This window comes from Narcine bancroftii, chromosome 2, assembly GCF_036971445.1.
Source record: "Narcine bancroftii isolate sNarBan1 chromosome 2, sNarBan1.hap1, whole genome shotgun sequence".
NCBI lineage: Eukaryota > Metazoa > Chordata > Chondrichthyes > Torpediniformes > Narcinidae > Narcine > Narcine bancroftii.
Genome location: NC_091470.1, coordinates 275247250 through 275497256, shown reverse-complemented (window position 1 = coordinate 275497256; position 250007 = coordinate 275247250). Strand labels below are relative to the sequence as shown.

At 45.3% G+C, this 250007-nt stretch overlaps 1 protein-coding gene and 1 long non-coding RNA gene across 5 annotated transcripts; one reads left to right on the top strand and one right to left on the bottom strand.

The window, feature by feature from the left end:
• The first annotated feature begins 65550 nt into the window (after nucleotides 1–65550).
• LOC138752686 (uncharacterized) lies at nucleotides 65551–70650 on the top strand. Of its 4 annotated transcripts, none has more exons than XR_011350839.1 (4): nucleotides 65551–65642; nucleotides 66841–67057; nucleotides 69931–70055; nucleotides 70486–70650. It is a non-coding gene; the product is annotated as an uncharacterized lncRNA (long non-coding RNA). The 4 variants fall into 4 exon arrangements; XR_011350838.1 differs by lacking the exon at nucleotides 65551–65642 and adding an exon at nucleotides 65653–65874; XR_011350836.1 differs by lacking the exon at nucleotides 66841–67057.
• A 9917-nt stretch (nucleotides 70651–80567) lies between these two features.
• On the bottom strand, nucleotides 80568–249725 carry LOC138752685 (angiopoietin-1-like). Its single transcript, XM_069915406.1, has 9 exons — nucleotides 249426–249725; nucleotides 141999–142154; nucleotides 140293–140414; nucleotides 132763–132995; nucleotides 122942–123057; nucleotides 118721–118822; nucleotides 110636–110802; nucleotides 82082–82212; nucleotides 80568–80985 (listed from the first exon to the last, which is right to left on the bottom strand). Exons 1-9 carry the CDS (start codon nucleotides 249723–249725, stop codon nucleotides 80825–80827), a joined length of 1488 nt encoding a protein of 495 aa, XP_069771507.1. The 3' UTR covers nucleotides 80568–80824.
• Nucleotides 249726–250007: the final 282 nt, after the last annotated feature.

Genomic DNA, 250007 nt, shown 5'->3' with positions numbered 1-250007 from the left:
TAGCTTGTGCTTTTCGGATAAATTGCTTTGTTTTATCACAAACTTTTTATAATGGCTCTCTTTACTTTGAGACCTGCCGTGAAGGTAGGTTTGACCATTAGCCATAACAGCTTTATAATGAAGTTCCTTGCAGCTTTTATGTGATAGGATTGTGTTTAAATTGAAATGCATATTCGTCATGAACAAGGTTGTCAGTGCATGATGCAGTTCATGAGAATCAGGACATGCACTTCTGGAATTTTAGTCTTGGATTTTGCAGAGGTTTAACCTCCAACTGCAATCTGATTTGCTCATGATCTTTCACAGCCCATCTTGTGTATTCATTCAGCATTTTGCATGCTTCCTAAAGCTTTGAAATAAGTGAAACAATGTGGGAAGAAATTGCCGGGTCAGGTTCCTGCTTTTTGGCACAAACTTAGTTGTAATAACATTAAAGAAAATAATACTAAAAAAAGAGGTGAAACAGCCTGTTTGCATTTAACTGAGTTTCAGTGTGGGTTTGAAGAGCATTAGCGTTCCATGCTCTTATACCTGGGGTGAAGTGACAAGAGTGTTAAAACAGAACTAAATGGAGTTGAAAGCTGCCACACATTAACTCATACTGTAACTATTGTAACAGCACCATCTGGTGCTCAAAGAACTGTCTGCCTTTCCATTCCCTGTTACAGGTTTACCACTTACATTGCAAAATAAAAAGCCATAGCCTCATGCTCCAGAAAAAAAAAACAGTTGTCAATGTTGTCTTCTGGTGAATTGTTTTGAACTCTGGTATTGTGTGTTGTGTTAACACTAAAGGAAGACTGGCATATCTTAACTTTTCACTCTCTGCAGATCACAAAGCTTCTCAGCCAATCAAATACAGGTTTACCCTGTTTTACGAATACTTGCTGTTCGAAAAATCTGCTTTTACGAAGAAACCTGGGTTTTCACTTTTACGAAAATAGTCTTCAATAGTAGTTAATGGGTCTTCACATTATGCCATTTCAGCTTACGAAAGGTTTCACAGGAACGCTCTAGTTTCATAAAGTAGGGTATACCTGTACTTTTGAAATGCAGTTGCAATTGTATTGTGGGAACAGAACACTTGTGTGAACAACTAGATCCCGCCATCAGCCATGTGAAGCTTACCATGTTTATTCAGGAGAACAACCCCATCAGTCCCTTTCTCTGCTTCCTCTCTCCCAATTTCCTGTAACATTCTTTCTCACATACACATCATCCTACACTTAATCTTCTACCTGCCCCTTACATTAAGGGATAATTCACAGAGGTTAATTGACCTACTAACTTATCTTCAGAATGTTGAAGGAAACTGGGAAAACGCAGAGGGAAACCCCTACAGGCAAGAAAGAATCCAGGCACCAGCCCCAGCAAATCCCACACAAACACCAATTGAGGATTGGGCCAGACAACTGGAGCTGTGAACCACAACAATTCCCTGTGGCACCAGGAATTTGTAAACCACCAAGAATATATTCACTCAGTATGTTGTGCAAGGTCCATGGATGTTTTTACCCAAGTCTTTGGCATGGGGGCTGAAGTCACATACCGGAGAAGGGTTTTCCACAGAGCTGTCTACTTTCAATGTGCAACTGCACCTGCTTACAGTCCGGATAAACCCTCTCAAATTCCATAAATCCCAAGTGATTGCAATAGCTTAATAAGAATTGGTTTGTAGTGTTTAACCGTCCACTCTAAATTGACTGTTTTATCTCTCCCTCCCCCATCTCTCTCTCTTTCTCTCATCTCTTCTTTCCCCCTCTCACAGTTACATTGCTACCAAGAGTTGCATCGTTTGTGCTGGGCCTTCCAGGAAGGTAGGTGAGTGTTTGTTCCCATCATCTCTTGGGACAGCTTGTGAAACTTGTCAAGTGCTGTACGTGAGTGCTGCCTCCAAATAGTTGCCATATCTTCCATAGAACCACAGAACTTCACAGCATAGAAAACAGGCCCTTATAGTCAGTACTGAATAGTAATAGTCAGGCTATTACTCCCTAAAAAAAACCTAGTGCCGCTGACTGCACCCAGTCCATATCTCTCCATACCTGTGGCTCAGGACATTTTAAATTCATCTGCCAGGGCCCTTGCAATTTCTGCTCAAGCCTTCCTCAAGGTCTGAGGGAATTCCTTGTCAGGCCCTTGGGATTTATCCACTTTTATTTGCTTTAAGACAGCAACCCCTCCTCGTCTTTAATCTCTAGGATCTATGAACTTACTGCTTATTTGCCTCACTTCCCTAGACTCTGCCAGTTTCCTGAGTAAATATAAATGCAAAAAAAAATCATTTAAGATCTCTCCCATCTCTTCTGACTCCATGCACTTTGATCTTCAAGGGGACCAATTTTATCCCTTCCTATCCTTTTGCTCTTAATATACCTGTAGAAACCCTTAGGATTTTCCTTCATATTGTCTGCCAAAGCAACCTCATATCTTCTTTTAGCCTTCCTGATTTATTTTTTGGGGTTTTTCTTGCATTTTGTTATACTCCTCAAGAACCTCATTTGCTCCATGTTGCCTATACCTGTTATACACCTTGTTCTTCTTCCAAACCAGATCTCCAATATCCCTCAAAAACCACAGTTCTTTATGCCTGTTAACTTTGCCTTTAATCCTGACAGAAACATACAAACTCAGTTCTCTCAAAATTTCACCCTTGAAGGCCTTTCACTTACCAAGCCTATCCTTGTCAGAAAACAACCTAGCACTGTCTACCTTCCTCATTTCTCAAAACAGGCCTTTCTCCAGTTTATAATCTCAACCCAAGGACCAGAACTATCCTTATCGATAATTATCTTGAAATTAAGGTCAACATCTCTGAGGATCTGTCTTGGAACCTCCATTTTGATGCAATCACAAAGAAGGTTTGCCAGCGGCTATACTTTGTGAGGTGTCTGAGGAGATTCAATATGTCACCGAAAACTCTCGAAAGATTCTACAGGAGTACCTGAATGCATTCTGGCTGGTTGCTTCACTGCCTGGTATGGAGGCACCAACTCTCAGAACAAGAATAAACTCCAGAGGATTGTTAGCTCAGCCTGCAACATCATAGGCACCAGACTTCACTCCATTGAGGACATCTACAAGAGGTGGTGCCTCAATAAAGCAGCCTCTATCCTCATAGACCCCAACCACCCAGATCACGCCCTCCTCACTACCATCGAGGGATAGGATACCATAGGTGCTCTGTGGTTAGTAAAGGATTACTTAGGGTGCATGTAAGTGGGAAAAAAAAGTTGAGAACCACTGGTCAAGTTGATAACTCAATGCATTGATTTATAAATTTTTCCCAGACTCATAAACTCAAAGCCATCCAGCCCTTTTAAAGTATGAAAGTTTAAGCCAATATGTGGAAAGTTAAAATCATGTATTACCAAAACTTTGTTTGCTACAACTATCTGCTATCTCTCTACAGATTTGCTCCTCCATTTCTAGTTGATTATTGGGTGGTCCATAATGCAACCCCATAATTATAGTCATGCCTTTCCCATTCCTCAGCTCCGCCCATACAGCCTCAGTAAAAGAGCCCTCTGATCTGTCTGCCTGAGCACAGATGTGATATTTTCCTTGATGAGCAATGCCACTCCTCTTCCTTTCATTCCTCCCACTCTATTCTGTCTAAAACGATTGAAGTCCAAAACATTGAGCTGCCATTTCTGCCCTTTCTGTAACCAAGTTTCATTAATGGCCACGTTGTCATACTTCCATGTGCTCTAAGTTCATCTGCCTTTCCTACAATACTCTTTTCATTGAAATAGATGGACCTGAGAACATTATTTCCACCATGCACAATCCTTTGATTTCTGCCACTTTTATGATCCTGTGGATTGACCAATGCTCTACCGCAACCTTGCCACACCAGTCAGGATGCTCTTGATGGAGCTCCTGTAGAACATTGACAGTATGGTGGCTGGTAATCTTGCCCCCCTCAGTCTTCTCAGGAAGTCCAGTCACTGTTGTGCCTTCCCACTCCATTAGCTCAGGCACTCTGTTTCCTATTTCCCTGCAAATCTAGTTCATAGCCCCCAGAGAAGCACTAGAAAACCTTCCTGCAAGGATATTAGTCCCCATCCAGTTCAGATGCAATCTGTCCCTCCAGTACAAGCCCTCCTTTCCTGGAAGAGAGCCCAATGATCCAGAAACGTGAAGCCCTCCCTCCTGCATCCTGTCCTTAGCCGCATGTTAAGCTGTATTATCCTATTTCTAACTTCACTAGTACTTGCAACCGCTGCAACCGTGTCTGCCTGTCCCGCGTCGGACTTGCCAGCCACAAACGAGCCTGCAGCTGACGTGGACATTACCCCTCCATAAATCTTCGTCCGCGAAGCCAAGCCAAAGAAGTACGTGGCACAGGTAGCAATCCTGAGATCACAACCCTGGATGTCCTATCCTTCAACTTCACACCTAGATATCAGATTATTCAGATTCATTGTCAGAGGGCATACATCACATCACATACAACCTGAGATTCCCTTTTCCTGTGGGCGTGGCATAATTACCCCTAATAGGTAGTGCAAAAATAATCTGTACAGCGTAAACATGTAAACAAATAAAAGAACTGTAAACAAACTGACTGCAATTCAGAGAGAACAAGTTAGTGTCCTTAAATGAGCCCCTGATTGAGTTTGTCAATGAGGAGTCTGATGGTGAAGGGGTAGCAGCTGTTCCTGAACCTGGTGGTGCAAGTCTTATAGCACCTATACCTCTTTCCTGATGGTAGCAGCAAGAACAGAGCGTGTGCTAGGTGGTGAGGGTCTTTGATGATTGCTGCTGCCCTCCAATGACAGTGTTTCCTGTAGATATACTCTATAGAGGGGAGGGTTTGCCTGTGATGTCCTGGGCTGTGTCCATTACCTTTTACGCTAAGGGGTAATGGTGTTCCCATACCAGACCGTGATGCAGCTGGTCAGCACAGTTTCCACCACACCTCTGTAGAAATTTGCCAGGGTTTCTGGTGTCATACCAAACCTGCAAACTTCTGAGGAAGTAGAGGTGCTGACGTGCTTTCTTCACGATGCCATTCGTGTGTTAGTTCCAGGAAAGACCCTCCAAGATAGTGACTCCCAAGAACTTAAATTTGCTCACCTTCTCCACCTCTGATCTCCCAATGATCACTGGATTGTATATCTCTGCCTTTCCTGAAGTCAACTATCAGCTCCTTAGTTTTGGTGTCATTGAGTGCGAGGTTGTTGTTGGTGCACCATTCAGCCAAATTTTCAATCTCCATCCTGTAGGCTGACTCATCCCCTTCCTTTATACCTAACTCCCTGAACTCTTTTGGCAGGACCTCGTCACCCTTCCTACCCTAGTCATTGGGCCTTACATGAATCATGAAATCTGGCTGCTCACCCTCCTTGAGAATGCTGTGAACTTGCTCTAAGATATCCCAGAATCTGATACCTGGGAGGCAACATACTATCTGATATTCTCCATCTCTTCGACAAAACCTCATATATTCCCAACCTACTCATTCCCAACACAATCAACTATCACTACAGCTTGCTTATTCTCCTAGGTTTAATATCTATTATTTACAAGAAATTGGTATGTTTAAATTAGATTTTGTTAGTTAAAATCAAAGTGCATGGGAACAAGATTTAAATTTGACTATATCGGATGTGGATTGGGACACAATTCTTAAGTTGATTAATAGCTCTTCATTATGTTCTCATCATTGACCTGAGACATTTGTCTCAGGCTAAATTGTCTCATTTTTAATTCTGATATGACTCCCTGGTGTAACAGGTGTAAGAGCAGAGAAGGTCATTAATTCATATGTTCTGGACTTGATCTAGACTAGAAAAACTGTAGAGAGGTTTTCCATATTTTATCAAAAAATTTCAATATAGATTTAGCACCGAATCCTTTGGTGGCCTCTTCAGTACATTGGGAGGGAATGATTCTTCTTTATCTTTGGTTCAGAGTCACGCTATTTCTTTTGCCTCTCTTTTGGCGGGGTGAGCGATCTTACTTAAATGGAGGGATGCTGCCCCGCCTACTCATGATCAGTAGTTGCGTGACATCATGTCCTGTTTGAACATGGAAAAGATTCGTTATTCAATTAATAATTCAGATATAAGATTCCAGAAGCTATGCGGGTCATTTTTGACTCACTATCTTATTTTATAATTTACTCCTTTTGTTGAGAGGTTCAGTGAAGACGTTTTCAAGTGTATGAGGGTTCTGGAGAAATAAGAAGCAGCTATTGGCATGACCATTGATAGGCAGTGCTGATCCAACTCTATCTGCCACAGCCTCCAAGTTGGAGTGTCCGGCAGCCAGAAAATGAGGATGAGGTTGCTGGGGGTGTAATGCCACCCAGAGAAGGCTACAATTACATGCACCTAGCCACTTCCATCTGGTGCCTGTATCTGAAAGTTAATAAAGCAAAAGAGATGGTTGGCAACTTCAGGAGGGCCTGGGAGGGCATGCTCCACTGACCTTTGACGGCTCGACCATTGAAGTAATCAAGAATATCAAGTTCCTTGGAGTGCACTTGGCAGAGAATCTCACCTGGTCCCTTAACACCAGTTCCATAGCCAAGAAAGCCCAGCAGCATCTCTTCTTCCTGCGAAGGCTAAGGAAAGTTCATTTCCCACCCCCCATATTCACTACATTCTACAGAGGATGTATCAAGAGCATCCTATGCAACTGCATCACCATCGGGTTTGGAAGCTGTACCACCCCAGACCACAAGACCCTGCAGAGGATAGTGAAGTCAGTGGAAAAGATCATTGGGGGGACTCTCCCTACCATGAAGGATATCTTCAACACTCGATGCAAGGCAGTAAACATTGTGATGGGCTCCACATACCCTTCAAGTAAACTGTTGTCCCTTCTGCCATTTGGTAGGAAGTACTGCAGCACTCGGGCCCTTCCAGATTGGGCAACAGTCTTTTCCCCCAAGCCATTAGACTCCTGAATTCCCAAAACATATGTGAACAATGTACCGTGGACTTTTACTGTATACATCTTAATATTTTAATGTGTTTAACTTCTATTCTAACTTATATTCATATATTTATGCAAGTATGCTCTGTGATCCTGGATAAATACTATCTCGTCTTTATCGTGCGAGCATGGTATGAACAATAAATAAAGGCGACGACTTGATTTGACACTAGCCAACGGACGAGGCAATCATCCTGCAGAGCATGTAGAGATAGCACAACGCTCAGGAAACTACATTTACTGATTGGTTATTTATATTTGTGTACCCTGCACCCTGACACAGAACACTCATATTCAGTTTGGCTCATCTGAGGAATCTGTTATGCTGATGTGCATGTGTGTATAGACCTTATGAGGTAACATCTTTGCAAGGGAGATTATTGGACCACAGGTGGGCTTTAGCTGCCACCTCCAAGCCATCCGTGCCTCCTGTGGCACTTCCCCACTGCTGTGACTCTGAACTTTAAAAAAATCATGGCCTCCAGAATTTCAATACACCTGCACAATGCCTTTCCATTGTCTAGATCGTAGACAAGGATGTCCTTTGTCTGTATATGACTGTAATGACTATGAGTTTATGCCCATTCCAGAATTGAATACTAAACATGAAATATGACCAATCACGTGCACTGCTGCAGAGAGAGTTGGAGGTAGGATTGAGCTAGAGATAGCTTAATTTTTCTTAATGACAAGAAAATTGGACAGGTTCACATGGATGGAAGGGGTATTGTTAGGTAAAAACATCATGAGCTGGGAATGTAGAAGGAGTCACCCAGTGCTGGGCCGTAACAAGATGCAGTTGTGACCTTGTACTCTCAAGATAAGAGTGGGGATGACAAATTGATGTGCAGGAAACTAGCAGAGAAGGATAGCAACAGTTTATTCATTGGACAATGTCATGGTATGATAATTTACTAAGTACGTATCCTAAGGTATATAAAAAACACCACTTGCTGATAACAGCAGAATGCGCCTTCTCCAACTAACACTGTTAGTTGCAAGTGTTACAATCCGGCAATAAAGAACAAAGAACCTTGATTTCGACTCAGTCTGGTGTTTGACTCACTCATTCATGAACAAAGCAGACCTAACAGTATGGAGGGCTATGGTCTGGATGCAGGTCATTGGGACAAGGCAGAATGATAGTTTGCCACAGGACCTGTTTCAGTGCTGCAGTGTTTTATGGTTCTGATGGCTTGAACTGGATGTCATGAGCATACCTGTGCATTCTGTGATCCACTATCAATTACTTGAAAGACTGTTGTTGAGAAACTAATAGGCTTTTGTTCACTTAAGAACAACGGCACCTCCATATTATTCGACTGTCCTGTACACAGGAGGGGGATGTGGAACAGCCACCTTTATACAGGAGCCTGTAGGGAGGACCCACAGGTATTATCAGCCAATAGGTGTGCCTGACCAGACAATTATGCATAACAGTGGTTTACCACACTCTACTCTGTCAGAAGAACTAAGAGCATGACTGGCCTTGTATATTATCCATCTTTCCAGGATGTCCTGTGGAATCACACCCGCTATTTTGTTCAACTCGTGGATTGCTGTAAAGCCTCTGATATCCAGAATTCAAGCAACCAGCAGCCTCAAGAACCAACCAGCAAAAAAAAATTGTGGAAAATACATTTGAAAAATTAAAATAAATAAGAATAAAATAACATAAAACATGCATTGTTTAAAATTGTAAAAGTCAGGGCGACACAGTTAACGTAGGGGTTAGCGCAATGCTGTTGCAGCGGCAGCGATCGGGACTGGAGTTCGAATCCCACTGCGTCCATAACGAGCTTCTACGTTCATCCCATGTCTGCGTAGGTTTCCTCTGGGTGCTTGTATTTCTTCCCACCATTCGAAACTTACCAGGGTTGTGGGTGTAATTGGGCCAAAATGGCCTATTACCGCCTGTATGTCTAAATGTCTACATTTAAATTGAAATGTTCTCTGAAGTAACAAATAAACCTTTGGTGAAGTGGAAGCAAATATTCAGCCAGCAGAAAGCCTTGGTTGTGCTTTGCTCATAACAGCTGTTTGAATAAAGTTGTGTTGGAATAAAATGTCATCACCCAGAATGAAGAGTTAATTGATGCCGCTCATTAAAGACTCTCTTAAAGTGTCTACATCTCCCTGCTTAGTAATAGTTACCCTGGTTCGAGGCTTTATCTGTAATTTTGGGGGTAGAGGATGGGTTAATTATCTACAATGCTATTGTTCGTCTTTCAGGCAGCTCTGTGGAGGGGGAGGAATCTACAGATGCAGTGATGGTTAAATGTTTTCAAGAATGTGACTGAAACTAAAGTAAAATACTTTAAGGTTTATATATTCTTGCAAGTGAAGTTTGTTCAGAGTGTATACAGTATAGCATTTTTGTCTTAATGCTTAATGCAGGTGAATTAGTTTGGTATTGTCAGAGTAAGTCTCAAGCAACCGTAAAATACATTTACCCATGATCTACCAATTCCCATAGGTGCCCGATACCAGGGGATTTACTGTATTTTTAAAAAATTCATAGACACAGCACTGATTCAGGTCCTTCTAGCTCAGCAGCTCACATCGCCGAAATATGTCCACATCGCCAAAATGCCTCCACATTGCCAAAATATGCCCACGTGACCAATTAACCTACTAATCCTGTGCGCTTTTGGAACAAAAGAAGAAACCTGAGCACCTGGAAGAAACTCACTCGCGCACAGAGAATCTACAAACTCCTTACAGACAGAGGCGGATTCAAACCTAGGTCACTGCTCCTGTCATAGCATTGTGCTAACCACTACACCCTTTATAACAAGCGCCTTTTATAAATGAGTGGTCAAAAGTCAGTGGCGAACTTCGCTGAGTCCCCCAATCTCTGCAACCTACTCCTGACCTACAATCCTCTGAGATATCTGCTGCTCTCGCGCTGCCATCTTGTTTCCATGTTCAATAGAAGCAACTTATGGTATCTTCTGATAATTGCATTTACCTATGATGTAGATGGAGGTCATTAAGCCCATCAAGTGCATGAACCCTGGGTTCAGCTGCTGAGATTGTACACTGTAATTCCTGACCTCACTCCCCTACCTCTGAATCCTCCTTTCTGACACACCTTGCAGCTCACTAACCATGTGGTCACCTCTGGGGTAATTTAGGCTGCTTTCACTCCTGTGAAGCACCAAGGCTTACTTACTTGAAGTAACTAGAAATATTAGATGCAGAATCACAACTTTTCTTCTAAACGTTCCTCACGTAGATCCGTGTTTTAAAGAAAACAAGGCAGAAAAGCAAGATAGAGACAGGTTAGCTCTTGCATTCACCAGAGACATTGATATGTTTGTCTTCTGCAGCACAGCGATTGATGCTGAAATCATTTCCATATTTAAAATTGATTGTGTTTGAAGAGCCTAGTAATTCAATGATTCCAAACTTGTAAAGGCTTATTATAAGGTAATAGTCCCGACCATTATATCATGGAGAGCAGAGCTTGATCAAGGAGTTAATATTGAATCAGTTAAAACAAAATAAGAAGCTGCATCCTACTCCTGTTGTGTTAATTGATGGTCTGCCTTCTATATTCTGTGGTGTATTCCTTTCATTTTGTTTTAATAAGTTTCAGACATTTTAAACTCCAACTAGAAAGGATTTTTTTTCCTGAAATTGTAGATGTTCCATTCAGCAATCGTAATTAGAGGGCTTGTTTGCATCAACTCTCTTGAACATTATGAGCCCTAGTCATTGCTCTTATATTTCAAAAAGATCTCTACTGACAACCTCATATCAAAGCAGGAATTACAGGTGGTGCTTCAGATGTGATCTTTATGGTAGAGAAGGAACTCTTGGAGATGTCTTCCAGTGATCCCACATTGGGACTGGTTTGCTGGACAAGTCCTGGCTAAAGAGAATGTGGTTAACTAAAACACTGATGGTGGGGGGGGGGGGGGGGGTCTCAACACAAAGCCTCCACCATCCCTTTGCCCCACAACCTGATCTGCTGAGTTCCTCCAGTTGGCTTTTGGAAACACCATTAAGTCCCAAGCATTTATTTTCTGACATCCTTCAACTGGACATCTGACTCATAAACCTGAGAGGATTTTGTTTAAAAGCAAGTACTTTGCTCAAACTTCAATGCATTCTCCATATTACCAAATATTACTGGAGATTTATAAAATGATTGACAAGGGTAGCATAGAGCTGAAACAGGGGCATGGACTTTACATTTAGCTGCTCTATAGAAGCAATTTAGAGTTTCTTCTCATATTTGCATTTACTTATGATGTAGATGGAAGTCTCCATTTCATCGGATGCAAGGATCGACAACGAGATAGACAACCGACTTGCCAAGGCAAATAGCACCTTTGGAAGACTACACAAAAGAGTCTGGAAAAACAACCAACTGAAAAAACCTCACAAAGATGAGCGTATACAGAGCTGTTGTCATACCCACACTCCTGTTCAGCTCCGAATCATGGGTCCTCTACCGGCATCACCTACGGCTCCTAGAACGCTTCCACCAGCGTTATCTCCGCTCCATCCTCAACATTCATTGGAGCGACTTCATCACCAACATCGAAGTACTCGAGATGGCAGAGGCCGACAGCATCGAATCCACGCTGCTGAAGATCCAACTGCACTGGGTAGGTCACGTCTCCAGAATGGAGGACCATCGCCTTCCCAAGATCGTGTTCTATGGCGAGCTCTCCACTGACCACCGAGACAGAGGTGCACCAAAGAAGAGGTACAAGGACTGCCTAAAGAAATCTCTTGGTGCCTGCCACATTGACCACTGCCAGTGGGCTGATATCGCCTCAAACCGTGCATCTTGGTGCCTCACAGTTCGGCGGGCAGCAACCTCCTTTGAAGAAGACCGCAGAGCCCACCTCACTGACAAAAGACAAAGGAGGAAAAACCCAACACCCAACTCAAACCAACTAATTTTGCAGCAACCGCTGCAACCGTGTCTGCCTGTCCGCATTGGACTTGTCAGCCACAAACGAGCCTGCAGCTGACGTGGACATTACCCCTCCATAAATCTTCGTCCACGAAGCCAAGTCAAAGGAAGAAAAAGATGGAAGTCATAAACCCATCAAGTGCATGCTAACTCTAACTTTCAGAGCAAGCCTCATTTATTTGCCTGAAATCTATATCCTTACACTGACCATGCCTCCACACAAAGGGGTAATTTATAGTGGCCAATCAGCCCACCAATCCTCAAAACCTTGGGATGTGGTGGGGCTGGAGCACCCGGAGAAATGCCTGCAGTTATAGGTAGAGCATGCAAACTCTACACAGATGATGACTGAGGTCAGGGTTGAACCTGGGCCACTGGAGCTGTGAGGCAGCAACGTTATCTGCCACACAACAGCCTTTAAATGCCACCTTGCTTATTAGAACATGGAACGGCAGAGCACAGGAACAAGCCCTTTGGTCCATGTGTTTGTGCTGAACATGATGTCCAAATCAAACTAAAGCTCTGCCGCTTGCACCTGATGGATATCCCTCCATCACCTTCGTATTCATGGTCTGTCTAGAAACCTCTTAAATGCTACTGTTAAATCTGCTTCCACCTCTACACCTGGCAGCCCATTTCAGGCACCTGCCACTCTATATGTTCTGTGTAAAAATATTTCCCCTGCACATCTCCTTCAAACTCCCCGGTCCCCACCCCCCGACAACCACCACCACCTTAACCACACGCCCTCTCATGTGTCCAATTTTTAGCCTGGGGAAAATATTCTGATTGGCAACCATATCAATGCCTGTCATAATTTTATAAATTTCCATCAGGTCTCTCCTCAGCCTCCTGCACTCCAAAGAAAACAGCCCAAGTATGTCCAATCACATCCCATAAGTCATACCTTCTAATCCAGGCAACACCATGGTAAACCTTCTCTGCATCCTTTTCCAAAGCCTTCACATCCTTCCTGTAATTCCTGAATTGCACACAATAATCCAAGTGCGGCCCACACTGTTTTATTCATTTATACACCATGCCACACCCAATGAAGTCAAACATACCCTATAAACATACCATATGCCATCTTTATTACCCTATCTACTTGGCTACATTCAATGACCTATGGACCTGGACCCACAGATCCTTCTGCACACCAATACCTTTAGGAGTCCTGCATTAATTAATTATATATATATATATATATATATATATATATATATATATATATTCCCCTTACATTGGACCTGTCAAAGTACAACACTTCACACTTGCCTGGGTTACACATGAACTATATCCTGTTGTACTCTTTGATAACCAACTAATTTCGCCAAGCTCCACCAATCATTGTATCATCTGCAAACTTATTAAACCCACCCACCTACTTTTTCATCCAAGTCAACAGGGATCCCAACACTGATCCCTGCAGATCACCACTGGTCACAGGCCTCCAGCCTGAATAACACCTTCCATCATTACCCTCTTTCTTCTATAGGCCAACCAATTTAATATTCAAATTCAACTCACCATGGATCCCATGAATCTGGACCTTCGGGACCAGTCTACCATGAGGATCCTTATCAAACTATAAAATCCATCCATTGACCTACCCTTATCATCCACCTTTGTTATCTCCACAAAAACTACATCAAATTGGTAAGACATGACCTGCGCCTCACAAAGCCATGTTGATTAACCCTAATGTGACCACGAGCTTCCTAATGTGCATAAATCCTATCTCTGAGTATCCTCTCCAATATTTTCCTAACCAGTAATTTGAGGTTTACTGGCTGATAAGTTCCTAGATTCTCTTATTTTGCTCTTCTTCTACTGCATTAGCCATTGTCTGGCCCTCAAGGACCTCTGTACCTAGTGAGGATGTAGGGTGAGGTAAGAATGGGATGGTGATGTCTAGAAGAAACCCCAAGGTACAGATACTGTAAAAAACAGCTCTGCAGCTTAGCTGGTTGTCGAAACTATGTTGTGTCACAAGCACTCCTGAGCTATAAAAATATTCAAATCACTAAAAAGATAACCATAAATAATAAATATTAAATAATCAGGACACAAATTAATTCACAGGATTTAAATACACTAAAGCAATTTATGTAATTGAATAAAACTTACCCATTTCCCTGTAGTTGTTCTTCTCTGTGGGTCAAAGTTGTCGTGGGAAATTTCACCAGTAACTGTGGTTTACGTCTATGACTGTGTAGCTCCGTACGACAATAACGCCATCTAAGAAGATTGAAAACTTGGCTGAATGGTGAACCAACAACAACCTGGCACTCAATGTCACCAAAACTAAGGAGCTGATTGTTGACTTCAGGAGTGGAAACCCAGAGGTCATTGGGGGATCAGAGATGGGGAGGGTCTGCATTTTTAAGTTCTTGGGAATCACTATCTCGGAAGATCTTTCCTGGACCAAACACACCAATGGCATCGTGAATAAAGCACATCAGCACCTCTATTTCCTCAGGAGTTTGTGGAAGTTTGGTATGACTCCAGAAACAGAGATGTGGTGGAATTTCTACAGAGATGTGGTGGAAACTGCTAACCAGCTGCATCATGATCTGGTATGGGAACACCAATAGCCCTGCAAAAGCTAGTGGACACAACACAAGGCATCACAGGCAAAACCCTCCCCACTATTGAGTACATCTACAGGGAACGCTGTCATTGGAGGGCAGCAACAATCATCAAAGACCCTCACCACCTAGCACACGCTCTGTTCTTGCTGCTACCATCAGGAAAGGGATATAGGTGCTACAAGACTTGCACCACCAGGTTTAGGAACAGCTGCTCCCCCTCCACCATCAGACTCCTCAACAACAAATTCAATCAGGGACTCATTTAAGGGCTCTTATTTGTGCCATTTATTGATTTTCTTTTGTTCTCTCTGTATTGCACAGTTAATTTGTTTACAATTGTTAAGTTTACAGTCCTTTTATTTGTTTACATGTTTACGCTGTGTACAGTTTATTTTTGCACTACCAATTTGTGATAATTCTGCTGCACCCACAGGAAAAAGGAATCTCTGGGTTGGATGTGATGTCATATATGTACTTTGACAATAAATCTGAAGTCTGACTGCAGGAGTCTCTGCTGGACCCAATGACTAGGCCAATGTCAGGACACACTCTCCCTACTCCTGGACCCAGTGGCAAGGCCAGTGTCAGGACACACTTGCTTTGTTCCTGGACCCAATGACAAAGCCAGTGTCAGGACACATTCTCCCTGCTCCTGGACCCAGTGATAAGGCCAGTGTGTGTGTACGATTGTGGACTATGCTGTACATTGTGTGTGGACAGTTGTGGGTTGTGCAGTACTTTATGGGTGGACCATTGTGAATGATGCTGAACATTGTTAGCCACATGGTTAGTGAAGCATTTTGCCCACTGCTATTACAGCACCAATGACCCTAGTTTGAATTCACAACTGTCTGTTAAGAGTTTGTACGTTCTTCCCTGTTGTTTTCCCCAGGTGCTCTGCTTTCCTCCCATCCTACAAAATGTACGGGGTTGGTGAGTTAATTGGACAGCACAGGTCTTAGTGATCAGAATTGGCTTCCACCATGATAAAAATAAAATTTAAAATTTAATTAAATTAATTGTGTGTACGATTGTGCATTGTGCTATACATCGTATGTACGATTCCATTGATGAGCAGCCATTAATTGGGATATGTGCCCACATGACCTGTCCTGAGGCACTCATCTAGCCTCTTGAACCATGCCCTGAATCTCACCAGTCATCAACATTAACAGGTTGCTTTAAACCATAGTGCAAATCTACCTTGTAGATTCATTTCATTGTCAAATGTCCAAATAGCAGGATCACAGTGAAATTCTTGGTCATCACCTCTGGCTGTGTATTGAATTGAAAGCCACTAAAGCCACTAATTTGGATGATCTCTTGCTGTTCCAATGTACTTAGATTGTCCAAGTGTTTGCCTGCAAGTCATAACCAGTCTAACTACTGGTGCAGTCCAGAGAGAGTGGGGAGCGGAGGTACTGTGCTGCTCCACAGGGTCCTACTGCCTAGTCCTAATGCCTACAGCTCTGTACAGGCTTTAATCGACCCGTTCAAGGAGTCAATGGTGTTTTTTTTAAAATCCTGCAACCACTGGGTTGTACCCAAGATGGTGGATCCTGTGTGCAGTGTACCACGAGGGTTTGCAGCTTCCAGGGGTACAGGGGACTGGTACAGGGCACCAAAAATAGAGAGAACACAACCCATTGAGAAGGAAGAGCAGAGAGACAACCCTACAGGATGATGGCCATGGCTGCAGACCAGTGAAGGGCACAGAGGCTGAAGGACCCACACATGCTACAGGCCGTTGACGACTTCCAGCAATGGATTCCCACAGCCTGTGGGCTGCTGGTGGATTTATGGTCCAAGGACCCACACATGTGGGCTTCTGGAGATTGACTCATGGGAACCAGGTATCGGAACTGGGATTTGAGAGGGTATGAAGGGCGAGGAAGGCGCTCAAAAGGTCTCTGATGCTGATCGTATCAGAGATTCAGATCTAGAGCTTGGGTTGCCAGATTGAACTGGAGTCTGTGCGGCTGCAGAGGCTGCAGGAGCACTGGACACAAATCATGGACACTCAGTGGCTCTGAAGAGACTCCCTTTTGCTTCTCTTTCTCAAATTGTTAAGGGCAATGCTCATGCCAACTCTTTGTTTGCCTTCTTTCTTTGGCTTGGCTTCGCGGACGAAGATTTATGGAGGGGGTAAAAAGTCCACGTCAGCTGCAGGCTCGTTTGTGGCTGACCAGTCCGATGCGGGACAGGCAGACACGATTGCAGCGGTTGCAAGGGAAAATTGGTTGGTTGGGGTTGGGTGTTGGGTTTTTCCTCCTTTGCCTTTTGTCAGTGAGGTGGGCTCTGCGGTCTTCTTCAAAGGAGGCTGCTGCCCGCCAAACTGTGAGGCGCCAAGATGCACGGTTTGAGGCGTTATCAGCCCACTGGCGGTGGTCAATGTGGCAGGCACCAAGAGATTTCTTTAGGCAGTCTTACACCAGACAAAAACTACATTTTTAATGCATTATTACATGACAATAAAAGGAACCTTTGGAACGTTTGCTTTTTTTAGATTGTTGTCTGTCTTTCCTTAAAAAAAATCGATCCTTTTATTTGCTGCTCATCTCTATAAATCTCAAGCCAAAGTCGTGAAGGTATCCTGGGATCAGGAAGGGCATGTGTCTGGAGCCAGGACCAGGTGCACTGGTTGTTGCCTGTCAGCCTGTCCATCTCATGGTATAGGCAGTGGGTGATAAACTCGTAATGAACTCCTTCAGTTGATCATTCTCGATGAAGAACAGGGTTTATAACCTTACCTTTAGCTGGCCCCATTGAGTGCACGGCTGGGAGAACTACTTCATATTCCTGAATCAAGGTCTGAGTTTTTACAATTGTTGATCTGTGACCACAATCACACACTAGACAGTTTCTCATTTTCTCTTTCTTTCTTCTTTGGCTTGGCTTCGCGGATGAAGATTTATGGAGGGGTAAATGTCCACATCAGCTGCAGGCTCGTTTGTGGCTGACAAGTCCGATGCGGGACAGGCAGACACGGTTGCAGCGGTTGCAGGGGAAAATTGGTTGGTTGGGGTTGGGTGTTGGGTTTTTCCTCCTTTGTCTTTTGTCAGTGAGGTGGGCTCTGCGGTCTTCTTCAAAGGAGGTTGCTGCCCGCCGAACTGTGAGGCACCAAGATGCATGGTTTGAGGCGATATCAGCCCACTGCGGTGGTCAATATGGCAGGCACCAAGAGATTTCTTTAGGCAGTCCTTGTACCTCTTTTTGGTGCACCTCTGACACGATGGCCAGTGGAGAGCTCGCCATATAACATGATCTTGGGAAGGCGATGGTCCTCCATTCTGGAGACGTGACCTACCCAGCGCAGTTGGATCTTCAATAGCGTGGATTCGATGCTGTCGGCCTCTGCCATCTCGAGTACTTCGATGTTAGGGATGAAGTCGCTCCAATGAATGTTGAGGATGGAGTGGAGACAACGCTGGTGGAAGCGTTCTAGGAGCCGTAGGTGATGCCGGTAGAGGACCCATGATTCGGAGCCGAACAGGAGTGTGGGTATGACCACGTCTCTGTATACGTTTATCTTTGTGCGGTTTTTCAGTTGGTTGTTTTTCCAGACTCTTTTGTGTAGTCTTCCAAAGGCGCTATTTGCCTTGGCGAGTCTGTTGTCTATCTCGTTGTCGATCCTTGCATCCGATGAAATGGTGCAGCTGAGATAGGTAAACTGGTTGACCGTTTTGAGTTTTGTGTGCCCGATGGAGATGTGGGGGGGCTGGTAGTCATGGTGGGGAGCTGGCTGATGGAGGACCTCAGTTTTCTTCAGGCTGACTTCCAGGCCAAACATTTTGGCAGTTTCCGCAAAACAGGACGTCAAGCGCTGAAGAGCTGGCTCTGAATGGGCAACTAAAGCGGCATCGTCTCTAAGCTTCAGCTATCTGCGTTGCAGAAAAATGTTTTGTGTCATACGTGACCTTCCTTAAATTTGAATTCGGAACACAGGACGGTCACAGGCCTCTCCGGTCCACGAGTACGCCCCACCCAATTACACCCATGTGACCAATTATCCTACCAATCCCATACATCTTTGGAACACGGGAGGGAGCCGGAGCCGGAAAAACCCATGCGGTCATGGGGAGAAAGTACAAGCTCCTTACTCCAGCGGGGGATTCAAACCCGGATCCGTGACATTGTAATAATTTTTGTGGCGATAAAACCAGGTAGGGGCCTCTGCATTTGCTCGGGAATTGTGGACTCCTTTTGATTGTCCAATAGGCAGTCTTTGTGGGTTCAGAGAGGATTGTGACCCAGGGGACATTGTTCTGATCGCAAGCTGTGGACAGTCCACGGGTGTGGCAAGAAGCAGCAGAATGAAGAGCTGGTGTTGGCCAAAAGAAAACACAGTGTAATCACGTCTTTGGAACCTCAGGGATTTGAATTCATTCCAGGGTCTCAGAAAGCCCAATGTTTATTGACTGTCCCTAATCACTCCTGAAATCTTGGTGCTTTCTTTCCCCACTTTAATTCCTGAGGTGAAGGTGTTCCTAGAGAGCTGCTAAGGAAGGGAAGGGGTTCCAGAAGAAGCACTGTGACGCAACCACTAGATACCTCTTCACATCAATACTTTTAAGAGCCTAACCTCATACCTATCTAGATTAAAGTGGATCTGCCATGTATCTGCTCATATCTGTTACTGATCCATATCCTGTTGTATTTTGTCCTTTACACTGTCCACCACCAATCCTCGTGCCATCTACAAACTCACTAACCCACTCACTTTTTATCCATCATTTATATAAATAACAAACACGGGTCCCAACACCAGTCCCTGCGAAGTGCCACTGAACAGAGGCCTCCAGATGTGTATCTAAGGTGCAGGTTTGGCACGCGCCCTGGGTGTCACTTGAAGGGAGCATCATTGAGCAGTTTTTATTAAACTTAGACAAGCCATCCTCGGATAGTGAAAAAATAACTTTCTTCAGTGGTCTCCTTCACTGCCCTGGGCCCCCAGTGGTCCTCCCCCGATGACTAGAAGTGGGAGGTATGATTAGCGTAGATGGAGGCCCTATTCGCCCAGATGGAGTCAGATTTACACACCCCCCCATGCGCTAAGCGCCACCCCCCTGACATACAAAGAACACACACCTCTTTATTTACCATTCCATTTACCCTTCCTTGTCATCCCAATAGCTTTCAACTTATTAAAAGGCTAAAGCCAAATACAACATAGTAGCCACCAAGGCCAGCTCTCATGAGACCTCCTTGTCACTTTATTTTGATGGACAGAATGTAAAAGCTTGGCCATCCTTGCCATAGGCACTTTTTTTCTGTAGGTATGACCCTGATAACACCCGCCCAGTCAATTTCGTATCAAACTATTAACTTATCATGGATTCCATGTATATGTACCTCCTGATCAGCCTACCATGATGGACCCTGTTAAATGCCTTACTAAAGTCCCTGTAATTAACAACCTCTGCTTTACCCTCATCAACCACACCTTCTCAAAAACTCAATGACATAGGTAAAACATGACCTGCCCCTCATAAAGCTATGGTGTCTGTCCATAATCTGATAATCGTTTTCCAAATATGTATCAATCTAATCCCCAACAATGTTTTCCAATCGTTCCCCTACCACTGATATCAGCAGTTTATTCTTTCTTGGATTATCCAATTTCCATTCTTGAGGACTAGCTACTTCAAGGACCTCTCCTGTTGTTAATGAGCATGTAATCATCTCATCAAGGCCCCAGAAATCTCTAGATTTGCCCTTTTCAATCACCTGGAACATGTCCCATCAGCCCCCCAGGGGACTTGTCCACCTTAATGTTCTTCAGAACATTTAGCCCCACTTCTTCCTTGATCTCAAAATGCCCTGCTACACACACATTCTCCACATTATGCTCCCTATCACTGTCCATCTCTTTCTCCTTGGTAAACACCAAAGCAAAATATTACTTTGTAACTCACCCACTTCTACTGACTCCAACCATAAATTCCCTCCTTTGACTTTGAATGGCCTGATCCTCTCCCAAGACATCCTCTTGTTTTTCAGCTCTATATAAAATGCATTGGGATTCCTCTTTGCTAAAGAGATTTCATGGCCCCTTTTGGCTTTCTATATTTGAATTCTTTCCTGCAATCTTTATATTCCTCCAGGGCCCTGTCTGATTTTAGCTTCCTGAACCTTACACACGCCAACTTCTCTCGTCATCCAAGGTTCCCTTCCCTCCCTCCTCACTGGAACATGTATTTTTCCCTCGAGACTGGTCCTTAAATGTCTCCCACTTGTCATCTGTAGATTTGCTGCTGCCAAATAATTCCCCGAACTGCTGTCCAATCAGGTCATAATTCATCCTCTGCCATTGTAATATTTTCCCACAAGGGCAAAGCTTATTCTTGCCCATAACCATCTTGATGCATCTTAGCCACCATTTTTTGGAAACACAGTCCACAATCAGCTGTGAGCTACCCTGTGTAATGCAGGAGTGCCAACCGTTGAGTTCAACCATTCTCAATGAGGGGCATATGTCCCCGCCAAGGGGCCACAGCACATTTAAAGGGGCTGTGGACTGAAATCCTGAAATCTTTAATAAGGGGAGCCCAAGGTCCATAGTGGGCATGGAAATTGAACAGATTAAAGATTCTTTTGTGGGAAGGAAAGGGCTTTGCTGTATAATTTCCAAGCAATGCAAGATTTTTCAAAGTTAGAGGCATTTGGAGTGAGCCTAGAATGACCTAGATAAATGTGGAAGATTAACAATGTTTTCAGAGCATTCCTTGCTTCAACATAATGGTGTTTGACATAGAACCAGTTTTGGCTATCAATTTCCTCCCACGTAGTTTTCCTCTTTTGTTCCATCACTTTCAATTCCAAGAAATAAGCATGCAGGCCAAAAAGTTTTGCTGCATAATTCCACAAGTGCCCTCAATTTGCTTTGAGTTTTCGTGACAGGTAGTGAAAATGACTGTCTCCTCCTGCTAGCTTTTTATTGAAGAAGTTATGTATTGTTCACTATTTTCCATAAAATTTATGACGACTTTTGAGCTAACCCTTGAAAGAAGTGCTTTTGTTTTGAAATAGTTAATTTTTGTTACTTTCTGCAATAATTTTACGCATGAGTTCCTTGGCAAAAAAGAAGTGTCAGTAGTATTCGGTGGAATCTTTATCGTATGGCTTCATTACATCATTACATTTTCAATTGAAAGCACGAGGCCAAGCAAGCTGAAACAACATTTACAGACTGTGCATAAAGAGAAGATAAACTGTTGGATTACTTTAAAACCCTTCGAGATAATTCCAAGAGAAAGTCAACACTTAATAGATGATTATCGAAACATCATAGCAATTAGAAAAGTCTTGTTGCATCACACAAGATATATTAATAGATTACTAAGAGTGATTGCTCATAACATTGCTGAATCATTATTTTTACCTTCAGTGTCCATAATTAAATCTGATATTATGAATTTAAATCCCAAAGAAACTATTCAGGCAATTCCTTTGAGTAATTCCACTGTTTCTAGAAGAATTGATGACATGATAAGGGACATGGAAACACAATTAGTCATTTCACTACAATCCAAGAAATTCTCTTTACAATCAGACGAATCCACTCTGCAGGAGAATGATGCTTCTCTCATGCTTTATGCCAGATTCTGGAATGGAAACGAGCTGATGGAAGAGATGTTGCATGTCAGAAGGATTAAAACAGATGCTAAGGGATTGACTATTTTTGAAGAAGTTAAGAATTTCATAAGCGAGAACAGTATTCTATTCGAGAGCAGCATTGCCTGTGCAACTGATGGTGCCACTTTGATGGTTGGACGATACAGAGGGTTCATTACACACCTGAAAAATGTTATACCTTCAGTCTTTACTGTTCATTGCATCATTCATAGAGACCATTTAGTGGTTGAAAACAGGAGGACATTTAAATGCTTAATTTTCAATTGTCATACAGACTGTAAACTTTATAAAATCATATGTACATGAAGACCGTCCATTCCGGCAGCAGTGTGAAGAAAATGACAAATGTTCCAGATCCTGCTGATGCATATTTTAGGTGAGGCAGATGTCCAAAGGAAATTCTCTTCGTCATTTTGTTGCACTTTGGGACACAATTTTTTCCTTTCTTTCTCAAAGTGATGACGGAGAAAAACCCATTGATACAGAAACGGTCATATTTTATCTGGCAGATATTTTATTTTAAATTTGGACCCACAGCAGAGTACAGGCCCTTCCGGCCCACGAGGCTGTACTGCCCAAATACCCAAATTATCCGACAACTCCCGTACATTTTGGAGGGTGAGACAAAAATGGAGCACCTGGAGGAAACCCATGCAGAAGTTTCTCCTAGTACTCCAGTTTTCTCCTACCTGAGTTGCTTGCGCTGTAACAGCATCACACTAACTGATAAACTAACTGTGCTAGTAAACTCAACTTATTGAACAAGAACTTACAGGGTAAACAAAATAACCTCATTGATAGTAAGAAAGCCATTGATTCTTTCCTTAAAAAGCTTGGTCCATTGGAGCAATGTCAGATGGTGTGAATTTTTACAATTTCCAAATCTGAACACAAATGCAGAAGCTCTGAAGGACAATGACATTACTGTTTTTGTGAAGCACCTAAAGCAAATACACACAGATCTGCAGGGAAGATTTAATGACTGGTTAAACCTCAATATCCCGTAATTGGATATTAGATCCATTTGAGGAACAATCCACTGATATTGTTGCAGAAATTCAAGAGAGTTTGGTTGATTTTCAAGGTGATATAATTGCATGCTGTAAATTCAATAAATTTTTTAAAGATTTTTGAGTTTAGAGTGATCTGCCAAATAGATTTCCAAAACTATGGGAAAAGGCCAAAATACTTCTCATTGTCTTTCTCTCAACATACTTGGTTGAACGTGGATCCAGCAATGTAGTTCCCTTGACAAAATCCAGGTACAGACTTGATATCACAACAGGTGGTGACCTTCGACTATTTGGAGCCTGACATCAAGAAAAACTTGCACAGAAACATCAAGCTCAAAGATCTCACTAAAATTTGCATTTTATCAGAATTATTTTTGAAAGCTCTTTTTGTTAAGTTTACACATCCTCAAATTTATACTTAAGTTTCCCTAATGACTCATTATGTACAAACCATTGCACTCTAAGAAACTTTTTAAATTCTTTTGTAATAATTACAGTATTTTTTTTCCTTCTTTCCTACATGTTTAATAATAATGATTTCCTATTTGCCTGTTGTTTTAGAATTACAAGCTCCAGGTATAATGCTCAGAGGAAAAGCCTTGTTTTCTTTTCACCTCTTAACAGAAATATTTTAAATATTTTTTAATGTAGTCGATGGGAGAGAAGTACCAAAGAAACATTAAGTTTCACAGGGAAAGGGACCCATAAACTTTGAGCAGAGTCCTAAGAGGGTCATAGACAAAAAAAGAGGTTGAGAATGGCTGGTCTAGTTTATTCCAAACAATTATTTGCATTGTATAGTTGAGAAATAGTGATAATTTACATTTGCATTGTGCTTTATAGTTGGCTTGAAGCCACACCTCTCTGGGAGGTTTATTTAAAGAGATGTTTTAAGCAGTTTCTGCATAAAGGGAATAGGTGGAGAGATTTTGGGAGAAGATTCCTCAACCTTGGCAGCTGGAGGCAGTGGCCATCACAGAGACAGAACTCTGAAGCTGCAGCAGGAGCACAACCTTCAGGAGAGCGTTCTAGTGCTGGGGACCAGAAGAGAGAGGACGAGGACAGAGGATCAGACAGGAGAATGAGGAGTCAAACCTTTGAGCTGGGAGGTGCTGTCAGTCACCGATGGCAAAATGGAACCCAGTGATTGAGACACTGCGTTTTATCCCATTAATCTGCTTCTCCTCGTGGCTTATGGTGACTCTCCCTTTCCCCATACCCCTCCTACAGAAAAGATGATCACGGAGTTGAGCTGCTGCCAACATTCTATGGAGGTGTGTGTGCTACAAGTGATTGGTGAATGGGGAAGCTTCCATAAGGATGTAACCTGAATCTGAGTGTGGGTCAGGTTGTCAGCTGCCTGTTCTGAGAAATGCAGTGCTGTGCCCGATTAATTGGGCCATGTATTGTGGGTAGTTGGGAGGCAAGTGAGCCACAGGGCACACGTGTGGTGTTTGGACAATGACACACAGCAGTGTGATTTGTGGCTGATCATTCTCAGTAATAACTACTTTGGACCCCACACAGAAACCTGGGACAGACATAATTGGTTCCCTTGAACTAGTCTGTCAGAGGTCTGGCTTTCCCAAGCAATGCCATCTATTGTGTCACATCCTGCTGTCATTGAGTATCGCCTGTGCTGTTCGAACCAGCTGCCCTTGCCCCTGGGCACTGTGCTTCTAGTGAACAGTTCACTGCCCTCAGAGCCCCTGTCTGGATCACACAGAGTGTGAAGTCCAGGCGGCTTACAATGAGAACTGAAAGGGGAGACTGTATTTAGCCCAAAACACAAATGTGTTGGAGAAACTCAGCAGGTCACACAGCATCCATGTAAAATAAAGGCAGTCGCTGTTTGGGGCATTGCCCCTTCGTATACCTGACAAAGGGCTCAGGCCCAATATGTTGGTTACCCTTAACTTCCTATGGTTGCTACGTGACCTGCTGAGTTTCTCCAGCACATTTATGTCGTGCGTTAGACCCCAACATCTGCAGACTTTGTTACTTAACTGTATCTAGCCCTGAAGTTTATGGCCCATTACCACTGTCAATGTGGTACTTGGACCTATTCCTCTTATACCTTCATTAATCATTTATTCCTTTCTCTTGCAGCCGTTTTGTCTCTTCACTTGAGAAAGGATATATATATTGGCTTTGTTGCAGTCCCATCTACCCTGGTAACCTGTTACACACTTTTCAAGTGCCTCCCACTCTGCTTTTAGATTTATAATCAAGCGCTCTGTTTCCAGTCTTTTAAGGTAGAGAGTTCCAAAGCTCTGTTGACAGGAGATGTTTTGCCCAATTTCTGTTGTAAATGGAGAACCCCTGATTTTTAAACAGTGATCCCTGTTCTAGCTGCTCCCACAGGAAGAATCATTCTCACTGCATTCACCCTGTTAGGACCCATCTGGTATCTTTCTGTTGTTGCCTCTCATTTTACAAACCTCAGCTGACACAAAGCCAGCATGTCTGACCTTCCCCCATTAAACTGCCCACCCAGTTGTGGTATTGGTCAGTAAACCCTTACTGGAACTTCTTCCAAAGCACTCCCTTACTTGAAAGAGCAAGCCAATACTCTGCATTGTGCTCCAGATGTGGTCTCTCCATAGCCCTCTGTTATTGAAATTTAGAGATACAGTGTGACGAGGTACATATTTGCAATGGTGAACAAGGCCTGCTTGGCACATGCGGTCAGCGGGACAGCTATGGCAAGGATCGCTTTGCGGGACTATCTCTTCCAGTCCAGACTGGAAGGTCATGTACGGTCTTGCATCATCAGGACGCAAGTGCAGGGACGTTAGGGGTGGGACGGAGGACAGGCTTAAAGGCTGCAGCATAGAATTCAAAACAAAACAGTTGTGATAGTCGAGCTCACAGCCTGTTGTCTCAGTCTCTTCACTGCGCTCGCTCACAACTCGCTACATGGGTGACCCTGATGAGTCTCCACGTCCTGAAGACTCAACGCAATGGAACCAGCAGCTGTAGGTGCCACTGCGTTGGAGCTGGACAAACACACCCTGTACTTGGTTTGGCCAAGCAGAGGCCCAGTTCCAGATCAAACAGATAACCTCCAATTAGACGAGATACTTCTACGTCACCAGCTCACTAGACCAGGAAGCCGCCTCGTGAGTCGATGACCTCATTCAGGCACTGGCAGAGGAAGGTAAATGCGTGGCTTTGAAAAACCTTCTCATTAGCACGTACAGCCTCTCACAACACGAGAGGACAGCCAGGCTCCTGCACTTGGACGGCCTAGGCGATAGGACCCCCTCTGCCCTCATGGACGAGATGCTCACACTGGCAGAAGGGCACATGCCCTGCCTCATGTTTGAGCAGATGTTTCTGGAGCCGATGCCCAAAGACATCTGACTCCTGTTGGCTGACGTGGATTTCAACGAGCTATGCAAGGTTGCGGCATGAGCAGATGTTCTCTACCATTCCAAGCATGGTCAGACTCGGTCAACCATGTTACCTGGCCATCACCAAGGACAATGCCCAAATCCAGTCCACCACATGAGCAGGCCTCACCCTGACAGAAAGCAGAGAGGCCCAGATAGAGCTCCTACCACCAACATTGGGGCAAGTTTACACACAGGTGCCGCCAGCCATGTTCATTCCCGGAAAATGACGGGGCCAGCCACCATCAGTGGCTGCGGCAGCTGGCTGACTGAATAGCCTTCTCCACGTCTGGGACAGCATCTCAGGCCACAGGTTCCTCATGGATACGGGAGCAAAGACTACAGCCCTTAAGACGCACATGAGGCCCCACAGCTCTTCCCTGAGTGCTGCCAATAATACCGCCATCAGAACCTTGGGAAAAAGGCGAACTCCTATATGTTTCGGCAACATCACATTCCAATGGTCCTTCATGCTCACTTCAGTGGACAAACCTCTGCTAGGGGTGGATTTTCTCTGGGCACACTCCCTACTCGTCGACCTCCAGGGCAGACAGCTAGTTCATGCTGAGACTTTCCACATGGTGCCCCTCGCCAAGTCCACACAGCTGATTCTGGGGGGTGGGGTGGTGGGGGGTTGTGTGGTGATGCACATGTTTGCAACAGTGAACAGGCTCCACTTGTCACGCATGGTCAATGGGCAAGGATGGCATTGTGGGACCGGAAGGTCACATACGTGCTTGCATCATCGGGATGCAAGTGCTAGGATGTTAGGGGTGGAACCAAGGACGGGTTTAAAGGCTGCAGCATGGAATTCAAAATAAAGCAGTTGTGATACCGGAGCTCACAGCCTGTTATCTCAGACTCTTTGCTGAGCTCGCTCACGACACACTACAACAGCACAGTCACAGACACTTCTGGCCCATGAGCACATGCTCCCCAAATACACCCATGTGACCAATTAACCTACTCACCCCAAACATCTATGGAATGTGGGATGACACCAGAGCACCTGAAGGAAACAGGTAACAGGGAGAATATGCTTTTACAAGCCCAAAGGACCCCAAAACCCAGCACCAATAGACATTCACCAAGACAAGTAGCCACCCAAACAAAAGTTGCCCTTAACTATCCTTAAACATGAAAGCAGAATTAAACCTTAACCTATTTCAATGCCCAACCAACCCAAATTAATCCCCCTCCAATTCCAAGTGCACGTGTATGCAATTTGTGTGTAAATTTAAGAAAAGTTCTTTGGTTAACAGTTCAATCTCACTTCTCCTTCTTCCAAATTCTCTAGTTTCAGGCAATTCTTGTACAGTGCACAGAATTTAACATGGTATAAAGTTCTCCAGGCTTTGGTGCTCAAAAGGTAAATGTTTCCCGCTCAGGAAGGTTCTCGTAGGGTTTGCAGAGAGAGATTTGTTGTTCCAAGATTTCCACAACTGAGGTACCACCATTAGTCACCTCAATGTCTCACTGATGAAACTTGCCTCATTAGGGTTTTTCAGATCGTAACCTCTTTCTTCAGGTAATCACAGAGTTCCTTTCTGTTTCCCCTTATTCCAAGAGAAACATCAGGCAGATAGCACTTCTAGCCATCCACTGCTCTGGAACTTTCTGTTTCCAACCAACTCTTCCTGGCTTGTTTCAGCTGTGACTCTTCTGTCTCTTTCAGTGTCACACACACTAGCTGAGAGGGCTTGTCTTCTCTCCCTCTCTCTATCTCCCTTCTGCCAACTGCCAGAAAGCCCATGTGACTCTCTCACTTGCGAAAACCCCCACCTTCTTCAGCAAACAACAGGAGTTCTCCTCTCTTGGTCAAGCTGTTGTCTTAGATAAACAAAACCCAGGGGTGACCTTTCTGTGAACACACTGTAGGTACTTGCAAAACAGCCAGTTTGTCTCCTTCAAAACAATGGCTATTCATTTCATGATGTCATTTCAATTAGCACCTACCTGTGAAATGTACATAACATTCTCCAAAGATCCTGCGATGTTACTGAATATGAATTCTTCAGTCTTTCAAATAAGATCTATTTTAAAATGTAACCTACTCTAAATCTTACCAAATTCTCCCAATATTTATCCATTACAATACAAACTCTTTACAGACAGTACGGAGTTCAAATTCTGGTGCTGTAATAGCATTGCACTAACTACTAGACCAACCGCACCGTATCTTGTCGTAATCTACTGTAGGTGCTGTTTAAAACACAGTAAAATTCATCTGGTTGAGTGATTTAAGCACATGCTCACAAAGTTCCCTACGATCTGAAGTTAAACACACTTCTTCTGGAGGAATTCAGCAGGGCCAAGCAGCATCAGTGAGGGTAAAAGAAAAGTAGGCATTTCAAGCCAAAACTCTCTGTCAAGACTAAGGAAATGTAGTGAAGACACCAGTGAAAAGAGGACAGGGTGGGATAGGGGCCCCGTATGGTATTGGTGAACCAGATGGAGGTGAAATATGACCGACAGAGGCAGTTGATTGACAGATACCAGAAACGAGGAGAGAGGGGCAAGAAAAGCCAAGGGGTCAGGTGGGGGAAGATGTCACACTGAGTAGAGAGGGGGAATAGAGGCAAAGGCTACCAGTGCTGAGAATGGTAGTATAAAGGAAGACCAGATGGAAGTGGTGGAGGGTTGGGTAAGAAGAGAAAGCAGAACAACTAAGTGGAGAGATGGGGATGCCACCAAAATGGGAGAGGGGATGAGAATGGGTTGGATGCAGAGCATGAAGGAAACTTTCAATAATCTCCCAACTGTTTTGTTGGTCTTTTTCTGTCCTTTCATAAATCAAGTTCATTCTCAATGATCACACACAAGGTGTGTCCGGAGTTAAAACAGAGGTTTCTGCTCTACATTCAGACAATGACAATCAGATATTAAACATAAGGTGTCAAACATGGATTACAGCAAAGAATTTAAATGTAATAATGTTTATCTGCTTGCATGGAATCTGTAACATCTGTGTTAGCGTGGAAAATATAAGTGTGAAGCTCTGTGTGAATTAAGGCAGCTTATTTTAACTGAAGGGACAACATAGCTTCAGCACCAAGGTCACAGGTGTCAGGAGAACATGGGCAGGAGTGAGGTGGGTGAACCTCTCCCACAGCAAGGGAAGAGTTGAGAGGACCCGTGGAGTGACGGTGGAGAGTGGGGGTCATCGCCTCATGGAGTGACGTCCACTGCACATCCAACTGTGAACCCCATGGGAGAGAAAGATAAATTGCTGTCAATATTAAAGCTTGAGGTGTCAGCAAGCAAATACTTTTGATTGTATACTCCAAGCAGCGTGGCTCCCTCAACAATGTCCTTCCCACAGTGGGAAACTCCAGTACTACCCCATTTATTTGCCTTTTTGGTGGTAAATCAATACGGCCCCTTTATTATTTTTAATTCAAAAGTTACAGGTAGTCAACAACTAAGGCTATTCACACAAAGCACAAGTTACTAAATGAAACATGATCATCTCCATTGATCCTGTCAACCCTTGTGGGCCGACCATTCCCGGAGACCCTCCAAACTTCCCATGAGAACTGAGTGCTCCTTCTCCAGGGATACATGGTGTCCTCAGAAGAGTGGCAGTATTGAGCCCGAGCTGAACCCTCGAATGCCTGCTGCCTGGACCCATGGATCCCCATCTTGGCCATGTGAAGACCATCTAGACCATCAAGGACAACCCTTGACCATCTCTCCCTCCTCCATACCAGGTGTCCAAAGATCAAGAGCTTAGGGCTGAAATGCAGCCAGAACTTGAGGAGCACCCCCTTGAAGCACGCGAGCAGGGTCTGCACTCTTGAACACTCAATATCTCCATGAAACATGGTGTCAACCAAGCCCTGAAGTGACAGACAGTTGGTGAGTCCGTAAATCAACTCAAGCCCAGACTATGCCTACCACCGTTGCATTTCAAAGGGAAATCATGGATTACCCCTCTATTTTCACACTCACTATAATGGCCAAAGTGTCATCCCTCCCCACCATTGCCTTTGTGCATTTTCCAACTGTGATAGTTGGGGATAAGTATCATGACCGCATTTTTGTCTTCTAAGTAATGCAAAAGAATTTATTAATAAAAATTAATCATCTGGTCTTTAGCAACAAAGAGAAAAGAAATAAATTAAATATAGTCCAGAAGGGAAAATAATTATATTAACTAAGTCATCTGGAAATAATTTATAAAAGGTCAGTAAGTCTCTTCAAATTTAACAGAAGTATCAAATGTACGACTCCTAACTTTCTCTAAACTTAAACATGACATCATTTGAGAGAACCATTGCAGGTGGATTAGAAACTTTCCATTTAAATAAAGTAGCTCTTCTAGCCAACAATGTAGAAAAGGCTACAACCCGATATGTAGAAGTGGAAACTCGTCCCACTTCTGGGAGTATAATTCCAAAAAGAGCAGTCAGTTTTGCAATCTAATACCCAGTATAGCTGACAAAGTCTTAAAAGTATCTATCTAATACCTCTCCAACATAGGGCATGGCCAAAACATACGAGTTAGAGAAGCCACTTCTGATTTACATCTATCACAAATAGGACTAATGTTAGAAAAAAATGGAGGCCAATTTGTCTTTCAACATATGAGCCCACTGTACCATTTTTAAAATCTACAGGATCCAGTGAATGGTTTCAGGGTACAGATGATTCCATCAGGTCTTTACACCACTGTTTTCACCTTCTGATCAGTTTCCAGTGGTGGCTTTTCTGAGCTCTTCCAGCAGATTGTGTTTTGCTTCGGATTCCAGTGCCTGCAGTCTCCTGGGAATCTCCCATTTCTTTCCAACACCTGCCCCAACTGTTGTGTCTAGTCTCGGGACCAGAGATCCCTGCTGGGCTGAGGTCAATGTAGATGGGGACTGATTCCTCATCTCACTGGCCCCATTACATCCACCAATCACTCGCCATTGGAGCACAGACCACAAGGAGAGGCTGGGAACCATGTTCCAAAACAATACACAAAACAAAGTGCTGAAAAAAAAACTCACCAGATCACGCAGCATTCACAGGAAATAAAAGGCAGTTGACACTTTGGGTCTGAGCCTTTAGTCAGAAATGTGGAAAACCAGATACATGTCTGAATAAAACAGTGGGAATAGGAGGAGGAAGGAAGGAAAGAGGATGCAGAATATGCTAACAGGTAAGAGGTGGATATAGGTGGAAGGGTAGGAGAAAGAAGCTGAAAAGTAATATGGGGAGAGGGTAGATGTGTGCCTGCAACATATTCACCAGAGGTTCCTGAATGCGAATCAGATAAAGAGAAAATATTGCAAAGGATCTGGGGAAGGGTGGGTTTGCTGAATGGCCATTTGTGAACCAAGGGAAAATTGTCATCATTGCTCCTCCCTGCCAGAAGTGGTGCTGTCCTGGTTTGCTGCCCCATAGTTCTGCTGAACCATTTTCCACATCTGCCAGCTGCATCCGCCGCTGTTGGAAGAAGGTTGGGACCTCCAAACCTTCCCATAGTGTCCCTTCTTCCCTCAGGTGGAACATGTCACATTTCGGGCCGGCCAGCTCCTACAAGCATGTTTAGTGTGGCTGCTGAAGTAGCACTTTGGGTGTTCAATGGCGGCTGTGGCAACTTGGGACCCCGTGGTGGCCTCGTTTCCAGAAGAGAAGACCTCCACAGTAGCTGTGCTGTCTTGTGATTTGGCCAGGACTATGACTTCCTGCAGGCTTCAGTCGCCATTTTCCAGGAGTCTCTGTCAGATGTGATCAGAATTGAATCCAGCCACACATGCGTCTCATATCAGTTTCTCTAAGTGGACAACAGCAGACGCACCTCTACAGTCAGAGGCTCACCCCAGCTCCTACAGAACCCGCATGTACTCATCTACCAGTTCATCAGGCACTTGTCTACAACTGCCTAGAAGATACCTGGCATAGATGACATTCATTGGGGTTCTATACTATCTCTACAGGAGCTACATAGTGGCTGTGTAAGTGGTGCAGTCTCTGGTCATTTGAAAAATGCGGTGGCCGACCTGAGCAAAGAGTAGATCTCGTTTGTTTTCCTCACTCTGCAAGTCATTGCATCTCATGAAAACGTTGAGGCAGTGCAATCATCGATCAAATTTGACTGAGGCCTCCGGATCTTTAGGGTCAGTGTCCAGTTTATCCGCCCATATTGCCTTGTCCGTGGCCCAAAATAAGGTGATTAAATTGTAGCACTATCGATCAACCACATTAGACTGAGAGTTGTGATTAATAGGAAGGTACTGAAGGAGGGGTTTGGGTATAACAGCCTTATGGTGATTCTGAGGAGAGGAGTCACAGGTACAGGGGCAGGCCAGCCCTTACAGTATGTTCATACAGACAGTGTTAACAGCTATACGGTGGTTCCACCACCGTAGGTAAAAAGGGGGCAGGCTTGAGAAGGTGAAAGAGGGCAGATGAGATAAGTAGATGAGAGAAGGAGCAGTGAAGGTTAGTGAAAGGTAGATGAATGAGCTGGTGTGATGGGGATAGATGGCAGGGGGTGGATAAACGGGGGCAGATGAGAGATGAGTAGGTAGAAGGGTCGAGGGAAGCAATTACAGGGCTTGGGGCCCAGGCTGATGCTCCTGGTGGGACAATGGGCTGTGATGGAGACTTGGGAGGGGAGAGTCAGGAAAAGTGAATGGGCAAGTGACCGGATATTTTGTCAGTGGGTGATGTCATCCTCTCTAAGAAGGAGCAGCATAGTAGTGTCGTGTTGAATGTTGTGGGTATGGAGAGGGAATAATATGGGTCAAAAGCAGACAAGTAGGATTAGCTCAGGGTGGGTACTTTGGTCAGTATAGACACATTAGGCCCAAGGCCTGTTTCCATTACAAATACAGTAAGTCTGTGGTCACACCTGCGCCACTGGTCTTCCAGAATTGTCGTTGATCCATGATTCCACTTTCCCATTTTTCAAAAGCCCTCTACATGTGGAGAAATTTAATAAAACTTTCCCTTCTCTTTCTTGGCCTCCCCAGGTTGGTCACAGGGCTCAAACCCCATTAACTCTGCTCTTTTATCTGGAATGATTTAACTTCCCCAGAAAGAACCGAAGTCTTGTTGTGTTGGGAAGAGTATCAGGTTTGATGGGTTCACAGAGAGATGAGTCTGGACACAAGTGTTACAAACACATGCAACTTTAATTAACACATGGGAGACAAACAGAGGAGAACATTAAATGGTACTCGATCACTATTTCACTTAAGCAATGATAGAGACATTCATCTCAGACCTAAGTTGGACTCCAATAATAGTGAACCTATACTTGACATGCTCACACACTTGAGTACACACTCTACAAATAGGGATTCTTCACACACCCGGTTCCCTATACCAATGGGGGAGTGTCTCTTTGCAAGTATCGATCTATCACAATACTACGGCTCAGCTTCAGTGTAGTACATACCTTACCCACAGCACTTCCAGAAATGTCCACAGTATCAGACTGTCATGGAGCGATGCCCAAGACTTGGACGATGAGGTGAAGAGAAAGAATGAGCTAGCTAATAATAACCCTAGGTGATTTAAATTAGCCACCGGCAAGTTGTGCATAATGGTGGCCGGAGTCCAACCTTGATTAACAGGTGATAAGCTTCTGAATAAGTTTCATACGGGGAGGACACACATTCCAGAGAGGCAAGGGAGACCATGTTTCCTCCACACACGTCTTTTCTCTGAATTACCATTGCGGTGAGTTAGTCATCCCTTAGGTGAGTAAACTGTGGTGTACTAGTTGACCCCGACTCTAATAAACCCTTCATGATGAAAGGATAGCTCCTGCTGTGTGCACCCCACTATTACATGGAAACAGGCCCATTGTTGGGCATCTGGCCTTTCAAGCCTGCTCCTCCATTCAACAAGATTGTGGTTAATCTGGGCTTAGTCTCAGCTTCACTTACCCTATAATTCCCTTATTCTTCAAAAAAACTATCTCTGTCTTAAATACCCTCAATGAGGCAGCCTCTACAGCTGGGCAGAGAGTTGCACAGATTCACAACTCCCTGGGAGAAGCAGTTTCTCATTTTACATCAAGCACTTGAAGCTCAGGGGCTGAGTGTTTACTGGGAGCTGAGGGGTCATCATGGAAATGATGAGCTGAAGGACCCCTGCCTGCTCTGATTCCACCCTTCCTTGGGCAAGGAGACCAGACCTGTTCAAAACATCCCAGGTCCAGCATTCCCACATGACCACGTAACCTTCACGAAATATTTCCATTCTTTCATTTGAATCCTTTTGGCCCAGAGGCCAACATGTTCCTTTGTTTTCTCGTCCTGCAGCAACATCCACTGATCTAGATCCCTCTGCATACACACATCCTTCGCCCTCTCACCACTCAACACTCCATGCTGTGCTGTTCACTCTCAGAGTGGATGACATTATCCTCCCACTTCACTTATCCTGGCTCTCCCCTCCAAAGTCATACAGTTGTCATTTAATGTCTTCCATCGTTCCACCCGAAGCATCAGCCTGGGCCACCCTTCCCCATCATCAGCCGCAATTTGAGTTATGGAGATCTATCTGATTATCTCCTCCTTCAGTCCACTATTTAGTTTATTTCTCACAAATACCAGTGAGAAGGGTTCTTCTGCGAGCAGACTGACAGGCTATCTCTTAACATTCACACAGTCATGTGTATACACTGGGTATAGAGAGTTACAACTTAAAGGAAGATCGATTAACGCAAAGCAAGGGCAGCACGAGAGCGGTGTTGTGGGATTCATTCAGGAGCCTGATGGCTGGTGGGAAGAAACTGTCTTTAAGCCTGTTGGTGTGCGGTTTCAGACTCCAGAGCCTTCTCCCCGACGGGAGAGAACGTGTCGGGGTGGGGGGGTGACGGGTTCTTCAGTGTGTCGCCGCCTTTCCTAGGAGGAGGGAGCTGTTGATGGAGGGGAGGGAAGTTTGTGTAATGTTCTAAGCTTCATTCACCACCTCCGGTCGCTTTTCCCGATCTGGAGCAGAGCCGCTAGTCCCACTCTGGGATTGCGGCCAGCAAGTCTGCTTTCCATGGGTAGAAGTTGTTGAGGGACAGGGCTGGGGACGGGACATGGCGTTGAGGCTTGACCATCCCCTCCACGCGTTTATACCCAGGTCAGATCAGCAGGGATGTTTGTTCTTGTTGGTGTTGTCCGGGATTCGCCCTGTGTCCCCCTCCCCTTCTCCTCCGCTAGTTATGTTCAAGGGTCGATGTCAACGCAGTTGTTGCCACTATTGAGAACAAAAGTGAAACAATTTTCCAAGCAGCCATTAAATTCAGTGTTTTTGATACAAGTTTTGAAGAATAATGTATCCAGTTAAATGTCAGACAGAGAGAGATTATGGTGTCTTTAGCTGCTCTTGTTGAAACCTCCGGATTTAACATCTCTTTCAACGTCAGTAAATGCCTGTGAGGAATTCGTGCTGAAACATTATTGCTTTCCAGGAGACCGAATATTAGCCCCAAGTTCAGATGAATGAAGTTGATTAAGAGTCTGTCGTTAACGCACGGCGCTGGGAAGGGGCGGGCCGTGTGGCGAGGACATGGAGATCCAGTGATTGCAAAAATATTTCCCCAAATTGTGTCTGGATTGCAGAACCGAGCGGCAGACTGGCAACTTAATGAGACGTGTCGTAAATTGGATGAAATGAACCCACTTGTGATGCTGAACGGGGCTGAGGCTGGGGCTCGAATACACGATAACCTCGGCAGAAACAGCAGGCCATTGTTGACACAGGGGCACTTGCCAACAAGATTCCCGAACCAGGAAAACCAGAGCAATTTCGTTACTTCTAATTATTGATACACGTGAACTAAAGTAAACTTGGTAAAATGTGTGCTCTGGCAAACCATTAAAGGACAGACGGCAAAACCTCGCATTTTTAAGGAATAATCTTTGACAGATTGGACAGATTAGTAAAAGAAACTTCCAAAATACTGCATGCGCTGGAAGGTCTGAAAATACAAACAGATTGATTGGTGAAACACTCCCCAGGCCACACGGCATCCTAATGATATCAGTGAGTTTATTGTCGTACACACAGGCACATGCACCGAATTTCTTCACCTGCTGCAGCCAAACAGGTCTTTTGTACCAAAAAAACCCCAACTCCAATGGTATACATTAAATTACTTCACTATGGAAAGAGATCATAAATATAAAACGTGGGTAGTCACAGCTGCAGCAGTGCAAGTGAAACCGAGGGGTTATATCATGCAAACGGGTCGTTATTGTGGGACCTCCTCAGCGTTTTCTATTTTAATTTTGGCCGCTAAAAATCCTGTCCAGTGTGGTGGGAAAAGGGATGCACAGCAAGATCACACGAATGCTCTGGTTCAGGGATTGGCCGAGAAACCGGGGGGGGGGGGGGGGGCGTTCCAAAACAGTGAGGAGGGCAGGGGTGCATCTACACCCCCACTCGGGAGGGCGGATGGAATCACCCTCCCATCCAAACCGGGGCATCTCCAACAGGGCAGCGATCTTTCGGTGACAGCCTGTGCTTGAGGGTCTGACTTGGGCTGGCCCGGACACAAGGGTCTGCAATGCTAGTAAATGGGATATGCCAGGACGGAGACAGCAGGATTGTCTTCCGTAGTGCGAGCACTTGCCCTGATTTGGGACTGGCAGTGGTCCCAGACTAGCGCTTGGAGAATGCCTCGGGAGCAAAGCAGTGCAGGGGCGCCCTCTCCTGGCGCGTTGCGAACCTGCAGCAAAGGGTGACGAGTGGTGAAGCGAACGCCAGCAGAGGGAACTGGTCACACAACAGCCTGACTGTCGGGAGCCGCAGAGCCTGTGGGCCACCCCTCCCCAGATTCCCTGGTCAAGGCAAGATGGGAATACAGTAAGTTGCAGCACCTGATGTACAGAGCCATTTTTAGGATGCAAACCCACATCACCCTGAAAGAAAGCAAGAAGGAGTCTTGCAGGAAAGCAATAGGCAGGCGATGTTTCGGATCTGTACCCTTCTTACCTCTTACCTGAAGACTGCCGACTGATTTCCATGGACAACGTGTGACCTGTTGAGTTCCTCCACCACCATAAAGGAGGTGTATTAGAATCAGGATTTATTGTCATGAACAAGTCATGAAATTCGGTGTTTTGTGGCAGCCACATACCATAACTATCTTATGACATTGCTATGAAAAAATTAAAATAATAATGCACAAAAAGTAAGGCAGTGTCTTTGGTTCATTGATTATTCAGGAATCTGATGGCAGCAGGGAAGAAGCTGTCTTTGCTCCAATGAGTGTTCGCCTTTAGGCTCCTGTACCTTTTCCCCCATGGTAGCAGAGTGAAGAGGCCATGGTCTGGGTGGTAGAGGTGTTTGAGGATAGTGGCTGCTTTTTTAAGACACCGTCTCATGTTGATGTCCTCGATGGAGTGAAATCTGGTGCTTGTGATGTCACAGGCCGAGTTGTCAACCCTCTAGAGTTTATTCTTGTCCTGAGGCATGGCACCTCCATTCCAGACAATGATATAACAAGCCAGAATGCTCACAAAGCAGGGCTGATGCCAGACTATTTTGTGCTCTAGGCAAGGCCAACACCTTAAAAAATAATTGCCAACTTTGATTTTCAAAAACATATGCTTTATAGAAAAGATGAAAAGCACAAAAATTGAAACTGTTAAATTTATTTAAAATTGCAAGAAAAAGTAATACATTAATCTTTGATTATCTCTCTCAAATACAAAAGAAAATATTTTGGCACACATATCACTCAGTCGAATGTATACCTCCGCCAAGGGCAAATCAACATTAAAACCCTGCACCTTTCCAGTGATGAAAATGGAGAACTTGCTCCCAGATGGGTTAGTTGAATCAATTAGCAAAACGTAAATGGGAAGAGAAATGAACAAGGAAGGTGATGGCATTAAAATGAAATGAAGAGAGCAGAAGGATCTTGATTTGAGCAGACACTTTGCTGCCAAGCATTTGGGCTGATACACCCTTTCTTTGCTATAACTTCAAAGTAACTCAATAAAGCTAGAAGAGATGTACGACAGTCGAGATCCAGAACCCTGGCTTATCCTTTACACTGATAACAGATACCATGTTAGGAGTTAGAGAGTAGTTGAGACAGTTCTTAGAATAATACCTCATGGAACCATCCACCCTTGGCTGTGTTGAACAGGAGCTGTGGGGGGAAGCAGGGAGGGGGGGTAGCATGGGTAGAGGGAGCAGGAATCTGGGGGGGGTGGCAACGGGGAAGCAGGGATAGGGGAGGGGGGACCAGAAAACGTGAGATGGAGCGGGACCGGGAGAGGAAGGGGGGAACGGGGACCGAGGAGCGAGAATGGATCCCAGGAGTGGGGGAGGATGGGGGAGTGGAGACTGGGGAGGAGGGGGAAACTGGGACCATGGAGGGAGGGAGAGAGAAAATAGGGACAGGGGAGAGGGAGTGAGGACCGGGAAGCAAGGGGGAAAACAGACACCAAAGAGGGAGGGGGGAATGGGGACCAGAGAGGGAGAGCAAGGATGGGGATGGAGGGGGGGAATCAGGGACCGGGGAGGGAGAATGAGGGCTGGGAAGGGGGGGGAAATGTGGACCAAGGAGAGAGGGGGAATGGGGATGGATACACTGGGCTCCAATGTGGCCAGGAGCAGGTGAAAGCACTTACACCCTCTCGCCCCCCTCTCTTGGGGAGTCGCTATCCCAGTGTCCTCCTTGGTCGCACCAGAATTACAAGTCTGCGCATAGCTGCACTAAACATTCCCCTGTCTGCGGGCCCACCGCACACACGCCAACCAGCCCCAGTTCTAACCACCACGCATGCACCAGCTGGCCCCAGTACCTAAATCCATCATGCATGTGCCAGCTGGCACTTGTGCATGCGCACAAGAATAAAGATGCCCACTCTCAGCTGACAGACCCTGGGTTGCTGATCAATAGCCTTTTGCATATTTGGCCCCTATACTCAGGACGTCTGGCCATCCTGACTGCGCCCTCTGAGGTCTGTGCCCTAGACAGCTTCCTAGTTCTCCTTGTGGTAGCACCAGGCCTGCCTCCACAGTACACCTGTAGAAGTTCACGAGAGTCATTGGTGACATCATGCTTGCCTTCATTGGTTGGAGCAGTGAATATAAAAGTCAGGAATCATGTTGCAGTGATATGAAACTTTGTTTCAGCCGCATTTAGAGTTGTGTGGAGTTCTGGTCACTGCATCATAGAAAGGATGTTCAGCGTGTGTGGAAGAGGTTCAGCAGAATGAGCTATCAGGAGAGAGTGGATGACATAATTAGCATGACGTGATAACAGCGTCAGTGACCAGGGTTTGAATCCGCCGTTGTCTGTAAGGAATTTGTACCTTCTCCCTGTGACCTGAATGGGCTTCCTCTGGGTGCTCTGGTTTCCTCCCACCCTCCAAAACGTATGGGCTGGTATGGGATGCGGACAACAAATTACAACAGCAAATAGAAAATGCATGTTAGAAGGGCAATGCTATAGTAGCCATGGGGATTTTAACATGGAAGTAGATTTGGAAAACCATGTTAGGACTGGATCTCAAGAGAGAGAATTTGTAGAATGCCTATGATGTGGCTTTTTAGAGCAGTTGGAGTCCACAAGGAGATCGGCTGCACTGGAATGAGTGTTGTGTAATGCACCAGAGATGATCAGAGAGCTTAGGGTAAAGGAACCAGTAGGGGGCAGTGATCACAATAGGATGGAGTTCAATTGGAGATTTAACAGGGAGAAGTGAGATATGTTGGTATTTCAGTGGAGTCAAGTGAATTACACTGGCATGAGAAAAAAAAAACTGGCCAAAGTAGATGAGGATGGCAGAGCAGCAGTGGATGAAGTTTCTGTGAGAAATGAGGAAGGTGCAGGATAGATACATAGCAAAAATTAATTCTAATGGAAAAATCTCACACCTGTAGCTGATAAAGGGAAGTCAAAGCCAATGCAAATGTAAAAGAGGGGGCATATAGGAAGCAATCATTAGTGGGAAGATAGAGGAGTGGGAAGATTTTAAAAACTTGCATAAAGCAACTGAAAAACTTACAAGGAGGGAAAAGATGAGGTATGAAGGTAGGATAGCAAATAATATCAAGAAGGAAGCATAAAGCTTCAAGTATATAGAGAGTAAATAAGAGGTGAGAGTAGATATAGGAACAATAGAAAATAACGCTGGAGAAATAATAATGGGAGACAAGGAGGTGGCAGAGAACTAAATGAGTATTTTGCATCAGTCATCACTGTGGAAGACATTAGCAGTGTGCCAGATGTCCAAGGGTATCAGGGAGGGGAATTGAGTGCAGTTACTATTTCAGGGGAGAAGGTGCTCAGAAAGCTGAATGGTCTAAAGGTAGATGAATCTCCCAGAACAGATGGATTTCACCCTCGGGTTCAGAAAGAAATAGTGCTGGAGATTTTGGAGGCATTGATAATGACCTTTCAGAAATCAATAGACCCGAGTCTGAAAAATCACAAATATCACCCCAGTATTCAAGAAGGGAAGGATGCAGCAGAAAGGAAATTATAGACCTGTTAGCCTGACATCAGTGGTTGGGAAGATGTTGGAGTCGATTGTCAAGGATGAGATTTAGTTTGGTTTGCACATCATGTTCAGCACAAACACAAGGGCTGAAGGGCCTCTCCTGAGTGGTACTGTTCTAAATGACATAACCATAGAGCGACCAGACTGGTCTGGGCTGGGATGTAATTCAAGACTGTGTCTGACTCAGGGCTCAAATGCCACATGGTAACAATGAAGCCCCGATATTCAGGAATTCTCAGCGAAGGGAGAGCAGGGGTTCAAAAGGGACAGATTACCCTCAACACTTGCAGAGAGATAAATGCATAAATATGTGAGGAGAATTCACAAAATTCAAATCCCAAAGACTTAACAGATCATTGTTAACTCAAACAAGTTCAAAATATGAAGTCAGTGAATGTTTTACATGAGCTAAATGACTGGGGATGTGGGCTGAGTGTGTGTCTGGGTGAGTGTGTATCTGTGTAAATGTGTGTCCATGTGAGTGTGTATCCGTGTGAGTGTGTTTACATGTGAGTGTGTCCGTGTGAGTGTATCCATGTGAGGGTATATCTGTGTGAATGTGTGTCCAAGTGAGGGTGTATCCGTGTGAGGGTGTGTCCTTGTGAGAGTGTGTCCATGTGAGTGTATGTCCATGTGAGTGTGTGTCCGTGTGAGGGTGTATCTGTGTGAGTGTGTATCCTTGTGAGCATGTGTCCATGTGAGGGTGTGTCTGTGTGAGTGCATATCCATGTGAAGGTGTGTCTGTGTAAGGGTGTATCCGTGTGAGTGTATAACCAGTGAGGGTGTATCCATGTAAGGGTGTGTCTGTGTGAGGGTGTGTCAATGTGAGGGTGTGTCCGTGTGAGTGTGTACCCCTGTGAGGGTGTATTCGTGTGAGTGTGTATTTGTGTGATGGTGTTTCCATGTGAGGGTGTGTCCCTGTGAGGGTGTATCTTTATAAGGGTGTGCCCTTGTGGGATGTGTCCATGTGAGGGTGTATCCGTATGAGTGTCCGTGTGAGGGAGTGTCCATGTGAGTGTGTATCCATGTGAGCGTGTGTCCGTGTGAGGGTGGTCCCTGTGGGTGTGGGTCCATGTGAGTCAGTAAGTGTGTGACCTTGTGTGTATCCATGTGACTGTGTGTCCATGTGAGAGTGTGTCCGGTGAGTGTGTCCTGTGAGTCTATGTCCATGTGAGTGAGTGTCCGTGTGAGTGTCCCTGTAAGGGAATGTCCGTGTGAGTGTGAGTCCATGTATCTGTTTCCATGTGAGTGAGTGTGAATGTGCGTCCCTGTAAGTGTGTTTCCTTGTGAGTATATGTCCATGTGACTGAGTGCTATGTGAATATGTTAATGCATGTTTGAGTGTATGTCAGTGCATATGTTTGTGAGTTGATGTGTGTAAGTGAGTGTATATGTGTCTGTGTGTGTGTATCTGAGTGTGTGTGAGTAAGCGTTCTGCCTCTCCATTCTGCTCACCGTTGGCATCCTGTTGCGCCTTGTGGCGAGATGCACCACCGGAAGTGAAGCATTGTGGGAAGCCATGGTGGCCATCTTGCTGCACCTTGTGGACAACACCACCTAGTCCTCTCATGGATCAAGATGGAGGGCAGTCATCTTGCTATGCCTCATGGTTGACGCCATCTTGTCTGCCCACAGGCGAAGAGGAGAGAGTCAACATTTACATGGGGAGCAACGGGCTTTCCGGAGCACTGGTATCAGTCATCCTGGATCAGGCAATACCTCACCAACTGAATAACTTGACAATGGAGGTGAGGGTAAACGCACATTTGACTGATTGCTTAGTAGACCCTAGCTCCACTGAGAGCTTTATTATCTTTGCGATGTGTCTATGGGTCAACTTAAAAGTGCATTCACACTCTCCGATGATCCGGGGGTTCTGTGTCACCTTAAAAGCGTGACCATGGAGTACTCTGGCCCACTCCTCCCAATCATGGTGCGGAATGGAAGGTCCCTAAAGCCGGACGCCACATGCAGTCTCTCCACCCTAAATACTGATGCACCCCCTGCCCACTGTTTCCGAACCTGACTCCTGATTGCAAACCAATAGAGCAGGCGATACAGTGTGGGGGATCGGGAATTTATCAGAGACGAGATGCAGTGGCTGCTCATTGAGCCTAGCAACAGCCCAAGGAGAGCCCAGGTGGTAGTTGTGAAAGGGGAAGAAAAGTCTAGGCTTGTGATTGATTATATCCAAACAATTAATCATTTCACACTCCAAGACTGATACCCCATCCCTCAAATTTCAGATATGGTATATGAATTGTGCAGTCTCAGGTCTATTCGACCATCGACCTGAAAGCTATATACCATCAGTTACCAATCCATTCCGAGGACCGCCCCTACACAGCATTCGAGCCAGACAGACGGCCTTATCAGTTCTGGAGGGTCCCTTTTGCCATCACTAATGGGGGTCTCAGTCTTCCAGAGGCAGATGGACATAATGGTCGATGATTACAGGTTGAAGGCCACCTTCCCTTATCTCAACAATGACACCATTTGGTTTCTCCATATGACCAAAGCCCTGAACCTCACGTACAACTCCAGTAAGTGAATGTTCCGGATTAAAGTCTGGCGATCCTGGGTTATGTGGTGGAGAATGCCGTCATTGGCCCTGACCCCAATCGAATGCGTCCCCTGTTAGACCTCCCTCCCAAGGAGGTGCCTGGGCTTCTTTTCTTACTACGCCCAGTGGGTCCCTCACTATGTGGGTAAAGTCCGCTCCCTCTTAAAATCTACCTCCTTTCCATTATCGACTGAGGCTCAGGCGGGTTTCGACTACGTTCGGAGATACATTGCAAAGGCCACCATACATGCGGGGGACTAGAACGCACCCTTCCAGGTGGAAAGCGATGCCTCTGATGTAGCTCTGGCTGCTACCCTTAACCATGTGGGTAGGACGGTTGCCTTTTTCTTCCACACCCTGCAAGGCCATGAGCTTCGGAACCCATCAGTGGAGAAAGAGACTCAAGTCAGTGTAGAGACCATCAGGCACTGGAGGCATTACCTGGCCAGCAGAAAATTTATACTGTTCATTGATCAGCGATCAGTAGCATTTATGTTTAATAATGCAAAAAGGGACAAAATAAAGATCACTAGGTGGAGGATCAAACTTGCCACCTATAATTACAATATAGCCATGTATACTCAATGAACTTCCAGATGCTCTGTCACAAGGAAGCTGTGTCTCTGCACACACCAGCCAGTTGCGGTCACTGCACGATGAGCTTTGCCACCCAGGCATCATTCACATAGCTCATTCCGTCAAGGCAAGCAACCTGCCCTACACCGTTGAGGATATCAGGGAAATGACCAGGTCCTGCCAGGTCTGCACTGAGTGCAAACCGCACTTCTACCACCCCGACAAATCATACCTGATAAAGGCATCCTGCCCCTTCAAATGACTCTGTCGATTTCAAGGGTCCCCCCCCTTTCACCAATAGAAACGTGTACTTTCTCAAAGTCATCTATGAGTATTCACATTTTTCGTTCACCATCCCCTGCCCAGACATGACCACCACCATGGTCATCAGAGCCTTGCACTCTATTTTTGCCCTGTTCTGGTATCCCAGCTATATCCATAGCAACCGGGGCTCATCATTTATGATCAAAGAGCTACGCCAGTACCTGCTCATAAGGGGCATTGCCTCAAGCAGGACGACTAGCTACAATCCCTAGGGGAACGGACAAGTTGAAAAAGAGAACACGACTGTATGGAAGGCCATGAAATTGGCTCTCCAGACTCACGCTGGCAAGAAGTCCCACCCACGGCACTCCACTCCTTAAGGTCGCTCCTCAGCACAGTGACCAGCGCAACTCCTCACAAGCTTACAGTCACTTTCCAGAGGAAATCCTCCCAGCTTAGTTAATGACACCGGGGCCGGTGCTGCTGAGAAAGCACGTGATGAGGAGCAAGACAGACCCCTCTGATCGAGAAGGTGCACCTGCTGCACACCAACCCAATGTAAGCCTACGTGGCATACCCTGATGGCAGAGAGGACACTCTCTCGATCAGAGTCCAGGCACCTTCTGGAACTGAGGATCCAATGCCAGGATCAAATGAGCCAGGAACTACCGAATGCCCCACTCAGGCACCCAGAGGATACAGCTTGGGAAGTAGGTTAATCCAGAGCTGGAGCCCTCGAGACCCATGGGAACCACATGGGATCCAGGAAGTTTAGAAAGCCCAAAGTCCTCCAGTACTGAGGCGCTCGACCAGAATAACTAGACCCCCTGGCAGACTTAACTTGTAAATAATTGTAAACTATGTTTTTTTTGAAAGTATGGTCTCTGTTTTTCACCCACAGTTTATCTTCTGAAGGTCGGGGTGAATGCAGTGAACTGGAATTCACTTTCTGTGTATTGTTCAGATGGCCGGCTCCTCCCCTGGATCCATCCTCACCTACCCCAATATAAACCCCGGTTTTCCCACCTTACCTCAGATTCACCTAAGGACTATTGTGTCTACTGGCCATTGATTGTAAGCTGTTAAAAGTGTGTTTGTACTCCTCTCAGGTCTCTTGTGTATAATCAGTCACATTACAAGCATATGTGTGTATGTTTCTCTGTAAGTATGTGTGTGCGTGCTTCTCTGTGAGTGATGTGTATGTGTGTGTGTGTTTCTCTGTGAGTGAGCAAGTGTGTGTGTGTCTGTGTGTTTGTGTGTGTGTCTGTGTATATATATATGTGTGTGTGTGTGTGTGTGTGTGTGTGTGTGTGTGTGTGTGTGTGTGTGTGTGCGTGTGTGTGTAAATGTTCTTGTGTGAGTGTTTTTCTTTGTGGGTGAGCGCGCGGGTGTATGTGTGCGTGCACCAGGAGTTGAAAAGTGCGTTCACCATGGGGACTGTTTCCCACAGGGTTTGGACTTGTTGGGGTGTGGACTGAGAGAGCTCGCAGAGTGAACGTCCTGACTACGAAGCTCGAGGAGATTCTGTGCCTATGGGAAGAAGCTGAACTTTTTGCCAATGGACGTCAGCTGCTCCTCAACCAGTTGCTCAGCGCTCAGTGTTCTCCCACTGCAAACCTTGCCCAGCAGCTGTACACTCCAACACTGGGAGGTTGGTGGGTTCCTTCCCTCTCCCCATCCTCCACTCCCCCCACTCCAAACTCTCCCATTTCCTATTCCCACATTCCCTTCTCTCCTCTCCTCTCTCCCCACACCCTACACCCCTCTCCATTTCCCCTCCCCACTCACTACACCCCACTCTCCCTACTCCCATTCTCACCACTCCACCATTCCTTCCTCTCCCTGCCCTCCCCTTTCTGCACTCCTTCCCTCCCGCTCCCCTTCTCACGCACTACATCCCATGCCCCCTCCCCAAGCTCACCCTCTCCCCACTCCCCCTGCCCACTCACTACATCTCACTCTCCTCACTCACCCTCCCCAACTCCAACTCTCCCCTTGCCCACACCTTTCTCCTCCCTCTTCCAATTCTCCCCTTGCCCACACCTTCCTCCTCCCTCTTCCAACTCTCCCCTCATGCATACCTTCCTCGTCCCTCTTACAACTCTCCCCTTATGCCACACCATCCTCCTCCCTCTTCCAACGCTCCCCTTACCCCACACATTATTCCTCCCTCTTCCAATTTTCCCCTTGCCCACACCTTTCTCCTCCCTCTTACAACTCTCCCCTTGCCCACACCTTCCTCCTCCCTCTTCCAACTCTCCCCTTATGCCACACCTTCCTCCTCCCTCTTCCAACTCTCCCCTTATGCCACACCTTCCTCCTCCCTCTTCCAACTCTCCCCTTATGCCACACCTTCCTCCTCCCTCTTCCAACTCTCCCCTTACCCCACACCTTTCTCCTCCCTCTTCCAACTCTCCCCTTGCCCACACCTTCCTCCTCCCTCTTCCAACTCTCCCCTTATGCCACACCTTCCTCCTTCCTCTTCCAACTCTCCCCTTACCCCACACCTTACTCCTCCCTCTTCCAATTCTCCCCTTGCCCACACCTTACTCCTCCCTCTTCCAATTCTCCCTTTGCCCACACCTTCCAACTCTCCCCTTACGCCACACCTTTCTCCTCCCTCTTCCAACTCTCCGCTTACTCCACACCTTACCTCCCAATTCTCCCCTTGCTCACACCTTCCACCTCCCTCTTCCAAATCTCCCCTTACCCCACATCTTACTCCTCCCTCTTCCAACTCTCCCCTTACCCCACACCTTACTCCTCCCTCTTCCAGCTCTCCCCTTACCCCACACCGTACTCCTCCCTCTTCCAATTCTCCCCTTGCCCACACCTTCCTCCTCCCTCTTCCAACTCTCCCCTTACCCCACACCTTCCTCCTCCCTCTTCCAACTCTCCCCTTGCCCCGTATCCTGCTCTCTCTTCCCTCCATTCTTTACTCCTCTTTCTCCCCATCCTTCCGTACTCTCTCCACTCTCCCCACCCTATGCCACACTCTTTCCACCCCTCCCCTCTCCTCATCTCACTTTTAGTAAGATATTTGACCATGTTTTTCACGGAAGGTTAATCTAGAAGGTATAGATGTATAGGAATACTAGTGAATTGATAGTTTACATTCGGAATTAGCTGGCCCATGGAAGACAGAGGGTCATGGTGGATAGGTATTATTCTGTCTGGTCAGTGGGTTTCGACAGAGAATTTTCTTTGTTCCATGCACCTATCTAATAGTTTCTTAAAAGATCTGTTGTACCTGCCTCCACCACTGTTGCCAACAACACATTCCATGCACCCTCCACTCTCTGCATGAAAAACATACCTCTTAAATTACCCCCCTGCCTCACTTACTCCCAAGCACCTTAAAATTGTGCCTGCTCATGTTAACCATCTCAGCCTTGGAAAAAAAAGCCTTTTGGCCATCCACATGATCAATGCCTCTCATCATCTTGTACACCTCCATCGGTTCATCCCTCATCCTCCATCACTCCAAGGAGAAAGACCAAGTTCACTCCACCTATCCTCAGAAGGCATGTTCTCCAATCCAGGCAACATACTTGTAAATCTCCCTGAACCCTCTACATAGCACCCACATCCTTCCTGTAGTAAAGTGACCAGAAATGAACACAATATTCCAAGTGGGGTTTCAACTATGGTTTTGCATAGCTGCAAGATTACCGCTCGGCTCTTGAACTCGATCCCATGGTTAATGAAGACCAAAACACCATATGTCTTCTTAACAACACAATCAACCTGCATGCAGATTTGCGTATCCTGTGGATTCAGACTCCAAGATCTCTCAGTTTGTCCACACTGGTAGGAGTCCTCCCATTAACATTATAATCTGCCTTCATATTTCACCAACTGAAAACCACATCTTACTTTTCTGGGTTAAACTTAATCTGCCACTTCTCATAGCCCAGCTCTGCAATGTCTCTTTCTATCCTTTGGCAACCTTCCTGACTATCCACACCATCAAGTTCTGTGTCATCCACAAATTTTCTCATCCACTCTTTCACTTCCTCATCCAGGTCATTTGTAAAAATCACAAAGAGAAAGGGTCCTAGCACAGATCCCTGCAGAATATCACTGGTCACTGATCTTCACGCAGAATTTGCAACCACCCTGATCCACAAAGTAAGGCTTCCTTGTATTCCATGCCTCCTTACTTTCTGTACTCTGTACTCTGTACTCCCCAACCCTCCACCCAACGATTACATCTGCTCCCCATTTATGTTCCCAAGCTCCTGCCTAATAGCATCATATTTCCCCTCCCCCATCAAATTGTCTTTTCTTGTCCTTCTCCAGCGTTATGGTAAAGGAGAGAGAGTTGTGATCACTTTCTCTTATATGTTCGCCCACTGAAATATCTGGAACCTGTCCTGGTTCATTTCCAAATACAAGGTCAAGCATAGCCTTTACTCTGGTTGAGCTATCTACATATTGTGCCAGGAAAACTCCTGAACACGCCTAACATACTCCATTCCATTCAAACTCTCCTCTCTAAGATGGTACCCATCAATATTAGGAAAGTTAAAATCATCCATTGCTGCAACCTTGTTATTTTTGAACCTTTCTGGAATCTGCTTCCCTATCTGCTCCTTGATGTCTCTGTTACTATTGGGGGTCCATAATCTACAACCAGTAGGGTTACTTCCTCCCCCTTCCTGTTCCTGAATTAAACCACACTGACTCAGTAGACAATCCCTCCTCTACTTCCCCATTTTCTACAGCTGTGATAGTATCCCTGATCAGCAATGCAGCTTCCCCACCTCTTTTACCTCACTCCATCCTTTTTGAAACATCTGAAGCCTATTACATTCTGCACCTATTCCTCCCCACAAGACAGTCATGTCTCTGAAATGTCCACCACATCATATTAACCCATGCTCTGAGCTCATTTGCTCTATTCCTAATATTCTTTGCATTAAAGTACACACATCTGTCTTCCCTCACAGTCTCACTGCATATGCAACATCTACCCTTTCACCAATTGGTCCATCATCTGACCTTACACTCTGGTTCCCATCACCCTGCCTAGTTGGATTATACCTTCCCCAACAACTCTAGCCAACATGTTGTAGAGCTCGTCAAAAGAACCAAAGACTTGTTGATCCAAACCAAGGCTTTTATTAGCAAAAGACAGGAGCTCTTCACAGGTGGCTGACCAGTCCGGAATGATCCGACCTGGCTAGGGACACAACCCTTTAAGGCCCAGACAGTAGGCATGGCTAAGCTCTCAGCCAATCGCTTGTAAGCACAGTCATTACACTCTAGATACTGTAACTATATACATTGGTGATAGGTCTGTACTATCACACATGTGCAGAAGAATATTGGTCCCTTTCTAGTTCAGGTGCAACCCCGTCCTTTTTATACAGGTCATACCTTCCCCAGAAGAGATCTCAATGATGCACAAACCTGAACCCCTGCCCCCTGCACCAATTCCTCAGCCATCTGACACAGCTTCATATTTTTGCCCTCACTAGCATGTGGAACAAGTAGTAATCCAGAGATTACCACTCTTAAGGTCCTGCTCCTTAGCTTCCTTCCTAACTCCCTGCAATCACCCTTCAGGACATCATCGCAACATCTGTACCATGATATCTGGCTGCTCTTAAGAATTAAATTAAACACGTCAAAGTCATATCTGACCCTGGCACCTTGGAATCAACATATTATCTGAGATTCTCAACCCCTTCCACAGAATCTTCTGTCTATTCTCACCAATGAAATCCCTTTTCTAATCTTTCCTTCCCTTCTGAGCTATAGACTCTGTGCTAGAGATTGGGCTGCTGCATCATTCCCTTGGTCTGCCTTTCTCCCCTCAACGGTGTCCAAAATAGTATACTTGTTATTGAAGAGAATGGCCACAAGGGTGCCCTGCAATGACTGCCTATTCCCTTTCCCTCTCCTGACTGTCACCCAGCTACCTGCTTCCTGCCTCCAAGGTGACGACCTCCCTGTAACTCTTGTCTATCGCTCCCTCCAATAGTGAGTGATCCAGAGTTCATCCAACTCCTGTTCCCTAACTCGGTCTCTGTGGAGCTGCAGATAGATGCACCTCTTGCAGGTGAACAGTCATCAGGGACACTTGTGCTGTCCCAGATTTCCCACATTCTGCAAGAGCAAATAGGAAGTTTACAGATGACATTAGCATTGGTGGAGTTGTGGACAATGTAGAGGGTTATCAAAGATAGGTGTCTTGCATGGTCAATCATGTCTCTCCATCTGTCATGATCTCTGACCCTCCGAATTGTAATTGTTGCCTCCCCTGTTCTCCTTCGGTGAAGGCTCATCTTTGAGCTGAGACTGTAGTTGATGTTCAGTTCATGATTATACAAGGGAAAAATACTGAAGTGGTTTCCCATCGCCTTTTTCAGTTGCAGTGTCCATACTAGACAGGTAACCCTGGCCATTGATCAGCAGATTCATCTGCCCAATGTTTTTAGCTTTACGATCATAAATTCCAATTTGTAGAATCTTCTTGTAAAAACCATCCACCATCTGCAATCCATGGCTTCACATGTCCCTGATTAGGAGTCTAACCAGGCACTACTCCTTGCCCAAGGGTGACCTGTAGGCTATCGGATGGAAGAAGCGCCTTACAGCTTTTGCTGAGCAATTGCGCAGCACTGACACCTAAATTAAAGATACAACAGATCAGAGATCAGTTACAGGTTTGAGCAGAAATGGGAGATGGTTTGATCTGGATAAATGAGGTGTTGCATTTTGGGAAGTCAAATGTATATACAATTAATGTGCATTACAACAGCCAACTAACTCAACCTGCAGATCCTTGGAATCTGAGAGGGGACAGGAAGAATGTGTAAACTCCACACAGTTAGCTCCCAGTGAGGAATGAACCTACCTCTCCGGGGCTGTGAGGTAATAGGACTCAGAAGGCAAGCCTCCTTCTCGGAGTGGCTTCCTCTACGTCAGAGACTGAACCCAGCCTCGGAGATCAATTCGTTGAGCACCTTCACTCTTGCAACAAATAAAATAAAAGTCCATTCACATTCTCCACTTTGCCCACCCCTCTCAGTTAGTAATTATAGATGAATATATATATGTGTGTGTGTTTGTGTGTGTGTGTATGTGTGTGTGTGTGTGTGTGTGTGTGTGTGTGTGTGTGTGTGTATGTGGTGTGTGTGTGTGTGTGTGTGTGTGTGTGTGTGTGTGGTGTGTGTGTGTGTGTGTGTGTGTGTTAATGAATATGTATATGTTTAATGAACATTATATATGGTAATAATATTATATATGTAGAAGTAGATGTTCTTTCCTTTTTTCTTCCTCTTTTTTTTCTTTCTTTTGGGGGCGGAAGTTGGGGAGAAAATTAATAATTTATGGTTTATCAAGTTACTATATTATTGAATTTATACTTTGTATTGATACAAATGATAAATAAAATTTTCCAAAAAACCCTCTTGCAACAGTAAGGATCCCCCAGTGACCAGCCACTTTAATTCCATACAACGTTGCCACACTGACATGTCTGTCCATGGCCTCATCTACTGCCAGGTCGAGACCACCTACAGATAGGAAGAACAACACCATATATTCAGTCTGGGCCCTCTCCAACCAGATGGCATTAATATTGACCTTCATATTCTGCTAATGCCTCACCCGTGTCTTTCTCTTTCCCTACCCCTCTGAATTCCTCCCTCCCCCTTCCCATTCGTAGAGTGACCTTTCTCAGCCCTCTCTCCCCCCTCCCACTATCATTTCTCAGCCCCCTTTCTTTTCTTTCCCCTCCCACCTTAATCCTCCTATCAACTGTTATGCTGTGCTCCTCTCCCTTCCTCTCTCGCTCCCACCCACCTTCTTCGGGCATCTACCTGCTTTTCCTCACACCTGAAGAAGGGGCTCAGGCCTGATTGCCTTTCGCTTCCTGTAAACGTGCGTGACCTGTTGAGTTTCTCCCTCTCTTTTGGGTACTGCACTCGACCTCAGTGTCTGCAGACCACCTTGTTTCACTCAGAAGACAAGCATTCAAATTGTATTGCTGTGAGAGATCAGTGGCCAAAGTTATGTTTGCATGCAAGGAGAGTTACTGATTCAGACAGCAGAGTTTAAACCCCACATGGTCAGGCCATATCCGAGGGTTTGAACAAGCTCTGCACAGGAAGAGGGTGCTTTGAGAACAATCTGGCAGACACTGTCGTTTAGCTGGAGAGTTTTAATTTTAATTTAGACCATAGAGCATGGGAACAAGCCCTTCCAACCCATGAATCCACGCCACCCAAATACACCAATTAATCTACCACCCTGTACATTTCAAAAGGTGGGAGGAAACCGGAGCACCCAAATGAAAGCTATGCAGACATGGGGAAAACATACAAACTCCTTACAGACAGCATCTGATTAAAGCCCAGATCGCTGGCACTGTAATAGCATTGTGCTAACCGCTGCGCTAACTGACCCACCCAGAGTGGCAATAGGATATCTGAGCATTGGGCGGCAGAAACTGATTTCCACAGCAGAAACCCTCCTGAGTTCATGCTGTAGCCTCTGTGAACCTCGGTGCCATGAGCTTTGAATTCACTGTGGACATTAGATCTCATCCGAAAAAGGTTGTTCCCAGGGGTTGGGATGGCCCAGGAAACAGGGCTCCAAGCCTCGGGCCGGTGAGTCTGCAGCAGGATGGAATGCTGAGCTTAGTTCCTTGCAAAAGCCAAATCAATTCTTCGGGCAACCGGCAGCTCAGCCATGAGGCTGGCAGTCTAAGGGTTTGGGTTCAGCTTGTTACTGGAACAGAGTCCATTTACTCCACCCTGTGCTGTGGGTGATAGACCTTCAGCTGCAGTCGGTGAGTAGGGCTCAGGGACAGACTCCATTTCAGCTGTGGGGAAGGAGAATCACAGCATACTGGTTGTGGCTCAGTTATCAGAAAGAGAGAGAGAGTGTCTGTGTGTGTGTGCGCACACACACACTCACGAGTGTGGTGTGTATAGCATGTGTGCATGTGTGTGTGGTGTGTATAGTGTGTTTGTTTCTGTTTGTGTGCATGTTTCTGTGTATGTCTGCGCATGTGTAGTGTGTGAGTATAGGTGGGTGTGTGTACAAATGTGTTTGTTTGTATGCTAGTGCATGTGTGTTTGTGTGCATGTGTTAGTGTGTATGTGTGTGTGTGTGTGTGTGTGTGTGTGTGTGTTAGTGTGTGTGGTGTGTTTTATGTGTGTGTTAGTGTGTACCACACGGATGGCAGTCTCTTCAATCTGAGGCGCCTGCAAGCTCACACCAAGACACAAGAGCAACTTGTCTGTGAACTACTCTGCAGACGATGCCGTTTTAGTTGCCCATTCAGAGCCAGCTCTCCAGCGCATGATGTCCTGTTTTGCGGAAACTACCAAAATGTTTGGCCTGGAAGTCAGCCTGAAGAAAACTGAGGTCCTCCATCAGCCAGCTCCCCACCATGACCACCAGCCCACCCACATCTCCATCAGGCACACTGAACTCAAAACGGTCAACCAGTTTACCTACCTCGGCTGCACCATTTCATCGGATGCAAGGATCGACAAAGAGATAGACAACAGACTCGCCAAGGCAAATAGCACCTTTGGAAGACTACACAAAAGAGTCTGGAAAAACAACCACCTGAAGAAACACATAAAGATCAGCGTGTACAGAGCCATTGTCATACTCACGCTCCTGTTCGGCTCCGAATCATGGGTCCTCTACCGGCATCACCTACGGCTCCTAGAACGCTTCCATCAGCGCTGTCTCCGCTCCATCCTCAACATTCGTTGGAATGACTTCATCACCAACATCGAAATACTCGAGCTGGCAGAGTCCACAAGCATCGAATCCATGCTGCTGAAGTCCTAACTGCGCTGGGTGGGTCACGTCTCCAGAATGGAGGACCATCGCCTTCCCAAGATCGTGTTCTATGGCAAGCTCTCCACTGGCCACCGAGACAGAGGTGCACCAAAGAAGAGGTACAAGGACTGCTTAAAGAAATCTCTTGGTGCCTGCCACATTGACCACCGCCAGTGGGCTAATATCGCCTCCAACCGTGCATCTTGGCGCCTCACAGTTCGGCGGGCAGCAACCTCCTTTGAAGAAGACCGCAGAGCCCACCTCACTGACAAAAGACAAAGGAGGAAAAACCCAACACCCAACCCCAACGAACCAATTTTCCCCTGCAGCCGCTGCAACCGTGTCTGCCTGTCCCGCATCGGACTTGTCAGTCACTAACGAGCCTGCAACAGATGTGGACATTTACCCCCTCCATAAATCTTTGTCCGCGAAGCCAAGCCAAAGAAAGAAAAGAAGTGTGTGTGTGGTGTGTTTGTATGTGTGTGTGTGTGTGTTAGTGTGTGTGTTAGTGTGTGTGTGGTGCATATAGTGTGTGTTTGTAAGTGTGCGTTTGTATGTGTGTGTGTGTGTGGTGCATATAGTGTGTGTTTGCATGTGTAAGTGTGTTTGTGTGTGTGTGTTAGTGTGTGTTTGTATGTATAAGTGTGTTTGTATGTGTGTGTGTTTGCATGTGTGTGTGTGTTAGTGTGTGTGTATGTGTTTGTATGTGTGTGTGTGTTAGTGTGTGTGGTGTGTATTGTGTGTGTGTGGGGCATATAGTGTGTGTTTGCATGTGTAAGTGTTAGTGTGTGTGGTGTGTATAGTGTGTGTATGTGTGTGTGTAAGTGTGTGCTTGTATGTGTAAGTGTGTTTGTATGTGTGTGTGTTTGTATGAGTGGTGTGTATAGTGTGTGTTTGTATGTGTGTGTGTGTTAGTGTGTGTGGTGTGTATAGTGTGTGTATGTGTGAGTGTAAGTGTGTGCTTGTATGTGTAAGTGTGTGCTTGTATGTGTGTGTTTGTATGAGTGGTGTGTATAGTGTGTGTTTGTATGTGTGTGTGTTAGTGTGTGTGGTGCGTATAGTGTGTCTTTGTCTGTGTGTGTGGTGCATATAGTGTGTGTTTAAGTGTGTGTGTATGTGTGTGCACGCGTACGCGTACACATGTGTAAATGTTTGGAGTGCAGAACTTCCTATCTTCACGGACTGTATGGAATTGTTCACCAAATCCGGAGTTCCTCTACTTGAATCCTCAGTAACAATTGGGTTCAGCTGGGATCCTAGGCCAGAGGGGGGTCTTGTGTGTCTGTGAGGGCGCAGCCTCACACCAGATGCTGGATCACCACAGAACATTAGATAAAAGCACCTGCACTTCAGACTGAGCAGTCACAACAGGGACAGAGGAACTGACTTGGCAACAAAAAACACTGGACAGCCAGCGTCCCTGGAGAGACTTGTCCTCCCATATCTGGAAGGAACACTACTGATATCCAGAGAGATCCATTGATATACCAGAGAGAGTCACTCTACCAATATCTGGAGAGAGTCGCCCCGCTGATATCCCAGGAAAGACTGCCTGCAATATCTGAGAGAGTCCTTGCACCGACATCCAGGAGAGACCACCACACCAATAACTCGGGAGAGACCAGCCTGGGAACAGGAGCCATCCTTTCGCCTCAGACCTGGTCTGAGAAGTTCCATGCTTACACATCACACCCACGTGTAAAAAATCCACTGCACTAACTCACACATTCTCACACCCACTATTTACTCATCAACATATTTCAAGGATCCTTTTATTGACACACAATCAGGCAAACAAAGGGTTGCCATGCACAATGCCTACACCCCTAACAATAGGAGAAAGAATCAAAAGAAAGTTACTGAGTGCCCGTGGATTCTCCTCCACTGCTCCTTCAGCCTCCGCAGCTACATAGACTCCAGTTCAAACCACCGGCAACTCAAACCTCTGATACAATCAGAAATCTTTTAGTGCCCAAGGCCCTCAGGAGCCCTTCTTGCCCTCAGCACTCTCTGAAATCCTGCTTCCAATACCTGGTTCCAATGAATCAGTCACCCACAGCCTACATGGGACCTTCAGCTGCTGAGACACTTGCTGGTCCGCTGCCATGGTCACCTTCCCTGTAGGGTCATCTCCTACACTTCTCAACGGAGGTAGGGGGGAGGGAATGTTCTCCCCCGCTTCTGGTGCTGTTATGTGACCAATTGGATAATTGCAAATATGATGATACTTTCCAAATATAGGGCCAAGGAGAGATGGGATAATTGTCCAGTTGAGGTGCAAAGCATAGCCAGGTCCATCACAAGCTCCAACCTCCCATCCACTGCAGATATCTATGTGAGGTGGTGCCTCAATAAGGCAGCAACATCATGAAGGACCCCCATCACCCTGGTCACAACATCTTCTCACTGCTACCCTTGGGCAGAAGCCTGAAGACCAGCATCTCTAGGTTCAAGAACAGTTTCTTTCCCACAGCTATCAGGCTCTTGAATATCCCCTTGTAACACTAATCAGGGACCGCTCCGACATCACAAAATGACTGTTTGCCCTATTGCAAAGTTCCTTTTGTTTGGACCAGGATAACTGTGAATATTATCCTTAATATTTATTATCTATCTATATTTGTAGCTCTTTTATCTCTTTTACTAATTTAGTTGCTTTTTGCGGTGTTTATTTTACAAATTGCCCATTCAGCTGCAGTCAGTCAGAATTTTGGTGCATCATTTTGTATAATGTGTATGACAATAAACAATGTTATCATCGTTATGGGACAAGAGGGAAATAATGAAAAATCTTAAATTCTACAGCCTAAAAAGCCCCAACTATCCACTAATCCTGCAGAAGAGGTTGTACTCTGGGGCCCACAGAGTTCAGGCCCCATAATGTGAAGAGAAGAGAGGTAAAGATGCTCAAGGTGTCTGAATGCAACCATCCACCATCCACTCTCAAACAGTCTCCACCATTTTATAGCTTTCCTCACAGCTGACTGATGAGATAGATGTAGAGAAGTTGCCTTCAGATTACTGAGTGGTCAGGCTTCTGGCTGATTGTGTAACTGGGTATTTAGGTATGTGAGTCTCTGGGGCCTAAGTGATGTTTCTGAGTTGGTAGTGACTGGGTCTTTATATGATTGGGCACGTGGGCAGTTGGTGCCTGGGCAGAAGGGTGCCAAGTGGAAGGGATGCCTGGAGTTAGGGTAACTGGCTGTGACTCAGGGGCACGTGCTGCTCTTAAATGTTTTCAGTCGACATTCTGTCACTGCTTGCTTCGCTGAACAGGAAGGGAAGTATTTTATCTGGTCTGTCGAGGTGTCCTCTCAACTCAAGGTCAGTATGTTTTGGTTTACTACCAGTGTGGACGTGTGAATGAGCATTCCAGGGAAACAAGTAAGTGATGACTGACATTTGCACAGGGTCTGTGGTATTGGTTGGTGTTTGCATGTCCCCATCATTCATGAATGGATGAATGTCATACTGCAGGGCCAATGGAAGTTTTTCCAATTCAAAGAAACCTTTATTAGAATGCCTTTCAGAATACTGTGTCAGCTTTATAAATTTGATTTTGTTTAACGATACAACACAGTCGAAGGCCCTTCTGGCCATGAAACCTGTGCCACCCAATTTACACCCCCAGTACGTTTCGATTGGTGGGTGGAAACCAGGGAAAACCTTTGCATGTCGTGGGGAGAATGTACAAACTCCTTACAGACAGTGCTGGATTCTACTGTAGAGGTATTATGCCATCCCAATGAGGTATCATTACTACTCACTGTTGTAATTATGGCAATTGGAGTTTACTCAGCAAAGCTCCCACAAATAATGTAATAATGGAGAGAGTTTCTGCTTTGATGATGTGGGTAGAGAGATGTCTCCAAGATACCTGGGAGAACTCGCTGAGTGTAGGACTTTGAGGGGAGATGGATGGCTTAAACATCTCATTCAAAATATCAAAGGGAGATTGTAAGGATATTTTTAAAACACCTGCATTTGGAAGAAAAGGTTGGTTTTCAAGAAGGCAAGTTTACCTTTTAGAGTTGCATTGTTTTGCAAATCATACTTTGGAAAAAGGCAACTATATGTAAGGGTCAGTTAGTTCCCAACAATCAAGTTAAGTGCCCTGTGTGGGTTCCTTGTTTTGGTCACCGTGCTGCAGGAAAGGTATTGTCAAGCTGGAGAGGGGGCAGAGATGATTTATGAGGATGTTGCCAGGATTCGGGAACCTGAGCAACAAGGAGAGGTTGAGCAGGCTGGAGCTTTATTCCTTGGAGAACAGGAGGATGAGGGTTGATCACATGGAGGTGAACACAATCATGAGAGGAATAAATCAGGTGAACACAGAGAATTTTTTGTCCAGAGCAGGGGAATCAGTAACCAGAGGTCATAGGTTTAAGGTGAGTGGGGAAAGATTTAACAGGAACCTGAGGGGAAACTTTTTGTTTACACAGAGGGTGGTGGGTGTATGGAACGAGTTGCTGGAGGAGGTTGTTGAGGCAGGTACTATCGCAATGTTCAAGAACAAATTGGACATATACTTGGACAGGATGGGCTTAGAGCAGTGGTTTTCAAACTGCCCCCCTAAACTCACATTCCACCTTAAGCAATCCCTATACCATAAGTGCTCTATAAGGGATTGTTTAAAGTAGTATGTGAATGGAAAAAAAAGTTTGAAAACCACTATTTTAATCGTACCTCATTGACTCGTTATGTGCATGGTTTCATAACTCCAAAGGAAATGGACCAATGACAATTTTTCTCAAGCAAAATATTTCAGGAACAATTGAGTCTAGAGCAATGGTTCTCTGCCTTCCCTTCCCACTTACTTGGGGAAAATGCAGGCAGTGTCTACAAACACAGACTTGTGTGGGTGGGACATTTTGGTTGACTTGGGCAGTTTGATCGAAGGTCCTGTTTCCATGCTGTATGGCGCTGTGACTAACATTGCTCTGGGAACTTTCCCTAGTTCTTCTAAGATGCTTTTTGTCAAAATTATCGTACATTTCTGCAGTCCAAGGAATAGTGTCTATTTCTGGATGTGAGCTGTGGCATTTCCTTAAATTTATTAACCAATATATTGATCAAGTATGGCACTGTGGTTAACACTCTCTAATCATCAATTCAAACCTCCTCTACTGACTGGAGTCCACCTTCTCATCTCAGGTTTCTGGAGTAGTACTGGGATCACAGTTCACTGTTGGAAATGGTAACTGACCCCTCTGTCATTTTGCTCTGTTAACCATATAACCATATAACAGTTTACAGCACGGAAACAGGCTATATCGCCCCTTCGAGTCCACGCTGGTTCACTTGAACAACTCCACTAGTTCCCTCCTCCCACTCTCCGCCCATAACCCTCCAACCCCCTCATATCCACGTACACATCCAACCTTCTCTTAAATGACAGAAAGGTCCCTGCCGCAACTATCGCCTCTGGAAGATCATTCCATTCTGCCACATCCTCTAACATTTCTTCTAAAGTTTTGCCCCCTTACCCTTAACTTATGCCCTCTTGTTCCAATCTCCCCTGCCCTCAGGGAAAAGAATGTACTCACATCTAGTCTATCTATTCCCTTCATAATTTTAAATACCTCTATCAAATCCCCTCTCAACTGCCTACATTCCAATGAATAAAGTCCCAGTCTCCTTAATCTTTCTCTGTACTCTAGATCTTGTAAGCCAGGCAACATCTTTGTAAATCTTCTCTGCACCTTTTCCACCTTATCTATATCCTTCCTATAATTTGGAGACCAGAACTGAGCACAGTACTCCAAATCTGGCCTCACCAATGCCTTAAACAGCCGCAGCATCACTTCCCAGTTCCTATACTCTATACTATGATTTATGAAGGCCAGCATACCATATGCCTTCTTAACCACCCTGTCTACATGGGAATCCACCTTCAAGGAACTCTGTACCATAACTCCAAGATCCTTCTGTTCCTCTGCATACTTAAATGCTCTCCCCTTAACTCCATATGTCTTATTTTGGTTATTTTTTCTGAAATGCACCACCTCGCACTTGTCTACATTAAATTCCATCTGCTATCTTTCAGCCCACTTTTCCCAAACAAACCAAATCCTTCTGTAATCCAAGAAAACCTTTCTCACTATCCACTACTACCCCTATTTTCGTATCGTTTGCATATTTGCTTACCCAGTGAACCACCCCCTCCTCCAGATTATTAATATAAATGATAAACAACAGGGGACCTAGCACTGACCCCTGAGGCACCCCACTTGTCACAGGCTTCCAACCTGACAGACAGTTGTCTCTCTGCTGTCTATCTTCCAGCCACCTCTGAACCCATCTCACTATCTCCCTATTAATCCCTAGTGACTGAACCTTCCTTACTAACCTTACATGAGAATAAAAGGGGAGTTCTGTCCAGTATCCCGTGGAATGACAGCACTCTTGATCAACTTACTCGAATCAGATTGTTTGTTGTTGATGAGGCTGCTGTTTGTGGGATCTTGCTGAATTGGCTGTGGCATTGCTTGTGTTAGAATAAGGGGAAAAACCACGAGGGATTTTTTTAAAATTAATTGTTTGCATCATTACATGAAAAAAAATGAATAAAACATTAATCAAATATCCATTACAAATGATACAAAAAATATTTTTATACTTTTCTCCCCATCCCCCCTCTCACCCAAAGGAAGAAACACCTACCATTTAATATATAATAATATTAGCATAGACAATCATTAATTGTTATTAAAAATTACTAATTAAGAGGAGTGGATAAGATAGATAGGTGGATGGAAAATTATCCATAAAATCCATCTATTGTTTCCAAATATTATAAAAAATTTCAACTTGATTCCTTAAACTATACGTAATTTTTTCCAAAGGTATACAATTTTGCATCTCATTATACCATCTATTTAATAACACTTCTCTATCATCTTTCCATGACATCACTTATACATTTCTTTGCAGTTGTTATTGCAGTAATTATATTCTTGGATCCTTTGGTATCTTTATTTTCATAATTTGCCCTAATAATCAACTCAGTTCATTCTAAAACCTTTCCACTTTTTCACAAGACCACACTGAATGTAAAAAAAAGTCCTTATTTCTTTTGCACATTGAAAACACTTATTTGAATAATTAGGATTAATTAGGATTAAGTCCATTTAACTTATTGAACCATTTGATATCTAAAACTTACTGTATTCGCAACCTTTTCATAACATAATTTTGACCATATCTCCTCCTGAATTTGTATATTTAAATCTTTCTCCCATTGGATTTTTGATTTATATAAATCTTTTTTCTTTACAGTCTCTTGTAATTTTATATTAGTAATAAATTTCTTAACAACAAATGTATCTGTTATTATATCTACAAATTGACTTTGTTTAGGGAGCCTCAAACCTGCTCCCAGTCTCTTTTTCAAATACATTTTTAATTGATAATATGCAAAACATATATATTATATTTATCTTTTAATTGATCAAAAGTTAAGAAAAAAGATCCTAAGAAACAATCTTTTATTCTCTGTATATCAATGACCAAATAAAGAATTGTTCAAAGTTAAAGGAAGAAGTTGATTTTGTTTTAACAACATTTTTGGACATTGATAATTTTTAATTCCTCTCTCTGTATGAATTCTATTCCATATGTTTAAAATATGTTTCAATACAGAAAAATCTTTAGTTCCTTTAAAAAACTCCCTATTTCATTTATACAAAATTAACTCCAGATTAGTTTCACCAATTTTATTCATTTCTATTTGAATCCAAGCTGGTTTTTCATCCCATTCATAACAGGAGGACAAAAACCTCAATTGAGCTGCTTTAAAATAATTCTTAAAATTTGGTCGTCTTAGTCCACCCTGATCAGATTTCCACATTAATTTTTCTAAACCAATTCTTGACATCTTACCTTTCCAAACAAATTCACGCATTATTTTATTCAAGTTTTGAAAGAAACATTCTGGTACTTGAATGGGCAATGATTGAAACAAATATTGTATTCTTGGAAAAATATTCCTTTTAATACAATTCACTCATCCTATTAATGTTATTGGTAAATCTGTCCATCTTTTCAAATCCTCTTCCAATTTTTTTAACAATGGGAAATAATTTAGTTTAAACAAATTATGTATATTTCTATTAATTTTAATTCCTAAATATTTGATTGCTTCATTTTGCCATTTAAATTTTGTCAATCTTTCACATTGAGAGTAATTCATATCCACCATGGGCGTTACTTCACTTTTATCAACATTCACTTTATAACCCGATACTAACCCATAACCATGAGAGATGTTGATGGCTGAACTGAGTTGGTATGGCCACTCCTTGTGCTGTGACCTCTGTACAACTCTCTCCCATTTATATTGCTTCAAACCCACCAATCTGCCTCATCAATCAGCTGGACCACAGCAGTCCTGCCTGGTCTCCAACTACTCACCCTTGTTTCCTCTTCCTCAACTCTCCAGTCCAACACAAACCTATTCCAGTCTCAAAAGGCCAACAGCTCCCCGCAAAATTCCTTGCCTTCTGGGAAAAGGGAGCCACATCTCCATTCTCTGCAGGATGGGGAATTAGTTCCTGACATTATCCCAAAATGGACTAGCTTTCAGTTCCACTCGCCACCACCCAACCCTTGGGAACCACCTACTAAGGAGACGGGAGATCCTGATTGTAACTCAGGCAAGGCGAAATTTCATTCGAGAATGAGGAGCTGGTGGGGTGTGGGTAACTCAGACTCTGGAGTTGGGATGCTGTTGCTCCAATTTGTGCTAGGACAGATGGTTGAAAATGTTAAGAGTCTGATCCTGTGGCTGCTGAGGCTCTGTACCTCTGACTTCCAGCCAGGAAACACTCTGGTTAGACTGTGACCAACAAGACCTTACGTACTTTCTACATGGTGGGGGGGCACTAACTGACCTCCAGAACTCAGAATGACCCCCTGTAATCCATAGGGAATGTCTTGCAGTAATCCACTAGGAATGTCTTCCTGTCACGCTCTGGGAATGTCCTTCTGAAACCACTGGGAATGGCCCTCCTGTCATCTCCTGGGAATTACTTTCTGAAACCACTGGGAATGGCCCTCCTGTCATCTCCTGGGAATGTCCTTCCCAAACCACTGGGAATATCCTCCTACATTCCCTGGAACGCCCTTCCGAAATGACTGGGAATGCTGGAAGGGTGTCCTAACTTTAGTGCTTAATTTAGGCCTAATTTACTCCTGAGAGGCATCTGACATTTCCCATTGAAGTCGCGTAAACTGCTGTTAATTTTAAACACATTATGGAACATTAAATTCAGCAGTTAGGGGATCTGTTGAGAGTTTGTGCCTTGAAATAATTTGGTGTACGTAGGATCAGCTATCTAAGCATACACTAAAATGAAAATGTGTTTTCTTTTAACTGAAATATTTACAAAGGTTTCACCATCAAAGCAGGATTTTTCCAGCACTTTGCCTGGCCGCTAAGGTCTTTTGATCGTTAAGCATTGGTTCTCGGCAAGGTGTCAAAGATCCAAAGACAGTGTGAGAGAGGGTAGGGAGGGTCATTCCTCATCCTGACCTGAGGGTATCTGATCCTTACCATGCTGCTGAGGTCGGAGCTCACTGTGCCTTTTGACTGCAGAATTTCCTTATGCTATTCTTCAGAATACACAGTGGTAGTGGCTTAGTGAGTGGACATGTTATTGCCTTTGAAGGAGAAGACTTACTTTTCCCAAAACTGCAGTGTACAGTTCTGGTCTCCTTACTTGAGAAAGGATAGACTGGCTTTGGAAGTGGTGTATAAGAAGTTCACCAGGTTGATTCTGGCGATAAGGGATTTAGCCTGGGATTATACTCATGGGAATTCAGATGAAGGAGGATGAATCTTATAGAAAACAATAAAATTATGAAAGGGGTGGATAAGATAGAGGCAGGAAAGTTATTTTCATTCATTGGTGAGACTGAAACTAGGGTACAGAGCCTCAAGAGTTGGGGAGAAAAGATTTAGGATGGAGATGAGGAGGAGCTGGTTTTCCCAGAGAGTACTGAATTTGTGGAATTATCTGCCCAAGGAAGCAATGGAGGCTGCCTCATTAAATCTATTTATAGCACAGTTAGATCGATTTTTTCATAGTTGGAGAACTAAGGGTTATGGGGAAAAGGCAGGTAGGTGGAGCTGAATCCACAGCCAGATCAGCCATGATCAACTTGAATGGTGGAGCAGGGTTGATGGCTGGAAGGCCGATTCCTGCTCCTATTTCTTATGTTCTTATACATTCTCTTCATATTTTTTCCACTGGTGATTCTCCCAGATTTATTGCCTTGTTGGGTGTTATTTTTTAACAATGCTTGTTCCATGAAATGCGACTCACTGTGACTGAGCTTCCAACGTGGAAATAAAGAAAAACACAGGGCTCCTATGCAAACATCCAGTGAGCTGTAGAAATGTGACTCTGAGACATACCACACATTAGAATCAACCCCAAATGATTTGTTTTCTGCAAATCAGCAATGATGTCATTTTTCTGATGGCTATTCTAACCATCTTTCCCAACACAGAAAGGGCAACTGGCATGGGAACAGGTGACCTCGACTTGGAAAGTCCGTGATGACTCAAGCAATTGTGGCCAAAACTTGATCTGGCATCCCACTGTAAACACCTTGCCCAGTTTCTCACGCTGCAATCTCCCATAGGCCGAAAAACCCCACACCTCTCCAACTTTCTGTGGATCATTCACACTTCCAATTCCCCTCAGCTAACACCAAGTCTTCAACTGCCTGGGTGAGCTCTGAAATCTCCTCCCTAACCTCTCCAGCTGTTGCCCTGAGCATTCCTTGCAACCTATCTTCTCAATCAAACATTTAGTCTCCTTGAACAGTAATATTTGTTCTGCAAGTGTCAGGCAGCAAGAGGAGGAAAATCTTAGAGCATCACACTAACCATAATGTGCTAAATGTTCTGAGTTTGTTGTGATAGCTCAGTTTAAGGAAGATAGTTAATCTGTGGGACTATATCAAGTGGGTGGCACAGTTAGTGTAGCAGTTAGTGCACCTCTGTAACAGCGCCAGCAACCCAAGTTCAAAATTTGTACTGCCTGTAAGGCATTTGTCTGTTCCTCTCATGAACTGGGTGAAATTTTTCTGGGCACTCCACATTCCTCCCATTTTCCAAAAACGTACATGGTTGTAGTTGGTGTACTTGGGCAGTGTGGGCATATGGGATGGAGGACCTGTTACTGTGCTGGATCTCTAAATTAAAGGATTGATGCTGATTTTAGTAACATATAATGCACAAGGAAGCAAAGGATCATGCTCCACGATTTCAACCACTGCCATCTAAATTGCACCTTAAATAGCGAATCACAGAATGCACAACTGAGTGACATCACAAGAGATTTAACAACCAAAGAATGTTTCAGCGGAGAACTTAAAGTATATTCATTGGGCTACCGAATGAGTGTTGCACGGTCAATTCAATTCTCCTCCCCTGACCTCCCAGGTAAAAGTGAATAGTCAGGGAAGAACTGGGGAGTCTATCTACGTCAATGAGCAGACCCTAACCATCCTTGCTGTGTGCGCATGGGCTACGGTGTTTCTCCTCCCCTGACCTCCCAGGTAAAAGTGAATGGTCAGGGAAGAACTGGGGAGTCTATCTATGTCATTGAGCAGACCCTAACCATCCTTGCTGTGTGCGCATGGGCTACGGTGTTTCTCCTCCCCTGACCTCCCAGGTAAAAGTGAATGGTCAGGAAAGAACTGGGGAATCTATCTACGTCAATGAGCAGACCCAAACCATCCTTGCTGTGTGCACATGGGCTACAGTGTTTCCTATGTCACAGCAATAGGATATGACCTTTGGAATGCTCTAAAAGGAATGTGAAAGGAAGATGAAGTGTCAGTGGTTGTGAGTTCGTAAAAGAGAGGATTGTTGGAATTAAAGCTGAAGCCCAGTGCCTGCATTGAAGAAGGTATGAAATAGGAGTAGGATTCGGCCATCTGGCCTATCGACCCTGCCCCGCCATTCAGTAATATCATGGCTGATCTGGCCCTAGGCCAAACTCCACTGACCCACCTGTTCCCCATAACTCTTAAATCCCCTGCTATGCAAAATTCTACCGATGTCTTAAATATATTTACTGAGGCAGATTCTATTGCTGCCTTGGGTAGAGAATTCCATGGATGAAGTGTAACAGAGTAACGATTGTAGTCTGGACCAGCACAAAGTCAAGTGTCAAAAGGCTCCTGAACTAGGGTTGATTCTGCAGTGAAAGTGAACAGGGTACATAACAGTCCTGTTGATCCGACTTACATTATGCAGACACCTGGCAAAAATAAATCCTGGCACAAGACATGAAACTTTGCCGACTTCCTGGCAAATGATTTGTCCTACTGCTTTGTATCAATCCGTGACACCAGGACCTTGCAGCCAGGTCTGGTCTTGCTCTGCACAGGGCCAGAGAAGGGCATCGGAAATACAGAGAGACCATGAGGCTACAAACCTCTGATCTTCAAAGGATCTGCTGTGTAGTCGTCACATAATGACTGTACTGAACACGATTTATTCCCCAATCAACCGAGAAATGTATTATTTTCAACAGACGCTGACCCTTCATTTCCCCTGGAGCTAAAATATTCAGTTTAGTTTGATTCGCATGCACATTCTATTTTATTCTGCTTTTGCAAATTTTCTTGGTTAGAAGGTGGTCATCCTAAGCCAGTGGAGTAAACAAGAGAAAATACAGATGCTGGAGTCTAGTGCAGTACCCAAAAGTGCAAGAGAAACTCAGCAGGTCATACAGCATCCATGGCTAGCCTGACAAAGGGCTCAGGCCTGAAATGTTGGTCACCCTTTACTTCCTGTGGATGCTGCGCTAAGTTTCTTCAGAACTTCTATGTATTCCCCTCAAGCAGAAGGCAAGTCACATTAGCAGCAATTGTGCTCTAAGATACAATAACAGAATATACAATCAAACATGACACAACAATTGTGAAAAGCCCTTGCACTGTATATTTTTTTTATTGTCAATGAAGTCTATTTGATATTTAAGCAAAAGGACACTGAGTGCCACATCACGACTACAGTTGGCATTCCTTCAGACTATGCAGGAGAGTCAGCCGAGCAGTTGGCGCTAGGCATCCTGGAGCCAATCCACACCCACTGTCTTGTGGATGGCAGTGTCTGTCTTCACAGGGACAGGGACGGTGGGTGGGCAGTGGTCATTGTGTTGAGCATGAGTAGGCCCAGAGCTGCCAGGGAGGGAGCACATCTCAGTAACACTTTCGGGATGTTGGAGCAGCTGGCCAAACCTAAAGTCCTTCAGATCAACCACATCTGGAATCCAGACCCGACTCAGGTCTGATCAGTCGCCACTCTGATACTAGGCTTCCCAATCACAATCTCCCTTGGTTTGGTCTTCTGTGGGCTTATGGGAAATATCTCTCTGCCTTGAAATCCAAGTGAAAAGTTGACTATGTGGCCCACCCCAAAGTGTTGGGCCTGTCAGCCTCCTATGGGCTCGGAATTATCCGTATCAGCTTTCACCTCTTTCTCCTCTTAAGGTCATTGCTGCACCTCCTTGAATATCAGAATCCTACTCTACCGCACAGTGCATGCTGTCTGCAAACTGCTCCGCAGTCCACGCTACTCTTGAACCCACCACCTATGCCACCCAGAAGGATGAGGGCAGCAGGCACAGGGGAGCACCACCACCTGCAGGTTCCACTCCATGTCAGGCACCATCCTGACTTGGAAATACATCGCTGTTCCTTCATCCTCACTGGGTCTAAACCCAGCAAGCAATCGGTCCTGTTCTGTCTTAGAATAAACTGGAGTCTTCTCACCACTCTCTCATCTGATGTGCCCAGTACATTTGTTATTGCAGTCCCTCATCTGGTGCCATGTTTTCACTTGCCAGGTCACTGGTGGTAAACTCTGTGTGTGCGGGGAAGGTCTTTCTGAAGGACTAACTGTGGTATTTTTACAGCAGTTCACAAAATTCACTGGCTGTTGAAGGAAATGCCATCTCTCAAAGGAGTTTAGTGTTGTCAGTTCAGCACTCACGAGGCCCCAGGATCTGATAACGTGACCTTCCTAAATGCTTTCATTGACCCACAAGCAGCTTGAGTTGTTACAGAGTCCAAGCTAGACAATAAATACCCGAAGTGGCTGCAACCTTGGTTTGCCTTGACCGGCGCTTTTATTGGGCTCTTTGTGGCTGGGACTTTCTGGGTGGACTTCCCCTCTCCTACCCTCCTCCTGCCCTAGTTCCACTCCCTATATTCATTTCCCACCTTCACTCTCTCCTGACCCTCTCCCTCCCTCCCCATTCCATGCCCTATCTATCCATCGTCATTCTTTCCATTCCCCATCTACTCACTCCCAACCCTCACATTCACCCCTGCCTCACAGCCTCATACTCTCCCACTCTCCACACTCCCCATCCACTCACCATCCCAATCCCCTCAACCACCATGATGGCCTGCTCTCCTCTATCCCACCTCCATCTCTTCCACCTCCCTCTCTACACCTCCCCTCATCTCTCCCTCTCCATCTCCCCACCTCCCCCTCTCCACCCTCCCTCTCTCTCCTCTCCACCTCCCTCTCTCTCTACACCTCCAACCTTCTCTCTCTCTCACCTCTCCACCTCCCTCTTTCTCTCTCTACACCTCCCACCTCCCTCTCTACACCCCCATGTCACTCTCTCCACTTTCCCACCTACCTCTCTCACCTTCCCACCTCCCTCTCTCTACACCTCCCCACCTCCCTGTCTCCCTCTCTACACCTCCTTGTCTCAACCTCCTCACCTCCCTCTCTCTGCATCTCCCCACCTCCCTCTTTCTACCTACCCACCTTTCTCTCTACACCTCCCCAACCTCCCTCTCCAACTCATTCCCTCTTCTTTAGCAACCTGTGCTTCAATGATATAATGTCAGATCTTGGCCTATCCCACACACCTGTGATATTATTTCAGTACAAATTTTTGTTGATGGATATTTCCCCAAGACCACGGGAAAGCAAAGGGCAGTGTGGCATCGCTCTTGGAAGCCCACTCTCTCTGGGCAGTTTGCTTTAGCAGAGTCTAATTCATGGTGCTGCTCAGAATGCAAGGTTCCAGTATGAGGCGATGTTAATCAATCCAGAGGCAACTTCCCTTGGGAACCTACTTCAGATCAGTGGTGTATGGCTGACTTGAATCGGCACCCACACTGAGTAACACCTCTTCTTGTGAGAGCTGCTGACTGATATGCCCGTCTTTCTGTCGCTGTTGTAAACGTCCACTATTTTCTTTTTGAATTGCAACAGCTCAAGCTAGCCTCCAGCAGCTTCCTGGAATTGGAAGAATGGAGAGGTCATAACCTCCACACTGGGCTTTCCACACCTTTGCCTGTTGTTGACGATAAGCTCCCTGTCCGGCTGTTTATGTATGAATGTACTGCCTCGTTGCTGGGTTCACTTCACCAGCCTGTCTCCTGTGGATGAGCTTCCTCCAACCCCACACCTCCTCCTCTTTCTCCTCAAGCCCGGAATCCAGCTGAGAGGGACACAGACCAAACACAGGCAAACCAGGGCTGCGTGGTTGGCATGGAGGAGATGGGCAAAGAGCCTGCTTCTAACTCCCTGATCAAGGCAATGGGTGTGGGGGTGGGGGGGAGGGGAAAGGTGGAGGACAAAAGAGGGAGGAGAGGGAAGAAGGAGGGGAGGGGAGAAGGAAAAGAGATGAGGGAGGAGGTGGAAGAAGGATAAGGGAAGGGATCAGGTCAACTTTGTAATATTTTTGTCCCTGCAGCAGCAGACATGCCAGTAACAAGCCCAGCCTGGCTCAGAGAAGGCCCACCTCTGCCTCACCTTCCACTCCAGTGACGCAAGTTATGAGAAGATTGTATTGGCTGCAGTCCTGTTGTCAGCGCTGAGGTAATGAAGCACATTAAGGAGGAGAGGTCACAAGGTAAAGTAGGGGATTGGAGCAGTGGTGGTGATTGAGTGTAGGGGGAGCGCATGCTGGCAATAAATAGATAATGACCAATAGATATAGAATACAAGGACATGTAGTTCATAGCATTCAAACCAGCAGAACATCAGCTCAAACTGGTGGGGTTTGATTCTGTCAGAGTGAAGCGTTGTGGGTTCATGACCCCTGTGGATACCTGCTGCTCCAGTGCTGAACTGTGGGATCGTGGTTCTGCCTGAGGTAATATGTCACAAGCAATACCAGACCAAAGCCAAGCCTACCCAGGGCACAAGATCAAAGAAGAGCAAGGGGCTACTCCCTATGTCTCGGCCATGAACCTTCCTCATATGTGTGAAACACCCAGGGACACTTAGACTGCTTCTCTTGTTTCAGAGCTGTCACGTCCCCAGAACCGGACCCGGTGTGGTAACAGAACATGCTGCTTTACCCTGTCCGGGTGAGAGCACAGCTTCATCAGCACCTTGTTAATTGAAGAAAGCATCTCACGCTAAAAGCTAAGCCTGCCTTGAACTCAGGGATACTGACTTGCAAAAATAAAAGGCCACCTTTGGTTTAAAATTTGCTGGAACTTCGTAAAATTTATTTTCCCTTTGAGGAAGCTGACAAAATTATTAATGTTGGAAATTTGAGAATAAAATCCAGAAGTGCACAAAATGCACTGAGGTTTGAAGGAACCCTGACAAGATGTGGTCCTTGCAAAAACACTCTACATTATGCCTATGATTCTTGTAACCAGTCAGAAAATGAAACTGTTTTCCACAGTGGAAAGTTGCTCATTGACTTGAATCAGGTCAACTAAAACAGAACTGTGCCAACATTGAGTGTAATTTCACTGTCCCACTAGTATTTTGTTACATCTACAAGAAGATAATATATTAAGTGTTTTCAGAATTATGCTTGTTCAAAAACTTTGCAATCCCAGAACTGTTAACTCTGTCACTAGACAGACTTTTCCTTTCATTTAATTAACGGAGTGTTTCTTGGCAAACCCCTGGAGGAGGTCCCAATGAGAACATTGTTCCCTCATACTGGTCTTTTTGTACCGAGCAGTCAAAATGTTGACATTGCAAGATACATGAGACAGACAGGGTCAAATGTAGAAGTGACATCTTCCAATTACTTTGCAGATTTATAATGAAGCAGAATTGGCCAAGGCATTTAGAAAGCAAAAGAAAAATCACAACTCGACAGCGTGGATAACAAATAAAAATCTCCTTTTCCCTCAAACAGTCAACCTTTTGAGCCTGACCTAATGTTCTGGGAGATCTTGCCTAATCTTTCACTCAACTCCAATTTCCTACTTTTTCCCTGCATTCCTTTTGGTGTTGTGGGTAATAGAAATCACGGAATCTGAGGAGATTTGCAGAATGTGGACATGACTAGAAGTTTGCAGCCATGGTGAAAGCTAGGATAGGGTAGGAGGAGAGAAGGCTAAGGGGATATTTAAATGAGGGGTACAAAAATTGAGAGGCACAGATATCATAAATATTTTTATTTCCCTGAGCAAAACTGTTAATAACTGATGGGAAGTCCATCAGTCCCTCTGCAACTGGATCCTTGACTTCCTTATCGGCCAATCAGTACAGATCGGCAACATGGTCTCCTCATTGACCATCAACATAGGGACACCCCAAGATTGCGTTCTTAGTCTCTGCTCTCTTCCCCATACTCCCATGACTGTGCAGTCAAATTTGGCTCCAACTCAATCTAAATTCCCTGATGACACCACTGTTGTTGACTGAAAACAGGAAATGGTATCAGGATACAAGATGGAAATAGAGAACCTGATTGGGTGGTGCCTGAAAAACAATCTTGCTCTCGACCTCACAAAGACCAAGGAACTTATTGTGAACCTTAGAAGAAGAGGACAAGGGGCTATGGACCTTGATGGCACAGCATGGGAGAATGTCAGAACTTACAAGTTCCTGGAGCCAGCGCAGCGCACTGAGGCAACTATGAAGAAGGCACATCATCACCTTTATTTTTTTAAGGTCTTGAGGAGATTTGGCATGTTGTTGAATATTCTATCGAACTTCTGCAGGCACACTGTGGAAAATATGCTGACTGGTTGCATCACAGCCTGGTTTGGAAACTCAATGCTCAGGAACGCAGCAAGCGGCGGAATGTGGCAAACCTAGCTAAGTCCACCATGAGCATCAACCTCCTGTCCATTGAAGACAACTATGTGAGGAGTTTCCTGAAGAAAGCAGCCATCATCATAAAGGACCCCCCAGCACTCTGGTCACAACCTCTTCTCACTGCTACGTTTGGGCAGAAGGTACAGAAATCTGAAGAGCAGGTTGAAGGACAGCTTTTTTCCCAACAGCTATTAGGACCTTGAACCTCCCCATACTCCCCTAATCCTGACCATAAACTACCCAAAAACACCAAAAGATCAGTCTGTATTAATAACATTTTTTGCACTATTGGCCAAAGGTGAATTACTATTATTTTCTTTCTTATTTCTTTTTTTATTAAGCATCTTTATTTTTATTTGTGCATTTTGATTATTCTTAATACATGTCAGTGCTTTACATAACTGGGAAGCTGGAATAAGTGATACTTTGATTGCATCTGTATGTTGTATGACTGAACATGACAATTCACTCTCATATGTTCAAAGGAGACAAAAGTCAGAGGTCAGGGAAATAATTTGTTGAAGAATTAGTGTGATGAGAATGTGGAACTCATTTCCTACAAAATTGTGATTGAGACAAAAACCTCACCATATAATCAGTACTTAGAACCATCCTTAAATAGCAGAGTTACAGGACAGTGGAATCACATTGGGTTGGGTTTGTTTTAACAAAGACAGCAGTGTTAGCATAGCAGTCACATAACATAATTACAGCGTCCCACGTTCAAATGCGCCACCTTCTGTAATGAGTTTGCATGTTCTCCCTGTGTCTGCGTGGGTTTTCCCCGGGCGCTCCAGTTTCCTTCCACACTCCAAAGGCATTCGGAGTTTGTAGGTTATTTGGTCACATCGATTTATTTGGGAACCATGGTCTCGTTGGCTGGAAGAACTGTGATCATGCTGTATCACTAAATTAAAAACTAAAAATTAAAATTAAAAGTATTGACGCAAGTGTCTGAATGGGCCTCTTTCTGGGTCATAAATATTTGATGATTCTCAGAGCCTGCAATTGGCCCGGTGTCAATGGCTATTTGCAGAAATAACACATGGCACTCTACTTGGGTGGAAGTACTCCCTAACATGGGTGATGAAATCTTTGGATCTAATCACTAGTTTTTGTTCTCCCCACACACACCAACTCCCATCCTCACCTCCAAAGGTTCAACGGCAGCATGACCAGACAGTCTTTGGCAACTTGAGGGTGTCAGATAATGCTTTAGGTGTCGTGGCTGTATAATTAGTCCAAAGGGGAAGGGTTTGCACAGTATTGACCCACCTTCAAGTGGCCATTGTCCTGCCTCACAGAAAGGTCCCTGACTGGCCCAGTTGGTCACTAATATGGCAAAGCAGCGGATCCCAATCATCTGGACCATGTGCCATGGCTACATGAGGGAATTCCCATGGCAGCAGCAGCTTCTGGGAAATTACTTGGGGGTGCTGGCTGTTCGAAGCCCCGACAGGTGGCATCAAACAACACTTCCTGAAGTTTTGATGAGAATACCTGAGCTGCTTCCTGGCTGAGATCATTCCTCTCAGTAAATAGGTCAATGCTCACTCGCAAAACAGAGCTCCAGTCAGTCTTTGAAAACTATATCATGTAAATTTACCTCATCAACATGCGTCACACGATCCCAGGAACAACACACCACACAGTTGCCAGAGGTTTTCAGAAATCCTCTTTATAATATACACGTGCAGAGAATACAGTTAATTTTACAAAGCTGCCTACAAACAACACAACAAATGCAAACCTCCTTCAGTGTTTTATCAACAACCTTGGTTGCCAGTGGAGAGCAGTGTAGGAGCTGATCAATGAATGACCCAAGGTCAGAGGAGTTCCTCAGGGCAATCCTAACATTGTGTTGAGAGAGTAGTTGGCCAATGCCAGCAACCTCCCTTGCCTCAACTTACCCACCTGCCATGGCTGGCACCCTAATTGGGCGGCATAGTAGTTACCACAATGGTATTAAAGCGCCAGTACCTGGGTTCAAATCCTGTACTGTCTGAAAGGAGCTTGTATGTTCTCCCCGTGTCTGCATGGGTTTCCTCAAGGTGTTCCAGTTTCCTCCCATGTTCCAAAAGTAAGTACAGGGTTTGTAGGTTAATTGGTGCATTTGGGTAGAATGAGCTTGTGGGCTGGAAGGGCCTGTTACCATGCTGAATGACTAAATTTTAAAAATTAAATCCCCCAACTCTTTTGTTCCAAAACATACAGATTCTGTTCTTCTTGTGGAGCAGTTTATCATGAGGCAAAAAGACAAAGTTCTGGAAATACCCATGAGGCCAGGAAGCATCATCGGAAAGGACTCTCCTATCATGGATGCTGCCTACCCTGTTTCCAGCATGCTCTGTTTTTATTTTGGTTGACTAGTGATACCCTATCAATAATGCTAAAAGACTGCTTGGTTAAGGGTGGCGGCGAGTGCAAAGCCGGAGGCATCACTCTCCACCTGGAATGGGGTGGATTCGTCCACGGCATGCATCGTGGCCTTGGTGATGTCTCCTTTGATGCGGGTGAAGGCCACCTGAGCTTCCACCGACAGGGGGAAACAGGTGGCTTTTACCAGGGTCCAGGCCTTGCCCTGTTCAAAGAGGGGAACGTGGCCTTGAGCCCGTGCTGGTCCACCATCCGGTCCATTTCTCTCTGAAAGTCAGAGACACCATTGGTGACTCAGAAGGGGACCTGTAGGAAGTGGTAGAGGTGGCCAACCTCCTTGAATGCAGTGTACTGGTGGTCCTCTGGCCAGATGGGAAGCTGGTGGTATGCTGGAGAAAACCCAGTACTGAGCAATATGGTTCACCATATTGGCAATGCGGGGGAGGGGTATGCATCCACCCTTGTGAAACGGTTGATGGTTTGACTGTAATCGAACACCATGGGGAGTTTTTCTCCGATTTTGAACACCATGACCTGGGCCCTCCAGGGGCTAGTGCTCAGTTCAATGACCCCCTGTGGCCAGAAGCCAGAATGTCCTGTCCCCAGTGCTGTATTGCCTGCTCTTGGTAGCAACGGACTTACACTCAGGGGTGAGATTGGCGAACGGGGTGGGGGGAGAGGTACCTGGAGGGTGGACAGCCTGGAGATGGGACGTGGTGGATGGGTTGTGGTATCCCGCTTGGTCATATGCAGCAGGGAAGGTGGGTGGTTTAAAAATTGATGTTTGTGGACTGTGAAGGAGGAATGGGACCTGTCGAATTCCATAGTGATGCTCTTGAGGTGGCACTGGAAGTCCAACCCCAGTATTACAGGTGAGCAGAGCTGTGGTATTACTACCAGTTTAAAGTTTTCATAGGTTGTGCCGTGTACAGTCAGTGTCACCATACAGTAGCTACAAATCTCTGCCGACTCGGACCTGGAGGCCATGGAGATTTTGCAATTCACTGGACTCACTGCGAGAGAGTAGTCCTGCGTATGTCGGGAATCACAAAACTATCGAATAGACAGTTAATCAATGAGATGACCATTTACCTCGACCTCCATCATCGATGGATTGGTGGGGGCTGTCCTGGTCGAGTACAATCGATGTCAGTACCCAGTCATTGTTGAAGTCGCTGTCCAATTCAAACTGGTAAGATAGTGCCTGTGACCCAGGCTGGTGAAATGTTGGCCTCCATGATGCACACGCGGTGTTGTTGTTCGGGGTCAGAAGTGGCACTGGCCAAGATGGCAGCCCCCTTTGTCCGCATGCAGTGCTGTCGTTCAGGAGGGGAAGTGATGCTAGAGTGACGATGGCCAAGATGGTGCCAGCCCCCACAGTTAGGGAGAGGGGAAGGCCTGAACTGACAGACTGGTATAGTGTTGCTTCTTCCCACATCCTGAGCACACCGCTTTCTTGGGGATTGCTTCTGGGGATGTTTCTGTTGGCCGCAGAAGTAGAACTTTGGGTACTCAATGGCCGTGGCAGCAGAGGTGAAGTTGGGGCATCCCTGCATGGAGGTGGCCTGGGACCCCATGTCCCAAGATGGCAGTGCCTGCATTCTCCACAAGGTGGCCGTTTTGTCGGAAGAGAATGAGTCCGTATTCTGGAGGGCTTCATCTAACATTTTGGGCACTTCAAAGGCCCTCTGCAAGGTCAGTTTGTCCAGTTCCAGCAGCCACTGGTGGATATATTCTGATTGGATATCTGCTACACTGGTGTCCTGATGAGTTCATCTACGTAGACTTCAGCAGTAATGTCCCTGCAGCCGCAGGCTTGCCTGAGTTCGCGCAGGACCCAAAAGTATTTCTCGCGAGGCTCACTGGGTTGTTGTTTGCAGATGGCCAGGAGATGTTTGGCGTATATCTCATTCGTCCTGGGCCTATACTGGCTTTGGAGCTAGTTCATGGCCTCCTCTTATGTCGTGCAGCCCCTGATGATCGCCTAGGGGCGGTGGCCAACCCATGATCGAAGCAGTTGTACTTGTTGTCGTCGGAACCCACGATTGGAGCGGAAGCATGTAGAAAGTCGTTAAAGCAGAATAGCCAGAGTTCGAATCAGTCAGGGGCTTCGGGCAATTGTGGATCAAAGACTAGCTTATCTGGCTTCAGTAACTTGTCCATTGCAGTAAAAATGTTATGGTAATAAAATTGATACACTATCAATAATGTCAAAGACGTTACTTCATGACAGGCTTTTATTACCATAAGACTGATACATGCTACTATTGCTGGCTCAATTCCAGGATTTGTACTGAGGGAGGGACTCGAGCGAAATGGCCTTTATTGTGGAATTTCAGGGGAGGAGTTACAGGGAGGAGGCAGGCCAGCCTTACACAGGGAAACAGTACTAATGACATAACAGCATCACTGTGGTATCACCACAACTAACATCTGTGTTTTTTGGTTATTTATCATATGTCGCCAGGCCACTGGTCTGAGTGCTACTGGTACCATGTAATCCAGAACTATGGTCGGCAACTAAACTGGCTTCCCCACCAGGCTTGCCTGGTGCAAAGGGTGGCTAGACACCCTGCAGGATGGAAAACAAGACCTGTCAAAGGGCAGACGAATCCTCTCATAGGGTCAATGGCCATCTAGCAAACACGTGCCCTGAAGCGTGGAAAGGGCATCCCCTGTATTGAAGCTTGATCTAACTGTATTCACAGCAGCAGAGCTTCCCCCAGCTGTCTTGGACCTCACCGTGCCATTGGATCTGGGAGGGGATGTCAAGAGAGAGGGTCTGGATCTGTGCAACTCCCTACTTACCTAAAATCCATTCACACACATGCTGTTCCTTTCTGAGGAGTGGGGTATTCTCATATCAAATCCCACAAACTGACTGAAAGGAACCATCATCATCCTATGGGATGGGCAGCCAGAACCATGTGCCTGTCTTTGGGTGAGACAAGGAGGTGGAAAAGCAAGCAATTGGAGTGATTTGGAGAAGTCTCATTTTAGAAACAACTGCAGTTATTTAAAAACTGCTCATTAACACTCCACAAAAACTGCAAGAAGCTCAAATCTCTCCAGGATATGGAAGCTTGCTCACTCAGTATCACCACCACCTGAATCTTTACCCTTCTCTCCACCATGAGTTCCAATGTGTATCGTCAGCAATAGGTCCCCAGATCATTTGGGGTCCTCTTTAACACAGGATGGTTCCATTCTTTGATAGAGCACCTCCTTTCAGATGAGTGAGGAGGTACATCAATTTTCACTCCACATTCTACATTCTGCAAGCTTTATCCCACAGACTATAACCATATTGTTATACCCAAGTCTGCCACTTTGCTGAGAATCAAACCAATGACCCCAAGCTATAGTTAGTAATATCACTGAACAATTAAAACAGAATGAAGCTCACATTAAAAATGGACACAGAATAAAATTTAGACTTCACTTTGATTGGCTGCATTTACCCCCACAGATTTCTTTAAAAATAGAAAGCTGGACAAAAGCATCCTCTGGAATTTTGCCAGCTGAATGATGTTGAATGAAAGCTGCGTACGGAGCCTGCAGTGCAATGACTGCCATGTGCAGTGCTAGGAGGTGAACCAGACCTCGAGGAACCACTGAAATAAACTCAACGCTTGGCAGCTACAGATGAAGAAAACACAGGAAGAACTCAGTGGGTCAGGTAGCATCTGTGTAAAGCAAAGGTCAGCGCCATTTTCATGATTCCAATGAAGGGTGTTCAGCCCAAAGTGTCGACTTAACCTTTACTTTACATGGATGCTGCCTGACTTGACATGGATAGAGCATAGAACACTACAGCACAGTACAGGCCCTTCTGCCCTCAATGTTGTGCTGATCCATATATTCCTTTTTTTAAAAAAATTCTTCCCACGCTATAACCCTCTATTTTTCTTCCCATCTCTTAAATACCCCTAATGATTCAGTCCCACCACTATCCCTGGCAATGCATTTCAGGCACACACAACTCTGTGTAAAAAAACTTACCCCTGATGTCTCCCCTAGACTTTCCTCACTTCAAGAGAGAATGTAAGGAAACATAAAGGGTTGTGGGTTTGAGGGAGGGAAGGATTAGATTGTTGTGGAGAAGGATTACATAGGCCAGCACAACATTGTGCGCTGAAGGGTCTAAACTGTGCTGTAATGTTCTATGTTCCATAAAAGGATGGACAAGGCATCTTGTTCCCAATCCCTGAACCTGGCTTTTCCAATCGAAGATTTAGGCATTTGCTCCCAGAAGCTCCAATTTCTCCTGGCAGTGGACCTGTGATGTCATCAAGCGATGGTGTCAGTTTTGGAGCTGAGACCGCAGCAGTTCACAACATAACAATGATTTGAATGAGGGGACCGAATGTAATATATCCTTGTTGTTGATAATGCTAAACTGGACGATGGTGTGGGTTGTAAAGGATATGGAAAGATTCAAGCTTCTTGTTTTGACATGTAATAAACAGAAAATGTAATATTGAACAACATGAAATTTCCTTCAGTCGGCCTAAGGCAGACAAAGAGTCACCATTAGTATTGCCCAGAGGGGAACAGGCAAAGATATAAAATATAAAATGCATAAAGCTGTGGGTACCCAGTTTGGCAGGAAAAAAATTGATGAAAAAAAAAGAAGCAATACACAAGTATGCCAGAGAAACTCAGAAGGTCACACTGCATCCATTGGAAGTAAAGGGTAACAACGTTTCGGACCTGAGCCCTTGCAGACTGGGGGGTCATTTCGTTGAGCACCTTCACTCTGTCTGCTGTAACAGCAACGGCCTCCCAGTGGCCAACCATTTTAATTCCACACATTATTGCCCCACGAACATGTCTGTCCACAGCCTCTTGTGCTAACAAACTGAGGCCACCTGCAAAATGGAGAAATAATGCATAATATACTGTTTCGGCAGTCTCCAACCAGTCAGCATTAACATCAACTTCTCCAATTTCTATTATGCCCCACCCCTGGACTCTCTCTTTCGCTACTCCTCCGTCTACTTTCCTCCGACTCTCCACTCCTTCCCTTCCTTCTATCAGAGCTACCCCTGTTTAGTCCTCTGCCCTCTCCCCATCACAGCAGTTTATTCTACCCTCCTACCTGTATTCAGCAATTGCCTCTGACCTGTCATCCTGCGCTCCTCCTCCTGCCCCATCTTTTTATCCAGGCGCCCACCTGCTTTATCCGTATTCCTGACAAAGGGCTCAGACCTGAAACTTCAGAGACCTTTCACCTCCGCTGGATGCTGTATAACCTGTGGAGTTTCTCCAGTATGTTTGTGTATTGCACGACCCCAGAATCTGCAGATTTTCTTGTTTAACTGAAAACAAAGTAGAGCATTTTTTTAAGCGTGCAAGATTGAAAGATGATGGTTTTCAGAGGGTCCTGGGATAGCATTGGCAAGTCGTGGGAGCAAGCAGCTAAAAACGCAGGTGACAGGCTAGCCTTCTAAGAAGGTCCATGTGCACCTTGCTCCAGTTCTGAAAAACCCTGGTGAAACCATGGCAGATTTGGTCTCCCTAAATGAGGAAGGATGATTGGTGAGAGAGGGAGTGTAGCAAAGATTCACTGGGTTGATTCCTGCTGCCAGGTGTTTGTCTTTTGACAAGAGATGAAGCAGGCTGAGCCAATCTTCTTGAGTTGGGAAGAATGAGAGGTAATCTCATGCAAAATTCTTACAATTCTCTTTCTTTACAGATGTGGCTCTATCTTTCCCTTTCATTTTGCTTCTTCTTTTATTCCAACTGTTAGTTCTTTAAAGTCATTGTTACCTTGACAGCTCTGGTTACCATCCCACACCCTCCTCCTCCCACTGGACTCAGATCTGCCTAGTCTAACCCTGCCTTTCCCTTGCCAAGTCCCTTGTAGTCTCCTTGCACCAACCCTCTCCCCCCACACCCTGACACCCTCTCCTCCCAACATCCACCAAGGGGACCTGTCTGCCTGTTCCGTGAGGGGCAGTAAGAAGGTCATAGCCCCAAATGTTTGGCACCTGTGCATTAGTCCATCTGTGAAGGGGTCCACTGTTGTTGGAGACAAGGTGAGGATGGGTCCAGAGAAGGGCTCATACACTGAGGCCAGAATCGTCCACCGTTTCAGGTCCTTGGAAAGGGAGAGAGAGGAATGTATGTGGGAAGCCGGGATTGACCTGATCCATCTCTGGGCTGGTGATGGCCTTCAGATTCTGCAGAGCTCTTCAAAAGCCCGAAGGGCGTATCATCATGGTCACACTGCGGAGAGAGTAACTCGGACCCTTGAAGTAATGCCACTTAATTCCATTCAGCTTGCCCAGCTTCTGTCCCGCCGAGTAATAGATTCCGTTCAGATTGGACGGTCCACAGGCGTCAAACCACCAGCCTAGATGAGCAGAGAGGGGGAAAGTGAGTACAGCCAGAGGGAACACTGCCCCTCTTCCCTCTTCTAGTCGGTCCTGGCCTTGGGTACAACTCTCCAATTACCATACTCCCCTCAACTTGTCCTGGCACTTAGTTCCCCAGTTCCAATTTAACCTGCTCCAATCACTTTTCCCATCATTGTGTCCAAGACCACAGTTTGACTGCCTGTGCTCTCCAAGTGGACCATCACCCCATAGAACATAGAATGTTACAGCATAGTACAGGCCCACCCTATCCACAGCAATCCTATATCACTCCCATAACCCTCTATTTTTCTTACATCCATGTGGCTATCTAGGAGTCTTTTGAATGTCCCTGCTGCACCAGTCTCCACCACTACCCTCAGCAATGCATTCCAGGCACACACTGTGTAAAAAACCTACCTCCAATGTCTCCCTTAAAATTTCCTCCACTCACCTTAAACAGATGTCCTCTGGTATTTGCTATTCTTGCCCTGGTCAAAGGGTGCTGGCTGTCCACTCTGTCTAAGCCCCTCATAATCTTGGGAGTAGAGTCATAGAATCTCAGAGCATGAAAAAAAACCCTTTGCCCAACTTTCCAACATTGACGAAAATGTTGCATCCATACCAGTCCCTCCTGCCTGCGTTTGGGTGATATCCCTCAAAACCCATCATATCCGTGTATCCATCTTAATGTTTCTTAGATGTTGCAATAGTATCTTCCTCAGCAGCCTCTTCTGGCAGGCAGTTCCATACATCCACCACCTTCTGTGTAAAAACATTACTCCTTATGTTCCTGTCTGTCCTCACTTTCTGATGTTCTGGTTACTGATTCCCCCACTCTAGGCAAAAGACTCTCTGCGTTCATCTTATCTATTCTTCTCATGTCTATCTCTATGAGATCACCCCTCATCCATCCATGCAATAAAGCCCTTCAACCTCTCCCTGTAACTCAGGTCCCGAGTCCTTCGCTGCACCCCTTCCAGTTTGATTACATTTTGCCTATTGCACAGAGGCCCAACACAGCACCTTTAGAACCTCTGAGATAAGCCTGAGGATTAACGCACCCCTCCCCAAAAACAGCAGCCATTCACTTACCCCCCGTCAACATCTGGGCACACTTGCAGATGCAGTTATCATGATCCAGGTCCTTGGTGCTGAAGCTGGCTCCATGTAACACCAAGCTGCTCTGCCTCCCTGCAGTGCCACTGAACCCCTTCAGGAAAAGCCTGGAGTGGGGGGGGGGGGGTAGAAGGGGAACAGGGGCAGATTGGAAGGAGTCAGAATTATTGTCAGTGACCCACTTAAAGTACAGAATGCAATGTATCACTAGCAGACTGAGAAATCAAACTGCAGTTTATGCTAGTAAAAACACAAAGGTGGTGAAACTCAGCAGGTCAAACAGGGTACTTTATATACCAAAGATAAAGATACATAACCAACGTTTCAGGCTTGAGCCCGCCATCAAAAGGTATGAGCAAAATATAGGGAGCCTGTCTACATTTTGCTCACACAGGTTAACAGAGCTAGGACTTTTCTCTTTAGAGTGAAGGATGTGAGGTAACTTAATAGAGGTCTACAAGGTCATGAGAGACATCGATTGGGTAGACATCCAGAACCTTTTTCCTTGGTCGGCAATAACAAATACGAGAAGACATCGGGACATACCATATACACATAATAAAAATGCTTTTAAAGCTTTATACTTTCTGGTATGTGGTGGATCCCATAGGAAGTCACCGATCTTCTTACCGACAGACTGGTCCAGGGCACTGACAAGATGGTAATAACGAGTGGCAGGTGTCCAATTCGATTTTGCGAAGGTGAAATTGTGCTTCAGCCTGTGGGAACCACAGTTCAGGCTCAGCTGTCCAGAAAGGTGGTAACTTCACAGCAATGGCTGCAGAGTCCATGTTTGTCCAAACTACTACATTTTGATGGGTTGGGAGACCGCCCCTTCAGAACTAATGGAAGAAATGCTGTTCCTGGCAGCTGGCAAAAGGCCCAGTATGTTATTCGAGCAGCTCTTTTTAGAGCGAATGCCAGATGATATTAGGCTAGACAAGTCTGCACAACCAACACCTCTGATATTGACCCCGCGTCACACTCTAGTGCTCTTAGTACATCACTCCTTACAAGCAGGCAACGTCCCAAGGCAAGCAAGCAGCCTGTGGACACTTCATCTTGGTGTTATTACCACAGGTGCAGGGGAGTAAATGCCCATGTGCCTTCCACTGTGCCCATTTGCGGGAAATGCCCAGGCCAACTGCCAGTAAGGGCTGCGGCAGTTGGCAAGGAACCTGCAAGCCTACTGTATGTATAGGACCAGCTGTCCCAATGAAAATTTCTGGTGGACATGGGTTCAGAAGTTGGTGTATTTTCACCCACCGGTTTTGACACATGCCATCCTACCCTGGACCTGCAACTATGAGCAGTTAACAGTTCCAACATTCCGACCTTTGTCTCCAGGAAGATGAATGTCAAGTTTGAGAATCATCTCTACTCTTGGCCATTTATTATAGCAGCAGTATCCTGACCTTTGCTCAGTGTAGATTTTCTTCAGGCTCATTCATTCCTCGTCGACTTAAAAGGGCATCGACTAAAATAACTATTTTTGGACTATTCTTCTGGCAGATGCCTCTACCCCTGCTCTGCACTTCCAAACATTAAGTAAACCAGTAGATGAATTCTCCAAGCTGTTGGAAGATTTCCCTGAGATCACTATTCTACAACTTTCTGCCTTCACTATGGTGTCACTCATTGTATTTGCACTAAGGGCCCTCCTATCCATGCTAAAATGGAGGTTGGTGACCTTGTGGAGATGCCACCATTCCGGATCGTTATCCGATATCTCATATTCAAGATTTCTCAGCTCATTTGCATGGAATGAAGATCTTCTCCAATATAGACTTGATGTGTGGCTATCACCAAATACCAGCAGAGCCAGAAGACATTCCAAAACAGCAATAATTACCCTGCTTGGGTTATTTGAATTTTTACAAATGCCATTCAGATTAAAGAATGCTGCTCAATCATTTCAACGGGTAATGAATGCTTCAGGATGTGGTATGACCAATATCTTTGACGACATTTTAGTGGCCATTGGGACTAAGTAAGAACATTTGGAATATCTTTTTACACTTTTTATTCGTCTTCAAAAGTTTGGACTGACCATCAATCCAGACAAATGCATTTTTGGACAAGAAATTATTGATTTATTTGGGCATAGGATTACTCAGGAAGGCGTGACTTCACTGCCATCCACAGTTGAGGCCATTATCAAGTACTCAAGATCTGCTATGGTTAAAAGCCTGTAGGAATTCTTAGGAATGGTAAATTTTTACTGTCAGTTTCTTCCGGGAGCAGCTCATTTCATGAAGCCTCTTTTTGATTTGCTGTCTGGAAATGCTAGAATGATCCATTGGATAGAAGAAGGAAACAATGCCTTCTTGAAAATGAAAGATGTCCCAGGTGCTTGGCAGTGAAGCTCCTGTTGAGTGTACTCACCTCAGGAACAACGGAGTGTTTCTGCATAACAAGGTGAAATGGAGAGCAGGGTGAGACTAAGCTGGTGTACTATGAACAGTAGAGACCAGCACTGACAAGCTGGAGGGAATCCAATCGATGGGCACGTGTTGTCCCAACCAGTTGCAAGAGTAGGGGCCTCTGTCCTGTGTGCAGTGATCTGTCCCATGTGTAGGGAACTCCTTCCCTTGTGTAGAGACCTCCGTCCCATGTGTAGGGACCTCCCTCCTTGGTGTGGAGACTTACATTCCGCGTACAGTGACCTTCGTCCTGTGCGTAGGGATCTCTGTCCCGTGTGTAATGACCTTCGTTCTGAATGTAGGGTCCTCTGTCCCATGTTTAGGGTCCTAATTCCCGTGTGAAGGGACCTCTATGTGTGGGGTCCTCTGACCTGTTTGTAGGGTCCTCCATCCCGCATGTAGGGTCCTCCATCCTGTGTATCGGGACCTCCATGTGTAGGGTCCTCCGTCCTGTTTGTCGGGACCTCTGCCCTGTGTGTCGTGATTTCTGCCCCGTGTGTAGGAATCTTTGTCCTATGTGATCCAAGCATCACCACTCAGTTAAAAAACTTCACACACATCTCCCTTAAATCCCTCCACCCTATTTAAAGACATGTCCTCTAATGTTTAGTATTTATTCTTGGGAAAATATTCTGACTTTCAATCTATCAAAGTATTTCATAATTTTATAAACTGCCCTCAGCTTCCAATGTTACAGAGAAAACTACCCAAGTTTGTTCAACCTTTCCTTAAAACACATGCTCTCTTATCCAGATAAACCTCTTCTGTACCCTTTCCAAAGCCTGTACTTCCTTCCTTCCTTCAATGGGTGACCAGAATGGCACACAATACCCCAAGTGTGGCTGAACCAAAGTTGTATATCAGTGCTCTATGACTTTCTTACTCTTACACACAGTGCCCTGCCCATTGAAAGCAAGCATACCCTAAGCTCACAAGCCACATATGGCTCTTTGACGTACGAGAATAATATGCAGCTCCAGGAAATATGTTGTCTGAGACAGGAATCTTATGAGCCACACATTATATGTCAAAGAGACCCAGGCAGCCCACCCACCAGGCCTCCTGACCTTCCCACCGTTGACTCTCACCTAGGCCCTTGCCATCCTCCCTTCTGAGCTCCTGATGCCCCGACTACAGATTATTGCCTAGGCCCCAGATGTCCACCATTGGAGCTCCTGATGCCCTGAATGTGGACTTACCACCCAATCCCAGCCACCTGCCCACCCACCCAAGCTCCCAACACCTCGGATAAAGCAGGTGCTTACCGCTGTCAAAAGTGGTATGCATGTAATAGTTGACCCCTTGAATTTTACCCTAAAGTTTGGTCCACAAAATTTGACTATTAGACAAATATATATGGTATATGTACTTTTTGATTATTGAAACTAATACGTTAGCAGTCTAAAACCTTCATACATGAATAAATATTATTGCATACACTTATTTCTTAATATTTATTTTATATTTTTGTAACAAAATGTAATATGTAATATTTTTTTCCAGACTTGTGGCTCTCAAACATCTGAAATTTATTGTATGTGGCTCTTACATTAAGCAGGTTTGGCTACCCTGCCCTAAGCCTTCTTTACCACCCTGTTGTCTGTCTACTAACAACTTTCAGGGATCTATAGCCCACAAGATCCCTCTGAACATCAATGCTGATAGGTTTCCTACCATGAACAGTATCCTTTCCTCTGACATTTGATGAGCCAAAAAATGCCACATCACACTTGCTTGGACTAAACTCCATCTGCCATTTCTATTTCAACATCTGTAATTGACCTATATCCTGTTGTATCCTGTGATAGCCTTCTATACAACCACAACTCCTGCAGGTACAACAACTCCAGCAGTGGACCCACAAGCCAGGTAAAGAAGATCTGACCACATGGTGGGGGGGGGGGGGGGCTACAGGTCATGCTGAGACCTGAGGCTTTTGCTTCCTACCATCCTCCTGGAGAACAAACTTGATGAACTCCAAGCCAGACTTCAACATCAGAGAGACATCAGGGAGTGCTGCCTGATGTGTTTTATGGAAACATGGCTAAGCGCGGACATTCCTGACTTGGCACTGCAGCCCAAGGACTACACCGTCCATCCTGCTAATTGAACACCAGCATCTGGAAAAACCAGGGGAGGTGGTATTTGTTTCATCATCAATTCATCGTGGTGCACAGACATGACGGTCATGCCTCAGTCCTGCTCCCCGACCTGGCGATCAAGTGTCATTCATTCTAACTGCCGAGGGAGTTCACAACCATCATCCTAAATGCAATGTACATTCTGCTCCAGGCTAACGTCAGGCTGGCATTGGAGGGACCAAGCACTGTGGTAAACGGCCATGAGACAGCACATCCTGATGCCTTCCCTCCCGATCATTGTGGGAGACTTCAATCAGGCCAACCTGAAGAAGTCTCTGCTAAACTATTACCAACATGTCACATGTGAGATCAGGGGAATCAACCCGCTCATCACTGCTACACTACCTTAAAAAACACATACCGAGCCATACCATGATCGCACTTTGGCAAGTATGATCACCTGGCAGTATTTCTACTCCCGGCATACAAGCAGAGACCAAAGACCACAGCACCCATGATGAAGACGGCGAAGGTATGGTCAAGGGAGGCAGAGGAGCGTCTACAGGACTGCTTTGAATCGGTGGACTGGAACATATTCAAGAACTCATTCATAGACTTGAATTAATATACAACAGGTGTCACTGACTTCATCAAGACCTATGTGGATGAGGGTGTGGGCACATGCAAATACCAGGTGCTCCCCAACCAGAAGCCCTGGATGAATCAGAGAATCCACAATCTGCTGAGGGCAAAAACAAGGGCATTTAAAGCTGGGGATCAAGATCTTTTCAAGGTCCAGATACAACCTGGAAGGCCATCTCCAAAGCAATTCCAGAGGAAACTAGAGACAGAGATAGATACATACCAGGAGCCACCACATTGATGCAATCACAAAGAAAGCTCACCAGCGATCATACTTTGTGAGGTGTCTGAGGAGGTTCAGTATGTCACTGAAGATGCTTGTAAACTTTTACAGGTGTACTGGCATTCTGGCTGGTTGCATCACTGCCTGGTGTGGAGGAGCCAACTCTCAGGACAAGAATAAACTCGAGAGGGTTGTTAACATGGCCTGCGACATCACAGGCACCAGACTTCACTCCATCGAGGACATCTACATGAGGTGGTGTCTTAAAAAAGCATCCTCTATCCTCAAAGACCACCACCACCCAGGCCATGCCCTCTTCACTTTGCAACCATCAAAGAAAAGATACAGGAGTCTAAAGACGAGCACTCAACGGCATAAGGACAGCTTCTTCCCTGCTGCCATCAGATTCCTGAATAATCAATGAACCAAAGACACTGCCTTACACTATTATTGATATTTTATTTTATATTTTATAGTAATGTCATAAGATGGTTATAATATGTAGGTTTGCACTATGTTGCTGCCATAGAACACTGAATTTCATGACTTGTTTTTGTCAATAGATCTTGATTCTGATTCTGACCCTGACCACACCACCAATTTTTGTGTCATCTGCAAACTAACCCACCCATCTATATTCCCATCAAAACATGTTCTCTGTATCACTAACAACAGGGACAAATGCGAGAACTGCTGAATTTCTCCAAAACTGCTGTGTTTATACGACAATCCCAGCATCTGCAGACTTTCGTGGTTCACTCATCCCAAACCTGAACACTCTGACACTCCTCTGGCCATAGATCCACCCAGCCAGAATGACACCCTTCCACCACTACTCCATCGTCTATGGGCCGGCCAATTCTGAATCCAAGCTATATATTCACCATGAACCTATTCTGGATCAGTTCTGGTCACTGCTTTGCAGCAAGGATATGGGGGCTTTGGAAAGGTTGCAGAAGAGATACACCAGGATGTTGGCTGGATTAGAGTGCATCAGCTAGTAAAAACAGAAATGCTGGAGAAACTCTGCAGGTCTTGCTCCACCCTTTTACCTCCTGTAGATACTGTGAGACCTGCTGAGTTCCTCCAGCATTTCTGTCTTTTTACTACAATTACAGCATCTACAGACCTTTGTGTTTCACTCCAGAGAGTATTAGCTGTCAGGAGACGCTGGAGAAACAGACTGTTTTCTCTGGAGTGTCAGTGGCTGAGCGGATGATGTGATGGGGTCGAAAGTCAAAGTATTTTTCCCAAGGGTGGAAATGTCAAACACTAGAGGGCTTGGTGGTGGGGTTGGGGGTGGGGGATTGGTGGTATCTTAAAGGGTATGTGTGGGGCAAGTTTTTTTTTACTCAGAAATGGTAGGTGCCTGGAACATGCTGGCAGGAGGGCAGGGTTGGGGAGGGTGGAAACAGATATCATGGTGACTTTTAATAGGCAGGGAGACACATAAATATTCAGAGATGGGATTGGTTTAATTTGGCTTTGTGTGTTGGCCCAAGAGCTTGCTCCTGTACTGTTCTTTGTTCCACAATTCCACTGCCTCAGTGACGAGATCCTTTACTCTCAATGGAGTCATGGGTTGGATGCCGAGGTCTGGGCCCTTCTCAGATATTGTGATGCTGCCTTCAGGACAGGGGATAGGATGGCACTAAGATCAGCCAGGGCTGAACTCTCCCATGAAATCCGGAAGGCAAAGCAGGGTTACATATGAAGATCCACAGACAGCTGTGCACCACTGACGACATGAGGCACAAGTGGCAAGGGATCAAGATGGTAACGGAACCCGTCAACTTTGTGAGTTAAGGGCAATGACACCTCCTTCCATCATCTCCTCTGCACGGTTTGATGAGAAGAGACAGGATGATGCCAAAGAAAGCTCCATGTCCCCCTGAGAGCGGCCCCCCTGCATAGTCATGGCCAAGGTAAGGAGAACCTATGCAAGGTGAACCAAGGTGAACAAGGTGGCGAGATTTAGTTGGGTATTAAAGGACTGCACAGACCAATTGATGGATGACTTCACGGACATTTTGAACACCTCACTGCAGCAGTCCATCATTCCTGCAGGGTTCAAGACAGCCACCATCATCCCCGGTACCCAAGAGTACAACAATAACAATCTTCAATGACTACTGCCCTGTGGCATTGACTTCCATTATGAATACTTCGAGTGCCTGGTGATGGAATGCATCAAAGCACACCTCCCAGAGATGCTGGATCCATTTCAATTCGCCTATAGAAGAAACTATTCCACAGATGATACTATAGCCTTGCCGCTTCACTCCATCCTGGCCCACCTAGTGAATGACACCTCAATCGCCAGGCTGCTATACATTGACTTCAGCTCGGTGTTTAATACAATCATTCCTCAGGGGCTGGTGGAGATGCTTTTCTCACTGGGACTTAACAACCATCTCTGTACTTGGATCCTGGACTTCCTAATGGAAAGACCACAGACTGTCTGGGTTGGTAGCAGAAAATTGAGCATGATCACACTGAGAACTGGAGCACCTCAGGACTGTGTGGTCAGCCCACTCCTGTTCATGCTACTGACCCAAGATTGCATTGCCAGATCCATCTCCAAGAACATCATCAAATTTGCAGATGACACTAACAACAATGATGAGTTCCACTACAGAGAAGAGATGGAAAGATCTCGTGAAACGGTGCAAGAGAAACAGCCTGAGTCTCAATGTGGACAAGCTGAAGGAGATGATCGTGGACTTCAGGAAGACCAGGAACGACCACCCTCCACTAAACTCCGTAGTTGAGAGAGTAGAGAACACCAAGTTCCTTGGAATTCATTTAACTAGCAACCTATCATGGACATTCAACATCCCCTCACTTGTCAGGAAGGTGTAACACTGACTGCACTTCCTAAGAAGACTGAAGCAGGAAAGGTTACCAGCTACCATTATGTCAACTTTCTACAGGAGCTCTATCGAGAATGTCCTGACCAGTTTGCATCACAGTGTGGCACGATTGTGGCAGAGAAATAGACTGGAGGTCAATCCACAGGACCATAAGACTGGCAGAGAGGATCATGGGATTTCCCCTCTCCTCATCTATGTGATCTACCATGATCGTTGTCAGAAGAGGGGATGCAAAATCATTGAGGATCCCTTTCACCCTGCACACAGCATCTTTCAGTTGGGGAAGAGATACAGGAGTATCAGGGCAAGCACCACCAGGCTGAGGAATAGCTACTTCCCAGGGGCAATGAGAATGCGGAATGACCAAAGGATCTGCTCACACTGACCATCCGAGATTTTCATCTGTACAAAACAATATTTATTTATTTGTCCGTCTATTCATTTATCTATTTATTTATTTGTATTGATGAAATACTGGTCCTGCATATGTATTATTTGACTGTATATGTGTGATGTTTGGTTGTGTGTCTGCATGTTTTGTACCAAGGACCAGAGAAAAGCTTCATCAGGTTGTACTTATATAATCAGATGACTATAAACTTGATTTGATTTAAATATATATTAGTTGGACACTGACTGTTAGTCTATGGTGGGGGTTGAGATTAGTGCGGACAGACACACAGTGAAGCTGAGGACCAAGAACAGATCAGCTGGAATTTTAATGAACAGTGGAGTAGTCTCGAGAGTCTGAACAACTGCTTCTTGTTGCCCTTATGTTCTTTTTCATTTAACCTAAGGTATCCCAATTGTCAAACATCAGCATTTGTGGTGGTGGAGGCTGGGGCATAATGGGGACATTCAAAAGATTCTTAGATATGCACATGGATGTAAGAAAAATAGAGGGATCTGGCTGTGAGGCAGGGAAGGGTTTGAGTGTTGTGGAGTAGGTTTACATCGGTCGGTGCAACATCAGTGCACTGTGTTGTAATGTTCTTCATTCTAACCCAAATTTGTTCACACGTTTTTTGGAGAGGGTGCAGAGGAGATTTCTCAGATTGTTGCCTAGATTGGAGAATATCAGATAAAGCAAGATTGGCAGAATGAGGATTTTTCTCTTTGGAGTGACGGAGAACGAGAGGTGACTTAATGGAGGTATATAAGGTATGAGGAGCACAGATATGGTGGACAGCCAACACCTTTTTCTTGGGACAACAACAGCAAATACTAGAGAACATCTGTTTGAGGTGAATGGAGGAAAGTCTAGGGGAGACATCAGAAGTATTTTTTTTACACAGAGAGTGATAGGTGCCTGAAATGCATCGTCAAGGGTGGTGGTAGAGGCTCTTATAAGAGGGGGATTTAAAAGACCCTTGAATGGGCACGTGGAAGAAAAATAGAAGGTTATGTGTGCGAGGTAGGGAAGGGTTAGATTGTGGTGGACTAACCTTACAGAGGTCGGCAAAACATTGTGGCCTGTACCGTTACTGTGCTGTAATGTTCTATCAATGCGGTGGCCAGGATCTTAACCCAATGGAAATTTTGTTGCAGCAATGGAATGAAATCTATAAGAATAAGTCAAGCCTTTTACAAGTGATTGAGGCTTTTTAAACAGCAAGAGCCGCATGATGGAAAGTGTGAAGTTACGTTGTGCAAAGAAATAATGTACTGCAAGGGTCAAGGTTCATGGAGAGAACTACCAGATGGCTTGCTTCTAATCCTTGTCTGCCACATGTCTGCCCTCAAGTTGGATGGCTGGAACATGACTCCATCGAGAGCCAAATCCAATTACTTTCTGCAACTGAAGCTAATAACACTCATCAGCTTTCCCAGTACCTGGAATCACGTCTTCCCCCAGCTCCATGACTCCCATTGCTGAGTTGGCCCAAAAAGAAAGCAATCAGTCTTTTATCTTTCTTTGTTAACTTGGAATGGAGGATTTGGGGGATGAGGATGGATTTATTAATGGAGCACTTGATCCTCTCTGACCTGTTCATCAGCTGGAAACTTCTCAGTGAAATGCCCAAGGAGTGTCCTGGGACCTCACGCAGTTACATTTCATTGTACATGTCACTCTATTGCTTTTGGCAAAGCCTCCTAGGCTCATTAGTACATACTTGCATCAGACCTCATGGCAACAATAAGTTACAGCTGCCATTGCAGTGGATGTTACTGCAAACCTTGGTTCCATCTGTGCATGGCAAGACTAAAACAATGAGCAAGCTTTTGCCTGCTGCTTTACAAAGCTCATGGACAATCCAGCTCTATGATGGAAGAGACAAGAGGGCAGTGTGCAGCTACACTTTTCCAGATTATTAAGCATTCGAACTATTACCAAGTCTTGTGTTGTATCACATGCTCACAAAGCAATTACACCTAATTAACCTACAAACCCCATATGTTTTGAAGGGTGAGAGGAAACCGGGGCACCAGGATGAAATCAGCGCAGACACTGGGGGAATGTACAAATTCCCCACAGACAGTGTCTGATTCAAATCTAGGCCAGTGGCGCTGTAACAGCGTTGCGCTAACCACCACGCAAACCGTGCTGCCCTAACTGAACAAATTTTGATTGGATCACAGTTGACCAAGAAGAGGACCAGAGAGTTAAGAGCTTCAAAGGAAATGATGGGGAGATTTATGAAAGATGCCCAAAAACAGAGCAAAATAAACAAACTGCATCAGAGGTCAGAAATGGAAGACAAGAGATCCTGCAAAGTTAAGGGCAGCAGGAAGTTATAGAGATGGGGATGTGCAGCTACAAGATCAGAAATAAAGCACGCTAATTTAAAGGGATATGAAATGAATATTGTCCTTCGAGTGCCAGGAGGGAAGGGTGAGAAGTCACCCTCCTGTCTGAAAGCAGACCTGCCATTTCTTGTTCCTTACATCAACAAGATCTGAGATTTAAAATCTGTGAGATTGCTGCTGCTTCCTGCCGTAGAGTTAGCAAGCAAGGAGAAAAGCCCTTCAGCCCAAGTTGCTCACCTCTAAGGTTCCAGAGGGATCTCTGGATCTGATCCACATTCTAGACACCGTTCCCAACTCCAGCCCCTGATTCCTGACCATTAGGGTGCCGTGGTTCCTCTGAACTGAACTCAGCTTGAGCACAAAGAGGAGCAAAGTATAAAAAGCTGAATTTAACATCACCTTCCTTGCCTGGGTAATGGACCACAATAACTGGATTGGAAGATTGATGATGGGGGTAAAATTCTCTCAATGAGAAACCTTTGTTCTTATCGTTGCAAACAAATCACAAGGTTACAGATCTCAGATAAAATGAGATAAAACCAGACTGCAGAGCCAAGCAGGAAAGAAGAGGAAGAATATCAAGGTTTAGCTGTGAGCTCTGAGCGGCAAAAGTGTAAGTAAATACATCATGCGGACAGAGGTGAAAAGGGCAGTGATGGGGTGAGACCTGTGGAGACTCTGGACTGAAAAGAGGATTGTCATCGAAGATACCTTTAAGACAAAATGAACTTATACCCATGACTTTAAACAATAACATTTTGGAAGCCTGGTATCATCGGTCTGGTGATACACTGGCCACACTCTTACCAGCCTACTGCAGGGTCCAACCACTGTACCTGAATGTAGGTAACCTGGGAGGCTGGCCCCACCTGCCAGCTATCAATCACTGGCGCGTATAAAGACTTGAACCAGTCAAGATACTGAGACTGGTGTATACAAGTTTAAGCTAATTAAAGCCTGTGATACAGTCTGTGGACTTTGCGTCAGAATCATTCACACAGCAGCGCTCACAATTTAATTAGCTTAAAATTAAAAGGATCATGGAGAAGTTCCTCACCATCGAGAGGTTGGATATCGACCCTCAACACCCAGATGCTCCAGCACACTTCGAGATCTGGAAGCATGCGATTGTGGCGATCATCTACATCTGAAGAGGCTCATGGTACTTTGCACCAAGCTGGGCCCATGTGCTTTTCGGGCTATTCGAAACTGCACAGATTTCGAACCAGCAATGGTTGTCCTGGAAGGCATGTACCGGCCCCTGATGAACATACTCTACGCCTGGTACCTGCTCAGCATCAGGGTATAGCAGCCAGGTGAAACAGCAGACGCTTACCTGGGGACATTGCAAGAACTAGTACACCCATGCACGATTGAAGCTGAGGTGACTGCTGGGGAGGTGGAGCAACTCATCCAAGATGCCTGCATGTGAGGGTTGCAGTCGAGGGCAACCTGACAGACAGTTGGAGGAGAATAATGCCTCCCTTACCAGGATCATGGAGGTGGTCCGCTCCCTAGAAGCTGCAGTTCACCATGTAGAGGCCCTTGATCCCTGCCTCCCCCATCCTCCAGCCTGGCTGACGCCGACGACAGCAGACGCTGATGACAGCAGATGCTGAGCGGCCCCATGTGGAACAGATGATTGCTGGCACCGGCGCAGTCCGCTGCTGTTAGTACTGCGGGTCCCAGTGACAGCAGTAGTACTGAGAGCTTTGTGTACCCAAAATTGGTCCATATGCTGAAACTCAAAGTATACCCAGCGAACTTCGCTATTGCCTTCGCAGCCCAGGACCACTCCATCATGGCACTAGGATTCTGCTTGGTGAATTTGACAGCTGGGGGGGGGGATTATATCAAGGGTTCATGCCCAAGCTCTGGGCCCCAGTTATCCTGGGACTAGACTTCCAGTGTCACCTCCACAGCCTCACCCTTGCCTTTGGTGGCCCACTTCCCTCACTCACCATCCACAGCACAAAGTCCAGCAACCGCCCCCAGTCCAGCTGCGGGCTCTCCACCCTATGAGTTCCCCCTCCATCCCTCTTTAACTACCTAACACCAGACTGTAAGCCCACAGCTGCCAAGAGCAGGCACTACTATGCGGCCAACAGGACCTTTATCAAGGCTGAGGTGAAACAGCTTCTGTCGGAAGGAGTTATAAAGCGCAGCACCAGCCCCTGGAGAGCCCAGGTCCTTGGCATAAAAGTGGGCAGCAAACTGAGGATGGTCATCGATTACAGCTAGACCATCAAACAGTACACCCAGCTGGACACCTACCCACTGCCCCGCATCGCCAACATGATCAACGAGATAGCCCAGTACAAGATTTTCTCCACGATTGACCTGAAGTTGGCCTACCAACAGCTCCTCATACCCAGGATAAACCTTAATCCCCCTTTGAGGCAGACAGACGCCTCTACCAGTTCTGCCAGGTCCCATTTGGGATCACAAATGGACTCTCCTTGTTTCAGCGGGAAATGGAAGACTGGCACCATCTAAGATTGACTTTCTTGTACCTGGATAATGTCACTATCTGCGGCCTGGACCAGCAGGACCACGATGCCAACCTGGAGAAATTTCTCCAGACGGCTGAGGCACTGAACCTCACTAACAACAGGAAGAAGCGTGTGTTCAGCACCACCCGCCTCACCATCCTGGGGTGCATTGTGGAACATGGTGTCATCAATCCCGACCCTGAACGCATGCACCCCCTAAAGGAAATGCCCCTCCCCCACATGCTCAAGGCCCTCCACAGGTGCCTAGGGCTCTTCCCTGTGGGTCCCCTGCTTCTCGGACAAGGTCCGCCCACTGGCCCAAGCCACCACTTTTCCCCTCGATGCCAAGGCGCAAACAAATTTTGCCTGCATCTAACAGGACATCGCCAATGCCACGATGCATGCTGTGGACGAGACCACCCTATTCCAGGTGGAGTGCGATGCCTCTGATGTTACCCTCGCTGCAACCCTCAATCAAGGGGGCAGACCCGTGGCCTTTTTCTCCAGGACCCTCCACGGTTCAGAGCTCAGACACTCGCCATCGAAAAGGAGGCCCAGGTGATCGTGGAAGCAGTCCGCCACTGGCATCACTACCTGGCAGACAGAAGGTTCACCCTTCTCACAGACCAGTGCACAGTGGCATTAAGGTTCAGCACCACCCACAGAGGCAAGATCAAAAACAACAGATCTTGCGCTGGAGAGTCGAACTGACCACTTTCAGCTACGACATCCAGTATAGGCCAAGGAAGCTCAATGACTCCCCTATGCCCTGCCCCGGACATGCGCCAGTGCACACTCCGAACAGCTTCAGGCACTGCATGGCACCCTTTGCCACCTGGGCATCATGTGCCTGTTACCACTTCATTAAGTCCCAGAACATCTCCTTCACCGTTCAAGAAGTCCAGACCATGACTGAGTTCTGCAGGCCTGTTTGGAGTGTAAACTGTGCTTCATTCACCCACCACAGGCACATGTAGTGAAGGCCACTCAGCCTTTCAAGCAACTCAGCATCAACTTCAAAAGATCACTGCCTTCTATTTCCTCTCAGTCATAGATGAATACTCCTGTTTTCCCTTGCCCTGACACCTCCAGTACCTCTGTTATCAAGGCACTGGTGCAGATCCTCACCGTGTTCAGATACCCGGCTTTGATCCACAGCGACTGGGGGTCCAATTTCATGAGTGAGGAGCTGCACCAGTACCTGATGGTGCGAGGAATTGCGGCTAGTCGCAATGGGCGATGGCCAGGTAAAACTTGAAAATGGGGTAATCTGGAAGGTGATCCTCCTGGCTCTGAGGTCAAAAGGCTAGTCCATCAACTACTGGAAAGAGGCCCTCCCCAAAGCACTCCACGCCATACGGTCGCTCCTGTGCATGGCTACCAATCAGACCCCTCACGAACACCTTTCCTAGGAAATCAGCGACTGATGTCTCTCTGCCAGCGTGGACCAGTCTTCAGGACCAGAACTCCTCTGTAAACATGAGAGGACCCACAAATCCGACCCCCTGGTCGAGCAGATGCACTTTCTCCATTCAAATCTAAATTATGCCTACTTCAGGTACCCCAATGGACATGCAGACAGTGTCTCGACCAGGGACCTGGCACTAGCAGGGGCCCAGCCCTCTCACCATGGGTACCCTTGGCCCATCCAGGATCCCCCGGGAGCCAACTCCACCTCTCCAGAGGGCCCCACTACCCGCAGACCCAACCCACACTTACACCCCCTCCCTGCCAGACACCATCCTGCCCACACCACTGGCCTCCCCAGCCAGCCTGGACCCAGCTGACCCTCAGGCAGCCCTTCCCCTACCGACCATTGACCAGGAGCCTGTCCTGCAACGGTCCCAGAGGCACAGATGACTGCTGGACCACCTGAACTTGTAATTACTACCCGGTATCAAGGACACCACCTCCCCACCTCAAGGACTCATTTTAAGAAGGGGGTGAATGTGGTGATACAACCACTACACTGACCTCACTCCTACCAGCCTATTGCAGGGGGAAACCACTGTGCCCACAGGTAGGCAACCTGGGAGGGTGGCTCCACCTGCCGGCTGTCAATCACCAACCCTCATAAAGATTTGAGCCGGCTGCTTCGGAGATAGTCAGATACATGAAACCAGAAAAGATACTGAGACTGGTATACAAGTTTAAGCTAATTAAAGCCTGTTATACAGTCTGTGGACTTTGCTTCAGAATCACAGCAGCGCTCACAATAAAGGAATGTAACATCTGGAAGATTGTTATGAAAAAGGACTTTTCATGTTATTTGAACAGCTGAAGAAGGATAGGACTTGTCCAATAAGACTTTTTTTGTTACCTTCAGTATGGTACTTCCTTGGGGCCAATTTGGTCCCTGAAATGACTCTACTGGGACTCACTGAAAAGGAGAAACTACTCCATGAAGGAAATGTATGTAAATTTATTTCTGGAATGTACTTTTTATTGATGAATGAGAGCCCAAAGCCAGGTTTGCATAAGTCTAAGGTGAGATAGGAGTCAGACCTAGACACAACAATTGACGAACAACTCTGGTCAGATCTGTGTCAGGGGTGTTTTATGTCTACTCTCAATGCCAGGTGTAGAATGGCCCATTATAATTTTCTCCATCAACTGAATCTCACCCCACAGAAATTACACTAATATAAACCTAAGTTATCAGAGATGTGTTTTAGGTGTGGTATAGAGGTTGGTTCCTTCTTACATTCTACCTGGCTTTGCATGAAGGTGAGGCCCTTCTGGTATGACCTCTGTGACACCCTAACTAAAATCACGGGAGTAAACCTTCCCAGCAGACCCAGAGTTTTGTCTTCAGGGGAACTTTACCACGGTTGGTAGATCGCTAATTAATACACAAAAATTGCTTTGTGTGTGGCCAGGAAATGCATAGCAGTAACATGAAAGTCTGACTCCCACCTCCTCATGGATGGGTGATCTTCAGAGATGAATAGCTTCATCCCATTTGAAAAGGTCACTACTATCTCAGGAAGGGATATAACACCTTCCTAAAAATCTGGCAGCCTTATTTAGAACATATAGGTTCCTCACTGGCACCAATATAGGGTTACAATCGCTGTCTTCATATGTTTTACTGTACGCACTGACAATGGGATGATCTTCTTCCTTTTTCTTCATTCTTTCTCTGTTTAATAGGACATATATAAAAGGAAGGGTTTTCTTGATGTTTTAGATTTGGTATGATTGTTGATTATTAAATATATTAAAATGATAAATAAAATATTACAAAAAGAAAAGAAAAAGGAAAGAGCAGTCAACAGCAACCTGTAGCAAACACTGCTGATGTTAGCAGTACTAGTCACAATGCCAGGGCCACACTGCCAGACACATCAACACACAGACACACCCCACACCACCACACCACACACTGTCACACCACACACTGACACACCACTCACTGACACACCACCACATCACTCACTGTCACACCACCACACCACACACTGACACACCACTCACTGACACACCACCACATCACTCACTGTCACACCACCACACCACACACTGACACACCACACACTGACACACCACCACACCACTCACTGTCACACCACCACACCACACACTGACACACCACCACACCACTCACTGTCACACCACCACACCACTCACTGTCACACCACCACACCACACACTGTCACACCACACACTGACACACCACACACTGTCACACAACCACACCACACACTGACACACCACCACACCACACACTGACACACCACTCACTGACACACCACCACATCACTCACTGTCACACCACCACACCACACACAGTCACACCACACACTGACACACCACACACTGTCACACCACCACACCACACACTGACACACCACCACACCACACACTGTCACACCACCACACCACACACTGACACACCACCACACCACACACTGACACACCACACACTGACACACCACCACACCACTCACTGTCACACCACCACACCACACACTGACACACCACCACACCACTCACTGTCACACCACCACACCACACACTGACACACCACCACATCACTCACTGTCACACCACCACACCACACACAGTCACACCACACACTGACACACCACACACTGTCACACCACCACACCACACACTGACACACCACCACACCACACACTGTCACACCACCACACCACACACTGACACACCACCACACCACACACTGACACACCACACACTGACACACCACCACACCACTCACTGTCACACCACCACACCACACACTGACACACCACCACACCACTCACTGTCACACCACCACACCACACACTGACACACCACCACACCACTCACTGTCACACCACCACACCACACACTGACACACCACACACTGACACACCACCACACCACTCACTGTCACACCACCACACCACACACTGACACACCACCACACCACTCACTGACACACCACCACACCACTCACTGACACACCAACACACCACTCACTGTCACACCACACACTGACACACCACACACTGACACACCACCACACCACACACTGACACACCACTCACTGACACACCACTCACTGACACACCACACACTGACACACCACCACACCACACACTGACACACCACACACTGACGCACCACCACACCACACACTGACACACCACACACTGACATACCACTCACTGACACACCACCACACCACACACAGACACACCACTCACTGACACACCACTCACTGACACACCACCACACCACACACTGACACACCACTCACTGACACACCACTCACTGACACACCACACACTGACACACCACCACACCACACACTGACACACCACACACTGACACACCACTCACTGACACACCACACACTGACACACCACCACACCACACACTGACACACCACACACTGACACACCACTCACTGACACACCACTCACTGACACACCACCACACCACACACTGACACACCACTCACTGACACACCACTCACTGACACACCACCACACCACACACTGACACACCACACACTGACACACCACTCACTGACACACCACACACTGACACACCACTCACTGACACACCACACACTGACACACCACCACACCACACACTGACACACCACACATTGACACACCACTCACTGACACACCACCACACCACACACTGACACACCACTCACTGACACACCACTCACTGACACACCACCACACCACACACTGACACACCATACACTGACACACCACTCACTGACACACCACCACACCACACACTGACACACCACTCACTGACACACCACCACACCACACACTGTCACACCACACACTGACACACCACACACTGTCACACCACCACACCACACACTGACACTCCACCACACACTGACACACCACTCACTGACACACCATCACACCACACACTGACACACCACTCACTGACACACCACCACACCACACACTGACACACCACCACACCACACACTGTCACACCATACACTGACACACCACTCACTGACACACCACACACTGACACACCACCACAACACACACTGACACACCACTCACTGACACACCACCACACCACACACTGACACACCACTCACTGACACACCACCACACCACACACTGACACACCACCACACCACACACTGACACACCACTCCATGACACACCACCACACCACACACTGACACACCACCACACCACACACTAAAAAACACCACACACTGTCACACCACCACACCACACACTGACACACCACCACACCACACACTGACACACCACCACATCACTCACTGTCACACCACCACACCACACACTGAAACACAACACACTGACACACCACCACACCACACACTGACACACCACCACACCACTCACTGACACACCACCACACCACACACTGACACACCACACACTGACACACCACTCACTGACACACCACACACTGACACACCACCACACCACACATTGACACACCACTCACTGACACACCACCACACCACACACTGACACACCACTCACTGACACACCACACACTGACACACCACTCACTGACACACCACCACATCACACACTGACACACCACTCACTGACACACCACCACATCACTCACTGTCACACCACCACACCACACACTGTCACACCACACACTGACACACCACACACTGTCACACCACCACACCACACACTGACACACCACCACACCACACACTGACACACCACTCACTGACACACCACCACACCACACACTGACACACCACCACACCACTCACTGTCACACCACCACACCACACACTGTCACACCACACACTGACACACCACACACTGTCACACCACCACACCACACACTGACACACCGCTCACTGTCACACCACACACTGACACACCACCACACCACTCAATGACACACCACCACACCACTCACTGTCACACCACACACTGACACACCACACACTGACACACCACCACACCACTCACTGTCACACCACCACATCACTCACTGTCACACCACACACTGACACACCACACACTGTCACACCACCACACCACACACTGACACACCACACACTGACACACCACAAACTGACAAACCACACACTGTCACTACACCACACCACACACTGTCACACCACACACTGACACACCACACACTGTCACACCACCACATCACTCACTGTCACACCACACACCACCACACCACTCACTGTCACACCACACACTGACACACCACACACTGTCACACAACCACACCACACACTGACACACCACTCACTGTCACACCACCACACCACACACTGACACACCACACACTGACACACCACCACACCACTCACTGTCACACCACCACACCACACACAAACACACCACCACACCACTCACTGACACACCACCACACCACACACTGACATACCACTCACTGACACACCACCACACCACACACAGACACACCACTCACTGACACACCACCACACCACACACTGACAAACCACTCACTGACACACCACTCACTGACACACCACACACTGACACACCACCACACCACACACTGACACACCACACACTGACACACCACTCACTGACACACCACACACTGACACACCACCACACCACACACTGACACACCACACACTGACACACCACTCACTGACACACCACTCACTGACTCACCACCACACCACACACTGACACACCACTCACTGACACACCACTCACTGACACACCACCGCACCACTCACTGACACACCACCACACCACACACTGACACACCACTCACTGACACACCACACACTGACACACCACTCACTGACACACCACACACTGACACACCAGCACACCACACACTGACACACCACACACTGACACACCACTCACTGACACACCACCACACCACACACTGACACACCACACACTGACACACCACTCACTGACACACCACTCACTGACACACCACCACACCACACACTGACACACCACACACTGACAAACCACTCACTGACACACCACTCACTACCACACCACTCACTGACACACCACCACACCACACACTGACTCACCACACACTGACACACCACTCACTGACACACCACACACTGACACACCACCACATCATACATTGACACACAACTCACTGACACACCACCACACCACACACTGACACACCACTCACTGACACACCACACACTGACACACCACTCACTGACACACCACCACATCACACACTGACACACCACTCACTGACACACCACCACATCACTCACTGTCACACCACCACACCACACACTGTCACACCACACACTGACACACCACACACTGTCACACCACCACACCACACACTGACACACCACCACACTACACACTGACACACCACTCACTGACACACCACACACTGTCACACCACCACAGCACACACTGACACACCACCACACCACACACTGACACACCACCGCACCACTCACTGTCACACCACCACACCACACACTGTCACACCACACACTGACACACCACACACTGTCACACCACCACACCACACACTGACACACCACTCACTGTCACACCACACACTGACACACCACCACACCACTCAATGACACACCACCACACCACTCACTGTCACACCACACACTGACACACCACACACTGACACACCACCACACCACTCACTGTCACACCACCACATCACTCACTGTCACACCACACACTGACACACCACACACTGTCACACCACCACACCACACACTGACACACCACACACTGACACACCACAAACTGACAAACCACACACTGTCACTACACCACACCACACACTGTCACACCACACACTGACACACCACACACTGTCACACCACCACATCACTCACTGTCACACCACACACCACCACACCACTCACTGTCACACCACACACTGACACACCACACACTGTCACACCACCACACCACACACTGACACACCACTCACTGTCACACCACCACACCACACACTGACACACCACACACTGACACACCACCACACCACTCACTGTCACACCACCACACCACACACTGACACACCACACACTGACACACCACCACACCACACACTGACACACCACTCACTGACACACCACTCACTGACACACCACACACTGACACACCACCACACCACACACTGACACACCACTCACTGACACACCACAAACTGACAAACCACCACACCACACACTGACACACCACACACTGACACACCACTCACTGACACACCACACACTGACACACCACCACACCACACACTGACAAACCACACACTGACACACCACCACAACACACACTGACACACCACTCACTGACACACCACCACACCACACACTGACACACCACTGACTGACACACCACCACACCACACACTGACACACCACTCACTGACACACCACCACACCAAACACTGACACACCACTCACTGACACACCACCACACCACACACTGACACACCACACACTGACATACCACTCACTGACACACCACCACACCACACCACTCACTGACACACTACACACTGACACACCACCACACCACACACTGACACACCACACACTGACACACCACTCACTGACACACACACACTGACACACCACCACACCACACACTGACACACCACACACTGACACACCACTCACTGACACACCACTCACTGACACACCACCACACCACACACTGACACACCACTCACTGACACACCACTCACTGACACACCACCACACCACACACTGACACACCACACACTGACACACCACTCACTGACACACCACACACTGACACACCACTCACTGACACACCACACACTGACACACCACCACACCACACACTGACACACCACACATTGACACACCACTCACTGACACACCACCACACCACACACTGACACACCACTCACTGACACATCACTCACTGACACACCACCACACCACACACTGACACACCACACACTGACACACCACTCACTGACACACCACCACACCACACACTGACACACCACTCACTGACACACCACCACACCACACACTGTCACACCACACACTGACACACCACACACTGTCACACCACCACACCACACACTGACACACCACCACACACTGATACACCACTCACTGACACACCATCACACCACACACTGACACACCACTCACTGACACACCACCACACCACACACTGACACACCACCACACCACACACTGTCACACCATACACTGACACACCACTCACTGACACACCACACACTGACACACCACCACAACACACACTGACACACCACTCACTGGCACACCACCACACCACACACTGACACACCACTCACTGACACACCACCACACCACACACTGACACACCACTCCATGACACACCACCACACCACACACTGACACACCACCACACCACACACTGACACACCACACACTGTCACACCACCACACCACACACTGACACACCACACACTGACACACCACCACACCACACACTGACACACCACCACACCACACACTGACACACCACTCCATGACACACCACCACACCACACACTGACACACCACCACACCACACACTGACACACCACCACATCACTCACTGTCACACCACCACACCACACACTGAAACACAACACACTGACACACCACCACACCACACACTGACACACCAGCACACCACTCACTGACACACCACCACACCACACACTGACACACAACTCACACTGACACACCACTCACTGACACACCACTCACTGACACACCACCACACCACACACTGACACACCACTCACTGACACACCACCACACCACACACTGACACACCACTCACTGACACACCACCACACCACACACTGTCACACCACACACTGACACACCACACACTGTCACACCACCACACCACACACTGAAACACAACACACTGACACACCACCACACCACACACTGACACACCAGCACACCACTCACTGACACACCACCACACCACACACTGACACACAACTCACACTGACACACCACTCACTGACACACCACTCACTGACACACCACCACACCACACACTGACACACCACTCACTGACACACCACCACACCACACACTGACACACCACTCACTGACACACCACCACACCACACACTGACACACCACCACACCAGACACAGTCACACCACACACTGACACACCACTCACTGACACACCACACACGGACACACCACCACACCACACACTGACACATCACACACTGACACACCACTCACTGACACACCACACACTGACACACCACCACACCACACACTGACACACCACTCACTGACACACCACCACACCACACACTGACACACCACTCACTGACACACCACTCACTGACACACCACCACACCACACACTGACACACCACTCACTGACACACCACCACACCACACACTGACACACCACTCACTGACACACCACCACACCACACACTGACACACCACTAACTGACACACCACCACACCACTCACTGTTACACCACCACATCACACACTGACACACCACACACTGACACACCACTCACTGACACACCACTCACTGACACACCACCACACCACACACTGACACACCACTCACTGACACACCACCACACCACACACTGACACACCACTCACTGACACACCACCACACCACACACTGACACACCACCACACCAGACACAGTCACACCACACACTGACACACCACTCACTGACACACCACACACGGACACACCACCACACCACACACTGACACACCACACACTGACACACCACTCACTGACACACCACACACTGACACACCACCACACCACACACTGACACACCACTCACTGACACACCACCACACCACACACTGACACACCACTCACTGACACACCACTCACTGACACACCACCACACCACACACTGACACACCACTTACTGACACACCACCACACCACACACTGACACACCACTCACTGACACACCACCACACCACACACTGACACACCACTCACTGACACACCACACACTGGCACACCACCACACCACACACTGACACACCACTAACTGACACACCACCACACCACTCACTGTTACACCACCACATCACACACTGTCACACCACACACTGACACACCATTCACTGACACACCACACACTGGCACACCACCACACCACACACTGACACACCACACACTGACACACCACTCACTGACACACCACACACTGACACACCACCACACCACACACTGACACACCACACACTGACACACCACTCACTGACACACCACCACACCACACACTGACACACCACTCACTGACACACCACCACACCACACACTGACACACCACCACACCACACACTGACACACCACTCACTGACACACCACACACAGACACACCACCACACCACACACTGACACACCACACACTGACACACCACTCACTGACACACCACCACACCACACACCGACACACCACTCACTGACACACCACTCACTGACACACCACCACACCACACACTGACACACCACTCACTGACACACCACCACACTACACACTGACACACCACTCACTGACACACCACCACACCACACACTGACACACCACTCACTGACACACCACACACTGACACACCACCACACCACACACTGACACACCACTCACTGACACACCACCACACCACACACTGACACACCACTCACTGACACACCACTCACTGACACACCACACACTGACACACCACTCACTGACGCACCACACACTGACACACCACTCACTGACACACCACACACTGACACACCACCACACCACACACTGACACACCACTCACTGACACACCACCACACCACACACTGACACACCACTCACTGACACACCACTCACTGACACACCACCACACCACACACTGACACACCACTCACTGACACACCACCACACCACACACTGACACACCACTCACTGACACACCACCACACCACACACTGACACACCACTCACTGACACACCACCACACCACACACTGACACACCACTAACTGACACACCACCACACCACTCACTGTTACACCACCACATCACACACTGTCACACCACACACTGACACACCATTCACTGACACACCACACACTGGCACACCACCACACCACACACTGACACACCACACACTGACACACCACTCACTGACACACCACACACTGACACACCACCACACCACACACTGACACACCACACACTGACACACCACTCACTGACACACCACCACACCACACACTGACACACCACTCACTGACACACCACCACACCACACACTGACACACCACCACACCACACACTGACACACCACTCACTGACACACCACACACAGACACACCACCACACCACACACTGACACACCACACACTGACACACCACTCACTGACACACCACCACACCACACACCGACACACCACTCACTGACACACCACTCACTGACACACCACCACACCACACACTGACACACCACTCACTGACACACCACCACACTACACACTGACACACCACTCACTGACACACCACCACACCACACACTGACACACCACTCACTGACACACCACCACACCACACACTGACACACCACTCACTGACACACCACCACACCACACACTGACACACCACTCACTGACACACCACTCACTGACACACCACACACTGACACACCACTCACTGACACACCACCACACCACACACTGACACACCACACACTGACACACCACTCACTGACACACCACACACTGACACACCACCACACCACACACTGACACACCACACACTGACACACCATTCACTGACACACCACACACTGACACACCACCACACCACACACTGACACACCACACACTGTCATTCCACTCACTGACACACCACCACACCACACACTGTCACACCACACACTGTCACTCCACTCACTGACACACCACTCCACCACACAATGACACACCACCACACCACACACTGTCACACCACACACTGACACACCACCACACCAACACACCACGCTCTGACACACCACACTCTGACACACCATACACTGATTGACACATCACCAATCAAACAGATAGATAGATACAATAACAATCATCTTAACATAATTTATCCAAATATGCGGTGAATTTCTGTACATTTTGTTGTTTTTTAGATGTACACCAAGTTCTGTTCAAATCTAAGTATCAAGGCCCGTGTGTAATTCTGCAAGTCACACATGTTTCCTTTCACCATCTGACTGGGATTTAACTTTTGGCCCATTGATTCCATCACTTACAGAAAACAATGCTAAGACCTGTTCAATATTAGGCCCTGTATATTACCTCTTATCATTTACTTTTCGCAAATAACATTTTGGGATATAAGAAAGGAATCACTTGAGGACTGTGGAGGCCTGTGTGTATCGAGATGCTCCCCCTTACCAGGGATCTCCTCATCCTGTGCCTGGGTCAACTGGAGAATGATGAGGTTCTCACTGCTGGGATTGGTCAAGTGCACAGCTGCTATTGGATTGTTACAGGAACATAAGAGGCAAATGCAGGAGGCCATTCAGCCTATTGAAGCTACTCCCTGAGAAAGGGCTCATGTCTGAAAAGTGGACTGCCTATTGCTGTCCCTGAACTGTGCCTGACCTACCGAGTCCGTGTACCACTTCTGTTCCAGCTCACCAGTGCCTGCAGGCTCTTTGTTTAATGCCCCATCAGGCCTCCTCCACCCCTTAATAAGATCATGGCTGGTCTGGCCATGGACTGAGCTCCCCATTCCTGCCTCTTCCCCATATCCCTTAAATCTCCTACTTTGCAAAATCTTTTTTAAATTTTATTTTAATGATACAACATGGTAAAAGGCCGTTCTGACCCATTAAATCCTTGTCACCCAATTAACCTTTCCCTTGTCTTTGGAATGTGGGAGAAAACTGGAGCATCTAGAGGAAACTTATACAGGTCACGGGGAGAACGTACAAACTACTTACAGAGAGTGGGGAATTGGAACCTGGGTCAATGGTGCTGTAATAGTAATATGCACTATTTTCTTTTTTAAATAAATTCAATGAAGCAGCCTCCACTGCTTTCCAAGGGAGGGAATTACACAAATTCACTACTCTCTGGGAAAAGAAGTTTCTTTTTATCTCTGTCCTAAATCTACGCTTCGAATCTTGAGGCGATGCCCCTTAGTTATAGTCTCACCTACCATAGAACCATAGGACACTATAGCACAGAAGCAGGCCCTTTGGCCCATCTAGTCTGTGCTGAACAATTATTCTGCCTAGTCCCACTGACCTGCACCCAATCCATGGCCCTCAATACCCCTCCCATCCATGTACCGATCAAATCCTCTCTTAAATGTTGAAATCGAATCCACCTTCACCCCTTCAGCTGACAGCTCGTTCCATATTCTCACAACTCTCTACATGAAGTTCCCCTTTCTGTTGCCCCTGTTTACCTTTCCTGCCTCTTTTCTTATCTACCCCTTTTCATAATTTTATACATTTGTATTTGATTCTTGAGTTCCAAAAAGTGCCAAGAGGAGCAAATTTGAGCAAGACCTTGGAAATACTCTACCTGTAGTTTTGCTTTTCACTTGCTACTTGGATTTTCTCATAAAGGGAGTAAGCATGGTTTCCCTCCCAATCCCGCATGTCAATCCTCAGGGAGTATTGCCGTTGGTTTGTCTGAAGGAACAGCATTTCATTTCCAAGCCAATGTTCACTGGATGGATTCCCAAAACCCTAGGCATAAGGGATAACGAGAAGTTAGTGCATACCAGCTGGGACATTAATATAACATGCACAAGTGTGTGTGCACCTTGCCAGTGATAGCATCAAGTGATGAGAGATCCTCTCTTCTAGTTTAATTAGAAACATGGATGTGCACTTGGCATCTCCAGCCTGGTGTCCCAGTGACAATTCATCTCCACACACGATTTCCTTGTCTCCAAGGTTGACCACGTGAAATCTGAGCAACGCATGCTAGAACTGCCATTTTGGGTTCTTGGAATCAGAACTAAAGTAGTGTGAGATAATTGTCTCCACCTCCATCTTGTGCCAGGTAGTTTCCAGCTCTGATTCCACCTGCGACCTCTTACCTGTTAGCTTGTGCTCCTCCCCGTTCCTCTGTCCCCCACCTTCTGATTTCCACCTTCCAGGTGAAGGTCTCAGGCCAGAAATGTCAATTGCCATTTACTTCCTGTGGAATGCTCATGACCTGCTGTGTTTCTGCAGCACTCTTGAATCCTGCACCCGTGAGAAAGTGCAGCCTTTCATGTACATTTACTTGCTTATTAACCATTGTTCACCACTTAAAACATGGAATGATGACACAGTTTGGCACTGGAGGAGGCCTTTCAGCCCATTGTAGTCATGTCAGTTCTTTGGAAGAGTCTTTCAATTTGTCCCACTCACTCTCTCTGCTCTCTCTCCATGTGGATCTCCAACAGTTTTGCCTTCCAGCATTGCCCCTCGAAGTCCACGTGGGTCTTTTCACCCATCACCTCCCACAGCAGCTCTCAGACCTCAGCCACACACTGAATAAAAACATTCTCCCTCTCTGATCCTTTGCCAACCTCTTTCAGGAGACATTGTGTCCCCCTCTGGTTAGTCAGATCTCCAAATAACTTTCAATCCCTCTGTCAAACCTGCTCTGAAACCCCAGCACCTTCTAAAGTAACTTCCTGCTCTCCTGGTGCAATTCTCAGGTGCTACAACATGCATCTGGCACTTCAGAGGGACTCAGCATCCCTAAGACCAGCTGTGTCTGTAGACTGGTTGTAGGCACTGGGTCAGAGAGGGATGCTGATCAGGAAGCTGGGGGAAACCTCAGATTACCACACACCCAATACAAACCATCCTCTCCCCAGTACACCTCACAGTTTGCCACATCGTGGAGTCTCTACTGCAACCTAGGTAACACAGCAGCTATCTTGTGTTAGAAATACCCATTTGTCTACTTGGAGAACAGCGATTGGCCAAAATTGCCGGGAGATACCCTCCCCAAGACCCTTCTTTGAAGGCACATCACAAGACTGAAGGGGCTCAGTTAGCACACCCCTTATCTCCTAATAATAGTAGAGATGCTTGATCTGACAATGTTTTGGCTCAGAGATGAGGGTACGAAGAACTGGGACAAAGGGAGGGCAGGAAGTAAAGGGAATGTCACAAGAGCCCACAGAAAGTGAGGAGCTGAGGATAAAGTGAACAATAAGGAGAGTCCAACTCGATGAAACTCGATTGATGAAGGTGAATTGCAAGAGAGAATTATAGGGAAGCGTACAACAGCCAATTGGAAGAACCTGCTCAGAACAAGGACATTGTTGTCTGGAAACCAGGCAAACCATTAAAATAGACCTCTGATTAATTATATCTCTGAGTATTTATTTCTGTTTTCCTTGCAGAGTTGAACCAGACCAGAGTGAGTTTACAGTTAATTATAACTGGTTACAGTGTTCACAAGGAAGGTGGCTCACAATATGAAAAGGAACAGCTAGTCTAGGTACTGGGCTGAGGGGTGAGGTGGCAAAATCTAACCCTTCCCCCTTCCCCCACCTAAACCATAGCTCAGGAGCAACGGGACTGCAGCCAAAGCGCTTTGTGTCACATGTTGTTGAAGGAGGTCATGCTGCTGCCTCAGAGCTCTGGTGATCCAGGTTCAGCCCTGACTGTGGTGATACGACCACCAGCCTACTGCAGGGGGCGATCTCTGTACCTGCAGGAAGACCACCTAAGGGGTTGTCTCCACCTGGCTGGCTGTCAATCAACCAACCTGAATATAAACCTGAGCCAGCCTCTCCTGGGCCAGTCATTCGTGGAGCCATCAGGACGGAAACTGGTGTACAGACTTCTAATGGATTAAAGCCTATTGTACAGTCTTTACTGAGTTTTGTGTTTGCTTGTTGCACCACAACACACCACATTGACCCCTGGGGCTATCTATGTGGAGTTTGCACGTGGGCTTCCCTGGCTGTCCAGTCATATCCCACAGATTGAGATGATGGAGGGGAAGATGTGGGGGTCCGTATGTAATCCCGTGATTTAGGTCAGTTGCCACTTGAGGGACATGTGGGAGAAATGAATTGCAGGACTGCAGGTGGGTCAGAAGATGGAGCACATGCTCTGCTGACAGCTGGCATGGGTCCAAAGGACAGAATGGTCTCCTTCTGTGCTGTCTTTTAAATAAAAAAAAATAGACATATAGCCTATTTCAGCCCATGAGTCCGTGCCACCCAATTTATACCCCATGAACCTACACTCAAGGTACATTTTGAACAGTGGGAGGAAAACACAGACACAGGGAGAACATATAAACTCCTTGCAGGCAGCGCAGGATTCGAACCCCGGTCAAGTCCCAATCAACGGCACTGTGAAGGCATTAAGTTAACCACTATGCTAACCGTGCCGACTCCTTAACAGTTATACAGTGTGGAAACATAGTCTTCAGCCCAACTTGCCTGCATTGACCAAAGTGTTCCATCCACACTTGCTTGTGTTTGGCCCATATCCCTCTCAACCCAGGTATCTGTCCAATTCTTTTCATACAGGTGGCAATAGTACCTGCCTCAACTATGTCCAGCAGCCCGTTCCATACACCCATTATCCTCCATGTTAAAATAAAAAGCTACCCCTCAGGTTCCAGTTAAATCTCTTTCCCCCACCCCTGCCCCGCCCCCTTAACCTCTGTCCTCTGGGCAAAAGACTCTCTATGTTCACCCAATCTATTCTACTCATGATTTTGTACACCTCTATGTACAATGACTCTGTGACTTTCTCTTCCTCCTCATTTCAATAGCATTTTGTTCCAAAAGCCATCCTCAGGACAATTTGTGAGCACAGGAGGTATGAGATAAATTCACTCGGTTATGAAGAAAACTAGAAGAATCCTAAGATACTGCAGGGCATGAAAATGCCATTTAACCTCCAGTTCCAGTTCTAACCTCTCCAAAAATATCCATTGAATATCCTTCTTGCCTTTTGATGAAATAGTGATGGCCCAGAGATCCATTCTTAATATCTAAAATTACAGAGAGGTAATAAGATGCTGAAATTCTGTACAAAGAGAGCATACTCCTTGAGCTCAAGGTCAAGTCCCCAACCATAAAAATGAAGAATCAGTTGAACTAAAGCAACCAATATATTATTTTGCAAAGTAACATATCAATTCCCATCCTTATGAAAAAGCCTGTAATGTTTTGACATGGCTAACACACACCTAAAGGGTACAACCAATTTAAAGGCATGTTAAGGCAAGTCTCCATGGTATGGCCATTAATCGAACCAGGATATCATGACAGAGACTCCCACTTTGTTACTCATCTTGGGGGCTGATCTTGTACCCAGTCTCATTTAATCTACTCTGTCCCTCCCTATTCCAGTCAGCCAGTGGCCTGAGATACTTCCACTCAGGGGACAATCCATGCAGCAAATATCTGCTGCTCAGAGGACTAGTGCATTGAATAAGGGTTGGTGGTTATCTTCCCTAAGAGACAGGAGCAGGAGCAGGCTATTCAACCCTCAAACCTACTCCAGCAATGGTGGCTGTCCATCTTCCACCTGATCCCTGGATATGCTGAGTACACCCTTGGATAAAAAAACAATGCCTGTGATCCAGCATCTTGTGGGTCAGGGGTTTCCAATGATTCCCAACGTTCCCAAAGGAAATTTTGATGTCAGCACTGATCAGGAGGCCCCTTGCCCTCAAACTAGACTCTCCAGCATGTGGTGCAGAGGGACCATCTTTGTCTGAATTCTGTGCATCTCAAGGGGATGAATCTACTGATTTTAGACCAGGTTGGAGGATGTTAGTCTGACCCAGTGGTGATGAAGAGGAAGGCCTTGTGATACCACGTGGTGGGTTGCAGGGATAAAAGGAGGGTTTGGAATAACTCATTCCCACATCAAGCCTGAATCCCCAGCTGTTGCTGCATCCCCTGGTCTTAGGAATCTGGTCCAGCCCAGTGGGTATACAATGCCTTAGTTTGGAGTCAAAGGTTTGCTTCTAGGCTTGGTCACAGAATCCTGACACCATCTGCTTGTCAACACAAGAAGAGATTGGGTGAAAACTCACTCTTTTGCCCAGAATAGGGGAAACGGTAACCAGAGGACAAAAGTTTAAGGTGAGGTGGGGTGGGGGGGGGGGGGGGGGGGTGGGGCGGGGGGAGGGAAGAGATTTAACAAGAACCTGAGGGGTAACATTTTTACACAGATGGTGGTGGGTGTATGCAACAGGCTACTGGAGGAGATGGTTGAGGCAAGTCCTATTGCAATGTTTAAGGAACATTTGAATTGATCTATTGATAGAATGGATTTAGAAGGATATAGGCCAAATGCAGGCAAGTTGGACAAGGTTGGGTGGGACATTTTGGCTAGTGTGGGCTGGTTGGGCCAAAGGGGCTGCTTCCAAGCTGTGTCACTCTGTGACTTTAATAGCAAAAGAGCACAAGGTATAATTGTGTCCTCTGTTTATCATCTAAGAGAAAATACTTGTTTTGAGTTTGGGGTTAAATATTCCAAATACTTCATAGGATTACAACAAAGCTTAAGATTCTGGTGTAGCATTCTGTAATATAATTAAATCACATTTCCCCAGCCAGAGTGCAGAAAAGTGCAACTGGATATTAAGAAGTGTCTGGACATTTGGAAGGCATCTGATTGGACTGGGATCCTGCCTGATCCTGTTGAAATACTCCACATGCAAAGTTATGAATACACTTCATTGCAATCAAAGTTTTACTGAACATTTAACCCATTCTTCCCTGGGCTGAGGTGCTGCCTCTTGCTAACTCCAGCCTCTGGCCCAGGAGCACTCAAGCCCAAATTTCCCACCTCCTCATCCACATTGGTGGAGAGTGGGATAGCTTTGCATGTGGGGTTGCTTTGAGGGCTTGTGGGAAAGGTTTACACAGCTGGGGCAGAGCCTTAACACCAGAGCTGGACCTCTTCACCAGAGGGCAGAGGAAATCCAGAAGCCCCACACCTACAATTCCACTGCTATCACCCGCAGCTTTAGTGCAGTGAAACATTCCAGGTTCCCAGGGCACCATCAAACACGGTCCAATTCTGAGGAAAAAATGGCCAACCAAAAGCTTAGAGATGAGCTGGACTTTAAGGACCACCAAGGAGAGGTTGAGAGGTTCAGTGGGAGGGAGAGGGGACTTGAACTGGAACTTGAACTTAATTATGACATTGTGGCCTTAGTGAAACTTGGTTGCAGGAGGGGCAGGCTTGGTTATGCAGGAGTCCTCCCCCTTTAGATCAGGGACCTGGGGTGGAAAGTGCTGCACTGAGCAGAGCTGTTTAATTGCTTCCTGAATCAGTTCACTGACACCATGGCTTCCAGTCACTTCTGCGACCGGGATGAGACGGCGTACGACATTTTTGTGGAATATGTGATGTTTCAGCCCCTCTTCGCCTTCCTAAAGGGGCTGCTTCTCAAATTTTAGTTGCACTTCAGCCCCGCGCTCCTGATCTACGGCCACCCAGTGCAGAAGGGGGCCGGATGTTTGGTGGATTTCCTTGTGGGGTTGCTGTCGGGGTTGGCGAAATTGGCCATTCACAGGTCGAGGTGGCGGGTGCTCAAGGGAGGTGGGGAGAGCTGACTGCCTGTCCGTCTTTTGGGGTTACACCTGGGCTCATGTGGTGTTGGAGCAGGAACATGTGGTGTCCGAGGGGACGATGGCCAAGCTCCGGGAACGGTGGGCCCCCCAGGGGATCGCGTACTTGGTTGATGATGCAAATTGTGTTTTAATTTGATGTGTATACTGTGTAATAGAGAGGTGGTTGTAATTACTGCCTATCATGGTTTTGTTGCCACACGTTATGGCGGTTTTTGGTTTTAGTTGTTGCTCTATGTGAGTGTTTTGTGTTTGTAATGTTGTAGTTTGAATAAAGTTTGTATGTTTAATTTTAAAAAAAGGGGCAGGCTTGGCAGCTCAATGTTCGGGGCTTTTGTGGCTTTAGCCATAATAGAACGTGATGAAAGGGGGAGGAGTGCCATTGCTTGTCAGGAAAAATATCACAACTGGGCTGAGGCAGGACAGACCAGAGGGCTCATCTACTGAGGCAAAATGGGTGGAGCTGAGGAACAGGAAAGGTACGACCACACTCATGGGGTTGTATTATAGACCGCCCAATAGTCAACGAAAATTGGAGGAGCAAATCTATGGAGTGTTAGCAGACAGCTTCAGGAAACATAAGGTTGTGATAGGAGGAGATTTTTAACATTCCACATTTTGACTGGGGCTTCCGTACTGTAAAAGGGCTGGATGGCTTGGAGATTGTTAAATGTATTTTGGAAAGTTTTGTAAATCTCACAGGTCCCGCAGCATCCATAGGAGGCAAATATATATAAAACCAACATTTTGTGCCTGAGCCCTTCAACATGGTATGAGCAAAAAGCAGGCAGGCACCTGAATAAGAATGTGGACGAGGAGGGAAGAAAGGGCAGGGCAGGAGCATAGGCCAACAGTCAAGAGGCCATAGATGGACATAGATGAGAGGACAGGAGAGAAGAGCTGAGAATTGATTGGGGGAGGGAGTAGCTCTGTCAATGCAGAGCTAGAGGAAAAGAGACAGAGGGATGGGGAAAGAGAGAGAAGGAGGGGTGGGGGGAGGGTGCCTATCGGAAACCAGAGAAGTTAATGTTAAAACCATCTAGTTGGAGGATGTCCAGATGGAATATGAGGTGCTGTTTCTCTAATTTGCGGGTGGTATCAGTTTGGCAGTGCATAAGACCATGGACAGACATGACAGCATGGGATTGGGGCACAGAATTGAAAATGGTTGCCACTGGGAGATCTCTGCTATTTCAGTGGACAGAGTGAAGATGCTCAACAAAGCAATTTCCCAGTCTGTATCCAGTCTCTCTGGTGTAGAGAAGGCCACAATAGGAGCACCAGATGCAGTAAGTGTCCCCTACCCATTCATAGATGTTGCTTCATTTGGAAGGACTGCTTGGATCTCCAAATGGCAGACAAGGTGGAGGTGTGGATGCAAGTGGCATTTCCTGCAGTCATAGCTCACAAGGATAAGTACCAAGGGGGCTGATTGGTAGAAAGGGATGAGTGGACGAGAGAGTCACGAAAGGAGCGGTCCTTGCAGAAGGAGGAGAGGGGAAAAGAAGGGAAGATGTGTTTGATAGTGTAATGCTGAGGGTCACGTGATCTCTTTAACAGAAGCCTAATCAGAAGTCACCTGCCAATCAAGGTCAGGTATGTGGTGCATACCTGTGAAGGACTGTTGGCCTTACACGATATTATAATTCTGTAGTTAATCAGGAGGTTGTGCCTGGTAATGAGCAAGAGGTGGTAGGTACTGCTTATTCCGTTCTCATGTTTATCTGTGAGAACTGCAATTCTAGTGATCCACTGAGAGTTGTTTAGCTGGGTCTAATGCGCATGAATTGTGTGTTGTTCTTTTCTTTTCTCTGTGTGTGTGAGTGTGATCCCTGTTGCGGATTCCCACGCATGTAAATAAAGACCATTGTTTGTGATTAAATTTGTGTCCAGACTTGTCACTTCTTGGACCCTCCGAACTTGTTCTCCACATCACGGGTGGTGGTGATGGAAATTGTGGAGGAATTGCAGATATAGTGTTCGCTTCAATCTCACACTTCTTCCCTGAGCCACACCAAGTATCTCAGCTGCAACTTCCCACTCACCATTTTATATTCTTTCCAGTTCCTGTGAAAGTCTACGCTGCCATCCCCTCTGTGTTGGACGACTGTCCAGCCACCTCCTGCAGTCTCCATGTTACAGTAGACCTGCAGAGAGACCAATGATTTGGGTTAGACTGGACAGCTGGCAAACGGCTCACCTAACTACAGGAAAGGTAGCAATGAGATTGAAAGAGTGCAGAAAAGATTTACAAGGATGTTGCAGGGACTTAATGAGCTGAGTTACAAGGAAAGGATGAACAGGTGAGGACTTTATTTCCTGGAGCATCAGAGAATGATAGAGGTATACAAAATTATGATAGTTATAGATAGAGTAAATGCAAGTAGACTTTTTCCACTGAGGTTAAGAGAGATACAAACCAGAGGACATGGGTTAAGGTGAGAGGTGACATGTTTAAAGCGAACACTAGGGGGATCTTCTTTACCAGAAAGTGTGGAACGAGCTGCCAGCTGAAGTGATAGAAGCAAGCTTGATTTCAACATTGAAGAAAAATATGGATAGGTACATGGATTAGAGGGGTATGGAAGGCTATGGTCCGGGTGCAAGTCAATGCAACTAGGCAGAAGAATAGTTCAGCACACACTAGATGGGCTGAAAGCCTTGCTTCTGTGCTGCAGTTTTCCATGATTCACCCAGTGTGCAGCAATGGCCACCAGGAAATCACAGTAATCTCCGGTGACAACGCAAGACCCTGATGAAGGCAGGGTAGTGCATCTTGTCTCTTTGGACATTGGCAGAGCATTTGACAAGTGGGGTGATCCAGAACGTTGAGGCATATGGGATCCAAGGTGAGGTGGTTAATTGCATCTACAGTCATTTTGGTGAGTAGAGGTAGAGGGGGTGGTGGTGGAAGGACAGTTAGCAATCTGAGACTAGTGTCCAGTTGAAACCTTTGCTGTTAGTAATCTATGTTAATGACTTGATGTGAATGCACAATGTGTGATCAGTAAGGCTGCAGATGACACGAATGTTGGTGGTGTTGTGGATGCCCAGGAAGGTTGTCTGAGGATATCGATTGATGGAAAGCTGGGCAGAGCTATGTCTGTTGAAATTTAATCCCAAGGGCAAGGTGATACATTTTGAGGTAGGAAATGTACAGTGAATGATAAAGCTCCATGTAATGTTGGGGAACAAACTTTGGAAAATCGGCAGATGCTAGGGTCTAGTCCAGTGCACAAACATATTGGAGAAAACTCAGCAGGACCCACACCATCCATAGGAAGTGAAGGGGACCAATATTCCTTCTCTAGGAATGTCAAACTTCAGGCAAATGCCTGAATGAGAAGGTGGGTGGAGTGGGAAGGGGGAGGATCATAGGCGAACAGGTCAGAGATAATATTGAGAACAGTGAGGACAACAGAGGGAAAGCATGCCTCTTACCTGGAAGCCTGTGCTCCTATCCCATCCACCCCCCCCCACCCCACCCCCCACATTTTCATTCAGATGTCTGCCCGATTTTTGACATTCCTGATGAAGGGGCCAGGCCCAAAATGACAACTACCTTTTGCTTTCTATGGATGCTGTCTAGCCTGCTGAGTTACTCCAGCAACCTTGGAGTTCAGGACCCTAGTTCTCTGATGGTGGCAACACAAGTCAATAGACTACACTTTGTTCCTGGGGTGACAATAGCAAATACCCCAGGACATTTGTTCAAGGTGAGCCGAAGAAAGTTTAGGGGCATGTCGGAGGGAAGTTTTTTTTACTCAGAGAGTGGTGGGTGCCTGGAATGTATTGCTGGGTGTGGTGGTGAAGGAGGTTGGTACAAAAAGAACATTCAAAAGACACTTATGGATGTAAGAAAAATAGAGGGTTATGGGTGTAAAGTGGGGAAGGATTGGATTATTGTGAAGTGGGTCAGCACAAAATTGTGGGCCAGAGCGCCTGCACTGTGCTGTAATGTTCTATGTTCTAAAACAGCCAAAATGTCTGAGCTTTTTGTCTGACTGAACACACACCATGGTGAACAAGCAGAAACACCGCAGAGTCCCTGTAATGTCAGTTGGGGGTGGGGAATCATCATGGGTAGATATACAGCTGTCCTGGGTTGGTAGATGGTTTACAGAATAACCGTTGATAAATTTCCTGCACTTGATAGCAGGCCTGTTGGTAGCCAAAACTGGCTGGGTTTGAAACTCTGTTCCAGAGAGTCGAATTACCTCATACAGCACCAGTGTGAAAATTGGCATGGTTCATGAAGTCAATTAAAGCTTCATAACTCTCACCCAAAACACCCATTACTTTCACATTTGTTTCTTATGATCAGAGTGTAAATAGTACAGTGCTAAATGACAGCAAAATGTGCTGTTGAAATAGTGATTTGAGGCAGGGAGTTAATGCAGGGAGTATTGTGTTGGCCTTCTAGAAAATAGGGAGAAGGAAATTGTCTCTCTTTAAAAATTCACACAATTTCTTGCCTTTCCCCTTGAGGTGTGGTGGATGGAGGCTGGGATTTCAGTTTCAGTTCCAGGGGGCTGAGTTTATTTTCCCATGGTGCTGACGGGTGTACAAAGGTATGAGGATGATGGTGTTTGCATTGGGTCTGTGCTGGGGTGGTACCAGGGCAATGAGGCTCCCAATTCCAAGGGAAGCCATTGTCCAAACCGAACCACCCCACCCCCACTTTATGCCCCATGTGTTGGATCTCTGAAGGATCCCTTCAGTATCGGCATCTCACCATCAGCAGGTGTAGTCATGAGCTCAGAGTCCATGCAGATGAATCCATAGTGATGTTGGGAATGGGGTTAGAGTGCAATGAGCGCCGAAAGAAAAAAAATGCAATGTTTTTATTGCCCTCTAGGGTGACAAACATGGTGAATTGACAGGTAAGAGTTAACTGGAGCCCACTGTTGGCCAGGATCACCATTGTTTTATCAATTCATCATGTGAGAACTCACAGTATGTTTAAAAGGATTTTTTTTACAAGTTTACAAAATGAGTTGATGACTTTATTTTTCACATTCAAAAATTAACTGTACCTTTTGTCCTGGCCCACAATCTCAAGAATTTATTCTATGTGCAGGTATTGACAAATATCTGGTATAATTGGTTCATAAATGAAGAAGGAGAAATAACAAATCATTGCAGACAAACCAACCTATAAATAGCCATTGTCTTGTCATTAGAAAACTTCATTCCTTGATTTGGCCACCAAACCTGCCAGAGGTCCCAGATTATGAAGGCTAGCAATCAGCTGTGGAGCCACCAGATTACCCTGCCCTCACCCTGTCTTGGGATTTAACAGTAGGCTGAAGACTCCACTATGGGGTCCCCTTCCAGAGGTGGCATCACGATAACAAGACCACACTTTTACCCCTCCATTCCTGTGCCAAATGTGCCCTGAACCTTCAGAGGATTGAGAGCAGAGTGGCATAACTGAGGGAGGAAGCAAGGGTAGCAGGACAGAAGGTCTGAGATGTGGATAGACAGGTAGAAGGAGAGACCATTAGGAAGGGAGGGAGGTTGGAGAGAGAAAATATTTGAGTACAGAAGAGATGGAAACTGTGGAATCAGATGGGTATGGGGTGACCTAAAATTAGAGAAATTGATGTTCATGCTGTTTGGGTGAAGGCTGTCCAGGAGGAATGAGTTGTTCCTCAAATTTACATGACAATGGATGAAGTCAAAGACAGACATGTTGCTGTGGGAATGGATTGAAATGGTTTTCAAGATCCTCAGTGCTGAGAGGATAGACTCAATGGGACTATGTGGACAGTCAGCTTCAGAGATGAGAGAATCTCTGGGGAGGGGTTCCCTGGATGAGTGAGGCTGGGATGGAGCCAGGTGATGACACCAAGGGGGAAGGGTAGTTTCATCGATGGCATGGTGTGTGAGGCTCACCTTGGGGCCAAATCTCAGATACCGAGGATAACCACCTGGCCCAGCATGAATATGGAACTATGGCGGAGGGAGTGGGGGAGTGGTGGACAGAACCAGCACGGTTTGAGCCAACCTTTCCCAGTGTAATCTTCAGGATAGTTGGACCCCTATGATGGGGTCCATATATCACCGAAAGTCAAGCCCCAACCCGTGGAGAGACACGATGTACTCCCTCTGCCCCCTAGCCTACACCCATTAGGTGACTCAGAGGTACCCCAGTCTGCAATGCTGACTGCTGGGGTCAGGGAGAGTTGTATGTCTGCCCCCACTGCCCTTCCTCATGTGGAGCATGGGTCAGTCCCAGAGCGAATTAAACGTGAGCGCCTTGCCTTCCTGGGGTCCGACATCTCGCCCAGATGGATGGTGTAGACACCACTCGTGTTGTGACCAGCATGATAGGCCTCTGCACAATCCCGGAATGGCCTCGCTTCCATCACTGATCTCCCTGTGGTCGGAGAGAGCAAAGGTCGAGGAGGTCAGGGGTAGTTTTGGTCTGTACACTGCCCTAGCCTGCCATTTCTCTTCATCAACATCGTCTAGTCTAGATCGGGAGGGGTAGAGGGATACAAATTGTTCCCTTAGAGCAGATCTGTGGGGTTCCCACACTATGCCAAGTGCCATACTGGGGAAGTGTCACACTGTGGGAGGGACAGTACTGAGTGGGTTAACACTGTGGGAGTGGTGGTGCAGAGATCACAATCTGCTCTGCTGGAAATACGGAGGACGATAAGTGATTTAAATGATGGAAACGGGATTTGAATCGAAAGGAGGTACCCTGGTGTGGTGTAGAAGGTACCCTGGCGGACCTCTTGTTCAGAAGAAGTCTGCTGCTTGTGAGTAAAACTCTGCTATCTCCAACAACACAATTCAAACAATTAGCTGGGAGTTTGCCAGGGTGGATTTACTCCACTGTGGAACTACTATCTTTCATCTAATTTACTCGTTAAAAGCTTAACATCAGTCACTCCAGCATCAGTTCATCACTGATTAACTTGGTAGTTGGTTATTGATGACTTTTTGATGCTGTTTCAAAGGCCTGGAAGCCTTGATCTCACCTTTGAGGTGTTCAGGAGGCTTTGGTGGATTACCAGTGAGCCGGTTTGTGAAGTATCAGGGGATTTCTGTTCATTGCTCTGCTATCTCATCATTCATGTAAAGGACTCATATTTCAAACTCTCATTTTGACGTGGGGAATATGGGATGGTGTACTCTGAAGAGGACTGAGTTAGCATGACTTTAATCGACATGCAGCTTGACCTCTCCTGTTGACGACTATTGTTTTATACAATGATCCAATTTGTTTGCTCTTTGTGAATATGTCAGGCCTATCTACCAAAAGACCCTGGACCCTACAAATCACGCTGGGTCAGCGATGTCAATGACCCTTGAGGTCAGGAATTCTTTAACATCACTGGAAGATGAGAATGTGGTAATGCTACTATGGCCAACTATCACATATGGAAAATACCCAAAGGCAATGGTGGGGAGTGATTGCACCCTGGCCATTACAACGAAAGTGAAAATCAAAAGGAAATCCACAATTTACCCATGAAATGCAATGGCAGTGTGTCTAGTTGTGAGTTGTGTTGATTATACACTCACCAGCTGAATGTCCCTTCAGCAACTTGGTTGAGACCTTGTTTCATGGAGCTATGGGGTGTATGAGAGTGTGCTTGAAGGGGTTGCTCCTCAAGTTCTGGCTGCTTTGCAGCCACACACTCCTGAACTTTGGGCACTCGGTACGTAGGGGGAGGGTTGGTCGAGAGTTGTCCTCGTCAGTCTTATATTGGGCCTGGCCAAGATGGTCATGTAAAGATCCAGGCAGCGGGCAGTGGAGGGTTCATCTCAGACTGACTGCCTGCCCCTCTTCTGAAGACACCTGTGTGTCTGTCTATCCCTGGAGAAGGAGCACTCAGAGCTCAGAGCAGTTTGGAGGGACTCGGGAATGGTTGGCTCCCCAAGGGATTGAAAGAATTGACGGAGATATTTATATTTCAATTTGTAACTTGTTTTGTGTGACAAGCCTGAGTTGTTGTCTAATGCAGTACCTGTAATTTTTGGATTAAGAATAATGAAAGGACGGAATTGATTTACCACCAAAAAGGCAAAAAAAAATGGGGTAGTACTCAGGGAAGGTCAATGTAGGAAGGGCATTACTGAGGGAGCAACACACTCTGGGAGCTGCTGTCTCAGTCAGTACCGACAGCCCTTTGGCACTGTTTTGAAATAAAGGAATGCAAGAATTCTGATCACCATTGATTTTACAACCAATGACTGAAAAAGCTATCGTGATCGTTTGTGGCATCACTATGTTTCCTATATTGAAACAGGCACCACATTTTTTCCAGATACAGCCAGGGAAACAGGTCCTTCAGCCACCTCCTCTGTGCCAGCCACCAACCATCCAGATAATTGGCAGAAGCCAGCCTTTAACATTACAATTCCAAACACAGTTATTAGAACACTGACATATCAAGGCTAGGCTTATTGTGCAACATGAATCGGGATTTCCTCCCCTGTGCTCTGACTCAGTCACTATCCCCCTGCTTATTCACAGATTTCTGCCGGCTGCCTACTCTATCTAAGGCCCTCATAATCTTACGGTATATTGCCTCTATTAAGTCATCTCTCATCCTTCATCGTTCCAAGGAGAAAAACATAAGCTCCGTAAACTTTGCTCCATCTATGTTCTCCAATCCAGGTAAACATCCTCGTAAGTATCTTCTGCACCCTCTCCAAAACATTTACATCCTGTAATGAGGAGACCACAACAGAACACAACATTCCATGTGTGATTTCCTCTAAGCTTGCTTCTGTTTCTTGGTTATCTATCTGGCTCTGGTTCAGCTTCCACAACCTGTGATCCTTTCTTTCCTCCCTCCCTTACCTCTCACAATCTGTGCAGATCCTACTATGGGACTTCACTGAACTGAAGATGTACTAAATTATGAGAAGAATAAATCAGGTCTCTTATCCAGAGTAGAGGAATCAGTGGCCAGGAATCAGGGGGAGAGATTTGACAGGAACCTGAGGGTTTGTATAATGGGCTGCCGGAGGAGGTGGTTTAGCCAGGTATTTTTGCAATATTTAAGAAAGTATTGGACCATTACATGGATAGGATGGGTTTGGCGGGATATGGGCCAAATGCAGGCAGGAAAGGACGAGTATGGGTGGGACATTTTGGCCAGCATGGACAAGTTGGGCCGATGGATCTGTTTCCATGCTGTGCGACTCAACGATTGCATTAATTCCCCTGGCACTTGACCAGCATGGATACAATGTCATGTTTTATATTATTATTTTAAAACAACACAAAAGTTTAAACATACACGAGAACAGTGGGGTTGACTTTCCAGCATTTTAGCCGAGAGTGTTGGAATGTCAAGTGGTGAAGGAATGCAGCCTTTTCTCATAACACTTCATCAGACCTGAAACTCTTCCATGTTTTAGTCATCTGTATGCACTGAACATCCTACTGTTGTTACAGTGCTGGCAACTCACCGCTGATGTTGAGTGATGTTATTTAATGTGAATTTATTTTTATTTAAATAATGGCTCCTCTGACTTCAACTGCTCCACAGGGTATAATTCTCAATGACCAGCCGGTCAATCAAACTACACACGGTGCTCAGAAGGCGAAGGGCTGGTTTTGGCTGCTGCTCTCAAAGCAAATACATTTTGTGTATTGCTCTCGCCTTGTTTTTTTAAAATTTTCTCCCCCCACCCCTTGCATTCCCCGATCCTTTCTCTTTCCCTCACCCACCTTCTCAACCTCCCCATCACCCACACCTTCCTTCCTCTCACTCCCCACCTCCTTCCTGTCATTCCATCATCTGCTGTATTCTCCTATTAGGGTGCATATTCCCATTTGATTCCCTTCCCCTCCCCACCCACCTTCTTCCCTCTCCTACCTGTATCCATCAATTACATGCCAGCTGGTGTTCCATCCTCTCCCCTGCCCTTTTTTTCTGGCTTCTGCTCTCATACCTAACTGAGAATTTTACCCCAAAATGCCAACTATCTATTGCCTTCCATGCATGCTAACTGGCTCGCTCAGTCTTTTAGACTGGATTTTTAGGCAACAGGATCAGAATTTGTGATGCAATGGCTCTTTGTAGGTGGGACAAGCGCGCATTTCTATCATGTGACAGAATATTTAGGAATATTTTTGGGAGATAAATTGGAAAAGATAGAGCAGGTTACATACACACACTTTAAAATATCTTATTTGAAAATATTGGAGAATTTATATTATGAGTGACTTTACAGAAATGATAGAAATAAATGGACTATTGTCTTTAAAGCAACATGCATGAGACATGATGTCTATTGATAGCTCTTTGCAGAGTTTTGGAGTGATCACAGAAAGGTCACTAATAGGTTCTTGTTTACCTAAAAACAACAGATGAACCAGAAGATTGACTTCTATTGTTTGCTGGAGAAGGTCAGGTGTTTTTTGCAAGAGAGAGAGAGAGAGTCACACGGGCTTTCTGGAGTTTGAGAGTCTCAGTGCCTCAGAGAGAGAGGGAGACTGAACAGTGTCAGCCAGGAGAAGCCTGTTGAAACTGAAACAGAAGCTCCAGAGTGGAGGTCGGCCTACTCTTGTGTGTCATGCAAGAGGAGAAAATGAGCTGTCTAATGTTTCTCTTGGAATAAGTGGAACACAATGGAACTCTGTGATAACCTGAAAGAAAGAGGTTATTATCTGGAGAACCCTGATGGGGCAAGTTTCATCAGCAAGACATTGAGGTGACTAATGGTGGTGCTTCAGTTGTGGAAATCCTGGAACCACACATCTCTCTCTACAAAACCTACAAGAACCTTCCTAAGCGGTAACCATTTACCTTTTGAGCATCAAAGCCTGGTGAACTTTATACATGTTAAATTCTGTGCACAGTATAAGCATTGCCCACAACCAGAGAACTTGGAAGAATGAGGTGAAATTGGACTGTGAACCAAAGAACTTTCTTAAACTTACACACGCATTACATGCATGTGTGTTTAGAATTAGAAGGGGGTTAAGTTGGGTTAAATTAAGTAAGTTAAAAATAAAGAAAAGTTAAAGTTTGATTCTGTTTCATGTTTAAAGATAATTAAAAACAACTTTTGTTTAAGCAACCATTTGTCATGGTGAATATCTATTCCTGCTGGATTTTGGGGTCCTTTGGGCTTGTAACAATCGCAACTCAGGATGTCCCAGAACAATGGACTCATTTTTCAAATGGAGTCACTACCTTTGGGTAAGAAGCAGGACAGTTAATTTGAGCACAGTGAGATCCAATTTTCAAATCAATGACAAAGATCCATCCTAGAACAAAGGCCACAACAATTCCCTTCACTTCGTGGGGAATGATGGATTAAGGAGGAGCCGAATGATTATGAGCAGCCTTCTTTAATCCCTGCTGTCCTTCAAGTGAAGGTGCTCCAACCACGAGTTTGAAAGAGAGCTGTAGGATTTACACCCACTGATGATGACAAACCAGTGATGGAAATCCAAATAAGTATGTGTGTGGCTTCCAGGATCTTTGGAGAATGTAGAGTTGACAGCAGTAAACCATTTGATGTGTGTATTTAGACTGTCAAAAAGCTTTTGATAAGGTCCTGCACAGGAATTGATGTGAAAGTAAAAGAATGTGGTGTAGAAGGAAATGTACTGAGATGGAGAGAAAACTAGTTGGCAGGCAGGAAGCAGAGAGTGGGAATAAATGGGTTATTTTCAGATTGACAGGCATCAGCCACAAGGTTCAGTGTTAGGACACCAGCTATTCACAATAAATGTTGATAATCTAGATGAGATATCTCTAAATATATGTCTAAATGTTCAGATGACACTAAACCATGTGGCAGTGTGAGCTGTGAGGAAGATTCCAAAAGCCTGTGTGGTGGAAAATGGCATTGCATGCATGATATTACTATACTGTATAGGCTGGCCCACCTCTGACCCTGTAACTCCTCCCTGTAAAATTCCCCAATAAAGACAGAGTCGCCTTAGTCCCTCCCTCATACCTGCCATGGAACCAGGCCAGCAGCATGTGAAGATGTGCCTGTTGTTTTGGGTTATTAAAGACTTTAATCACTTGCTTCAAGTCTGCTTGCGGTTATTGATTGCCCGTCAGACTGTCGGGCAACTTGGACAGATTAGGAGAGTGGACAGTTGTATGGCAGATGTAGTAGAATGTAGATAAATGTGAGCTTCTCAACTGGTGGCAATATCAGGAAGTCATTATTCGGAAAAGAGGGTGTGCAAAATGACACCTAGGTGCCACGGTTCATTAGTCATTTAACGTTAGAATGCAGGAACAGTAGGCAGTGAAAAAACAAACAGCCTTTATAGAATATAAAAGCAGGATATAGAAGCAGGAAGGTCTTACTGCAATTGTATAGGGCTTTGGTGAGGCCACACCTTCAGTATTGTGTACATTTTTGGTCTCCCAATCTGAGAAAGGACGATCTTGCTATTGACGGCGTGCAGTGAAGGTTCGTCAGACTGGTTGCTGTGATAGCAGGACTGACGTATGAAGAAAGACTGGAACAAATAGGGCTATACTCATTGGAATTTGGAAGAATGAGAGAGGATCTCATTGAGACATATAAAATTCTGACAGGACGATACAGGATAGAAGCAAGAAGAATGTTCCTGATGTCAGGGAAGTCCAGAGCACGGGGTCATGGCTTTTGGATAAGGGGAAGCCATTTAGGACAGAGATGAGGAGAAAGCTCTTCACTCAGAGAGTTGTGAACATTTGGAACTCCAGGCCACAGAAAGTCCGGTTCATTAGATTCAAAAGGGAGTTGGGTGTGATCTTATGGCGAAAGGGATCAAGGTGTATGGAGAGAAAGCAGTCATAGAGGACTGAGTCATATTCTAAGCCATGATCCTATTGAATGGTGGAGCAGCTTGAAGAGCTTAAGGGCCCACTCCTGCTCTATTTTCCATGAACCTATGGGGAGAACCTGCAGGAAATGGTGTGCTAGTATGCCTGCTGCCTTTGATGGGAGAGGTCACAGACTTGCCAGATGCTGTTAGAGTAGCCTAGGGGAGTAACGACAGGGCACTTTGTAGACATACATACTGCAGCCACTATGCACTGGAGGTGGAGGAAGGGAGCGGACGGGGAGCCAATTGAGTGGGATGCATCATCCTGGAGGGGGAGTGAGCTTTTCAAGATGGAGATGCATGTGGATTATGTTCCTTCACACTTCTGATTTGATAAAAGGGCCATGGGTTGTCTGGAGCCCACACTCAGTACAGGCTTCCTTGCCTCATAGCCACAGTTAATACATCGGTCATCACAACATAGTATGTAGTACTGTCAGTACTGTACCGCACTGTCCTTTGGCACATTGGCCTTCATAAAGTACAGGGAGTTGTTTCAGACATTGGTGAGACCAAATTTGGAATATTGTGTAAAAACGCAAAAGATGATGGAGGAACTCAGCAGGTCTCACGGAGTCCATTGGAGGTAAAGATATCTATCCAATGTTTTGGGCCTAAGCCTTTCATTAAGGTGTAGTAAAAAGCAGGGAAGTGCCTAAATAAAAGTGCAGGGAAGAGGGGGCAGGAGGGGAGAGCACAGGGCCAACAGGCCAAACGACATGGATAGGTGGACAGGGGAGGAAAGGCAAGAATTGATGGGAAGTGGGGGGGGTCGCTCTATGAATGCAGAGCTGGAGGAAAGGAGACAGAGAGAAAGGGAAAGATAGAGAGACGGACAGACAGAGTGTGATGCGCTGTGATGCAGCAAGCAAACACAAAACACGAAAAAAGACTGTATTACAGGTTTTAATCGACTTAAACTGTACACACCAGTTGTCATATCTTGCCACCTCCACCTGTGCCCGATTGTCCTCTGCTGGCTCCGCGTCCAACTGACCCGGGAGGGGCTGGCTCAAGTCTATATACAGGTCGGTGATGACAGCCTCCCAGCTAGCCTACCTGCAGGTACAGTGGTTGCCCCCTGCAGTAGGCTGGTGGGAGCGTGGCCGGTGTTGTGGTTGTATCACTACAGACTAAGGAGAAATGAGACATAGGGATAGGAAAAGAGATAGACAAGAGAAGGAGGGATGTGGCTAACAGAAACCAGAGAAGTGAATGTTAATGCCATCTGGTTGGAGGTGCCCAGGCAGAATATGAGGTGCTGTTCCTCCAATTTGAGGATGGTCTCAGTCTGGCAATTCATGAGACCATGGACAGACATGCTGGCATGAGAATGGGATGGGGAACTGCTGTCAAGAGTAGCCTGGGGGAGTGATGACAGGGCACTTGGTGACATACACACTGCAGCCACTGTGTGCCAGAGGTGGGGGGAGGGTGGAGGAGGAGAGCATTTTTGTGTTTTTACTACAATCACAGCATCTGCAGCCTTTCTTGGAGTATTGTATTCAGTGTTGGTCACCTACCTACAGGAAAGATATCAATAAGATTGAAAAAATACAGGGAAGATCTACAAGGATTTTTGCTGGGATGTGAGGAACTGAGTTACAGGGAAAGGTTAAGCAGGTTAGGTCTTTATACCTTGGGATGTCAGAGAATAAGGGAGATGTCCCAAAGCATTTCAAGGCCAGTGAAGTATGTTCCAAGTGAAGCAACACAAACCCTGCTGGAGGAACTCAGAGGGCCCTCACCTTAGCAAGATGGAATAGTCTCGATTAAGGGATCTGGCATTTCATTTCTCCCACTGACGCTGCTCGATCCATTGAGTTGCTCCAGCAGAATGTGTTTACCTTCAGATTCCAATGTCTGCCTTTCAAGCATAATCACTTTTCTAATGGACAGAGCACAGTCTATGCACAGAAAGATCCCACAAACGAAAAAACCAACCAATGCCAACTCTGAGTGAGGGAGTGTTAAATACTGAAGAGAACATTCCTGATCCTTCAATAGTCCCGGCTCACTTGAGAGACAGCCATGGTTCAGACTTGGACTAGTTCAATAATGGCCGTCACCCTTCTTCATTAACTCTCACTGCCTCTGATTCGTCAAGGCCAGAGTATTAAATGCCATGTACTTGTTTCTGAATTACTCCCTCCTCTCCCTCTCCCTGCCATCTTCCCCCACCCCACAACCTCTTCGACCTCTTGTTACAATCTTGAGCTCTTCAACTTCAACTTCAATCGCTCCAGCTCCAAACTCTGCAATTCTCTCCTCAAAGAAGATTTATGAGGATGTTGCCAAGACTTTGGGACTTGAGGTACAGGGAGAGGTTAAGCAGGTTAGGGCTTTACTCCATGGAGCACAGGAGGATGAAGGGTGATCACATAGACATGTACAAAATCATGGGAGGAATAGATCTGGTGAATGCAGAGATTCTTTTGCCCAGAGTAGGGTTTAACGTGGAGGTGGGGGGGTGGGGGGGAAAGATTTAGCAGGAAACTGAAGGGTGACCTTTTTTCACACGGAGAGTGGTGGGTGGATGGAATGGGCTACCAGAAAATATTGAACCAGTATATGGATACAATATTTTGGAGGGATATGGCCCAAAATCAGGCAGGTGGCACTAATGGCCAGAGTGGGAAACTTGGGCCAAAGGGCCTGTTTCCATGCAGTTTGACTAATTCCCCTCCCTGTACCTTCCTTTAAAAAAATCTTATCTCCCGCTATGGCTCCATGTTGAACATTGCTGCTGGGAACTTTGGTGCATTAAAGACACTACATATAGTAAATGCAAAGGGCTGTTGATGGTATTTACCAATGACTTGCCCCCACCTGACCAGATGAGAGACTCCACCTCAACAGATCGACAGCTCCTCTGGAAATGTACCTACTCTGTTGATAACTCATAGATGCATTGAAAGGTAGGTGGTGGTCTGAGACACAATAATGTAAAGAAAGACATGGACTGATGATATTGTAGATAAATAGACATCTGTAGATGCTGGGAACAAGACATAGATGTACTGGAGGAAACCAGTACATCAGGCAGTATCCATTGAAAGCAATGGACAGTTCAGGAATCACATTAGGTATTCTTCAACTGAGGAGAGATTCAGGCCCAAATCATTGATTGCCCATTGCTGTTCGTGGATGCTGCCTGACCTGCGGAGTTGCTCCAGCCATGTCTGTGTGTTGTACCAGTTGCACTGTAAGGTCTGGAAACATTTCTCATGAGGAAACCATGTTGATTCTAGTGTAAAGGGCAAGTCCGCTCACCTGCCTCTGGTGAGACCAGCTGCAAGAGCTTGTGCAGGGTCTCGTCGAGCTGCCTCTGCTGCTTCTGCAGGCTGGTGTTGTTGGTGGTGGCCCAACCCAGCTGCGTCTCCAGCGCATTGATCAGGTGACTCTGCCGCAGCACCAGCTCCCGGAGGTTGCCTCTCTCCTGCTTCAGGCTTTCCATTGCATCTCTGTGCTCACCTTCCATTGCCAGGAGCTTCTGCTCCAGGAAGCTGACAGTGGATGAGGACAGGAGGGTGGGGAGGGAGGGGGAGGAAGGAAGCACATCAAACCCCAGTCACCCGATGGATAAGATAGGCATGCACTTGGATGGACAAGGGCTAGTTAGGGATAGTGTCCACAGTTTTGTAACTGGGAGGTTGTGTATCACAAATCTGAGTCTGTTTTTTTTTTAAGATGTGACCAAGAAGGTTGAGGAGAGCAGAGTTGTATATATTGTATGCATGGATTTCAGCAAGGCGTTCGATAAGGTTCTCCACAGTAGGCTGCTCTGGAAGGTTAGATCACATGGGATTCAAGGTGAGAAAGCAGAATGGATAGAACATTAGCTTCATGGTAGAAAGAAGAGGGTGATGGTGGAAGGCTGTTTTTCAGATTGGAGTCCCGTGACCAGTGATGTGCCACAGGATTCGGTGCTGGGCCCATTGCTGTTTGTCATCTATATCAATGATTTAGATGAAAATGTACATGACATGTTTGCAAATGGCAATGAAGTGTCTGATATTATAGAGAGTGAAGATTGCCAAAGATTGTAGCAGGATCTTGAATGGGTGGGCAGAGGAATGGTTGATGGGATTTAATGCAGAGAAATCTGAGATGTTGCATTTTACAAGATGTAACATGGGTCGACCTACATGGTGAATGGTAGAGATTTGGGAAGTGTCGAGCAGAGGGGTCAAGGAGTACAGGTACATACATGTTGGGGGAGGGGGGGGAAGGTTAGTCAAGTTGTAGTTGTATAAGATTTGGTGAGCCCCTGTTTGGAGTATTGTGTACAGTTCTGGTCACCATGCTGCATGAAAGATGTTGTCAAGCTGGAGGGGGTGCAGTGGAGAATGACATGGATGTTGCTAGGACTCAAGGACCTGAGCTAGAGGGAGAGGTTGGGCAGGCTGGGGTTTTATTCTTTGGAGTGTAGGAGTGATCCCACAGAGATGTACAAAATCATGGAGGAATAGGCCGGGTGAACGCAGAGTCTTTTGCCCAGAGTAGGGGAATCGGTAACCAGAGGACAGAGGTTTAAGGTGAGGGGGGAGAGATTTTACAGGAACTGGGGGACAACTCTTTTACACGGAGTGTGGTGGGTGTATGGAATTGGCTGATGGAGAAGGTGGCTGAGCCAGGTATGATTACCACATTTAAGGAGAAATACTGAATAGAATCATGGATAGGATGGTTTCGGATATGGATCAAATGCTGGCAGGTGGGACTAGTGTGGGTGGGATAGTTTTGTTGGAATGGGCAGGTTGGGCTGGAAGGCCTGTTTCCATGTTATATGACTATGACATGAAGGCCAGGTCCTCATAAGGAGAAGTAAGAGCAAAGACACAGGCCATCACACTTACAGGGAACCACCCCTCCTTCAACGCCCTTTTAGGATATCCCACACCCTCCTAACACACCCATGGGTCATCCCACACCCTCCTCACACACCCTCAGATATCCCACACCCTCCTCACACACCCTCAGATATCCCACACCCTCAGGATATCCTACCCCTCCTCACACACCCTCAGATATCTCATCTCCTCACACACCCTCAGATATCCTACACCCACCTCACACAGCCTCAGGTATCCCACATCCTCCTCACACACCCTCAGGATATCCCACACGCACCTCACACACCTTCAGGTATCCCACACCCACTCACACATCTTCCTCACACACCCTCAGATATCCCATCCTCTCTTCACACACCCTCAGATATCTCACCCTCTCCTCACATACCCTCAGATATCCCACCTCTCCTCACACACCCTCAGGATATCATATACCCTCAGATATCCCACACCCTCAGATATCCCACCCATTCCTCACACACCCTCAGATATCCCACCTCTCCTCCCACACCCTCAGATATCCCACACCCTCAGGATATCCTACCCCTCCTCACACACCCTCAGATATCTCATCTCCTCACACACCCTCAGATATCCTACACCCACCTCACACAGCCTCAGGTATCCCACATCCTCCTCACACACCCTCAGGATATCCCACACGCACCTCACACACCTTCAGGTATCCCACACCCACTCACACATCTTCCTCACACACCCTCAGATATCCCATCCTCTCTTCACACACCCTCAGATATCTCACCCTCTCCTCACATACCCTCAGATATCCCACCTCTCCTCACACACCCTCAGGATATCATATACCCTCAGATATCCCACACCCTCAGATATCCCACCCATTCCTCACACACCCTCAGATATCCCACCTCTCCTCCCACACCCTCCTCACACACCCTCAGATATCCCACCTTCTCCTCACAAAAACCTGTACACCCTCAACCAATGAACGCCCATTTGTAAACATAAGTGAGAATGGTCTGATAACATGTTGGGGGAATTGATTGTGAAGATTTGGCCTAATTGAGCCTGTGGAAGTTTGGCATGTCACCTTCCCCCCTTAACAACATCTACAGATGCACCATTCAAAGCATCCTGTCAGGCGGCCGCTCTGCGTGGGACAGGAACTGCTCCGCCCAAGACCATGAGAAACCACAGATGGTTGTGAGTGTGGCTCAGTAGATCACACACCTCCAACGATTCCGTCTGTAACTCCCACTGTCTTGGAAAAGCAGCCAACATATAAAATGATTCATCCCACCCAACCACTCTCTCTTCATCCCCTCCCATCAGGAGTGTGAGATCACTCACTCCCAGATTCAAGGACAGTTTCTTTCTTGCTATTGTCACTCAGACTTCTGAGTGAACTCCAGAATAGCAAACTTATGTAGCCTTTGCTCCATACTAATCAATCTTTCCCTGTAATTCTGTCCGACTTGTACTATACACAAGATGTCCACTGGTCAGCTCACAAAACATCCTCTATCACTGTCTCTTGGTAGATGTGACAATGAACTTGAACGTGTGTGAACGTTATCCAACAATGAGGGACTGTGACATCTTGTCACGAATAGCAGGAATGATTAAAGTAAGCTCACAAACAAAGCAAGGAAGGAGGAGAGATAACTTGAGATATTGGGGGAGCTTAGATAGAGTGGACAGACAGCACCTTTTTCCTGGCGTGACAATGGCAAGTCCCTGAGGACATTGGTTTAAGATGAATGGAGGAAACTTGAGGTAAGTCAGAGGTAAGTTGTTTTACACAGAGAGTGGTGGATACCTGGAATGCATTGTTGGGGATGGTGGTGGAGTCTGGTACAATAGGGACATCCAAAAGACTCGTATATAGCCACATGGATATAAGAAAAATACAACGTTATTGGCAGGAGGGAGAGAAGGATTAAATTGTTATGGACTAGGTTAATATAGGTCAGCTCCACATCGTGGTCCGAAGGACCTGTACGGTGCTGGAATGTTCTAAGTTTTCTGTTCGAAAACTATTTTGCACTGTATTTACAGGTAATATGGATGTCAATTTTATTTTAACCTGTCTGAGCCAACATGGCCAAATAAAGTTCAATGGGAGTACCACCACCTGCAGCTTCCCTGGCAGTCACACTCCACCTTAAGCAGAGAATATTTGTGTGTTTCATCAACACTAGGTCTAAATCCTAGAAATCCCTCCCCATTGGCACTGTGGGAACTCCTTCACCAGAAGGACGACAGCAGTTCAAGGTAGCAGCTCACGTCACCCCATCATCTCCTGGGCATGTAGGGGATTGATAATAAATGCCGCCCTTGCATATAATGCCCAGAATCAAAAAAAAATGAATATCAGAAATGTTTTTTAGCTTATAAAAATATTCTTTTAGTTAGGGCTATTTACTTACATAAGTAAACACTCTTAAAAGAATTGAAACACACAACCTTCTGGAGGTACTCAGTGGGCCAAGCACTATCGTAGGTAGAAAAAGAATGGTGGACATTTTAGGCCACAGCCCTTCTTCAAGACTTGTATCAAGGGGTTTTGGCTTGAAACATAGAGCCCTCTTCTCCCGTTAATGCTGCTCGACCTGCTGATTTCCTCAAGCAGAGAGTGTGTTTGGCTTCAGATTCCAACATCTGCAGTCTCCTGTGCGTCTCCACATGATTGGATCATGTTTACTTTCCCTGCAAACAGAGAAGAGCACTGCACCCTTGCAAACATTCCACTGTGGTGTTTGGTACCAATATCAACACAAAATATTGGCAAACCCCTCCCTGCTCGTCTCCCTTGCAAAAGAACAACATTTTCTCCAATGCCCGTCTGACAGACATCACCAAATCTGACCATTACCACTTGCTGTTTATCAGATCCTGTTGAGAACATAATTGGCCATTTCATTTTCTATGTTACAGCAGCAGGGATGCTTTAGAAAATGTCTTATTGGATGGAATATGACTTTGATGTCCCAAGATATGATGGAATTTGAAGTCAGGACACAGATCATTCCAGCAGCATGCGGGCAGGACTTTCACAACAATTTAATCCTTCCCTCCCTCTCATCCATAACCTTCTATTTCCTTGTATCTGTGTGCCTATCTAAGAATTTTTTCAATGTCCCTATTTTGCCAGCCTCCACCTTCAAGGCATCTCTGAGTAAAAAACATACCTTTGACATCACCCCTGAACTTTCATCCACTCGGCTTGAATGGATGTCATCTGGTGTTTGCTATCATTGCCCCAGTATAAAGGAGCTGGCTGCCCACCTGATCTAAGCCCCTCATTATATACCTATATTGTCACCTCTCATCCTTTGTCCCTACAAAGAGAAAAGCTCCAGCTCTGTCAACCTTACTCCATAAGACACATTCTCCAATCTAGGCAACACCCTAGTAAATTTATTCACCCTCCCCAAAGCATCCACCTCCTTGCTTTAATGAAGCAACCAGAATTAAAAGCAATACTCTTGAGTATTCAGTTCTCAGTGTCCTTTTATTCCAGGTGAATCAAAGCTTGAAAGTTAAATAAAGTTTCAAAGCTTCAGTGAACGTCAAAGCAGCCAAGGTCCCAAGAGTTGGTTTAAATCTAATGTTTACAAAATGACTTTCATGTGCAAAGGTCTCAACTGACAAAATAATGTGCTAACTTGCTCAAGAAAGCTTGGACAGCAATCAACTATTCTTGGGAAATATTGTGTTTCTCACTTTGAGGGGACCAGTAGTAAATGGAGAAAATGGGAAACTTTTATCAGAACGATTCTTGTCCACTGAAGTCCAGCAAGATACTCCCGAGCAGGTTTAGGAGCTGCAGACCTGGTAAGAAGTGGCCAGATCTCCCGTGGCCAGAGTTCCCATGACATTGGAGCAGATTAGAGGAAATGTTCTGGGCAAAACAGACTTAAAGCAAGGCCCGCCTGTGCTGTGCTGTAATGTTCAATGTTCTATGTATGTTTCCAGTGCCTAAGGCCCATTTGGCTCAGATAACGGACTGTTTTAATGATGATGAATTTATTGTCATACATATCATACAATGTACATATGAAATTCTTGCTGGCTGCAGCCGAGCTGGTACTTTTAGAACAATAATTAGTAAACTAGTTGAATTAAATTAAAAGAGACAATAAATTCACAAGCTAGATAATAAATATACACAGTAATTTTTGTGCAAAAAGTGACTTGCAATGGTGTAGAGTAGACAACCCCTGATTAATGTACCAAGGGGAGGTTCAAGTGTCTGATAGCTATTGGAATCGTTCATGGACCTCAAGGTTTGATGTCAGCCAGTGTGAGGGCTATCAAACTATAAAGTACCAGCCAAAGTTCGCCCCTAAAACCCATCCATCCTGATTTAAATTCAAGATGAACGTGATGCAGTGGAAGGACATTCACAGGGCCATGTCTTTCAGTTCAAAAGCACTGGGCTGAGAGGTATCGTCTCTGCCAATTGATACTGCCATTCCTTCCTGCCTTTTGTGGTTATCCAGCTTCAGTCAAAATATGCTAATGGATACTCAACTGCCCAGGACAGGCCATAGACCTGTGTACTTTACATGGAATAAAATCACCCTAATGTACTGGCCAGGTTTAGACAGTGTGTTGGCACATCCTTTCCTTCAGCAAGCCATCAAGGAGCAAGGGAAATCGAGGACAAAAGAGTCACGGTGGATGTGAGAGAAACCTTTGTTTAGAGAGTGATGATGATAGCTGTTCAGAAAGATGCTGCCTTTGGAGTGTGTGGGAACAGTGTCTCTCAGGACCTTAGACTGGGACCCATATAGGTACCTAGGAGAGGATTGTTTGCAGGGCAGTGGCCAATGAATGGGACTGATGTGATTGGCAAGGTCCAATGTAGCAGAAATGCAGGAGACTGCAGATGCTGGATTCTGAAGCCTGCAGGAGGAACTCAGCAGGCCGGGCAGCAGAAATGGGAGAAAAGGAATGGTTGGTGTTTCGAACTAAAACTCTTCATCAGGACTTGTGTCTGGTGGATTCATCCATGGGATGCAGGGTGAGCTGGCAATTGGATACAGAATTGGTTTGGTTGTAGGAGACAGAGAATGGTAATGAGGGGTATGTTACTCAGATTGTGGGCTTGTGACCATTGGTGTACTGTAGGAATTGGTGCTGGGTTCACTTTGTTTGTCATTTATATTAACGACTTGGATGACAATGTAAGTTAGGAAGTTTGTGGATGGCACCAAACTTGGTACGGTGGACAGTGAGGGCGGTTATCTATCATAACACCAGGATCTGGATGAACTGCAAAAGTGAGCCAAGGAAAGGCAGAGAACCAACTACAAGGTGTGGCACTTGTCTCCCTGTTTTGCAAGGGCACTGAATGAAAAGAGTCTGAGGAATGTTGCGGAACAGAGATTTGGGGGGGTGCAGGTTGTTCAAAGTGGTAATACAAGCAGACAGTGTGGTGAAGAAGGGGTTTGGCACACTAGTCTTCATTGGTTAGGGCACCGAGTATAGGAGCAGGAGCGGTGTGTTACAACTGTACAAGGTGTTGCAGAGACCGCACCAAGGATTTTCTACACTGGACCTGAAACATTACTGTTGTTTCTGACTCCCTAAATGTAGGAATTTTATCCCTTATTTTCAGGAGTCTGGCCCTTTTAAAGGGCCTCCTGGTTTAAAGTTGAGTGTTGGTGGGGGGAAATCAGTAATAAGTTTGTGTGGAGGAATTTCTTCTGCCAGAGGGTGATGAATCTGTGGATTTTGTTGCTACAGGCAGTTGTGGAAGCCAGGACATTGGGAGTATTCAAGACAGAGATTAACAGGTTCTTGATTACCCAGGGCATCAAAGGTTATGGGTAGAAGGATAGGCAGTGGGGCTAAGTGGGAAAATGGATCAGCTCATGACTGAATGGTGGAGCAGACTCGATTACTTCCTTTTGTCTTATGGTCTTATGGTTCAGGGTGGGAGGGGGATCAGTGAGTTTACCTGCTCTTATCACGAAGCTGGTGGAGGGTGTTCGTCTGCAGAAGCATCTCCTTCTCCAGCTTGTTCGTGAATAAGGAATTCTCCAACAGTTGGATTTCCAGTCGTGAGGTTTGATTCAAAACCTAAACATTGTAAATCATTGTTCTCTCAAAACAAATCATTAATCTTCAGTAAACTTTACATACTGGGATATTAATTAATAGAAACACATTAAAGTAACTATTAAACAAATCCAAACATAGATTACATAACACAGTCCAAAGCACTGACCCAGAACACCATGTCGATTCAACCCAGCAAAACAGCAACCTTGGACACTGCCCTACAAAGACCTTCTTCCCCTTCTTCATTCTACTTTCTCTCTCTTACCTATCATAGAACTTTCCTTCACTGAAACCCACCTTCTTCATTGTGCAACTTAAAACTTTTCTGTTTCTATAGACCCTCAACCTGTCTTTCTCCATCCACAGATGCTGCCTGACCTACTGAGTATTTTCAGCATTTTCCATTTCATTTCAGGGTTATGGCATCTGCAATATTTTTACTTCAGGTTCAGTGACCAGTCTGGTTTGTGGAATCTGGGAACAAAGGGAATGGAGGCTATTCAGTCCCTTGAGCCTTTCCCACCACTGAATGTTTCACAACTCCAGAGAACCAGGTTCAATCCCAGCCTTGAGTATGGCCTGGAGTTTGCACCTTCTCCCTGCAGAGAGAGATAGAGAAAGAGAAAGAAAGAGGGAGAGAGAGAGAGAGAGAGAGAGAGAGAGTGAGTGTGTGTGTGTTTGTGTGTGTGTTTGTGTGTGTGTGTGTGTGTGTGTGTGTGTGTGTGTGTGTGTGTGTGTGTGTGTGTGTGTGTGTGTGTGTGTGTGCGTGTGTGTGTGTGTGTGTGTGTATGCCTATCTGTATTAGTGGATGTGTGTGTGTGTTCGTCTGCATGTGTGTTTGGTGTGTGTGTGTGTATGTCTGTCTGTATTAGTGGATGTGTGGGTGTGTGTGGTTGTGGGTTTATGTATATGTGAGTATATTTGTCTGTGTGTCCATGTGTGGGACTCTATGTGTGTGCGCATCTGTGCGTGCACACACGTGTGCATATGCATGTGCATGCATTCTCAGTGTGTTCAGTCTCAATATGTGTGCCGGTTTACTTGCCCCCTCACATCACAGCCCTCTCTGACCCATTTGACACATCATTGGGACAAAGCTGAAAGGCATCTTCAGGCCATAGGGGAGATCGTTAATGCAGATCTCACGCCTGAGGTACTGGGCTCATGGGACAACCACAACTCTACATCTTAAACAATCCCTCCTACCCCATCAAACCCAGACCTGCCCTCAGCCATTCTAAGTGAAGGGTGTCTGGCACAAACTCAAGAGACAGAAAATCGCTCCTCTCTTCAGAAAATGATCTAATTATTTATTGACATTTCCTGCAGTTTTGTTTGAGTGCCAAGGAATGATTCCCTCTTTCAAACTTAATTAAACAAAATTCTTACAACATGCCGTAACCTGATAAAGATACCAGCAAGTGAATACTGCCATAACTTTTTTTCTTAAAAGTTTTTATTTAACTTGGAATGAAGTGCATAAGCCTGTGTGTTATTCTGGCCCAGTTTAATTGCAAAATAGTCCCATGTGCCACTTGAAAGAAGACAGACTCCAGCTCTCTCTCACTGTGTGATATGGCCTGCCCACTCCCCCCATCTCACCTGTGTCTCGACGTGTGTCAGTCTGCGCGTCTGCTCAGCTGTCTGGCTCAACAGACTGGTGCCGATCTCCAGCATGGTTGATGTGTGGTTTTGCACAGCGTTCTGCTGCAATTGAGCTAGCTCACTCTTCATGCTGTCCTGGATGTAGGTCTCCAGCTGTTGAGAGTCATGTTGACACTATTAGAGAGCAGGACACTTGGCCTAGACCGGGGGAAGTATCCCATCATTGGTCCTGCTTTAAAGTCCAGGGCCATCACGGGCACCAAACAGCAACCTCCTGCCTTCTACACTGACCCGTCACAACAGCACACAGTGCTCACAGCCAGTTCATTCCCATTATAGTCCCTGCTAAACTGTGGCCAATATGTGCACAGTAAGCTCCTGTGAGCAGCAGTGTAATCGCCTGGTCTAATGCCACTGACTAAAAATTAAATTTGATGCCAAGGGGATCTCCACAGCTCTCTCTGCAAACAACCGCAAGTGATTCATTTTTTTACACCCACTTGACTGGACTTCACTTCAGTATCTGAGAAAGACCACCTAGAACCACAGAACACTACAGCATGGAAACAGGCTCATCAACCCATCTAGTCTGTGCCATACTGTTAGTTTGCCTGGACCCATTGACCTGCACCCAACCATCACCCTCCATATCCCTTCCATCCATGTACCCGTTCAAATTTTTCATAGAAGTCAAAATTGAGCCTGCATTCACCACTTCAGCTGGCTACCCCATGTAAAGGTTTCCTTTCCTCTAATGTTCTCTTTACACATATCACCTTTCATCCTTAAGCCATGTTCTCTGATTCTTGTCTCACTCAACCTCATTGGAAAAGCCTGCTTGCACTTTCTCAGATAGACTGCCAGTGTGGCACTCCCTCTGTACAGCACTAGGTCATCAGCTCAGGTTTATAGCTCAGCTCTGCAGAGCAGGACTTGAAGCCACAACCTCTGAGCCAGATTGTGAGCCACCAATGGGGCAGCTATCGATGAGACAAAAGTAATCGCCACTTAGTACTAAATGGGAAAACTCATAGATTTATAAATGATGCTTTGCTCTGGCAAGATTTAGATTAAAAAATAATAAATAGGGGTAGAAGTGTTTAAAGTGCAACCAGAAAGTCTGCAGACACTGTATTTGCAGTAAATATACAATAAAGAAGTATTTAAGGTCATCCAAAGTTTCAAAGCACACTATGCAAATACAACTTCTATGCACAGATGTGGGCAAAAAGTTGTTACACAAGAACGGAGGCAAATCACAGGAGGATATCACAGCCCCTGAAGCCTTCGCTGATCTATCCCAGGTCTCCACTCCACTGTGCCAGTACCTGAGAAGAACATCAGAAAATAAAATGAGTTGAATTCCACAGAATTAATTAACCACTGTATAAATGAGGAATAGGTTGAGAAAATCGAAGGATGCTATTTGTTGGGTGAATTTGGGCACTAGATTCCAATTAAGACTGAGTTTTACTGCCATCTTCAGTAGTCATTACACTGAACCCATATTGAACATCAACAGTGAATCTGCTGGTGTGTCACTGTATCATTGAGAAGAAAATAGGCAATCAGAAACAACTACTTCATACAAGGACTGATTACTTGCTATCAGTCACAGCTGTCGATCAGGAACCACAATAACTGTGCAAACAGGAGTCACCACTCTGATTTATTACAACAACCTTGATAATATTGTTTTGTTATCTGGTCCTCAACCTTCAAAAGGTCGGAGATCCCTGGTCTGAAATATAGTTATAAAATAATTGAATTGTTGATGGGCAGATACCGAAATACAATGGAAAACTTTGTTTTGGTCACTCTTCAGGCAAGTTAACCTGCCCACGAATACAACAGGTAGTGGACCATAAAAAACCCAAAAAGAGCAACGATCATTTTGCAGAGAAATCATTTGGTTAAATGTTGGGAGAATCTGTCACATTTCACTGAGTGTCCAGAGGTTACAATCAAGCAAGATAAAGTTCCTGTTATTTCTGCTTGAAAAGTCAACTGTGCATCTGTGGATTGCATCCCTCCTTCCTGTGGCAGAGGCAACAGCCTCAGATCTCTGGAGAAACAGGAGCAGTGTGATTCAGGATGATGCTCCAGCCCAGGACTGAGGGAACAGCTAAGACAACAGCTTTAAAAAAAAGATGTTTTGATAATGAAGTAAGCCCACGCTGCTGAAGATCCAACTGCGCTGGGTAGGTCACGTCTCCAGAATGGAGGACCATCGCCTTCCCAAGATCGTGTTATATGGCGAGCTCTCCACTGGCCACCGTGACAGAGGTGCACCAAAGAAGAGGTACAAGGACTGCTTAAAGAAATCTCTTGGTGCCTGCCACTTTGACCACCGCCAGTGGGCTGATATCGCCTCAAACCGTGCATCTTGGCGCCTCACAGTTCGGCGGGCAGCAACCTCCTTTGAAGAAGACCGCAGAGCCCACCTCACTGACAAAAGACAAAGGAGGAAAAACCCAACACCCAACCCCAACCAACCAATTTTCCCTTGCAACCGCTGCAACCGTGTCTGCCTGTCCCGCATCGGACTTGTCAGCCACAAACGAGCCTGCAGCTGACGTGGACATTACCCCTCCATAAATCTTCGTCCGCGAAGCCAAGCCAAAGAAGAAAGAATGGCTCCAAAATTCAAGAAATAGAAACAAAGAGAAGAGAAAGCTGGAACTTCAACATGATTCACTACAATATGACAGACAGTTATAATTATAATCGCAACAGTCATTTTCCCTCATTCTGCAGCTCTAGAGATATCACAACAAATAGGAGGTTGGTAATTAAATAATAAAACCAAACCAAATTGTAAAGTATACTTCTTTCAACGAGCTCTATAAATCTCTGGTTAGACCACACTAAGAATATTGTGTGCAATTCTGATCACCTCATCATTGGAAAAATGTGGAAGCTTTAAGGAGGGTGCAGAGGAGATTTACCAAGAGGCTGCCTGGAATAGAAGGATGTGTCTTCTGAAGAAATGCTGAGCAAGCTAGGGCTTTTCTCTGAGGAGCACTGGAGGATGAGAGGTGACAGTAAAGGTGCATATGATTATGAGATGCATTGATAGGGTGGGCTGTCAGCACCTCTTTCCCTGGATAGCAGTAGCCAATACCAAAGGACAACTATTTAAGGTGAGTGGAGTAAGGTTTAGGGGAAACATTAAAGTAAAGATTTTTTACACAGAATGTGGCAGGTGCATGGAATGCATTGCCGGGGTGGTGGTGGAGGCTGGTACAATATGGACCTTAAATTGGCATATGGAGTAAGAAAATTGGGGGATTATGGACTACAAGATTGATGGTGGAGTAGGTTTTTAGAGGTCAGCACAACATTGTGGGCTGAAGGGCCTGTACTGTGCAGCAGTGTTCTATGTTCTATTTCAAGAATGCATCTAACTCTAAAGCATGGCATCTACAAACAAGAGGAATCCATTAAATAAATTTGTTCCCAATAAAATCAAGTTAGTCTCTAAATCACTATGAATTAAATTCTTTTGAAGGGTAGATTTTCTCCATTATTTGCTCTCAAAGTTGACTAACAGGAAGAAAGTTTAAAGTTTAAAATGTTTAGGAACTCCTAAATTTCCCCCTTCCACCCAGTGCCAAGGAATGCACCCCTTCCACTTGGCATGCGAGCCAATGAATCTGGTCACTACTGGTCATGCAATGGGGCTGGCATTGCCTGGTTTTGTGGTGTCGCCACAGAGCCCATCAGACATTTCCACCAAGGCCCAACTCTTGGAGAGATTTCCAATCAGTCCCTTTCTGCCTGTTCTCTCCACACAGCCCCACATGTTTGCCTGGTCTCAACCTTCTTTGCTTCTGTTTGGAAGCACTAGATGAATGTGCTCCGTCTAGCCCAAATTACAGCTGGCCAGTGCCTATAAATCCCTGTGCTAAGGTCACTGCCCTTGAACTAATTGTCCTTATTTCCCCTTCCCAAACTATTTAGTATTTTGTGCAACTTCTTAAACCTTCCATCATTCCTTCAAGGGGAACTACCCTAGCTTCTCCCACCTACAGTCACTGAGCTGGCAGGGGTAAATCCAGTTCTCAAGGTTCTAGAATCTGCATGGGTGTCAGACCAAAGGGCTGATAAATTGGCTGCCTCTCATGCTCCTGACTCGATGTGGCCCTTCACTAAGCAGCAGTACAATTCTGCAGAGTTTGACTATCCCCACAGAGACACTGGTTGGCCTTTGAGCTCCAGAAAGGGCCATGTGTTGTACATACACTCAGAGGCTTGGCCTTAATAAGCTAAAGAAATCTTACAATCAGTACAACACCTTACACGATCTCAGCATTTCCCTGAAGTGCTTTACCAACATTGTGCTCCCAGTGAGTGGCCATTTCTATTATGTAGGGAACATGTGAGAGAGTGTGCACAGCAAGATCCCACATGGCTGCTTGATCATTTATCAGTGATGTTGATTGAGGGGTAAATATTGACCAGAACACCAGGGGAAGGGAAGAGTTCTTCTTCAAAATAGTGAAGGGGGAATTATTTTCATTTACTGAGAAAGTAGACAGTTGAACATCTCAATGACCAATAGAGCTGCCCTCCCTCAGCATTAGCCTAGGACTTCAATCAATATTTATCCATGATTCAAAGGCAAAGCCTCAGAGCCAGAGAGAGAATCCTTTGACGTTCTCAAGAGCAATCCCTGGGATTTGCAATCTTAACCCAAGTTAGCATGACAAACGGATTTAAACCTAAAACCTTATTGGCCCCCTTAAAGAATAGTTGACAAGGGTCATGTGATCCCATTTTTCAGGAGTGGACATTCATTCCAAATGCAAGAGAATGCGTATAATTGAGGGAGAAACTGTTCACCATTCTCCATTACACATCAATGGTACCATCATGGAGAGAGTGGAGAGCACAATGTTCCTTAGTGTGCATATAAATGACCATGTATCCTGGATCCACAACAACACCTCATTAGTCAGGAAGGCACATCAGCGACTGCACTTCAGGAGAAGGTTGAGGAGGGCGAAGCTACCAGCTCCCATCTTGACAACCTTTTACAGGAACACAATTGAGAACGTCCTGTCTGGCTACATCATTGTGTGGTCTGGTAGTTGCGAAGCAATGGAGGAGAAGTCAATACAGAGGATCATTTAAACAGCCGAAAAGATCACTGGAGTCCTCCTTTCCTCTATTGAGGACATCTACCAGGAGCATTGCTTAAATAGGGCTCAAAGAATTATTGAACACCCTTTCCATCCAGCACACGGTATCTTTAACCCATTACTATTAAGAAGATGGTACAGGATCATCTAAATCAGGACAACCAGGCTGGGAAATAATTTCTTCCCAGGCTGTAAGATGGTATCCCATCACCTAGTAAAGCATCCTATGTGTGTGTGTGTGTGTGTGTGTGTGTGTGTGTGTGTGTGTGTGTGTGTGTGTGTGTGTGTGTGTGTGTGTGTGTGTGTGTGTGTGTGTGTGTGTGTGTGTGTGTGTGCGTGCGTGTGTTTATTTATTTATTTTAAATGATCTATTCACATACATATGTGATGATATGTACAGTATATTGTGTGTGTATGTGTGTTCACTGTGGTCTGGAGAAACATTGTTTTGTCTGGTTGTATATATATATACAGATAATAAACTTGAACTTGAGATCCAACACAGTAAGTCGAGACTTCTTCAAGGAGAAACTACACTCAAGATTATTGAATGGCCTTATTCTGTTCCTCCAAATTATAGAATTACAAATGCAGGAAATTCACTCAAAGAAGGGGAGAAGAAGTATCTTGCCAGAGCTCAGAACATCATCCTTTTGATAAACAGTGCAGCACACAAAACTGCTAGAGAAGCTCAACAGGTCACACAGCATCCATTGGAAGTAAACGGCAATGTCTCAGGCCTGAGCCCTTTGTGAGATGTACCAAAAATAGGCTGGTGTCTGAGTAAGAAGGTGTGGGTGGGGGGGGGGGGAAGAGAGGAAGGAGGAAGAGCATAGGCAAGCAGATGATGGGACGATACAGGGGGGTGGGGAGAAGAAGATAAAGGAGGTGATTTGATGGGGGAAGAAAGCAAAATAAACCTTTTGACAAAGCAATGGAGATTTTATTAGTATTTAGAGGTCGTGGGTCTAAATCTTGGAACTCCCTATTCAACAGCACTGTGGGAGGACCTTAGCCTTACAACCTGTGGCAATACAAAAGCTAGCCACACCTCGAGGACCGGTAGGTATGGGCAAAATATTCCAGCCTAACTAGCAGTTTACTTTTTTTTTTAATTTTATTTTTCACACTATGAACCAAATCAATCAAAATACATACAAACATTTCCCTCTTAAATATACGCAGTGTCATTTTCTCCCCTCCTTCCCCCCTCCCTTCCCTCCCTCCTTCCCACCCCCCTCCAAACCCATAAAACATTCAACATATACAACACAATAAAACCATTAAACAATGTCATCACACAATGAAAATAAACAAGAAAATTGTGTCATCTACTTTTACACACTGGATCAGGTCATTTTGTCTTCTTCTCATTTTATCATTTTAGGGGGTGGAGGTCCGCGGTAAGTCCTCTCTGTTGTGTTCAATGTACGGTTCCCAAATTTGTTCAAATAATGTGACTTTATTTTTTAAATTATATGTTATTTTTTTCAATGGAATACATTTATTCATTTCCATGTACCATTGCTGTACTCTCAGGCTCTCTTCTGATTTCCAAGTTGATATTATACATTTTTTTTGCTACAGCTAAGGCTATCATAATAAATCTTTTTTGTGCTTTATCCAATTTGAGGCCTAATTCTTTACTTCTTATATTACTTAGAAGAAAAATATCTGGATTTTTTGGTATGTTGCTTTTTGTGATTTATTTAATACCTGATTTAGATCTTCCCAAAACTTTTTCACTTTCTCACATGCCCAAATTGCATGTACTGTTGTTCCCGTTTCCTTCTTACAGCGAAAACATCTATCTGATAATGTTGGATCCCATTTATTTAACTTTTGGGGCGTGATATATAGCCTGTGTAACCAATTATATTGTATCATGCGTAACCTCATGTTTATTATATTTTTCATAGTTCCAGAGCATAACTTTTCCCATATTTCATTTTTTATCTTTATGTTTAAATCTTTGACCCACTTTTGTTTGGGTTTACAGCTTATTTCATCATTTTCTTTCTCTTGCAGCTTGATGTACATGTTTGTTATAAATCTTTTAATTATCATTGTGTCTGTAATCACATATTCAAAGCTGCTTCCTTCTGGTAACCTCAATCTGCTTCCCAATTTGTCCTTTAAGTAGGTTTTCAATTGGTGGTATGCAAACATTGTACCATGAGTTATTCCATATTTGTACCTCATTTGTTCAAAAGTTAATAAATTATTTCCCAAAAAAAGTTTTCTCTTCTTTTAATTCCTTTTCTCTCCCATTCTATAAAGGAAAAGATTAGTTGTGAAAGGGATTAGTTGATTTTGCGTCAATAATAATTTTGGTAGTTGGAAATTTGTTTTTTTTCCTTTCTACGAGAATCTTCTTCCATATGTTGAGTAAATGATGCAGTACTGGTGAACTTCTATATTGCACCAGTTTTTCATCCCACTTATAAAGTATATGTTCTGGTAACTAGCAGTCTACTTGAGGTAAGATTTCACACCTGAGGATTATCCCAGAACCAAGGGAAGTAGAGTTGCCTACAGCACTCCCGGAGTTCCCCCTTCAAAATGGTTTGGACTCAACAAGTTTCTCCCTGAAGCCTCCTAGATTCCTCTACAGAGAATATCAGAATCTTCATTCCATGATGCATTGTCCAGAATAAATAAAACATGGGATTTTTTTTTTTTTGCAAATCAAGTTGTATTGACAATAACCACACCAGCAATGCAAGTATAAGACAGCTTTAATAAACTAAAATGTACACTAAGAGATCTTGTCTCTGCAAGACGAACCTGGAAGGCTAGACTGTAGCTCTGGACTACTTTATATACAAGGTCACCGTGATAACCCCTGGTGAACTTGTGGTGTAATTACATATCTTCTTTTTTTCCACAGAAACAAAACCAGAGTCACAGTAGGAGGTTGGATTGGAAAACATGTTAATTGTTTCAATAAGTTTGCAAGTATTTGAAAATGTAGGATTAGGTGTGAATTTTACAGGGGTTCTACACATCCAAACCTTAAATACAAGGCACAAGTTGGAGGCCAATGAAACATTCTGTAAGTCTGGACTGCATTAATCCAAACATCTGGACACTGGAGAGCTTGCAGAGACACATATTGTCAATCGATTAAGAGAGTGACTGATGGAATACAATGTTGGTAAATGTAACGTCATCCATTTTAGAAGGAAGGATGTACGATCAGATAAGTATTTAAATACTGAAAGATGGCAGCATGCTGTTGACCAGAGGGATTTGGCAGTGCTTGAGCATGAATCACAAAAGGCTGGTTTGCAGTTGTCACAGGTTATCAAGAAGGTAAATGGAACATTAGCCTTCATTGCGAGAGGGATCACATTTAAAAGCAAGAAGGTTCTGCTGCAACTGTAGAGGGTACTGGTGAGGCCACATCTGGAGTACTGGGTGCAGTTCTGGTCTCTTGAAAAAAAATACACTGGAGGTTGGGCAGAGAAAATTCACCAGGTTGATTCTTAAAACTGTAGGGATTATCTTATGAGGAGAGATTGAGTCAGCTGGGATTATACTTGCTGAATTTCAGAATAATGAGAGAGGAATCTTCAAGATTTCTTTATTGTTATGTAATAATACAGAAAATGTAATATTACACAAAATTTCCTTCTGCAAAAAAAGAATCGTCATTAGTATTGTCCGGCGCCCCTTACAGTAAGAGAGAAAGAGAAGAAAAAAAGTGAATCGCTTCAGAGACACTGAGTGTCTGTGAATTCGCCTCCAATTCTCCGAGACACATCCCTATTCTATCCATTGGCAACCTGAGCTCCAGATCCAAAACTCCAACATGATCAAGAAGCCTTCAGCACCCGAGGTCTTTGGGGAGCCCTTTTCTCCCTCAGTACCCTCATTAATTCTGGTTCCGAGAGTCCCTCAACTGCATCACAGACTGCCTGCAGCCTGTGTGGACCCTTCAGCCACTGTGCTCCTCACTGGTCAGCTACCGTGGTCATCGTCCTGTGAGATCCTTCAGCTGCTGAGCCGCTCTCTGGTCCAATAGTGTGGTCATCTCCTCTGTTTCTCATTCTCAGCGGTGGGTACTCTCCCTGTTTCTGGTGCTCTGCACCAGTCCACCGCTCTCCTAGAGTCTGCAACTCCTCATAGCTGTTGTTTAGCACAAACACCAGCATATTGGGTACAGGTTCCACGGTTGCAGAATTTTAATTGAAAACCTCATTGACTCTTTTAACAGGCTGTTTGAAGCCTGTATAGAGCAGCCGACATGAGGACCAGGCAGTTGGACCAGGGGAGTCTCTGATCCCCACTCTCTTAGGACCACACCAGCGGAAGTGCTGCCTCATAGAAACATATAAAATTATGAAAGTGATAGACAAGATAGAGGCAGGAACATTGTTTCCACTGGTAGGTGAGACAAGAACAAGGAGACATAGCTTCAAGATTTGGGACAAAGATGAGGAGGAACTTTTTCATAGAGAGTAGTGAATCTGTGGAATTCTCTGCCCAAGGAGGGAGTAGAGGCTGTCCCACTAAATGTATTTAAGACACTGTTGGGAAGATTCTTTGCATAGTGGGTAATTAAGGGTTATGGAGAAAAGTTCAATCCGCGGGCAGACCAGCCGTGATATAGAATGACGGAACAGGCTCAATGGGCTAGAAGGCCAACTTCTGCTCCTATTTCTTATATTCCCTTAACAAAATCAACACCATCTAGGACAAAGAAACCCATTGTCTGGCTTCCATCACTGGTACACTGTGGCTACAACAAAACTTCAGATATCTGCCCTGGCTACTTCAACATCATCTCCCATGCCTGTGACTATCAATAGCAAACACAGAAGTCTCCAGACACCATGACTGAAGTAAAAACACAAAGCTGGAGAAACTCAGCAGGTCAAACAGCAAAGATAAAGATACATAACCAATTTTTTGGGCTAGAGCTCTTCATCAAGGAGTGAGCGAAATGTAGACAGGCGCCCAAACAAAATGGTGGGGGGAGGGATGTTTCTGCTAGCTTATTTCCCATTCTTCCCTATCCCCTTCTTTCCTCCAGCTCTCCATCCCTTTCCCTCTCCTTTAACAGAGCCATTCTCCTTCCAGCTGTTTGCTGATATGCCCTTCCTCCTTTATCACATTATGGCCTTCTCCACATCGGAGAAACCGAAAGCAGACTAAGAGATCACCACACTAAGCACCTTCACTCTGTCTGCATCAATGATAGGAATCTCCCAATGGCTAACCATTTCAATACTGCGCCCCACTTCCGTGTTGACATGTTTGTCTGTGGCCTCATGTAATGCAAACCAGGCCAACAGTAAATTGGAAAAGCAACATCTAATTTTCCAACTAGGCCCTCTCCAACTGGATGGCATTAATATCGATTTCTCCATTTTCTGCTTCCCTACTCTTCACTGTACCTCTCTTTCCCATTCCTCATTTTCTTTCCTCCAGCTCTCCGCCCCCTTCCCTCTCCATTCACAGAGCCATCCTTCCGCTTCTTGTTTGCTGGTGTGCCCTCCCTCTCTTTTCCACCTGTTATCTCCTGCCTGTGGGACAGTGCTCCTCTCTCTGCTCCTCCCACCCAACCATTTTGTTTGGGTGCCTGCCTACATTTTGTTAAACCTTGATGAAGCCTGAAACATTGGTTATGTATCTTTATCTTTGCTAGATAAAGTACACTGTTCGACTTGCTGAGTTTCTCCAGCATTGTGTTTTTATCTGTGACTATGAAGGTCAGCAGGAACATGGGAATGCCATCACCTTTCAGGTTCCTCCCCATCCAAGACTGGATTTAGATTCTGGAAATCCCTCCTCAACACCACCCACCTTCACCAGCAGAACTGATGGACTCACCCCTGCCTTTTTTTTTGGAATATTTTATTTTCAAGGACTCATTCAAATGCAAACAAACAATACAAAACATTTTTTGTCACGCAATATAATTTAGAGTCCAGCATTTTTCCCACCCCCTCCCTCCAACTTCCCTCAACTTATACAAACACACAATGACATAAAAAAAAGTCTAGCACCGACGGGATCCACAATCTTCCTCAAAGATCAAGAACCCTGGGTGTTAAATATACCATAAAGGGTAAAGGATAAATAATAAAAATTAAAATTAAAACACGCTGCCTGTGCCACAACTTCAATTCACTCTCTCCTTTATTTAGCTAGCAGGATGGCCTATTTCTTATCTCATTAATCGGGGGCGCGGGGGGCGGGGTGTGATATAGATCATATCTATGTACCTATGTGCCTCAGATACAGCTGCCAAACTTCAATGAATGTATCATTCTTCTTTCTCAAGTTATAAATAATCTTCTCCAGGGGAACGCAACTCTGCCATCATGTAATACTAAGTTGAGAATCGGACTTCCACGCAACCACTATACACTTCCGGCTACCAACAAATCAACCTTCACCAACTGAATTTAGTGCTTGGATAGCATAAACTGCACTTCACCAATGTCTCCCAGAAGAAATTGTTCCAGATCCTGTGGAAAGTCCACTTTTGTAATTTTTTTCAGGATGTCCCCTCAGTCTACCCAGAAGAACAAAGGTTCCTACCTCTACACCACATCTAAAGCACATTTCCAAAATTTCTGACTTTGATTTATGTAATTTTTGCAGTATGAGTTATAATTGATGCAGGAAATTGTACTGCACCAGCATGTATCTGGCATTGACAATCCTTGACATGTAGTTTAGACACAAGTCTTCCCACCAATGTTCATTAATTGTTGTACCCAAATCCAACTCCATTCTTTCCCTCAACTGGTGTAATCCCGGCTTCAAGCCCTCACTTTAGAATAGGAAATGCATCCTTGAAATAAATTAAACACATTTCCCTGTCAAATTTGAATTCCCATGGCACTACACTCTGGTAGAGTCATTGTTGGTCCTAATTTGTCTCTTAAAATAGATCTTAATTGCAGGAAGCAGAAGAATGTACTTTTGGAAAGTCCAAATTTGATCTTCAACTGTTCTAATGACACTAACTGCCCAGATCATAACAATCATCGATACACCTGATCTCTTTCTGCCACCACGCATACAGGATCTTGTTGCCTAATGTCATGGGTATTAAATTGTTCTGGGTCAAGGACGTATTGGGAGACAACCCCACATTCAATGCAATACAATGATGTATTTTTTGCCATGTCTGGCATACATGTTTTAATATGGGGTTATCCGTCTTTATGGATATTAATTTGGTGTTCCATTTGTATATAAACTCTCCTGCTATCCTTTTCCCTATTGAATATAGTCCAATTTGTGCCCAGAAAGAGGAGATAAACCTTGTTTGAGATGCTCAATAAAATTTCTTGAAATTAGACCCCCTAATTTATATTCCTATGTCAACTTTTTCATGGAGACTCCAGCCATCTTCCCACTCCACAAAAATTTTCTGACAGGTCTATTGAGCATTTTGTCGAACCACCAGGGCAACGGAATGGGCAGCGTTTGAAAAATATATTGGCATCACCTTCATTGTTATACAATTTACCCACTAATGTTATGGGCAGAGCTCTCCATCTAACTCAAGTCCTCCTCAATCTTCCGGAGCAAAGGGAGAACATTTAACGTATACATTGCATAAGTCATTGTCCACTCTTATCTCTAGTTAATTAATGATTTCCTGTGGCCACTGAAATTGGCTTCCCTGTTGGTAGGGTTTATAATTCCCTTTTCTTCTTTCTTTGGCTTGGCTTCGCGGACGAAGATTTATGGAGGGGGTAAAAAGTCCACGTCAGCTGCAGGCTCGTTTGTGGCTGACAAGTCCGATGCGGGACAGGCAGACACGATTGCAGCGGTTGCAGGGGAAAATTGGTTGGTTGGGGTTGGGTGTTGGGTTTTTCCTCCTTTGCCTTTTGTCAGTGAGGTGGGCTCTGCGGTCTTCTTCAAAGGAGGTTGCTGCCCGCCAAACTGTGAGGCGCCAAGATGCACGGTTTGAGGCGTTATCAGCCCACTGGCGGTGGTCAATGTGGCAGGCACCAAGAGATTTCTTTAGGCAGTCCTTGTACCTTTTCTTTGGTGCACCTCTGTCACGGTGGCCAGTGGAGAGCTCGCCATATAACACGATCTTGGGAAGGCGATGGTCCTCCATTCTGGAGACGTGACCCATCCAGCGCAGCTGGATCTTCAGCAGCGTGGACTCGATGCTGTCGACCTCTGCCATCTCAAGTACTTCGACGTTAGGGATGTAAGCGCTCCAATGGATGTTGAGGATGGAGCGGAGACAACGCTGGTGGAAGCGTTCTAGGAGCCGTAGGTGGTGCCAGTAGAGGACCCATGATTCGGAGCCGAACAGGAGTGTATCTCCATCGGGCACACAAAACTCAAAACGGTCAACCAGTTTACCTATCTCGGCTGCACCATTTCATCAGATGCAAGGATCGACAATGAGATAGACAACAGACTCGCCAAGGCAAATAGCGCCTTTGGAAGACTACACAAAAGAGTCTGGAAAAACAAACAACTGAAAAACCTCACAAAGATAAGTGTAATTCCCTTTAGTCAAAAGCATAATCTCACTTTTGTCCAAATTTACTTTATATCCTGAGATCTTCCAATCATCCTTCAGTGAGGTCCTCAGTTTGGCCAATGACTCCCCAGGGTCTATCAAATATACAAACATATCATCAGCAAATAGATTGATTTTGTGTTCCACTGGGCCCACCTTGAACCCTTTTATGTCTGGATCCCACCGAATGGATTCTGCCAATGACTTAATGTACAATATAAACAGAGCTGGCAACAAAGGGCAGTCCTGTCCACTAGATCTACTTAATGGGAACATCTGCCCGCATGTGATAATTTTGGCCTGGGGTTTGTGATACAATGTCCTCACCCAATTTATAAATATTTGTCCCAGTGCAAATTTCTCCAGTACCTTAAACAGAAGTCCCACTCCAATCTGTTGAAGGCCTTCTCGCCATCTAGAGATGCAGCCATTCCCTAGTCCACCCCCAACTGTGCCAGACATATTATATTAAGCAATCTAGCTAAGTTATCTGCAGTTTATCTTTTTTTAATGAATCCAGCCTGATCTAGATTTGACAATTTCAGTGAATGTTTCACCAACCTATTGGCCTTTATATCTGCATTCTATAGTGATGTAGGCCTGTAGGAGGTGGGCTTTGATGGATCCCTAACGTTTTTCAGGATCACTGTGATATTTGCTGTCAAAAAAGATTCCAGGAGGGTATGCATTTCCACTGCCTGATCCACCACCTTCATAAGAAGGGGCATTAAAAGGTCCTTAAAATCTCTATAAAATTTAATGGGGAACCCACCCTTTTTGTAATGATGCATTATCAACTATATTTAGAGTTCTGGATGCTCATGAATATTTATGCCCTGAATTTTGTTGATGAAACCTATATATATGAGATATTTTTGAAAGAAGCCGAAGGGAGTGAGAATATCTTGATTAGAGGGGATTTCAACTTTTGTCTGTATCCCATCATGATGAGAGCCAAGGTGGCTAGCTCCACACTGGTCTTCATGAAAGGCCTAATAGATACTTGGAGAAGGCTGAATCCAAAGGAAAGGGATTATTCCTTCTACTCGAGACAACACAATTCATACACTAACATTTTTTTTTTCTTGGCATCAGCCCTGTTGCAAGGTAGAATAGTGGAGTCTGAGCACAAGGCATCACTGCTGTCAGATCATTTGCCACTGACTTTTTCTATTATAATGCCAGATAAGTAAGCTACAGTGAATAGATGGCACCTAAATTCATTGCTGTTGGGAAAGCCGGAATTTTTAGCTTTGTTAGAACTCAGATAGAACTATTCTGTGAGATGAACTGCCCCTCTACTGACAATCACTTTTTAATTTGGGACACGCTGAAGGCTTATTCAAGGGGCCAGATAATTGGATATACTACAGGGATAGAAAAAAAAGAGGTATTTGAAGGAAATTAATAAGTTGGAACAGGACATAGTTCAAATGGAAAAAGAATATCAAAGATCGGGATCTGAAGACAAGTTCAGGGATTCAGTGAATAAAAAGCTCAAATACAATATGTTACAAACATACAAAATGGAAAGGTCGATTCTAAGATCAAGGCAATAGTATTATGAGTTGGGGGGAAAGGCCTATAAAGTCTTGTCCTGGCAGGTGAGGGCAGAAGAGGTCTCAAGGTCAATTAATGCGATTCAAATGCAAGATTTTGTATAAACCAAAAGAAATAAATGATACATTTAGTAAATTCTATAAAGAACTGTATAAATCAGAATCGGGGTGGGGGTCCCTGCTAAAATAGACAATTTCTTGCTTGCATTGGAATTGTCAAATTTGGATCAGGAAGAAGAAATTGAACACACTCTGAATGTTCTACAGGTGGATAAATTCCCAGACTCATCCCAACTTCTAAAGGGCAACTGGGCATGGGAAATGAATGCTGGCTTGGCCCATATCCCAAGCATAGGGTGTAGAGCTCATTGAAAGAATCAAAGACTTGTTGATCCAAACCAAGGCTTTTATTAGCAAAAGACAGGAGCTCTTCACAGGTGGCTGACCAGTCCGGAATGATCCGACCTGGCTAGGGACACAACCCTTTAAGGCCCAGACAGTAGGCGTAGCTAAGCTCTCACCCAATCGCTGTAAGCACAGTCTAGATACTGTAACTATATACACTATATACATTGGTGATAGATCTGTACAATAGGGTTACATCAAGAAGGCAATGTACATATATAAAAGACTCATTTCATGTCCATTGGGTTTCTAGCTAGTATTTCATGGTTTGTTATTCTAGACAAAGGACCTTCCTTTAATTTTCTTTCACAGCATGGTAGAAGGCCCTTCCAGCCTATGAAACCCATGCCACCTAATTACACCAAATTAACCCACCAACCCCATGTGTTTTGGAGGGTGGGAGGAAACTGGAACATCCAGAGGAAACCCACACAGGTCATTGGGAGAAAGTACAAACTCCTTATAGACAGTGCTGGATTTTAACCCACATCACTGGCGTTGTAATTGCATCACACTAACTGCTACACTAACTGTGCTGCCCCTATATCAGTATAATCCCATATTATGAGAGTGAAATAGCACTTTCTGTAGACCAGGGCATCTGTGAAAATATTGCATGGTTATTACTCCTGCAGTAACTTATCACAAGACAGGAATTCTTATTGGAAACATGACTATGATAAAACCGTTATGTAACTATGGCCTCAGTTCCGCAAATCCGAAGCTTGGGTCCTGTTTATCCCAGGGGCTTTGAACTCTAAAACTCATTCGAGATCATCACATACCTGTATCTGAGGCAGCTTAAAATCAGCATCAAGATTTGCCTCAGTGTACCAACATTCCCAGGAAGGGGAAGGCATGATTGTTCAAATGAGGGGTCAGATAACTGGCTCATAAACTATTGTAGAACCATGACCCATTAAATCTAGTTCAGATTCAAATTTTTATCATCTGATTGTACAGACAGTATAAAACCAGCATTTCTCCAGACTATGGTGCACTCACATACACAAACAATACACAGCATATAGTAGTCTCATTCCAAAGATGCCATGATTGTTGTTAATGACTTCAATCACACCATGCTGAAAATGATCTTATCGCAGTTTCAACAACATGTAAACTTCGCCACCAGAGGAGAGGTCACTCTGGGTTGGGTATACACCAACATCCCTGGGGCATACCAAGTTGCACCTCGCCTCCACCTTGGTTACTCAGATCATATATCTGTTCTGCTAACTCCAACATACAAAACAAACTAGGTCAGTTTGCAGGGAGATCAGGATGTGGCTGGAAGTGGGGGTTGGGGGGGGGGTGGGTGGTGGTGAGCATACATCAGTGCTGCAAGATTGCTTTGATAACACGGAATGGAGCTATTTCAGGGAGGTGGCCACCTACAATGGTCATGTAAATATACTCATGTAGAGTACATGAGCTCAGTAACTGGCAACATCAGCAAGTGAGGATGTCACTGAGATCAAATGCTTCATAACCAGGGCTAACCAGAAACCATGGTCGGATGAAGAAGTCTGAGTTCTTCTCAGTGCTTGTGATGCTACCTCCAGGACAGGGTGTAGGATGGACTAAGATCAACCAGGGCTGAACTGTCCCATGCAATCTGGAAGGAAAAGCAGGGGTATGCACAGAAGATCCACAGACAGCTGTGCAACACCTAACACAAGGCACAAGTGGCAAGGGATCAAGATTATTACGGATCACAGGTCAGCCTTGTGAGTTAATGGCAATTGACACTGCTCTTCCAGACAAATTGAACATCTTCTATGCCTGATATGATGAGAAGGATGACTGTTCATCAAGCCATAAGCATTGGCATACCTCTTTCCTTCTCCCACTGGTCTGTCTTTGTGTTCAACTGGTTCCTCTATGATAAGGCACTTGTTTCCCATATGACTATTTATGACTGAGACAACCCTAGCCTCAGGACCAGGACAGGACTCAATGTCTGAAGCCTCCTCAGCTGCATTTCCAGTTTCATGATCAGTCGAGTGGGAGCTTGGGTAAGGATGCAGCAAATGAATATTGCAGTGGACAAATGTGAGGACACTGGGAGAGAGGAGTGAGAGGAGGCGTCTCATGTCCTGGGTCTGCTCCATCATCCAGTCTGCTCTCAAATAACAGTGCCTCAGGACCCTCCAATTCCCATACTTTATATTCTGTCTGGGCTTTCTCCAAGCAAACAGCATTAACATTGACCTCCAATTTCCATTAACCCTTTGTTTCTTTCTTTCCCTGTCCCTCTGTCTCCTTTCCTCCAGCTCCCCATCCCCTTCCCTTCCTTCTCCTATCAGAGAGCTCCCCTCTCCCATCACCTCTCAGTTTCTTTCTCTTCTACCCTCCCTCCTGTTATCTACCGATGACCTCTGACCTGTTAGCCTGGGCTCTCCCTGCCTCTTCTTCCCACCTCTCCTCCACCCCCATCTTTTTAATCAGGTGCCTGTGTTTGTTTATACCTAATGAAGGGTCCAAGCCTGAAATGTCAGTTACCCTTTACTCCTTCTGGATGCTGTGTGACCTGCTGAGTTTCTCCACCATGTTTGTGCATTGCAATTCCCATATCATCCCCTCTCTGACCCTGATCTTGAACACATCTATGACAGAACAGTGGACAATCTCGAGGACTTCCAACCCCTTGAATAAGGTCCCCACATCTCACCCTTCACCTGAACTTTGTCTCCTCACAACACTTTCTCAGCCAGGAGGACTACCCTCGAGACTGAGATCCCCGGACCAGACATGCAGATTTGGTGGGAACCTTATCAGCTTGTGGTCTTCCTCCACAGCAGCCTCTGACATGAGTCCCTCAAAAAGAAGCAAACACAAACCTATAAAATATCAGTGATTACCTGACTTTTTGGCATTTAATAGGAATTAATAAAGAATGGCTGAGCACAGTCCATTCACTACCCAGTCACATATCTCATTGGGTCCTGTCACTCTTTCAGAGGGAGTGGGCATCAGCATCTTTGAGAGCCTGCAGGGAGAGACAAAGGTCATGGGGGTTCGCATTCCACTCCAGCGACTGGACCTACACTGGCCCACCATTGCCGATCAGAGACGCTGCAGTACTAAAGAGGATTGACACATCAGGGACATGGACAGCAGATATGCAGTTGGCACTGTCCCCCTGCAAGTTCACCTGCAAGTCCAGTACACAAATGAGCTGGAGAAACTCAGCAAGTCCTGCAGCATCCACAGGAAGCAAAAGGCAGCCGAAGTTTCAGGCCCAGGCCCTTCACTTGGAGTGCTTAAAATCAGGCAGATGTCTGAATATAAAGGTGAGGGGAGGGGAACATAGGCTGACAGGTAAGAAGGTGATAGGTAAATACAGGTGTGAGAGAAAGAAGCTGAAAAGTAATGCCATCTGTTTGAGGAAGAGCAGGAATATTTATCTCCCAATCTCCATGACAACCACAATCATCTCATTTCTGGGACCTTGCTGTGCTACCTGAACAACATCACTCACATGTGGGAGAACATTTTGTCCGTGGCTATAGCTCACTGCAAACTGGCCAGAATAGTGGGAGAGTGTCGGACAGGAGAACACACATTTCAGATTAAAAGGCGTTCACTTATAACAGAGATGCAAAGGAATCTCCAGCTAGTGGGTACTGGAAGCCGGGCCATTGGTGTATTTAAGGCAGAAATTGATAGGTTCTTGATTAGCCATGGTATCAAAGGTTATGGGGAGAAAGCTGGGCAGTGGGGCTGAGTGAGAAAATGGATCAGCTTATGACTGAATGGAGAGGATGATGCGATGGGCTCCTATGTCTTATGGCCTTATGACTAGTGAGGTTATATACAAATAAAGGACAGGTCAACAAGTGGAAGGAAATTGTCCTGGCTGTTTAACCGACAGGATCCATGGGGTATGTGACTGGGGTGGATGGATTGTGCTTGCCCGTTATTTATGAAATAGTAAATGCTGAGAAGTAATTTCATCATTGCCACTTATGGGTGTTTTTGCTCAGTTCTTTTCGTGGGAACTGCATCTGGGCTTGGAGTTGTGTCCAAAACAAATGACCTGTTCCACCACTGCATTTGAAGGGCACATATAATGCTCTGATAGGTTTTTTAATTCATTCAGGTGGTTGGGGCTTCGCAGGCTGAGCCACCATTAAATTGTACACCCCTTATAAAGATGGTGGGAAGTGGCTGCCTTCTTGAATCACTGCTGTGTCAACAGCAGTGTACGCAGAGTCCTAGCCTCTGAGTTGACGCCCCTCAGCCAACCACCAAGACACAAGCATCCTTCCACCAGGAGGGGGAGTGGAGTTTAGTACCTCTGTGCATTCCCCAGGAGCTCAGGGTTCTACCCACTCAAATAATTGCTCTTTGAAATGTGGTCAGGGCGTTGTGGCCTCAATTGAGTAATATGGTACAGAAGGCAGTTCTGCCCTTCACTCATGTGTTGCCTTCCAAAGTGTGGCTCTGCTTGTATGCAAATGCCCAAAATCCAGTGTCTGTTCAAACCTTTTCTTCCGATTCGTGATGAGATCTATTTCCACCACGTATTGGAGAGCATTCGTAGAAACTTCGGGCAGAAAAATAGGAGCAGGAGTAGGTTACCCTGCTGCTCAGTACAATTCTCTAACACAACATCATATTCCCAGCCCCCTTGATCCCTTTACAAATCTATCTACCTCCTTCTGAAGTTAAACAAGAAACTTTGCAGATACTGGTGTTGACCCAGGAAGAAGGTGCTGGCTGTCCACCCTATCTAAGCCCCTCATAACCTTATAACCCCCATTAAGCCACCTCTCATTCTTTATCACTCCAAAGAGAAAAGCCTTACCTCTGTGACCTGCTGATCTTCTCCTGTACATTCATGCATTGCATGGCATCTCCTTCTGGAATAGGTTCAACAATTTGGCCTCCATGTCCGCAGTGAGCCCCACATATTCACCTGTGTCTAAGGGAGGAAATCTCTCCCCAGCTCATTCCTAAATGTTTGACCTGCATCCTGAGGCTGGTTTTAGACACCTGGTTCTGGACCTCCTGTCTGGGAGACATCCTCCCCACACCCAGCCCTGTCAAACCCCATGTGTTCGAATCTGATCTCCTGTCATTCTCAGAGTTAACCCGATTATTCCTCAGACAAGAATCCTGCCATCCCAGGAACCAGTCCAGTGAATGTCCGCTGTGCTCCCTCTGTGGCAAAGGATATCATTCCATGGGCAAGGACCATGCACAATTCCAGATTCAGGAACACTAACTGGAAAAGAAATCTCATTGCTCTTGGATATTGTCAGTGATCTTAAACCTCTCATTTCCTGCAGCTAACTCACTCACCAATGAGGCATTGTCAAAACCTTCAAAACTGTGAAAGCTCAACTCTCTTCCAAACATCTTTAGTTCACTGGTTAAGCTTTCAAATGTTTGGAGCTGTTGGCGAACAGCATTCAGTGAGGTCACAAACCCAAGACTTATAATCTCATGTATGAAGAGAGATGACAGATATGAAGGATGTAAGGTTGAAAGGAGTTCTGATGGAGGAGTTCAAAGTCAGTCAGAATGATTCAGGCCATTGCTGATGAAGGGTATCAGCCCAAAATGTTGACTGTCTATTGCCTTCCACAGATGTTGTCCAGTCCACTGAGTTCCTCCAGCCCTCTGTGTGCTTCTGCCAATTTACATACAGGATATTCACCAGTTCCCACAGCACAGGTTACCTCTTCACACACACTAGTCAAACATGAATTCCCTTTCATAAAACAATACTAACTTTGCCAATGGCATTTTTCTATGCTCTGTTATAACATCATTAAAAAGAGTATCCTCCATTAACCTTAAGACAGAGAAAAGAAAGAAATAAAAGACAAGGTGCTCACACGGCCACTGCAGACATTTCCTGGCCAGCGATGGTGCTGGCTGTAAGTGCAGGGGCATGTGTTGACAGGCACACCTTCACCATTCTATAACTGGTGCTTGCCAAGGACTACCATTGGTCAGGCCTGGAGTTTCTGGGACATACCCTCCTGATCCTTGGCTCAGTTCTCAGCCTTCAACATCTGTGGCACAGTTGAGAAAGTGAAGGGGAATGTAAACATGAGCTCACTAAGGAGAAAAGCTGACTCGTGGTCAGACATCAAACACATTGAGTGTGGCAGAATTCCATCACCGGCTCTGGGATGGGCTTTATGGATAATTGCTGCATTAGTAACATGAAGATTATTCAGTTCATGTAAAGCCAACAATAATGACATTCCCTTTGATTGGTTCAGCAGGGGTTATTGTCTGTGGAGGAAAAAGATCCCTGGACTAGAGGCACAGCAGGAGTTGGCAGGAGGCTGGTCTGACAGTGGCCTCACACATGAGCAAAATCAGAAGCAAATGGCTGAATCCAGGGAGCACCAATAAATGACTGAGGTTTTCCAAATCAACTCTGCAACCAGTGACATGGTGGATACAGGGTATCAGTCAGCTACAGATGCTGGAATTAGGGGAAAAGGAACGTACAGAGCATTGGATGTGGTGCACTGAGGTCGCACAGGAAGGACATTCCAGCCTGCTCCCCACCCTGTCCTCCCTATTGTATGTTCAGGGAGGGGTGTCCTGTTCACCCACTGCTGCCACTTCTGTTCATCTCACACTTGTTCCTCTCTTGTCACTGACTTCACTTCTCAGCTTAACCCTTCACACATGACCTCACTCTGCACCTCCCACTATCTAATTTACTCCTTCTCCATCTGTTTCTTTCTGTCTCTCCTAGTCTCCAATCTCTCTCTCTCCTTTTTAGTGTTGCCAACTTCCTCTCTGAACCTGTGTTTGTCTCTCTTCCTACTTCTCTATTTCCAAACTTTCTCCTTCTCTCTTTCTCTTTGACTTTTCCATCCAACAGTTCATGGCCTTAATCGCCAGTTCTTCCCATCCTCTATTTCTTTTTCTCTCTGTCTTTTCTCTCTTTCCATTTCTCTCCATCTCTTTTGGTCACTCTCACTTTCTTCCTGTCTCTCATTCTCCGTTTTTTTCTTTATCTCCCACTGCCTCACTCTTCCCCCTTGGATACAAGAAGGAAAATCTCAGGCTTATTCAGTTAGGAAGAGCTAGGAGCCAACACAGAATACCAAAATGACCTTCTATGCTTCAAGGAATGATAATATAAAATGCTCTATACTTCTTGTGGAAGGTAATGTTATCTCCATTGAACATTTGCACTCAATAGGCTGTAAAATCAGGAATTTGTCATAAAAAATGAAGGACTCTTTTCGGGTATTGGGAATGTAAAGAAAATATATTGCAGCAGAATTGAAACCAAGAGCTGGTGGAAGTGAGACGAGGTTCTCCAACATCTGGCGACACACAGAAGACAGGAGGTGCTGGGATTTGAAGCTAAACCCAGTCTGCTGGAGGAATTCTGCAGGTCGACCAGCATCCGTGGGAGAAGTAAGCTCATCCTTTCGAGGCAGAACCCTTCATCAAGGGTTATCAGTTTTGAGAAAGGGTTTTGGCTGGAAGTGTTGACCATTGTTTTACTCCCACTGATGTTATTCAACCAGATTGGTTCCTCCAGTTCTCCCCAACATCTGGCTGCCTAATAACCGTTATTGATGATTCCTTTCAACCAAATTCATGCTATTCGGGAAGCACAAAAAACTGTAACGAACAACAGATGCCAGCCCATGTTCCTAAAGTCCATAGAAGAGTGAAACCCAATGCTCATGAACAGAGGTTACAAGCTTCTCTATCATTCACCCTTCCCCTGAAGTTGGACACCTCTTGTCCAGCAACCCAATGTCAGCTTCCTCCAGCTCTGGCCACTCATCCTGCACCAGATTAGACTGGGGTAGCTCGAACAACTCATTCAGAGAGACTGAATTAAGGGAAATAAAGTGGGTGAGTCGAATGTATTTTTGTTGCATCTATACAGTTTCCCCATATTCACATGATGTCTTGAAGTACTTACCAACCAATCAAATGGTGGCACAGTTAACATACCAGTTAGCGCAACTCTATTACAGCACCAGCGATTGGGACTGAGGTTCAAATCCTGTGCTGTCTAGAAAGAGTTTGTTGTAGTAGTAGGATTTACTTGTCACTTTAAGAAAAATCGAGACAACGTTTTCCCGACCTGCGGTGCTACATAAAAACAACATAACAACTACACACAGCGTAGGAACAGAAGCACCAGGTCCCGAAGAGGCCGCTGTGACCAACTGCCGTGCCGCTATCTTGAGCCCTTAGCTGCCGCTACATTCCCACAGGACAGAGAAATATCACAAAATTAAACTCTCTCTCTTACACACACATCTCCAATTCCACGCAACTAAAAATGTAGATAAAAAAACAGTGCCATCCACAATACATAGATTTTTCAGAGGCTGGGTCCATGGTTATAGAAGAGGCCATTGGAATATGTCTTTAGGTGTTAAAATATCCACTAGAGACCATTCACCTGATCCAAAGAGGCCACTGCAGGCTACTACCGTGCGCCAGGTTTACCAGCATCTGCTGGACTCTGGATGTTAAAATGTCTTTTTTAAAGGGAAAACCACTCTCGCAGTTTGCCGTTTCTCGAGGTTGAAGCCACGGCATCTCACTCACGAGGCCCCAGCAAACCTGGACATGCATCTTCAGGACCTCCGAACCAGGCCCACGACTCAGTCACTCCTCCAGTTCCGCCGCTTTGAACATCTCAGAACTCCTCTGACTGCGCCATGTCATCTCCACAACTCCTGGCAACAGGCAGCGTCAACTCCAGTGCCAAAGACTGAAGGCCACATTGCCCTAGCAGAGGCTTCGATCCCCTCAGCCTTTCGAGACAACAATGTGAGCTCCATCCCCTGGTAGTCGAGTCTGTATACTTCTCAGCCTCTTTCGGAGGACAGCTCTTGCTTGGTCTTCCCCAAATTTCAACATCCAAACTCCCTGTGTTCTAGTCTCCATCCTCATCCACTCAAAGAGTGAGCACAGCACCTACATGGGAGAGTTCCTGTAACACCCGGTCTGGAGAGGCCACTGCAGGGCACAGCTGTGTCATTCTGCAGCACGATTATTGCAGCAGTTAGCGGAACACCATTACGACGCCAGCAACCCGGGTTCTGCAAGGAGTTTGTACATTCTCCCCATGTCTGCAAGGGTTTCCTCCAGGTGCTCTGGTTTCCTCCCACCATTCAAAATATACCAGGGGTTGTAGGTTAATTGGGTGTAATTGGGCGGCACAGGCTCATGGGGTGAAAGGGCCTGTTACTGTGCAGTATATTTAAATGATTTTTAAAAATCATTTAAATTTAATTTAGAAATATAGCACAGTAACAGCTCCTTCAAGCCCACGGCCCAAATGCACCCATTTGACCAGTTAACCCACCCGGAGGAAACCCAGGCAGGTCATGGGGAGAATGTATATACTCCTTACAGGAAGAGATGGATTTGAACCTGGGTGTTGCGCTAACTGCTGCGGTAACAATGCCAACCCACCTCATCTCTGTCTTATCTTAATGTGTCTAGAAATTTTGAAGAACATTTGAACACTTTAAAAGGGTGTAATGTTGAAATATTTTGGAGCCTTGCTGATTGTTGGAGGCAGCACTGATGTTCACTATCTGGTCATTAATCATGAGCGATTCCACGCCTAAGCACCTTCCACTGCTTGTGCCTTTCTGCAGGAGGCTCATCTGAAGTAGAGAGGTACCCTTCCTCCTTTACTGGTCACTACCCTTCCCCCCTACACCGGTCACTACTCTTCCCACTCCACTATCACTGCCCTTCCCATCGCCCCTCGCAATCAACCATCACTGCCCCTGCACCTTCACATTGCCTCTCCTCCCAACATTGAGGAGAGTCATGTGGCCTCTGTATGGAATCTTGTTGGAATGTGGATTGCAGCGGGTCACGTGACCTCTGTGACTGGAACCTAGTCGAAAGTCACCTCACCTGCCAATCAAGGGTTAGATCTGCCCGTAGCTGAGGCTGACATGCTATTGGTCTTTGCAGGTCACATGGACGGGCCCTGCATTGAAAAAGCAGCATGTGGACTTTCTCTGGTCTCTCTCTGTTTTTGCTGCTGCACGGAGACCATCACTGAACTCCAGGTTTGCAGGCCACGGGCAGCTCTAGAGGACCGATTGCAATGGGTCTGTCCCGGATCCCGAGCTATGGATAATGCTGGAGACCAGGTTCATTTGATATACTTGATAGTTGTAATTAATTTACTGTTCATTAGTCTACTGTGATTGCTAAGAGTTAGAGAGGGGGAATGGGTATTGTGTATTTAATCCTTACGTTCCCAATTGATAGCTGAAAATATTTAGCAGCGATTTATTTGCACCCGATGTGTAGTTATTTGTGTATTATTCCAGGTTAATCTTTGAGTGTGTGCTCTTTTGTGAGTTCCCCTGTGTATAAATAAAGAAATATATGTCGAGCCTTGATTCTCTCTGAACCCACCGAACCTATTCTGAACACAACAACCTGTCACCACTCCTCCCACTGCACTGTCACCACCCCTCCCACTGCCCTTGACACCACCCCTACCACTGACCCTCCCACTGAACCTCCCACTCCACTGGATACTGCCACAGGAACCAGCTCAGGGCCCATGTTGCTGTTGCAGGTCCAACAGGGACAAGATGGACGCTGGGAATACTAAATCAAGCCGAATTGGAGCAGCCTATGGGACATAAGGAACTGATCTGCGAGTGGGATCATGTGCACTGAGGCACTGGAAATCACAAAACAATTCAATGAAACTCTCCATTATGAAGAGCTTTGAGACTGCCATTGCAGGGTCGACAGCAGTGTCACCACTCCATCCTCATCCCTGATTGTCTGCCCTCTGTTCTTAGTTGTGTCTTGATTGGCTACACTCTTTCCTCTGAGACCACTACTGGTTCACACTGGACCTTTCTATGGACATCATACCAATACCCTATCTGATGATAGAAACAAACCCCCACCAAGACATGCCTGCCCCTTTACCCACAATACATTCAGTCCCAGGAATGTCTGCAGGTCTTCCAGAACTCATGAATGGCTGCAAGGGCAGGAGTCTGTCCTTCACAAGGATGGTCAAGATTTTACTTCAACTTTGTAAATATTCTGATGGAAATTATGTCCACAATGTAAATAAAACTCTCTCCTTTAGTAAAAAGGAGTGGCACGGTTGGTGTAGCAGTCAGTGCAATGTCTTTACAGCACCAGTGATTGGGACCTGACCAGGGTTCAAATCCCACGCTATCTGTAAGGACATTCTCCCCATGTCTGTATTGGTTTTCTCTGGGGGCTCCGGTTTCCTCCCACTGTTCAAAATGTATCGGGGTCTGTAAATTGGCCGGCATGGACTCATGGGCCGAAGTGGGCTGTCACCGTCCAGTATGTCTAAATTTTTAGATGAAATTTAAAAAGGAACACTCATTTTCATTGCAACATTGAGATAACATTGATTTGCCCCAACAATAAGAGTGGCAAGACATAGTCTAACTTGTTTACCTAAAACGTTGGTTGCCTTTTACTTTCTACAGATGCTCAGTTGACCTACTGTCATTCTCCAGCACTTTGGTGTATGGCACCACAGTCTAACCCCATGGCGGTTTGACATGATAGAATGGGAAAGAAAGCACAGCTCAGAAAGAGATTGCAGTGTAGTCTTTGCACCGATGCATTCGAAGGGCAGGTTAGTCAGTCCTTTCCCTCTCTTCCACCACATATCCTCTGGAGATCTGTTTTCTCCACTTATTTATCTAAACCTATTTGAGTCTGATGTACCATCAATAATCCAAAAGGCTGATATTGTGAAACTATCAGGCTTTTATTAACTAAAGACAGGAACTACCTATAACTTCATCAACTGATCGAAGCAAAGAGAAAGGGGAACATGCAAGGGGCTGGGGGCAGGAACAATCTCGGAAGGCATGTCCAGCTGACAGCAGCCAATCATGGCACAACAGTGGTTTACCATAGAGTCTACCATTGAACCTGCCTATGAATAAACTGGCTCAAAGTAAATTGAAGCAGTAAGGTAGTGATTGCTTCATTTGTGGACTTTGACAGAAAACCACTAGGATCCAAACATTAATTTCAGGAAATCATTCCAGCTTCTGGAGAAACATTGGCAACAAAAGAAAACTTCAACCAACCTTTCATTTTATTTCATGTAAACTGACTTCAAATAAGACACACCATGCACTTGCCCAACAGCTGTACAAACCTGAGCTTTCAGAATAATAATTATTTCTGTCTTGCCATATGATTTTGGTCAGTCAGTCAGCAAGAAGATTATTTTCACATGCTGTGGGCTAATCATAACCTTCCCTTCCCTTGCTGATTTTAACTGGACCTGATCAGGTCAGGAAGACCAAGTGATTGAAGTTGGAAATTGCAAACATGCCCAGCACAGAACAATTAGGGCCCTGAAATTGAGAGAAACTCCTGTTGTCTGAATTGTGTTGTCTAGTCTCACCTGGGTTTGACATCCATTAGTCAACCTTCCATTTAGGTCATCCTGGATCCTGCCTTGGACGTTTGAAGAACATGGCCCATAAAGTGTGGCAGAGATTGGAGTCTCTCCCTATCTGGGTCACTCAACTCTGCACCCAGTGATGATTTGTGACATTAACTGCAGAGTTGTTCGGTCATAACTACTCCAACTCAATCTGGCCATCATTTGAAGTCAGGTTTCATACGTAATATTGAAACAGGTTGGGAAATGGAAGGGTAAATGTGTACATCAAGTCCATAGCAACTTCCTCCCCCACCAAATATTAACTGATCATGTAGTCTCTGAGAACTATTAATCCCCTAGGTTTTCCTCAACACAGTGTGTCTCCATCCCTTGTCTAAGGCTCAAAATCCAGGATGAATCATTTCCACCCTAGTGTTATGGAGGCTAAGGTGGCAGCAGAGGGCAATGTGGCAACCACAGAACTTTCTGCCGATAGAGAGAGACATGCCTGATGGAGCAAGAGGCGTGTGTATGAGGCGCTGAGTTTCTGCAGGTACCCAGGGAGTGGACGAGGCTCTCAATGCCATCCTGAGGACTCCTCCTTGTGGATTCTCAGGACATGGTAGGCTGCATGTTTCTCTTCCAGGAAGCTTTGATCACATCCTTGGATCTTTTCTTCCACCAGCCTAGGAATCTTTGCCCACGAAAGAGGTCAGAAGAGAGTGATGGTTTCACTCTGGTTTGATGCGGACCAGGACCAGCCCGCTATCAACTCAGCCGCAGAAGGTTGGCTTGGGGGAGGGCCTGAAGGTTGTTCCCTTATCCTTCCAGTGAATACAGGGAAGTGAAGACTGGGGAGGTGCTATCCTTTAAGGGTCTTGAGGTGGCTTGAGGGTGGGGATGACTGCTGCCAGTAGACCAGAGGGTGGTGGGTGTATGGAACTGGCACCAGAGGTGTTAAAACAGGTTCTATTGCAATGTTCAAGAAAGATTTGGACAGATACATGGATAGAATGGGTTTAGAGGGATATGAACATAGAACATTATGGCACAGTACAGGACCTTCAGTCCAGGATGTTGTATGTAAATCCACTCGAAAGTAAAATGCAAAAGTCTGCAGACACCATGGTTGAAATACTTGATGAAGGTCTCAAGTCTGAAACATTGGTTATGTATGTTTATTTTTGCTATACCTGTATAAAGTACGCTTTCACCTGCTGAGTTTCGATAGCATTGTGTTTTTACCACATCAATCTAATCCTTCCCTACCTCATACCCATAACCCTTTATTTTTCTTACATCCATGTGCCTATCTAAGAGCCTTTAAAATGTCCCTATCTCCAGCAATGCATTCCAGTCTCTCTTTAAAAACCTACCTCTGACTGGGTCAAATGCAGGCACTTGGGACTGATGTGAGTGGGATAGTTTAGGCAAGTTGACCATTCATCTAAGTTAAGGAGAACTTAAGTTCTATCTGTTGATCTAAAAGGTTATTGGCTGTTGTTTTGAGAGGGGATTTCAATTTCACTCCTTTCATACCCCTGCTGGGACACAATGGGGAGGCAGGGACCCACGGTTGTGATTATTCAACCCCTTACACTCCTCTACCACTATTGCTCTCTGCAAGATATCCTGAAACACTTTGCAAGTACATTCCACACTGTTGTAATGTAAGGAGCATTGCTATTACCCAGCACCAACCCAGTCCCTACTCCAGTTAGAAAGGCTCGCCAAGGGTTTTCACTGGGGTCAACTGTCAAGTCTTCTTTCAATTAAAGTTTCCAACCTATGCAGTGAGATGAATTTCTCATTTTCCTTGGCAGCTTTGAACTGTAGTTATCACAATTCCATTATTGTATCATAACAAAATTCAGTCCAACTTGTACTCCGAATTTCTTTGCCGCAGAGAGCAGATTGAGTAAATTTTTGTTTAATTTTCCGCAGATGTGCAGACAAGGACAAAAAACACTGTGTAAAACCCAAAGAATCCCAAAATGTTTTTTTTTTATGGTAGAAGTGTCTAGGACATGAGGGCACAACTTTAGGATTGAAAGGTGCCCACACAGAACAGAGGAATTTCTTTAGCACTGACCTTGAGGAGTCCATTCTGACTTTCTGACACGAGTGCCTTCTGCCACTCATAGCTGATTCTCACAGTGCCCCATTCAGAACCATAAAACTATAGAGCACTGCAGCACAGGCCCTTTGGCCCATCTTCTCTGTGGCAAACTGTTACTCTGCCTAGTCCCATTGAACAGCACCCAGACCAGAGCCCTCCATACTCCTCCCATCCATGTACCTGTCCAAATTTTTCTTATACAGGGTATGTTGAAATCAAGCGCGTATTCACCACTTCAGCTGGCAGCTCATTTGACACTCTCACCATTGTCTGCATAAAGATGTTCCCTCTAATGTCCCCTTTAAACATTTTACTTTTCACCCTTAACCCATGCCTTCCATTTCTTGTCTCACCTAACCTCAGTGGAAACAGCCTACTTTAATTTACTCTATGTATACCCCTCATGATTTTGTATACCCCTTAACAAATTTCCCTACTTCTCTGATGCTCCAGGGAATAAATTTCTAACCTGTTTAACCTTTCCCTGTAACTCAGTTCCTCAAGTCCTGGCAACATCCTTGTAAATCTTCTCTGTTTCTCTCCTTACACCATATTTCTCAATATCCACCTCCCCCAACCTTGAATGCCACCAACTCCAACTCACCCATCCACTGGTTTTTAGAGAAGAGAGTTCTCGAATTCCATTGCCCTGTGTGAGACCACTTCCTCGGGAGCCTGAAGAAATTCAGCATGTCACTTGCATCCCACACCACCTTCTGCAGGTGCACCATTGAAAACATCCTGTAAGGATGTTGCGTGGTGTGGGGACAGCTCTGCCCAAGACTGTAAGAAACTGTAGAGGGTTACGAGTGTAGCTCAGACCATCACACATAACCCCACACCCACTTCCATCGACTGCCTATAATTGCCACTGCCTTGGAAGTGCAGCCCAACTTATTAAAATCCTACCCTGTCAGAATGAAGATTCATGTGTGAGATTATTGTCCACCAGATTCAAGGACAGTTTCTTTCTGACCATTATCAGACTCCTTGAATGAACTCTAGAAAAGAAGAGTTATGTTCCCTTTGTCCCACACTAACTGATCTCTCTCTGTAACTCGGCACTGTGCCTTGCTTGCTGCACTGGGTATGAGATTGGATTGCTCACATAGCAGATTTTATTATTCCATTTTGGTGCATGTCACAATAAGCTTGAACTTTAGCTTGTCATCACCGGAAGAGCCTGGCTCCAACTTTCACATTCTGCCCCCTGTTCAGCAGTTCCTCAACACTTTCTCTCTTTTCTCCAGATCTTCACAGTATTTTCTAAGATGCTCTTTTAATCATTAAATTGAAACAACCATCTTCATTAATGAACTCTCAGAGCCCTCTCAAGTTCCACACAACTAATGCAATGATGGTGACCCAATGACTAGAATCTGAGCCTTAATCTCGGCTGGACACACCTGTGCCGGATTTATGTCAAAGCTCAGCTATAATCCCCTTAACTTCGGCAGCTTCCTCAGGCTGGACAAATCACTGCCTTTCACAGTGCCTCCAATGAGGAGCAAAGACCAATCCTCCAAGGAAGCTCTTGTTTTGCATTGGAGCCTGCACTCTGGGCACCGTTAGATATGTTGGACAGGGTTTCATTAACCTCAGGTCCAAGAGCAGGAAGACTGATAGTGGCACCTGTGTGGAGCTAGAATCCAGTGATGCCTGCCCCACTGCTGAGTGCGCTTACATGGTTCAATGAGATTCCCATAATAAGGGGTAGCAGTGGAGGTGCACAGGATAACAGGTAAAAGGTAATTGGTGGCTACAGGTGAGAGGTAGAAGAGAAAATAGCTAAGGAGTGAAAGGGAGGTAAATAAGAAAATCTGCAGATGGTAAGGTCGACTGCAATTCATAACCATTCTTGAGAAACTCAGCAGGACATCAAGCACCCATAGAAAGTAAAGGGCGACCAACGTGTCAGGCCTGGGCCCATAGTCAGATGTAAGCAAAACAGGCTATAACTGCCTGAATAAAATGGTGGTGGAGGGTGGAGGAGGAGAGGAGGGAGGAAGGGGCAGAGGTCATAGGTGGATACAGGTATGGAGGTGGTGGTTTGAAGAAAAAGATGTGGAATGAGAGGGAAGGGAAGGAGTAGGAAGCTGGAGGAAAGGAGACAAAAGGGATAGGCAACCCACAATGAAGATTCACACTGGAGGAATGGATGAGATCAGAAGGGATCCTGCACTCCTGCCCACAAGCAGATATCAGAACCCAGGAGCACCACCTGACACCATTAACCAATACACATCACTGGCATTCCAACTACTTACAACAAGAGTCAGCCCACCTTACCAAACTCTCCAGCTTCGACTGACGAGATTCATCCTGAGTCACACAGAGGCACTTTACCCAAGGGGAACAAGGCAATCCAACCTGAGGCTTTGAAAGGTCACACAACAAGTCCTTCATCTTCTGGTTCGTACACCCTGCTGGCCTGCTCCCTAACTCATCTTTACCAAGTGTCTCCAGGTGTTACTTTGGACCCTGATGCAATAAACTGCTGGCACACCAGGCCAAGGACCAGATGTGGTGACCTGTAATCATTAGCTGAGTGATGACACCTGCAGTGGAGTCCTTTATATCTCTCCTGCTGCTGCCATTTCTCACACCTGAGTCCAGGCCTGCCTTCTTAAGTGACATATCAGTTGAATTATCTATGCATCCTTAGTTTGTGTTTATACAGAAATCCTGATTGGACAGAAGAGCCACACAATTTGTAACAAGCACTGAGTCGGCAACAGCGTAAAGACTTTGTGTCGCTGTGAAGAAGGAGGGGTCCTTCTGGTATCCTGCCCAGTACAAAACCCCAGCTAATGTCCCCAGAACAGAATGACTTTGCCGATTGTGGGAGCTGGCTGTGTGTAAACTGGTGGCCACAGTTCCTCCACCTTGATTATATCATGAATCTATCTCCCACATTTAAAAATGTCAAATACTAGAGGACGTGCATTTGAAATGAGAGGGGGAAAGTTTAAAGGAGGTGTGCTGGGCATGTTTTTGTCAAAGGAGGAATACCTCGAACAGGTTAGTAGTGGAAGCAGACAGCAGGTAAACAAGAAGTTGGCAGATACTACCCTGCGGATCGGTGCCTATGCTCTTCTGTCCAATATACCTGTTGCAACTGCTGGTGGGACATCTTGAGGTTGCAGTCAGTGCAATAGAAATACAAGCCTTTGTTTCTCTTAAGCCAGCTCCACCCAGTTGGTATCTGGAAGGAAATTAATCCTGTGTCAGTATATTGGATGAAGTTGTTTGGGATCTGGAAACAATTAGTTGGGTTCCAGACATCACTACAGTGGTGCCCTGATCTGGCTGTGCTGCAGAGCATTCAGGGCACCTCCATGCCCAAGATAACTCATCCTTGCTCCAAGCAATGGAATTTCCACTGAGTCACAGATTTGTTTTGATTGAGTGACACAGGGTTATATCCACTGAGGATGCTTTATTCAAAGTAAATCCTGATATGACCTGAGATCTCAAACTCTCTGAGAGGAATCTAAAATGGAGATAAAACATTCATTTCTACATCTGGAGGTCTTGTCAGTTTGGATGCGCTGATTTTTGATTCAGAACTAGAGATATTGATTATACTCTGAATATTTTTTCCAAAAGGCCAGGAAGATCCAAGAAGTAAACAAAGAGTGAAAAGCTAATGCCCGGTGATTAGAAACCACCCAGGAGCAGACTGAATGCAGATGTTTGCAAAGAACACTGACTGCTTCAATCCAACGGGTACTACCAATGGGCCACCTGTAGCATCAACAAGTGCCAGCAATGGGGGGAGGAGTCACGTGATGGAGTAGTGGCCGGACGGTGAACTCCAGCCCTCTCCAGAAAAGTCGGGAAAAACAAGAGAAAATACAAAGGCACAGAAATAAAAGTTAGTGAGTATAAAGGTGGAAAGAAGATAGCGACAAAAAAAGAAAAATCAAAATCAACGGTAAGAAGAGAGGAAGAGAAGACAACGGAGGAAGAAGGAGAAGGCCTTACCTGTCCGAAGAGGCCTGCTGTGGAGAGAGAAGCCCGCTTCCTCAGGTCGGTAGAAATAGGACTACAAAAATGGCTCGCAGAGCCGAGTAAAAGTGCGCAACCGTGCATGCGCGAAGAGTCGCGCATGCGCGATGCGCATGAAAAAAAACACACCGACGGGAGGGGGGACCAGCTGGGGAGTCAATCTCCACAGCCGGCAACGACAGCTGCAGAACACCTGCAGCAAGAAGAGACCACAGAAGACAATGAAAGCAAGAAAGAAGAGAAGAAAAGGGCAACAAAGAAACAAAAGATGGCCAACCCAGAGGAAGAAGAAGAGGAAGAGTACAGTGAAATAGAAGAAGGGAAAGGCAAGGTAAAGGATATACTTTCTCTTGTTAGAGGATACATGGAGTCATTTAAAGAATGGCAAACACAGGAATTTAATGATTTAAGAAGAAGAATAAACAACACAGAAGAGAAAGTGAATAAAATAGATATGACCTTAACAGAAATGGGAAAGAAAATGGACAAGATGGAAGAGCGGGCAGTAGCAGCAGAAATGGAGGTAGAAGACTTAAAAAAGAAATTGGAGGAATCTAATAAAAAAACTAAAGAGACACAAGAACTACTAGCTCAAAAAATAGATATAATGGAAAATTATAACAGAAGAAATAACATAAAGATAGTGGGCCTTAAGGAAGATGAAGAAGGCAAGAATATGAGGGAGTTTATAAAAGATTGGATCCCTAAGACCCTAGGATGTCCAGAACTACAGCAAGAAATGGAAATAGAAAGGGCACATAGAGCATTGGCCTCTAAACCACAACCACAACAAAACCAAGATCTATTTTAGTAAAATTCCTAAGATATACTACAAGAGAAAAGGTACTGGAGAAGACAATGGAAAAAGTAAGAGAGGGCAACAAACAACTGGAGTATAAAGGGCAAAAAATCTTCATTTATCCAGATATAAGTTTTGAACTCCTAAAGAAGAGAAAAGAGTTCAATACAGCAAAGGTGATTTTATGGAAGAAAGGGTATAAATTTATACTAAAGCATCCAGCGGTATTGAAAATATTTATTCCAGGACAACAAAACAGACTATTCTCGGATCCAGAAGAAGCATGAAAATTTGCAGAACAATTACAAAAATAGACTGAGGGATGAAGACGGGTAATGAGAGTAAAAATGATCACGATTGATATGTATGTGGGTAAAGACAAAAATAGACTGAGGGATGAAGACGGGTAATGAGAGTAAAAATGATCATGATTGATATGTATGCGGGTAAAGAGGTATAAGAGTGAATAGAGACAATGTGCATACGTGAATGTATCTGTACTTAGAGGAAAATATAGATAGTATAGACAAGAATTAATAAGGGAAGGTAATGGAATAGAGAGAATAAGGAGGGAATTAAAAGAGTGACCTTTGTGACATATGAAAAGTGAAATCTTTTCTGGGGGGGCTGGGTGGGGGGAAATAGCGGTCACTGCAAAATCCGTTGACGCTTGCGAGTGGATTCGCAAACCCAAATGGAGAGGGGAGATGTGGTTGTCCGACAAGGGATAAAGGACAACTCAGGAGGGGAAGGGGAGATTGGGGATAAAGAAGATATAAATAGGAGAATAAGGAAAATGTTGGATGTTGTAGGAATGTTGTCTTATAAAGAGTTGAAAATAAGAAAACAGAAATGGAAAAGGAGGAAAGGTAATGATGGAAAAAAGGAAAGAGAAGATAAACAAAATATAAAATGGCTACGCTGAACTATATGACTTTAAATATTAATGGAATACATAACCAAATTAAAAGGAAGAAACTACTAAATTTACTGAAAAAGGAAAAAATTGATATAGCATTTGTCCAAGAAACACACTTAACTGAATTGGAGCACAAGAAATTAAAGAGAGATTGGGTAGGACATGTAACAGCAGCATCGTACAATTCAAAAGCAAGAGGAGTGGCTATATTAATTAGTAAAAATGTGCCATTTAAAATAGAAGAGGAAATAATAGATCCAGCAGGGAGATATGTTATGATAAAATGTCAGATATATTCAGAGTTTTGGAATCTACTTAATGTATATTCACCTAACGAAGAAGATCAAAAGTTTATGCAAGATATCTTTTTGAAGGTAGCTAATACGCAAGGGAACATACTAATAGGATGGGATTTCAACCTGAATTTGGATCCAAATATGGATAAAACGGGGAAAAAAATTAACAGGAAGAACAAAGTAACCAAATTTATAATTAAATCAATGCAAGAAATTAAACTTTTGGATATATGGAGGAAACAAAACCCAAAAGAAAAGGAATACACATACTACTCGGCTAGACATAAAACATACTCAAGAATAGACCTATTTTTGTTATCAGCTAGTATGCAGGATAGAGTAAGAAAAACAGAATATAAAGCGAGAATGCTATCGGACCATTCACCCTTAATATTGACAGTAAAGCTAGAGGACATCCCTCCAAGAATGTATAGATGGAGATTAAACCCCATGCTACTTAAAAGACAGGATTTTAGAGAATTTATTGAAAAACAATTAAAAATGTATTTTGAAGTAAATACGGAATCAGTGGAAGATAAGTTTATACTATGGGACGCAATGAAATCATTCATTAGAGGGCAAATAATAAGTTATGTAACCAAGATGAAGAAGGACTATAATCAGGAAACAGAGCAGTTGGAAAGGGAAATAGTAAACATAGAAAAAAAATTAGCAATGAAGGAAGATACAACTAAAAGAAGAGAATTGGCGGATAAAAAAATAAAATATGAAACATTACAAACATATAAGGTAGAGAAGAATATAATGAAGACAAAACAGAAATATTATGAACTAGGTGAAAAAACGCACAAAATCCTAGCATGGCAGCTTAAGACAGAGCAAGCTAAGAAAATGGTATTGGCATCAAGGAAAAAAGACAAACAAATTACACATAATCCAAAAGAAATTAAGGAAAACTTTAGAGAATTCTATGAACAATTATACCGAACTGAAAACGAAGGGAAAGAAGGGAAAATAGATGAATTTTTGACTAAAATTGAACTACCAAAACTACAAATAGAGGAACAAAATAAATTAACAGAGCCATTTGGAATAGTAGAAATACAAGAGATAATAAAAAAATTACCAAATAATAAGACACCAGGAGAGGATGGATTTCCAATAGAATTCTACAAAACATTTAAAGACTTATTAATACCGCCCCTCCTGGATGTAATCAACCAGATTGATGAGACACAAAACTTACCAGATTCATGTAAAACAGCAATAATTACAGTAATACTAAAACAAGGGAAAGATCCACTCTCACCAGCGTCATATAGACCAATATCTTTGCTAAACACAGATTATAAGATAATAGCTAAACTATTAGCAAACAGATTAGCAGAACAGGTACCGAAAATGGTAAATTTAGACCAAACTGGATTTATCAAAAAAAGACGCACAACAGACAATATTTGTAAATTTATTAACTTAATTCATGCAGTAGAAGGAAATAAAGCACCTACAGTAGCAGTTGCTTTAGACGCAGAGAAGGCCTTCGACAGAGTAGAATGGAATTATTTGTTCAAAGTATTGCAAAAATTCAATTTACCGGAGAAGTATATTAATTGGATTAAAGCATTATATAAGGGACCGTTAGCGAAAGTGACAGTAAATGGACATGTATCAAAGCAATTTAACTTAAGCAGGTCAACGCGGCAGGGATGCCCACTATCACCTTTATTGTTTGCGCTAGCTATAGAACCACTAGCAGAATTGATAAGAATAGATAATAATATAAAAGGAATAAAAATAAAAGACAGGGAATATAAAATCAGTCTATTTGCAGATGATGTTATAGTGTACTTAACAGAACCAGAACTATCAATAAAAGAATTATATAAGAAATTGAAGGAATATGGAGAAGTGTCGGGTTACAAGATAAACGTAAATAAAAGTGAAGCAATGCCTATGAATAATGCGGATTTCTCAAAATTTAAGAAGGAATCTCCATTCAGATGGCAAATGCAGGCAATAAGATACCTAGGTGTACAAATAAACAAAAATCTAGGCCAATTATATAAACTCAATTACAATCCACTAATGAAAAAATTACAGGACGATTTAGAGCATTGGAAAGATCTACCACTAACACTGATAGGAAGGATAAACTGTATTAAAATGAACATTTTTCCAAGGATATTATACTTATTTCAGGCATTGCCAATACAACTGACAGAAAAATTCTTCAAAGAGTTAAAGAAAATAATAAGGAAATTTTTATGGAGAGGGGGGAAACCGAGGATAGCACTAGATAAATTAACAGAATGGTATAAACAAAGAGGCTTACAATTGCCAAACTTCAAAAATTATTATAGAGCCGCACAATTAAGATACCTATCAGATTTTTATCAAACAAGGGAAAAACCAGACTGGACGAGATTAGAATTAGATAAAATAGGGGAAAAGATACCTGAACACATATTATATAAATGGGACGAAAAATTGGTACAACATAGAACTTCTCCAGTATTACATCATCTCCTCAATATTTGGAAGAAGATTCATGTAGAAAGAAATAAAACAAATTATCAATTACCAAAACTAATATTGACGCAAAATAAGCTACTCCCTTTTACAATAGATAACCTTTCCTTTAGAGAATGGGAAAAAAAAGGGATTAAAAGAATAGAAAATTGCTTTTCAGGAAGTAGATTCTTATCCTTTGAACAAATGAGAGATAAGTACAATATAACTGGAGATACAGCGCTGGCATATTACCAACTGAGATCCTACTTGAAAGATAAATTAGGAAGCAATTTGAGTTTACCAGAGGGAAGTAACCTTGAATATGTGATTACAGATGCAATGTTAATCAAAAGATATATAACAAATATGTATATTAAACTGCAAGAAAAGGAGAATGAGGAAACAAATGGTAAAACTAAACAAAAATGGGAACAAGATTTAAATATAAAGATAAAAAAGGAAACATGGGAGAAATTATGTTCTGGAACGATGAGAAATACAATAAATACGAGGCTATGTATGATACAATATAATTGGTTACACAGACTATACATTACACCGCAAAAGTTAAATAAATGGGACCCAACAGTATCTGATAGATGTTTTCGATGTAAAAAAGAAATGGGAACAACAATTCATGCAATCTGGACATGTGAGTAGAAAAATTTTGGGATGATCTCAATCAGATATTAAATAAAATAACAGAAAACAATATACCAAAGAATCCAGAGATCTTTCTCCTAAGTAACATAAAAAACAAAGAATTTGGAATTGATTTGGAGGATGCACAAAAAAGATTTGTTAAGATAGCCCTAGCCATAGCAAAAAAAATGTATTATGTCAACCTGGAAATTGGAAGATAATTTGAAAATACAACAATGGTATATAGAAATGAATAAATGTATTCCATTAGAAAAAATAACATATAGTTTAAGAAATAATATTGAAATATTCGAACAAGTATGGGAGCCTTACATTAAATACAATAGCGAAAACCTACCGGGGACAAACATTACCTAAGTTGATGGAAGGAGAAGGAAAGAAAAGAATGGACTCAGTAGAATTTCTGGTGTATTTTTGTTGAATGACAACATTGTCTGACTGGTTTAATGCAACCTAGATTGTATACCTAAAATGGATGAGGGGGGGGTGGGGGGGTGGCTTGGGAGGAGGGAGAAAAAGTCACTGTATATGTGTGAAAAAGAAAAAGTGTATATCATGGCTAATGTGATTTATGGTGTGAAAAATAAAAAAATTAAAAAAAAATTAAAAAAAAAAGTGCCAGCAATGGGACTCATAGAACAGAGAACATTACAGCACTGTACAGACCCTTCAGCCCATGATGTTGTGCTGACCTAAATAAACCAATTCCATCATCAATCTAACACTTCCCAACCTCACAGCCCACAATCTTCCATTTTCCTTACATTTATGTCTCTATCTGAGAGTCTTTTGGATGCACCTATTGTACCAGCCTCCACCACCACCCCAACAATGCATTCCAGGCACCCAACACATCCTATGTAAAATATTTACCCCTGACATCTTCCCTAAATGACCTTCTACTCACCTTAAACAGATGCCCTCTGGTATTTACTATTGAAACCCCAGAAAAAGGTGCTGGCTGTCCACTCTATCTATGCTTCTCATGGACCTCTATTAAGTCACCTCACATCTTCCATCACTCCAAAGAGAAAAGCCACAGCTCACTCAACCTTTCCTTATAAGACGTTGTCTAATCAAGATTTACAAAAATGTTGCCTGGGTTTCAGCATCTGGAATACAAGGAAAGATTGAGCAAATTAGATCTTTATTCGTTGGAACATAGAAGGCTGAGAGGGCATTTGATAGAGGTGTTTAAGATAATGAGAGGGATAGATAGAGTTGACGTGGAAAGGCTTTTCCCATTGAGAGTAGGAGAGATGGATACAAGAGGTCATGGGTTGAGAGTTGACGGGCAAAGGTTTAGGAGTAACATGAGGGAGAACTTCTTAACTCAGAGAGTGGTTACTGTGTGGAATGGGCTTCCGGGAAAGGTGGTGGAGGCAGGGTCAGTTTTGTCATTTAAGAAAGAGTTGGATAAGTATATGGATGGGAGGGGGAATGGAGGAATATGGGCAGAGTGCTGGTAAGTGGGATTAGAGGAGGGTACGGATCAGTGCGGACTAGAAGGGCCAAATTGGCCTGTTTCTGTGCTGTAATTGTTATATGGTTATATAAGGCAGCACCCTGGTAAACCTCCTCTGCACCCTCTCCAAAGCTTGTAGCTTCAAAGGAATAACAGCTCATGGAGTTCAAGAAATGTGTGTGAGGAGGCTGGGCTAAGATTGAGCTCATTGTGAGTGCAGGATATCCATCATGATCGGAGAGCTAAGGAAAACAGACTGCTTGGAAAATAAAACTCCACCTGAAATAGAAATAGAACCGACAACCTCTCTGATCTCTGGTCCTTTGTACTTGGCAGGCTGTCTCTTTACTGTCTCTCACTGCTGTCTCTCTAAAGTTTCTGAGAGGTTCTGTAGAATAAGGCTCAGCTGGAAATCCATCAGAGCTGAAAGCAGAAAGTCCAATGTTCTTGGATAAATGCAGAGTGGTCTTGATGAAAGGCTCCAGCCTGAAGCATCTACCATCCTTCTCCCACAGATGCCACTCAATCTGCTTAACTTCCCCAACAGAGTGTGTTTGGCCAAGTGATCTTAAAAAATATCAAGGTCTAGTGTCTTTCTACGACTGCTGCCTGACCCACTGAGCCCCTCCAGCTTCTCTTTGGTCACTCCAGGTTCCAGCGTCTGCAGTTCTTAGTTCCTCTAATGGGCTCCAGTGCACAAAAGTACTGAAGAAACTCAGCAGGTCAAGCAACATCTGTGGGACACAAAGGGGTACAAATGTTTCAGACCTGCCTTACCCTTTACTTCCTATAGAGACTGCGTGACTTGCTGAGTATTGCACTTAACGCCAGAAAATGCAAATATTCTTGTTTTGATATTGTGCACTTATGGTTAGATTCAACTGCACATTTTAGTTTACAGTTTATTATGGGCATGCTCCAGTTGGGCATGGTGGTTAGCATAGAACATTACAGTAGCATACAGGTTCTTCAGCCCACAATGTTGTGCTAACCTATGTAAAGCTACTAAGCTAACCATTCCCTCCCTCACACCCATAACTCTCTATTTTTATTGCATTCATGTGCCTATCTAAGAGTCTTTAGAGTGTCCCTATTGTACCAGCCTCCACCACCACCCCTGACACTGCATCCCAGGTGTCTACCACTCTCCAAATAAAACACTTACCTCTGACATCTCCTCGCATCTTTCATCCACTCACTTTAAACAGTTATCCTCTGGTATTAGCTATTGTTGTCCCAGAGAAAAGGTGATGGCTGCCCACCCTATCTATGCCCCTCATATCTTTATATACTTCTATTAGGTCATCTCTCATCCTTCATCACTCCAAAGAGAAAACCCCTATCTCTGTCACCTTTACTCCATATGCTCTCCAATCCAGGTAACATCCTAATAAATGCCCTCCCCGAACTATCTACATTCTTCCTGTAATGACATAACCAGAACTGAATGCATTTGAAAAGCTTTCTGCATTGGTAGGAAGAACCAGGATGCCATTCAGCCTTTTGAGTGTATTCTATCCTTCAGTTTGATTGTCCAAACCACAACTTTGTTATTCATTCTATATCCCTGTCCAATAGAAGATCAGTGACTAGTGAAGGTCTACAGGGGTCTGTTCTGAGATCCCTGCTTTTTGTGATTTTTATACATAACCTGGATAAATAAGTAGAGGATGGGACAGTAAATTTGCAATGACACAAAGATTAGAGGTTTTGTGGATAGTGTAGAAGGTTACAACAGGATGCAGAGTTAGGCGGAAAGGTGGCAGATGGAGTTCAATCTGAATAAGTATGAAGTGCAAACTTGAAAGCAGAGTTCATGTTTAATGACAGAATTCCTAACAGTGTGGAAGAACAAAGGGACCTTAGGGTCCAAATTGGTAGATCTCTCTAGGTTCCCATGTAGGTTGATAGGATAGTTAAGAAGTTTATGGTCTGGTGGTCTTCATTAGTCAGGGGATTAAGTTCAAGAGTCATGAGGCAATGTTACAGGTCTATAAAACTCTGTTTAGATGACTCCAATATTCTGTTCAGTCCTGGTTGCCTCATTATAGGAGGTTGCCTGGACTGGACAATGTGTCTTATGAGGCAAGGTTGGCAGAGCTGGGGCTTTTTTCTTTGGAGCGAAGAAGGATGTGAGGTAACTTAATAGAGGACTACAAGATTATGAGAGGCATAGATAGTGTGGACAGCCAGCACCTTGTTCCTGGGGCAAAAGTAGTAAATACCAGAGGGTATCTATATAACGTGAAGAGAGGAAAGTCTAGGGGGCAACCTCAGGGGTACGTTTTTTACACCAAGGGTAGTACGTGTCTGGACTGCATTACCAGGGCATTCAAAAGTCTCCTAGAAGGGTATATGCATCTGTGGCAGGGAAGAGTTAGATTGTTGAGAAGGCTTTTAGAGGTCAGTACAACATCTTGGGCCGAAGAGCCTGTATTCTGCTGTAATCTTCTATGTTATATGTTAATTCTTACATTTTTAATTGCTTCTTAATCCCCTCAGCCTATGAAGAAGGAAATTCCACAACTCCAGTGCTCTTTATTGTTGGGAATGCTCCTCAACATCAGATTCAGATTTCAGATTTATTGTCAGTGTACATACATGATATCACATACAACCCTGAGGTTCTTGTTCCTGTGGGCGAGGCATAATTACCACTTATTGGTAATGCAAATAAAAACTGACTCAACATACACATGTAAACAATAAAAGAACTGTAAACAGATAACGAATGTAAACAAACTGACTGTGCATTACACAGAGAATTAAAAAATCAATAAAGTGCACAAGTAAGAGTCCCTAAATGAGTCCCTGAATGAGTTTGTTGGAGGAGTCTGATGGTGGAGGGGTAGCAGCTGTTCCTGAACCTGATGGGATAAGCCTTGTGGCACCTCTACCTCTTTTCTGATAGCAGCAGCGAGAACAGAGTGTGTGCTGGGTGGTGTGGATCCTTGATGACTGCTCCTGCTCTCTGACAGCAGCATTCCCTGAAGATGTTGTCGAAAGTGAGGAGGGCTTTGCCTGTGATATCCTTAGCTGTGGGCTCCGAGTTAAATATTCAGCCGCTGCATGGGGGATACCCTCCATAAGAGATCAGTTCTTTCTTGCCACCTAGTTGCAGCTTTAATCTACCCACCACCGTCACATCCCTTTACCCTCCCAAACCCATAACCACTGCTCCTCCCTCAACAGAGTTACAAATGGGAAAACAATCCATCTGGATGCAAATATAAGGTCACTGTGAAAATTCTTTAGTGATGACCAACAATCATTCTTCTGAAATGTACTTGAATTAAAGGCCTAAAAATAACTCTATCGACCAATTCCCTCTGGTTAGTGAGGAAAGGCCAAAGGATGACAGGAAAAAAAACTTCATGTGGTTGCCTAGCAATGAAGCATCAGCCAATAGTAAAAGGACTGTTCCATCTTAAATCTGTGGTCTGGTACAGTTACAACCCCACCCTTGTCCAATCCATTCTCCCCCTTCACTGCTCTGCAACTAAAACCAACTTTTTTCTTCCTTTCCAAATTTGAACCTAAACTTTAACCCAATTTCTCTCTCTACAGTTGCTACCTGATATAGAACATAGAACACTACAGCACAATACAGGACCTTCGACCCTTGATGTTGTACTGACCCATATATTCTGTAAACCTCTATTTTTATAGAATCTGATAAGTGTTTCCAACATTTATGATATGACTTCAGAATTCCAGCATTTGTAGTTTCATTTTGGATGTTTATCGTGGTGACGTGAATTCCAATCTTTCCTTTTGCATCACTGGGGACAATTCAAGATGGAAGAACAGATCCTTCCACTCCATGATGACACCAAGACTTATGACTTTGGTCATGGGATGTGGGCATCGTTGCAAGCCCAGAATGCATTTCCCATCTTGAATTGAGTCACTAGCTGGACTCTTCTATAGGGTTGTGAAGAGCCAGCCATTCCACTGGATTGGAATCACATATAATCAAGGCTGGGTATGAATGTCAGGTTTCCTTCCCCTGGAAGACAGAGTGACCAACAGGGTTTCAGATTTACTGAATGATGACTCCCCCCAGTGGGATCTGAATGCAGCAGATCAGTAGAATGGCCTCTACAGATTTTCAAACCCCCACCATCTAATTGCCTAATTTCCTCTCTGTTCATATAGAACATTACAGCACAGTATAGACCCTTTGGCCCACGATATTATGCCAACCTATATATAAACCTACTCCACCATCAATCCAATCCATCCTAACCTCACAGCCCAAACCCTGTATTTTTCTAGTAACCATGTGTTTATCTAAGAGTCTTTTAAATGTCCCCATTGTACCAGTCTCCACCACCACCCCTGAAAGAGTATTCCAGACACCCACCACTCAGTATAAAGGAAAACCTATCTTTGACATCTCCCCTAAACCTTCCACCACTCTTGTTATTCAGATGTCCTCTGGTATTGGTCACTGCCACTCTGGGGAAAAGGAGCTGCTGTCCACCCTGACTATGCACCTCATACATATCCCTGGGTCATGTTTTAAGGGTCGTGTTCATGTAACCATATGCAGGAGCAGTGTTGAACTACATAACCTCTGAGAAGGTATGTGTGCAGCTGTAACCTCAAATAATGGGTTACGGGGAACTATGGCCCTGCCTCTCCCTCCTTGTCCAGGTCCGTGATTGAAATACTCTGACAGTGGAACATCCCAAGGTGCTGCATAGGATGGCAAGCACTGTCCAGAATGAGACGGGGGTGAGGTGACCACAAGCAAAGATCTGGCCTTTAAGCAACATCTCATGGGGCAGGTGGAGAGTTCAGGGAAGGAGATCAGAGATTGAAGGCAGGTAGCTGAAAGCACAACAGGGAAGGAATTCATCTGAGATGGAACCTCCTCAGCTCAAGGATTCTCAGGCCAACCTTTTCTTTGGGCCATCCTGATTGAGATAAGACCATTGGACCATAAGACATAGGAGCAGAAATAGGCTATTCAGCTCCACCATTTAGTCCTGAGCTGATCCATTTTCCCACTCAGCCTCTCTACCCCATAACCTTTGATGCCCTGCCTAATCAAGAACCTGTCAATCTCTGCCTTAAATACACCTAATGATCTGGCCTCCACAACTACCTGTGGCAACACATTCCACAGATTAACCATCCCCTAGCTGAAGAAATCCCTATGTATTTCTGTTCTAAGTGGATCCTTTCAATCCTGAAGTGGTCCCTTCTTATCCGAGACTCTCCCCCATAGGAAACAACCTTTCTTTTTTAAATATAATTTTTGAGTTTAACATATAAACATACATTTTTAAAAATGACAATTACAGAGTAATTCATGCGTAAACAAGTAAATACACACAGAAAGAAAAACGTGAATAAAAAAGAAAATGTATAAAACTACATCGATAGTTACTTGCAGTGCCTCAAACTATTGATAAGAATAGCGCATGCAATCATGTCAGGCCCATTAATTGAAATAATTTGATGAAATAATAAGAAAGAGAAAAAAAGAGAAAAAACTAGAATCTTAACTAATCTAATCTAACCTCTCCCTCTAGTCAAGGTTACCTTATATGTTTCTTTGGCTTGGCTTCGCGGATGAAGATTTATGGAGGGGTAAATGTCCACGTCAGCTGCAGGCTCGTTTGTGGCTGACAAGTCCGATGCGGGACAGGCAGACACGGTTGCAGCGGTTGCAAGGGAAAATTGGTGGGTTGGGGTTGGGTGTTGGGTTTTTCCTCCTTTGTCTTTTGTCAGTGAGGTGGGCTCTGCGGTCTTCAAAGGAGGTTGCAGATCAATAATTATGTGGTGACCCACAGAGAACAGGCAAAGAATCACCAGAACATATAGTAATTACTAGTTCTTCCAATTACAAAAAAATTCTAAGAAAGGGTCACATAATTTCATAAATTGAAACTTTTTATCTTTAATATTATATCTGATTTTCTCTAAACTTAAATAGGACATTATCTCATATAACCACCGCATAGACTCAGCTGGTCACTGCATAGATATTTACAAATTAGGCATTTTTGTTCAGTCCAAGTTTTCAGTTTTCCACAATATTCTAACACAATGAATTTGATCTGTTTTTTAATGTACGATTTTATTTTCATGGTGGATTAATAGCATGCATTTATAATAATTTATTGGATTAAATTTAGTCCCCATAACTGGGATCAAAAGAAATTGGGAAGGAGATTTGAATATCACAGTCTCAGATGAAGATTGGGACTCTATTTCAGCTTAATTCAGGATTCCTCATTTTGTGCAAGGCATTGCTTATTGCAATTTAAGGTGGTGCATAGAACTTGTATTTCCAAACTTAAATGATCTCGTTTCTATACAGATATTGATCCATTTTGTGAGAAATGTAAAATTTCAAAGCTTCTCTGATTCATATGCTTTGGGAATGCCCAAATTTAGAGATTCTGGAAAGAGATTTTTCAAATTCTATCAACAGTTTTCAAGATTAATTTGGAAATCTGCCCGTTAATTGCTCTGTTTGGTTTTTCTCGCAACTCAGATAAACCTTTATCAGCATCTCAGGAAAAAGTCAGCTTTTAATACATTGACAGCCAGATGAGCTTTTTTTATTGAAATGGAAAGGAAACAACCTTTCTACCTCTACTCTGTCCACACCTTTCAACATTTGCAATGTTTCAATTTGATCCCCTCTCATTCTCCTAAATTCCAACAAGTACATGCCAAGAGCTGTCAATGCTCCTCATATGATAAACCTCTCATTGCCAGAATCATCCCAATGAACCTCCTTTGAACGCTCTCCAATATCAGCACATCTTTTCTGAAATGAGGAGCCCAAAACTGCTCTATGATGTCTCACCAGTGCCTTATAAAGCCTTAGCATTACATACATCCCTGCTCTTATATTCTATTCTGCTTGAAATGAATCCCAGCATTGAATTTGCCTTCTTTATCACCATCTCAACATGTAAGTTTACCTTCAGGCTATCCTGCATGAGGACTCCCAGTTCCCTTTGCATTTGGCTATTTTCAATTTTCTCTCCAGTTAAAAAATAGTCTGCCTGTTTATATTTTTAACAAAATGCATGACCGTACACTTTCCAACATTATATTTTGTTTCCCACTTCTCTGCCCATTCTCCTAATCCGATTCCTTCTGCAGCCTCCTTGTTTCCTCCACACTACCTGCTCCTCCATCTACCTTCGTATCATCAGCTGTTCAAAGCCGTTCATTCTGTAAAACAAATCATTAATCTACTACATAAAAAGAAGTGCCCCCACAACAGCAACCCATGTGGAGCACCATTAGAAACTGGCAGCTGATCAGAATATGATCCTTGTATTCCAACTCTCTGCTTCCTGCCAGTCAGCCAATGCTCTACCCATGCTAGTGTGTTTCCTGTTTCCAGTGAGATCCAATAATCTCACTGCTACTTTCAGCATGAAGAGCAGCACCTCGAGGTTCAAGAACAGTTAATTTTGTACATGGCAATAATTATGTTTGTAAATATTTGAATATGGAAACTGTTTGAGTTTGAAAAATTAGAAATAAAATATTTTTTAAAAGTTTCTTTCAAACAGCTACCAGCTTATTGAACCTTGCCTTGTTACACTAATCAAGGTCTGAGCTTACATACGCCATTCCCACACTGACATGTCTATCTACAGCCTCTTGCATTGTCAAACCAAGGCTACATGCAAAGTGGAGGATCAACACTTAATATTCCATCTGGGCACTCTCCAGCCAGACAGCCTTAACATCAACTTCTCCACTTTCCATTTGATCCCTCCCCAGAGTCACTCTCTCTTTCCCTATCCCTCTGTCTCCTTTCCTCTAGTTTCCCACCCTCTTCCCCTCCCTCCTCTCTATCATTTCTTGGCTTTTTTCTCTTCTACCCTCATGTCTGTATTCATTTATGACCTCTTAGCCTTTTCCTCCCTCCTTTTCTCTCCTCCTCTCCTCCACTCACCTCACCTTTTTATTCAGGCATCTGCTTGTTTTTTGATAATAACTGACGAAGGGCTCAGGCCTGAAATGTTGGTTGCCATTTACAGTCTACAGTCACAATGGTCCATGCTGCAGTTGTAAAGAATTCCAGAACTTTGCAGAAAATTATTATTTCGATATGTGACTTCAAGTCCTCTGCATCCACAGTCAAACGGTAAAGCAGAGAATGGAGTTCACATGGTTAAACAGTTGCTTAAGAAAGAACAAGACAGTGGCTCAGATCCGTATCTAGCTCTATTGAGTTACAGAGCTTCGTCACTTGAACATGCCATGTCACCCCCTAAGACTGAGCACCACACTTCCTTACTCTGCAGACCCAAACAAGAACAGGGATGTCAAATGGAAACAAAAGCATTTGCAATGGAGACAAAAAGCAAACTATGACAAGTCAGCAAGAAGCTTAGGGCCACTGGCACAACACAACGCAGTGAGACTCGGAGATTCCAACACTTGGGACAAAAAGGCTATTGTTCTGGAGGAAGTAAATCCAAGATCCTACACTGTCAGAACAGAGGATGGTCAAATACTGAGAAGGAATTGAAAGAGCCAGCTGAAAATACAAGAGACAGTGCAAGAATGGACAAATGCAGAGGATCCAGCCTGCAGAGCAATAAAGGAAACACCACCAGTGCTAGACAGTAGTGGACCAGCAGAGCTAACACAAGCAACTATGTTGAGAAGATCCAGATGTTATCAAAGCCCCTGACACATTGAATCTCTAAAAGAAAAGAACTGTACTTAAAAAGTTTGTGTTGTGGCGGCACGCCATTAGGCAGGCGAACAGGCCCCACTTGTAACACACGTGGCGGGGCAGCCGGCCAAAATGGCATCGTCAGGGGTTTCCCCTTCTACCTCGGCACCGCACTTGGGGACCCATGTGACGCCCTGGTGACGTCAGCGCCCCCAGCGCGGTTCTCAACCAGGTCCGGGCTGGAAGTATAAGGCCAGCCAGTCAGCCTGCAATAAATCAGTTCTGCTCACTGAGCTCAACCCGTCTGGTTGTGTGTTATTTCAGTTAGCAGTGTAGCTGCTGCTACAGTGTTTACATTTGTGTTGAACTTTAAATTGAAATGAATATTGTATTAGTGTGTTGTGTTGTTAGGTTAAACATCTCAAGGAAAGGGAATATAGTGATTGAGTGTTAGTGATCCTCCTGACCACTAGGGGAGTCAGAGACTAGTTTGTTGCAGCTCGTTGGGCTTCAAGATGGATGCCTCCACACGGTCCTGAGTGAGTTCTGCTTTAGCTAATAAATATAGCTGTTTTAAAAGAACCTAAGTTCAATAAAAGAAACATCACACCCATTAAACAAGAAAGTCTGCAGACACTATGACTGTAGTTTAACAAACAAAAGTGCTAGACAAACTCCAACCCTAATGCAGCGTGCGTTATGCCAAAATACATAACCAATGTTTCGAGCCTGATCTCTTTGCAAGGTATGAGCAAAAAGCAAACAGTCATTTGAATTGTGTTCATACTCTGATGAAGGGCTCAGGCCCAAAGCATTGGTTATTTCTTTGCCATAAAGAATGCTGCATGGCCTGCTGAGTTTCTCAAGCACTTTTGTATATTAAAGTATTGGATATCCTCTCACTTTTGTTGGCCACAGGAATGCAAGATGGCAACTGGACAGACAGTGGCTCAGAGCGAGCCCCCAACTGGGCAGACAGTGGCTCAGAGAGCCCCCAACCCATCCAGCTGCTCGACCTATTACCAACCCACTGTGCAGGGGATCTCCAGATGCACCAATATATTGACCCAACCTCACTACATGACAACACTGTTCTAGAGGGCCAGGAGGCCACAGCCAATATCAACAGCAGCCAGAACACTGATCTGATAAGGAGTGACAGTTCTCAGTCCCCAAGGAGGGCCGCTATGCCTGTAGTCACTTGGAACAAGATGCATTGCATGACAGGGCTTTGCAGTCAATGTTTCCATCTGAAACTCAGTACGTTCGGTCAGTGGTGACTGCTGCATCAACATTAGCAGCTACAAGGGGTTGACCTTGTGATGATCTAACACAGCCTCACACTCTTCATTCCCCATTATCCAGTCGCTCCACACAAAGGATGGCATACACCGCCATAATCAAGCAACCTCCCCCACCTATGCACCTGTCTGAATCAGTAAAGTTGTCTGTGTTCAAGGGTTCAGCACTAACCTTATAAAAACACCACCACTATCACTGACTTTAGCAACTGTTTAGAGCACTGTGTTTTGAAGAGAACAATCTGTGTCTCTCCCAATGGGAATCCATTCTCCACTAAAGACCAGGGATGTAGCAAAAAAAGTCAGGTGACTCAGCCGTAAACAAGAAATCCAGGTATGACTTGCACAAGCTCATCAGGGATGCAGAGGCAATACTGGTCTCGAACCCCAGATAAACCTCACAGGCAGCAGATAGGGTCAGGGCAAGTGTGTCATCACAGGCTCTAAAGCAAATTTAACAGAACAATAAACAACATGGCATCACTTTGAGTAAGAGGCCAATGTACTAGTGGAACTCACCTCTCCTACCTGAGCACACCCATAAAGTGACTGGCCTTGGCAAAATCCCTGAGTGTTCTCTGTAGTTCTGTGTCTGCACAGATCAGCTTGGGGTGGTTGAGGAGGTGGGGGGGGGGGGTGGTGTGGTGGAGGCAGTATACACAGACACCTTCAACCTCCCTCTCTACTAGGTTGAAGTATCCACCTACTTCCAGAAGGCCTTATCATCCCAGTTCCAAAGATGAATGTAGTGCGCTGTGAAAAATATGCTGATTGGCTGCATTACAGCCTCATTTGGAAACTCAATGCCTGAAACACAGAGAGATGGAGAAAGTGGAAGAAATAGCCAGGTCCATCACAGGCTCCGACGTCCCATCCACTGCAGGCATCTATTTGAGATGCTACCTCAAGAGAGCAGCCAACATCATAAAGGACCCCCATCACCCTGGTCATAACCTCTTCTCACTGCTACATTCAGGCAGAAGGTACAGAAGCCTGAAGACCAGCACCTCCAGGTTCAAGAACAATTTCTTTCCAACAGCTAGCAGGCTCTTGAACCTCCCCATACTACCCTAACCCTGACCATGAACTACCCCAGGACCACCAAAACATGTGTCTACTCTGTTGAAGTGGCATTTTTTTCTTACATTAACTGCACCTGTAATTATTTTTTATCTATTCTTTGATATTTATTGTCTGTTTTTTCCTCTTAGTATATTGTGGTAATTTAATATATACTATTGTAGTTGGTGTACCTTATGTACTGGTGTAGCTGCAGAAAGTAAGAATTTTGGTGCATCTGTATGTATATGACCATAAACTTTCACCTAGTGGCAGACCTAAATGATTGTCGGCTGGTGTCACTGACACTCACCACTGTGAAGTATTCGAGAGCTTGGCTATGGCTCACAATAGCTCCAGCTTTCCAGCCACCCTTGGCCAACTCCAGTTCACCTACCTCCAAAGTAGGTCCCATTTCTCAGTCTCTGAACATCAAAACAACAAGGACCCCTACATCAGACTACAATTTATTAACTATAGCTCTGCCTTCAACAAAGTAGTGCCAAATTAAATCTTCAAGTTCAATGACCTTGGTTTCAATATTAGCACTCTGCAGTTGGATCCCCAACTTCTTGTGACTCAGGCCACAATCATTGAGGATTGGTGACAGCACTTATTCCATGATCACACTCAACACCTGTTACGAGCCCAAAGGACCCCAAAACCCAGCAGCAATAGACATTCACCAAGACAAGTGGCTTTCAAAACAAAAGTTATTTTTAATCAACTTCAAACATGAAAATAGAATCAAACTTTAACTTAACTCTATTCTTATACTATACTCTATACTAACCCAAATTACCCCCTTCTAATTTTAAGCGCACATGTATGTAATGTGTGCATAAATTCAAGAAAAGTTCTTTGGTTCACAGTTCAATCTCACTTCTCCTTTTTCTAAGTTCTCTGGTTGCAGGCAATCACCATACTGTGCACAGAGTTTAACATGTATAAAGTTCACCAGCCTTGGTGCTTGAAAGGTAAATGTTTACCACTCAGGAAGGTTCTTGTAGGGTTTGCAGAGAGAGATATTTGTTGCTCCAGGATTACCACAACTGAGGTACCACCACTAGTCACCTCAGGGTCTCGCTGATGAAACTTGTCCCAGCAGGGTCTTCTAGATGATAACCTCTTCAAGCTACCACAGAGTTCCATTCCTTCCTCTATTTCAAGAGAAACATCAGATAGCACTTCTAGCCATCTACTGCTCTGGAACTTGCTTTCATCAGTTTCAAACAGTTTTCCCTGGATTGCACTTTTCATTTACTTGTCAGTGTCCCACACACTGACTGACTGACTAACTGATCTGTTAACTCAACTCTCTCTCTCTTCCAACTGAAACTCCAAAGAGAGCATGTGACTCATATCTTGCAAAACCCCCACCTTCTCCAGCAAACAACAGGAGTTCTTTCTTCTGCTCCCATCTGTTGTTATCTTAGGTAAACAATCCAGAATTGACATTTCTGTGAGGACTAAAAAAAAGGGTACTGAAAGACAGCATGACTCCAGCAAGACAATGGTCAAGCATTTTATGACTCAGTTCAATTAACACCTACTTGTGAAAGGTGCTTACATTCTCCAGAGATCTTCAGTATTTCTTCAGTCTTTCAAATAAAATCTGTTTTAAAATGTGTGTATGTTTGTAACCTACTCTAAATCTTATAAATTCTCCCCAAATATTAATATTATTACACACCAGGCCACCACAAGGCTGTATACTCACTACCCTACCCTACTACATTCCTTGTACATCCACGAATGTATGGCCAAACACTGCTCCAACTCCATCTATAATTTCACAGATGGCACCACTGTCGCAGGCAGGATCTATAACAATGACAAGACAGAGTCCAGGAGAAAGACAGAGAGATGAGTGGCATGAGGTCAGGACAACAACCCCTCTTTCGATGTCAGCAAAACCTAGGAGCAGGTTATGGATTCGTGAAAGAGGGGCAGAGCTCACTGAGGTGGAGATGGTCAACAGTTTTTGGTTCCTGGGGTAAACATCCCCATTGACCTGCCTGGACCATCCATGTTGGTGCAATGGCCAAGAAAGCACACGAGTGTCTCTACTTCCTTAGAAGCCTGAGAAAATTCAACATGTCACCCGCATCCCTTCAGAACTTCCCAATGAAAGCATTCTCTCAGGGTGCATCACTAGGTGGGACAGTAACTGCTCTGCCCAGGACCACCAAAAAAACATAGAGGGTTCTGAAAATGGCTCAAGCCATCACACCCAACCCTCTCTCTTTCATTCACTATTTCTACAAATGCTACTGCCATAAAAAAGCAGCCAATGCATTAAAAGACTCATCCCACCCCGGCCACACTCTCTTCACCCTTCCCCTCCTCCCCACCCCCCCACCCCTACCAATTCCAGATTCAAGGGCAGTCTCTTTCCCACAGTTATCAGACTCCTGAATGAAGCCCAGAATAGTGAGATCATGTTTCCTTTGCTCCATTAACTGATCTCTCTCAGTAAAATGCACTTTTGTACTTCTGTATCATGTCGTACTTGTACTTTACATCAGATGTCCACTGGACTGCTCGCAAAACAACCTGCATCACTGCATCTTGGTACATGTGACAATAAACTCGAGCCTGAACTTCCCATTTCTCAATAAAGGATCCCAACCCAAAACAATGACTCGCCATTTTTCACCACAGTTGCTGCCTGACCCATCGACTCCCTTCAGCTTCTCTTTATCCATTCATGTGATAGTATTCCAAGTGACACAGGGATGCAGTGGTTAGTGCTGCTGCCTCACAGCTCCAGTGACCCAGGATTAATCCTGATACCTGGCACTGTCAGTGTGGAGTTTGAATACTTCTTTGTAACCATGTGGTCATCTAGATTCCTCCCACATCTAAAAGCCATGTTAATGAATTCATTCACTGCTGTATATGGCCCCTTAAATGTAGATGGGTGGCAGTAGTATTGGGAATGGATGGCGTTTATGTGGAAGATGATTTACAGGGAAATGTGGAGGAAGAAGATTGATGGGACAACTGTGATCCGGCATAGACTCAGTGGTCTTGAGAAGCCAAGTAGTTATCGGGGATTATGATGACTTGAGCTAAGGAATAGATCCTTGAATGGATTTCTCATGTCCGTTCTGGAAAACAGATTCAGGGATTGTGCCAGAATAAACAGTGGCCAATCAAGTGTTACAAAACAAGGACAGAAAGAAGTCACTCAGCCCGTTTAGCCTCTGCTAGCTCCTCATACAAACCAGACTCCAACACAATTGAGGTCTCACTGCTGAGCCAGAGTTGAGTTGTCCTTTGCATGATTAATATCTGCCCCAGACATCCCTCCGCAGCTGGACAATTTCCAACCAACGGCAGGTTACTCTTCCCCACCAGCTCTACTGTGTCCTCAGGCTGAACTCTGACGTCAGATTTTAATGGTGAGAGGTTGTGATCTCCGTCCTCATTCCCTCGGCTTGAAGGGCGAAAAACCGTTCGTCATGTGCGGCGTAGCATGTTCAGTCAATAGCATTTGCTCAATCGCCTCATTGTGCCAGGACTCGTGCGGCCACTGGAGCTCAGTCCAGAGAACCCTCACCTCTGGAAGGTCAGGGGGTTCAGCTTCGCCAATACTTTCTCAGTCCAAGTGCCAGTGGACCAACATTCACTTCCCATTCCCAACTGCCCTTGAGATGCTGCTGGTCCATTGCCTTCTTGTACCACTGCAATCTGAAGAACCATAAAACACTACTGAACAGAAAAAGGCCCTTTGGTCCATCTAAGTTATTCTGTATTCTTATTGTACCTAGTACTGTTGACTTGCACCCAGTCCATAGCCCTCCATACACTTCCCATCCTTGAACCTGTCCAAATTTTTCTTAAATGTCAGGACCAAACTCTTATGCATCATTTTCCCTGGCAGCTCACTCCACACTCTCACCACCTGCTGAGTAAAGAAGTTACCTATAATGTTCACCTTAAACGTTTCCCCTTTCACTCTTAATCCATTCCCTCTAATTCTTGTCTCATAAACTTCTATCAAATCTCCTCTCATTTGCCATCACTCCAAGAAATAAAGTCCTAACCTGTTTAACCTTTGCCTGGAATTCAATTCCTCAAGTACCAGCAACATACTTGCAAATCTTTTCTGCACACTTTTGATCTTATTGATATCTTTTCTGTAGATAGGTGATCAAAATTGCACACAGTACTCCAAATATAGCCTCACCAATAATGTAACAATGTAACAAATCAATTCCTGTACATAATGCTTTGATTTATGACCACTCATGTGCCAAAAGCTCTCTATCTACCTGTGACACAGCTTTCAGACATTTATATCCTTGGCGTTGAGGAGGGAGTTCCAGAAAGAATGAATGGGTCATCATTTTTTTCCAGATTGCAATTGTTTGTGGTTTGGAAAGAAACTGCAGGGGATAATGTTCCCATGTCGCAGCTGGCTGCTTTTAACTTATCCTGTGAACAAGGGTCATAGATTTGTGGGTGGAAGTCAGATATTGCCAGGTGCAGAAATACCTCTTCCCATCCTCATTTCCAATGTTTGTTGACAGCCTCTCATAAAAACATCTCAGCCGCATGTAGGATTCAGTTTCATGCAGAGCTGAAGTGAACAAAACAAATGGCTGTCTGAAGGATGATTCATTGTTTATGCTGGAGTTTTGACCCTCTGCATGCAGTGCTGTCCCTCACTGGCAGTAAGAGGCACCTCACTCAGCCTTGTGTGATTGTTTGTGTGATTGATCCAAATTTGCAAGCCTGATCTTTGCAGAATATCTGAGCCAAATCTGTAGGTGTGTGGTGCTTTTGGGAAGAAACGAGAGACTGAGGGAGGAGAGGAGGGGATAAGAGAGAAGGGGAGATAAGAAAGGGGAGAGGATGAGTATGGTTAGGAGATGAGATGAGGGGAGGTGAGGAGAAGGAGGATTGATGCCTGGAGACATACAACATGCCCTTTAGCCCACTAACCTGTGCCACCCGATTATACCCAATTAACCTATAACCCCCTTAGGTTTTGAAGGGTGGGAGGAAACTGGAGCACTCAGAGGAAACCCACACAGACATTGGAGAACATACAAACTTCTTACAGACAGTGCTGGATTCGATCCCGGGTCACTGGCACTGTAACAGCTTTGTTCTAACCTCTATGATCACCGTAATCTTATTCGAACTTTCAACATTTTAGAGAAAGGTCTTGCCCCAACATTCAGTGCTAATCTGAGCACAAGGCTTGTGTTGGAGATCTGCCAAACATTAGCTATCAAGAGACAACCTCCAGGCTGGGCCAGCAGTCAGCATCTGACCAGAGACCTCCTGTGACATGGAATCTCCCAACTTCAGTAAGGATCAAATCCTCCACAGTTTGTGGATTTAGATGAGAAATGGACAAAGAGCAACACAGGCTGGCGCCTGTGCAAAGTGACACTGAAACTAAACTCAGGAAAGGTTCATTCTGCTCGGGATTTTGCCAAGAATTCAGAGAGCACAGACATTGTGGTTAAGACATTCACATGGTGAGCTTCCAGACAGTGCAATCACCAATGTGAAACACCCAGCCTCCCCACCTCATTCCATTTGCACTGTTGAGCTAAGATAGGTGTCAGTAGGTCCTCTCAGTTACTTGGTTCCTGAGGGTAGGTTCCTGACATCTTCTCAGCAGCAAACAATCTGTTAATTACTCGGGAAACATTCCGGCACTTGCCTCAAGGAAGGAACTGTGAATAATTTGTGGGAATTGGGGAGAAGTGGACCCACATTCCTAATTTTGGAAGTTTGGTTTCAGTTTGGAAGGGGGTGACACACTTCCAAGCACAGACTTGGTGTTGAATGTGGCAGTGAGATTGTTTCCAGATTTAGGGTCTAGTGAGAGATTGGCAGGTGATTTGGTTGAGAGGGTGAAGTGTAACGTGCACAAGATTCTTTAATCCACCTGACCAGAGACTCAATCATTAGCTCTCTCACTCCTTCAGGAGATTTGAGAGTTTAAACACTCTTTCCCTTCCTAACATAGGTCACTGTAGGATAGAGGGTGTGCTACAGTATTGCTACAGCATTTTTACAGAGCATCCCAAAGCGATTACTCCCAGTACCATCTGCTAACCAGTAGACAGACCGGGTGTTGAGGGAGGGAGGGATGACAAGGCTATTGGCCCCTATCTTGACAACATTTTACAGGAGTACAGATGAGAGTGTCCTGTCTGGCTGTGCCATTGTGTGGGATGGTAGCTGCAAAATATCAGACCAAAAGTGAATACAGAAGATCATCAAAGTAGCCAAGAAGGTCATTGGGGTCTCCCTTCCCTCTTTTGAAGACAAATAATTATTGAGCACCCTTTCCATCCAGCATATGGTATCTTTGACCCACTAGCATCAGGAAGAGGTACAGGAGCATCAAAATCAGGACTGTCAGGCTGGGAAATAGTTTCTTCCCACAGGCTGTGAGATTGAAATAATTTCCTCAAATACAGGATTCTGTTTATCAGAGTATTTATTTTGTGTTATATCTGTATGTGTACATGAGATTATTATGTGTTGTGTATTGTGTATGCACTGAGATCTGGAGAGACACTGTTTTATCTGGTTGTTTATATGCAGTCAGATGATAATAAACTTGAACTTTAGACTCCTGATGCACTGAGACTGTTTCTGGGGTAGGTGAGAGCTGTTCAAGTTAGATGTTGCACCTCAGCAGAATTGGGTCAATACCCTCACTGGAAGGTGGGGGGAGGTTGCTGGTGTTTTGGGGGAGGCTTTAAATAGCACTGGGGGATGGGAATTGAGAGGAGAGTGAGGACAGAGAGAAGCAGCAATGGAAGTTGAAATTTGCAACGTCGAGAGTAAACTAAAGAGGTTGTGGAAACAAAGGAAGGCAGTGAGTCGAGCCAAGGTATGGAAGAGTGTGGCAAGGGCAAACAGAGATTCTAGAACTCAATGCTGGCTGCATCCACAGCAGCACAGCTCATGGGAAATGTGTCTGTTTGAAAAACCATGACAGAAATATGGATGTAGTGTGAGCAATTATCTCAGGGAATTTGACCTTCAGGAAGGACAGGAAAAAAGAAACATGAGGAGCACCATGAGGAGGTCAACGCAATGGTTAGAAATGATCCCAACTTTGCAGGTGATGCGTGCAGGTAGAATCAGTTTGAATGAGTCAAAGACATTGCAGGGGGCATAATACATACGTAAGAGATGCTCACAGGCCTCCAAGTAGTTGTGACGTAGGGCACAGAATAATCCAGGACTTTAAAGGTACATGTAACAGGGCAAATTAAAAAGAAAGTCTGCAGATGCTGGGATTGTAGTAGATTACAAAATAAAATGCTGGAGAAATCCAGCAAATCACTCAACATCTACAGAAAGTAAGGGCTACTCAAGAATTGGAGGAACAACACCCCATATTCTGCCTGTGCACCTTATGACCAGATGGCATTGACATCAATTTCTCCAGCTTCTGTTAAAGAGGGAGTGTGTGTGTGTGTGTGTGTGTGTGTGTGTGTGTGTGTGTGTGTGTGTGTGTGTGTGTGTGTGTGTGTGAGAGAGAGAGACTTAGGAGAGTGTGGGTTTAACACAAGCTGGAGAAGTCAAGGTTAATACTGTCTGGTTGAAGAGTGTCCACATGGAATATTGGGTGTTGTTCCTCCAATTTGAGAGTAATCTTTATTTCCTGTAGATGTTGTGTGACCTGCTGACTTCGTCCAGCACTTTTGGCAATGTTGTCATAATGGGGACCTCAATTTACATAGAGACTCAGCAACCTAAATTAGTGCATGGCAGTGAGATAAACACCAGATGGATGCTTCCATCAGTATGGTCAGGTCTTCTTGATCTGATCAGAACTGCAAGAAAGGACTCATTAATAACCTGTTGGAAAGCAGCCCTTAGCAAAGAATGCCCATGATATGACAGAATTTTACATTTAATTTAAATGTGATGTAGCTCGATGTGAAGCCAGGGATGTCAATCAAAGCAAAAAAAAATCTGAAGGTGTAAGTGTTGTTAGGGGGGAGGTGGAAACTACTTGAAGAGGGTGGAATTATGGAGAAGTGACGGGGTATAAGATTAACGCAAATAAAAGCGAAGCAATGCCAATGAATAATGCGGATTTCTCAAAATTTGAGAAAGAATCACCATTCAGATGGCAAAAGCAAGCAATGCAATATCTTGGTATACAAATAAATAAAAACCTCAGCCATCTATATAAACTCAATTATTATCCACTAATGAAAAAATTACAAGACGACTTAGAGCATTGGAAAGATTTACCACTAACACTGATAGGAAGGATAAACTGTATTAAAATGAACATTTTCCCAAGGATACAATATTTATTTCAGACATTACCAATACGATTAACAGAGAAATTTTTCAAGGATTTAAAGAAAATAATAAGGAAATTTTTATGGAAAGGGGGGAAACCGAGGATAGCACTAGATAAATTAACAGAATGGTATAAACAAGGAGGCTTACAACTACCAAACTTTAAAAATTATTATAGAGCCGCACAATTAAGATACCTATCAGATTTTCATCAAACAAGGGAAAAGCCAGATTGGACTAGATTAGAACTAGATAAAATAGGGGAGAAGATACCTGAACATATATTATATAAATGGGATGAAAAATTGGTACTACGTACAAATTCTCCGGTATTGCATCATCTGCTCAACATTTGGAAGAAGATTCATATAGAAAGGAATAAAACAAATTACCAACTACCAAAACTAATACTGATGCAAAATCAGCTAATCCCTTTTACAATAGATAACCTTTCCTTTAGAGAATGGGAGAAAAAAGGGATCAAAAGAATAGAGAATTGTTTTTCGGGAAATAAACTATTATCCTTTGAACAATTGAAGGATAAATATAATATAACTGACGATACAAGGTTAGCATACTACCAAATGAAATCCTACTTGAAGGACAAATTGGGAAACAGTCTGAGGTTACCAGAAGGAAGTAAATGTGATTACAGATACAATGATAATCAAAAAATTTATAACAAACATGTATATTAAACTACTAGAAAAGGAGAACGAGGAAACAAATGGTAAAACCAAACAAAAATGGGAACAAGATCTAAGCATAAAGATAAAGAATGAAACATGGGAGAAACTATGCTCCGGAACCATGAGAAATACAATAAACACAAGGTTACGTATGATACAATATAACTGGATACACAGGTTATACATTACACCTCAAAAGTTAAATAAATGGGACCCAACAGTATCAGATAGATGTTTTCGCTGTACAAAGGAAACAGGAACAACAACAGTTCATGCAATCTGGACATGTGAGAAAGTGAAAAACTTTTGGGAAGATCTAAACCAGGTACTAAATAAAATCACAAAAACCAATATACCAAAAAAACCCCAGAGATCTTCCTCCTAAGTAATATAAAAAACAAAGAATTTGGACTTGATTTGGATGGAGCACAAAAAAGATTTGTTATGATAGCCCTAGCTGTAGCAAAAAAATGTATTATGTCAATCTGGAAATTAGAAGATAATTTGAGAATACAACAATGGTATATAGAAATGAATAAATGTATTCCATTAGAAAAAATTTAATACAATTTAAGAAATAACATTACAATATTTGAACAAATATTGGAGCCATACATGAAGCACAATAGAGAAAACCTACCGTGGACATCTACCACCTAAAATGACAGAAGGAGAAGATAATGAAAAGAACTGACTCAGTGGAATTTCTTGTTTATTTTTATTGAGTGACAATATTGTTTAACGGGTTTAATGTATCTTAGATTTTGAACTTTAAATAAGTGGGAGGGGAGGTGAGGGAGGGAGGGAGGGGAGGAGGGAAGGTGGGGGAGAAAACGACACTGTATATATTTGAAAAGGAAAATGTATGTATCTTGATCAATATGGTTTATAGTGTGAAAAATAAAAAATTTAAAAAAAGAGTGTGGAATTACAAAGTTGAATGTGGGTTTATTTTCAAAAACGAAAGTACAGCTGACACACTTCGAGCAGACACACTTAGGGTAGGAAATAATTCAGATATAGAAGTTCAGTCCTCATTTTGTTGTATGGAAGAACAGACTTGAAGGGCTGAATGGCCTTATATGACATTCTACATTTCAGCAGTGTTATCTCAAAAGGGGTACGATGTTGAAGAACTGCAGGATGAGCCACTCTCTTTGACCCTTAGCCAAACAGATGATCTGACCATTGTCATGTCATCATTTGTGGGATCTTCCTGTGCTCACATTAGCGGCTATGCTTCTCACAGTCAATTGGAAAAGCATTTCAGGAAAGAATATTGGACAGAATAATTTATAAAAGCAGCACATTCCAAACTTGATGTGACCCTCTCCATGGTCATTTTAATCCTCCATCCAACAGTACATCCAGTCAGAGAACCCAATTGAGAGAAAATGAAGTTGAAACTGGGCTGGATGGAGGGCGGAGTGCAGCGTGAATAAAAGCTCTCACGACTGGAGGGAGAACAAACACGTTTATTAGCTTATAACTAAGGGTAGGGTCTCACAGTGGTCTTCAGAAGGGCTCAGGGTTTAGGCGGGAAACCATAGCTATATATGGGTAGATGGGGGATGGAGCCAGCCATCAGTATTACACACCACCAGTGAATCTCTGCATTCACCCCATCCTGCAGAATTTAGGGTCTGTGGATGAAGGCAAAACATTGATTCAGGAAAAAAAATTTGAAAAAATGTACAATTATTTACAAATGTAAGCAGTCTGGGGGTCTGGAGATCCTGGTGGAGCGCCTAAGCACGGGAGGTCCTTGGGCTCCTCGAGTCTCCTGGTCCCCTTGTGGGTGAGGAGTGGCGGGTGGGATCTCTGCTTCTACAGTGGAGGGGGATGCAATTTCCTCCTGAACCAGATTTCCTGAGGAATGAGCTCATGGCTCGCAGGGCACTTGAGGCAACGGACCCTCTTTTCCAACAGGTGCCAGGTCCATGATGAAGACAGTGTCCTCCCTGCAATCCGGGTACTCCACATAGGCATACATGGGATTGGTGTGGAGCAGTTTTACCCTTTCCACCAGGGGGTCAGTCTTTCTTTTCCTCACGTGCTTCCTGAGAAGGACTGGACCAGGAGTGGTGAGTCAGGTTGGGAGTGTAGTTCCTGATGCTGAACTTCTTTCAAAATTGAATAGGAGCTCGTGAGGAGTAGCCTTGGTCACAGTACATCGTAGTGACCAGATGGAATGGAGCGCCATAGGAAGGATTTCCTGCCAGTGCGAGTATGGAAGGCTTCAACTTCAGGGCCAGTTTGACAGTCTTCCAGACTGTGGCATTCGCCTTTTCAATCTGCCCATCTCCCCAGGGGTTGTAGCTAGTAGTCCTGCTGGATGGGATGCCCCTCAGCAGCAGGTACTGATGTAGCTCATCACTCATGAAGGATGAGCCCCAGTCACTATGAATATAGCTGGGATACCCCAACAGGGAGAAAATGGAGTCTAAGGCCTTTATGACTAACGAAGAGGACATGTCTGGACAGGGGATGGCGAATGGGAAGTAGGAATACTCATCAATGGTATAGAGCACACATGTCAAACTCTGGCCCGCGATATAATTATATTTGGCCCGCAAGATCATTTCAAAAATGTATTAGAGGTGGCCCGCCCTGCAGCGAGAGCCGATGCTGTTTTTTGGTAATGTCACCCCCACCATCCTCCCCCTTCATTGCACATCCTTCCCCATTGTAACACGAGAAATTGTAACACGAGAAGTCTGTCAATGTCATCAGCCGGCAAGCCGGTTAGAAGGCTCCCCGCACAACCAGTCACTTCTCCCACCTGTCGAGCGGTGTGGCGGATGGGCGAGCGCCTGTGATTTCCTTTTGGCGTGATGGGCATGGCAGGCTGCGCACGGCCCCCGGGCAGCGCGAGCCCCACGTGACTGGCACCGGACGGCCCTTCAACAGCGCGAGCACACTTCTCCCGGTCACCATGGCCTTCAGCGCTTGCACCCGCGCGGACCCCAGGGACGGCTGGTTCGGCCCTGCACGTGAAGAGAGAGATGGTGGCTGTCCGCAAAGGCTGATCGGCAGCGCGCTAGGCCTGAGTGGGTGGGTAAGCAGGGGTGGGCAGAGGGTGTAGGTGAGGAGTAATGGGCAGGGGAAGTTATGGTGGTGCGAGGGGCAGTTAGAGGGAGGGATAAGTAGAAGGAGGGGTGGATAGGGAAGAGGTAAAAGGGGAGGGGCAGGGCGAATAGGGGAGGGGCAGGGCGAGTAGGGGAGGAGTGATTAGAGGGTGAGAGACGGGTAGAGGGAGGAACAGGTTCAGGGGAGAGGCAGTAGAGGGGCATGTATAGGATGGGGTGGGTAGAGGCAGAGCGAGTGGAGTGAGGGGTGAGTAGAGGTTGCGTAAAGGACTGGTCAGGTAGAGAGATGGTGGATTGAGGGTGAATAGAGGCCTAGAGCCTGAGGAGTGAGCAGGAAATGCTGAGTCCTGATGCAGGCCAAAATGGACACAGCCTGTGAATGCTGACTACATCTCCACAGGGACCAAATAGGTTTCCCTCAGGTCAAGCAAAGGGTGAACTTGAGCTACCTACTCCTGACCTGTAACATTATCCTCCTAAAGTTATATCCTAAAGTTTAACATTACATATGTTGAAAGAAGAGAAAACATGCAGATGTTGTTGAAAATTTTCAATAAATATTTAGTTCGGCCCTCGACTTATTCCAAGTTTTTAATTTTGGCCCTCCGTGAATTTGAGTTTGACACCCCTGGTATAGAGGAAGAGAGTGTTTCCATTCGTGGAGGGGAGAGGTCCCTTAAAATTGATGCTGAGCCATTCAAAGGGCCTGGATGATTTGATCAGGTGCGCCTTTGCGGGGCAATAGAAGTATGGCTTGCACTCCACACAGACCTGGCAAAACCTGATCATTTCCCTGAAATGGGCAGACTGCACACCTTGACAAAATGAGCCATGCAGGTAACCCCTGGATGGCAGAGCTCATTATGCAGAGAACGCAATTGGCCGGTGTGTGCAGAGGGACAACTTCTTCTAGATAGGCATCTGGAGGGTCATTAAGGGCCCCTGGCTGCTAGGTGATGTCATAATTGTAGGTGGAGAGCTTGATCATCCACCTAGTAATCTTGTCATTTTTGATTTTTCCCCTCTTGACATTATTAAACATGAATGCAACCGAGCGCTGGTCAGTGAGGAGTGTAAATTTACTACCAGCCAGGTAGTGGCTCCAGTGTCTCACAGCTTCTACAATGGCTTGAGCCTCCTTTTCCACAGATGGGTTCCAGAGCTCATGGTCTTGTAATGTCTGAGAAAAAAATGCAACCGCCCTGCCACCTGGTTAAGGGTAGAGGCCAGGGCTAAGTTTGAAGCATTGCTTTCCACTTGGAAAGGTACATTCTTATCCACCGCATGCATGGCAGCTTTCTCAATGTAATTCTGGAGGTAGTTAAAAGCCATTTGGGCTTCAGCCGAGAGGGGGAAAATAGTGGCTTTTAGGAGAGAGTAAACTTTGTCAGCGTATTGAGGGATCCACTGGGCATATGAGAAAAACCCAGGCATCTTCTCAAAGCCTTCATGGTCCTGGGAACGGGTAGCTCTAACAGGGGGTGCATCCTATCAGGATCGGGGCCAATAATGCCACTGTCCACCATGTAGCCAAGGATAGCCATACATTTAGTCCTGAACATACACTTGCAATAGTTATAAATGAGGTTCAGAGCTTTCACCACATGGAGAAAGCTCTGGTGGTTGGAGTCATGGTCTTCCAAGATGTGGCCACAGATGTGACATTATCGAGGTAGGGGAAGGTAGCCTTCAACCCACACTCTTTGACCATTCTGTCCATCTGCCTCTGGAAGATGGAAACCCCATTACTAATACCGAAAGGGACCCTCTGGGATTGATAGAGACGACCGTTAGCCTCAAATGCCATATATGGACAGTCCTCAGAACAGATTGGCAGCTTTCAGGTTGATGGTTGAATAGACTCGATACTGCGCAATATCATTCACTATGTCCAAAATTCAATGGAGGGGGGTATGTGTCCAGGAGTATATACTGATTAATGGTTTAGCTATAGTTAATTACTAGCCTGGACTTGTTTTCCCCTTTTACAACTACTGCTTGCACTCTCCACGGGCTGGCACTAGGTTTGATGATACCTTCATTGAGAAGACATTGTGTCTTGGATTGTATGAAATCTTGGTCTGCTGTGCTGTACCTCCTGGTTTGCAGTCAGACAGATTCAGGAGAGAGGTGGGGTGGGGTGGGGTTAATATTCAGTGTGGAGAGGCTGCATGTGGGTTCTGATTTTTAGAGGCCTTCAGTTCAGAATCGTTTCAGGGGGTAGAGGACCAGACCAGAATATTCCACGGTCATGCTTTTAGCTTTTAAGGTTACATACGAAGTCCAGACCCAACAGCACTGGAGCACACAATTCATCAAGTACTTACAGACATATCTTACAAAATTTCCCCCTTCAAATGACAGGTGTACTATACAATGTTGTTCAATATACATAGAGTGTGACTGATACACAAGGAATATGTGATAATTGGAAGGATACATCTTCAGGTTGTATTGTTCTACAGTCCATGAGTTGATGAAGTTTTCGGTAGAGCCTGTGTTGATTAGGCATTTGGTGGAATGTCCGTTTACCTTAATAGTCACTATGGAGTTGCTGAGCTGGTGAGGTCTGTCCTGATCTAGAACCATCGAGGCTAGGTCCCCGGAGACTCCATACTAGAGTGGCCCCCACTGTCCTGGGTTGCCCATGGTTAAGATGGCATCGACTTTGTGGCGCAGCAAGATGGCCACCCTCCTTCCTCCTCTGACGATAATAGCGCCAAGTTTGAATTTCCCTCATTGCCACCCTCCGTCGGCATACAGTGCAGCAAGTGGGTTCAAGTGAATTCAGAGCAGACGGTTTGGGGCTGAAGTCGGATCCGGGAGCGGTGCAGGCTGTGGACTTCCCCTCGTGCGGCAAACCCTCGCCCAATGTCTTTTCTTGCCACAGCTGGAACACACTGTCTTTAGCCGGGCAATGAGATCAAGGATGCTGGGTCTTGCCACAGAAAAAGCACTCCTAGCTCGGGAAGTGGCAGCCGTTAGGGCTGGTGTAGTGGGAACAGCCGGTCCTTGGAAGGGCTCACCTGGGTGAGCGATCTCGCTGGCTTTGAGGTTGTTGTTCTTGAGCTTGGCCTGTTCCAATGATTTGGCCAATTCAACGTTGCTAGCCAGGTCCTTCTTACCAACTCGAGCAGTTGCTGCCTCAGGTACCTTGAGCTGAGCCCCATGACTAAAGTGTCCCAGATCTGTTCTTCTTCATGATCGTGGCCCGTAGCTGCTTTGTACCTGCACTTCTTGGCAAACATCCACAGATCCAGCAGGTAGTCATCAATGGTCTCTCCTGGCTATTCGTGTCGAAGAGTGAGTCGATGCATTGATAGGACCATGCTTTTTAACTTCAGGTACCAAGCCTTCAATGCCTCGATGGCAGCATCATATGGAGTGCAGTCCCTGATGACTGCATTCCCTTTCGTTCCAACCCTTAAAATGAGTGTGGGCCTCCTGAGTTAATTGGTATGGAAGATATCTCTGGTTGCGTTAAGATAGGCCTGGAAGAAGTCTAGCCAGTACATGAACTCCTCAGCCATGTTGTTGGAAAGAGGGTCTATCAGCGTCATACCTGGCTTGAACAGCACTTCCATCTTCTAGGGAATAAGCTAATAAAATTATATTGCGAATAAAAGCTCTCACAACTGGAGGGAAAACAAACGTTTTTATTAGCTTATAAGTGAGGGTAGGATCTTACAGTGGTCTTCAGATGGGCTCGGGGTTTAGGTGGTAAACCAGGGTTATATATGGATTGATGGGGGCGGAGCTGGGAGGTGGAGCCAGCCATCAATATAACACACCACTAGTGACTCTCAGTTCACTGCAGGGAAGGAGATACAAGCAGCCTGTACTCATGTCAAATTTTCCTTCTGGACAGCCTTAACCTTTCAGCATGAATGATATTCTCTAATTTTAAATATCCCCTACTCCCATTGTTTCCATCTCTTCTTTACCTATCCTGTACTTACTTTTTTTATCTCTCTCTAGCTTCTCTTCTCCCCCTGCCCTTCCCTCTACCTCTTACACCTTCTGTCCCATCACCTCAGAGTCCCACCGTCATCTTCCTTATTCCTTCATGTATGTAATCTCACCTATTCTATCTTAATCTTGATGTAGGGATCCAACATGAAACGCTGACGGACCATTTATACCTACTGATGCTGACCGATCTGTTGATTTCCTCCAGCAGTTCTTTGCTCCTGTCAAAAGGCATGTTTTGAAGTTACATCACAATTTGCGATAAAGTTCATCCAACCCCTGCCTTCTAGGAAAGCTGCGATTTCCAAGCACCAACTCATTGTTTTGATGACATTATGTTTCATTGCACAAGCTAAACAGAAAGTCATTTGCACTCAATGCTCACATCCTGCTGCACATAACTCATGGAGGCCAACATACAAACAGTTTGAAAGGTACAAGAGGAAAACACTTAATATATTTAGACACTATTGGCCGAAATCTATGAAGCAAATAGGAACGTAGTTTGGCTCAATGACGATTCTTTGTAGGTCAAGGCTGGGCTTAGAAACCCTTTGCTTTTGGAGTCACATTAGTTGGCTTAACAGTATACTTGGGTCAGTATCCCTGGAAGCAGAGACAAATTCAGAGAATTAGTTCCCAAAACCTGCCAAAGCAGATTCAAAAAACAATTTCATTCTAGACATTTGGGAATGCAAAGCAATCAGAAAATGGTTGGTTTGATCTGCACCTTGAGACAAGAACCCACCATCCATGCTGGTTTGGAGGGGGTCATTCCACTATTGCAGGGACATCATAATATATGGTTATCTTGTCTGAGTCTGACTTCCGCTTGCAGGATCTTGCTGTGTTCAAATTTGGAAGCGCACCTCCCACATTCCAACAGTGGCGACAAAAGCATCTCAGGTTGTTAAGTGTTTGGGGATGACTGAGGCAGTGAACAACTGTGTTCCACTTAGTCACGATTCCTGGCTAGCACCAGCAGAAGTCACACAATGTGTGCTCATAATCTAATTCTAACCACCACCCACTCCTCTGCACTAATCCCATTTTATTAGAAGATAGTATAGCACAGCACACTACAGGCCCTTCGGCCCATGATGTTGCGCCAACCTATGGAAACCTACTCCTCAGCAATCTAATCCTTTCCTCTCTCACACCCATTACCCTATTTTTCTTCATCCATACACCTATTTAAGAGTCTTTTAAATGACCCTATTGTACCAGCTGCCACCATCACCCCCAACAATGCATTCCAAGGCACCCACTACTCTCTGTGTAAAAATACTTAACTCTGACATCTCTGACATCTAAAACCTCTTCCACACCTCTTAAACAGATGTCCTCTGTTACTTGCTACTGTCACCCCAAGGAAAAGGTATTGGCTGCCCACCATTTCCCGTTCTGCTGCTTCCAATGTCCAAGTTCCCGCAAGTGCAGGGATGCCTTGTGATTGCAGCTTGCCTGTTTATTGGAACTGTTTCGAAGCAACCTAGACTGTCAGAATATCCAGCTGAGATGATGAGCTTGCCAGAGAAGATGAATAATGGCCACTTTGCTCATGTTTATACAACCAAGGGGAAATTGTAACAGAAAACCAGAGTACTTGCACATAAACAGAGAAAAACATTCTTCTGCCAAAACTTTTGGTAGAATACATCATCCTAATAGCCAGGAGAGATGTACAAAGGCTGATATGGAGATCAGCCAGAAAGGTAAAGCATGGGTAAAAGGACCTGGAAACAGGATTGTGGGGCTTGAAGCACAATCAATCACACACTGAAGTTGCTGAGACTGAAGGCTTTCATTTGCAAGAGATGGATGGACAGCATCCCTGTGTTGATCGCTCACACTGACCCGGGCTCGAACTGGGGGAAGGCTTTATGGGGAAGAAAGAGGGAGGAGGGTCAACCAGGAAAGGTTATGACATTTACATATGGCAAATATATACAATAGGTGTTTTGTTGTGTGGAGGAATTTCTAGAGGTTCCTATCATAGTCCTGCTGGTTGTGGCCACAGATGGTGATATTGTTGAGGTATGGGAAAGTGGCCCACAGCCTGTGTCCATCCACCATCCAATCCATTTTCCTCTGAAAGATTGAAACTGTTTGTGACTCCAAAGGGGACCCTCAGGAAGTAGTAAAGCTGGCTATCTGCCTCGAAGGCGATATACTGGTAGTCTTCAGTACGAATGAGGAGCTGGTGCTCGGCAGACTTAAGGTCTATGGTGGAGAACTGTGTGATCTGGTTCACCACGTCTGTGAATATGCATCCAGCTGGGTGAACCTATTGAAGGTCTGGGAGTAATCGATGACCATCTGGTGTTTCTCTCCACTCTTCACCACCACTACCTGAGCTCTCCAGAGGCTCGTACTCTGTTCTATCACCCCCTCACAAGGAGGCATCTCACCTCTGACTTAATAAATGCCCTGTCCCCAGCATCATACTGCCGACCTTTAGTGGTGATGGTCTTACAGTCAGGGTTGAGATTGGTGAACACGGGTGGGGGAGAGATCTGGAGCATGGAGAGACTGCATGTCGGACACAGTGATGGGTTTGGGGCTGATGGTCAGCCATGAGGTGAGAGGAGGGCAGATAGTTTAAAAACTGCTCTTTGCAGACAGTGAGGGGAGAATGGGGCCTGTCATACTCCATGGTGATGCTCTTCTGTTACACTGGAAGTCTAATCCCAGTAGGACAGTGCACAGTGCTGTGGTGGTACAAGGAGTTTACTATTCCCAGGATAGTCAGTGTCACTGTGCAATTGCCACAAATCTCTGCTGAGTGAGATTTGGATGACATGGAGATATGGTGGCTCACGGGCTTCACCCCAAGGGAGTGTCCAAGTGTCGAATAGGCAAGCGGTGGGGCGGCCATTTACCTGGATATCCATCATGGACCTGCAAAGTTGATGCAGTCAGTCTTGATTGAGGGTTACTGATGCCACCAGCATTGGCTCGTCATCTGAGGAGTACCGTTGGCTGCTGGCAGTCTGGTAAGATGGCACCCAAGATGGTGGCCCCGATGGCATGCATGCAGCCCCATCATAATTCACTGGATGAAAAAGGGAACAAAGTGGAAGTGACATCATCATGGGCGGAGGTCTGCGTGGCCGTCCCAGGTCCCCAGAAGTGATATTGTAAGTTATGGCATTGAAAATTATTGCCCCCGCTCGCACGCAGTGCTGCTGGAACTCAGGATTGGTTTGGACTTACAGACCTTCGCCAAGTGTCCTTGCTTCCCGCAATTGGAGAAGACCGCGCTGGCAGGGCAGTGTTTCCTTGGGTACTTAGAAGTAGCACTTTGGGCAGTTGCTAACAGCAGTGGTGGTCCGTTGAGAGTGGGAGAAGCTTGCGATGGCAAGATGGCATCCCCCACGTTCCCCACGCGGCAGCTGCATATTTGTTGGAGAATGATTTGGCATTGTGGATGGCTACCTTGAGAGTGCTCTCCAGTTCAATGGTCTGAGGTAGGCTCAGTTGTCTCTGTTTGAGTAACCTCTGCCTCACATAGTTGGAGTGGATGCCTGTTACACTCACAGCCTGGCAGTTGCAGTCCCTTACGAGCTCCTGCCAAGCTCTGACGAAGTTGTTGAAGGTTTTTCTCAGTTGTTGCCTGTGTGAGTGGGGTACATGTCGTGCATAGACCTAATTCGCCAGAATTTTATACTGGTCTTTCAGGATGTCCATTGCACCACTGTATGTCTGGCAGTTCCAGACCATCCGGTAGACCCGGTGCCCGATGTACGAGTACAGCAGGTGAAGCTTGTCCTTATCGTCCTGGATAGCTGCGGAGGCTGTGAGGAACTTTTCAAAGCAGCGGTGCCAGAACGTGAACTTGTCACTGCCTTGGGTTCTCTCTGGTCGATTTCCAGGTGATCAAACTTCATGAACTTGTCCATGTTCTCAAAAAAATTCTTGTAAATAAAACTGAAGCACGATCAATTACACAAAGACTGAAGTTGCCGAGACTGAAGGCTTTTATTTACAGGAGATGGACAGCATCCCTGTGTTGGTCACTCACACTGACCTGGACACTGGGGGCAGGCTTGTGGCATGACAGCCTTTATGGGGAAGAAAGGGGGAGGAGTTATAAGCCAGTTAGTGAGAGCGGGTCAACTAGGAAAGGTCATGACATTTACATATGGCAAAGTATACAATAATGGTTTCACTATAGGGCTGAACGCCTCCACTGACAGCAACTCTGCTGACGGTATTTCACCAAGGCAGATCCTTTACTCTTCCCAATTTTCAATAAAGATAAGGAAATCAAGAGAAATGTGTACAATTATCATGAACACACAGGGCAATTACAAGAATTCCCTTCAGGGCTGCAATAATGATCCCAAATTTTCTGGAGGCAAAGAGGCTGACAATGGCCTCAGATTCCTTAAGCAGCTATGGTACCATGTCAGCAAATGGATAGTGTTAAAGAACATAGAACATTACAGCACAGTACAAGCCCTTCAGCCCACAGAATTGTGCTGACATATGTAAATTTATTCCACAACAATCTAATCCTTCCCTCCCTCACACCCATAACCCTCTATTTTTCATGAATGTCTTTTGAGTGTCCCTATTATACCAACCTCCATCACCATCCCCGGCAATGCATTCCAAGCACTCAGCACTCTCTGTGTAAAAAACTTACATCGCCCTTAAACTCTCCTTCACTCATCTTAAACAGATGTCCTCTGCTATGTGCTATTGTCACCCCAGGGAAAAGGAACTGTCTGTCCACTCTATCTAAGCCTCTCGTAATCTTAATAGTCCTCTATTAAATCACCTCTCATCCTTCGCTCCAATCCAGGCAAATTTCCTTTGCACCCCCCCCCCCCCACCACCCCCAAAGCAACAACATCCTTCCTGCAATGAGGCGACCAGAACTGAATGAAATACTCTCCAAGTGTGGTCTAACTAGAGTTTTATAGAGATGTTACATTGCCTCAAGGCTTTTGAACTCAATCTCCCTACTAATGGATGCCAGCACTCCAAACACCATCTTAACCACCCTTACATCATCCTTCACTCATAGCACCAGCTTACCAACCAGCTCATCCTCTTCTGTTACCCATTCCCAGAGCCCATTGTCCCCTGTTCAAGGTCTTTTCCCTTGGCAGGCAGTGAGGTCTTTTAAACTCTCTTCCTCAGAGTCTTTCAGCACTCCTAACCCACTCTGGGCTAAGGTGGGGTGGGAACGCGAGAGTGACTGTATTGTCCTACACATAAATGCATATGCCCTGAAATTCTGTCTCACTGCAGCCAAACAGATTAAAACAAAACTACAATAGCATACATGACATTACCCCAGTACAGAAGTATAGTAAATATAACAAGGAGATAAATAACTATTCATAGTTACAGTTAGTTCAAGAAAAAAAGTAGCAGAATAGTGTAGACAGATATTTTTGTGGTGTCGGAGTAGTTTATGATGAGGGAAATGGTGAAGTGGGTGGTGGGGTGGTTAAAGAGACTGATAGTCTTTGGAAAATAACTGTAGCTTCTGTCTAAATGTAGCAGTGAGAAGAGGTTATAACCAGGGTAACAGAGGTCCTTTATGATGTTGGCTGCCTTCTGGGGGCAACGCCTCACATAGATGTCTGCAATCAATGGGAGGCCGGAGCCTGTGATGGACCTGGCTATGTTTGTTACCTTCTGGATTTCAGGCCACTCAAATTCCTAACCAAGTTGTGACGCAACCAGCCAGGGCAGGGCACCTGTGGAAGTTTGATCAAGTATCCGACGACATGCCAAATCTCCTCAGACTCCTTAGAAAGTACAAGGGTTGGTGTTCCAACTTCATGGCTACCTCGATGTGCTGGCCCCAGGAGAGGTTTTCTAAAATATGGATTCCCAGGAACTTGAAGGTTTAGTCCCTCCCCATCTCTGACCCATCAATGCAGACAGGTTCAAGGTCTCTCAGTCTCTCCTTCCTAAAATCAACAATCAGCTCCCTGGTCTTGATGACAGTGAGAGCAAGATGGTTGTTCTGGCTCCATCCAACCAGATTCTCGATCTCCATCCTGTATTCTGACTCATAATTTCAGTTATTCGGCCAACCAACTTAGCAAATTTGTTGCACAATTAATGTAGGGCATGATAGTGCTCCACGTTCCAACTGTAACCTCATCATTGTTATATTCAGGTCAAAATACATCTGCCAAATTCACACCAACATGCCTTTTACTAGCTATTCATTAAGCAATGGAAGGAAAGATCTTAAATCAAAGAGTTGCAAGTCTCAGGTAAACAGAATGGGGAGGAAAGATGATAAATCAGAAAGACCAGGATATAGGGAAGGAGGAAGTCAGAGTAGAAGAGATAAACAATGTACACAAAGAGAGAGGAAGACTGCAGAGGAATGAGGTCAACAAAGAGCAGTACATTTTTGTGGACCTAACTCCTATCATTGAGCCCCCCCAGTGCATTCCTCATTTCCCACTTCTCACTCAGTGTAAGGGTGACCACGCCTGAGTACACCCAAGGGCAGCAGCCTGCTTGAAGCAAAACCTTACACTCCTCTGAATATCCAGAAGTCCCATACCGGCAATCAGACCCTTTGAGATGTGCTCTCACTGTTGGGTGAAGCAACCAAACTGCCCACAGCAAGGACCCAGAAGTGGCAGTGTGAGATAAGGACCTGCCTCTCCATTGGCACTAGTTAGATAAACATTGGCCGAGAGATCAGGGAGAAAGACCTGAGATTGATTTGATAGGATGTCACATCTTTTAAATAAACCTTAACTGACTATTCAAAAGCAGCACCTTGGACAAGGAAGTACAGCCTAGTTAGCTTCAAATATGTGTTCAGGTTCAGGAGCCATGTAATCTTACACTGAGACTGCAGCCCTGCATCACCTCCCCATTGGCTTCATAGCCCTAAATCACTGTTTCCTGCCTAAGACTGAACAGCACAGTGGCCCAGCTGGCAGTTCTAGTGCATCACAGCTCCAGTGACTCAAATTTGTTCCTAACGTTCAGATATGTTATCTGTGGAGCTTGACTTTTCCTGACAGACAACGATGGTTCCCCACAAACCACCACCACCCCCCCCCCCCCCCCCCCACCCCACCTACCACCTCCACCTCAAGTGCTCTGTATTCTTCTCACATCCCAAAAATGTGCAGGCTGCTGAATGAACTGGCCACTGCAAATTGCTCCAATTGTGCAGGAGAATGGCAGAATCTGGAGTGGACTTATTGAGAATGTGACCAGAATAAAAAGGGATAAGGGTACTGTCATTGCAAATGGGAGTTGATGGCTGCTTCCGTGCTGCATGCAAGAACTTCACCATGAGCTGAGTTGCGAGGGTGTGTACAAAGCTGTCTACGAACCTAACAGTGTTGGCACGTTCACCTTACCTGATTATGACAAAGAAGCAAGTTCCTAACAGTGCTGCCATTGCATCAATAATGCAGATCCAACTATAGAAAGATGACACTAGGTGATCCTGGTTTGATGACTTTAGCTTGTTTTTCCAATCTTCATCTGCAGTCTCCAATCTTAATTTTACCCATCTATCTGCTAAATATTTAATCCTTTTATTGATTATCTGCCACAAATCATTTCCTACTCCAAACATTTGTTACTGAGGCTGATTAAAAGAACAAGAAATGTTTGGAAACTGATCAAAAATTATGCTTTATTTTCTTCCTCAAGGGAGTCTCTGACTGACTGAGCAATGTCATAATGACACAGATAGCTGCCTTGCAGAACCCTTACTTCTGAAAATCATTCTGCAGAGAAATTTGTCTTGCCAGTGTTCAGGAGTTCTGCATGTCACCAGAGGCAAAGAGGTGGATATATCTGACAAGAAGGAGGACCACTCTGTTACCTCAATCTTGAGCAGGGAGATCGATCCAGGGCAGATGGGACCTGTTACACAAAAAAGTCTGCTGATGCTGAGATCAAGTGCAGTACACAAGCGTGCTGGAGAAACTCAGCAGGTGACGCGGCTTCTATAGGAAGTAAAGGGTAACCAACAAGCCTGGGCCCTTTGTCAGCTCCCCAGCCCCTTCCCTTCCTTCTTTTATCAGATACCTTTTAGCCCTCAGCCTTCCTCCTATCTTTTCTCTGCTATTTTTTTTCTACCTGCTCACCTGTATCCAACTCTTACCTGTTAGTCTATGTTCCTCCCCCTGCCCCTTCTTCCTTTCCTCTCCTCCCCCTCCCCCCTCCTTTTTATTCAGGTGCTTGCCTATTTTTGCTTCTACCTGATGAAGGGCCCAGGCCCAAAACGTTGGTCACTCTTTACTCCCTGTGGATGCTGCATTACCTGCTGAGTTACTCCAGCACGTTTGGGTACTGCAGATGGGTCGTATGGGTTGTTGCTAAACTAAAGAGATCCCACTACCGTATCAAAGGGATACAAAGATCCCATAACTATTTTAAAGACATATAGGGGATGTCCTGACCAGCATGTACCCATGAGTAGATTATGTCCTTAACTCGGTGCCGAGTTACTAGTACTTGAAGCTCCTTTTTTGACCAAGGTAAAAAGCTGCCTGAATGGAAGAGCCTTTTTTTTAACTCCAAAAATGTTGTATGTGTTCAATTTCATCAAGTAGGAAATCCAAGATTCCTGAAGGAAGGTGCAGCCTGAAATGTTGCTTTCCTTGGATGTTGGGTGATCTGCTGAGTTCCGCCAGCGTTCTTGTGCATTGTTCCACCTCCTGCCACCTCCCCCCTCCATCCCTGCTCTTTGGATATCTGTCATTTATCAGATTCACACCCCAGTCTGGCTTAACACTGGTCAATGCAAAATTGGGAGTCTTACCATTTCTCACGGGTCTAAGGCAGTATAAACTGGGTTTTTTTTGAGTTTTGTGTGCCCGATGGAGATGTGGGGGGGCTGGTAGTCATGGTGGGGAGCTGGCTGATGGAGGACCTCAGTTTTCTTCAGGCTGACTTCCAGGCCAAACACTTTGGCAGTTTCCGCAAAGCAGGACGTCAAGCGCTGAAGAGCTGGCTCTGAATGGGCAACTAAAGCAGCATCGTCTGCAAAGAGTAGTTCACGGACAAGTTTCTCTTGTGTCTTGGTGTGAGCTTGCAGGCGCCTCAAATTGAAGAGACTGCCATCCGTGCGGTACCGGATGTAAACAGCGTCTTCATTGTTGGGGTCTTTCATGGCTTGGTTCAACCAGTTTACCTATCTCGGCTGCACCATTTCATCAGATGCAAGGATCGACAATGAGATAGACAACAGACTCGCCAAGGCAAATAGCGCCTTTGGAAGACTGCACAAAAGAGTCTGGAAAAACAACCAACTGAAAAACCTCACAAAGATAAACGTATACAGAGCCGTTGTCATACCCACACTCCTGTTCGGCTCCGAATCATGGGTCCTCTACCGGCATCACCTACGGCTCCTAGAACGCTTCCACCAGCGTTGTCTCCGCTCCATCCTCAACATCCATTGGAGCGCTTTCATCCCTAACGTCGAAGTACTCGAGATGGCAGAGGTCGACAGCATCGAGTCCACGCTGCTGAAGATCCAGCTGCGCTGGGTGGGTCACGTCTCCAGAATGGAGGACCATCGCCTTCCCAAGATCGTGTTATATGGCGAGCTCTCCACTGGCCACTGTGACAGAGGTGCACCAAAGAAAAGGTACAAGGACTGCCTAAAGAAATCTCTTGGTGCCTGCCACATTGACCACCGCCAGTGGGCTGATATCGCCCCAAACCGTGCATCTTGGCGCCTCACAGTTTGGCGGGCAGCAACCTCCTTTGAAGAAGACTGCAGAGCCCACCTCACTGACAAAAGGCAAAGGAGGAAAAACCCAACACCCAACCCCAACCAACCATTTTTCCCCTGCAGCCGCTGCAACCGTGTCTGCCTGTCCCGCATCGGACTTGTCAGCCACAAACGAGCCTGCAGCTGACGTGGACTTTTACCCCCTCCATAAATCTTCGTCCGCGAAGCCAAGCCAAAGAAAGGCAGTATATCAAATATTCCTGGTATCGATAAAAGTTCATGCCATAGCAAAACAGTTTTTAAATGGCAAGATCTGGCAAACAGTAAATACTATGAAATTGGGATAACGACAGGGTAAATGCAAGTAGGTTTTTTTCCACTGAGATTTGGTGAGACATAGAGCTTATAGGCTATGGGTGAAAGAGAAACTGTTTAAGGGGAACACTCAGAGGATGATGAGAGTGTGGAACTAGAGGACATAAGTTTAGTTTTTTTTAGTTTTAGACATGCAACCCAATAACAGGCCTTTCTAGCCCACAAGCAGACACTGCCCAAATATACCAATATAACTAATTGACCCTGTTTGTCTTTGGAATGTGGGAGGAAACCAGACCACCTGGAGGAAATCCATGCTGGTCATGGGGAGAACGTGCTAACTTCTTACACCCAGTGACAGATTCGAACCCAAATCACTGGTGCTGTGAAAGGTGGAACAATTAAGGGGAACATCTTTCACTCAGAGGGTGGTGAGAGTGTGGAACAAGATGCCAGCAGAGGCAGTGGATGCAGGTTTGATTTTAATATTTAAGAGAAATCTGGACAAATACATGGATGGGATGGGCATAGAGGGCTGTGGTTCAGTAGCAGGTCAACGGGACGAGGCGGAAATAAATAATTTGACATGGACTAGATGGGCCAAAGGGCCTGTGTCTGTGCTGTTGTGTTATCTGGCTACCCTCCCTGCTGCTTCTATGGAGTCTCCTTCCATGGGCAGTCTCCAGACAAATCAGGACCAAAAATAAAATCACATGAGCTGTTACAAAAAGGCTTTGCATTTTTAAAACTTGTATTTATCAGTTTTAAAGCGATAAGAGATGCAAAAAGAGAATATTTGACCAAAGGATCAGCCATTCAGGTAATAAAGATGCACATTTTCCCATCAGTCAGGCTGGTGTGTGAATGGACAGTTCAGGCAACCAGCAGGCCAAGGCTGTTTGAAGATGCATCAGGCAGCCTGGTGTTGATTATTGTGGCAGGCTGTTTGCTAGCAGGAGATCATACAATGGAATTCCCGGAATGCACCCCAGCATTACATTCAGTGAGGTACAATTGTATATAATGTGCACTGCAAATTAAGTGCACATCAAGCTCCTGGTAATACAAGACCAGTCCTCAGATACCTCCAGATATAGCAAAGTTATTGTTAAAGACCCTCGGTGATGGGATGGTAAGGCTGGGATGTGGGTCTCTTGATTCCATCTCTTTGCTGATTTGGGATTCAGACAATTTGTCTCCTAGATTTCCGCTCTGTATCTGGCTCAGAGACTGAGTTCTAAATCAATCTAACTGTTATTGTCCCTTGATATCCATACACATCCATCCCAAGCCACAGTACAGTCATGCAGCCTTGTGAAATAAATTGTTCGCTTTTCAGGGTTTTCTTGGAATTTATTTTTAGGATTTTAATATTTGTATCACAGCTTCCAAAAACTGCCGCAGAGGAATTTAAGAGTGTATGTTTGGATTGGGGTGTGTATGTGTGTGTGGATTGTGCATGATCAGAATGGGCCAAATGATCTTCCTCTGCACTATATAAATGGCTACAATTTAAAATCAATATTTGCATAAGTGAATAGCATGAAAAATAGTGGACAGTTGAGTGGAGTGAGTTGAAAAAACACGGACTCAGTGATAGAGTTCTACAGCATGGAAGCAGGCCCTTCAGGCCAACTTATCCACAGCAAACAAGTTGTTCACCTAAATTCATCTTATTTGCTTGCATTTGGTTTACAGCCCCCGAATCCTTTCCTATTCACATATCTATCTAAATGTCTTAAACTTACTATTGTACCCATCTCTATCACTTCCAATAGCAGTTGAGCAAGCAAGTCTGGAGACGCTGGGGTCAAGTGCAATGCACAAATGTGTGGGAGAAGGTCACAAGGCATCCAAAGTAAAGTTATTCTTGATGAAATGTGCAGGCCCAAAATGCTGGTTACCATTTTCTTCCTATGGCCTTCTATGTTTCTCCAGCATATTTGTGTACTGAAGCAGCTTGTTCCATCCACCCACACCCTTCGTGTAAATACTGGTGCCCCTCAGGTCCCTTTTAAATCTTCCCCTCTCTCATCTTAGATCTAAGCCCTCTCATTTTAGATGTCCCTGTCCTGTAAATAAGACCTTATCTACACCCTTGGTGATTTTATAAACCTCTATAAGGTTCCCTCTCTGCCTCTTACACATCTAGAAAAAGAGTCACAGACTATCCACTCTCACCTTGTAACTCAAGCTTGCCAAAAGTCAAGATTCCATTTACACAAAATATACAAAAATCTTTTTTCCCCTTTGTTGCCCTATAAAGGTACACAAAACAGCCTCAAAACAGAGTGAAGCAAGGTCATAATGGAGAGGGATAATGTTTCCCTTCCCCCCCCCCCCACCCCCTCCTCAAGTTGGTTCTCAGAGAGGAAGAAGCACAAATAATCAATATCAGAATTGAGGCACGATTTTACAGAGACCTCAGAACTGTTACACTCAGGACAAAACATCCACGAAGCGTTCCACGAACAAATGCATTCTCTCTAGAGATGGCTCGGGTTCTTTCTGCCAGAAGCGAATCACCATCGAGAATGCTCTGAATGCATGGCCAAAACCTCATCCATGAAGTAAAGCATGACAGCCAAATCCAGGGCTGGGGAAATGAACAATATTTATCTTCTCCACGGGGGAACATAGCACACCATTTCATCTCCAATACATTGTATAATCCAGGCTGAGCCTCCATGTGGTTTCCAGGGACTGCTATATTTCTCCCATGATCATCCTCTGCAGAGATGGGACATTAAACTGAGGCCCCAGTGGATGTTAATGATATTGAGAAGCCTCCAACCTGCACTTACAACAGCTACCAGGTCATCTATTTACATTGCAGTGTGAGGAAGCTTTCTGCACATGAATGCGATTTCCCCAAGTTATAAACTGGCTCTAAAGCAGTTTGGGGCATTGAAAAAGGGGGTTGTTGAAATAGAAGTTCTTGTTGAAGGATTCAGAAAGAGGAATTTCTCAGCCGTCCAGCCAGCTTTGACTGAGTGCAAGGTCACATGGTTAATACACTAAAGATTTTGGCTACCTCTGCTGTTTCATTTCCCTCTGAAACTTGCAGCCACATTAACACATAATGGGTAGTGCAGACCATGAAACTAACGACAGCTCCGCACATCAACAGAAGGAAAGGCTTCTATGGTGACCACTTGATAGCTGGCCATTAACAAAGCTGATAAATGGACTCTATTATGTTTTCTGACCCCTTGCATTGGACACAGACCCAACCCGATCATAAATAAGTTGAATTTATGAGTAGTTGAGATAACACTCATGAATCCAAGTAACATTACAGTAACATTAATAAGCACAAAAGTTCTCAGAAAAAAAGTCCATCTGTTCACATGACAAAATCAACATCGCCTTTATGTGGTTGATAAAAGTTACCACGCCAACTACTCCAACATCCCATATCACTGACAGTAATACACTTATGGCTCTGTTGTAATCCACTCTAGACAGCCTATAAATATAATTTGTTTGTACAAGCCTATTCCACTGGCTCTCCAGCAGCCTATAGCCAATGTAAAGGGCACATTAAACAAACAATATGTTTTCTCTTCCATCAATAAAATGGAGTGTAAGGTTTCACACCCTTGCTCTGCACCAAGCTACCTAAATGGGGTAAAATTTTTGCAAAGACATCCTGGTCACATGGAAGTAGTCTACCCACAATGACATAGTCTGTATTTTGTCTAGCAAATGTTTTCTTAAACTTAGCCATTTGGGGTTTTTTGCTGTTAGTATTTCTTTTTAATTTGACAATCGACTGCATGGAAATTTAGATTTAAAACACAATTCGACTGATCTAGATCTCATCTGACTTGTAGCACTTTGCAGGTTCAGATTTGCAGTCAGAATAATCCTGGTAGAGATTCATTCTTTCAGATTTATGATAATTTTTAAGGTGACAGTGGGTTCTTCCTTTCCTCTATTGTTGACACTCATGGAGCATGGCTTAAATAGGCCTCAAAGAATTTACTGAGGGTCCTTTCCTTCCAGTACACAGCATCTTGACCCACTGCCATCAAGGAGGAGGTGCAGGGGATCAAAATTAGGACTGCCAAGCTAGGAGGTAGCTTCTTCCTGCAGACAGTGAGATAATGAACAGTATCCCATAACTAAGTAAATCATTCCAATATATTTACAGATATTTATCTTATATATTTATGTATATGTGTGGTTATTATGCACCATGTATTGTGTGCAGCATAGTCCAGAGAGACACTGTTTCATTGAATTGTATATGTACAGTCAAATGACAACAACTTGAATTTGAGAAGGCATTCAACAAATCAGATCCATACCTTTCTATTTTACACTATTCAGGGTTCCCACTCCTTGTCTTCTCTTACATCTCCCTCCCTCTAATCATTTCCTTTCAGACCTTGACCAGCTCCATTTTTACATACTGCAATGTACCTGTTCCAATACTCCTACCAATGGCCTATTCCCTGACCCAACCGCTTGCTACTTAAAACAGCTTTCCTCATTGTTCTTTTGCCAATCTCTTTTCATCCTTTGAGGCCTCATTTTCAGATCATTTCCCAATTGGAACAGTTTCTCTCTGCCTGCAAGCAAAATTCTGCAGATGCTGGAAATCTGAAATAAACGGAGAATCCTCAAAACATTTAGATGGTTTGACAAGAGAGGAAGGAAAGGAGAAATAGAGAGACAGCAAGAAAGAGAGAGAGGGAGGGAGGGAGACAGAGAGAAAGACGAGAGATAAAAATAAGACAGAAAGAGAGGAAAAAGGGTGGAAGGAGAGAGCAAGGAAAGGAGAGAAAAAAGAAGTTGGAGAGAAAGACAAGAGTGAGAAAGAAAGATGAGAAAGAAAGAGAGATGCAGGGATAGAGAGAGGGGGAGGAAAATGGAGAGTGAAAGAGGTAGGGAGAGAGAAAAAAGGAAAAGGTGGGGAAAGGGAGGGATAGAAAGAGAGAAAGAAGAAGGACAGAAAAAGACAAGAGAGAAAGACAAGACATAGAGAGAGAAAGAGAGAAGCGGGAGACAGAGAGAGTGAAAGAGAGAGACAGAGGGGGACCATTGATTTTCTTTGAATGTTCATCTCTTCCAATGAAGGGTTGAGTTACTCTGCTTCTCCCTGCACAGGTGCTGCCTGACACACTGGGTATCTGCAGTATTTCTAGATTTTATCTCTCTGGAAAATCTCACCTGTGCCCTTCAAGAAGTTCAATATTTCTGTCAGATCCCCTTCGAAGCTCTTTGTATTGATAGGTTTTCCTCCATTGTATAGCCCTTACCCAGTTACTGTATATATGAGGCTGGCCCACCCACTAATGATTCATCCCTTAAGTCTCTTCCACTTTTGTCCTGGCCATTAAGGTCGCGTTACCTCCTCCTTTCCGGCAGTCCTGTACCTGGATCCGGGCCAGCAAACTCTTGTGTGCATTAAAGTCTATTGTTCCTGCAGCCTATGACTCTATGGTTATTGATAGAGCCTATAGCTCTTCTAATCCAAGGAGCCAACAATTTCTCCAGTCCATCACAAAGCTAAAGTCCTTATCCACCGAGTCATCTTCTTTTGCTCTGAGCCTCTCTGCCCTGGAAACCTCGATGTTGTCCCCACATCATCCTGCATCTTCAGCTGTGAAAGTGGAGAGAAGGAAACAGGAACGTATGGGGATTGTATTTTGAGGGGCACAGGCTCATGGACCAGAAAAGCCTTTTACCATACTATATGCCTAAAAACTATGAAGGAGGGAAGAGAAGAATGTGGTGTTGGGGAGGGAGGAGAAGAAGCTCATGGGACTGAGATTATCTGCCAGTTTGAAGCTTCTGGGCTGGATGGCCTGCTGGAAATAACACAGCTGCCTGCAATCACACCCAGCTATGACTCTTTAGCCAATCCAACTTTCAGCCTTAAAGCTCCCAACAACTTATCATTCAACCACAGAAGGTAGAGCCCTCCAGGAAGCACAGCCTTAAGGCCTCCTGTGCTGGTGAATGCCCAGGCTCAGAGCAAATCTAATGTGTGGATTAAAGTAAGATGAAAACCTTTTGGAATAGGACTGGATGGATGACACCGTACGGTGCCTCATGGACTCAGAGGGCCAAACTACACCTCCTGTGATAATGAGGAGTCAGTAATCCAAATCCTTCTGTAAAGGTGGCATTGAATTTGTCTAAATAACTGCAGGGTCAAGCTCATCACCACCAGATACAGAACACAACCTTGATTTCAAGCAAAAAGCATTCTGATGATACCCCCAATACTGAATGGACAATCAGACAGGGTGTAAGGATGGAGTGAAGGTGGAAATCGGACAGGGTGTTAAGATGAAGGTGGAAATCGGACAGGGTGTAAAGATGGAGTGAAGGTAGAAATCAGACAGGGTGTAAGGATGGAGTCAAGGTGGATATCGGAAAGGGTGTTAAGATGAAGGTGGAAATCGGACAGGGTTTTAGAATGGAGTGAAGGTGTAAATTGGACAGAGTGTAAGGATGGAATGAAGGTGGAAATCGGAAAGGGTGTAATGATGGAGTGAAGGTAGAAATCAGACTGGTGTTAGGAAGGAGTGAAGGTGGAAATTGGATGGGTTGTAAGGATGGAGTGAAGGTGGAAATCGAACAGGGTGTAAGAATGGAGTGAAGGTGGAAATTAGACAAGGTGTAATTGATTGACTACACACACTTGGGTCTGACTGACTCCTACTGTTAGGTTAATGATGTGAAGTATCTGTCACCTACAGAAGACACAAAGGATTGGTTTGTTATCACCGTGGATTGTCCAGCATAGAATAGACCCTTTGGCTCACCATGCCAATGCTGACCTCTTCACCCATCCGGAATATATAATTCTATGGTTGCCTTATCGCAGAGAAAGAATCATTGAAAAAAAACCAACACCTCCATCTGCCAAGCCCAGGATCCTTGCCAACATTAGACTCTGAACGGGGATGCCTGGTCGCTCTCACATTAGTGTAATCTTGCTTGCACTGCTGGCCAGTGACCCCCCCCCCCACCGCCACTTTGCATCTCCCTGCTGAGGGGTGGGGTGGAGGGCAGTTGCTGATCAGCTTTACATGTCCTGTGGGGTAATCACCCTATCTGGGTTGGTCTGGAGTAGATCTTGCCCAGAGTCCAGGCAAGTTTTTGAGGTCATGGATTTGTACTTGACTGGTGATTCTCCTGGGGCAGATGGCACTCATCCACAGCAGCCTGTATTCCCATACCAACCGGGGCACTTCTGAACACCACTTCAAAAAGCTCATGGATTGCGCCACCACACCGTGAATCGGCAGGATCAAGGGAGCATTGAAGAGCAAAGGGATGCAGGAGAACAGGTACATTGTTCAAAGTTCAAATTTATTGTCAGAGTACATGCATGACATCACAAACAGCCCTGAGATTCTTTTACCTGCAAGCCAGGCAGAATTTCTAATTACCCTAGCTGTAAACTGTACTCAAGAAGAAAAATATGCAAACTGTGAAAATACAGAAATATTAAATATTACATTATAAATAATGAGCAAAGTAAGAGTTCTATTGTTTAGGAATCTGATGGATGAGGGGTAGCAACTATTCCTGAACGAGTCCTGTTGCACCTGTGCCTTCTTCCTGATGTTAGCAGTGATAACAGAGCATGTGCTGGGTGGTGTGAATCTTTGATGATTTTCAAACAGCAACTATCCATGCAAAAGTTCTCAATGGTGGGGAGAGTTTTGCCTGTGACGTACTTGACTATGTCCATTACCTTTCTGTTCAGAGGTAGTGATGTCTCCATATCAGGCCGTGATGCAGCCGGTCAGCACACTTTCCACTACGCATCTGTAGAAGTTTGCCAAGATTTCCAATGACATACCGAACGTTCACAAACTTTTTTCATGATGGCATTACTATAATGGATCCAGGAAGTGTCCTCCAAGATAGTGAGTCCCAGATTTTAAATTTATTCACCCTCGCCAAAATGATCACTGGATCCTACACTTCTGATTTTCCCTTCCTAAAGTCTACAATCAGCTCTTTGGTTTTGGTGATGTTGAGTGAGAGGTTGTACCTTGAGAGTGATGTTACAGGTAGAAAGGGTGGTCTGAAAGACTTTTGGTACATTTGCTTTCATCAGTCAGAGTATTGAGTATAGAAGTTGTGAGCTTATGTTGCAGTTGTATAAGACGTTGGTGAGGCCCCATTTGGAGTATTGTGTTCTCTTTTGGTCTCTGTGCTGCAAGAAACTGGAGAGGGTGCAGAGAATAATCACAAGGATGTAGCCATGACTCAGGGGTCTGAGCTATAGGAAGAGGTTGAGCAGGCTGGGGCTTTATTCCTTGGGAGGACAGAAGGATGAGGATCTCATGGGTATTTACAAAATGATGAGAGAAACAGATCAGGTGAATGCACAGTCTTTTGCCCAGAGTTAGGGAATTGGTGACCAGAAAACCAGGTTAAGGGGAGTTATAGAGCAAGGAAACAGGCCCTTCGGCCCAACTTGCTCACACCAACAAAAATATCCCACTCAAACTAATCCCACCTGCCGGTGTTTGGTCCAAACCCATTCTATCCATGTACCCATCCAATTTTTGTACCTGCCTCATCCGCCTCCTATGGCAGCTTATTCCCTACACCCACCACCTTCTGTGTGAAAAGGTTATTCCTCAGGTTCCTCTTAAATCTCTCCCCCATCACCTTAAACCTACATGTCAACTGAAAATGACATTGGAGCTGAAAGTTATGACATCAGTTGGAAGAAATGGACACCAGAATCTCTGGACTAGGGGCCCAGACAAATTCCACCAAATGACCATTCAATACTGACAAGTGCTGTTTTTTTAAACAAAACACAAACTAGGCCCACAACTACATCTAATAAACTACTTACATGAATAGAGAAAAACATTGCAATCGGCAGTAAATCAATAGAGTCCCTCGAATACATCCATTTTACATTTCAAATTCTTATTTATGATGCAATCGATTCCCTAGAGGGCCCACCATTCCTGGAACTCAGCCACCATCCCCTTGGATACTGCGTGATCCCACATGGGTCTGGATGAAACCCCGGAAGAGGGGGAGGCAGTAGGCTTGCCTTGAACCCTTGAATTCCCACTTGCACAACCCATGGCCAGATTGGTAAGCCAGCAAAAATTTACAAGGAGATGTTCCCCCCCCCCACCCCCGCCCCACCTCCCACCACCACCTACACCTCACACCAGTCTGAAGTGCAGCCAGAACTTGAGGAGCGGCCCCTTAAAGTAGGTGAACAGGTGCTTCAACCTCTCACTTCATGTACACATGGTACACCATCTCTGGCGAGTGGCGATGGCCCAGTCAGGAACCTTAGTGAAGGGGTCATTAATGCAATTTTCAACTTTGCTCACCTTTTTCCAGCATCACGTTGACACATTTCTAAGGACTTAGTTTAAAATACCCCAGAGCTCAGAGCTTATGAATTGTATTCTGGGAATGTGATGGCTAAAAGAATCCTCCCGATATGTTCTGGACATATCCCATTCTGTTGGTGAAGCTTAATAACATCAGGGATTGTGCAATTTTCAGGGATCAATTTCCAGACTCTCTACCAGCAATGGGAGATAATTCACCAGATTAGGGCATGGTCATAGAAAGTAGCAACTAAAGGGGACGGCACTCTGGGTAATCCTGAGGTTTTGGCCATAATTAACCTGCTACCTGGTCTTTTATTATGTTTAGCCCTTGGCTCATCTCCATCACAAGTGTTCTACTAAAGCATTCCTCGTTGTCATTTCCTGTTTCATACTGAGCAGCAGTCGCCATCGCCACACTGCTAAAATCAGCATCAGATTCTTTCTCAACTCACAGTCCACTCCCCCTCAATCAATCCAGTGCTCAACATTTATATGGCACCTTTAATGCAACTGAAGATCCCAGTGCAGATGTTGTGAACCACTTCACCTCTTTAGCTTCCTTTCTTCCTTTGAGACACTCCTTAAAAGCTCACCTTTTAAATTTGGTCATTCAGAACTCTGCTGCCTCTTCTCTATATACCACATTATTTCCCAAACACCCACTGCCTTGATGACCCATACAGTCCCCCTGCCACTCGATGCCCCATTTTTAAAACTCCCTTGATTTCAGATCTATTTTGGCTCTTGCTTCTCTTTCTCACCCACAAGAACACTTTGCTCCTTTTATTCCAGCCTCCCAATTGTCCTGATTTTAATCTCTTCTCTCCTGGTGGCAGGAGGTTGTCTGGGGCCTGACCCCTGAAAGTCCCTTCCTATCGCAACTCCATTTCACCTTCCTTGTTAAAACCCACTGACTCTTTGACTCAGATTTAGGTCATCTGTCCAAATATCTCCTTCTAGCTCCAGTCTCAAAGTTAGCCTTGTTTCTGTGGAGCACCCTGAACTACTTTATTTGTATTTTTTTTTAATTTAGAAATACAATATGATAAGAGGCCCTTCCAGCCATGCAATCGTGCCGTCCGATGTGACTAATCAATTTGCTCACCCCATGCATCTTTGGAACATGAGAGGAAACAGGAGTGGCTGGAGGAAACCTACGTGAACACAGGGAGAATTTACAAATCCCTTTCACACAGTGGCAAATTCGAATCTGGGTCACTGGTGCATCGCACTAACTGCTACACTAACCATAAATAATGCAGAGTGTGGTGTTCCTAGTGGAATTTGATGAAGGGTTATTGACAAGAGACAGGTTGGCAAGTTACATTGGTTACAGAGACCTCTGATTTAACTGACAGCAGAAATTATGCCCCAGGTCTCCATTCCCAGGCAGTTGAAGGGAGAAGGTCAAAGTCTTCATGCCACTGCAACCAGAACAGGAGGAATTTCAGATCTCATTTCACAGGCACCCAAACTTTCTAAGTTAATGAAATTTTTTATAAACATAGATGTTAGAAATCTGAAATAAAACCAGAAAATTCTGGCAACACGCGGCAGGTCAGACAGCTTCTGTGGTGAGGGAAACAGTTAAAGTTTTGGATCAAATCCCTTCATTGAACTCTGGTTCTCTGTCCATGGATGCTGTTTGCCTACTGAGTGTTTCCAGCATTTTTCCTTCAAAGCCTAAAGTTATTCTGTCGATCTGCTAACTCAGGACTAGAAATCAGTCAGAGATTAAAGGATGCTGAATGCAAATTGAAACTAATCAGCGTACAAGGAAACCTCTTCACTTCTCCTTTAAGGCGCAGAGTACTTTGCAGTTTATTCATGAATCTTCATGTTTCCCTTTGCAGCTTCGAGCCAGAGTCATATAACGTGAAAACAGAACCTTCGGCCCAACTTGCCTACATCGACCACACCAGTCCCACTTGCCTGAATTTGGCTCATATTCCTTTAAACTCACCCTAAACATGTATCTGTCCAATTTTCTCTTAAATATTGCAATAGTACCTGCCTCAACTACCTCCTCTGGCAGCTCATTCTGTGTAAAAAACGTTACCCCTCAAATTCCCATTAAATCTTTCGCCCCTCACCTTAACCCTATGTCCTCTAATTAATGATTTCCCTTCTCTGGGTGAAAGACTCTGTTCACCTGATCTATTCCTCATGTTTTTTGAGGATTCTGCTTCCAAGCAGCCTGGACTGTTTTAAAGTTGCCATGTAAAAACTCATTACATTCACAGGATTGTTTTAGTTTTTGGAATGGTAAAGGGTTAACTGACCAGTCAGTTGATTCTCTACAAAACTACGCAGCAACCCCCCACAACAGTCTCAGAGGTTCAATCATCCACCACTTGCTCTTTTAGCCATAATTCTTCATCAAGAATTTGAAGCAAACTATCAGCTAACAGGGCAAAAAAAAAGCTTCCAGATTCCAGCAAAGTTGGAGGTTTTCAATGACCTTGGATTTATCATGTAGCTGGCATGTTACCCAGGCCTCACAGAATGAGTGGGACTACTGAACATTCTTCCATGGCTGCTTGTCGAAGCTTTGATGGCAATCTCCACCTCAATAGCTCTGCTGTGAGTTATATTGTGTTGAGATAGTTATCTTTAGTGTGACCTTCTGAGAGCACTGGGACCAGACAGTTTCCCTTTCTGGGATGCGATCAAAACTCATAAAGAGTCACATGAAGGGCAATCTCCCTACAGTAAAGTCAACACCCCCCCTGTATATTATGTTACATTTAGACTGGCTGAGAGTTTGACAGAACAAAATGGGAAACCAAAGGGAAACTTAAAGCACCATCCTTTGTTGCTTGGGTCATGGGGGAACAAATTAAGACGTTGCGTGACTTACAGAGATCTCCAGTATGTTCTGTTCGACAATCAAATGTGATATTGGTAGAGAAATAGACATCAAGCCAGGGCATAAGGCAGAATTCCCTGTTTCCCCCTCAATCAAAATGCCTATGTCCTCCAGTTACTGATTCCCCTTCTCTGACTAAACCAACTCCTGCAAGAGGTCAGCTGACCGTCGGTGTGTACGAGTGCCATAACTTCCACATAGAGGTATATAACATCATGTGGGGCTTAAATGGGTGGACAGCATTTTTTTCCTGGGGTGACAATAGCAAATAGCAGAGGACATCTGTTTAAGACTAGTGGAGGAAAGTTTCAGGGAGATGTCATAGGTATTTTTTTCAGAGAGTGGTGGGTGCCTGGAATGCATTGGCAGGGGTGGTGGTGGAGGCTGGTACAATAGGGACATTTAAAACATTCTTGGATATACACACAAATGTAAGAAATATTTAGGGGAATGGGGGTGAGGTGGGGAAGGACGAGATTGATGTGGAGCTGAAGGGCCTGTACTGTGCTGTAATCCTCTATGTTCTATGCACCTCCTTGGCTGCAGATCACACTCAGATGTGAAGAGATTTCCTTCTAGGAAATTACACAGGAGCTCAGAGCACCAAGAATCGGCTGAATGGAGCAGCACAGAAATTGTGAGGATGGAGGCCATTCAGACCCTTGAAACTGGTCCATCATTCAATCGCATAATGTAGGTGCCTCACTCTTAACATGCTGGACAAAAATATGTTGAGGTCAGCTTACTACAAATGACAAACCGGTGGGTGGTTTCACAGTGCACTGGAAATGGTGGGTATCAGATGGGAGAGAACTCTGAAAATCACAGTGTGAGCAATTATACATACATGAAATAAGCCACCTATTTGTTCTGAGTATAACAATTAATCAGACAATTAATCACCCAGAGCAAATGGAACTGCACTGAATTGTGGTGGTTGGCCGATGGCGGTGCAGGAAAACATTAATTCATTGTCCAATAATAACACTCTCTGATGCAAAGCATGCAGCCACCAGAGGCACCTCAATTCTCCAAGGATTAAGGCAGGAGCAGGGAAATGGGGTCTGTGCAATGTCAGGCTGACTCTGTGCCTCTGTAATGCTAATTATGTAATGTCATGGGGTCAGGCAACATGGTCCCTGCTTGATGCCAACAGCAAAACGCGTAAACGAAATGGGGCAAAGACTGGAAACTTGAGTCCAAATGGGAAGCTTTTCGGTTCAAAGAAGTTTTGCATTCCTGCTTGATTACCAAGGATTCGTCAAAAGGAACAGATCCAGGGCAGGTTTTTCTGCAATTGCCATACAACGCAATGTGTTTACAACCCATTAGTTCTGTTAATGGAGTCTTTAACCTTCTGCCCACTGGAATCCTTTGGAAACATCTCCCTGGAGAAAATTGTGCAAAATTCTTTGCTTCACATTTGCCAGTGTACATTATATATTTAGCAAGACGGAGCTTGCTTCACCAAAGTGATCCTGGCATGAAGTTTGTGCTCACTGTTGTAATGTAGGAAACACAACAGCCAATTTCCAAACAGTAGATTCCATCTCAAAGCAACATATTAGTACTCAAATTAGCTGTCTTTAATATTGATGTCATTTTGCAATAGGACATAGAACAGGCCCTATGGCCCATGATATTGTGCCAAACTATATAAACCTATTCCATGGTTAATCCAAACCTTCACCCCCTCACACCCCATAACCCTACATTTTTCTTACATCCACATGCCGATCTGAAAGTCTTTTAAGTGTCAACCTCGACAACCAGCCCCAGCAATGCATTCCAGGTACCCACTATTGTATAAAACTCTATCGCCTCCCCTAAACCTTCCTCCATTCACCTTAAACAGATGTACTCTAAAATTTGCCATTGCCACCCTGCAAAAATAATGCTGACTGTCCACCCTGTCTCATAATCTTATATATCTCTAATAGGTTGTCTCTCATCTTCTAGCACTCCAAAGAGAAAGTCCTAGCTCATTTGACCGTTCGTCATAAGACATGTTCTTCAATCCAGGAAATATCCTGGTAAATCTTCTCTTCACCTCTCTCTCAAGCTTCCACATCCTTCCTATAATATGGTGACTAGAACTGAACACAATACTCTAAGGTGCTATCTAACTAGAGTTTTACAGAGCTGTAACATTACCTCTCAGGTCTTGAACTTAATCCCCTGACAAATGAAAGCCACACACCCTATACCTTCTTAGCCACCCTGGACCTGGACCCCAAGATCCCTCCACACTGTTAAGAATCCTACCATTAACCAAGTACTCCATCTTCAAATTTGACTTTTCAAATTGTGTCACTTCAATTTATCCATATTGAACTCCATCTGTCACTTCTCTGCATTCTGTCTTTTAAAAATGACAAACCTGATAAGACCAATGAGCCCTTCTTTTAAATCGCTCAAAACTTATTCTCGGAAAAGGCTGCAGATGTTGGAATTTGGAGCAAATAAAACAAACCTGGGGGAACTTAATGGGTCAGGCAGCATCTGTGCAGGGAAAAGGGATGGTCGACATTTCAGAATGCGACCCAGGTTCAGGACTGATCATGTAGCAGGGAGATAGCCAGTACAAAGAAGTGAGAGGGTGAGACAAAAGATAGTAAGTGATGGGTGGGATTACATGAGGTGGGAATGATGAAGAAATGGATCCATGAGGGGTGGTGTGGGAGGAAGCAAGAGTTGCTTCATTACATTTTTAAGACAGATAGATAGGTTTTTGAATAAAGGAATTAGGGGAACAGGCAGTAAGTGGAGCTGAGTCCACGGCCAAATTAACCATGATATTGAATGATGGAGCAGGCTCGATGGGCTGAATAACCTACTTCTGTTCTTATGTTACAGATCCCTTCTGTCATTTAAGAGAAGGTTGGATGTGTACATGGAGGTGAGGGGGTCGGAGGGTTATTGGCTGAGAGTGGGAGGTTTGAGCTAGTGGAGTTGTTCTAGTGAACTGGTGCGGACTCGAAAGGCCGACATGGCCTGTTTCCGCTCCGTAAATGGTTATATGGTTATAAGGAATTTTTTAAAATAGGGAAATAAAGGCTGGTTGTGGGAGAGGGGAAGAGACAGAGGCTGGAAGGTGATCGGTGGAACCAGATAAGGGAGGGATGATGGGCGCATGGAATCAGATGGGGAGAGTTAGGAAAGGTAGTCCAAAGGAGAAGAAAACTAATGCACAAGGACACAGGTAAGGGCAGATGGAACCAGCTAGGCAAGAAGGGTAACAAATCCAGATGGCAAAGAGGCAAATAGAAAGGTTGAACAGAGAACCTAGGTAGACCAGCAAGAATTCCCCCCACCACCCCATCAACGTGATCTATCAGGATCATTGTGGACCCCTTCCATACCGCACATGGCACCTTTCAGCTGCTTTCGTCAGGGAAGAGATACAGGAGTATCAGAGCCAGTACCACCAGGCTGAGGAACAGCTTCTTCCCACGGGCAGTGAGAATGCTGAATGACCAAAGGAACTGCTCACACTGACCATCCGAGACAATGTTTATTTATTCATTTGTAGAGATAAAATACTTGTCCTGCATATGTATTTTTTGTTCGTATGTGTGTTGTGTCTGGTTGTGTGACTACATGTTTTGCATCGAGAACAGGAGAACGTTGTTTCATCAGGTTGTACTCGTACAATCAGTTGACAATAAACTTGAATCGAATTGAAGAATGCAAAAGGAACATTTTTAGTTCTTTCAAGCCCACTATTCGACAGTTTAAATGCAGTGGCAGGGTCTTATTCCTGAACCAGGTGGCTATATTGATGGGGGATGGATTCTCCACAGAGTGAAGTAAAGTCCATTCTCTTAAATATTGAAAGCTTAAGGCTTACACTTTGCCACACCAGCATTAACAAAGCTCAAGATAACCCTGCAGGCACCGAGACAGAACTGTCACTCTCCACAGATTACTGAGCAACTTCTTCCTGGCCAACTATGTGATATTAATATCTGGTGCTTCCAAAGATAGGGTTGTCACTCATTTCTCACTGTGACCACTGCCCTGTGCTTTTGCATCAGTTCCACGATGACTGTGACAGGACCTGAATGATAATTATTAATGGACGCAAAATATCTGAAGGTCGGTGAGTTAATGAGGACACAAAACGCATGCATGATCCATGCCATTCCTCCCTGCAGAATTATTTCAATGAATCAGGGTATTTGCAATTTCAGTCCTGCATGCTGAGATATTGCTTCAGACTCCATTTCTTTAAATGCTTTACAAATATTTTTTATGTTCATGGATAGATAGGAACAGCCTAGGAATCTATCAGATTATACTATATCTGTATTCGAATAGGAACAGTCTATCAGGGATTTGAATTCATAGAGATATAGCATCGTAAGAGATCCTTCCAGCCCATGACCCCATGACACCCAAATACACCTATGTGACCAATTAACCTACTAAGCCCGTATGTCTCTGGAACATGAGAGGAAATCAGAGCGCCTGGAGGAAACTCACACAGCTCACGGGGAGAGCATACAAACTTCTTACAATCGGCAGCAGATTCGAACCCAGGTCGCCGGTGCTGTAAGTGCATGGTAATAACCGCTACACTAACCCTGCCATTCATTCCGTATGAAATCCGTGGAGGTAGCTCAGTGCTTACTCAGTGCAAGTGCATAAGAGAGTGGGCAGGAGTGAGCAGTTCCATCCCTGAGCCTGCTATGTCACATTGAGACCACCATTGATCCGAGAGCTTCCTTCCACTTTCCTTCCTGCTTTGCTACAGACCAAGCTCTGCCTCCCTCCATGTTCAGCTTAAATGCCTCTCCTCCATAGCTCTGTGGGGTAGAGAATTCCAAGGATTCACAGTGCTCTCCAGAGATCCCTCATCTCTATCGTTTCCCTTATAGTGGCCTTTGAGGGAAACATTCCCTCAGCATCCAACCCAACAATCACCCACATATATTTTAAGACAGTTGTCTCCCATTTCTGAACAATGAGGATTAGCCAGATCCTGTTCAAACCATCAAGAATCTGCTTCACCATGTCCTTCTGCACTGCTGCAAATGCAACTGACTCCCCTTTCTTTTTCCCTCTGAAAAGAACCAGTTTAAAAAATTGAGTCAACACACAAAAGTGCTGGAGAAACTCAGCAGGTCAGGCAGCATTCATGGAAAGCAACAGGCAGTCAAAATTTCAGGTCTGAGCCCTTCATCAGGGATGCCAAAGATTGGGGGAAATGATCGAATGTTGGGAAGGGGGGAGAGGCACAGGGTTGCAGGTGGAGGCCAGCAGAAGGGGGATGAAAGGGGCTGATAGGGGCAGAGGGCTGAGAAAGATGCTCTCGTAAGAGGAAGGAAGGGAAGGAGGTGGAGAGCTAGAGGAAGGAAGATGTGGGTGACAGGTAGGAAAAAGAGAGGAAGGGAAGGAGTCAGCAGAATGAGGATAAGTGAGGAGGGTGGGGAAGAGAAAAGAGAAGAGTGGGTTACCAGAAATTGGAAGTCAATATTGATGCCATCTGTTGGAAACTGCTGAGATGGAATATAAAGTGTGTGTGTGTGTGTGTGTGTGTGTGTGTGTGTGTGTGTGTGTGTGTGTGTGTGTGTGTGTGTGTGTGTGTGTGTGTGTGTGTGTGTATGCACGCGCACGCACAAAAATTGTGAGAAACCTTATTACACCACAAAAATAACTTGTATAGTGCCACACACATCAGAATGTACAAAGCACTGTAAATCCAATGGAGTAGACATTGTTAAAAAGTAGGAAATGTGGCAACAAATTTTCATACAATAAGTTCCCTCAAGCAACGGCATGGTGAATGGCTCAACAATCTGTTTCAATGATGTTGCCTGAAGGATAAATATTAACCCTGGATCAATGGGGAGAAGTGGCCTGGATTCCATTAAAATGATCCTCATCGATTGGAAAGAGGCAGCAGGGCTTTGGTTTAACATCTCATCGGAAAGGTGCCCCGTCAGACTGTACTGCACTTCCACACCATGAGTGGGCAGGAGTGAGCAGTTCCATCCCTGAGCCTGCATGAGGTGGGGGGGTGGTGCGGGGGTGTTTGGGTACCGTCAACCAGGGACAAGGCCTGTGAGCCAGAGAAAGCACTGAGCTACCTCCGTGGATTTCAATGCCACCTCAATCTGCAACTCTCCTCACTTCAGTAACCTCCGAAACACAATTCAATATGTCTTGTCAGGCCACAGAGTAATTATTATTTTAACTAAAGCTGAAGCTGTCCTCTTTTTATTTTGGGTTATGGCAAAAATATCTCCCAAATCCCTCAGTGCTTGTCAGCTAATCCAAGAACAATTACTTCTCTGATTTGAAAGCCAAGTGGAAAACAAGTTAACTTGCTGGTATCTTGAAGGGTGGGGGAAGGGTGACTGATCTATTGAATGCAACATTAAAGTTAATGACTGGAAGAATTTTACTCACATCTGCAACATATATCCTGTACAGTAATATATTTACTGAACCATCCCTTACTTGATATCCCTGGTCCTAGTGAGTTACCTCTGATCACCTCCCCTGTCTGTCATTGCCTTGTCCGTTCTTGTGCAGGTATCCTAATTTCTTGAGGGCAAACTTCAGGAACACAGAGATCTTTTTTGCTCATCAGTGTGTCTAAAAGCTGCCAGCCTGGCTAATCAGTAACAGGTGATGGTGGACATACAAGGAATGAAGTCCTTCTGCTTCATTCCAGGTGAAAGAACCCTTTAGGACTGAAGGAGGCCATTTGGCCCATCATCCCTGTGCTCATTCTTTTAAAGAACTCTTCATTTAGTTCCACAACCTTCAGTCCTTAAAGGACAATTAATATCAAGCAGACTGGACACATTGCTTCTAGTGAAGGGCCTACACTCAACTCACACACACACTCACATGGTCATGCTCTTGCTCAAACTCAGCCTTGCACAATCTTACACATGGTTATCGACGTGCACACTTTCATGCACACCCCTGCACCGAATAGCACACTGCTACACACTCTCTCCTACACTCTGGTACACAGTCCACACCCATAGTTGCACAGACATGCACCATGAGTGTTAGGAAACATAGGTTGGGGACGTTCTGAGGTTTGCAATCAGACCCCAAATGGCCCGAGTTCCATTCAGATAAGAAAGACGATGCTGGGGCCCAAAATGTGGTTACCCTTTACTTCCCATGGATACAGCGGGACCTGCTGAGTTTCTCCAACACATTTGTACATTGCATTGAATCCCTTTTGGTCCATCTTGTTTCTGAGGGCCAGATTCTGCTGGAGAGAGGCACCCCACAACGAGTCAACCATTCCCCAACCCTGTCACTCAAATCTCCTTGGCCCCCTAACTCACTCAGTGGAGAAGTGGGGGGGGTGGGGGGGAGAGAAATAAGTGGAAGGAACAGAAGCTCTTAAATGTTCCGTGAGCAGGAAGCTGACTCCTTAACCAGTGTACTTTGAGAAAGAAGCACGAGCAACAGAAAAAGAAATTGGAGAATTAATGGAAAATCAATCAAGGAACGGCTGGGAGAGAGGAACAAGAAGTGAAGATTAAAGAAATATAAACTAGTAATTTAGAACACCTAACAATACAGCAGTTGAAAGTGTCCAGTTCTAGCTTGAGGATGCAGCCTGACATTCTTTTTCTTTGGCTTGGCTTCGCGGACGAAGATTTATGGAGGGGGTAAAAAGTCCACGTCAGCTCCAGGCTCGTTTGTGGCTGACAAGTCCGATGCGGGACAGGCAGACACGGTTGCAGCGGCTGCAGGGGAAAATTGGTTGGTTGGGGTTGGGTGTTGGGTTTTTCCTCTTTTGCCTTTTGTCAGTGAGGTGGGCTCTGCGGTCTTCTTCAAAGGAGGTTGCTGCCCGCCAAACTGTGAGGCGCCAAGATGCACGGTTTGAGGCGATATCAGCCCACTGGCGGTGGTCAATGTGGCAGGCACCAAGAGATTTCTTTAGGCAGTCCTTGTACCTTTTCTTTGGTGCGCCTCTGTCACGGTGGCCAGTGGAGAGCTCGCCATATAACACGATCTTGGGAAGGCGATGGTCCTCTATACTGGAGACGTGACCCACCCAGCGCAGCTGGATCTTCAGCAGCGTGGACTCGATGCTGTCGACATCTGCCATCTCGAGTACTTCGACGTTAGGGATGAAAGCGCTCCAATAGATGTTGAGGATGGAGTGGAGACAACGCTGGTGGAAGCGTTCTAGGAGCCGTAGGTGATGCCGGTAGAGGACCCATGATTCGGAGCCGAACAGGAGTGTGGGTATGACAACGGCTCTGTATACGCTTATCTTTGTGAGGTTTTTCAGTTGGTTGTTTTTCCAGACTCTTTTGTGTAGTCTTCCAAAGGCGCTATTTGCCTTGGCGAGTCTGTTGTCTATCTCATTGTCGATCCTTGCATCTGATGAAATGGTGCAGCCGAGATAGGTAAACTGGTTGACCGTTTTGAGTTTTGTGTGCCCAATGGTTAACCTATTCTCCTGAGACTCTACGCTATTAGTGCTGAGCCTTGCTGTTCCACCATGAACTTACTGTGCGAATGAGGCAGGTTCTAAATGTACCAAGGATGTTGACTTCAGGAAGACAGTAATATGAAACTATCTCTTCTTCTTTGGCTTGGCTTCGCAGACGAAGATTTATGGAGGGGTAATCCACGTCAGCTGCAGGCTCATTTGTGGCTGACAAGTCCGATGCGGGACACGGTTGCAGCGGTTGCAAGGGAAAATTGGTGGGTTGGGGTTGGGTGTTGGGTTTCTCCTCCTTTGCCTTTTGTCAGTGAGGTGGGCTCTGCGGTCTTCTTCAAAGGAGGTTGCTGCCCGCTGAACTGTGAGGTGCCAAGATGCACGGTTGGAGGCGAGATCAGTCCATTGGCGGTGGTCAATGTGGCAGGCACCGAGATTTCTTTAGGCACTTACAGCATAAACAGAGCAAGTTCTGGAGCTCACCGCATCATGGTATATCCCACTGCCTGATCCCGCCAGATGATTAATTGTAGGCATCATTAATACAGTTATATTTCTTACAGATTCAACCAGAAAACTTTTACAAGATCTGGAAACTATATATGGATTTCATTGGCAAAAGTTCATCTACAGCATCCACCACTCCCTAGTTAATTTAGAGGTTTAAGATTTTATATGTAAATTTGAAATTTAATTAATTAATGAATGATATATGACAAATACAGGTAGGCTTTTTTTTTCTTTTTTTCCTACATTTTTGGGGAGGGATGGGGAGAAAATATAAAATTACGTATTCTTTTTGCATCGTTAGTTATTGTGTTCAATTATGGAGAAACATTATATTTGTTATTGATGCAAATGAAAATAAAGTTTTCAAAAACAAACAGTTATATTTCCAGCAAACCCTGGTCCCAACAATTTGCATCATTTGGGACACTTTGGCCTGGAAGTCAGCCTGAAGAAAACTGAGGTCCTCCATCAGCCAGCTCCCCACCATGACTACCAGCCCCCCCACATCTCCATCGGGCACACAAAACTCAAAACGGTCAACCAGTTTACCTATCTCGGCTGCACCATTTCATCAGATGCAAGGATCGACAATGAGATAGACAACAGACTCGCCAAGGCAAATAGCGCCTTTGGAAGACTACACAAAAGAGTCTGGAAAAACAACCAACTGAAAAACCTCACAAAGATAAGCGTATACAGAGCCGTTGTCATACCCACACTCCTGTTCGGCTCCGAATCATGGGTCCTCTACCGGCACCACCTACGGCTCCTAGAACGCTTCCACCAGCGTTGTCTCCGCTCCATCCTCAACATCCATTGGAGCGCTTACACCCCTAACGTCGAAGTACTCGAGATGGCAGAGGTCGACAGCATCGAGTCCACGCTGCTGAAGATCCAGCTGCGCTGGATGGGTCACGTCTCCAGAATGGAGGACCATCGCCTTCCCAAGATCGTGTTATATGGCGAGCTCTCCACTGGCCACCGTGACAGAGGTGCACCAAAGAAAAGGTACAAGGACTGCCTAAAGAAATCTCTTGGTGCCTGCCACATTGACCACCGCCAGTGGGCTGATAACGCCTCAAACCGTGCATCTTGGCGCCTCACAGTTTGGCGGGCAGCAACCTCCTTTGAAGAAGACCGCAGAGCCCACCTCACTGACAAAAGGCAAAGGAGGAAAAACCCAACACTCAACCCCAACCAACCAATTTTCCCTTGCAACCGCTGCAATCGTGTCTGCCTGTCCCGCATCGGACTTGTCAGCCACAAACGAGCCTGCAGCTGACGTGGACTTTTTACCCCCTCCATAAATCTTCGTCCGCGAAGCCAAGCCAAAGATTCATCCCCTGTAACAATTTTAATGGTTCCATGATGTATGGTTTAAATTGCCCTGAGACACCTATCAAATGCTTGGATTATGCATGTTTTAAGATGTGGGTTTAACATTTAGTGCACTCGGTGTAGTAGTAGAATATCACCAGGCAGCCGATCTCGACCCATCCCATCTCTATTTGCTAATGTCCTAAGTATTGTTTCCACGAGAACAACTGAACACTGAGAGAAAACATCTGCCTGTGGCAGAGGAGAATGGACTAGTGCAGTATCTGCACAAGAATTCCCTTAGGAAAAATGCTCTAAATTGTTCTTCCACGTGTGTCCTCTTTCCATCTCACTCACACTCACACAAGATACACTTTCACACACATTCAGTCTAATTCTCAAACACTCTCCCTTATTCATTCACTTAGTCTTACACTTTCTCTCTGACATACTCTCAGTCTCTCTCACACACACACATGCACGCATGCACACCTTCGCACAATCTCACTCTCTTTACTCACTCACACACTTTCACTCCCACTTTTACTTACACTCACAATCTCAGTCACTCACAAAATATCTGAACACAAAACATAATCTGACCTCAAACATGGGCGTGATTGGAAGAACTCCACAGGTCAAGCATTATCCTTGGTGGCCAAAGGTGTGTCAATGTTTCAGGTTGAAACCCTGTATCAGAACAGATGCAGGATCTGAACCTGAAACATCAATTTAAATCTGATAATTTCACTTTTGGCATTACAGCCATGTTGGAAACCAGGTCCAGTGTTCTTCTGCTCTTTGTGTGGGGAGGTGCTTCTGCCAGCTGTGCTCTCACCCTGAGCCTGTCCCTTTTTTCTGGTCTCCTCCCACAGACTAAGTCCTTTCTCAGTGTCTACCTGATGAAAATATCTCCACATTATCAATCAATAATTCTCCAAACTCAGAGGAGAACCTGAGCAACCTGTGCTAATAAATTGACCATTTCAGGCTCATGATATAGTTCCAAAGCCAACCCGATCCGAGTAACCCCAGAGGGCTTCACTTCAACTCCTTTGTAATCTAATACTTTTGAGCTGAAGGCCACCCTGTTATCAGCCTACGGTTATGTTTGTACCAATGCACAGCTAAAAACTACATGGACATCAAATCCATTTGCTCCTCTATCAAACCTCAAAGGTGCACAGTGGGAGTATACTGACGGGCTGGTTTCGTAACCAAGTACCCAGGAAAACAGAAGGCTGCAGAAGAAAACAAATATAGCCAAGTCCATTACAAGCTCTGACTGCCTGTTTATTGAATGCATCTATGTGAGCCGCTGCTTCAAGAAGGCAGCCAACCATCACCCTGGTCACAACCTCTCCTCACTGCTGCCTTTGGGCAGAAGATACAGAAGCCTGAAGACCAGCACCTCCAGTTTCAAGAGTTCTTTTTTAAATCAACAGCTCTTTAATCTTCCCTTACAACCCTAATTATAAACTACTCTGGCTCCACAAAAAAACTGCTCTACTGAAAATGCCACTTTTTTCTTGCACCAACTGTAACTGTAAATATTATCTATTTTTATGTGATGTCATATATGTACTCTGATAATAAATCTGAAATCTGAAAGCTTTAAGTCCGGTATTTTAATGTATACCATGGAAGTTTTTTTTCCCCCATAAAGTACCTGTTTGGCTGCAGCAAGTAAGAATTTTGGGCATATGTACATTGTACTTTTTCTTTCTTTCTTTGGCTTGGCTTTGCGGACGAAGATTTATGGAGGGGTAATGTCCAAGTCAGCTGCAGGCTCGTTTGTGGCTGACAAGTCCGATGCGGGACAGGCAGACACGGTTGCAGCGGTTGCAAGGGAAAATTGGTTGGTTGGGGTTGGGTGTTGGGTTTTTCCTCCTTTGTCTTTTGTCAGTGAGGTGGGCTGTGTGGTCTTCTTCAAAGGAGGTTGCTGCCCGCCGAACTGTGAGGCGCCAAGATGCACGGTTTGGGGCAATATCAGCCCGCTGGCGGTGGTCAATGTGGCAGGCACCAAGAGATTTCTTTAGGCAGTCCTTGTACCTCTTCTTTGGTGCACCTCTGTCTTGGTGGCCAGTGGAGAGCTCGCCATATAACATGATCTTGGGAAGGCGATGGTCCTCCATTCTGGAGACGTGACCTACCCAGCGCAGTTTGATCTTCAGCAGCGTGGATTCGATGCTATCGGCCTCTGCCATCTCGAGTACTTCGATGTTGGAGATGAAGTCGCTCCAATGAATGTTGATGATGGAGCAGAGTCAATGCTGGTGGAAGCGTTCTAAGAGCATTAGGTGATGCCGGTAGAGGACCCATGATTCGGAGCCGAACAGGAGTGTGGGTATGACAACGGCTCTGTATACGCTAATCTTTGTGAGGTTTTTCAGTTGGTTGTTTTTCCAGACTCTTTAGTGTAGTCTTACAAAGGCGCTATTTGCCTTGGCGAGTCTGTTGTCTATCTCGTTGTCGATCCTTGCATCCGATGAAATGGTGCAGCCGAGATAGGTAAATTGGTTGACCGTTTTGAGTTTTGTGTGCCCGATGGAGATGTGGGGGGGGGGGGGCTGGTAGTCATGGTGGGGAACTGGTTGATAGAGGACCTCAGTTTTCTTCAGGCTGACTTCCAGGCCAAACATTTTGGTAGTTTCCACAAAACAGGACGTCAAGCACCGAAGAGCTGGCTCTGAATGGGCACCTAAACCGGCATCGCCTGGAAAGAGTAGTTCACGGACAAGTTGCTCTTGTGTCTTGGTGTGAGCTTGCAGGCGCCTCAGATTGAAGAGACTTCCATCCGTGCGGTAAAGGTTGTAAACAGCGTCTTCATTGTTGAGGTCTTTCATGGCTTGTTTCAGCATCATGCTGAAGATTGAAAAGAGAGTTGGTGCGAGAACGCAGCCTTGCTTCACGCCATTGTTAATGGAGAAGGGTTCAGAGAGCTCATTGCTGTATCTGACCCGACCTTGTTGGTTTTCATGCAGTTGGATAACCATGTTGAGGAACTTTGGGGGGCACACTAGTGTGACAATAAACACACTATCATGATCCTCCATCAATTCCATTTCCTTGCCGTCGAGCAAATACTGCTGTTTTCCAAAATTCACTTTGGACTATCTCACACTAAACTGCCTCATCTAAAGGTCCCAATTACCCGGTAAAGGATAGGCACCTGATCTCTACTTACTGTGCCTGCATGGATAAAGCCAGCGGTGACTGTCGGCCAGAGTTGGCATGGTGCTGTTGCTGGGGCATGGGTTGGCAGCAGGAAAATTTTTGCAGTGACAGCTGTGTGTGTGTGTGTGTGTGTGTGTGTGTGTGTGTGTGTGTGTGTGTGTGTGTGTGTGTGTGTGTGTGTGTGCCATCGTCCACCTTCCCACCAAACTATTTGAATTTTAATGTCCAGTTCAGTCCAAGAGACATTAAAAATCTAATAGCTTGCTGGGAAGGGGAGGAATGATTGGGGGGTGGGAGTGGCGACCTCTCCCTGCCCGCAGGACCTCTCCCTGCCCAGCGAGAAGGGGGACAGAGACCTCTCCCTGACCAGCGGGACGGGGACAAGGGATGCGATCTCTCTCTACCCAGTGGGATGGGGCCAGGGGACGGCAACCTCTCTCTGCCCAGCGAGATGGGGGACGAGGCCAGGGATCACGACCTCTCCCTGCCCAGCAGGACAGGGGAAGGGGGAATGTAATCTCTCTCTACCCAGTGGGATGGGGTCAAGGGCAAGAAAGTTGAAGAGGCACCCTTTGTCGAGAAAGTGACCAAACCTTGGAATTTGTGGTATTGTGGTGTCTGCTGGTATAGGGAAGTATCAAAGCAGGAGTGTGATTGAGCAGGTGGTGAGTTCTGAGCAAAGGTCAACTTTCTCTCCCACTTCCCACCACCCTCCCCCTCATTTCTCTCTTTACAGGTGCTTTCGGGCGTGTTGAGTTTTTCCAGCCCCAGCCCTTTCTGTTTAATTCAACATTTGTGCGAATATTGAGAGGCCCAGGCAGGGAGGGAGGGACAGAGTAGGTTACAACTCTGGGGCACAATCTTTCAGTTATGGAGAGAAAAGAGATTAAGTTTCCATTCTTCGAGGGTGCTGTGACGGCACTGGAATAAACCCTAAACCTTACGTAGTTGTAGACCAAGACCTGGGGAATAACAATGAACTGAGAGAGCTATTTACTACATTCTTTATAGCGAATTCCTATTGCCAGTGAAATGACCTCTAGTTAAACCACAGCTTATCTCTCCACTCTGTCCAGGCCAGTCCATTCTAACACCATGAAGTACAAATAGTGCAACCCATTCCAAAGATTAAAAGTGTTAAACAAGAAAGTCTGCAGAGTTAGGGTCGAGTGCAATACACAAACATGCCAGAGAAGAGGCAGAACTCATGTTTGTAAATTGAGTTGTAAAATCACAATGTGGAGGAACTCAGCAGGTCTCACAGCATCCATAGGAGGTAAAGATACATTACCAACGTTTCGGGCCTGAGTCCTTCAAGGGCTTTACCTCCTGTGGATGCCACAAGACTGCCTGAGTTCCTGCAGCATTTCTGTGATTTACCACAGTCACAGTGTCAGATGAAGGATGGAGGCCGAGGGGCAGGTGGATTAGGTCAGGTGGGGCTTACTAAAGCTCAACCTAAGGCCCTGGTGGTAGTTAATACACCACTGGGTGTATTCACTGCCTGGTTACCATGAGTGATGGGGAGGAGTTGTTCCCACTGCCTGGTTACTGGGTGAGGCGGGGTGGGGGGGGGGGGGAAGTGAGGAGTGTTGTACCCACTGCCCAGTTACCGGGAGTGATGGGGAGGGGTTGTACCCACTGCCCGGTTACCCGGAGAGATGGTGGGAGGGCGGTTATACCCACTGCCCAGTTACTGGGAGAGATGAGGGGGGTTTGGACCCACTGCCCGGTTACCAGGAGAGATGGGGAGGGGTTGTTCCCACTACCCGATTACCGGGATTAACAGGGAGGGGTTGGTCCCACTGCCCAGATATCGGGAGTGATGGGGAGGGATTGTAGCCACTGTCCAGATACCGGGAGAGATGCGGAGGGGTTGTATCCACTGCCTGGTTACCGGGAGAGATGGTGGGAGGGGGTTTGTACCCACTGCCCGGTTACCGGGAGAGATGGTGGGAGGGGGTTTGTACCCACTGCCCGGTTACTGGGAGAGATGGGGGAGGGGGGTTGGTCCCATTGCCCGGTTACCGGGAGTGATGAGGAGGGACTGTACCACTGCCCAGTTACCGGGTGAGGAGGGGATGGGAATGGGAAGACAGTCCACACCCGGTTACCGGAGCCACAGGGACGGACGCCCTGCCGGTGCTCAGCTCCGTGACAAGCCTCCGCACCTCTGACTCAGGAACAGCAGGCTCGCTCTGCAAGGATCGCCTCCCGTTTAGATCCCGGGGCAAACCCGTCAGCCGTTGGATCGTCACCCCAGTGTTAGGCGGGCGTGTTGGGCAGCGGGCTGCGGTCCTCGCTGCACTGCTCTGCCGGTTTCTCCCCCGCAGCGCTCAGCCTCTCTCGGGCTGTACACGCTCAGCACCACTTTTGCAGTAAGAAATGAGCCGAGGCTTTGGTGCCAACTATATGTAAACGCTGAGTTCCCAGGGGCTACCAGGGGCTTGGTGAACAGGAAGCGTCTCCGTTTCCCACTAAAGACTGTCCCATATACCACACAGACAGCGTGTACATGGCACACTGCACAGATCCATGTGAAGAGTGACGGCCCCGGGGCGACGCCGCTCAGGGCTCTGGTGCTTGCCTACTGCACAGTGGTGGTGCCCGGCGCCCAAGCCCTGCGCTCGCAGCGAGATCAATACACAGCGCACCTGAACTGAGCCAAGGAGTCCGATTAAAAACTGTCCCAGAGATCCTAAGTAATTCACCCATAGCGTCAGAGACTGCTCGTTGATCCAAGGTACATCACAGCAGGTCGATCGGAGTAAAGGACAGGTCCCCTTGGTTCAAGGCAGGAATCAAAGGAGGAGAGCCCTAAGGTGGATTAGAAAGATCCAGGCAGCTGAAGGAGGAAGGTGGGGGGGGGGGGGGGGGGGGGTGATCCAGAGCTCCAGGAGCTGGTAGCTGAAGGAGGTAGGGATGTAGGGAGATCCCACGCAGCTGAATGAGATGGAGGGGAGGTGTAGGGATTGAGTTCTTGAGAGCTTGGGCCCCTGGCATTTGAAGGAGGGAGAGAGTAAAGGTAAAGGTTCCATTATGGTCATGCAATACTACATTTAGAATGTGAAACACATTGAAATACTTTAACCGTAAGGCAGGCAGAGAGTCGTTATTTTGACCAGCACCTCTCACAGAAACCTACAGCACCTGATATCCCTCAACATTCTCCTCCAAGTATTGACCAGGCCTGAGCCTACTTAGCTTCCAAATTCAGGCAATCCCAGGCATATTCAGGCTATTAGGTGCTGGATCTTGGGTCCCAGGCAGTGAGGAGGAGTGTTTTTTTGCGGGGTGGTGGGGGTGTGGGGATTTAGGGAGGGAGTTCCAGAGCTGAGGGCCCTGGCATTTGAAGGAGGGAGAGAAGTGGAAGGTGAGAATTCCAATGTTCAGGGCACAGGCAGTTAGGAGGGGAGAGAGAGAGGTTGTGGTGTAGCAAAGAGTTCCAGACCTTGAGGCCTTAGCAGCTGAAGGCACAGCTACCAGTGGTGGAGTAATGGGAGTCAGGGAGAAGAGGATGGCAGGAAATGATATCTCAGATTACTTCAAATGGAGTTCTAAGCCTTCTGTCAACATTGGCTGCATCTACAGATTCCGGTGTTCAGCAGGCGATGAAACAATCGTAACGCCATGACAGACAAACCAAAATTCCACGATACACTGAAGCTAAAGTCAGTGGGCAGAAGCAACCAAGAACATCATGCAGCAGAATAATAATTTGGCACAGTCTAGATGGGCTGAAGGGCCTGTTTCTGTGCTTGATGTTCTATGGTTCTAGCAGCCAAAGAAAATGGACATCCTTTGGTTCTTCCACTGGTGCACAGTTGGTTAGTGTCACAGGTCCCAAGTGCCACAGTGCCCATGCTGAGCAGGAGGTGACTTGCGCACAGGCCCTGGCAGGAGGATAAGAGAGAGAAAGGGAGGTCTTACCTTGCGTAGCCACTGCGTGTTGTTGTCTGACCTGGTCTCCAGCCGCTGCAGCTTCTGTGAGGGCCACTCCTGATCAGGCAGCGGCGCATCCCGTTGCAGGGAGTTGGTACTGTGGGACTCGACTGTCCCTCTACAGTTCCCCTCGAGCTCAGGCAGGATGAAAGTGTAGCTGCATGCTCCGTGCTGGACCCTGTTCAGGCGCCTGCGACCCCCCTCTATGCCCCGCGGCTGCCCACTGCAGCCCGCGTGAGCCAGGGCTGCCCACAGCAGGGCCACGGCGAGAGAATCTGTCACCCACATCTGCACTGCTCACCTCCTGTTGCAAGAGCACAACCTTCAGAACAGTGGACAACTGGTCCCTCTTGAAATGCACCACCACAGGCAATAGTCCATTAGAACCAGACAATGTGAAGGTGATTCAATTCTTCTAAAACAGGGGAGGGCAACTGAAAGTCAGTGTTTCTCTTTCTCTCGCAAAATTTCTTCGCTGGACCTTCAATGAAAGCAATCAGCCATTCAGCAGTGAATTGTAGATTAAAGCTTCTTCAACCAATACTCTGGGCTCCGGAACCACACTTCCCA

Excerpts from the sequence above, each read along its gene's own strand:
- LOC138752685 (XM_069915406.1), bottom strand. The coding sequence starts at position 249,725 with ATGTGGGTGACAGATTCTCTCGCCGTGGCCCTGCTGTGGGCAGCCCTG. Across the intron at positions 123,058-132,762 it reads GCTGGTCTCACCAGAGGCAG|GGAGATCAGTGATGGAAGCG; the intron begins GTGAGCGGACTT and ends CTCCGACCACAG. Across the intron at positions 118,823-122,941 it reads AGATGTCGGACCCCAGGAAG|GTCTACTGTAACATGGAGAC; the intron begins GCAAGGCGCTCA and ends GTCTCTCTGCAG.